Here is a 237011-nt window from a genome sequence, read left to right as displayed (position 1 = left end):
AGTATAGATAGTAGAATAAATATAAGGTCTTAATCCAACCAGTTCGGTGTAGATCTAGCTGCCTAAGTGGATAAGATTCATTGCTGAGTAGCTATTACAGAACTTTTTGTAAGTTTCCAGTAATATAGATTTTTTTCATACATATTCAGCATTTCCCACATTAGCGAGGTAGCATTAAGAACAGAGGACTGAGCCTTAGAGGGAATATCCTCACTTGGCCCCCTTCTCTGTTCCTTGTTTTGGAATATAGATATTAGATATAAGGGCCTTAAGCCAATCAGTTTTGTTTAGATCTAGCTGCCTAAGCTGATTTATTCATTTATATTTATTATACTTTGTTGCTGTCTCCCACGTTAGCAAGATAACGCAAGGAAGCAGACGAAAGAATGGCCCAACCCACCCACATACACAAGTATATACATAACGCCCACAAACACACATATACATACCTATATATTTCAACATATACATTTATATATTTTTTTATTATACTTTGACGCTGTCTCCCACATTAGCGAGGTAGTGGAAGGAAACAGACAAAAGAATGGCCCAACCCACCCACATACACATGTATGTACATAAACGCCCACATACGCACAAATACATACCTATCCATTTCAACGTATACATATACATAATGTCTCAGATATCTGGATCGAGGAAGCGGAACCCTGAAGCGGGGAAACATAGGGGGGGGGGGCCCAAAATCCTGACCTAAAATTGTAATTTAAACATTTCTCCAAAAGAAAACAGAAGGAAAGGGTCCACGTGAGGGGAGTGCATGTTCTCATCAGAAGGCTCAGAGGGTGGTGCCTAAATGTGTTGAGGATATGGTAACAGTAAGATGTAAGGAAAAGAGGGAAAGAAGAGTAGTGATTGAGAGACAAAGAACTGGATGGGTTTTGGGCTACATGGAGTGATAGGAAGATGACTCAAGGGATAAGAGGGGAAGAGTGGTTGGGAAAATTGGGAGTGAAAGTGCAGTGAAGTTTAGTGATCGGGCCTGAACATGCAAGGTGAAGGCAGAAGAATAACTGAAATGGATCGATGTGGTGGGGTACGTGTGTCAATGGATGAATCGGATTGAAGCGTCTGGGGTAAACATGGAAAGTTGAGTGGGCCTGATGTGGAAGGATGTATTAGGGCATATGCATGGACAGAGAGAACTAGTCTGACGAGGCCCTAGTTGTTTTGCTAGCAGCTCTCGAACATGAGGGATGTTATCATGTGTGCGAGTGGCGATGGGAATGAATAAGGAGACGTGAATTGTGCAATGTGCATATAGGTAAGTCTGTGTGTGCATATGTAGTGGTAATTGGATGATGGGTATGTATTGTGTGTTGGGATGTGTTGTATAAATGTGAATGGTGGGTTGGACTTTGTCAGTTTCTTGCGATGCAAACGGAGACAGCGACAAGCGAATAACTGATAATAAAATCAACAGCGCTTATCATTCCCACACATAATACACCTCCGTGAGTGCAAGTAGCGTAGGGACACGAGACCACATTGTTAATTCTTTAGCTGTCATGTTAATATGACAGCTCCGGCCAAAAAGATTTTGGTATCGTTAATGTGTCTCTGAGGGTGACGTAACTACATGATTACTCATCATTCCAGTTCCCCTTGTGCAGGCCCAATCATCAAAATTCCATTTATAGTTGGTTTTTCCGAAACATATATGGATTTCAATGTTCTGGTGACAAACTTTCAAAAGTTCAATGAGCTTGAAGAAAGACCTTGTTACTTACTTGTCACCACTCACACACATATGTCCTCAAATTCAAAACATTCTCCGAGAAACAATGAAATATAAGAGTTGGGGGGAAAGAATCTAGAATAGTATTTTGTGGAAATCTGTTGTATGGTTCTGACTTCCACATCTAAGATTAGCTTTGTCGCACCTATGAAGATGGTCATCGTGGTGCTGTTTAAAAACTTCACTCAGTCTGTGCATTGAAATACTCAAGGATGTCAACTTCTGAACAATAACGCATTCACATTTACTGTATTTTTTGCAGGGAACAAAATAGCAATTGAGTGCGAGAAGACCAGTATCAACGAACAAGAGACAGACTAGTCAAGTAGAAACAGCTGCTGCAAGAGTGATACAAAAAGCAACAAATTAATCTGTAGACGACACTGCGAAACTATTCACTGGAGAACAATCAATTTTCTCTTCAGGTAAATAGGGTGCGTAAGACAAGGGAGCAAATGGGAACTTCAGTGAAGGGCGTAAATGGGGAGGTGATAACAAGTAGCGGTGATGTGAGAAGGAGATGGAATGAGTATTTTGAAGGTTTGTTGAATGTGTCTGATGACAGAGTGGCAGATATAGGGTGTTTTGGTCGAGGTGGTGTGCCAAAGTGAGAGGGTTAGGGAAATGATTTGGTAAACAGAGAAGAGGTAGTAAAAGCTTTGCGGAAGATGAAAGCCGGCAAGGCAGCAGGTTTGGATGGTATTGCAGTGGAATTTATTAAAAAAGGGGGTGACTGTATTGTTGACTGGTTGGTAAGGTTATTTAATGTATGTATGACTCATGGTGAGGTGCCTGAGGATTGGCGGAATGCGTGCATAGTGCCATTGTACAAAGGCAAAGGGGATAAGAGTGAGTGCTCAAATTACAGAGGTATAAGTTTGTTGAGTATTCCTGGTAAATTATATGGGAGGGTATTGATTGAGAGGGTGAAGGCATGTACAGAGCATCAGATTGGGGAAGAGCAGTGCGGTTTCAGAAGTGGTAGAGGATGTGTGGATCAGGTGTTTGCTTTGAAGAATGTATGTGAGAAATACTTAGAAAAGCAAATGGATTTGTATGTAGCATTTATGGATCTGGAGAAGGCATATGATAGAGTTGATAGAGATGCTCTGTGGAAGGTATTAAGAATATATGGTGTGGGAGGCAAGTTGTTAGAAGCAGTGAAAAGTTTTTATCGAGGATGTAAGGCATGTGTACGTGTAGGAAGAGAGGAAAGTGATTGGTTCTCAGTGAATGTAGGTTTGCGGCAGGGATGTGTGATGTCTCCATGGTTGTTTAATTTGTTTATGGATGGGGTTGTAAGGGAGGTAAATGCAAGAGTCCTGGAAAGAGGGGCAAGTATGAAGTCTGTTGGGGATGAGAGAGCTTGGGAAGTGAGTCAGTTGTTGTTCGCTGATGATACAGCGCTGGTGGCTGATTCATGTGAGAAACTGCAGAAGCTGGTGACTGAGTTTGGTAAAGTGTGTGGAAGAAGAAAGTTGAGAGTAAATGTGAATAAGAGCAAGGTTATTAGGTACAGTAGGGTTGAGGGTCAAGTCAATTGGGAGGTGAGTTTGAATGGAGAAAAACTGGAGGAAGTGAAGTGTTTTAGATATCTGGGAGTGGATCTGTCAGCGGATGGAACCATGGAAGCAGAAGTGGATCATAGGGTGGGGGAGGGGGCGAAAATTTTGGGAGCCTTGAAAAATGTGTGGAAGTCGAGAACATTATCTCGGAAAGCAAAAATGGGTATGTTTGAAGGAATAGTGGTTCCAACAATGTTGTATGGTTGCGAGGCGTGGGCTATGGATAGAGATGTGCGCAGGAGGATGGATGTGCTGGAAATGAGATGTTTGAGGACAATGTGTGGTGTGAGGTGGTTTGATCGAGTAAGTAACGTAAGGGTGAGAGAGATGTGTGGAAATAAAAAGAGCGTGGTTGAGAGAGCAGAAGAGGGTGTTTTGAAATGGTTTGGGCACATGGAGAGAATGAGTGAGGAGAGATTGACCAAGAGGATATATGTGTCGGAGGTGGAGGGAACGAGGAGAAGAGGGAGACCAAATTGGAGGTGGAAAGATGGAGTGAAAAAGATTTTGTGTGATCAGGGCCTGAACATGCAGGAGGGTGAAAGGAGGGCAAGAAATAGAGTGAATTGGAGTCATGTGGTATACAGGGGTTGACGTGCTGTCAGTGGATTGAAGCAAGGCATGTGAAGCGTCTGGGGTAAACCATGGAAAGCTGTGTATTTATGTATATTTGCGTGTGTGGACGAGTGTATGTACATGTGTATGGGGGGGGGTTGGGCCATTTCTTTCGTCTGTTTCCTTGCGCTACCTCGCAAACGCGGGAGACAGCGACAAAGTATAAAAAAAAAAAAAAAAAAAGTAGACATATACATATATACACATGTACATATGCAGTCTGTTGGGGATGAGAGAGCTTGGGAAGTGAGTCAGTTGTTGTTCGCTGATGATTCAGTGCTGGTGGCTGATTCATGTGAGAAACTGCAGAAGCTGGTGACTGAGTTTGGTAAAGTGTGTGAAAGAAGAGAGTTAAGAGTAAATGTGAATAAGAGCAAGGTTATTAGGTACAGTAGGGTTGAGGGTCAAGTCAACTGGAAGGTAAGTTTGAATGGAGAAAAACTGAAGGAAGTAAAGTGTTTTAGATATCTGGGAGTGGATCTGGAAGCGGATGGAACCATGGAAGCGGAAGTGAATCATAGGGTGGGGGAGGGGGCGAAAATCCTGGGAGCCTTGAAGAATGTGTGGAAGTCGAGAACATTATCTCCGAAAGCAAAAATGGGTATGTTTGAAGGAATAGTGGTTCCAACAATGTTGTATGGTTGCGAGGCATGGGTTATGAATAGAGTAGTGCGCAGGAGGGTGGATGTGCTGGAAATGAGATGTTTGAGGACAATATGTGGTGTGAGGTGGTTTGATCGAGTAAGTAATGTAAGGGTAAGAGAGATGTGTGGAAATTAGAAGAGTGTGATTGAGAGAGCAGAAGAGGGTGTTTTGAAATGGTTTGGGCACATGGAGAGAATGAGTGAGGAAAGATTGACCAAGAGGATATATGTGTCGGAGGTGGAGGGAACGAGGAGAAGTTGGAGACCAAATTGGAGGTGGAAAGATGGAGTGAAAAAGATTTTGAGTGATCGGGGCCTGAACATGCAGGAGGGTGAAAGGCAGGCAAGGAATAGAGTGAATTGGATCGATGTGGTATACCGGGGTCGACGTGCTGTCAATGGATTGAATCAGGGCATGTGAAGCGTCTGGGGTAAACCATGGAAAGTTGTGTGGGGCCTGGATGTGGAAAGGGAGCTGTGGTTTAGGGCATTATTGCATGACAGCTAGAGACTGAGTGTGAACGAATGGGGCCTTTGTTGTCTTTTCCTAGTGCTACCTCGCACACATGAGGGGGATGTTATTACATGTGTGGCGAGGTGGCGATGGGAATGAATAAAGGCAGACAGTGTGAATTGTGTGCATGTGTATATATGTATATGTCTGTGTGTGTATATGTATGTGTACATTGGGATGTATGGGTATGTATATTTGTGTGTGGGGATGTGTATGTATATACATGTGTATGGGGGTGGGTTGGGCCATTTCTTTCGTCTGTTTCCTTGCGCTACCTCGCAAATGCGGGAGACAGCGACAAAGCAAAATAATAATAAAATAAAACATTCATACATGCTGCCTTCATCCATTCCTGCCGCCACACATGAAATGACACCCCCCCTCCCCCGCGTGAGTGCAAGGTAGCGCTAGGGAAAAACAACAAAGACCACATTTGTTCACACTCAGTCTTTAGCTGTCATGTGTAATGCACTGAAACCACAGCTCCAGGCCCCACAAAAATTTCCATGGTTTATCCCAGACGCTTCACATGCCCTGGTTCAATCCATTGACAGCGCGTCGACCCCGGTATACTACATCGTTCCAATTCACTCTATTCCTTCCACGCCTCTCACCCTCCTGTATGTTCAGGCCCCAATCATTCAAAAATTTTTCCACTCCATCCTTCCACCTCCAGTTTGGTCTCCTGCTTCTCCTTGTTTCCTCTACCTCTTAACACTTATATCCTCTTTGTCAATCTTTCCTCACTCATTCTCTCCATGTGACCAAACCATTTCAACACACCCTCTTCTGCTCTCTCAATCACACTCTTCTTATTACCACACATCTCTCTTACCCTCTTATTACTTACTTGATCAAACCACCTCACACCACATATTGTCCTTAAACATTTCATTTCCAACACATCCTCCCTCCTCCACACGACCCTCTCTATAGCCAATGCCTCACAATCATATAACATTGTGGAACCACTATTCCTTCAAACATATCCATTTTTGCTCTGAGATAACTTTCTCGCCTTCCGAGATAATGTTCTCGACTTCCACACATTCTTCAACACTTCCAGAACTTTCGCCCCCTCCCCCACCCTATGATTCACTTCCGCTTCCATGGTTCCATCCGCTGCCAAATCCACTCCTAGATATCTAAAACACTTCACTTCCTCCAGTCTCTCTCCATTCAAACTTACCTTCCAAGTGACTTGTCCCTCAACCCTTCTGTACCTAATAACTTTGCTCTTATTCACATTTACTGTCAGCTTTCTTTCACACACTTTACCAAACTCAGTCACCAGCTTCTGCAGTTTCACACACGAATCAGCCACCAGCGCTGTATCATCAGCGAACAACAACTGACTCACTTCCCAAGCTCTCTTATCCACAACAGACTGCATACTTGCCCCTCTTTCCAAAACTCTTGCATCCACCTCCCTAACAACCCCATCCATAAACAAATTAAACAACCATGTAGACATGACACACCCCTGCCGCAAACCTACATTCACTGAGAACCAATCACTTTCCTCTCTTCCTACACGTACACATGCCTTACATCCTCGATAAAAACTTTTCACTGCTTCTAACAACTTGCCTCCCACACCATATATTCTTAGTACCTTCCACAGAGCATCTCTATCAACTCTATCATATGCCTTCTCCAGATCCATAAATGCTACATACAAATCCATTTGCTTTTCTAAGTATTTCTCACATACATTCTTCAAAGCAAACACCTGATCCACACATCCTCTACCACTTCTGAAACCACACTGCTCTTCCCCAATCTGATGCTCTGTACATGCCTTCACCCTCTCAATCAATACCCTCCCATATAATTTACCAGGAATACTCAACAAACTTATACCTCTGTAATTTGAGCACTCACTCTTATCCCCTTTGCCTTTGTACAATGGCACTATGCATGCATTCCGCCAATCCTCTGCCACCTCACCATGAATCATACATAGATTAAATAACCTTACCAACCAGTCAACAATACAGTCACCCTCTTTTTTAATAAATTCCACTGCAATACCATCCAAACCTGCTGCCTTGCCGGCTTTCATCTTCCGCAAAGCTTTTACTACCTCTTCTCTGTTTACCAAATCATTTTCCCTAACCCTCTCACTTTGCACACCACCTCGACCAAAACACCCTATATCTGCCACTCTATCATCAAGCTCATTCAACAAACCTTCAAAATACTCACTCCATCTCCTTCTCACATCACCACTACTTGTTATCACCTCCCCATTAGCCCCCTTCACTGAAGTTCCCATTTGCTCTCTTATCTTATGCACTTTATTTACCTCCTTCCAGAACATCTTTTTATTCTCCCTAAAATTTAATGATACTCTCTCACCCCAACTCTCATTTGCCTTCTTTTTCACCTCTTGCACCTTTCTCTTGACCTCCTGTCTCTTTCTTTTATACATCTCCCACTCATTTGCATTTTTTCACTGCAAAAATCGTCCAAATGCCTCTCTCTTCTCTTTCACTAATAATCTTACTTCTTCATCCCACCACTCACTACCCTTTCTAATCAACCCACCTCCCATGGTTCTCATGCCACAAGCATATATATATATATATATATATGTGTATGTGGGTGGTTGGGCCATTCTTCGTCTTGTTTCTTTGTGCTACCTTGCTGACATGGGAAACAGCAGTTAAGTATAAGAATAATAAAAATGAAAAAAATATTGGTGATTATCACAGTAATAGTGGTGGGATGCCATGTAATTTTCACAATAATAGTGGTGAGATACCACATGATTATCACAATAATATTGGTGAGATACTACATGGTTATCACAATAGTAGTGGTGAGATGCCAGGTAAGTACCACAATGATAGTGGTGAGAGATACCATGTAATACAGTAAAAGTGGAGATGCCACGTAATTACTACAAAACTAGTGGTAAGAGATACCACAAAATCATAACAATATCAGTAGTGAGAGATGTCATATGATTATCCCTATAATACAGGTGAAAGATACCCTATAATTATTCCAATAGTAGTAGTGAGAGATGACAGTTATCAAAATAATAATGGTGAGAGATACCACGAAATTCTCACAATATCTATAGTGAGAGATGTCACATAATTATCACTATAATTATCACTTAATTATCACTTAATTATCACAATAATGGTGAGACATGCCATGTAATCATCACAATAATAGAAGTGATACCACGTAATTGTCCCAATAATAGTGGTGAAAAATGTCACATAATTATCGTAATGATAATGGTGAGATGTCATGTAATTATCACAATGATGGTGGTGACAGATTCCATGTAATTATCATAATAATAGTGGTGAGAAATACCACGTAATTATCACAATAATGGCGGAGATGCCATGTAATTATCATAATGATAGTGGTGAGAGATGCCATGTGATTATCACAATGATAGTGGCGAGAAAAAATGTAATTATCAGTTACTGTGTAATTATCACAATAGTGGTGAGAGATGTCATGTAATAATCACAATAATAGTGGTGAGAGATACTATGTAATCACAATGATAGTGGTTAGAGATATCATGTAATTATCACGAAGATAGTGGTGAGAGATACCATGTAATTATAATGTTACTTGTGAGAGGTCATGTGATTATCATAATAATAGTGGTGAAATGTAATTATCACAATGATAGTGGTGAGATACCACATGATTATCACTGATAGTGGTGAAAGATACCACATAATTATCGTAATTGTGGTGAGAGATGTCGTGTAATTATCACATTGATAGTGGTGAGATACCACGTGATTATCACTGATAGTGGTGAGAGATACCATGTAATTATCATAATAGTGGTGAGAGATGTCATGTAATTATCAAATGATAGTGGTGAATACCACATGATTATTACAATGATAGTGGTGAGATACTATGTAATTATCATAATAATAATAGTGATGAGATGTCATGTGATTATCACAATGATGGTGAGAGATACCACATGATTATCACAATGATAGTTGTGAGATACCACGTAATTATCATAATGATAGTTGTGAGAGATGTCATGTAATTATCACAAATGATAGTGGTGAGAGATACCACGTGATTATCACAACGATAGTGGTGAAATACTACATAATTATCATAATAATAGTGGTGAGATGTCATGTAAGTATCACAGTGATGGTGAGAGAAACCATGTGATTATCACAATGATAGTGGTGAGAGATACATGATTATCATGATAATTGTAGTGACATGTCATGTAATTATCACAATGATAGTGGTGAGAGATCACATAATTATCATAATAGTGGTGAGAGATGTCATGTAATTACCACAAATGATAGTGGTGAGATACCACGTGATCATCACAATGATAGAGATACCACGTAATTATCATAATGATAGTGGTGAGAGATGTCATGTAATTATCACAAATGATAGAATGATAGTGGCGAGAGATACCACGTGATTATCACAGTGATATCGGTGAGATAGCGGTCACAATAATGGAAGAGATGCCTTGTAATTATCATAATAATAGTGGTGAGATATTTTTTTTTTTTTTTATACCTCGTCGCTGTCTCCCGCGTTTGCGAGGTAGTGCAAGGAAACAGACGAAAGAAATGGCCCAACCCCCCCCCATACACATGTACATACACACGTCCACACACGCAAATATACATACCTACACAGCTTTCCATGGTTTACCCCAGACGCTTCACATGCCTTGATTCAATCCACTGACAGCACGTCAACCCCTGTATACCACATCGCTCCAATTCACTCTATTCCTTGCCCTCCTTTCACCCTCCTGCATGTTCAGGCCCCGATCACACAAAATCCTTTTCACTCCATCTTTCCACCTCCAATTTGGTCTCCCTCTTCTCCTCGTTCCCTCCACCTCCGACACATATATCCTCTTGGTCAATCTTTCCTCACTCATTCTCTCCATGTGCCCAAACCATTTCAAAACACCCTCTTCTGCTCTCTCAACCACGCTCTTTTTATTTCCACACATCTCTCTTACCCTTACGTTACTTACTCGATCAAACCACCTCACACCACACATTGTCCTCAAACATCTCATTTCCAGCACATCCATCCTCCTGCGCACAACTCTATCCATAGCCCACGCCTCGCAACCATACAACATTGTTGGAACCACTATTCCTTCAAACATACCCATTTTTGCTTTCTGGGATAATGTTCTCGACTTCCACACATTTTTCAAGGCTCCCAAAATTTTCATCCCCTCCCCCACCCTATGATCCACTTCCGCTTCCATGGTTCCATCCGCTGACAGATCCACTCCCAGATATCTAAAACACTTCACTTCCTCCAGTTTTTCTCCATTCAAACTCACCTCCCAATTGACTTGACCCTCAACCCTACTGTACCTAATAACATTTACTCTTAACTTTCTTCTTCCACACACTTTACCAAACTCCTTCACCAGCTTCTGCAGTTTCTCACATGAATCGGCCACCAGTGCTGTATCATCAGCGAACAACAACTGACTCACTTCCCAAGCTCTCTCATCCCCAACAGACTTCATACTTGCCCCTCTTTCCAAGACTCTTGCATTTACCTCCCTAACAACCCCATCCATAAACAAATTAAACAACCATGGAGACATCACACACCCCTGCCGCAAACCTACATTCACTGAGAACCAATCACTTTCCTCTCTTCCTACACGTACACATGCCTTACATCCTCGATAAAAACCTTTCACTGCTTCTAACAACTTGCCTCCCACACCATATATTCTTAATACCTTCCACAGAGCATCTCTATCAACTCTATCATATGCCTTCTCCAGATATATATATATATATATTTTTTTTTTTTTTTTTTTTTTTTTTTCATGTAATTATCACAATGATAGTGGTGAGAGATACCACGTAATTATCACATGCAATACATCTTTCTGAATTATTTAGCTTGTATGTGTGTAATTACGTGGTCTAATATCTTAAAGAATAATGAATAAGTTCAGAATAGATAGATAGTTTATCCTGAGGATAACGGCCCATGCAGGTGTGGTGTCCACTGTCAACACCTGTGTACATCTCACAACAGCTGCTGCACCTGCAACAGTCGTATGTATTTTGATGGAGGTAAACCACCTACACAAAATGGCTTCCCATCCTACAGGTAGAACCATTGGGAAGGCATTTTCTTCAGAGAGAGAAGCAAGGAAATTTACCATATGTCATATGGTGTTCATGTCATGCTTCAGTATGATCGGAGGGAAAACAAAAAAAATATAAAACCGAAGTAAAAGAAATATTTCAGAAAGTGCAAAACACTAAACAAAATTTGAGAACATAAATTGTGAAATGTAAAATATTAAATGTGTGTTTGGCTGTGTGAAATTTATGATGAGGGAGCAGGAAAATGGTATACCTTTAGCCCGAAATAAGCAGAGGTCGTTAAACAAAATAGGAGTATTTTTATGAAAGATGAAAAAGAATTTAGAATTACAATAAAAATAGCGTAAAGGTCTAAAAACTATTGGAAAGATAAAGGTATACTCAGGGTTATCATTATTATACAAACAGAAAAATATAACTATGAACAACGAAGGAAATAATCCAAAAATTTCTACAGATATTCATGTACAGTGAACCGTGGTTAATGAGACAAACTAGAGGATATAGGGGTAATATATACCAATAACTGAAGGAAAAGCACAAGAGTTATCATGGTGGAAGATGTGTGCAGATACACTTGACGTGATGTTCATGATGGTGCATTGGATGATGTGTGGAGATACACCTGAGATGATGCTCAATATGTTGCTGGATGATGTGTGCAGATACACTTGATGCTCAAGATGTTGCTGGATGATGTGTGCAGATACACTTGAAATGATGCTCAACATGTTGCTGGATGATGTGTGCAGATACACTTGACATGATGCTCAATATGTTGCTGGATGATGTGTGCAGATACACTTGACATGATGCTCAATATGTTACTGGATGATGTGTGCAGATACACTTGACATGATGTTCAATATGTTGCTGGATGATGTGTGCAGATACACTTGACATGATGCTCAAGATGTTGCTGGATGATGTGTGCAGATACACTTGAAATGATGCTCAATAAGTTGCTGGATGATGTGTGCAGATACACTTGATGCTCAATATGTTGCTGGATGATGTGTCCAGATATACTTGACATGATGCTCAAGATGTTGCTGGATGATGTGTGCAGATACACTGGAAATGATGCTCAATATGTTGCTGGATGATGTGTGCAGATACACTTGACATGATGCTCAATATGTTGCTGGATGATGTGTGCAGATACACTTGACATGATGCTCAAGATGTTGCTGGATGATGTGTACAGATACACTTGACATGATGCTCAAGATGTTGCTGGATGATGTGTGCAGATACACTTGACATGATACTCAAGATGTTGCTGGATGATGTGTGCAGATACACTTGACATGATGCTCAGTATGTTGCTGGATGATGTGTGCAGATACACTTGACATGATGCTCAAGATGTTGCTAGAAGATGTGTGCAGATACACTTGACATGATGCTCAAGATGTTGCTGGATGATGTGTGCAGATACACTTGACATGATGCCCAAGATGTTGCTGGATGATGTGTGCAGATACACTTGACATGATGCTCAAGATGTTGCTGGATGATGTATGCAGATACACTTGACATGATGCTCAAGATGTTGCTGGATGATGTGTGCAGATACAGTTGACATGATGTTCAAGATGTTGCTGGATGATGTGTGCAGATACACTTGACATGATGCTCAAGATGTTGCTGGATGATGTGTGCAGATATACTTGACATGATGCTCAAGATATTGCTGGATGAAGTGTGCTGATACACTTGACATGATGCTCAAGATGTTGCTAGAAGATGTGTGCAGATACACTTGACATGATGCTCAATATGTTGCTGGATGATGTGTGCAGATACACTTGACATGATGCTCAAGATATTGCTGGATGATGTGTGCAGATACACTTGACATGATGCTCAAGATGTTGCTGGATGATGTGTGCAGATACACTTGACATTTTGCTCAAGATGTTGCTGGATGATGTGTGAAGATACACTTGACATGCTGCTCAACATGTTGCTGGATGATGTGTGGAGATACACTTGACATGATGCTCAAGATGTTGCTGGAAGATGTGTGGAGTTACACTTGACATGATGCTAAGATGTTGTTGGAAGATGTGTGCAGATACACTTGATATGTTACCCAAGATGTTGTTGGAAGATGTGTGCAGGTACACTTGACATGATGCTCAAGATGTTGCTGGAAGATGTGTGCAGTTACACTTGACATGATGCTCAAGATGTGCGCAGTTACACTTGACATGATGCTCAAGATGTTGCTGGAAGATGTGTGCAGATACACTTGACATGATGCTCAAGATGTTGCTCTAAGATGTGTGCAGATACACTTGACATGATGCTCAAGATGTTGCTGGATGATGTGTGCAGATACACTTGACATGATGCTCAATATGTTGTTGGATGATGTGTGCAGATACACTTGACATGATGCTCAAGATGTTGCTGGATGATGTGTACAGATACACTTGACATGATGCTCAAGATGTTGCTGGATAATGTGTGCAGATACACTTGACATGATACTCAAGATGTTGCTGGATGATGTGTACAGATACACTTGACATGATGCTAAAGATGTTGCTGGAAGATATGTGCAGATACACTTGACATGATGCTAAAGATGTTGTTGGAAGATGTGAGCAGATTCACTTGACATGATGCTAAAGATGTTGGGAGATGTGTGCAGATACACTTGACATGATGCTCAAGATGTTGGAAGATGTGTGCAGATTCACTTGACATTCTGCTAAAGATGTTGTTGGGAGATGTGTGCAGATACACTTGACATGATGCCATGATGTTGCTGGATGATGTGTGCAGATACACTTGACATGATGCTCATAATGTTGCTGGATGATGTGTGCAGAAACACCTGACATGATGCTCATGATGGTGCTGGAAGATGTGTGCAGATACACTTGACATGATGCCATGATGTTGCTGGAAGATGTGTGCAGATACACTTGACAAGATGCTCAATATGTTGTTGGATGATGTGTGCAGATACACTTGACATGATGCTCAAGATGTTATTGGAAGATGTGTGCAGATACACTTGACATGATGCTCATGATGTTGCTGGATGATGTGTGCAGATACGGTTGACATGATGTTCAATATGTTGCTGGATGATGTGTGCAGATACACTTGACATGATGCTCAATATGTTGCTGGATGATGTGTGCAGATACACTTGACATGATGCTCAAGATGTTGCTGGATGATGAGTGCAGATACGCTTGACATGATGCTAAAGATGTTGCTGGAACATGTGTGCATATACACTTGACATTTTGCTCAAGATGTTGCTGGAAGATGTGTGCAGATGCGCTTGACATGATGTTCAAGATGTTGCTGGATGATGTGTGCAGATACACTTGACATGATGCTCAAGATGTTGCTGGAAGATGTGTGCCGATACACTTGACATAATACTCAAGATGTTGCTGGAAGATGTGTGCTGAGACACTTGCCATGATGTTCAAGATATTACTGGACGGTATGTGCAGTTTCACTTGACATGATGCTCAAGATGTTGCTGGATGATGTGTGCAGATACGCTTGACATGATGCTCAAGATGTTGCTGGATGTTGTGTGCAGATACACTTGACATGATGCACAAGATGTTGTCGGGAGATGTGTGCACTTGCACTTGACATGATGCTCAAGATGTTGCTGGAAGATGTGTGTAGATACATTTGACATGATGCTAAAGATGTTGCTGGAAGATGTGTGCAGATACGCTTGACATGATGCTCAAGATGTTGCTGGAAGATGTGTGCCGATACACTTGACATGATGCTCAAGATGTTACTGAAATATGTGTGCAGTTACACTTGACATGATGCTCAAGATGTGAGCAGTTACACTTGACATGATGCTCAAGATGTTGCTGGAAGATGTGTGCAGATGCACTTGACATGAAACTCGATATGTTGCTGGATGATGTGTGCAGATACACTTGATGCTCGATATGTTGCTGGAAGATGTGTGCAGATACACTTGACATGATGCTCAAGATGGTGCTGGAAGATGTATGCAGATACACTGGACATGATGCTTAAGATGTTGCTGGAAGATGTGTGCAGATACACTTGACATGATGCTCAAGATGTTGCTATAAGATGTGTACAGATACACTTGACAAGATGTTCAAGATGTTGCTGGAAGATGTGTGCAGATACGCTTGACATGATGCTCAAGATGTTGCTGGAAGATGTGTATAGATACACTTGACATGATGTTCAAGATGTTGCTGGAAGATGTGTGCAGATACGCTTGACATGATGCTCAAGATGTTGCTGGAAGATGTGTCTCTCTCGTAGATGTTACCTATGTCTCATGTAGTAGTTACCTGTTTCTTTCCTGTAGTTGTTCCCCTGTCTTTTTCCTGCAGTAGTTGCTTCTGTCTCTTTCCTGTAGTAGTTCCCCTGTCTCTTTCCTATCGTAGTTACCTTTATCTCTCCTGTAGTAGTTACCTCTGTCTCTTTCCTGTAGTAGTTACCTCTATCTGTTTCCTGTAGTAGTTACCTCTGTCTCTTTCCTGTAGTAGTTCCCCTGTATCTTTCCTATAGTAGTTGCCTCTGTCTCTTTCCTGTAGAAGTTGCCTGTCTCTCTCTCTCTCTCGCATGTAATACTTGCCTCTGTCTCTTTTGCAGTAGTTGCCTCTGTCTCTCTTTTGCAGTAGTTGGCTCTGTCTCTTTCCTGTAGTAATTACATCTGTCTCTCCTGTAGTAGTTGCATCTATATCTCCTGTAGTAGTTCCCTTTATCTCTTTCCTGTAGTAGTTGAGTGTCTCTTTCCTATAGCAGCTACCTCAGTCTCTTTCCTGTATGAATTACCTGTCTCTTTCCTATAGTAGTTACCTCTGTCTCTTTCCTATAGTAGTTGCCTCTGTCTGTTTCCTGGAGTAATTACTTCTGTCTCTTTCCTGTAGTAGTTACACCTGTTTCTTTCTTGTAGTAGTTACATCTGTCTCTTTCCTGGAGCAGTTGCCTCTGTCTCTCTCCTGTAGTACTTGCCTGTGTCTCTGCAATAACCACAAGAAAGAGAATGAGGTACCTACTACAGAAGAGACAGAGGCACCTACTATAGGAGAGAGACATAGGCAAGTACGACAAGAAAGAGACAGAGGCACCTACTACAGGAGAGATACAGAGGCACCTACTACAGGAGAGAGTGGGAGGTAGATACTAGAGGAAAGAGACAAAGGTAACTACTAGAAGAAAACAAAGTCAGCTACTACAGGAAAGAGACAGAGGTAACTACTACAGGAAAGAGACAGAGGCAACTACTACAGGGAAGAGACAGAGGTAACTACTACAGGAAAGAGACAGAGGCACCTACTACAGGGAAGAGACAGAGGTAACTACTACAGGAAAGAGACAGAGGCACCTACTACAGGGAAGAGACAGAGGTAACTACTACAGGAAAGAGACAGAGGCAACTACAGGAAAGAGACAGGTTACTACTACAGGAAAGACAGAGGCACCTACTACAGGAAAGAGACAGAGGTAACTACTACAGGAAAGAGACAGAAGCAACTACAGGAAAGAGACAGGTTACTACTACAGGAAAGAGACAGAGGTAACTACTACAGGAAAGAGACAGAGGCAACTACAGGAAAGAGACAGGTTACTACTACAGGAAAGAGACAGAGGTAACTACTACAGGAAAGAGATAGAAGCAACTACTACAGGAAAGAGACAGAGGTAACTTCTGCAGGAAAGAGACAGAGGCAACTACTATAGGAAAGAGACAGGTAACTACTACAGGAAAGAGATAGAAGCAACTACAACAGGAAAGGGACAGAGGTAACTACTACAGGATGGAGACAGAGGCAACTACTACAGGAAAGAGAAAGAGGCAACTACTGCCGGAAAGAGACAGGGGTAACTACACGAAAGAGACAGCCAACTGCTGCAGGAAAAAGACAGGTAACTGCTACAGGAAGGGAACAGAGGCAAATACTAAAAGAGAGATAGGTAACTGCTACAGGAAAGGCACAGAGGCAACTACTACAGGAGAGAGACAGAGGTAATTATTACAGGAAAAGGACAGAGGTAACTACTACAGGATAGAGACAGAGGCAAGTATTACAAGAGAGAGAGAGAGAGAGAGAGAGAGAGAGAGAGAGAGAGAGAGAGAGAGAGAGAGAGAGAGAGAGAGAGAGGCAGCTATTACAGGGAAGAGAGAGGCAACTACTACAGGAAAGGAAAGGAGGCAACTACTACAGGAGAGAGAGAGAGAGAGAGAGAGAGAGAGAGAGAGAGAGAGAGAGAGAGAGAGAGAGAGAGAGAGAGAGAGAGAGAGAGAGAGAGAGAGAGAGAGAGAGAGTAACTAATACAGAAAAGGGACAGAGGCATCTACTACAGGAGAGAGACAGAAGCAACTACTACAGGAAAGAGACAGAGGCAACTACTACAGGAAAGGGACAGAGGCAACTACTACTACAGGAGAGAGACAGAGGCAACTACTATAAGGAAGAGACAGAGGCAACTACTACAGGAGAGAGACAGAGGCAACTACTATAAGGAAGAAACAGAGGTAACTACTACAGGAAAGGGACAGAGGCAACTACTACACGGAAGAGACAGAGGTAACTACTACAGGAAAAGGACAGAGGCAACTACTACAGGAAAGGGACAGAGGCAACTACTACAGGTAGGAGACAGAGGCAACTACTACAATAAAGAGACAGATGCAACTACTACAGGAAAGAGATGGTGACTACTACAGGAAAGGGACAGAGGCAACTACTACAATAAAGAGACAGATGCAGCTACTACAGGAAAGAGACTGGTGACTACTACAGGAAAGAGACTGGTGACTACTACAGGAAAGGGACAGAGGCAACTACTACAGGTAGGAGACAGAGGCAACCACTACAATAAAGAGACAGATGCAACTACTACAGGAAAGAGACTGGTGACTACTATAGGAAAGGGACAGAGGCAACTACTACAGGTAGGAGACAGAGGCAACTACTACAATAAAGAGACAGATGCAACTACTACAGGAAAGAGACTGGTGACTACTACAGGAAAGGGACAGAGGCAACTACTACAGGTAGGAGACAGAGGCAACTACTGAAAGAAAGAGATAGAGGCAACTACTACAGTAGAGAGACAGGCAAACAGTACAGAAGAGAGACAGGCTACTACTACAGGAAAGGGACAGAGGTAACTACTACAGGAGAGAGACAGAAGCAACTACTACAGGAAAGGGACTACAGGAAAGGGACAGAGGTAACTACTACAGGAGAGAGACAGAAGCAACTACTACAGGAAAGAGACATAGTTAACTACTGCAGGAAAGAGCAAGCAACTACCACAGGCAAGAGACAGGCAACTACTACAGGAAAGGGACAGAGGCAAATACTGAAGGAGAGACACAGAGGTAACTACTACAGGAAAGGGACAGAGGCAAATACTACAGGAAAGGGACAGAGGCAACTACTACTGGAAAGAGACAGAGGTAATTTTTACAGGAAAAGGACAGAGGTAACTACTACAGGAAAGAGACAGAGGCAAGTATTACAGAAGAGAGACAGGTAACTACTACAGGAAAAGGACAGAGGCAACTACTACTGGAAAGAGACAGAGGTAACTACTACAGGAAAGGGACAGAGGTAACTACTACAGGAGAGAGACTGAGGTAACTACGACAGGAAAGGAACAGAGGCAAATACTACAGGAAAGAGACAAAGGTAACAATTACAGGAAAGGGACAGAGGCAACTACTACAGGAAATAGACAGATGTAACTACAACAGGAAAGAAACAGAGGCAATTACTACACAGAAATCCTGATGTCAAAGACAATATGCTGCAGATAAGTGTTTGAATTTGTCAGTATCGACCAGAGGTCAGATCATTTGTCAATGTCGACCAAAGGTCAGAACATTTGTCAACGCCGACCAGAGATCAAAGAGTTTGTCAGTGTTTACCTAAGGTCAGCACATTTGTCAGTGTCGACCAGAGATCAGAACATTTGTTAACGTCGACCAGAGGTCAGAACATTTGTCAGCGTTGACAAGAGGTTAGAACATTTGTCAGTGTCGACCAGAGGTCAGAACATTTGTCAGTGTCGACCAGAGTCAGAACATTTGTCAATGTTATCCAGACGTTGGAATTTTTGTCAATGTCGACTTAGGTCAGAACATTTATCAGTGTCGACCAGAGGTCGGAACATTTGTCAATGTCGACCATAGGTTAGAAAATTTGTCAATGTCGACCAGAGGTCAGAACATTTGTCAACGTCGACCAGAGATCAGAGCATTTGTCAGTGTCGACCAGAGATCAGAACATTTGTCAATTTCGACCTAAGGTCAGAACATTTGTCAGTGTCGAACAGAGGTCAGAACTTTTGTCAATTTCGACCTAAGGGCAGAACATTTGTCAGTGTCGAACAGAGGTCAGAACATTTGTCAATGACGACCAGAGGTCAGAACATTTGTCAACGTCGACTAGAGATCAGAACATTTGTCAGTGTCGAACAGAGGTCAGAACTTTTGTCAATTTCGACCTAAGGGCAGAACATTTGTCAGTGTCGAACAGAGGTCAGAACATTTGTCAATGACGACCAGAGGTCAGGATATTTGTCAACGTCGACCAGAGATCAGAACATTTGTCAGTGCCGAACAGAGGTCAGAACATTTGTCAATTTCGACCTAAGGGCAGAACATTTGTCAGTGTCGAACAGAGGTCAGAACATTTGCCAATGACGACCAGAGGTCAGGGTATTTGTCAATGTCGACCGTAGGTCAGAATATTTGTCAGTGTCAACCAGTGGTCAGAACATTTGTCAATGTCGACCAGAGGTCAGAACATTTGTCTGTTGGCCAGAGGGTAGAACATTTGTCAATGTCGACCAGAGGTTAGAACATTTATCAACGTCGACCAGAGATCAAGACATTTATCAGTGTCGTCCATAGGTTAGAATATTTTTTAGTGTCGACCAGAGGTTAGAACATTTGTCAATGTCGACCAGAGATCAGAATATTTGTCAGTGTCGACTAGAGGTTAGATCTTTTATCAATATCGACCAGTGGTCAGAAAATTTTTCAATGTCGCCCAGAGGTTAGACATATGCCAATGTTGAGTAGAGGTTAGAAGATTTGTGAATGTCAACCAGAGGTTAGAACATTTGTCAGTGTCGACTAGAGGTGAGAACATTTGTCATTGTCAACCAGAGGTCAGAATATTCGTCAATTCCCACCAGGGGTCAGAACGTTTTTCAATGTCGACCAGAGGTTAGAACATTTGTCCGTCTCGACCAGAGGTCAGAACATTTATCAATGCCCACCAGAGGTCAGAACATTTGTCGATGTCGACCAGAGGCGAGAACATTTGTCAATACCCACTAGAGGTCAAATATAGTGCAAAGTTTTACATATCGGTACTAAATATGAAAAGGCAAGCTACAGTATGAATTCTGTTGAAGTGTCAAGTTGGAAGAGTTGAGCTCAATACTGTACAATGAAGCAGTGAAAAGACACAAGGGCAGGGGACTTCGAATTTAAGTCCAGGTAAATTCTCCTAACTCTTTAGAACTCATTATTTGGTCCACTTCTTGAATATTGTGTTCAGGGTAGTAACTCTAACTATAAAAAGAAGATAACAGTAAGAAGAAAATAACTATAAGAAGAAGAAAAGACATAGAGCTTATAAGATGATTCCTGGACAAATCCTACATGAGCAAATTAAATATCTTGAATATATTCAGTTCAGAAAAAAGTTAAGAGGTGATCTAATTCGAGTATTCAAAGTAATTTATCCAGTTACAATTGATTCGTCTGATTATATTTGTAGTAATGAATACAAACAAACTCATGGGGAAACGTTTTACCTTGAATGAGGCAAAGTACTTTTTCTTCAAGACTGTTAATAAATGAAACTATTTTGCCCAGTAGACTCGTAGAAAGTAATACTGTAGATACGATTAAGAATATACTTGATCAATACTTCGTTTCAAGTCCATAACTTTCATCATTTGTGCCTCCATAGTCATCATGATAATTTGCAGGTAATTACCTGTCTACCTTCAAACATTTACCACACTAATCTGTGAGTCTTACACTATCACAAACAACCTCGAAGGCTGTTTGTATTACTTTGTGTTGCACTTCCTTTGGTTAATGTATACGTAAGTCTATACATTTGTAAGACAGAACGGACGTTGATTTTGAGTTGCTCTTACATGTGTGAAACTCCCTCCTCGTACTGTTCCTTTATACCATTAAACCTTATGTTGCACAGCCTAGTTACAAACACCTCATGTTGCACAGTCTAGTGACAAACACACATCTCATGTTCCACAGTCTAGTTATAAACACACACCTCATGTTGCACAGTCTAGTTACAAACACACACCTCATGTTGCACAGTCTAGTTACAAACACACACCTCATGTTGCACAGCCTAGTTACAAACACCTCATGTTGCACAGTCTAGTGACAAACACACATCTCATGTTCCACAGTCTAGTTATAAACACACACCTCATGTTGCACAGTCTAGTTACAAACACACACCTCATGTGCACAGTCTAGTTACAAACACACACCTCATGTTGCACAGTCTAGTTATAAACACACACCTCATGTTGCACAGTCTAGTTACAAACACACACCTCATGTTGCACAGTCTAGTTACAAACACACACCTCATGTTGCACAGCCTAGTTACAAACACCTCATGTTGCACAGTCTAGTGACAAACACACATTACATGTTCCACAGTCTAGTTATAAACACACACCTCATGTTGCACAGTCTAGTTACAAACACACACCTCATGTTGCACAGTCTAGTTACAAACACACACCTCATGTTGCACAGTCTAGTTACAAACACACACCTCATGTTGCACAGTCTAGTTATAAACACACACCTCATGTTGCACAGTCTAGTTACAAACACACACCTCATGTTGCACAGTCTAGTTACAAACACACACCTCATGTTGCACAGCCTAGTTACAAACACCTCATGTTGCACAGTCTAGTGACAAACACACATCTCATGTTCCACAGTCTAGTTATAAACACACACCTCATGTTGCACAGTCTAGTTACAAACACACACCTCATGTTGCACAGTCTAGTTACAAACACACACCTCATGTTGCACAGTCTAGTTATAAACACACACCTCATGTTGCACAGTCTAGTTACAAACACACACCTCATGTTGCACAGTCTAGTTACAAACACACATCTCATAGTGCACAGCCTAGTGACAAACACACACCTCATGCTGCACAGCCTAGTTACAAACACACACCTCATGTTGCACAGTTTAGTTACAAACACACACCTCATGTTCCACAGTCTAGTTACAAACACACATCTCATAGTGCACAGCCTAGTGACAAACACACACCTCATGTTGCACAGTCTAGTTACAAACACACATCTTATAGTGCACAGCCAAGTGACAAACACACACCTCAGGCTGCACAGTATAGTTACAAACACACACCTCATGTTGCACAGTATAGTTACAAACACACACCTCATGTTGCACAGGTTAGTTACAAACACACACCTCATGTTGCACAGTCTAGTCACAAACACACCTCATGTTGCATAGCCTAGTTACAAACACACACCTCATGTCCACAGTCTAGTCACAAACACACCTCATGTTGCACAGCCTAGTTACAAAAACACACCTCATGATACACAGTCTAGTGACAAACACACACCTCATGCTGCACAGCCTAGTCACAAACACACACCTCATTGTGCATAGTCTAGTAACAAACACACACCTCATGTTGCACAGTCTAGTTACAAACACACACCTCATGTTGCACAGCCTAGTTACAAACACACACCTCATCTTGGACAGTCTAGTTACAAACACACTTCTCATGATGCACAGCCTAGTTACAAACACACACCTCATGTTCCACAGCCTAGTCACAAACACACACCTCATGTTGCACGGTCTAGTGACAAACACACACCTCATGCTGCACAGCATAGTTACAAACACACACCTCATGTTGCATAGCCCAGTTACAAACACAATCCTCATGTTGCATAGTCTAGTTACACACCTCATGCTGCACAGCCTAGTTACAAACGCACATCTCATGTTGGACAGTCTAGTTACAAACACACATTTCATAGCGCACCGCGTAGTGACAAACACACACCTCACGTTGCACAGCCTAGTAAAAAAAAAAAAAGAAATCATGCTGCACAGCCTAGCACATGTGTTTGTGTGTGTGTGTGTGTGTGTGTGTGTGTGTGTGTGTGTGTGTGTGTGTGTGTGTGGCGTACGGAGAGTGAGAGGTGGTGTGTGTGTGTGTGTGTGTGTGTGTGTGTGTGTGTGTGTGTGTGTTGCAGCAGGTGTTCTGACATTATCTCTGGGCTTCCACCTGAAAGTCTGCATGACACTTGGGTTACATTATGTGGCACTGACCCTGGTGATGCACCTGAGTGTTTGCATGACACTTGGGTTACATTATGTGGCACTGACCCTGGTGATGCACCTGAGTGTTTGCATGACACTTGGGTTACATTATGTGGCACTGACCCTGGTGATGCACCTGAGTGTTTGCATGACACTTGGGTTACATTATGTGGCACTGACCCTGGTGATGCACCTGAGTGTTTGCATGACACTTGGGTTACATTATGTGGCACTGACCCTGGTGATGCACCTGAGTGTTTGCATGACACTTGGGTTACATTATGTGGCACTGACCCTGGTGATGCACCTGAGTGTTTGCATGACACTTGGGTTACGTTATGTGGCACTGACCCTGGTGATACACCTGATTGTCTATATGGCTGATGAATTACATTGTGTGGCACTGACCCTGGTGATGCACCTGATTGTCTACATGGCAGATGGATTATATTATGTGGCACTGACCTTGGTGATGCACCTGATTGTCTATATGGCAGTTGGATTACATTATGTGGCACTGACCCTGGTGATGACCTGAGTGTCTGTATGCCAGATGGATTACATTATGTGGCACTGACCCTGGTGATGCACCTGATTATCTATATGGCAGATGGATTACATTATGTGGCACTGACCTTGGTGATGCACCTGAGTGTCTATATGCCAGATGGATTACATTATGTGGCACTGACCCTGGTGATGCACCTGAGTGTCTATATGCCAGATGGATTACATTATGTGGCACTGACCCTGGTGATGCACATGAGTGTCTATATGCCAGAAGGATTATATTATGTGGCACTGACCCTGGTGATGCACATGAGTGTCTATATGCCAGATGGGTTACATTATGTGGCACTGACCCTGGTGATGCACCTGATTATCTATATGGCAGATGGATTACATTATGTGGCACTGACCTTGGTGATGCATCTGAGTGTCTATATGCCAGATGGATTACATTATGTGGCACTGACCCTGGTGATGCACCTGAGTGTCTATATGCCAGATGGATTACATTATGTGGCACTGACCCTGGTGATGCACATGAGTGTCTATATGCCAGAAGGATTACATTATGTGGCACTGACCCTGGTGATGCACATGAGTGTCTATATGCCAGATGGGTTACATTATGTGGCACTGACCCTGGTGATGCACCTGAGTGTCTATATGCCAGATGGATTACATTATGTGGCACTGACCCTGGTGATGCACATGAGTGTCTATATGCCAGATGGATTACATTATGTGGCACTGACCCTGGTGATGCACCTGAGTGTCTATATGCCAGATGGATTACATTATGTGACACTGACCATGATGATGCACCTGACTGTCAATATGACAGATGGATTATATTATGTGGCACTGACCCTGGTGATGCACCTGATTGTCTATATGACAGATAGGTTACATTATGTGGCACTGACCCTGGTGATGCACCTGACTGTCTATATGACAGATGGATTACATTATGTGGCACTGACCCTGGTGATGCACCTGACTGTCTAAATGACAGATAGGTTACATTATGTGGCACTGACACTGATGATGCACCTGATTGTCTATATGACAGATGGATTACATTATGTGGCACTGACACTGATGATGCACCTGTCTGTCTATATGCCAGAAAGGTTATATTATGTGGCACTGACACTGATGATGCACCTGTCTGTCTATATGCCAGATAGGTTACATTATGTGGCACTGACACTGATGATGCACCTGTCTGTCTACATGCCAGAAAGGTCACATTATGTGGCACTGACACTGATGATGCACCTGTCTGTCTATATGCCAGATAGGTTACATTGTGTGGCACTGACCACAGTGATAAACCTGTTTGTCTATATGCTAGATAGGTTACATTATGTGGCACTGACCCTGGTGATGCACCTGACTGTCTATATGACAGATGGATTACATTATGTGGCACTGACCCTGGTGATGCACCTGACTGTCTATATGACAGATGGATTACATTATGTGGCACTGACCCTGGTGATGTACCTGTCTATATGCCAGATGGATTACATTATGTGGCACTGACCCTGGTGATGAGCCCGACTGTCTATATGACAGATGGATTACATTATGTGGCATTGACCCTTGTGATGCACCTGTCTGTCTATATGCCAGACGAATTACACTATGTGGCACTGACCCTGGTAATGCACCTGATTGTCTATATGCCATATGGGTTACATTAAGTGGCACTGACCCTTGTGATGCACCTGATTGTCTATGTGACAGATGGATTACATTATGTGGCATTGACCCTTGTGATGCACCTGTCTGTCTATATGACAGATGGATTACGTTATGTGGCACTGACCCTGGTGGTGCATTTGATTGTCTATGACAGATGGATTACATTATGTGGCGCTGACCCCGGTGATGCACCTGATTGTCTGTATAACAGATGGGTGACATTATGTGGCACTGACCCTGGTGATGCACCTGACTGTCCATATGACAGATGGATTACATTATGTGGCACTGACCCTGGTGATGTACCTGACCGTAAATATGACAGATGGATTATATTATGTGGCAGTGACCCTGGTGATGCACCTGACTGTGTATATGACAGATGGATTACATTATGTGGCACTGACCCTGGTGATGAGCCCGACTCTCTATATGCCAGATGGATTACACTATGTGGCACTGACCCTGGTGATGAGCCCGACTGTCTATATGCCAGATAGGTTACATTATGTGGCATTGACCCTTGTGATGCACCTGTCTGTCTATATGCCAGACGGATTACACTATGTGGCACTGACCCTGGTGATGCACCTGACTGTCTATATGACAGATGGATTACATTATGTGGCACTGACCCTGGTGATGAGCCCGACTGTCTGTATGACAGATGGATTACATTATGTGGCACTGACCCTGGTGATGCACCTGACTGTCCATATGACAGATGGATTACATTATGTGGCACTGACCCTGGTGATGAGCCCGACTGTCTATATGACAGATGGATTACATTATGTGGCACTGACCCTGGTGATGCACCTGACTGTCCATATGACAGATGGATTACATTATGTGGCACTGACCCTGGTGATGAGCCCGACTGTCTATATGACAGATGGATTACATTATGTGGCCATGACCCTTGTGATGCACCTGTCTGTCTATATGCCAGACGGATTACACTATGTGGCACTGACCCTGGTGATGCACCTGATTGTCTATATGTCAGATGGGTTACATTATGTGGCACTGACCCTAGTGATGCACCTGAGTGTCTATATGCCAGATGGGTTACATTATGTGGCACTGACCCTGGTGATGCACCTGAGTGTCTATATGCCAGATGGGTTACATTATGTGGCACTGACCCTGGTGATGCACCTGAGTGTCTATATGCCAGATGGGTTACATTATGTGGCACTGACCCTGTTGATGCACCTGACTGTCTATATGACAGATGGATTATATTATGTGGCACTGACCCTGGTGATGCACCCGTCTGTTTATATGACAGATGGGTTACATTATGTGGCACTGACCCTGGTGATGCACCTGACTGTTTTTAGCTTTGTTTCGCTCAGAATAGAACATCTTAGTTCCTATTATTGTACATATTGCCTGCCATTCCCTGGTTACGAAATATAGTCATGAAAATATTTATAATTGATTTTTGATTCTTTATTGGTCCGTAAACTACAATCATATCTATAATGTTAGTGTTCATTCATTTGAAATAATTCTATTTTGCATCTTACTCGTGTATTTTTGTGCTCTCTTTTGTCATTAATACAAATATTTCATGAGGCTCACATTTTATATTCTACCATTGATGAAATATTTAGGTAAGTACATTGTTTATATGTTTTGCCAAAATATATTCACACTGAAACTCGTAATTGCCTATTGCTCAGAAATTCATTGATGATATAACATATTAAACTTTCAAAATACTCTAATATAAAAGCAATGATTATTGATCAAGTAATGTTATACAATGAAAATCGACATGAAGAACTTTATACATTTTCTCTCTGTCACGTTGGCATTACATTCGGGGTCCCTGCCAGGGTTTGTTTACGTAGTTATTTCCTGTGGCCTCTGCCAGGCTGAGCTTCCCAGTCACCTGTCAGACACTGGGAAGAGAACTGGTATTACAGAACGATCACTGCTGGGCTCTGAGACTACATTGGTAAGGCGATACAGTGGCATATAAATTTCACTGTATGTAATATTTAGCCTGAAAGAGAACCACATGTGCTTACTGTTGTTTGATATTAGGACACAGCAATATAGTACATGGTAAACTTAATAAAGATTGGATGAGCAGTTTACAGTACCACAATTTCAAGTAGGGTTCCATGGAAATCGGCAGTATTTCATTTTGTTCATTGATGACGAATCATTGATTCTTGATATATCTGTCAACGTTGTTTCTATTAATTTCGTTTTACTTACAATGTACTAAAGATATGAGACGGGGGGGAACTTATGTGGTATACCTGGTGATGGATGTTAACACAGTGGTCTTTGGTAAAGTAACTCTTAAAGCCGATTTGGGCTACCCCTATTAACGTAATTATCGCTGAGTGATGAGGAATTTGGTCATTCATCTGAAGAAGGATAAACGTGTTCTTTTTTATAGGTTTTGATGAAAGTGGTACCAGTGGATTCCTTACACTCCGGAAAATTGTTTTTTAACTTGGTAGTTCTTACTCGAACGAAATGAAATCTCCACACAATATGCAAGGCTTTTCAGTAAGGAGAAATTGAGGGGTAAATGCAATATACCAACTGTACAAAATGTAGAGTCGATTGGTATTGTTTATTTCAAAATCCATCAACGAGAGCATGAACAAGGGGGCTCCTGTGACATCTTTAAAGTAATTTGCAGAGTGAAGGCCCTTTGCAAGTTACTGGTCTTGTGAGATGTGGTACTTTGTACTGTGGCCAGTACAATGTACCATACAGCATGAAATTTGAATAGATCGTATTATTTACTTCTGTAAGTTATACAAATCTATTATATTAATGAGGAAGAGATTAAACCATACCTTTTCCTGAAAATTGCTATTTTTGAACAAAGATTTTGCTAAATATCTAAGTACCTTTTAACAAAGGTTCCACAAAGAAACTAAGCACCTGTTGAACAAAGATTCCACTAGATAATTAAGTACCTCCTGAACAAAGATTCCTTTTAGAATCTAAGCACCTCTTGAATGAAGATTCCACAAAGAAACTAAGCTCTCCTTGAACAAAGATTCCACTAAGTAACTAAGCAAATCTTAAACAAAGATTCCGCAAAATAACTAATGAAACACCAGTGCACCTCTTCATATTTATGTACTGCTTCCTGCACATTATGATACACATTTATCACCACACAGTACTTGAGCAGCAAGACGTATTTCATAACAGTTGTATGTAAAAATCATTACTCATCATTTATAAGTAATTGTCTCCATTTTTTCACCCCATGAAGCAAACTGCAAATCCTGTTGGAGAGTTCAGCCCTTTAAAAAACAGATTATTCTCTCTATACCTGAGAGCAAATTAGTACAAATTAAATGTGTCAGAATTCATCTGAAACACACCAAAATATAATAAAGGGATATCATAAACTTTTACATTTTCAGAAACCACCAGTTACTCCACCTTTCCCCTTTGTTTTCCTCTTGAACCCCATAAAGCATGGCACCATTCACAGAATGAAACTGCAGGTGCATACCCTCTGAAATAAGGCAAATTTGTTACATCATGACTGCATTCTTCATGTATAGTGCCCCAGAATGGAATTAATGTTTTTTTAAACATTTTATTCTTTACAATACTTGTATAGCACCACATATATTCCCCGTCTCAATTTTTCTTACTAATTGGATATTTTTTTAATCAAAGGATATGAATTAGTCATGCTATTACAAAAAACACTTACATATTTCTAAGCAAAACAGCAAATCCATAAAGATACAGTATAGATCACAAAACTAAAGCATATGTGTATATGTTGTGTTATAATTTTCGCTGTCTCCTGCATTAGTGAGGTAGCACAAGGGAACAGACAAAAGAATGGCCCAGCCCACCCACATACACATGTATATACATAAATGCCCACCCATGCACATATACATACCTATACATTTCAACATATACATTCATATACATGCACAGACATATACATATATTCACATGTACATATTCATACATGCTGCCTTCATCCATTTCCACCGCCACCCCGCCACACATGAAATGACACTCACTCCCCCTGCGTCTGCGTGAGGTAGCGTTAGGACAACAAAGGCCACATTCGTTGACACTCAGTCTCTAGCTGTCATGTGTAATGCACCGAAACCACAGGTCCCTTTCCACATCCAGGCCCTACAAAACTTTCCATGGTTTACCCCAGACACTTCACATGCCCTGGTTCAATCCATTGACAGCACGTCGACTCGGTATACCACATTGTTCCAATTCAATCCATTCCTTGCATGCCTTTTACCCTCCTGTATGTTCAGGCCCCCATCGCTCAAAATCTTCTTCACTCCATCCTTCCACCTCCAATTTGGTCTCCCACTTCTCCTCGTTCCCTCCACCTCTGACACATATATCCTCTTTGTCGATCTTTCCTCACTCATTCTCTCCATGTGACCAAACCATTTCAATACACTCTCTTCTACTCTCTCAACCACACTCTTTTTATAACCACACATCTCTTACCCTTTCATTACTTACTTGATCAAACCACCTCACACCACATATTGTCCTCAAGCATCTCATTTTCAACACATCCGCCCTCCTCTGCACCCTATCTGTAGCCCATGCCTCACAACCATATAACATTGTTGGGACCACTATTCCTTCAAACATACCCATTTTTGCTCTCTGAGATAACGTTCTTGCCTTCCACACATTTTTCAACACTCCCAGAACCTTCGCCCCCTCCCCCACCCTGTGACTAACTTCCAATTCCATGGTTCCATCGGCTGCCAAATCCACTCCTAGATATCTAAAACACTTCACTTCCTCCAGTTTTTCTCCATTCAAACTTACCTCCCAATTGACTTGTCCCTCAACCCTACTGAACCTAATAACCTTGCTCTTATTCACATTTACTCTAAGCTGTCTTCTTTCAGACATTTTACGAAACTCAGTCACCAGCTTCTGCAGTTTCTCACCCGAATCAGCCACCAGCACTGTATCATCAGCGAACAACAACTGACTCACTTCCCAAGCTCTCTCCTCCACAACAGACTGCATACTTACATTCACCTCCCTAACAACCCCATCCATGAACAAATTAAACAACCATGGAGACATCACGCATCCCTGCCGCAAACTGACATTTACTGGAAACCAATCACTTTCCTCTCTTCCTACTCATACACATGCCATACATCTTCAATAAAAACTTTTCACTGCTTTTAGCAATTCTCTTCCACACCATAAACTCTTAATGCCTTCCATAGAGCATCTCTATCAACTCAATCATATGTTTTCTCCAGATCCATAAATGCTTCATACAAATCCATCTGTTTTTCTAAGTATTTCTCACATACATTCTTCAAAGCAAACACCTGATCCACACATTGTCTACAACTTCTGAAACCACACTGCTCTTTCTCAGTCTGATGATCTGTACATGCCTTGACCCTCTCAATCAATACCCTCCCATATGATTTCCCAGGAATACTCAACAGACTTATACCTCTGTAATTTGAACACTCACCTTTATCCCCTTTGCCTTTGTACAATGGCACTATGCATGCATTCTGCCAATCCTCAGGCACTTCACCATGAACCACACATACATTGAATATCCTCACCAACCAGTCAACAGCACAGTCACCCCCTTTTTTGATAAATTCCACTGCAGTACCATCCAAACCTGCCGCCTTGCCGGATTTCATCTTCCGCAAGGCTTTTGCTACCTCTTCTCTGTTTACCAAATCATTTTCCCTTACCCTCTCACTTTGCACACCACCTCGACCAAAACACCCTATATCTGCCACTCTATCATCAAACACATCCCACAAACCTTCAAAATACTCACTCCATCTCCCTCTCACTTCACCACAACTTGTTATTACCTCACCATTTGCCCCCTTTACCAATGTTCCCATTTGTTCTCTTGTCTTACGCACTTTATTTACCTCCTTCCAAAAAATCTTTTTTTATTCTCCTTAAAATGTAATAATACTCTCTCACCCCAACTCTCATTTGCCCTCTTTTTTTTACCTCTTGCATGTTTCTCTTGACCTCTTGCCTCATTCTTTTATTAATCTCCCAGTCATTTGCACAGTTTCCCTGCAAAAATTGTCCAAGTGCCTCTCTCTTCTCTTTCTCTAAGAATTTTGCTTTTTCATCCCACCACTCACTACCCTTTCTGAGCTGCCCACCTCCCACCTTTCTCATGCTACAAGTATCTCCGTAAGCCATCACTGTTTCCCAAAAAACATCCCATTCTTCCCCACTCCCCTTACGTCATTTGCTCTCACCTTTTTCCATTCTGTTTTCAATCTCTCCTGGGCTATATAAAAAGAGTGTGGTTGAGAGAGCAGAAGAGGGTGTTTTGAAATGGTTTGGTCACATGGAGAAAATGAGTGAGGAAAGATTGACAAAGAGGATATATGTGTCAGAGGTGGAGGGAACGAGGAGAAGTGGAAGACCAAATTGGAGGTGGAAAGATGGGAGTGAAAAAGATTTCGAGTGATTGGGGCGTGAACATGCAGGAGGGTGAAAGGCGCGCAAAGAATAGAGTGAATTGGAATGATGTGGTGTACCGGGGTTGACGTGCTATCAATGGATTGAACCAGGGCATGTGAAGCGTCTGGGGTAAACCATGGAAAGTTTTGTGGGGCCTGGATGTGGAAAGGGAGCTGTGGTTGTGGTGCATTATACATGACAGCCAGAGACTGAGTGTGAATGAATGTGGCCTTGTCTTTTCCTAACGCTACCTTGTGCACATGTGGGGGGAGGGGGTTGTCATTTCATGTGTGGCGGGTTGGCGACAGGAATGAATAAGGACAGACAGTATGAATTATGTACACGTGTATATATGTATATGTCTGTGTGTGTATATACATGTATACGTTGAGATGTATAGGTATGTATATTTGCGTGTGTGGATATGTATGTATATACATGTGTATGTGGGTGGTTTGGGCCATTCTTTCGTCTGTTTCCTTGTGCTACCTCTCTGACGTGGGAGACAGTGACAAAGTATAATAAAGAATATTATTTATATCCGTTATACTTTGTCGCTGTCTCCCGCATTAGCGAAGTAGGGCAAGGAAATAGAAGATAGAATGGCCCAACCCACCAACATACACATATATATACATACCCAGACATATACATATATACACATGTGCATATTCATACTTGCTGCCCTAATCCATTCTCGTCGCCTCCCCGCCACACATGAAATGACCCCCCCCCCCCCCCCCACCACCACCACCACGCGCACACGTGAGGTAGCGCTGGGAAAAGAAAACAAAGGCCACAGGCCAAAGTTAGCAAAGAAATCATTATATAGAGTTGAACCTAAAACTCCCATTGACACCAAGAATCTTTAAGTTTTCCCTTTTAATAATAATTTTACTTTATTTTCCATGTTGCTTAAATCCTTTAATGTAAATGTTGCCTTCAGCTACAATAATACTGTAAAGAATATCTTAATCAGGAACTCATCAGAAAATTCTCCTAGGTGCATCTATAAAGTGCCATGTAGATATTGTGATAAGTTTTATGTTGGGCATACTGGTAAAGATCTTTCTGTTAGACTTAAGCAACATAAATATAGTATAAGAACAGGACAAGAATCAAATGCCCTGTTTAATCAGATTAAAAACTGTGATCAGTGTATTGACTGGAGTAATGCCATCTCAGTTATTAACTCTAACTCCATTACCACACGAAATATCATTGAACCTTCTATTATTAAATACACAAATAATTGTGAAGGTCTATACAAATTGGATGGCTGTATTGTTGATAAAATTTGTAAACAATTCCCCTTCTTGTCCACATAATAAGTTTATGATACGCTCGTTGTCTGTCTTGGACAGTCACGTGTTTATCAAATGGCGTCCCAGCTACGTCTGTTCGTTGTATATCAGCTGACATATTTTTTTCTTGTATCTCCCCTGGGAGAGCCTTGAAGAATGTGTGGAAGTCGAGAACATTATCTCGGAAAGCAAAAATGGGTATGTTTGAAGGAATAGTGGTTCCAGCAATGTTGTATGGTTGCGAGGCATGGACTATGGATAGAGTTGTGCACAGGAGGATGGATGTGCTGGAAATGAGATGTTTGAGGACAATGTGTGGTGTGAGGTGGTTTGATCGAGTAAGTAACGTAAGGGTAAGAGAGATGTGTGGAAATAAAAAGAGCGTGGTTGAGAGAGCAGAAGAGGGTGTTTTGAAATGGTTTGGTCACATGGAGAGAATGAGTGAGGAAAGATTGACCAAGAGGATATATGTGTCGGAGGTGGAGGGAACGAGGAGAAGAGGGAGACCAAATTGGAGGTGGAAAGATGGAGTGAAAAAGATTTTGTGTGATCGGGGCCTGAACATGCAGGATGGTGAAAGGAGGGCAAGGAATAGAGTGAATTGGAGCGATGTGGTATACCGGGGTTGACGTGCTGTCAGTGGATTGAATCAAGGCATGTGAAGCGTCTGGGGTAAACCATGGAAAGCTGTGTAGGTATGTATATTTGCGTGTGTGGACGTATGTATATACATGTGTATGGGGGTGGGTTGGGCCATTTCTTTCGTCTGTTTCCTTGCGCTACCTCGCAAACGCGGGAGACAGCGGCAAAAAAAAAAAAAAAAGAATCTCCCCTGATGATTTAATTATTACATTAAAGTGCACTTGGGAACTTATTGTGTTTCATTTTCCCTGTGGACTCATAGGAATATACTTGATCATGTGCAAAACTATGATCCTTTCCAATATGTATATGTAACCTGGTCTCGTGCATCAAAGCTGCTAACACACTCGCACAGCTGCTCCCAGAACACTTGCCTCATGATCTTCCTTCTCATGACCAGGTGCATAGGCACCAATAATCACCCATCTCTCTCCCTCCACTTTCAGTTTTACCCATATCAATCTAGAGTTTACTTTCTAACACTCTATCACATACTCCCACAACTCCTGCTTCAGGAGTAGTGCTACTCCTTCCTTTGCTCTTGTCCTCTCACCAATCCCTGGCTTTACTCCCAAGACATTTCCAAACCACTCTTCCCCTTTACCCTTAAGCTTCATTTCACTCAGAGCCAAAACATCCAATTTCCTTTCCTCAAACATAGTACCTACCACTCCTTTTTTCTCATCTTGGTTACATACACACACAATCAGACACCCCAATCTAAGCATTTGAGGAGGATGAGCACTCCCCGCATGACTCCTTATGTTTCCCCTTTTAGAAAGTTTAAATACAAGGAGGGGAGGGTTTCTAGCCCCTCTCTCCTGTCCCCTTTAGTCACCTTCTACAACACGTGGGGAACGCATGAGAAGTACTCTTTCTCCCCTATCCCCAGGGATATAGTGATAGGTGATTTGAATGCAAAGGTGAGTAATGTGGCAGTTGAGGGTATGATATGTGTACATGGGGTGTTCAGTGTTGTAAATGGAAATGGTGAAGAGCTTGTGGATTTGTTTTCTGAAAAATTACTGGTGATTGAGAATACCTGGTTTAAAAAGAGAGATGTACATGAGTATGTACGTAAGTAGGAGAGATGGCCAGAGAGCATTATTGGATTATGTGTAGATTGATAGGCACGTGAAAGAGAGACTTTTGGATGTTAATGTGCTGAGAGGGGCAACTGGAAGGATGTCTGATCATTGTCTTATGGAGGCAAAGGTGAAGATTTGTAGAGGTTTTCAGAAAAGAAGAGAGAATGTTGGGTTTAAGAGAGTGGTGAGAGTAAGTGAGCTTGGGAAGGAGACTTGTGTGAAGAAGTTCCAGGAGAGATTGAGTGTAGAATGGAAAAAGGTGAGAGCAAATGATGTAAGGTGAGTGGAGGAGGAATGAGATGTATTTAGGGAAGCAGTGATGGCTTGTGCAAAAGATGGCTGTGGCATGAGAAAGGTGGGAGGTGGGTAGATTAGAAAGGGTAGTGAGTGGTGGGATGAAGAAGTAAGATTGTTAGTGAAAGCGAAGAGAGAGGCATTTGGATGATTTTTGCAGGGAAATAGTGCAAATGGCTGGGAGATGTATAAAGGAAAGAGGCAGGAGGTCAAGAGAAAGGTGCAGGAGGTGAAAAAGAGGGCAAATGAGAGTTGGGGTGAGAGAGTATCGTTAGATTTTAGGGAGATTAAGAAGATGTTTTGGAAGGAGGTAAATAAAGTGTGTAAGACAAGAGAACAAATGGAAACATCGGTGAAGGGGGCTAATTGGGAGGTAATAACAAGTAGTAGTAAAGTGAGGAGATGGAGTGAGTATTTTGAAGGTTTGTTGAATGTGTTTGATGATAGACTAGCAGATATAGGGTGTTTTGGTCGAGGTGGTGTGCAGAATGAGAGGGTCAGGGAGAATGATTTGGTAAACAGAGAAGAGATAGTGAAAGCTTTGCGGAAGATGAAAGCCGGCAAGGTAGCGGGTTTGGACGGTATTGCAGTGGAATTCATTAAAAAAGGTGGTGATTGTGTTGTTGACTGGTTGGTGAGGATGTTCAATGCATGTATGGTTCATGGTGAAGTGGTATAAGCTTGTTGAGTGTTCCTGGGAAACTATTTGGGAGGGTATTGATTGAGAGGGTGAAGGCATGTACAGAGCATCAGATTGGGGAAGAGCAGTGTAGTTTCAGAAGTTGTAGAGGATGTGTGGACCAGGTGTTTGCTTTGAAGAATGTACGTGAGAAATACTTGGAAAAACAAGTAGATTTGTATTTGGCATTTATGGACCTTTTCATGGAACACCATCCACTGTCTCTTTGTATGGAATACCACCCACTGTCTCTCTCTGTATGGAACACCATCCATTGTGTCTCTTTGTATGGAACACCATCCACTGTCTCTTTGTATGGAACACCATCCACTGTTTCTATTTGTATGGAACACCATCCACTGTCTCTCTTTGTATGGAACACCATCCGCTGTCTCTATGTATGGACCACTGTCCACTGTCTCTCTTTGTATGGAACACAATCCACTGTCTCTCTTTGTATGGAACACCATCCACTGTCTCTATGTATGGACCACCATCCACTGTCTCTCTTTGCATGGAACACCATCCACTGTCTCTCTTTGTATGGAACACCATCCACTGTGTCTTTTTATGGAACACCATTCATGTCTCTCTTTGTATGGAACACCATTCTCGCTTCTGTTTTTGTGGAACACCATCCACTGTCTCTCTTTGTATGGAACACCATCCACTGTTTCTATTTGTATGGAATACGATCCACTGTGTCTCTTTGTGTGGAACACCATCCACTGCCTCTCTTTGTATGGAACACCATCCACTGTCTCTCTTTGTATGGAACACCATCCACTGTGTCTTTTTATGGAATGCCATTCATGTCTCTCTTTGTATGGAACACCATCCACTGTTTCTGTTTGTATGAAACACCTTCCACTGTCTCTCTCTGTGTGGAACACCATCCGCTGTCTCTCTTTGTATGGAACACCATCCACTGTTTCTATTTGTATGGAACACCATCCACTGTTTCTATTTGTATGGAACACCATTCACTGTCTCTCTTTGTATAGAACACCATCCACTGTCTCTCTTTGTATGGAACACCATCCACTGTTTCTATTTGTATGGAACATCATCCACTGTCTCTTTGTATGGAACACTATCCAGTCTCTCTATGTATGGACCACCACCCACTGTCTCTCTATATATGGAACACCATCCAGTTTCTATTTGTATGGAACACCATCCACTGTCTCTTTGTATGGAACACCATCCACTGTTTCTATTTGTATGGAACACCATCCACTGTCTCTTTGTATGGAACACCATCCAATGTCTCTTTGTATGGAACACCATCCACTGTCTCTCCTTGTATGGAACACCATCCACTGTTTCTGTTTGTATGGAACACCATCCACTGTTTCTCTTTGTATGGACCACCATCCATTGTCTCTCTTTGTATGGAACACCATCCACTGACTCTCTTTGTATGGAACACCATCCACTGTCTCTCTGTATGGAACTCTATCCACTGTCTCTCTTTGTATGGTACATCATCCACCGTCTCTCTTTGTATGGAACATTATCCACTGTTTCTATTTGTATGGAACACCATCCACTGACTCTTTGTATGGAACACCATCCACTGTTTCTATTTGTATGGAACACCATCCACTGTCTCTTTGTATGGAACACTATCCACTGTTTCTATTTGTATGGAACACTATCCACTGTTTCTATTTGTATGGAACACCATCCACTGTCTCTCTTTGTATGGAACACTATCCACTATTTCTATTTGTATGGAATGCTATCCACTGTTTCTATTTGTATGGAACACCATCCACTGTCTCTCTTTGTATGGAACACCATCCACTGTTTCTATTTGTATGGAACATCATCCACTGTCTCTTTGTATGGAACACTATCCAGTCTCTCTATGTATGGAACACCATCCACTGACTCTCTCTGTATGGAACACCATCCACTGTTTCTTTTTGTATGGAATACCATCCAGCGTCTCTTTGTATGGAACACCATCCACTGTTTCTATTTGTATAGAACACCATCCACTGTCTCTCTTTGTATGGAACACCATCCACTGACTCTTTGTATGGAACACCATCCATTGTTTCTATTTGTATGGAACACCATCCAATGTCTCTTTGTATGGAACACCATCCACTGTTTCTATTTGTATGGAACATCATCCAATGTCTCTTTGTATGTAACACCATCCACTGTTTCTATTTGTGTGGAACACCATCCAATGTCTCTTTGTATGGAACACCATCCACTGTTTCTATTTGTATGAAACACCATGTATTGTCTCTTTGTATGGAACACTATCCACTGTGTCTTTTTTTATTTATTTATTCATTTTGCTTTGTCGCTGTCTCCAGCGTTTGCGAGGTAGCGCAAGGAAACAGATGAAAGAAATGGCACAACCCACCCCCATACATAATGTACACACACACACGCCCACACAAGCAAATATACATACCTATACATCTCAATGTACACATATATATACACACACACTGACACATACATATATACCCATGCACACAATTCACACTGTCTGCCCCTATTCATTCCCATTGCCACCTCGCCACACATGGAATACCATCCCCCTCCCCCCTCATGTGTGCGAGGTAGCACTAGGAAAAGACAACAAAGGCCCCATTCGTTCGCACTCAGTCTCCAGCTGTCACACAATAATGCCCGAAACCACAGCTCCCTTTCCACATCCAGGCCCCACACAACTTTCCATGGTTTACCCCAGAAGCTTCACATGCCCTGATTCAATCCACTGACAGCACATCAACCCCGGTATACCACATCGATCCAATTCACTCTATTCCTTGCCTGCCTTTCACCCTCCTGCATGTTCAGGCCCTGATCACACAAAATCTTTTTCACTCCATCTTTCCACCTCCAATTTGGTCTCCCACTTCTCCTCGTTCCCTCCACCTCCGACACATATATCCTCTTGGTCAATCTTTCCTCACTCATTCTCTCCATGTGCCCAAACCATTTCAAAACACCCTCTTCTGCTCTCTCAACCACGCTCTTTTTATTTCCACACATCTCTCTTACCCTTACATTACTTACTCGATCAAACCACCTCACACCACACATTGTCCTCAAACATCTCATTTCCAGCACATCCATCCTCCTGCGCACAACTCTATCCATAGCCCACGCCTCGCAACCATACAACATATGGGTAATATGGGTAAAACTGAAAGTTGATGGAGAGAGATGGGTGATTATTGGTGCATATGCACCTGGGCATGAGAAGAAAGATCATGAGAGGCAAGTGTTTTGGGAGCAGCTGAATGAGTGTGTTAGTGGTTTTGATGCACGAGACCGGGTTATAGTGATGGGTGATTTGAATGCAAAGGTGAGTAATGTGGCAGTTGAGGGAATAATTGGTATACATGGGGTGTTCAGTGTTGTAAATGGAAATGGTGAAGAGCTTGTAGATTTATGTGCTGAAAAAGGACTGGTGATTGGGAATACCTGGTTTAAAAAGTGAGATATACATAAGTATACGTATGTAAGTAGGAGAGATGGCCAGAGAGCGTTATTGGATTATGTGTTAATTGACAGGCGCGCGAACGAGAGACTTTTGGATGTTAATGTGCTGAGAGGTGCAACTGGAGGGATGTCTGATCATTATCTTGTGGAGGCTAAGGTGAAGATTTGTATGGGTTTTCAGAAAAGAAGAGTGAATGTTGGGGTGAAGAGAGTGGTGAGAGTAAGTGAGCTTGGGAAGGAGACTTGTGTGAGGAAGTACCAGGAGAGACTGAGTACAGAATGGAAAAAGGTGAGAAGAATGGAAGTAAGGGGAGTGGGAGAGGAATGGGATGTATTTAGGGAATCAGTGATGGATTGCGCAAAAGATGCTTTTGGCATGAGAAGCGTGGGAGGTGGGTTGATTAGAAAGGGTAGTGAGTGGTGGGATGAAGAAGTAAGATTATTAGTGAAAGAGAAGAGAGAGGCATTTGGACGATTTTTGCAGGGAAAAAATGCAATTGAGTGGGAGATGTATAAAAGAAAGAGACAGGAGGTCAAGAGAAAGGTGCAAGAGGTGAAAAAGAGGGCAAATGAGAGTTGGGGAGAGAGAGTATCATTAAATTTTAGGGAGAATAAAAAGATGTTCTGGAAGGAGGTAAATAAAGTGCGTAAGACAAGGGAGCAAATGGGAACTTCAGTGAAGGGCGCAATTGGGGAGGTGATAACAAGTAGTGGTGATGTGAGAAGGAGATGGAGTGAGTATTTTGAAGGTTTGTTGAATGTGTTTGATGATAGAGTGGCAGATATAGGGTGTTTTGGTCGAGGTGGTGTGCAAAGTGAGAGGGTTAGGGAAAATGATTTGGTAAACAGAGAAGAGGTAGTAAAAGCTTTGCGGAAGATGAAAGCTGGCAAGGCAGCAGGTTTGGATGGTATTGCAGTGGAATTTATTAAAAAAGGGGGTGACTGTATTGTTGACTGGTTGGTAAGGTTATTTAATGTATGTATGACTCATGGTGAGGTGGCTGAGGATTGGCGGAATGTGTGCATAGTGCCATAGTACAAAGGCAAAGGAGATAAGAGTGAGTGCTCAAATTACAGAGGTATAAGTTTGTTGAGTATTCCTGGTAAATTATATGGGAGGGTATTGATTGAGAGGGTGAAGGCATGTACAGAGCATCAGGTTGGGGAAGAGCAGTGTGGTTTCAGAAGTGGTAGAGGATGTGTGGATCAGGTGTTTGCTTTGAAGAATGTATGTGAGAAATACTTAGAAAAGCAAATGGATTTGTATGTAGCATTTATGGATCTGGAGAAGGCATATGATGGAGTTGATAGAGATGCTCTGTGGAAGGTATTAAGAATATATGGTGTGGGAGGCAAGTTGTTAGAAGCAGTGAAAAGTTTTTATCGAGGATGTAAAGCATGTGTACGTGTAGGAAGAGAGGAAAGTGATTGGTTCTCAGTGAATGTACGTTTGTGGCAGGAGTGTGTGATGTCTCCATGGTTGTTTAATTTGTTTATGGATGGGGTTGTTAGGGAGGTGAATGCAAGAGTTTTGGAAAGAGGGGCAAGTATGAAGTCTGTTGTGGATGAGAGAGCTTGGGAAGTGAGTCAGTTGTTGTTTGCTGATGATACAGCACTGGTGGCTGATTCATGTGAGAAACTGCAGAAGCTGGTGACTGAGTTTGGTAAAGTGTGTGAAAGAAGAAAGTTAAGAGTAAATGTGAATAAGAGCAAGGTTATTAGGTATAGTAGGGTCAAGTCAATTGGGAGGTAAGTTTGAATGGAGAAAAACTGGAGGAAGTAAAGTGTTTTAGATATCTGGGAGTGGATCTGGCAGCGGATGGAACCATGGAAGCGGAAGTGAATCATAGGGTGGAGGAGGGGGCGAAAATCGTGGGAGCCTTGAAGAATGTGTGGAAGTCGGGAACATTATCTCGGAAAGCAAAAATGGGTATGTTTGAAGGAATAGTGGTTCCAACAATGTGGTTCCAACTGTGTCTTTTTATGGAACACTATTCATGCCTGTCTTTGTATGGAACACCATTCACTGTCTCTCTTTGTATGGAACACTGTTCACTGACTCTTTTTATGGAACACCATCCGCTGTCTCACTTTGTATGGAACACCATCCACTGTCTCTCTTTGTCTGGAACACCATCCACTGTGTCTCTATGTATGGAACACCATCCACTGTCTCTCTTTGTATGGAACACCATCCACTGTCTCTCTTTGTGTGGAACACTATCCACTGTCTCTCTGTTAATGGAACACCATTAATGTCTCTCTTTGTATGAAACACCATCCACAGTGTCTCTATGTATGGAACACCATTCAAAGAGAATGAATTGTTGAGTGGTAGAATGAGTGATAATACTTCAAGGTGGTTTGGACTTTTGGAAAGAATGTAAGGAGAGTGTATTATAGTACAATTAAAAGGGTTGGTTGAGAGGAAGACCACCTGTGACATGGGCTAGCAGGGTGGAGGAATACTGGAGGGAGAGAAATAGTGGGAGAATGCATGGAACGGTGTTTATGAGGGAGGCATGTAAGGACATCGATAAGTGGAGACTTACCATGGCCACCTCCTCGATGGAAGTTTCCAGAGGGAACAGGCATCAAAGGTATAAATTGATGGTGTAGTATGTTGTAGTAACCTTTTTTTATTTTTCAATGGGCTATTTGACATGGAAGTGAAGAAGTGCAGTACTAAGTTTGGCATAAGTAAAGTTTAAGGACATACACTTGTTTTTAACTTGCCATAGGTGTGGAAAAGTTTCTTGTGAAATTGATTTTTTTATATAATTTGTTTATCATAGTCAGTAAATAAACTTGCTGCCTTAAACTCCCCAATCACCCCAAATTCCATGGCACAGATGAATTTGAACTTTTGACGAAGCTTTCATGTTTGATTTTTATCTTTTGCTATATGGAACAAGAGGGTCAGGGCAAATGTTTTAGTGAAAAGAGTGGGTGTGATGATGGAAAATTCTAGTTTTTCTTCTTTGTGATCATTAGATTTCTTTATTCCTAATACCCAACATTTCTTTGTTTTGGCAAGGATAATCATCCAGTCTTTTGAAGAATAGCAAATAACATTATTACTTCTCATGGTGCCTGTGTTATACAAAGATTCACGATAGCATTTTTCTTTTGAAGCCATTGTAATCTGCAGCTTCCTTTGCTGATGATTAGAAACACATTTCTATTTATTTATTTTTTATTTTTTTTTCTATACTCTGTTGCTGTCTCCTGCGTTAGCGAGGTAGGGCAAGGAAACAGAGGAAAGAATGGCCCAACCCACCCACATGGCCCAACCCACCCACATACACATGTATATACACACACGCTTATATACATACCTATACATTTCAATGTTTACATACATATACATACACAGACAAATACATATATACACTTGTACATATTCATACTTGCTGCCTTCATTCATTCTTGTCACCACCCCGCCACACATGAAATGGCACCCCCCCTTCCCCCAAATGTGCATGAGGTAGCACTAGGTAAAGACAACAAAGGCCACATTCGTTCACATTCAGTCTCTAGTTGTCATGTGTAATGCACCGAAACCACAGCTCCCTTTTCACATCTAGGCCCCACAAAACTTTCCATGGTTTATCCCAGACACTTCACATGCCCTGGTTCAATCCATTGACAGCACATTGACCTCGGTATACCATATCGTTCCAATTCACTCTATTCCTTGCATGTCTTTCACCCTCCTGCATGTTCAGGCTCCGATCGCTCAAAATCTTTTTCACTCCATCTTTCCACCTCCAATTTGGTCTCCCACTTCTTGTTCCCTCCACCTCTGACTCATATATCTTCTTTGTCAATCTTTCCTCACTCATTCTCTCCATGTGACCAAATCATTTCAATACACCCTCTTCTGCTCTCTCAACCACACTCTTTCTATTACCACACATCTCTCTTACCCTTTCATTACTTACTTGATCAAAATACCTCACACCGCATATTGTCCTCAAACATCTCATTTCCAATGCATCCACCCTCCTCCGCACAACCCTATCTTTAGCCCACGCCTCGCAACTATATAACATTGTTGGAACCACTATTCCTTCAAACATACCCATTTTTGCTTTCCAAGATAATGTTCTTGCCTTCCACACATTCTTCAATGCTCCCAGAACCTTTGCCCCTTCCTCCACCCTGTGACTCACTTCCACTTCCATGGTTCCATCCGCTGTTAAATCCACTCCCAGATATCTAAAACACTTCACTTCCTCCAGCTTTTCTTCATTCAAACTTACCTCCCAATTGACTTGTCCCTCAACCCTACTGTGCCTAATAACCTTGCTCTTATTCACATTAACTCTCAGCTTCTTTCTTTCACAAACTTTACCAAATTCAGTTACCAACATCTGCCGTTTCTCATCCGAATCAGCTGTATCATCAGCAAACAACAACTGACTCACTTCCCAAGTCCTTTCATCACAACAGACTGCCCCTCTCTCCAAAACTCTTGCATTCCCCTCCCTAACAACCCCATCCATAAACAAATTAAACAACCATTGAGACTTCACGCACCCCTGCCGCAAACCGACATTCACTGGTAACCAGTCACTTTCCTCTCTTCCTACTCGTACACATGCCTTACATCCTCGATAAAAACTTTTCACCGCTTCTAGCAACTTGCCTCCCACACCATATACTCTTAATACCTTCCACAGAGCGTCTCTATCATATGCCTTCTCCAGATCCATAAATGGTACATACAAATCCATTTGTTTTTCTAAGTATTCCTCACATACATTCTTCAAAGCAAACACCTGATCCACACATCCTCTACCACTTCTGAAACCACACTGCTCTTCTCCAGTCTGATGGAAATACACATTACTTCATATTATTCTCTTGAAAATATATGACTTGTAGAAATATCAAAATTCTTTTAGTGGAAAAATTTGCCATAATATTTTTAAGATTTTATGATATCTCTCCCTCTGGGGTTGTGCTACATTTTCTAGATAGAGTTATGAAACTTTTTGTTTCTATTTTGAATCGTTGAGTTCCATTATTATGTTTCACATGTTAAAGTGTAAATGAGAGATCAGTGGTAAATTTTCAGCAGTTCCATGATTATATTTCACATGAAGTATAAATGAGAATTTAGTGGTATATCTCCAGCAGTTCCATGATTGTAATTCACATGTTAGAGAAAAGATGAGAAGTTGGTGGTAAATCTTCAACAAAGCCTATTTTCACAACTGATTAATTAGTTTTGGTATGCATTTTTTTTAGGGTTACAATGGTTTTGAAAAATGTGTGCTGTATTGGTGCTGGATATGTTGGTGGTCCAACCTGCAGTGTCATAGCATGGAAGTGTCCAGATATTTGTGTTCATGTTGTTGATAAGTCTGAGATGAGAATCAAGCAGTGGAATTCAGATAAACTGCCTATTTATGAGGTAATGTAGCCATGCTAATAATTCGTCTTTGATTTGATTGTTTTTGTAATAAGATGTACATATTCAGATTCTGTATCTAGTATGTATCTCTAAGTTGTATATTATTTTGAAAAAATATTTTCCAAATACCAAAGTCTGACATAGGATGTGGTGAAAAAATGTTTTAACATTCAACTTGGAACTCTAGCATGATTTAGCTATAAGTATAGAAAATGTTAATTTATTGTGTGTGTGTTTTTTATATTTTGTATGTTAGCCTGGCTTGGAAGAAGTTGTCAAAGAGTGTCGAGGAAGAAACCTCTTTTTCTCAAATGACATAGAGACTGCAGTCAAGGAAGCTGACTTGATTTTCATCTCTGTGAACACCCCAACCAAAACATATGGCATTGGCAAGGTAAATTCCTTTTGTATTTGATACTGTTTTACCTAGCTGTCAGTTCGTAGTCATTTGATGACTTATTAGCAAATTTTTTTTCATACTTACTCATTCTTTCCTATGTTAGTGAGGTAGTGCCAGGAACAGATGAAGAAAGGCCACATCCACTCACATCATTCTCTGGATGTCATGTGTAATGCATTGAAATCACAGCTCTCTATCTACAGCCAGGCCCCACACACCTTTCCAAGGTTTACCGTGGATGATTCACATGATCTGGTTCACATGCCTTTGCTTCACATGCCCATGTTTGGTCCATTGACAGTGTGTCAACTCCAGGATAACACATTTTTCCAATTCCACAACATTGCACATTGCAATCAGCCAGCACTATTATAGTTTTATGTAAAGAAAAATGTTTGATTGATGGATTTTTTTTTTCTTACATTGGAGGCTTCATTGACGGAAAAAGTCAAGGCTGAGCCTTAATTGAAATATGGATATATAGATGAAAGGGAAAAAGAAGACACAAAGTATTTATGAATTTTGGAAAAAGTGAAAAGCCTATCTTTTTTAGAGTGCCTGGCCATATTTATTGGAAAAGACATGAGATGAACTACAAAATGCTTTTCCTGACAAGTGTGGTTTCTAAAGTACCTAAAAAGATGGTCAGAAAGCAAATGGATAACTTCTTGCAGAAGAGAAACTACTTAAGAGAGATGGTTTCAGAGAAAAGTGGTCATGTATAGTGAACCTGATTTTTTCTGTCAGAAATGTCTGTTTTAGACGAAAGAGAGGACTGTATGGATTGTCTGTATCTAGACTGCTTGAGAACATCAGACACTGCACCACATAGAGACTGGTAGAGAAGATAGATCTCCAAACAGGAATAAGAGAGAGAGACTTTAAATGGTTAGGTTATCAAAGTGAAAGGTGAAAAAGGATGGATGTCAGAAGAGCCTTTTCAAAATAGGTTGAAGTACTTTTGGAACATGGTATCTTGTAGGTGGAACTGGTTTCAAGGGGTGTACAGAATATAGAAAACTGTGTACGGATCATATGAAATGAGTGGGTTTTGGAGCATAAGGAATGTTAGATTCATGAATCCATGTATGTGGTGCATACAAAACGCGTGTTCCAAGGAGCACATTTTTAGTTTTCCAACTTTGGAATCAAAGGAGGCAAGGCACTTCATTGAGTATTATAGTAGTTGTTTTACCATTACTAAGTATGTGCTGCTTTTACTGAAAACTTTATTATGCTAGACAGAGAAACAATTAAGTTTGGAAATGTTCAGAAAAATCATCGAGAAAAATCATTCTTATATACTTAATAGGTCTTTCTATGATGGTTTGTGTTTTGTTTGTAATGAAAAAATCTAAGATGAGACAACAGTGTAGTAAGGTACAACGATACGATACTTGATTAGTTTTAAGGAAGTAAGTCTTGCAATCTTTGCCGGTGAAATACATATATGATTGTTTGAGGTTTGTCTGATTGAAGCATGGATTAGTTGAATCATGCCCTACAGTCGCTTGTAGATTGGTCACTATCTCAGTGAGGTCTGTTATAATGTCTGTGAGCATGATGAAAACCATCACTAACAAAGGCGGCTTGTTAGTCACACATGAATGTATTGTAACTCGGTAAGAGAAGCTGTGACACATTAACCACATTGTTATACATCCACAAAACTGTATGTGTTGTTTAGATACAAGATTCTCAAGAGAAAGAAAGAATGAGGGAGACATTGTGTTTAAATGGAGGTTAGAAAAAGCAGTGAATGAAAGAAAATATGGAAAGAGAAAATAAAACGAAATGAAGGTGTGTGTGTCTGGCAGAGTGGTATGTGGCACATATGGGCAGCAGGCTGTGTATGTGTGTTTGTGTCTGGCAGGGTGGTACATGGCAGGTATGGTCAGCAGGCTATGTGTGTGTGTGTCTGGCAGGTATGACCAGCAGGCTATGTGTGTGTGTCTGGCAGAGTGGTACATGGCAGGTTTGGCCAGCAGTTGATGTGTTTCTTTGTGGCAGGGTGATACATGGCAGGTATGGCCAGCAGTCTGTGTGTGTGTGTGTGTGTGTGTGTGTGTGTGTGTGTGTGTGTGTGTGTGTGTGTCTGTGTGTGTGTGTGTGTGTGTGTGTGTGTGTGTGTCTGGCAGAGTGGTACATAGCAGGTATGACCAGCAGGCTATGTGTGTGTGTCTGGCAGGGTAGTACATGGCAGGTATGGGCAGCAGGCTATGTGTGTGTGTGTATGTGTGTCTGGCAGGGTGGTACATGGCAGTTATGACCAGCAGGCTATGTGTGTGTGTCTGGCAGGGGAGTTCATGGCAGGTATGACCAGCAGGCTATGTGTGTGTGTGTCTGCCAGGGTGGTACATGGCAGGTATGACCAGCAGGCTCTGTGTGTTTGTCTGCCAGGGTGGTACATGGCAGGTATGACCAGCAGGCTATGTGTGTGTGTGTCTGGCAGGGGAGTACATGGCAGGTATGACCAGCAGGCTGTGTGTGTGTCTAGCAGGGCGATACATGGCAGGTATGACCAGCAGGCTCTGTGTGTGTGTCTGACAGGGTGGTACATGGCAGGTATGACCAGCAGGCTATGTGTGTGTGTCTAGCAGGGCGGTACATGGCAGGTATGACCAGCAGGCTCTGTGTGTGTGTCTGGCAGTGTGGTACATGGCAGGTATGGGCAGCAGGCTATGTGTGTGTGTGTGTGTGTGTGTGTGTGTGTGTCTAGCAGGGCGGTACATGACAGGTATGACCAGCAGGCTCCGTGTGTGTGTCTGACAAGGTGGTACATGGCAGGTATGACCAGCAGGCTATGTGTGTGTGTGTCTGCCAGGGTGGTACATGGCAGGTATGACCAGTAAGCTATGTGTGTGTGTGTGGCAGGGGGATACATGGCAGGTAAGATGTATGGCTGGTAAGGTTGTATGTATGGCAGGATGTATGGCTAGTAAGGTTGTATGTATGGTAAGATGTATGGCTGTTAAGGTTTTATGTAAGGTAAGATGTATGGCTGGTAAAGTTGTATGTATAGTAAGATGTATGGCTGGTAAGTTTGTATGTATGGTTAAGATGTATGGCTGGTAAGTTTGTATGTATGGTAAGATGTATGGCTGGTAAGTATGCACGTAAGATGTATGGCTGGTAAGGTTGTATGTAAGGTAAGATGTATGGCTGGTAAGTTTGTATGTATGGTAAGATGTATGGCTGGTAAGTTTGCATGTAAGATGTATGGCTGGTAAGGTTGTATGTATGGTAAGAAGTATGGCTGGTAAGTTTGTATGTATGGTAAGATGTATGGCTGGTAATGTTGTATGTAAGGTAAGATGTATGGCTGGTAAGTTTGTATGTATGGTAAGATGTATGGCTGGTAATGTTGTATGTAAGGTAAGATGTATGGCTGGAAAGTTTGTATGTATGGTAAGATGTATGGCTGGTAAGTTTGCACGTAAGATGTATGGCTGGTAAGGTTGTATGTAAGGTAAGGTATATGGCTGGTAAGTTTGTATGTATGGTAAGATGTATGGCTGGTAAGTTTGTATGTATGGTAAGATGTATGGCTGGTAAGGTTGTATGTAAGGTAAGATGCATGGTTGGTAATTTTGTATGTATGGTAAGATGTATGGCTGGTAAGTTTGCAGGTAAGATGTATGGCTGGTAAGGTTGTATGTAAGGTAAGATGTATGGCTGGTAAGTTTGCACGTAAGATGTATGGCTGGTAAGGTTGTATGTATGGTAAGATGTATCGCTGGTAAGTTTGCACGTAAGATGTATGGCTGGTAAGGTTGTATGTATGGTAAGATGTATGGCTGGTAAATTTGCGCGTAAGATGTATGGTTGGTAAGATTGTATGTAAGGTAAGATGTATGGCTGGTAAGGTTGTATGTATGGTAAGATGTATGACTGGTAAGTTTGCACGTAAGATGTATGGCTGGTAAGGTTGTATGTAAGGTAAGATGTATGATTGGTAAGGTTGTATGTAAGGTAAGATGTATGGCTGGTAAGGTTGTATGTATGGTAAGATGTATGGCTGGTAAGTTTACACGTAAGATGTATGGCTGGTAAGGTTGTATGTAAGGTAAGATGTATGGCTGGTAAGGTTGTACAGTATGGCTGGTAGAATCAGTACATATGTATGTATGACCATGGAAGCAGGTGATGTATGTGACTAGTTAAGGATGGGGCTGGGAATGCCACACTTGGCCGGCAGGTGTTGTGTTACTACTATATGTGTGTTACTGCGAGAGAGTCTTACATTGATGTTGACCTGTCTCTTGTGTGTTACTGCGAGAGAGTCTTACATTGATGTTGACCCGTCTCTTGTGTGTTACTGCGAGAGAGTCTTACATTGATGTTGACCCGTCTCTTGTGTGTTACTGCGAGAGAGTCTTACATTGATGTTGACCCGTCTCTTGTGTGTTACTGCGAGAGAGTCTTACATTGATGTTGACCCGCCTCTTGTGTGTTACTGCGAGAGAGTCTTACATTGATGTTGACCCGTCTCTTGTGTGTTACTACGAGAGTCTTACATTGATGTTGACCCATCTCTTGTGTGTTACTGCGAGAGAGTCTTACATTGATGTTGACCCGTCTCATGTGTGTTATGGCCAGAGAGTCTTACATTGATGTTGACCCGCCTCTTGTGTGTTACTGCGAGAGAGTCTTACATTGATGTTGACCCGCCTCTTGTGTGTTACTGCGAGAGAGTCTTACATTGATGTTGACCCGTCTCTTGTGTGTTACTGCGAGAGAGTCTTACATTGATGTTAACCCGCCTCTTGTGTGTTACGGACAGAGAGTCTTACATTGATGTTGACCCGTCTCTTGTGTGTTACTGCGAGAGAGTCTTACATTGATGTTGACCCGTCTCTTGTGTGTTACGGCCAGAGAGTCTTACATTGATGTTGACCCGCCTCTTGTGTGTTACGGCCAGAGAGTCTTACATTGATGTTGACCCGTCTCTTGTGTGTTACTGCGAGAGAGTCTTACATTGATGTTGACCCGTCTCTTGTGTGTTACTGCGAGAGAGTCTTACATTGATGTTGACCCGCCTCTTGTGTGTTATGGCCAGAGAGTCTTACAATGATGTTGACCCGTCTCTTGTGTGTTACTGCGAGAGGGTCTTACATTAATGTTGACCCGTCTCTTGTGTGTTACTGCGAGAGAGTCTTACATTGATGTTGACCCGTCTCTTGTGTGTTAATGCGAGAGAGTCTTACATTGATGTTGACCCGCCTCTTGTGTGTTACGGCCAGAGAGTCTTACATTGATGTCGACCCGTCTCTTGTGTGTTAATGCGAGAGAGTCTTACATTGATGTTGACCCGCCTCTTGTGTGTTACTGCGAGAGAGTCTTACATTGATGTTGACCCGTCTCTTGTGTGTTACTGCGAGAGACTCTTACATTGATGTTGACCCGCCTCTTGTGTGTTACGGCCAGAGAGTCTTACATTGATGTTGACCCGCCTCTTGTGTGTTACTGCGAGAGAGTCTTACATTGATGTTGACCCGTCTCTTGTGTGTTACGGCCAGAGAGTCTTGCATTGATGTTGACCCGTCTCTTGTGTGTTACTGCGAGAGAGTCTTACATTGATGTTGACCCGTCTCTTGTGTGTTACGACCAGAGAGTCTTACATGATGTTGACCCGTCTCTTGTGTGTTACTGCGAGAGAGTCTTACATTGATGTTGACCCGTCTCTTGTGTGTTACGGCGAGAATTACTCTGATGTTGACCCGTCTCTTGTGTGTTACGGCCAGAGATTATTACACTGGTGTTTCCCTGTATTTTGTGTGTTACGGGGAGAGTCTTACACAGTTGTTGCCCTGTCTCTTTTGTGTTACGGGGGGGAGAGGGAGTCTTACACTAGTGTTGCCTCGTCTCTTGTGTGTTATGGGGAGAGAGTTACACTGGTGTTGCCTCGTCTCTTGTGTGTTATGGGGAGAGAGTTACACTGATGTTGCCCCATCTCCTGTGTGTTACGGGGAGAGAGTTACACTGGTGTTGCCCAGTCTCTTGTGTGTTACGGGGAGTGAGTTACACTGCTGTTGCCTCGTCTCTTGTGTGTTACGGGGAGAGAGTTACACTGGTGTTGCCCCGTCTCTTGTGTGTTACGGGGAAGTAGACTTACACTGGTATTGCCACGTCGCTTGTGTCTTACAGGGAGAGAGACTTACACTAGTGTTGCCCCGTCGCTTTTATGTTACGGTGAGAGTCTTGCACTGGTGTTGCCCTGTCTGTTATGTGTTACGGGGGGGGGGGAGTCTTGCACTGGTGTTGCCTTATTTCTTTTGTGTTACGGGGGGTAAGTCTTGCACTGGTGTTGCCCTGTCTCTTTTGTGTTACGGAGGGGGGGGAGTCTTGCACTGGTGTTGCCCTGTCTCTTTTGTGTTACGGGGGAGTCTTGCACTGGTGTTGCCCTGTCTCTTTTGTGTTACGGAGGAGGGGGAGTCTTGCACTGGTGTTGCCCTGTTTCTTTTGTGTTACGGGGGGGGGGGAGTCTTGCACTGGTGTTGCCCTGTTTCTTTTGTGTTACGGGGGTGAGTCTTACACTGGTGTTGCCCTGTCTCTTTTGTGTTACGGGGGGAGTCTTGCACTGGTGTTGCCCTGTTTCTTGTGTGTTACGGGGGGGGGGGGAGTCTTGCACTGGTGTTTCCTGTTTCTTTTGTGTTACGGAGGGGGGAGTCTTGCACTGGTGTTGCCCTGTCTGTTGTGTGTTACGGAGGGGGGAGTCTTGCACTGGTGTTGCCCTGTCTGTTGTGTGTTACGGGGGGGGAGTCTTGCACTGGTGTTGCCCTGTCTGTTGTGTGTTACGGGGGGGGAGTCTTGCACTGGTGTTGCCCTGTCTCTTTTGTGTTACGGGGGGGGGGGGAGTCTTGCACTGGTGTTGCCCTGTCTGTTGTGTGTTACGGGGGGGGGAGTCTTGCACTGGTGTTGCCCTGTTTCTTTTGTGTTACGGGGGGGGGGAGTCTTGCACTGGTGTTGCCCTGTCTGTTGTGTGTTACGGGTGGGGGAGTCTTGCACTGGTGTTGCCCTGTCTGTTGTGTGTTACGGGGGGGGGAGTCTTGCACTGGTGTTGCCCTGTTCTGTTGTGTGTTACGGGGGGGGGGAGTCTTGCACTGGTGTTGCCCTGTCTGTTGTGTGTTACGGGGGGGGGGAGTCTTGCACTGGTGTTGCCCTGTCTTTTGTGTTACGGGGGGGGGAGTCTTGCACTGGTGTTGCCCTGTTTCTTTTGTGTTACGGGGGGGGGAGTCTTGCACTGGTGTTGCCCTGTCTGTTTTGTGTTACGGGGGGGGGGAGTCTTGCACTGGTGTTGCCCTGTTTCTGTTGTGTGTTACGGGGGGGGGAGTCTTGCACTGGTGTTGCCCTGTTTCTTTGTGTGTTACGGGGGGGGAGTCTTTGCACTGGTGTTGCCCTGTTCTGTTGTGTGTTACGGGGGGGGGAGTCTTGCACTGGTGTTGCCCTGTTCTTTTGTGTTACGGGGGGGGGGGGAGTCTTGCACTGGTGTTGCGTCTCTTTTGTGTTACGGGGGGGAGTCTTGCACTGGTGTTGCCCTGTTCTTTTGTGTTACGGGGGGGGGGGAGTCTTGCACTGGTGTTGCCCTGTCTGTTGTGTGTTACGGGGGGGGGAGTCTTGCACTGGTGTTGCCCTGTTTCTTTTGTGTTACGGGGGGGGGAGTCTTGCACTGGTGTTGCCCTGTCTGTTGTGTGTTACGGGGGGGGGGAGTCTTGCACTGGTGTTGCCCTGTCTCTTTTGTGTTACGGGGGGAGGGGGAGTCTTGCACTGGTGTTGCCCTGTCTGTTGTGTGTTACGGGGGGGGGGAGTCTTGCACTGGTGTTGCCCTGTCTCATTTGTGTTAGGGGGGGGGGGGAGTCTTGCACTGGTGTTGCCCTGTCTGTTGTGTGTTACGGGGGGGGGGAGTCTTGCACTGGTGTTGCCCTGTCTCTTTTGTGTTACGGGGGAGGGGAGTCTTGCACTGGTGTTGCCCTGTCTGTTGTGTGTTACGGGGGGGGGAGTCTTGCACTGGTCTCATCCCCAACAGATTGTGTATTTGCCCCTCTCTCCAAAAGTCTTGCACTGGTCTCATCCCCAACAGATTGTGTATTTGCCCCTCTCTCCAAAACTCTTGCATTTACCCACCTAACCACCCCATCCATAGACAAATTAAACAACTATGGGGACATCACACACCCCTGCCGCAGACTGACCTTTACTGGGAACCAGTCACTCTCATCTCTTCCCTATTCGTACACATGCCTTAAATGCTTGATAAAAACATTGCTGCTTCTAGCAGCTTATCTCCCACCCCGTACAGTCTTTAGACCTTCCACAGAGCATCTCTATCAACCCTATCATATGCCTTCTCCAGATCCATAAATGCTACATACAAATCCATCTGTTTTTCTAAGTGTTTCTCACATACATTCTTCAAAGCAATCACCTGATCCACACATCCCCTACCACTTCTGAAACCACACTTCTCTTCCCCAATCTGATGCTCTGTACATGCCTTCACCCTCTCAATCAATACCCTCCCATATAATTTCCCAGGAATACTCATCAAACTTATACATCTGTAATTTGAAGACACCTTTATCCCCTTTGCTTTTGTACAATCGCACTGTACATGCATTCCGCCAATCCTCAGACACTTTACCATGATCTATACATACACTGAATATCCTTACCAACCAGTTAACAACACAGTCACACTCTTTCTTAATAAAGTCCACTGCAGTACCATCCACACCCGCTACCTTATCGGATTTTATCTTATGCAAGGCTTTCACCACCTCATCTGTCTTAACCAAACCACTCTCCCTGACCATCTCACCTAGCTCACCACCTCGACCAAAACACCATATATCTGCCACTCTGTCATCTAACACATTCAACAAACTTTTGAAATACTCACTCCATCTCTTCCACACTTCATCACTACTTGTTATTATCTCCCATTTGCCCCCTTCACCGATGTTCTCATTTGTTCTCTTGTCTTACGCACGTTATTTACCTCCTTCCAAAACATCCTTTTACTCTCCCTAGAATTTTATGATACTCTCTCACCCCTTGCACCTTTTCTTGACCTCTTGCCGCTTCCTCTTATACATCTCCCGGTCATTTGCACTCCTTCCTTGCAAGTATCGTCGAATCGCCTTTTTTTTCTCTTTCACTTACAACGTCACTTCATCCCACCACTCACTACCCTTTCTAATCTGCCCACCTCCCACCTTTCTCATGCCACAAGCATCTTTTGCGCAAGCCATCCCATTCCTCCCCCACTCCCCTTACGTCATTTGCTCTCACCTTTTGCCATTCTAGACTCAATCTCACCTGGTGCTTTCTCACACAAGTATCTTTTCCAAGCTCACTTACTCTCACCACTCTTTTCTCCTTGACATGTTCGCTTCTTTTTTGAAAACCTCTACAAATCTTCACCTTTACCTCTAGAAAATAGTGATCTAGAAATCCTCCCCATTCTGTATTTCAGTTTCTAGAGGAGGAAAGAGAAGGAGTCACGCGGGGAGTGCTCATCCTCCTCGAAGACTCAGATTGGGGTGTCTAAATGTGTGTGGATGTAACCAAGATGAGAAAAAAGGAGATAGGTAGTATGTTTGAGGAAGGGAACCTGGATGTTATGGCTGTGAGTGAAACGAAGCTCAAGGGTAAAGAGGAAGAGTGTTTTGGGAATGTCTTGGGAGTAAAGTCAGGGATTGGTAAGAGGACAAGAGCAAAGGAAGGAGCAGCACTACTGAAGCAGGAGTTGTGGGAGTATGTGATAGAGTGTAAGAAAGTAAACTCTAGATTAATATGGTTAAAACTGAAAGTGGATGGAGAGAGATGGGTGATTATTGGTGCATATGCACCTGGGCATGAGAAGAAAGATCATGAGAGGCAAGTGTTTTGGGAGCAGCTGAGTGAGTGTGGTAGCAGTTTTGATGCACAAGACCGGGTTATAGTGATGGGTGAGTTAACCTTGTTGTATATGTATATATTTTTTTATTCCTATATGTTTGTACACACACACACACACACACACACACACACACACACACACACACACACACAATAGCCTAATCAGTCACCCATGTATCGGCTGGCCTTAACGGGAGAACGAACGCTTAGGCTGGATGTGGGTCGACTGCCACACCTAGGACTCGAACCCATGTGCGTCCGGCCTCAGGCTGGCTACACCACTACAACAACTTTTTTGTTGGACGGTAGGTGTGTACGTGGCTATCCTGGCCGAGAGGTGGTGTGTGTTGGCTGGATGTGTGTATGTACGTGGCTATCCTGGCCGACAGATCGATTGTTGGTTGGTGTGTACGTGACTATCCTTGCTGGCAGGTGGTGAGAATTGGTTGGTAGGTGTGTACGTGGCTATCCTGGCCGGCAGGTGGTGAGTGTATGTTGGACGGTAGGTGTGTACGTGGCTATCCTGGCCGGCAGGTGGTGAGTGTGTGTGGTGGTAGGTGTGTACGTGGCTATCCTGGCCGGCAGGTGGTGAGTGTGTGTGGAGGTAGGTGTGTACGTGGCTATCCTGGCCGGCAGGTGGTGAGTGTGTGTGGAGGTAGGTGTGTACCTGGCTATCCTGGCCGGCAGGTGGTGAGTGTGTGTGGTGGTAGGTGTGTACGTGGCTATCCTGGCCGGCAGGTGGTGAGTGTGTGTGGTGGGTGTGTACGTGGCTATCCTGGCCGGCAGGTGGTGAGTGTGTGTGGTAGTTGGTGTGTACCTGGCTATCCTAGCCGGCAGGTGATGAGTGTGTGTGGTGGTAGGTGTGTACGTGGCTATCCTGGCTGGCAGGTGATGAGTGTTTGTGGTGGTAGGTGTGTACGTGGCTATCCTGGCCGGCAGGTGGTGAGTGTGTGTGGTAGTTGGTGTGTACGTGGCTATCCTGGCCGGCAGGTGGTGAGTGTGTGTGTTGGTAGATGTGTACGTGGCTATCCTGGCCGGCAGGTGGTGAGTGTGTGTGGTAGTTGGTGTGTACGTGGCTATCCTGGCCGGCAGGTGATGAGTGTGTGTGGTGGTAGATGTGTACGTGGCTATCCTGGCCGGCAGGTGGTGAGTGTGTGTGGTAGTTGGTGTGTACGTGGCTATCCTGGCCGGCAGGTGGTGAGTGTGTGTGGTGGTAGGTGTGTACGTGGCTATCCTGGCCGGCAGGTGGTGAGTGTGTGTGGTGGGTGTGTACCTGGCTATCCTGGCCGGCAGGTGGTGAGTGTGTGTGGTAGTTGGTGTGTACGTGGCTATCCTGGCCGGCAGGTGGTGAGTGTGTGTGGTAGTTGGTGTGTACGTGGCTATCCTGGCCGGCAGGTGGTGAGTGTGTGTGGTAGTTGGTGTGTACGTGGCTATCCTGGCCGGCAGGTGGTGAGTGTGTGTGTTGGTAGGTGTGTACGTGGCTATCCTGGCCGGCAGGTGGTGAGTGTGTGGTGGTAGGTGTGTACGTGGCTATCCTGGCCGGCTGGAGGTGAGTGTGTGTGGTGGTAGGTGTGTACGTGGCTATCCTGGCCGGCAGGTGGTGAGTGTGTGTGGTGGTGGGTGTGTACGTGGCTATCCTGGCCGGCAGGTGGTGAGTGTGTGTGGTGGTAGGTGTGTACGTGGCTATCCTGGCCGGCAGGTGGTGAGTGTGTGTGGTGGGTGTGTACCTGGCTATCCTGGCCGGCAGGTGGTGAGTGTGTGTGGTAGTTGGTGTGTACGTGGCTATCCTGGCCGGCAGGTGGTGAGTGTGTGTGGTAGTTGGTGTGTACGTGGCTATCCTGGCCGGCAGGTGGTGAGTGTGTGTGGTAGTTGGTGTGTACGTGGCTATCCTGGCCGGCAGGTGGTGAGTGTGTGTGTTGGTAGGTGTGTACGTGGCTATCCTGGCCGGCAGGTGGTGAGTGTGTGGTGGTAGGTGTGTACGTGGCTATCCTGGCCGGCTGGAGGTGAGTGTGTGTGGTGGTAGGTGTGTACGTGGCTATCCTGGCCGGCAGGTGGTGAGTGTGTGTGGTGGTGGGTGTGTACGTGGCTATCCTGGCCGGCAGGTGGTGAGTGTGTGGTGGTAGGTGTGTACGTGGCTATCCTGGCCGGCAGGTGGTGAGTGTGTGTGGTGGTAGGTGTGTACGTGGCTATCCTGGCCGGCAGGTGGTGAGTGTGTGTGGTAGGTGTGTACGTGGCTATCCTGGCCGGCAGGTGGTGAGTGTGTGTGGTAGGTGTGTACGTGGCTATCTTGGCCTGCAGGTGGTGAGTGTGTGTGGTGGTAGGTGTGTACGTGGCTCTCCTGGCCGGCAGGTGGAGTGAGAGGGTGTAGTTGGTGTGTACGAGGCTATCCTGGCCGGCAGGTGGTGAGTGTGTTTGGTGGGTAGGTGTGTACGTGGCTATCCTGGCCAGCAGATGGTGCGTGTGTGTGGTGGTAGGTGTGTTACCTGGCTATCCTGGCCGGCAGGTGGTGAAGTGTGTGGTGGTGGGTGTGTTAACCTGGCTATCCTGGCCAGCAGGTGGATGAGTGTGTGTGGTGGTAGGTGTGTACTTGGCTATCCTGGCCGGCAGGTGGTGAGTGTGTGTGGTGGTAGGTGTGTACGTGGCTATCCTGGCCGGCAGGTGGTGAGTTGTGTGTGGTGGTTGGTGTTTACCCTGGCTATCCTGGCGGCAGGTGATGAGTGTGTGTGGTGGTAGGTGTGTACCTGGCTATCCTGGCCGGCAGGTGGTGAGTGTGTGTGGTGGGTGTGTACGTGGCTATCCTGGCCGGCAGGTGGTGAGTGTGTGTGGTAGGTGTGTACGTGGCTATCCTGGCCGGCATGTGATGAGTGTGTGTGGTGGTAGGTGTGTACGTGGCTATCCTGGCCGGCAGGTGGTGAGTGTGTGTGGTGGTAGGTGTGTACGTGGCTATCCTGGCCGGCAGGTGATGAGTGTGTGTGGTGGTAGGTGTGTACGTGGCTATCCTGGCCGGCAGGTGGTGAGTGTGTGGTGGTAGGTGTGTACGTGGCTATCCTGGCCGGCAGGTGGTGAGTGTGTGTGGTGGTAGGTGTGTACGTGGCTATCCTGGCCGGCAGGTGGTGAGTGTGTGTGGTGGTAGGTGTGTACGTGGCTATCCTGGCCGGCAGGTGGTGAGTGTGTGTGGTGGTAGGTGTGTACGTGGCTATCCTGGCCGGCAGGTGGTGAGTGTGTGTGGTGGTAGGTGTGTACCTGGCTATCCTGGCCGGCAGGTGGTGAGTGTGTGTGGTGGTAGGTGTGTACGTGGCTATCCTGGCCGGCAGGTGATGAGTGTGTGTGGTGGTAGGTGTGTACGTGGCTATCCTGGCCGGCAGGTGGTGAGTGTGTGTGGTAGGTGTGTACCTGGCTATCCTGGCCGGCAGGTGGTGAGTGTGTGTGGTGGTAGGTGTGTACGTGGCTATCCTGGCCGGCAGGTGATGAGTGTGTGTGGTGGTAGGTGTGTACGTGGCTATCCTGGCTGGCAGGTGGTGAGTGTGTGTGGTGGTAGGTGTGTACGTGGCTATCCTGGCCGGCAGGTGGTGAGTGTGTGTGGTGGTAGGTGTGTACGTGGCTATCCTGGCCGGCAGGTGGTGAGTGTGTGTGGTGGTAGGTGTGTACGTGGCTATCCTGGCCGGCAGGTGGTGAGTGTGTGTGGTGGTAGGTGTGTACGTGGCTATCCTGGCCGGCAGGTGGTGAGCGTGTGTGGTGGTAGGTGTGTACGTGGCTATCCTGGCCGGCAGGTGGTGAGTGTGTGTGGTGGTAGGTGTGTACGTGGCTATCCTGGCCGGCAGGTGGTGAGTGTGTGTGGTGGTAGGTGTGTACCTGGCTATCCTGGCCGGCTGGTGGTGAGTGTGTGTGGTGGTAGGTGTGTACGTGGCTATCCTGGCCGGCAGGTGGTGAGTGTGTGTGGTGGTAGGTGTGTACCTGGCTATCCTGGCCGGCTGGTGGTGAGTGTGTGTGGTGGTAGGTGTGTACGTGGCTATCCTGGCCGGCTGGTGGTGAGTGTGTGTGGTGGTAGGTGTGTACGTGGCTATCCTGGCCGGCTGGTGGTGAGTGTGTGTGGTGGTAGGTGTGTACGTGGCTATCCTGGCCGGCAGGTGGTGAGTGTGTGTGGTGGTAGGTGTGTACGTGGCAAGTGAGGTTCATGAGGGAGTGGCCGAGCGGTGCGTGACGTCACACCTAAGGCATGATGACGGATCACCACCGCTGATAACGACCTGCCTCGTAAGTACATATCAAGCAACATGACCTACCTCTCACTTGTATTACTTGCCTCTATCTTGAAGACACAGCTAATATGACTTACCTTTAACTTTAGAACGTAACTAACACCATGGTCTACCTCTCACTTGAGGACATAACTAACAACATGACCTACCTTTCACCTAAGGACATATATAACAGAATGACCTGACTATCACTTGAGGACATGGCTAACAACATCTTGTCTTTCATATGGGGACATAACTGAGGACACGACCTTCCTTTCACCTTGGGAAATATCTAATAACATGACCTGTCTCTCACTGGAGGACATAACTAACAACATAACCTACCTTTCACTTGAGGATATAACTAACAGCATGATTTGCCTCTCACTGGAGGACATAACTAACAACATGACCTGCATCTCGCTTGAGAACATTATTAACAACATGACAAGCCTCTCACTTGAGGACATAACTAACCCGACCCTCCTCTCTCACGGGGACATAACTGACATGACCTACCTCTCACATGAGGACATAACTGACAACATGACCTACCTCTCACATAAGGACATAACTGACATCGTGACCTACCTTTCACATGGGGACATAACTGACAACATGACCTACCTCTCACATGAGGACATAACTGACAGCATGACCCTCCTCTCACACGGGGACATAACTGACAACGTTACCTTCTTCTCACATAAGGACATATCTAACATAACCTGCCTCTCACTTAGGGACGTAACTAACAAAATGAACTGCCTTTCATTTGAGAACATGACTGACAACTTCTACTGCCTCTCACTTGAGAACATAAGAACATAACTAGCAACATGACCTGCCTTTCACATAAGAACATAACTAGCAACATGACCTGCCTTTACCTTAAGAACATAACTAATAATATGACCTGCCTCTCACCTTAGAACGTAACGAACAACATATCCTGCCTTTCATATGAAGACATAAGTACAAACGCTACATGTTTTTCACCTTAGAATATAACTAGAAACATACCTTGTCTCTTACTTGAGGACATAACTAACAGCATGACCTGCCTCTCACCTGAGGACATACCCATGACCATGACCTGACTTAAATGAGGACATAATCACGACCATGACCTTCCTCTCACCTGAGGACGTAACCATGACAGTGACCTGCCTCTCACCTGAGGACATAACCATGACAGTGACCTGCCTCTCACCTGAGGACATAACCATGACAGTGACCTGCCTCTCACCTGAGGACATGACCATGACAGTGACCTGCCTCTCACCTGAGGACATGACCATGACATGACCTTCCTCTCACCTGAGGACATAACCATGACCTACCTCTCACCTGAGGACATAACCATGAGTTGACCTCTCTTACATGAGGACATAACCATGACCTGCCTCTCACCTGAGGACATAACCATGTGTATGACCTCTCTTACATGAGGACATAACCATGACCTGCCTCTCACCTGAGGACATAACCATGAGTATGACCTCTCTAACATGAGGACATAACCATGACCTGCCTCTCACCTGAGGACATAACCATGACCGTGACCTGCCTCACACCTGAGGACATAACCATGACCATGACCTGCCTCGTCTGAGGACATGACCATGACCTGCCTCACACCTGAGGACATAACCATGACCATGACCTGCCTCTCACCTGAGGAAATAACCATGACCATCACCTGCCTTTCACCTGAGGACTTAGCCACTAGTGACTTGCCTCTCACATGAGGACATAACCATGCCCATGACCTGCCTCTCACCTGAGGACATAACCATGCCCATGACCTGCCTCTCACCTGAGGACATAACCATGACCATCACCTGCCTTTCACCTGAGGACATAACCATGACCATCACCTGCCTTTCACCTGAGGACTTAGCCACTAGTGACTTGCCTCTCACATGAGGACATAACCATGCCCATGACCTGCCTCTCACCTGAGGACTTAACCATGACCATGACCTGCCTCTCACCTGAGGACATAACCATGACCATGACCTGTCTTTCACCTGAGGATATAACCTGACTTACATGAGGACATAACCATGACCATGACCTGCCTCTCACCAGAGGACATAACCATGACCATGACCTGCCTCTCACCAGAGGACATAACCATGACCATGACCTGCCTCTCACCAGAGGACATGACCATGATCTGCCTCTCACCTGAGGACATAACCATGACCTGCCTTTCACCTGTGGACTTAGCCACCTGTGACCTGCTTCTCACCTGAGGACATAACCATGACCATGACCTGCCTCTCACCTGAGGACATGACCATGAGCTGCCTTTCAACTGAGGGCTTAGCTACCAGTGACCTGCCTCTCACATGAGGACATAACAACGACCATGACCTGCCTCTCATCTGAGGGCATGACCATGACCTGCCTCTCACTTGAGGATATAACCATGACCATGTCATGCCTCTCACCTGAGGACGTAACCATGACCTAACTCTCACGTAAGGACATGACTATGACCTGCCTCTCACCTGAGGACATGATCATGACCTGCCTTTCACCTGAGGACATATCCATGACATGCCTCTCACCTGAGGACGTAACCATCATAGTGACCAGCCTCTCACCTGAGGACATAACCATGACCATGATCTGCCTCTCACCTGAGGACATGTCCATGACCTGCTTCTCGTTTGAGGACATGACCATGATATTCCTCTCGCCTGAGGACATACCCTGACCTACCTCTCACCTGAGGACATAACCATGACTTGCCTCTCACCTGAGGACATAACCATAACCATGACATGCTTCTCACCTGAGGACATGGCCATGACGTGCGTCTCACCTGAGGACATGTCCTTGATCTTCCTCTCACCTGAGGACATAACCATAACCATGACATGCTTCTCACCTGAGGGCATGGCCATGACGTGCGTCTCACCTGAGGACATGTCCTTGATCTTCCTCTCACCTGAGGACATACCCATGACCTGCCTCTCACTTGAGGACGTAACCATCACAGTGACCTGCCTCTCACCTGAGGACATAACCATGACCATAACTTGCTTCTCGCCTGAGAACATAACCATGACCTGCCTTTTATCTGAAGACATGACCATAACCTGCCTCTCACCTGAGGATATGACCATGACCTGCCTCTCACCTGAGGATATGACCATGACCTGTCTCTCACCTGAGGACATGACCATGACCTGCCTCTCGCCTGAGGACATGACCATGACCTGCCTCTCACCTGAGGACATGACCATGTCCCGCCTCACCTGAGGACATGACCATGACCTGTCTCTCACCTGAGGACATGACCATGACCTGCCTCTCACCTGAGGACATGACCATGACCTGCCTATCACCTGAGGATATGACCATGATCTTCCTCTCACCTGAGGACATAACCATGACCTGCCTCTCACCTGAGGACATGACCATGATCTTCCTCTCGCCTGAGGACATACCCTGACCTACCTCTCACCTGAGGACATAACAATGACTTGCCTCTCACCTGAGGACATAACCATAACCATGACCCGCTTCTCACCTGAGGACATATCCATGACCATGACCTGCCTCTCACCTGAGAATATAACCATGACCTGCCTCTCATCTGAGGACATATTCATGACCATGACCTGCCTCTCACCTGAGGACGTGACCATGACCTGCCTCTCACCTGAGGACATGACCATGACCTGCCTCTCACTTGAGTCTTATCTATCAACTCTATCATATGCCTTCTCCAGATTCATAAATGCTACATACAAATTCATGTGCTTTTCTAAGTATTTTTCACATACATTCTTCAAAGCAAACATCAGATCCACACATCCTCTACCAGCTCTGGAACCACACTGCTCTACCCCAATCTGATGCTCTGTACATGCCTTCACCCTCTCAATCAATACCCTCCCACATAATTTCCCAGGAATACTCAACAAACTTATACCTCTGTAATTTGAACACTCACCTTTATCCACTTTGCCTTTATAGAATAGCACTATGCATGCATTCATCCAGTCCTGAGGCACCTCACCATGATTCATACATACAGTGAATATCCTTGCCAACCAATCAGCAAAACAGTCACTCATTCCTTGATAAATTCAACTTCAGTGCCACCCAAGCCCGCCGCCTTGCCGGCTTTCATCTTCTGTAAGGCTTTCATTACCTCTTCTCTCTTCACCAAACCATTCTCTCTGACTCTCTCACTTCGCACACCACCTTGACCAAAACACCCTATATCTGCTACTCTATCATCAAACACATTCAACAAACCTTCAAAATACTCACTCCATCTCCTCACTTCATCACTATTTGTTATCACCTCCCTCAATACAATGATCATAGCAACGTCTCTTCGATGTATATCAACTGACTTATATTTCTCTCTTGTGTCTCCCCTGATGATGTGATTATTACACGAAAGTGCACTTGGGAACTTATCGTGTTTCATTTTCCCCGTGGACTCGTAGGAATATATATATATATATATATATATATATATATATATATATATATATATATATATATATATATATATATATATATATATATATATCCCTGGGGATAGGGGAGAAAGAATACTTCCCACGTATTCCCTGCGTGTCGTAGAAGGCGACTAAAAGGGAAGGGAGCGGGGGGGCTGGAAATCCTCCCCTCTTGTTTTTTTTTTTTTTTCTCAAAGAAGGAACAGAGAAGGGGGCCAGATGAGGATATTCCCTCAAAGGCCCAGTCCTCTGTTCTTAACGCTACCTCGCTATCGCGGGAAATGGCGAATAGTATGAAAGAAAGAAAAGATTATATATATATATATATATATATATATATATATATATATATATATATATATATATAGATAGATAGATAGATAGATAGATAGATAGATAGGTCAGCAGCAAAAGGTGGATGATGGCAGCCATGTGTGAGTGTGTGCGTGGCAGATGGTGCTTGTACTGAGGCGATAAGGTCGTCGTCCTCCTCAAGGACAAAAGGAGAATGACGTGTAATGTGGCCCTTGCCTCTTCTGTCACCAAACATCCTCATTTGTTTCATATTTTTGCCGATTTTCTCACACAGACCTGAAGTTGCCCACTGTATCAGATCCTATCCTGTTGACTAGTGAGGCAAGATGGCACACTTTCTTGTGTTGGTATAGTGAGGCAAGATGGTGCACTTTCTTGTGTTGGTATAGTGAGGCAAGATGGTGCACTTTCTTGTTTTGGTATAGTGAGGCAAGATGGTGCACTTTCTTGTGTTGGTATAGTGAGGCAAGATGGTACACTTTCTTGTGTTGGTATAGTGAGGCAAGATGGTACACTTTCTTGTGTTGGTATAGTGAGGCAAGATGGTGCACTTTCTTGTGTTGGTATAGTGAGGCAAGATGGTGCACTTTCTTGTGTTGGTATAGTGAGGCAAGATGGTACACTTTCTTGTGTTGGTATAGTGAGGCAAGATGGTGCACTTTCTTGTGTTGGTATAGTGAGGCGAGATGGTACACTTTCTTGTGTTGGTATAGTGAAGCATGATGGTGCACTTTCTTGTGTTGGTCTAGTGAGGCAAGATGGTGCACTTTCTTGTGTTGGTATAGTGAGGCAAGATGGCACACTTTCTTGTGTTGGTATAGTGAGGCAAGATGGTGCACTTTCCTGTGTTGGTATAGTGAGGCAAGATGGCACACTTTCTTGTGTTGGTATAGTGAGGCAAGATGGTGCACTTTCTTGTGTTGGTATAGCGAGGCAAGATGGTGCACTTTCTTGTGTTGGTATAGTGAAGCATGATGGTGCACTTTCTTGTGTTGGTATAGTGAAGCATGATCGTGCACTTTCTTGTGTTGGTATAGTGAGGCAAGATGGTGCACTTTCTTGTGTTGGTATAGTGAGGCAAGATGGTGCACTTTCCTGTGTTGGTATAGCGAGGCAAGTTGGTACACTTTCTTGTGTTGGTATAGTGAGGCAAGATGGTGCACTTTCTTATGTTGGTATAGTGAGGCAAGATGGTACACTTTCTTGTGTTGGTCTAGTGAGGCAAGATGGTACACTTTCTTGTGTTGGTATAGTGAGGCAAGATGGTACACTTTCTTGTGTTGGTATAGTGAGGCAAGATGGTGCACTTGTGTTGGTATAGTGAGGCAAGATGGTGCACTTTCATGTGTTGGTATAGTGAGGCAAGATGGTGCACTTTCTTGTGTTGGTATAGTGAGGCAAGATGGTGCACTTTCTTGTGTTGGTATAGTGAAGCATGATGGTACACTTTCTTGGTTGGTATAGTGAGGCAAGATGTGCACCTTTCTTGTGTTGGTATAGTGAGGCAAGATGCACACTTTCTTGTGTTTGTATAGTGAGGCAAGATGGTGCACTTTCTTGTGTTGGTATAGTAGAGGCAAGTGGTACACTTTCTTGTGTTGGTATAGTTGAGGCAAGATGGTGCACTTTCTTGTGTTTGGTATAGTGAGGCAAGATGGTACACTTTCTTGTGTTGGTATAGTGAGGCAAGATGGGCACACTTTCTTGTGTTGGTATAGTGAGGGCAAGATGGTACACTTTCTTGTGTTGGTGTAGTTTTTTGGGGGAAGGGCAAGATGGTGCACTTTCTGTGTTGGTATAGTGAGGCAAATGGGCACTTTCTTGTGTTGGTATAGTGAGGCAGATGGTACACTTTCTTGTGTTGGTATAGTGAGGCAAGATGGTCACTTTCTTGTGTTGGTATAGTGAGGCAAGTATGGTGCACTTTCTTGTGTTGGTATAGTGAGGCAAGATGGTGCACTTCTTGTGTTGGTATAGTGAGGCAAGATGGTGCACTTTCTTGTGTTGGTATAGGTGAGGCAAGAATGTGCACTTTCCTTGTGTTGGTATAGTGAGCAAGATGGTGCACTTTCTTGTGTTGGTATAGTGAGGCAAGATGGTGCACTTTCTTGTGTTGGTATAGTGAAGCATGATGGTACACTTTCTTGTGTTGGTCTAGTGAGGCAAGGTGGTTCACTTTCTTGTGTTTGTATAATGAAGCATGATGGTACACTTTCTTGTGTTGGTATAGTGAGGCAAGATGGTGCACTTTCTTGTGTTGGTATAGTGAAGCATGATGGTGCACTTTCTTGTGTTGGTATGGTGAGGTAAGATGGTGCACTTTCTTTTGTTGGTATAGTGAGGCAAGATGATACACTTTGTGTTGGTATAGTGAGGCAAGATAGTGCACTTTCTTTTGTTGATATAGTGAGGCAAGATGGTACACTTTGTGTTGGTATAGTGAGGCAAGATGGTACACTTTGTGTTAGTATAGTGAGGCAAGATGGTGCACTTTCTTTTGTTCGTATAGTGAGGCAAGATGGTACACTTTGTCTTGGTATAGTGAGGCAAGATGGTACACTTTGTGTTGGTATAGTGAGGCAAGATGGTACACTTTCTTTTGTTGGTACAGTGAGGCACGATGGTGCACTTTGTGTTGGTATAGTGAGGCAAGATGATACACTTTCTTGTGTTGCTATAGTGAGGCAAGATGATACACTTTCTTGTGTTGGTATAGTGAGGCAAGATGGTGCACTTTGTGTTGGTATAGTGAAGCATGATGATGCACTTTCTTGTGTTGGTATAGTGAAGCATGATGGTACACTTTCTTGTGTTGGTATAGTGAGGCAAGATGGTGCACTTTCTTGTGTTGGTATAGTGAAACATGATGGTACACTTTCTTGTGTTGGTATAGTGAGGCAAGATGGTGCACTTTCTTGTGTTGGTATAGTGAAGCATGATGGTGCACTTTCTTGTGTTGGTATGGTGAGGCAAGATGGTGCACTTCCTTTTGTTGGTATAGTGAGGCAAGACGATGAACTTTGTGTTGGTATAGTGAGGCAAGATGATGCACTTTCTTTTGTTGGTATAGTGAGGCAAGATGGTGCACTTTGTGTTGGTATAGTGAGGCAAGATGGTACACTTTATGTTGGTATAGTGAGGCAAGATGGTACACTGTGTTGGTATAGTGAGGCAAGATGGTACACTTTGTATTGGTATAATGAGGCAAGATGGTACATTTTCTTTTGTTGGCACAGTGAGGCAAGATGGTGCACTTTGTGTTGGTTTAGTGATGAAAGATGGTACACTTTCTTGTGTTGGTATAGTGAGGCAAGATGGTGCACTTTGTGTTGGTATGGTGAGGCAAGATGGTGCACTTTCTTGTGTTGGTATATTGAAGCATGATGGTGCACTTTCTTGTGTTGGTATAGTGAGGCAAGATGGTGCACTTTCTTGTGTTGGTATAGTGAAGCATGATGGTGCACTTTCTTGTGTTGGTATAGTGAAGCATGATGGTGCACTTTCTTGTGTTGGTATGGTGAGGCAAGATGGTGCACTTTCTTTTGTTGGTATAGTGAGGCAAGATGATACACTTTGTGTTGGTATAGTGAGGCAAGATGGTGCACTTTCTTTTGTTCGTATAGTGAGGCAAGATGGTACACTTTGTGTTGGTATAGTGAGGCAAGATGGTACACTTTGTGTTGGTATAGTGAGGCAAGATGGTACACTTTGTGTTGGTATAGTGAGGCAAGATGGTACACTTTGTGTTGGTATAATGAGGCAAGATGGTACACTTTCTTTTGTTGGTACAGTGAGGCAAGATGGTGCACTTTGTGTTGGTTTAGTGAGGCAAGATGGTACACTTTCTTGTGTTGGTATAGTGAGGCAAGATGGGGCACTCTGTGTTGGTATAGTGAGGCAAGATGATGCACTTTCTTTTGTTGGTGTAGTGAGGCAAGATGGTGCACTTTGTGTTGGTATAGTGAGGCAAGATGGTACACTTTGTGTTGGTATAGTAAGGCAAGATGGTATACTTTCTTGTGTTGGTATAGTGAATCATGATGGTGCACTTTCTTGTGTTGGTATGGTGAGGCAAGATGGTGCACTTTCTTGTGTTGGTATAGTGAGGCAAGATGGTGCACTTTCTTGTGTTGGTATAGTGAAGCATGATGGTGCACTTTCTTGTGTTGGTATAGTGAGGCAAGATGCTGCACTTTCTTCTGTTAGTATAGTGAGGCAAGATTTAGTATAGTGAGGCAAGATGATACACTCTGTGTTGGTATAGTGAGGCAAGATGGTGCACTTTCTTTTGTTGGTATAGTGAGGCAAGATGGTACACTTTATGTTGGTATAGTGAAGCAAGATGGTACACTTTCTTTTGTTGGTACAGTGAGGCAAGATGATGCAATTTGTGTTGGTATAGTGAGGCAAGATGGTACACTTTCTTTTGTTGGTATAGTGAGGCAAGATGGTGCACTTTGTGTTGGTATAGTGAAGCATGATGGTGCACTTTCTTGTGTTGGTATGGTGAGGCAAGATGGTGCACTTTCTTTTGTTGGTATAGAGAGGCAAGATGGTACACTTTGTGTTGGTATAGTGAGGCAAGATGGTGCACTTTCTTGTGTTGGTATAGTGAGGCAAGATGGTGCACTTTGTGTTGGTATAGTGAGGCAAGATAGTACACTTTGTGTTGGTATAGTAAGGCAAGATGGTACACTTTCTTGTGTTGGTATAGTGAAGCATGATGGTGCACTTTCTTGTGTTGGTATGGTGAGGCAAGATGGTGCACTTTCTTGTGTTGGTATAGTGAGGCAAGATGGTGCACTTTCTTGTGTTGGTATAGTGAAGCATGATGGTGCACTTTCTTGTGTTGGTATAGTAAGGCAAGATGGTGCACTTTCTTGTGTTGGTATAGTGAAGCATGATGGTGCACTTTCTTGTGTTGGTATGGTGAGGCAAGATGGTGCACTTTCTTTTGTTGGGATAGTGAGGCAAGATGGTACACTTTGTGTTGGTATAGTGAGGCAAGCTGGTGCACTTTCTTGTGTTGGTATAGTGAAGTGCACCATCTTGCCTCACTATACCAACACAAGAAAGTGTACCATCATGCCTTACTATACCAACACAAGAAAGTGCACCATCTTGCCTCACTATACCAACAAAAGGAAGTGCACCATCTTGCCTCACTATACCAGCACTTTCTTTTGTAGGGATAGTGAGGTAAGATGGTACACTAGTGTTGGTATAGTGAGGCAAGATGGTGCACTTTCTTGTGTTGGTATAGTGAGGCAAGATGGTACACTTTGTGTTGGTATAGTGAGGCAAGATGGTACACCATGTGTTGGTATAGTGAGGCAAGATGGTACACTTTCTTTTGTTGGTATAGTTAGGTAATATGGTGCACTTTGTGTTGGTATAGTGAGGCAAGATGGTACACTTTCTTGTGTTGGTATAGTGAGGCAAGATGGTGCACTTTCTTGTGTTGGTATAGTGAAGCATGATGGTGCACTTTCTTGTGTTGGTATGGTGAGGCAAGATGGTGCACTTTCTTTTGTTGGTATAGTGAGGCAAGATGGTACACTTTGTGTTGGTATAGTGAGGCAAGATGGTGCACTTTCTTTTGTTGGTATAGTGAGGCAAGATGGTGCACTTTGTGTTGGTATAGTGAGGCAAGATGGTACACTTTCTTGTGTTGGTATAGTAAGGCAAGATGGTACACTTTTTTTTGTTGGTGTAGTGAGGCAAGATGGTGCACTTTGTGTTGGTATAGTGAGGCAAGATGGTACACTTTCTTGTGTTGGTATAGTGAGGCAAGATGTACACCTTTTTGTGTTGGTATGAGGCAAGATGACACACTTTCTTGTGTTGGTATAGTGAGGCAAGATGGCACACTTTCTTGTGTTGGTATAGTGAGGCAAGATGGTACACTTACTTGTGTTGGTGTAGTGAGGCAAGATGGTGCACTTTGTTTTGGTATAGTGAGGCAAGATGGCACATTTTCTTGTGTTGATATAGTGAAGCATGATGGCACACTTTCTTGTGTTGGTGTAGTCAGCCAAGATGGTACGCTTTCTTGTGTTGGTGTAGTGAGGCAAGATGGTGCACTTTGTTTTGGTATAGTGAGGCAAGATAGCACACTTTCTTGTGTTGGTATAGTGAGGCAAGATGGTACACTTTCTTGTGTTGCTATAGTGAGGTAAGATGGTACACTTTCTTGTGTTGGTACAGTGAGGCAAGATTGTACACTTTTGTGTTGGTATAGTGAGGCAAGATGGTGCACTTTGTGTTAGTATAGTGAGGCAAGATGGCACACTTTCTTGTGTTGGTATAGTGAGGCAAGATAGTGCAGTCTCCTCCGTTGGTTTAGTGAGACAAGATGGTGCACTTTCTTGTGTTGGTATAGAGACGAAATGGTACACTTTCTTGTCTTGGTATGGTGAGGCACGATGGCACACTTTCTTTTGTTAGTATAGTGAGGCAAGATGGTGCACTTTGTGTTGGTATAGGGAGGCAAGATGGCACACTTTCTTGTGTTGGTATAGTGAGGCAGGATGGCACACTTTATTGTGTTGGTATTGAGACAAAATGGTACTCTTTCTTGTCTTGGTATGGTGAGGCACGATGGCACACTTTCTTTTGGTAGTATAGTGAGGCAAGATGGCACACTCTTGTGTTTCATAGTGAGGCAAGATGGCAACTTTCTTGTGTTGGTATAGTGAGCAAGATGGTGCACTTTTTGTGTTGGTTATAGTGAGGCAAGATGGTGCACTTTCTTTTGTTGGTATAGTGAGGCAAGATGGCTACTCTTTGTGTTGGTATAGTGAGGCAAGAATGGTCACTTTCTTGTGTTGGTATAGTGAAAGTGCACCTTGTTTGCTCATATACCAAAACACAAGACACGTGTACCTTCTTGCCTTATATACCTACACAAGAAAGTGCACCTCTTGCTTTATAGCAGCAAGAAGTGCACCCTTCTTGCTTATATAGCAGCACTTTCTTTGTTGGATAGTGAGGCAAGATGGTACACTGTGTTGGTATAGTGAGGCAAGATGGTGCCACTTTCTTGTGTTGGTATAGTGAGGCAAGATGGTACACTTTTGTGTTGGTTAGTGAGGCAAGATGGTACACATGTGTTGGTATAGTGAGGCAAGATGGTACACTTTGTGTTGGTATAGTTAGGTAATATGGTGCACTTTTGTGTTGTATAGTGAGGCATAGATGGTACACTTTTTGTGTTGGTATAGTGAGGCAAGATGGTGCACTTTCTTGTGTTGGTATAGTGAGCATGATGGTGCACTTTTTGTGTTGGTATAGTGAGGCAAGATGGTGCACTTTCTTTTGTTGGTATAGTGAGGCAGATGGTACACTTTGTGTTGGTATAGTGAGGCAAGATGGTGCACTTTCTTGTGTTGGTATAGTGAGGCAAGATGGTGCACTTTGTGTTGGTATAGTGAGGCAAGATGGTCACTTTTTGTGTTGGTATAGTGAGGCAAGATGGTCACCTTTTTTTTGTTGTGTAGTGAGGCAAGATGGTGCACTTTGTGTGGTATAGTGAGGCAAGATGGTGCACTTTCTTGTGTTGGTATAGTGAGGCAAGATGTACACCTTTTTGTGTTGGTATGGAGGCAAGATGGACACACTTTCTTGTGTTGGTATAAATGAGGCAAGATGGCACACTTTCTTGTGTTGGTATAGTGAGGCAAGATGGTACACTTACTTGTGTTGGTGTAGTGAGGCAAGATGGTGCACTTTGTTTTGGTATAGTGAGGCAAGATGGCACATTTTCTTTGTTGATATAGTGAAGCATGATGGCACACTTTCTTTGTGTTGGGTGTAGTCAGCCAAGATGTACGCTTTCTTGTGTTTGGTGTAGTGAGGCAAGATGGTGCACTTTGTTTTGGTATAGTGAGGCAAGATAGCACACTTTCTTGTGTTGGTATAGTGAGGCAAGATGGGACACTTTCTTGTGTTGCTATAGTGAGGTAAGATGGTACACTTTCTTGTGTTGGTACAGTGAGGCAAGATTGTACACTTTTGTGTTGGTATAGTGAGGCAAGATGGTGCACTTTGTGTTGGTATAGTGAGGCAAGATGGCACACTTTCTTGTGTTGGTATAGTGAGGCAAGATAGTGCAGTCTCCTTCCGTGTTGGTTTAGTGAGACAAGATGGTGCACTTTCTTGTTTGGTATAGTGAGCAGATGGCACATTCTCTTGTGTTGGTATAGTGAGGCAAGATGGCACACTCTCCTTGATTGGTCTAGTGAGGCAAGATGGTGCACTTTCTTGTGTTGGTATAGTGAGGCAAGATGGCACACTTTCTTGTGTTGGTCTAGTCAGGGAAGATGGCACATTCTCTTGTGTTGGTATAGTGAGGCAAGATGGCACACTCTCCTCCATTGGTCTAGTGAGGCAAGATGGTGCACTTTCTTGTGTTGGTATAGTGAGGCAAGATGGCACACTTTCTTGTGTTGGTATAGTGAGGCAAGATGGTACACTTTCTTGTGTTGGTATAGTGGGGCAAGATGGCACACTTTCTTGTGTTGGTATAGTGAGGCAAGATGGCACACTTTTTTGTGTTGGTCTAGTGAGGCAAGATGGCACACTCTCCTCCTTTGGTCTAGTGAGGCAAGATGGCACACTTTCTTGTGTTGGTATAGTGGGGCAAGATGGTACACTTTCTTGTGTTGGTATAGTGTGGCAAGATGGCACACACTCCTCCGTTGGTCTAGTGAGGCAAGATGGTGCACTTTCTTGTGTTGGTATAGTGAGGCAAGATGGTACACTCTCCTTCATTGGTCTAATGAGGCAAGATGGTGCACTTTCTTGTGGTGGTATAGTGAGGCAAGATGGTACACAAGCTCTCTTGTGTTGGTATAGTGAGGCAAGATGGCACACTTTCTTGTGTTGGTATATTGAGGCAAGATGGCACACTTTCTTGTGTTGGTATTGTGAGGCAAGATGGCACACTCTCCTCCTTTGGTCCAGTGAGACAAGATGGCACACTTTCTTGTGTTTATATAGTGAGGAAAGATGGTACACTTTCTTGTGTTGGTATAGTGTGGCAAGATGGCACACTCTTCTCCGTTGGTCTAGTGAGGCAAGATGGTGCACTTTCTTGTGTTGGTCTAGTGAGGCAAGATGGTACACTTTCTTGTGTTGGTATAGTGAGACAAGATGGCACACACTCCTCCGTTGGTCTAGTGAGGCAAGATGGCACACTTTCTTGTCTTGGTAGAGTGAGTGAAAATGGTTCACTCTCTTGTGTTGGTATAGTGAGGCAAGATGGCACACTTTCTTGTGTTGTATAGTGAGGCAAGATGGCACACTTTCTTGTGTTATTATAGGGAGGCAAGATGGCACATTCTCCTCCCTTGGTCTAGTACGGCAAGATGGTACACTTTCTTGTGTTGTTATGTAGAGGCAAGATGGCACATTCTCCTCCCTTGGTCTAGTGAGGCAAGATGGTAACAGTCTCTAGCTGTCATGTATAATTCACCAAAACCATAGCTCCCTTTCCACATCCAGGCCTTACAAAACTTTCCATGGTTTAGCCCAGACGCTTCACATGCCCTGATTCAATCCATTGACAGCACGTTGACCCCGGTATACCACATCGTTCCAATTCACTCTATTCCTTGCATGCCTTTCACCCTCCTGCATGTTCAGGCCCTGATCGCTCAAGTCTTTTTCACTCCATCTTTCCATCTCCAATTTGGTCTCCCACCTCTCCTCGTTTCCTCCACCGCTGACTCATATATCCTCTTTGTCAATCTTTCCTTACTCATTCTCCCTATGTGACCAAAACATTTCAATACACCCTTTTCTGCTCTCTGCACCACACTCTTTTTATTACCACACATCTCTTTTACCCTTTCATTACTTACTTGATCAAACCACCTCACACCACATATTGTCCTCAAACATCTCATTTCCAACACATCCACCCTCCTCTGCATAACCCTATCTATTGCCCATGCCTCACAACCACACAACATTGTTGAAACCACTGTTCCTTCAAACATGCCCAGTTTTGCTCTCCGAGATAATGTTCTCACCTTCCACACATTCTTCAATGCTCCCAGATCCTTTGCCCCCTCCCCCACCCTGTGACTCACTTCCGCTTCCATGGTTACATCCGCTGCCAAATCCACTCCCAGATATCTGAAATATTAGAAAGGGTAGTGAGTGGTGGAATGAAGAAGTAAGATTATTAGTGAAAGAGAAGAGAGAGGCATTTGGACGATATTTGCAGGGAAATAATTCAAATGACTGGGAGATGTATAAAAGAAAGAGACAGGAGGTCAAGAGAAAGGTGCAAGAGGTGAAAAAGAGGGCAAATGAGAGTTGGGGTGAGAGAGTATCATTAAATTTTAGGGAGAATAAAAAGATGTTTTGGAAGGAGGTAAATAAAGTGCGTAAGATAGTGAGTATTTTGAAGGTTTGTTGAATGTGTTTGATGATAGAGTGGCAGATATAGGGTGTTTTGGTCGAGGTGGTGTGCAAAGTGAGAGGGTTAGGGAGAATGATTTGGTAAACAGAGAAGAGGTAGTAAAAGCTTTACAGAAGATGGAAGCCGGCAAGGCTGTGGGTTTGGATGGTATTGCAGTGGAATTTATTAAAAAAGGGGTGACTGTATTTTTGACTGGTTGGTAAGATCATTTAATGTATGTATGACTCATGGTGAAGTGCCTGAGGATTGGCGGAATGCTTGCATAGTGCCATTGTACAAAGGCAAAGGGGATTAAAGTGTGCTCAAATTACAGAGGTATAAGTTTGTTGAGTATTCCTGGGAAATTATATGGGAGGGTATTGACTGAGAGGATGAAGGCATGTACAGAGCATCAGATTGGGGAAGAGCAGTGTGGTTTCAGAAGTGGTAGAGGATGTGTGGATCAGGTGTTTGCTTTGAAGAATGTATGTGAGAAGTACATAGAAAAGCAAATGAATTTGTATGTAGCATTTATGGATCTGGAGAAGGCATATGATAAAGTTGATAAAGATGCTTTGTGGAAGGTATTAAGAATATATGGTGTGGGTGTGGTAGGCAAGTTGTTAGAAACAGTGAAAAGTTTTTATCGAGGATGTAAGGCATGTGTACTTGTAGGAAGAGAGGAAAGTGATTGGTTCTCAGTGAATGTTGATTTGCGGCAGGGGTGCGTGATGTCTCCATGGTTGTTTAATTTGTTTATGGATGGGGTTGTTTGGGATGTGAATGCAAGAGTTTTGGAAAGAGGGGCAAGTATGCAGTCTGTTGTGGATGAAAGAGCTAAGGAAGTGAGTCAGTTGTTGTTTGCTGATGATACAGCTCTGATGGCTGATTCGGGTCAGAAACTGCAGAAGCTGGTGACTGAGTTTGGTAAAGTGTGTGAAAGAAGATAGCTGAGAGTAAATGTGAATAAGAGCAAGGTTATTAGGTACAGTAGGGTTGAGGGACAAGTCAGTTGGGAGGTAAGTTTGAATGGAGAAAAACTGGAGGAAGTGAAGTGTTTTAGATATCTGGGAGTGGATTTGGCAGCAGATGGAACCATGGAAATGGAAGTGAATCATAGGGTGGGGGAGGGGGCAAAAGTTCTGGGAGCATTGAAGAATGTGTGGAAATTGAGAAAGTTATCTTGGAAAGCAAAAATGGGCATGTTTGAAGGAACAGTGGTTCCAACAATGATATATGGTTGCGAGGCATGGGCTATAGATAGAGTTGTGTGGAGGAGGGTGGATGTGCTGGAAATGAGATGTTTGAGGACAATATGTGGTGTGAGGTGGTTTGATCGAGTAAGTAATGAAAGGGTAAGAGAGATGTGTGGTGGTAAAAAGAGTGTGGTTGAGAGAGCAGAAGAGGGTGTTTTGAAATGGTTTGGTCACATGGAGAGAATGAGTGAGGAAAGATTGACCAAGAGGGTATACGTATCAGAGGTGGAGGGAATGAGGAGAAGTGGGAGACCAAATTGGAGGTGGAGAGATGGAGAGAAAAAGATTTTGAGTGATCGGGGCCTGAACATGCAGGAGGGTGAAAGGTGTGCAAGGAATAGAGTGAATTGGAACGATGTGGTATACCGGGTCAATGTGCTATCAGTGGATTGAACCAGTGCATGTAAAGTGTCTGGGGTAAACCATGGAAAGTTTTGTGGGGCCTGGATGTGGAAAGGGAGCTGTGGCTTTGGTGCATTATAAATGACAGCTAGAGACTGAGTGTGAACGAATGTGGCCTTTGTTGTCTTTTCCTAGTGCTACCTCACACGCGTGCGGGGGGGAGGGGGTTGTCATTTCATGTGTGGCGGGGTGGCAACAGGAATGAATAAAGGCAGCAAGTATGAATTATGTATATGTGTATATGTCTGTATATGTGTATATATGTATACGTTGAAATGTATGGGTATGTATATGTGCGTTTGTGAACGTGTATGTATATACATGTGTATGTGGGTTGGTTGGGCCATTCTTTTGTCTGTTTCCTTGCGCTACCTCGCTAGCCCAGGAGACAGTGACAAAGTATAATAGATATATGATGAATATGATTTTTTTTATCATACTTTGTCGCAAGTATGAGTGTGTACATGTGTACATGTATATGTGTCTGTGTAGGTATATGTATGTATACGTTGCAATGTGTGAAAGAAGAAATTGAGAGTAAATGTGAATAAGAGCAAGGTTATTAGGTACAGTAAGGTTGAGGGACAAGTCAATTGGGAGGTAGGTTTGAATGGAGGAAAACTGGAGGAAGTGAAGTGTTTTAGATATCTGGGAGTGGATTTGGCAGCTGATGGAACCATGGAAGCAGAAGTGAATCATAGGGTGGGGGAGGGGGTGAAAGTTCTGGGAGCGTTGAAGAATGTGTGGAAGTCGAGAACATTATCTCGGAAAGCAAAAAGGGTGTGTTTGAAGGAATAGTGGTTCCAACAATGTTATATGGTTGTGAAGTGTGGGCTGTAGATAGAGTTTTGCGGAGGAGGGTGGATGTGCTGGAAATGAGATGTTTGAGGACAATATGTGATGTGAGGTGGTTTGATCGAATAAGTAATAATAGGGTAAGAGAGATGTCAGGTAATAAAAAGAGTGTGGTTGAGAGAGCAGATGGTGTTTTGAAATGGTTTGGTCACATGGAGAGAATGAGTGAGGAAAGATTGACCAAGAGGATATATGGGTCAGAGGTAGAGGGAATGTGGAGAAGTGGGAGACCAAATTGGAGGTGGAAAGATGGAGTGAAAAAGATTTTGAGTGATCGGGGCCTGAACATGCAGGAGGGTGAAAGGTGTGCAAGGAATAGAGTGAATTGGAACGATGTGGTATGCTGGGGTTGACGTGCTATCAATGGATTGAACTAGGGTGTGTGAAGTGTCTGGGGTAAACCATGGAAAGTTCTGTAGGGCCTGGATGTGGAAAGGGAGCTGTGGTTTCAGTGCATTATGCATGACAGCTAGAGACTGAGTGTGAACGAATGTGGCCTCTGTTGTCTTTTCCTAGCGCTACCTCGCGCACATGCTGGGGGTGGGGGTTGTCATTTCATGTGTGGCGGGGTGGTGATGGGAATGAATAAAGGCAGACAGTATGAATTATGTACATGTGTATATATGTATATGTCTGTGTATGTATATATATGTATACATTGAGGCAGCAGGTTTGGATGGTATTGCAGTGGAATTTATTAAAAAAGGGGGTGACTGTATTATTGACTGGTTGGTAAGGTTATTTAATGTATGTATGACTCATGGTGAGGTGCCTGAGGATTGGCGGAATGCGTGCATAGTGCCATTGTACTAAAGCAAAGGGGATAAGAGTGAGTGCTCAAATTACAGAGGTATAAGTTTGTTGAGTATTCCTGGTAAATTATTTGGGAGGGTATTGATTAAGAGGGTGAAGGCATGTACAGAGCATCAGATTGGGGAAGAGCAGTGTGGTTTCAGAAGTGGTAGAGGATGTGTGGATCAGGTGTTTGCTTTGAAGAATGTATGTGAGAAATACTTAGAAAAGCAAATGGATTTGTATGTAGCATTTATGGATCTGGAGAAGGCATATGATAGAGTTGATAGAGATGCTCTGTGGAAGGTATTAAGAATATATGGTGTGGGAGGCAAGTTGTTAGAAGCAGTGAAAAGTTTTTATCGAGGATGTAAGGCATGTGTACGTGTAGGAAGAGAGGAAAGTGATTGGTTCTCAGTGAATGTAGGTTTGTGGCAGGGGTGTGTGATGTCTCCATGGTTGTTTAATTTGTTTATGGATGGGGTTGTTAGGGAGGTGAATGCAAGAGTTTTGGGAAGAGGGGCAAGTATGAAGTCTGTTGTGGATGAGAGAGCTTGGGAAGTGAGTCAGTTGTTGTTCACTGATGATACAGCGCTGGTGGCTGATTCATGTGAGAAACTGCAGAAGCTGGTGACTGAGTTTGGTAAAGTGTGTGAAAGAAGAAAGTTAAGAGTAAATGTGAATAAGAGCAAGGTTATTAGGTACAGTAGGGTTGAGGGTCAAGTCAATTGGGAGGTAAGTTTGAATGGAGAAAAACTGGAGGAAGTAAAGTGTTTTAGATATCTGGGAGTGGATCTGGCAGCGGATGGAACCATGGAAGCGGAAGTGGATCATAGGGTGGGGGAGGGGGCGAAAATCCTGGGAGCCTTGAAGAATGTGTGGAAGTCGAGAACATTATCTCGGAAAGCAAAAATGGGTATGTTTGAAGGAATAGTGGTTCCAACAATGTTGTATGGTTGTGAGGCGTGGGCTATGGATAGAGTTGTGCGCAGGAGGACGGATGTGCTGGAAATGAGATGTTTGAGGACAATGTGTGGTGTGAGGTGGTGTGATCGAGTAAGTAACGTAAGGGTAAGAGAGATGTGTGGAAATAAAAGAGTGTGGTTGAGAGAGCAGAAGAGGGTGTTTTGAAATGGTTTGGGCACATGGAGAGAATGAGTGAGGAAAGATTGACCAAGAGGATATATGTGTCGGAGGTGGAGGGAACGAGGAGAAGTGGGAGACCAAATTGGAGGTGGAAAGATGGAGTGAGAGAGATTTTGTGTGATCGGGGCCTGAACATGCAGGAGGGTGAAAGGAGGGCAAGGAATAGAGTGAATTGGATCGATGTGGTATACCGGGGTTGACGTGCTGTCAGTGGATTGAATCAGGGCATGTGAAGCGTCTGGGGTAAACCATGGAAAGCTGTGTAGGTATGTATATTTGCGTGTGTGGATGTATGTATATACATGTGTATGGGGGTGGGTTGGGCCATTTCTTTCATCTGTTTCCTTGCGCTACCTCGCAAATGCGGGAGATAGCGACAAAAAAAAAAAACATTGAGATGTATAGGTATGTATATGTGTGTGTGTGAACGTGTATGTATATACATGTGTATGTGGGTGGGTTGGGCTACTCTTTCATCTGTTTCCTTGTGCTACCTTGCTAATGCGGGAGAGAGTGACAAAGCAAAATAATAATAATAACATTGCAATGTATAGTTATGCATGTGTGCGTGTATGGGCATTTATTTATATACATGTGTATGTGGATGGGTTGGGCCATTTTTTCATCTGTTTCCTTGTGCTTCCTTGCAAATGCGAGATACAGTGAATAAGTATAATAGATGAAAAATATATGTTATACTGTATTCATAGGTATTTATATGTCATCAACTTGTGTAACTTGAGTGTTTGTACATGAGTTTACACCACAGATGAAAGCTCACCCTTAGTAAGGCTGTATCATTGGTAGTATAGTCCATTAAAGGACTTGTCATTTCCAAGGAGTCCTCATTCCCCTGCTACACAAAATTAGTACTGCTTTGGGCTGCAGTGCCCTTTATGAAGATATCCTGAAAAATACAAGGAGTCTTTCTTTAAAGAGGGCTTTAGGTATTGTAAATGAATTTGTCATCAGTATGACCACAAAAGCACCACACAAATTAAATGCCATCAGAACACTAACTGATACCAGATTTTGACATTAGAAATGATAGCCTAGTACCCTTTACAACAATTTTCTGCTCCACCTAACACTATGTCTCACCTGCCTTGTCTTCTGCCCCCTCAAAAACAAATAAAACTGCAAACCTCGTAAAATGGAGCACTCAGAAGAATCATTGGATCCTTATCAACCACAAACACTCAACACTTACACAATTAAACCAAAAGATCCTCCCAGTACTATCTCACCTTAACATTCTTGGCACTCAATCACTCAAACCTTTGAAGCAGCACTAAACCCTCTCATCCATACTACTCCAGAGCTAACTACCAACCTCCAAGTAGAAATAGAAAGCTTACTCCTGCCCACTGCACACTGACATGACCAAACAAGCAGTAGACATCTCCCCTCTCAACTTCGACTTAAATACCATCTTGCCAAACACACATACATTTTAAACTATGCTCCCTAGATAGATATGAGTTATACTTTTCCATCTATGTTCCGGACATAACACATCCCTACAGTACTACAAATACCAGTTCAACACATCCCAAGGCCCTTTGTGCCCATGATGCATTTAGCACAGAGAAAACATGAAACATTTAGTGTTTAGTTACCCCACACTATCCCCATATAGATATTAAATGCACAAAAAACGCAACTCTTTATGACCTGAAGTCGCCTTCCTGTGTACTGTGGGATTTCTATTAAGATAGAAGGGACTGTCAGAGCAGGAAGTAGGTAAGTATGTATATGCATGTGTTTGTATAACTTTGTTGCTGTCTCCCGCATTAGTGAGGTAGCGCAAGGAAACAGATGAAAGAATGGCCCAACCCACCCACATACACATGTATATACATACACGTCCACACTCGCAGATATACATACCTATACATCTCAATGTATACATATATATACACACACAGACGTATACATATATACACATGTACGTAATTCATACTGTCTGGGGATAGGGGAGAAAGAATACTTCCCACGCATTCCTCACGTGTCGTAGAAGGTGACTAAAGGGGACGGAAGTGGGGGGCTGGAAACCCTCCCCTCCTTGTATTTTAACTTTCTAAAAGGGGAAACAGAAGTGTGTATAACTATGTACTGGAATATGTTTTTTCCAGGGACGAGCAGCTGACCTGAAGCACATAGAGATGTGTGCAAGGAAGATTGCTGAGGTAGCAGAAGGACACAAGATTGTGGTGGAGAAATCTACAGTTCCTGTGCGTGCTGCTGAGTCCATTACCCACATCTTGTCTGCTAATACAAAGCCTGGAGTATCATTTCAGGTGAGTTAACTCTTTTTGTTACATTCTAATTCTTTGTTTGCAGAGAAAGTGGCAAATGAATAATTCTCCATATAATTAGTTCACCTCATATGACATTCATCCCTAATCATATATCGTTTGGAAATTTTCATTCATATTGGTTATCCATGAAGATTACCTCCAATTATGTTTATGTAGCTGAAGAAAGAATGTCATATATCCCTTGAATATGGCTCTCCTTTCTTCTCCCATACTACTCCATTATTACCTTGTTTTTCCCACATTCAAAGCAAGATGGATGATGGAGAAGTTTTGTTAAGATTCACTTGTAAAAAATTGAATAGCATTGCTCAAAATTTTCAGAAGAATCCTGCATATTGATGTGTTTGCCAACAAAGGAAACACTATCCACTTGATTTTACTTTGAAACAAAAATGAATAAAGAATACTTGTACTGTATTTAGCTTATTTGATGTGCAAAAGAGTGGAATTAGTAAATATGTAAGAGGAAAACAGAAACTGTACAGAACCAAGTGCTAGTAAGGTATGCATGTGGCTAAAGAAATAAAAGTCGTACAAGAAAAACAACCATAGAACATCTGTGGACAATGATGTTTAACCTCACTTGCCTCTATATGGGTTAGATGCGCTATCCAGTCCATATACTGCTATACATGTTAGATATGCTATCCATCCATGTACTGTATATTACTGTATCACCTGATCATTTCTTTACATTTGATAAAAAAGAATTCATAAAATTCTGTGCAGTCTAGATGTTTTGTACAGTTTTACATGGTTGACTCAACATCCTCTCCCATTACTGGATGATGAGGATTCCTCTGAGAATCCCCTGTGACTTGATTTTGATCATATTTCCTGCTGAAGCTGAGGAGGATAGAATCATATTGTGGACCATTTGGATTTTGTTCAAAAATCCTTCTCTTCACCCTACTACTGTCACTGCATACCATCCTGGCAACTCACAGGAAGGCAAATGTCACTTCATTTGTTATGGAGAATGTTTGGATGTAAGCAATCTAATTGTATCAGATATGTGTAGCATCCCACTTCTTGATTCTTGAGTGCACTTTCTTGAGCTCATTAATTCTCAAGAGTTATGCTGTTTACAAAGAATATGATGACGATTATATGCGCTATGAAGCAATTATTTATCTAAATCACTATCAGTCTGCTAATCCTCCTGATATGTAACATGATTTGTCATCTGATATGTCTGATATGTCCGGTGTGTGGTGAAGTATTTGCCTGGGCTGTCATGAAAGCAAGACCTACATTATTCAGTTGAAGACTTATATAGTTATGATGAAGCTCTTTACGGCCTTTGCTCTGCTCCAAACAACTTTTTTTTGAGCTGTAAGGACAAACATTATTTACTTTATTTCTTAAAATCAATTGCCAAATGTGGAGGATAATTGTTTGAATGTTTGTTTGTTTGTTTTTGGCCGATGCACTGTTTCTAAGATTACATTCATATTAATCATGATCAAGATGAAGGAAATGAAGACATTTGAATTTCTGTTTTGTTGGTCATGAATGAATTCATGTGGATTTGTCAAGTATTTTCGTGTTTTAGGTATTTTATTTTTTGCTCTTCATGATCACATATAACATCCATCCTGTGGGATTAATTGTTTCGTTTAGGCTTATTACATTTTGAAGAAACTAGAAAATATTACTTGAAATTGGTTCATTAGACAGACTTCAACTAACTAGAATGCATTACTGGATATTGATTGATTAGACTGACTTCATGCTCAAGAGACTAGAATACACTGCTTGAAATTGGTTCACTAGACAGACTTCACTTTCAATAAACTACATTGTAATGCTTGAAATTAGTTCATTAAACAGACCTCATGCTCAAGAAACTATAATATAATGCTTGAAATTGGTTCATTAGACAGACTTCATTTTCAAGAAACTACAGTATATTGCTTGAAATTGGGTCCTTAGACAAACTTCATGCTCAAGAAACTAGGACATATTTCATGGAATTGGTTCATTAAACAGACTTCATCTTGAAGAAACTAGAATATATTTTTTGAAATTGGTTAATGGATAGACTTCATGTTCAAGAGATGAATTCATTGCTCAGAATTGGTTTATTAGATAGACTTCATTTTCAAGAAACTAGAACACATTGCTTGAAACTGGTTCATTAGACAGACTTCATTCTCAAGAAACTAGAATATTTTGCTTGAATTTGGCTCATTAGACAGGTTTCAGTTTCAAGAAACTAAAAGTATTGCTTAGAATTGGTTTATTTGACAGACTTCATTTACAAGAAACTTTAATATATTGCTTAGAATTGGTTCATTGGACAGACCTCATTTTCAAGAAACTAGACTCTATTGCTTTAAACAGGCTTAATTTTCAAGAAGCAAGAATATATTGCGTGAAATTAGCTCATTAGACAGACTCCATTTTCAAGAAACTAGAATACATCGCATGAAATTGGTTAATTATGCAGACTTCATTTTCAAGAAACTAGAATATATTACTGGAAAATGATTCATTTGACAGACCTTATTTTCAGGAAACTAGAATATATTGCTTGATATTGGTTCATCAGACACACTTCATTTTCAAGAGACTAGAATAAATTGTTTTAGATTGCTTCATTAGACAGAGTTCATGTTCAAGGAACTAGAATATATTGCTTGAAATTGGTTGGGCTCCCATTTTACACAGTCCAGCTCCTCCCTTTGGGAATGAAGCCTTAAAAAGGTATCTTAGTGAATACCTGGTCAGCTGTGATTTCTCCAATGTTCACATAGGATGTTTGCTGCAGTTGCCTTGTCCAGGGTTGAACCAGAGCAATCAAAGTTTCCCAGTATTTAAGGTGAATTCTCACTAAGATGTTTGATGTTTTCAGGGCTCTAACTTGTTAGTTCCAAGTAATACATTCATGGTACCATTCTAGGTCAAATGTGCTTTTCCTCTTAACTGTTATTAGGCTATCTTATTTGGGGTCAGGAACTCTGTATTCAAGCATTGAGTTTTTTGAGCGATGCACAATTGTATTTAACTTTTTTCTCTTAGAACGTAGGAAATACATGACATTCTCTTACCTCATAATGTCCATGAGTCTTAACAGACAGTTTTTAACAGGTTCTAGCCTCTTTTTTATCTGTTCCTTACTATCTGTGTTCTCATGCCTTTCTGAGGTTCACCTTTAGAAGTCTAGAAGACCTTCAGATTCTGCTGCCAGGTTCTTTAGTTTGAACCTGTTTTAGGACCCACTTAGGATTGATTTTCAAGTTGTTTCTCATGTGCATCTGTATCTCCCCCACTCCACCAATTGCCTACATGGGGGTTGTCAAAAGTCTTGACTTTGTTCAGTTATGAAAGGTCTCCTCCGTAAACATGAGAATCATCTTATTGCAGTATATCTTAGATTGTCTCTACTGTTACAGGGTTTGAAAATGTTATGCATTAAAGATTTCAATCCTTTGATGTTTCCTTTCAAAGGATTCTTTCTACAGAAATTGTTTTCTGTTCGGTTGCATTTTTGAGAATACTTAAGAGATCTTTGAGATTAGCAAGGAACCCTCTTCTTTGGTGTGCCTAGGCTGTTTGAATCCTCTTTCTGAAGGAATGGTTTGATGTAGAACAGAATGGTTTTGTTGACTTGGTGAAGCCTCTTTCTGAGAGCTGTGTTAGCAAGATGCTACCATGCTAAACTTTGACGAGGAAGTTATTCTTAGAGCCTCTCCTATGGGGAGGAAGATCAGTGAAGTGCCACAAGGTAAGCCTCACTTGTGTGTGTGGTCATCGTTTTCCTATAGAGAGGTTTCACTCTCCCTCCACCTCCATGTTACACTCATGTTAGCGTGTAGAACAGCTGACCCTGGTGAGAAAAGTGAGTTTTAAAGAATGAAAAATGATTTCTTTCCAGCAATTGTCCTGTGAATAATTTTCCATTATTGTTTTTCACCCTATCTTCCTCTCTTTCTGAAAAACTTTTATCTCTACTGAAAGTAATCACTGTTGGGGTAAACTCCATGTCCCAGGAATTATGAGCGGTAAGCCTGCATGGCCTTTCATGATGATGTCATTCTTGGGTGGTGGCAGCTGATTGGATTAGTGTGTGGAACAAGCTTTTGCCACAACTGCTGTTTGGGTAGTTTGTTAAAAGAGAGAGGTGTAAACCTCACCAAAATACAAAGGAATTCAAACAGCAACAGACCAGTGGGTCCCTTTGAGGCTGTTTGTGATAGTGGAAGGGATATGAAAATCAAAGATGGGAAATGTATACATATTAAAGATAGAAAAAATATACATTTTTCATGTAGCTAAGGAGATGCATATAATATCAGTTGTGGATATGAAGCAAAATATTTATCAAGTCTATTCTGAAACATATCAGTGGTACTGCTTTCAACCATTCTAATTGGTAAATCTTTCCATATGTTACCAATCCTGATGAAGAAAAAATATTTTGCCTCATTCAAGGTAAAATGATGAGTGAGAACATAGGCAGAATCCAGAAATTTAAAAGGTTTTATAAAAGTTTTCTAAATTGTTTCTTACATTTTTCATATGTATATATATGTATGTGTGTGTGTGTGTGTGTATATGTGCGTATGTATGTGTATGTGTGTGTATGTGTATATGTATATATATATGTATATTATCCCTGGGGATAGGGGTGAAAGAATACTTCCCACGTATTCCTCGCGTGTCGTAGAAAGCGACTAGAGGGGACGGGAGCGGGGGGCCAGAAATCCTCCCCTCCTTGTATTAACTTTCTAAAATGGGAAACAGAAGAAGGAGTCACGCGGGGAGTGCTCATCCTCCTCGAAGGCTCAGAGTGGGGTGCCTAAATGTGTGTGGATGTAACCAAGATGTGAAAAAAGGAGAGATAGGTAGTATGTTTGAGGAAAGGAACCTGGAAGTTTTGGCTCTGAGTGAAACGAAGCTCAAGGGTAAAGGGGAAGAGTGGTTTGGGAATGTCTGGGGAGTAAAGTCAGGGGTTAGTGAGAGGACAAGAGCAAGGGAAGGAGTAGCAATACTCCTGAAACAGGAGTTGTGGGAGTATGTGATAGAGTGTAAGAAAGTAAATTCTCGATTAATATGGGTAAAACTGAAAGTTGATGGAGAGAGGTGGGTGATTATTGGTGCATATGCACCTGGGCATGAGAAGAAAGATCATGAGAGGCAAGTGTTTTGGGAGCAGCTGAATGAGTGTGTTAGTGGTTTTGATGCACGAGACTGGGTTATAGTGATGGGTGATTTGAATGCAAAGGTGAGTAATGTGGCAGTTGAGGGAATAATTGGTATACATGGGGTGTTCAGTGTTGTAAATGGAAATGGTGAAGAGTTTGTAGATTTATGTGCTGAAAAAGGACTGATGATTGGGAATACCTGGTTTAAAAAGCGAGATATACGTAAGTATACTTATGTAAGTAGGAGAGATGGCCAGAGAGCGTTATTGATTACGTGTTAATTGACAGGCGCGCGAAAGAGAGACTTTTGGATGTTAATGTGCTGAGAGGTGCAGCTGGAGGGATGTCTGATCATTATCTTGTGGAGGCTAAGGTGAAGATTTGTATGGGTTTTCAGAAAAGAAGAGTGAATGTTGGGGTGAAGAGGGTGGTGAGAGTAAGTGAGCTTGGGAAGGAGACCTGTGTGAGGAAGTACCAGGAGAGACTGAGTACAGAATGGAAAAAGGTGAGAACAATGGAAGTAAGGGGAGTGGGGGAGGAATGGGATGTATTTAGGGAATCAGTGATGGATTGCGCAAAAGATGCTTGTGGCATGAGAAGAGTGGGAGGTGGGTTGATTAGAAAGGGTAGTGAGTGGTGGGATGAAGAAGTAAGAGTATTAGTGAAAGAGAAGAGAGAGGCATTTGGACGATTTTTGCAGGGAAAAAATGCAATTGAGTGGGAGATGTATAAAAGAAAGAGACAGGAGGTCAAGAGAAAGGTGCAAGAGGTGAAAAAAAGGGCAAATGAGAGTTGGGGTGAGAGAGTATCATTAAATTTTAGGGAGAATAAAAAGATGTTCTGGAAGGAGGTAAATAAAGTGCGTAAGACAAGGGAGCAAATGGGAACTTCAGTGAAGGGCGCAAATGGGGAGGTGATAACAAGTAGTGGTGATGTGAGAAGGAGATGGAGTGAGTATTTTGAAGGTTTGTTGAATGTGTTTGATGATAGAGTGGCAGATATAGGGTGTTTTGGTCGAGGTGGTGTGCAAAGTGAGAGGGTTAGGGAAAATGATTTGGTAAACAGAGAAGAGGTAGTGAAAGCTTTGCGGAAGATGAAAGCCAGCAAGGCAGCAGGTTTGGATGGTATTGCAGTGGAATTTATTAAAAAAGGGGGTGACTGTATTGTTGACTGGTTGGTAAGGTTATTTAATGTATGTATGACTCATGGTGAGGTGCCTGAGGATTGGCGGAATGCGTGCATAGTGCCATTGTACAAAGGCAAAGGGGATAAGAGTGAGTGCTCAAATTACAGAGGTATAAGTTTGTTGAGTATTCCTGGTAAATTATATGGGAGGGTATTGATTGAGAGGGTGAAGGCATGTACAGAGCATCAGATTGGGGAAGAGCAGTGTGGTTTCAGAAGTGGTAGAGGATGTGTGGATCAGGTGTTTGCTTTGAAGAATGTATGTGAGAAATACTTAGAAAAGCAAATGGATTTGTATGTAGCATTTATGGATCTGGAGAAGGCATATGATAGAGTTGATAGAGATGCTCTGTGGAAGGTATTAAGAATATATGGTGTGGGAGGAAAGTTGTTAGAAGCAGTGAAAAGTTTTTATCGAGGATGTAAGGCATGTGTACGTGTAGGAAGAGAGGAAAGTGATTGGTTCTCAGTGAATGTAGGTTTGCGGCAGGGGTGTGTGATGTCTCCATGGTTGTTTAATTTGTTTATGGATGGGGTTGTTAGGGAGGTAAATGCAAGAGTTTTGGAAAGAGGGGCAAGTATGAAGTCTGTTGTGGATGAGAGAGCTTGGGAAGTGAGTCAGTTGTTGTTCGCTGATGATACAGCGCTGGTGGCTGATTCATGTGAGAAACTGCAGAAGCTGGTGACTGAGTTTGGTAAAGTGTGTGGAAGAAGAAAGTTAAGAGTAAATGTGAATAAGAGCAAGGTTATTAGGTACAGTAGGGTTGAGGGTCAAGTCAATTGGGAGGTGAGTTTGAATGGAGAAAAACTGGAGGAAGTGAAGTGTTTTAGATATCTGGGAGTGGATCTGGCAGCGGATGGAACCATGGAAGCGGAAGTGGATCATAGGGTGGGGGAGGGGGCGAAAATTCTGGGGGCCTTGAAGAATGTGTGGAAGTCGAGAACATTATCTCGGAAAGCAAAAATGGGTATGTTTGAAGGAATAGTGGTTCCAACAATGTTGTATGGTTGCGAGGCGTGGGCTATGGATAGAGTTGTGCGCAGGAGGATGGATGTGCTGGAAATGAGATGTTTGAGGACAGTGTGTGGTGTGAGGTGGTTTGATCGAGTGAGTAACGTAAGGGTAAGAGAGATGTGTGGAAATAAAAAGAGCGTGGTTGAGAGAGCAGAAGAGGGTGTTTTGAAGTGGTTTGGGCACATGGAGAGAATGAGTGAGGAAAGATTGACCAAGAGGATATATGTGTCGGAGGTGGAGGGAACGAGGAGAAGAGGGAGACCAAATTGGAGGTGGAAAGATGGAGTGAAAAAGATTTTGTGTGATCGGGGCCTGAACATGCAGGAGGGTGAAAGGAGGGCAAGGAATAGAGTGAATTGGAGCGATGTGGTATACCGGGATTGACGTGCTGTCAGTGGATTGAATCAAGGCATGTGAAGCGTCTGGGGTAAACCATGGAAAGCTGTGTAGGTATGTATATTTGCGTGTGTGGACGTATGTATATACATGTGTATGGGGGGGGGGGTTGGGCCATTTCTTTCTTCTGTTTCCTTGCGCTACCTCGCAAACGTGGGAGACAGCGACAAAGTATAATAAAAAAAAAAAAAAAAATCAAGGTAAAAATTTGACCTTGAGTTTCTAACCATTACTGTAAGTGAGATTAGACAAATCTATCCTTATGTAGCTCATTAGATCAAGGTTATCAGAGTTTGTAATAATTTTGAATCCTTGTATCAGATCACCCTTAGCCTTACCTTATCTTTTCTAAACTAAGTAGCTTTAAGTCATTTAGTCATCTCTCATAGGATTTGTTTCTCAGTCCAGGAATCGTCTTGGCAGCTTGTTTCTGTACTCTCTCCACCCTCTCTATGTCTTTCCTCAAGTAGGGTGACCAGAGCTGAACACAAGATTGGGACACATGAGTGACTTGTAAAAAGTAAGGATTATTTTCTTGGACTTAAATTCTATAACTCTTCCCATAAACCCAAGAAGTTTCATGCCTTTTCAACTGCTTCTGTGTACTGTTTACTTGGCTGTAGATCACTGGAGATTATCACACCCAAGTCTGTTTCCTCATTTACCTTTTGCAGTTCAACAGAATTCATTATGTAGCTTACCCTTTCATTTTCTCAACCAACATGTAAAACCTTGACCAGTCCATAAGTTTGTTTGTGTTTATTTGAATGTGCAGATGTTCAGATTCTGTTGTAGATTTATTTTCTAACTTAGTATCATCTTCAAATTTTGATCCAATACAATGCAGCCCATTACCAGTATCAATAATATATATGAGAAAGACAACCAGTCCCAAGACTGATCCTTGTGGTACACCACTTGTTAAGTTTCACCATTCTAAGGCTTGACTGTTAATCACAACTCTTTGTTTATGGCCATTTAATCAATTTCCTAACCATCAAAAAACAACTCCATCTATACTTGTGATGTATATTTCATAACTTTTGATGTTGTACTTTATTGAATGCTATTTGAAAATCTAGATAGATGACATCAACTGCTATACTTTCATCATACATGATGATTATATCATTAAAGAAATCAGGCAGATTTGTCAGATATGAATGATTCCATCAAGAACTGTGCTGAAAGTAATAAAGTGATATTACTTCAAATTGTTTACAATCTCATCCTGAATGATGGTCTCTCAGCTACAGACATTAAGCTGATTAGGTGATAATTTCTTGGCAGTGATTTATTACCTTTTTTGAAAATGGGTGTTACATTAGCAAGCTTCCATTCCTCTGGAACTCTCCCCATAGCAAGTGATATACTGAAGAGTGCAGTCAAGAGTTTAACTATATGATTTCTTGTCTCAGTGTCCTTGGATAAGACTTATGTGGGCTTCCTGTTTTATTTATTATGATTTCATTTACTTATCCATGGGGATAGGGGAGAAAGAATACTTCCCACGTATTCCCTGCGTGTCGTAGAAGGCGACTAAAAGGGAAGGGAGCGGGGGGCTGGAAATCCTCCCCTCTCGTTTTTTTCTTAATTTTCCAAAAGAAGGAACAGAGAAGGGGGCCAGGTGAGGATATTCCCTCAAAGGCCCAGTCCTCTGTTCTTAACGCTACCTCATTAATGTGGGAAATGGCGAATAGTATGAAAAAAAAAATTCATTTACTGGTGTTACTGTATCTTTCACTCTTAAAGTTAAGTTTTAGTACCTTGATAGCATGAACTAGTTTTACTAGAGTACCTAAGTATCTCCCTGCCTTACCATAGTGACCTTGTTAGTACACCTCTTAGGGGCGGAACTAAATGGGGAGGCATTACCCAGCTCCATTAGGTAATCCTTTTATATTTAGGTAGACACTTGAGGTGTGCTGTCAATTTTTAGTTTTTTTGATAATTTTGGAGCCTCACTGCCTCTAAAAAAACTGTGCTGGAGTTACACTTTGCCAGTGACCTGTCAAGGGTGTGGCACAAAAGGCAAAGAAGCGGCACTGGATGCTACCAGTTGTGTCAAGGATTAAAATAGATGAGCCATTGAAGGTGATGACACTGAATGTGAATGGAATGACTGGTGAGAGTGACAGGAGGGAGCTTGTGAGAGGTTTAAAAAAATTAGCTTGGATGTGCTAGGGATTGGGGAAACCCATATCCTTGAATAGGTTGTGTGAAGTGAAAATAGAAGTGATGAATTCAAGTTATAGGAGGGCATGGAAAGAGGTGTGGTATGAATGGGAATGAGTGAAAATTACCGGGGAAGAGGGAAAGAAGGATGTTCAATTCTGCTGTCACCAAGAGTGTGGGAGGGTGTTTCAGAGCATGGATGGAATGGATAAAAAATAGTGTGGGTGAAAGGAAAGATTGGGATTGTGAAATATGCTTGGGTATGTGTATATGCGTCTGTGAATATGAAGATGGTATGAGGTAAGGATGAAATGAAGATTTTCTGGAGAAGTTTGAGTGACTGTATAAATATATTGGGAGTGCCTGGAGTAAATGAGAATAGAAGTTATCTTGTGGATGTTTGTGCTGAGAGGGGTTTATTCCTTGCAAACACCTTTCTTCAGCCCAAAATGATCCATAGATATACTTGGATGAGGATTGATAGAAGAGAAGAGCAGATGACCTTGATTGACTATGTGGCAGTTGATGAGAGACTGAGAAAGGCCATGGTAGATGCTAGAGTTGAGAGGATTCTTTGGAGACTGTGACCATTTTGCAGTTCTTGTGGGGATGAGGATCAGGGAGAAGTAGAGGTATGGTGAAAAGAAGAATCGAGAGGTAAAAGCATTGGCAAATGAGAAGATGAATCAGAAAAGAATGCAGGGAGGAGTATCAAAGGAAGGTAACTGAAAGCTTAGATAGAAGTGCAGTGAATGTAGGGGTGCATTCGTATGTGAATGAGGTGTTTAAAATATTTAGAGAAATACTATTGAAGGTTATAGAATTATTAGTTGGATACAGGGTCTTGAGGTATATGAATAAAAAGGGCAATGCAAGGTGAACAGAACAGATTAGAAATGCTATGGACGAGAAGAAAAGGTACATTGTACATTGCATGTTAGGAAGGTATCAATGGAAGTTCAGCATAGGAAGAGGGGAGAATATAAAATGTATAAGCAGAATGTTAAGAAGCTGGTAGAGGAAAGCAAAGGAAGAGTAGATGAAGATTTTAGAAGGAAGTTAAGTTAAAGGTTTTGGGGTAATAAGAAACTATACTGGAAGGAGGTGAAAAAAGAAAGAGGTGGATATAAGAGTGGAAATGTGAATGTAAGAAGCAACGAAGGGGAGTTGCTGAATCCGAAGGATGAAGTGAAAGGAAGATGGAAAGAGTATTTTGAAGAACTAATGAATGTGGGATAAGGGGAGGCAGCAGTTGTTACATGCATGGGTATGGAGGATGGAAGGAAGAGAATACAAGTGCAAGGGCCTTTATCAGAAAGGGAGGTAAGAAGGGCAATAATTAGGCTAAGGGTAGGAAAGGCATGTGGAGTGGTTGGGATTACAGCTGAAATGCTGAAGTATGGAGGAGAAAGTGTGTAAGAGGGGATGTATCTGATATGTAATTCAGCATGGAAACAGAAGGTTGTGCTTGAGGAATGGATGAAAGCTATTATTATTCCTTTATTCAAAGGAAAGGGTGCTAAGGATGTATGTAGCAATTATTGGGGAATAAGACTGTTAAGGATAGCAGGAAAAGTGTATGCAAGAATGCTAATTGATAGAGTGATGGAAATGACTGAATGCAGAGTGAGTGAAGAGCAAGGGGGTTTTAAGAAAGGTAGGGGATGTGCAGATCAGATTTTTTGTCGTAAAAATGACCATGGAAAAGTATTTATTGAAAGGTAAAAAGTTGTATACTGCTTTCATGGATCTCAAGAAAACATAAGACAGAGTTGAGTGGAATGCCTTATAGGATGAGTTAAGGATATGTGGTGTAGGATGACAACTGTTGGATGGTGTGAAACCCTTCTGTAGAGGAGCAAATGTGTGTTTAAGAGTGGATGGAAATTTTAGGGAAAGTATTGGGATGCATGTAGGTGTGATGCAGGGCTGTGTGATGCCACCATGGCTTTTTGATATATTTATATTTATTCATTGTAAAATAAAATAGATTGCAAAATAAATGAATAAATAGAATGATACTTTGTCGCTGTCTCCCGCATTAGTGAGGTACCGCAAGGAAACAGACGAAAGAATGGCTCAACCCACCCACATACACATGTATATACATAAACACCCACACACACACATATATATACCTATACATTTCAATGTATACATACACAGATATATATATATATATTTTTTTTTATTTTATTATTTTGCTTTGTTGCTGTCTCCCGCGTTAGCGAGGTAGCGCAAGGAAACAGACGAAAGAATGGCCCAACCCACCCACATACACATGTATATACATACACGTCCACACACGCAAGTATACATACCTATACATCTCAACGTACACATATATATAAACACACAGACATATACATATATACACATGTACATAATTCATACTGTCTGCCTTTATTTATTCCCATCGCCACCTGACCACACATGGAATAACAACCCCCTCCCCCCTCATGTGTGCGAGGTAGTGCTAGGAAAGGACAACGAAGGCCCCATTCGTTCACACTCAGTCTCTAGCTGTCATGTAATAATGCACCGATACCACAGCTCCCTTTCCACATCCAGGCCCCACAGAACTTTCATGGTTTACCCCAGACGCTTCACATGCCCTGGTTCAATCCATTGACAGCACGTCGACCCCGGTATACCACATCGTTCCAATTCACTCTATTCCTTGCACTCCTTTCACCCTCCTGCATGTTCAGGCCTCGATCACTCAAAATCTTTTTCACTCCATCTTTCCACCTCCAATTTGGTCTTCCACTTCTCCTCGTTCCCTCCACCTCTGACACATATATCCTCTTGGTCAATCTTTCCTCAGTCATTCTCTCCATGTGACCAAACCATTTCAAAACACCCTCTTCTGCTCTCTCAACCACACTCTTTTCATTTCCACACATCTCTCTTACCCTTACATTACTTACTCGATCAAACCACCTCACACCACATATTGTCCTCAAACATCTCATTTCCAGCACATCCACCCTTCTGCGCACAACTCTATCGATAGCCCACACCTCGCAACCATACAACATTGTTGGAACCAATATGTATATATATATATATATATATATATATATATATATATGGGGAGTTGGGGAGGAATGGGATGTATTTAGGAAAGCAGTGATGGCTTGCGCAAAAGATGCTTGTGGCATGAGAAGCGTGGGAGGTGGGTTGATTAGAAAGGGTAGTGAGTGATGGGATGAAGAAGTAAGATTATTAGTGAAAGAGAAGACAGAGGCATTTGGATGATTTTTGCTGGGAAAAAATGCAAGTGAGTGGGAGATGTATAAAAGAAAGAGACAGGAGGTCAAGAGAAAGGTGCAACAGGTGAAAAAGAGGGCAAATGAGAGTTGGGATGAGAGAGTATCATTAAATTTTAGGGAGAATAAAAAGATGTTCTGGAAGGAGGTAAATAAAGTGCGTAAGACAAGGGAGCAAATGGGAACTTCAGTGAAGGGGGCTAATGGGGAGGTGATAACAATTAGTGGTGATGTGAGAAGGAGATGGAGTGAGTATTTTGAAGGTTTGTTGAATGTGTTTGATGATAAAGTGGCAGATATAGGGTGTTTTGGTCGAGGTAGTGTGCAAAGTGAGAGGGTTAGGGAAAATGATTTGGTAAACAGAGAAGAGGTAGTAAAAGCTTTGCGGAAGATGAAACCCGGCACGGCAGCGGGTTTGGATGGTATTGCAGTGGAATTTATTAAAAAAGGGGTGACTATATTGTTGACTGGTTGGTAAGGTTATTTAAGGTATGTATGATTCATGGTGAGGTGCCTGAGGATTGGTGGAATGCGTGCATAGTGCCATTGCACAAAGGCAAAGAGGATAAGAGTGAGTGCTCAAATTACAGAGGTATAAGTTTGTTGAGTATTCCTGGTAAATTATATGGGAGGGTATTGATTGAGAGGGTGAAGGCATGTATAGAGCATGAGAGTGGGAAAGAGCAGTGTGGTTTCAGAAGTGGTAGAGGATGTGTGGATCAGGTGTTTGCTTTGAACGATGTATGTGAGAAATACGTAGAAAAGCAAATGGATTTGTATGTAGCATTTATGGATCTGGAGAAGGCATATGATAGAGTTGATAGAGATGCTCTGTGGAAGGTATGAAGAATATATGGTGTGGGAGGTAAGTTGTTAGAAGCAGTGAAAAGTTTTTATCGAGGATGTAAGGCATGTGTACGTGTAGGAAGAGAGGAAAGTGATTGGTTCTTAGTGAATGTAGGTTTGCGGTGGGGGTGTGTGATGTCTCCATGGTTGTTTAATTTGTTTATGGATGGGGTTGTTAGGGAGGTGAATGCGTGAGTTTTGGAAAGAGGGGCAAGTATGAAGTCTGTTGGGGATTAGAGAGCTTGGGAAGTGAGTCAGTTGTTGTTTGTTGATGATACAGCGCTGGTGGCTGATTCATGTGAGAAACTGCAGAAGCTGGTGACTGAGTTTGGTAAAGTGTGTGAAAGAAGAAAGTTAAGAGTAATTGTGAATAAGAGCAAGGTTATTAGGTACAGTAGGGTTGAGGGTCAAGTCAATTGGGAGGTAAGTTTGAATGGAGAAAAACTGGAGGAAGTAAAGTGTTTTAGGTATCTGGGAGTGGATCTGGCAGCGGATGGAACCATGGAAGCGGAAGTGAATCATAGAGTGGGGGAGGGGGCGAAAATCCCGGGAGCCTTGAAGAATGTTTGGAAGTCGAGAACATTATCTTGGAAAGCAAAAATGGGTATGTTTGAAGGAATAGTGGTTCCAACAATGTTGTATGGTTGCGAGGTGTGGGCTATGGATAGTGTTGTGCGCAGGAGGGTGGATGTGCTGGAAATGAGATGTTTGAGGACAATATGTGGTGTGAGGTGGTTTAATTGAGTAAGTAATGTAGGGGTAAGAGAGATGTGTGGAAATAAGAAGAGCGTGGTTGAGAGAGCAGAAGAGGGTGTTTTGAAATGGTTTGGGCACATGGAGAGAATGAGTGAGGAAAGATTGACCAAGAGGATATATGTGTCGGAGGTGGAGGGAATGAGGAGAAGTGGGAGACCAAATGGAGGTGGAAAGATGGATTGGAAAAGATTTTGAGTGATCAGGGCCTGAACATGCAGGAGGGTGAAAGGCGGGCAAGGAATAGAGTGAATTGGATCGATGTGGTATACCGGGGTCGACGTGCTGTCAATGGATTGAATCAGGGCATGTTAAGCGTCTGGGGTAAACCATGGAAAGTTCTGTGGGGCCTGGATGTAGAAAGGGAGCTGTGGTTTCTGGCATTATTACATGACATCTAGAGACTGAGTGTGAACGAATGGGGCCTTTGTTGTCTTTTCCTAGCGCTACCTCGCACACATGAGGGGGGAGGGGGATGTTATTCCATGTGTGGCAAGGTGGCGATGGGAATGAATAAAGGCAGACAGTGTGAATTGTGTGCATGTGTATATATGTATGTGTCTGTGTGTGTATATATATATATATATATATATATATATTATTTTTTTATTTATTTATTATACTTTGTCGCTGTCTCCTGCGTTTGCGAGGTAGCGCAAGGAAACAGACGAAAGAAATGGCCCAACCCCCCCATACAGGTATATACATACGTCCACACACGCAAATATACATACCTACACAGCTTTCCATGGTTTACCCCAGATGCTTCACATGCTTTGATTCAATCCACTGACAGCACGTCAACCCCGGTATACCACATCGCTCCAATTCACTCTATTCCTTGCCCTCCTTTCACCCTCCTGCATGTTCAAGCCCCGATCACACAAAATCTTTTTCACTCCATCTTTCCACCTCCAATTTGGTCTCCCTCTTCTCCTCGTTCCCTCCACCTCCGACACATATATCCTCTTGGTCAATCTTTCCTCACTCATTCTCTCCATGTGACCAAACCATTTCAAAACACCCTCTTCTGCTCTCTCAACCACGCTCTTTTTATTTCCACACATCTCTCTTACCCTTACGTTACTTACTCGATCAAACCACCTCACACCACACATTGTCCTCAAACATCTCATTTCCAGCACATCCATCCTCCTGCGCACAACTCTATCCATAGTCCACGCCTCGCAACCATACAACATTGTTGGAACCACTATTCCTTCAAACATACCCATTTTTGCTTTCCGAGATAATGTTCTCGACTTCCACACATTCTTCAAGGCTCCCAGAATCTTTCGCCCCCTCCCCCACCCTATGATCCACTTCCGCTTCCATGGTTCCATCCGCTGCCAGATCCACTCCCAGATATCTAAAACACTTCACTTCCTCCAGTTTTTCTCCATTCAAACCCACCTCCCAATTGACTTGACCCTCAACCCTACTGTACCTAATAACCTTGCTCTTATTCACATTTACTCTTATCTTTCTTCTTTCACACACTTTACCAAACTCAGTCACCTGCTTCTGCAGTTTCTCACATGAATCAGCCACCAGCGCTGTATCATCAGCGAACAACAACTGACTCACTTCCCAAGCTCTCTCATCCCCAACAGACTTCATCCTTGCCCCTCTTTCCAAAACTCTTGCATTTACCTCCCTAACAACCCCATCCATAAACAAATTAAACAACCATGGAGACATCACACACCCCTGCCGCAAACCTACATTCACTGAGAACCAATCACTTTCCTCTCTTCCTACACGTACACATGCCTTACATCCTCGATAAAAACTTTTCACTGCTTCTAACAACTTGCCTCCCACACCATATATTCTTAATACCTTCCACAGAGCATCTCTATCAACTCTATCATATGCCTTCTCCAGATCCATAAATGCTACATACAAATCCATTTGCTTTTCTAAGTATTTCTCACATACATTCTTCAAAGCAAACACCTGATCCACACATCCTCTACCAGATATATATATATATATATATATATATATATATATATATATATATATATATCTTTCTTTTATAAAGATATATATATATATATATATATATATATATATATATATATATATATATATATATATATATATATATATATATATATATATTAAAAAATAAGAGCAAGGTTATTAGGTACAGTAGGGTTGAGGGTCAAGTCAATTGGGAGGTGAGTTTGAATGGTGAGAGGCTGGAGGAAGTGAAGTGTTTTAGATATCTGGGAGTGGATCTGTCAGCGGATGGAACCATGGAAGCGGAAGTGGATCATAGGGTGGGGGAGGGGGCGAAAATTTTGGGAGCCTTGAAAAATGTGTGGAAGTCGAGAACATTATCCCGGAAAGCAAAAATGGGTATGTTTGAAGGAATAGTGGTTCCAACAATGTTGTATGGTTGCGAGGCGTGGGCTATGGATAGAGTTGTGCGCAGGAGGATGGATGTGCTGGAAATGAGATGTTTGAGGACAATGTGTGGTGTGAGGTGGTTTGATCGAGTAAGTAACGTAAGGGTAAGAGGGATGTGTGGAAATAAAAAGAGCGTGGTTGAGAGAGCAGAAGAGGGTGTTTTGAAGTGGTTTGGGCACATGGAGAGAATGAGTGAGGAAAGATTGACCAAGAGGATATATGTGTCGGAGGTGGAGGGAACGAGGAGAAGAGGGAGACCAAATTGGAGGTGGAAAGATGGAGTGAAAAAGATTTTGTGTGATCGGGGCCTGAACATGCAGGAGGGTGAAAGGAGGGCAAGGAATAGAGTGAATTGGAGCGATGTGGTATACAGGGGTTGACGTGCTGTCAGTGGATTGAATCAAGGCATGTGAAGCGTCTGGGGTAAACCATGGAAAGCTGTGTAGGTATGTATATTGCGTGTGTGGACGTGTGTATGTACATGTGTATGGGGGGGGGTTGGGCCATTTCTTTCGTCTGTTTCCTTGCGCTACCTCGCAAACGCGGGAGACAGCGACAAAGTATAAAAAAAAAAAAAAAAATTAAAAAAGGGGGTGACTGTATTGTTGACTGGTTGGTAAGGTTATTTAATGTATGTATGACTCATGGTGAGGTGCCTGAGGATTGGCGGAATGCGTGCATAGTGCCATTGTACAAAGGCAAAGGGGATAAGAGTGAGTGCTCAAATTACAGAGGTATAAGTTTGTTGAGTATTCCTGGTAAATTATATGGGAGAGTATTGATTGAGAGGGTGAAGGCATGTACAGAGCATCAGATTGGGGAAGAGCAGTGTGGTTTCAGAAGTGGTAGAGGATGTGTGGATCAGGTGTTTGCTTTGAAGAATGTATGTGAGAAATACTTAGAAAAGCAAATGGATTTGTATGTAGCATTTATGGATCTGGAGAAGGCATACGATAGAGTTGATAGAGATGCTCTGTGGAATGTATTAAGAATATATGGTGTGGGAGGAAAGTTGTTAGAAGCAGTGAAAAGTTTTTATCGAGGATGTAAGGCATGTGTACGTGTAGGAAGAGAGGAAAGTGATTGGTTCTCAGTGAATGTAGGTTTGCGGCAGGGGTGTGTGATGTCTCCATGGTTGTTTAATTTGTTTATGGATGGGGTTGTTAGGGAGGTGAATGCAAGAGTTTTGGAAAGAGGGGCAAGTATGAAGTCTGTTGGGGATGAGAGAGCTTGGGAAGTGAGTCAGTTGTTGTTCGCTGATGATACAGCGCTGGTGGCTGATTCATGTGAGAAACTGCAGAAGCTGGTGACTGAGTTTGGAAAAGTGTGTGGAAGAAGAAAGTTAAGAGTAAATGTGAATAAGAGCAAGGTTATTAGGTACAGTAGGGTTGAGGGTCAAGTCAATTGGGAGGTGAGTTTGAATGGAGAAAAACTGGAGGAAGTGAAGTGTTTTAGATATCTGGGAGTGGATCTGGCAGCGGATGGAACCATGGAAGCGGAAGTGGATCATAGGGTGGGGGAGGGGGCGAAAATCCTGGGAGCCTTGAAGAATGTGTGGAAGTCGAGAACATTATCTCGGAAAGCAAAAATGGGTATGTTTGAAGGAATAGTGGTTCCAACAATGTTGTATGGTTGCGAGGCGTGGGCTATGGATAGAGTGGTGCGCAGGAGGATGGATGTGCTGGAAATGAGATGTTTGAGGACAATGTGTGGTGTGAGGTGGTTTGATCGAGTGAGTAACGTAAGGGTAAGAGAGATGTCTGGAAATAAAAAGAGCGTGATTGAGAGAGCAGAAGAGGGTGTTTTGAAGTGGTTTGGGCACATGGAGAGGATGAGTGAGGAAAGATTGACCAAGAGGATATATGTGTCGGAGGTGGAGGGAACAAGGAGAAGAGGGAGACCAAATTGGAGGTGGAAAGATGGAGTGAAAAAGATTTTGTGTGATCGGGGCCTGAACATGCAGGAGGGTGAAAGGAGGGCAAGGAATAGAGTGAATTGGAGCGATGTGGTATACCGGGGTTGACGTGCTGTCAGTGGATTGAAGCAGGGCATGTGAAGCGTCTAGGGTAAACCATGGAAACTGTGTAGGTATGTATATTTGCGTGTGTGGACGTATGTATATACATGTGTATGGGGGGGGGGTTGGGCCATTTCTTTCGTCTGTTTCCTTGCGCTACCTCGCAAACGCGGGAGACAGCGACAAAGTATAAAAAAAAAAAAAAATTATATATATATATATATATATATTATTTTTTATTTATCATTATACTTTGTCGCTGTCTCCTGCGTTTGCGAGGTAGCGCAAGGAAACAGACAAAAGAAATGGACCAACCCACCCCCATACACATGTATATACATACGTCCACTATTCGCCATTTCCCGCGTTAGCGAGGTAGCGTTAAGAACAGAGGACTAGGCCTTTTTTGGAATATCCTCACCTGGCCCCCTCTGTTCCTTCTTTTGGAAAATTGAAAAAAAGAAAAACGAGAGGGGAGGATTTCCAGCCCCCCCCCGCTCCCTCCCCTTTTAGTCGCCTTCTATGACACGCAGGGAATACGTGGGAAGTATTCTTAATCCCCTATCCCCTCTATATATATATATATATATATATATATATATATATATATATATATATATATATATTTTTTTTTTTTATACTTTGTCGCTGTCTCCCGCGTTTGCGAGGTAGCGCGAGGAAACAGACGAAAGAAATGGCCCAACCCCCCCCCATACACATGTATATACATACGTCCACACACGCAAATATACATACACAGCTTTCCATGGTTTACCCCAGACGCTTCACATGCCTTGATTCAATCCACTGACAGCACGTCAGCCCCGGTATACCACATCGCTCCAATTCACTCTATTCCTTGCCCTCCTTTCACCCTCCTGCATGTTCAGGCCCCGATCACACAAAATCTTTTTCACTCCATCTTTCCACCTCCAATTTGGTCTCCCTCTTCTCCTCGTTCCCTCCACCTCCGACACATATATCCTCTTGGTCAATCTTTCCTCACTCATTCTCTCCATGTGCCCAAACCATTTCAAAACACCCTCTTCTGCTCTCTCAACCACGCTCTTTTTATTTCCACACATCTCTCTTACCCTGGGGATAGGGGAGAAAGAATACTTCCCACATATTCCCTGCGTGTCGTAGAAGGCGACTAAAAGGGAAGGGAGTGGGGGGGGCTGGAAATTCTCCCCTCTCGTTTTTTTTTTTTTTTTTTTTTTCTCCAAAAGAAGGAACGGAGAAGGGGGCCAGGTGAGGGTATTCCCTCAAAGGCCCAGTCCTCTGTTCTTAACGCTACCTCGCTATCGCGGAAAATGGCGAATAGTATGAAAAAAAAAAAAATCTCTCTTACCCTTACGTTACTTACTCGATCAAACCACCTCACACCACACATTGTCCTCAAACATCTCATTTCCAGCACATCCATCCTCCTGCACACAACTCTCTCCATAGCCCACGCCTCGCAATCATACAACATTGTTGGAACCACTATTCCTTCAAACATACCCATTTTTGCTTTCCGAGATAATGTTCTCGACTTCCACACATTCTTCAAGGCTCCCAGGATTTTCGCCCCCTCCCCCACCCTATGATCCACCTCCGCTTCCATGGTTCCATCCGCTGCCAGATCCACTCCCAGATATCTAAAACACTTTACTTCCTCCAGTTTTTCTCCATTCAAACTTACCTCCCAATTGACATGACCCTCAACCCTACTGTACCTAATTACCTTGCTCTTATTCACATTTACTCTTAACTTTCTTCTTCCACACACTTTACCAAACTCAGTCACCAGCTTCTGCAGTTTCTCACATGAATCAGCCACCAGCGCTGTATCATCAGCGAACAACAACTGACTCACTTCCCAAGCTCTCTCATCCCCAACAGACTTCATACTTGCCCCTCTTTCCAAAACTCTTGCATTCACCTCCCTAACAACCCCATCCATAAACAAATTAAACAACCATGGAGACATCACACACCCCTGCCACAAACCTACATTCACTGAGAACCAATCACTTTCCTCTCTTCCTACACGTACACATGCCTTACATCCTCGATAAAAACTTTTCACTGCTTCTAACAACTTTCCTCCCACACCATATATTCTTAATACCTTCCACAGAGCATCTCTATCAACTCTATCATATGCCTTCTCCAGATCCATAAATGCTACATACAAATCCATTTGCTTTTCTAAGTATTTCTCACATACATTCTTCAAAGCAAACACCTGATCCACACATCCTCTACCACCTCTGAAACCACACTGCTCTTCCCCAATCTGATGCTCTGTACATGCCTTCACCCTCTCAATCAATACCCTCCCATATAATTTACCAGGAATACTCAACAAACTTATACCTTTTAACTTTCTAAAATGGGAAACACAATAATGTATGCCCTCATTTTGTCTAAAGCACTCATTCATACCAACACTTTCTCTCACACTTGTGCTATCATTAGAAAAGCTTTAACAGCATTAGAAAATTCTTTCTGGTACACCATATACTTAAACTTTCCCTGAGAGTTTTTGTGTTCACTGTATTCCTTTTCGGAATTGAAAAGTGGTGCATATACTTTCTACTCTTTCTGCAGAACCTTCTTCACTACCTATTTAAGTGCAAAGCTTTGGTCTTACACGCCCTCTTCCCTTTGCCAATTCATTTGCTCCTCACTTACAGGGAGTTCACCTATTTTTTTAACATTATCAGTTATTATCACTACCTCCTGTCCCTTTCAAAAAGGAAGTTTTAACCTCCAAAAAACTTTTTTGTTTATTTTCCTTTCTTTTCCTATTTCTGGAGAAGTTTTTTGTTTCCCACAAGCCTTGGTTTTGTTGAGGCTTCTTTTCCTTAATTAGGGTTTTGCATATGAAAAAGAAAATATGTATGACACATTACTTCCATTTCTTGTGACTTTTTCTCTAAGTTTAAGGATACTTGTGCTTTAGCTGTATAGTTAGCACATGTTCACTATTTCCTGTATTGTAGCTTGATGAGTTACTTACTGGCAATTTTTCAGCTGAATCCTTTTCCTATGACAGGTATTATCCAATCCAGAATTTTTAGCAGAAGGGACTGCTATTGAGAACCTTTTAGAACCAGACCGGGTGCTGATTGGTGGGGAGGAGTCAGCTGAGGGCAATGAAGCTGTTGCACAACTGACTTGGATTTACAGTCACTGGGTACCAACGGAGAAAATTATTACAACAAGCACCTGGTCATCTGAATTATCTAAATTGGTATGGTTGTAAATTCTTTACTATATAGATAAGAGTATATTGATGATGGTTGTGAAGTGTTCAGAGTGTAAAGTATGGAAAGAATTCTATAAGAGGCATTGAAATGTTCCTAGGAGGAAAGTGAGAGTATGTCATCAATGGCAGAGGATTAAACAAGTGGTTAAAAGTGAAAGCTGAAATGGATATATATTGTGTCACTTTTTATATATTATTTTTCATCCCAGGACCAGCATCTATTTTTGGAGTTCTGGTGTTACCCAGGACCTCTTTCTAAAGGCTCCTGCAGCTCAAGGCTGTGCTACATCCAGTAGTAGGGACTTGCAGACTCCTGTGAAAATCTTTGATGAGGCTGTTCTCCCAGTGATAAAGACTTTTGAAAGGTGACTTTTCCCTTGTAATGCAACCTCAAGCAGGCATACTCCAGTAACACCTTTTCTTCCAATGTTTTGATTATGTGAACAGATTTTGTGTTGAGTGATTTAATACTGTAAGTCATCAAGTATCTAACAGGTGGTTTGTTTAAGATGCTGTACTTTTTTCTCTACATTTTGATGCTCAATAATTTGGCCAAATAGATTTATTCAGGTATTATTTGCTGTATTGTTCTGAATACATTATACAAATGGTAGAACTTGGCTGTAACTAAAAGTGTAAGAATATGTTATTATAGTAGTGGTCATGACTATCTTATGAGTAAATGATTTAGTTTTCTCAAAAGTAAATAAATAAAGCTATTTGTTCCAAAGAGAGGGTTGATTAGACACATTATTTCCTTAGACTGAGTGCTACTTACATTATGTATTCTTAACAGGCATCAAATGCATTTCTTGCTCAGCGTGTCTCCAGCATCAATGCTATCTCTGCCCTCTGTGAGGCTACAGGTGCAGATGTCTCTCAGGTAGCAGGTGCTGTGGGTAGAGATTCCCGCATTGGTTCAAAGTTCCTTCAGGCATCTGTTGGTTAGTTGACAGTTTTTTTTTGTTAGTTTCAAACATGAAAAAACTGCAAATGGAGACATTCCAAGGAATGCTTGTTTAAAGGGGGATATGGTGAAGATTCTAGGATCTGATTCTTAGTTTCTGATCCTTTAAGACAAATTTTTGTTGTACTGTGAAGTGGAGAAAATATAATTGTAGTTATTAGGTATTCTAGATTAAGTGATTTTAATCTCAACTTAGTTGTTAAAGCAAGTCACATTAACCCTTTGGCTGCATACTTTGATTCCACATGCATTTACCCAGTGATGCCATTTTTCCATGAAAAACCACAGAAATTGTTATTTTAACTTTTTCTCTGTCTTTATCCATGTGTATATGTGAATGAGAAGAGCAAAAGGGTTTGATTAACTGAGTGGCAGTGGATGAAAGGTAAAAAAGGCCTTGCTAGATGCTACAGTTGAGAGGATTCTTTGGAGACTGACCGTTTCGCGGTATGGCGAAGATTGGAGAAGTAAAAGAGTCGGCAAGTCAGAAGATGAATCAGAAAGAGTGCAAGAAATATGAAAGGAGGATGACCAAAAGATTAGATAGAGGAGCAGTAAGGATGTAGGGATGCAGTCATGTGTGAATGAGGTGGGTAAAATTTAAAGAAAGACTTTTAAAGGTTTTTGAATTAGGAGCTGGACAGAAGATTGTGAGATACAGGAATAAAAAGGAAAGTATGTGGTGAACGGAAAAGGTTAGAAATACTGAGGAAGAGAAGAAAAAGGCATAGGTAGTAGATTGTTGACAACAGCCACCCAGGGTGGTACAACTGTCCTGACTGAGGAGCGTTAAAGTGGTGCCCAGAATCATCTTAAGATTTCTATGTCAGGATTGCTGGTCTTGCTTTCTGTCACATGAAAATGGGACTACCAGGCTAGTCCTTTCTTCCTCTTACAAGCAACTTACACCTTCTTACACCTTGCTTATTATTATCTTTCCTTTTTTTTTCACATGAATACTTTTGCCAATTCCTGTCCAGTCAGGCACTTACAAGTATCATCATGACAGAGTGTCAAATCTATGGCCCCTACTCCCTGGCATTTAGGGTGCTAAGAATCTCTGGGTTTCTCCTTGATTTTACTGCCAATGAGAGGGAGGGCTCTTTTGATATTAGTACCGGCCCCTCCCATGACCTTCCCCTCTCTGTTAGATCTTCCTCTTCTTCTCTTCACTATACCAACTTTCACAGTCTCTAGAGTAACCTATCCTCATTTGAACGGCATCTGTCTTGTACCTCTCTTAATATCTTGCTTTTGTCTTATATACAGCTGTCTTATGATGTTCTCTCTAGTCCCTTTTTCATATCTAACTATGACCTCTGCTCACAATCCCAGTTCAAAGATGGTGTTTTTGCTTATTCCAACATCAGCACACCTGTTGCATGCCTGAGGGACCTTGAGTCTCCAAACTTTGATGTTTTGTGTCTTAAGGTCTGTCTCCCTGCTTCCACACTCTTCCTCTCCTACTTCTACAAATTCTATATCCTTCTTTGACTATCTAAACTCCTGCCATGAGACTCTGACATCCTTTCACCCACAAGCCAACATCCTCTACCTCAGGCAGTTCAACATTCACCATGGGGAATGGTTAAAGTCCTCCCATTTGAATGGTGGAGGGATTGAAGCCCTCACATTCTCTATTCTCAATGATTTAGAGCAAATTATCTCCCATCCCACCCATAGTCCTCACAGCTGTGACCACTCTCCCAATACTTGGGATTTGTTTTTCACCTCTGGTTCATCCCACTGTGAATATACAATTTTGTCCCCAATTGGTTCATCTGATCACATTTTCATAAATGTATCTTTTCTAATGGTACCTCCCCTTCCAGCAGCCCCTTCTAAGCATAAATACTGGCCCCTCAACAAAGCTGACTGGAATAACTTACATAACTTCTTTTCTGACTTTCCTTTGGTAGATTAATGTCTTTTATGTGGTGATGCTTCTGTCTCCACCAAACATATAGCAGAGGTTATTCTTGCAAGAATGGAAGCTTTTGTCCCCTCTTCCTCCAAGCTGACCTCTTTATCCAGCCCATTGTTCTACCATGCCTGTTCTGAGGCCATTCAGGTGAGGGATCAGGCATATCAGGCTTGGAAAAACTCCCCTTCCTCTGGCTGTCATTCAGCTTTTATCACTGACTGTAATTGCTGCAAGCATACCATAGCATACCATGAACATGTATCAATATATTGCAAAATGTTCACTTCAAACTATGGAGCTGGTTTCAGAACATGAGCTGTCTCACACACACACACACACACACACACACACACACACACACACACACACACACATTCCTTACAGGAGCTCCCATTAACAGTGTGGTCACAGCAGGAGTCTCCACTTATCCCTGTCCTTATAGACCTCCTTCACATACATTATTCCACACACTCTTCCAACATTTCTCTCCCACCAGTGCTCTTCCACTCTATAGCTTATATCCACAGCCTGGATTCTTGACCTTTGTGACTCATTCCATCTCCATGTTTCAGTTCCATTGGTCAGGCTTGTGAGGAATATCCCATCCCATAATCCTTTCTTCACTTCCAAACTAAGACCTCTACCCTTCATTATTAAGGTACCCAGTGAGTCTCCTACCTTGTATTGCTTTTTCCCCTATCTCTTCTTCCATATCACTAAATGTACCTAAAATACCTAGATATTTAAAATCTGTCATTTGTTTGAGTCTTTCTCCCCCATATCTATAACATAGTATAGTACACTTTCTTTTCTCACTCTGTGGGGCTTTGCATAATCTATACTTTCACTCTGTTTCCTAGCAAGCATCATTACTTTACTTTTACTTGCATTTACCTTCCATTATCCATGCTTACACTTATCATAAAACTAACAACCTTCTTTGATGTAAGAGACCAGGTATAAGTGATGGGTGATTTGATTGTGAAGGTGAGCAATGTGGCAGTTGAGGGTGTAACTGGAGGCAAGGGGTATTCAGTATTATGAATGGAAATGGTGAACAGGTTGTGGAGTTGTGTGCCAAATAAGGACTGGTGATTGGAAATACCTGGTTTAAAAAGAGGGACATACTGAAGTACATGTACATGAGTAGGAAAGATGGTCAGCGGGCATTATTTGATTGCATAGTAATTGATAGTTGTGTAAAAAAGAGACTTTGTAAATGTGCTGAGAGGGGCAGCTGATCAAATGTCTGATCATTATCTTGTGGAGGTGAGTGAAGATTTGTAGAGGTTTTTGGAAAAGAAACAGTGTTGGTGAGAGGAGAGTGGTGAGAGTAAGTGAGCTTGGAAAAGAGGCTTGTGAAGAAATAGGAGAAACTGAATGTAAAATGGCAAAAAATGTCAGTAAATTAAGCAAGGGGAGAGATTGAGGAATGGGAGGTATATAGGTAAGCAGTATTGGTGTGTGCAAGAGATGCATGTAGCATGTGAAAGGTGGGAGGTAGACAGATTAGAAAGGGTTGTGAGTGGTGGGATGAAGAAATATAGTTGTTCATGAAAGAGAAATGAGAGGCATTTGGTAGTACTTACACGGAAGGGGTTCAAATGATTAGGGGATGTATTGGAGAAAGCAACAGGTCAAGGGGAAGGTGCAGGGGTTGGAAAAGAGGGCAAATGAGAGTTGGGGTGAGCTAGTATTCATAAACTTTAAGGAGAATAAGAAATTTTGGAAGATCATGATGAGGTGCCTGAGGACTGGCAGAATGTATGTATAGTGCCATTGTTTAAAGGCAAGGGGATAAAGGTGAGTGTTTAAACCACAGAGGTATAGATTTGTTTAGCATACTTGGTAAGTTGTATGAGAGGGTAGTGATTGACAGAGTGATGGCATGCACAGAGCATCAGAATTGGGAGGAACATTGTGATTTCAGAAGTAATGGAGGATGTGTGGATCAGGTGTTTTCAGTGAAGAATGTGTGTGAGAAATACTTAGAGAAACAGTTGGATTTGTATGTGACACTTATGGATTTGGAGAAAGCATATGATAGGGCTGATAGAGATGCCTTGTAGTGTGGGAAGAAAGGTTCTAGAAGCAGTGAGAAGTTTTCATCAAGAGTGTAGGGCATGTATATTAGTCAGAAGAGAGAAGAGTAAATTGTTCCCAATGAAGGTAGGTCTGCAGTAGAGGTATGTGATGTTGCCACGGTTGTTTAATTTGATTATGGATTCGGTGGTAAGGGAGGTAAATGTGAGAGTCTTATAAAGAGGGGTAAGTTTGCAGTTTGCAGGGGATGAAAAGGCCGAGGAAGAGAGTCAGTTGTTTTTTGCTGATGATACAGCACTAGTGGCAGATTTGAGTGTGAAACTGCACAAGTTGGTGACTGAGGTTGGAAGGGTGTGTGAAAGGAGGAAGTTGAGAGGAAACGTGAATAAAAGCAAGGTTATTAGGTTTAGCAGACTAGTTAGTTGGGATGTGAGTTTGAATGGAGAAAAATTGGGATATGAAACGTTTTAGATGCCTGGGAGTGAATATAGCAGCAAAGGCAACCGTAGAAGCAGAAGTGAGTCATAGGGTGGATGAGGGGGCGAAAATTCCAGTAACACTGAGGAATGTGTGGAAAGAGAGATTATTATTTTTGAAGGCAAAATTGTGTATGTATGAAAGTATAGTAGTCCTAACATTATTATAAGGATAAAAGGCATGGGTTATAAATAAGATTGTGCAGAGGATGGTAGGCGTGCTGGATATGAAATTTTGAAGACAGTATGTGGCGTGAAGTGGTTTGATCAAGCAAGTAATGAAAGGATGTGATAGGAAAAGAGAGAGCTGAAGAAGGTGTCCTGAAATGGTATGGATGTATAGAGAATGAGTGAGGAAAGGTTGACAAAGGGGAAATATGAGTCAGAATTGGAGGGAACAAGGGGAACAGGGAGACCAAATTGGAGATGGAAGGATGGATTGAAAAAGATTTTGAGTAATTGGGGTCTGAACATGGAGGAGGGTGAAAGGTGTGCACAGGATAGAGTTAACTGGAACAGTGAGTTTTACAGGGGTTTGACATGCTATCTATGGACTGAACCAGGGCATGTGATGCATCTCGGGTAAACTATGGAAAAGTCTATGGGGCCTTGGGTATGAAGAGGTAGCTGTGGTTGCAGTGCATTACATATGACAACTAGAGAATGGATGTGAGAAAGATGTGGCCTTTCTTCGTCTGTTCCTGGTGCTACCTCACTAATGTGAGAAACAGCAATCAAGTTTTAGAAGGTTAACAATGTGCAAAAGACAGGAGAACACATAGGAACATTAGTGAAGGGGGAAAGGGGAAACTGTAATGGGTAGGGATGAAATGAGGAGATGAAATAGATATTTTAAGGGACTGTTGAATGTGTTTGATGATAGGTTGGCAAATGTAGGGTGTTTGACCTGGGATAGTAAGTAAAGTGAGGGAGTCATGGAGAGTGGTTTAGTGAAGAGAGATGAGGTAATGAAAGCCTTTTGTAAGACGAAATGTAGCATGGAGGCTGGAGTGAATGGTACTGGAATTGAATTTATTAAGAAAGTGGATGACTGTGTTGGTGAATAGTTGGTAAGGATTCTCTGTGTACATATAGTTCATGGTGAGTTGCATGAGGATTGGTAGAATGCATATATAGTGCTATTGTATAAAGGCAAGGGGGATAAAGATGAGTGTTCAAACTACAGAGGAATAAGTTTAAGTGTACTTGATAAGTTGTATGGGGGGTATTGATTGAGAGGATGAAGGCATGTAGGGCATGTAGAAGGCATGAGATTGGTAAGAAGTCTGATTTCAGAAGTAGTAGAGGATGTGTGAATCAGGTGTTTGTTTTAAAGAATGTGTGTGAGAAATACTTAGAGAAACTGATGGATTTGTATGTGGCACTTATGGATCTGGAGAAAGCATATAATAGAGTTGATAGAGATACCTTGTAGGTCTTAAGAATATATGGTGTGGGAGGAAAGCTGCTGGAAGCAGTAAGAAGTTTTATCAAGGGTGTAAGGCATGTGTACTAGGAGTAAGGGAAGAGCGTGAATGGTTCCAAGTGAAGGCTGGTCTGTGGTAAGGGTGTATGATGTCACTATGGCTTTATTCAGTTTATTTATGGATGGGATGGTGAGGGAGATAAATGCTGTAGTCTTGGAGAGAGAGGCAAGTATGTATTCTGTGGGGGATGAGAGGGCCTGGGAAGTGAGTCAGTTATTGTTTAGTGATGATGCAGCATTGATGGCAGATTCAAGTGAGAAAATGCAGAAGTTGGTGACTAAGTTTGGAAGAGTGCATGAAAAGAGGAAGTTGAGAGTAAATGGAAATAAAAGCAAGATTATAAGGTTTGGCAGGGTTAAGGGACAGGTTAGTTGGGTATAAGTTTGAATGGAAAAACTTGAAGGAAATGAAGATCTTTAGATACTTGGTAGTGGACCTGGCAGCAAAGAGAACCATGGAAGCAGAAGCGAGTCATAGGGTAATAATAACCTTTCTCTCCACATATTTTTCATTGCTCCCAGAACCTTCACCCCTTCACCCACCCTATGACTTATTTGTTTCCATGATTCCATTAACTCTGTTCATGAGCTGGGAAGAGAAGAGTATTGCGGACAAGAAAGGAAAGAGGAGTGTGAGACCTTTTAAAGTTCCCATTATTGATTTCAATGCTAAGGAATATAATGAGATGATTGACTGGCTTGATGTTGATATCACAGAGCCCCCTTCAACAATGGACATTGAAGATGAAATAACCTCAAACATCATAGAGTGCCATTGCCATTGAAAATTGTTATTTCAATATGCTATGCCAAATACAGGCTGTAGAACACTATATGAAATCAATTGTGGAAGCATCAACTAAAGTATGTGGCCAAAAAAGTAGAGATGATTATATAAGAACAACCCTTCAGAGTACAAAAGGCTCTGCCAAAATTTTAATTGAAGAAAGAATTTATGACTTAAAAAAGCACAGCTCATATGATTAGGTGGTTGGGAAGGAGTTAGGGTGGAACTCACACTGCAGCCACATCCACGTCGTGAGTTGTGGGTTATTTCTAAAATATTGTACTTTTTATTTCTTTTTTTTTTTTTTTTTTTTGCTTTGTAGCTGTCTCCCGCGTTTGCGAGGTAGTGCAAGGAAACAGACGAAAGAAATGGCCCAACCCACCCCCATACACATGTATATACATACGTCCACACACGCAAATATACATACCTACACAGCTTTCCGTGGTTTACCCCAGACGCTTCACATACCTTGATTCAATCCACTGACAGCACGTCAACCCCGGTATACCACATCGCTCCAATTCACTCTATTCCTTGCCCTCCTCTCACCCTCCTGCATGTTCAGGCCCCGATCACACAAAATCTTTTTCACTCCATCTTTCCACCTCCAATTTGGTCTCCCTCTTCTCCTCGTTCCCTCCACCTCCGACACATATATCCTCTTGGTCAATCTTTCCTCACTCATTCTCTCCATGTGCCCAAACCACTTCAAAACACCCTCTTCTGCTCTCTCAACCACGCTCTTTTTATTTCCACACATCTCTCTTACCCTTACGTTACTTACTCGATCAAACCACCTCACACCACACATTGTCCTCAAACACCTCATTTCCAGCACATCCATCCTCCTGCGCACAACTCTATCCATAGTCCACTCCTCGCAACCATACAACATTGTTGGAACCACTATTCCTTCAAACATACCCATTTTTGCTTTCCGAGATAATGTTCTCGACTTCCACACATTCTTCAAGGCTCCCAGAATTTTCACCCCCTCCCCCACCCTATGATCCACTTCCGCTTCCATGGTTCCATCCGCTGCCAGATCCACTCCCATATATCTAAAACACTTCACTTCCTCCAGTTTTTCTCCATTCAAACTCACCTCCCAATTGACTTGACCCTCAACCCTACTGTACCTAATAACCTTGCTCTTATTCACATTTACTCTTAACTTTCTTCTTTCAAACACTTTACCAAACTCAGTCACCAGCTTCTGCAGTTTTTCACATGAATCAGCCACCAGCGCTGTATCATCAGCGAACAACAACTGACTCACTTCCCAGTACAATAATTCAGAAATAAGCAAAGAGCTGCATACAATAGACTGTTTGTTATGTCTTGAAGGAAAACCACTTGGTAAACTTCATATTTCATTGAACATTAATACTGAAATGACACATGAAATAGAATAGCATTTATTTACAAATCTGAAGTTTCTGTATTGAAGAATGAGCTGTCATTTTCACCTAATGCAGTTCATATACTTTAGTTATATTCAAGACATTATTATATTACTCATGGCTAAAGAATAGTGCAATTAGATTTTTAGCGACTTTTTTTTTTAAAGTAGGTAGTATTTTTGGTAAAAATGCTGTATTTTCAATTTCCTTGGGGGGGGAGAGAGAGAGAGAGAGAGAGAGAGAGAGAGAGAGAGAGAGAGAGAGAGAGAGAGAGAGAGAGAGAGAGAGAAGTTTAATTACTTCCAGATTTCAGAAATACTTAAAGTGTATTTCTATGAAATTAACCCTACCCCACTTAAAAGTAAATATATTTCAGCTTTAGATTTTTTCTATAAATGTGCATTTCTAAAGTCTTATTTTTCAACTTTTGAGCCCCTTGGGGGGCTAAAGAAGTTAGTGCAGAAAACCCATATTTGTGGAATTTTTTCTGATCGATCTGCAATTTCTCCACACTACCCTTATATAAATATCAAAAAAGTGTAAAAACAATCCACCCTGATGCCCAACTCCTACACACTTCTCTTGCACATGCCAGCACTGCTTCCCTAAATGCCTCCAGTTCCTTGCCCACTCCCTTACTTTGTTTTTCACACCTTTTGCCATTCTACATTCAATCCTTCTTGGTATTTCTTCACATAAGCCTCTTTTCCAAGCCCATTTACTTTCACCACTTTCTTTTTACCCATATTTTTCCTCACTTCTGAAAACCAGGTAATGATCAGACACCATACCAGCTGGCCTTCTCAGCCTTTATTTCTTCTTATAATTTCCTATGCTTTCCCTTTAAGCACATTATTAGCTCCTAGCTATGAAATTACTGTTGTTTCCTTAGGGTTGACATGTTGTCATTGGATTTAACCAGGGCATGTGGAGCATCTGGGGTAAACCATGGAAAGTTTTGTGGGACCCGGATGTGGAAAGGGAGCTGTGGTTTTAGTGCATTACATGTGACAGCCAGAAACTGAGTTTGAACGAATGTGGCCTTTTTGTCTTTTCCTAGAGCTACCTCGCGGGGTATATATGCTATTTCATGTGTGGCAGGGTGGCGACGGGAATGGATGAAGGCAGCAAGTATGAATATGTACGTGAGTATATATGTATATTTCTGTGTATGCATATGTATGTATACATTGAAATGTATAGGTATGTATATGTGCATGTAGGCATTTATGTATATACATGTGTATGTGGGTGGGTTGGGCCATTCTTTCGTCTGTTTCCTTGCGCTACCTTGTTAACATCGGAGATGGCGATTAAGTATGATAAAAAAAATCCTTGGAAATATTTTAGTTTCATGATTCTTCTTTATAATATAATATCATTTGGCCCTAGGAAAGCTCAGAGTTTTCTTCCTAGTACCCTTAGTGTAGAACTCTTGGTCTTTTCCTTAATAGAGGATCCCAAACTAGCATGATACTAAGATCATCTTTTACTTCATCCATGAGTACACTAAACTTAATTTGGGTCTGTATCTCTCTACCCTGTATACCTACCTCAGGCTGACATGTGTTTTTTGCTGCCTTAGAGGACCTCTGTCCTCTGCTTTAAGCTCTACAGTCTCCATCTTTGTCTCTGAGCTGTCTACTGCTTCCTTAACTACCAATGATACTACCATTGTGGCAAACAAGCTTACCTCACTTTCCCAAACTATCACCCTATTTTTTAGATTCTCTAATGCCTCACTAATATTCCCAAATTCGTTTCTCAGCCTCTGGGGTAGATAATGAAACACACGAAACATATTTATCATCCAGTTTCAGTAGGAATTCCATGGTGGAATCCCTCTGGCAGCTGGGACAGCTGCAGCAAGTTGTGGGAACCACATCTGGAGATAGGTGATGGGTTGATCAGGGGAAACAACAGACATGTCCACTCTTGACTGAGGTCAGGGAGTAACTGACTATCTAAACAGTTACAAAGGTATTTTAGGGCTTGGAAAGAGAAGAACAGCATGGTGAAGTGATGACAGAACAACTTGGTAGAATGAAAATATAAAAGTTGGTTGATATAAGAGAAAATTTTATTTGGAAAATTGCATGAATTTTCTAGAGATGAAGAAAGACACTAAACCAATCAGGACTTTCCATAGAGAGGGTTGAACATATGTTAAGAGTAACAATGTTTTGAATGATTGGTTTAGACTGAATGTAATTTTCAGAGCCTGTATATACTTAAAAAGTGGCATTGGAGTTCACCAGTTGTGGAGAATCTTTTGCCATGGCCTCCCCCTTGAGGGAGTTCCTTAAGGGAACTGGCATCACAGATATAGATAGATAGTCCTTGCCAGATCTGAGGTAAGGATGAAATGAAGCATTTTTGGAGAAATTTTGATAACTGTACAAATGGTTTTGATAATGAGAAAAACGTGGTTGTAATGGGCGATATGAATGCCAAAGTGAGACTTTATGAAATAAATGAGTTAGTTGGTTAATAGGGAGTGGCTGGAGTAAATGAGGATGGAAGTTACCTTGTTGATGTCTCTGCTGAGAGGAATTTATTCCTTGCAAACACCTTTTTTCAGCACAAGATGATCCACAGGTATACATGGATGAGAAATGATGAAAAAGAAGAACAAAAGGCTTTGATTGACTATGAAGGAGTGACTGAAAGACCAAGAAAGGATGTGCTTGATACTAGAGTTATGAGAGGATTCATTGGAGACTCTTGTGAGGATGAGGATCAGGGAGAAGTAGAATTATGGTGTAAGGAAAAATGGAGTCAAAAAAATGCAGGGAGGAGTATGAAACAAGGGTGACTGAAAGTTTAGATGGAAGTGCAGTGAATTTAGGGGTGCACTCAAGTGTGAACGAGGTGTTTTAGTTATTCAGTGAAACTATTAAAGGGTATAGAATTAGTAGTTGAACACAAGGTCATGAGATTAAATGACCAATGCATGGGGATGGAAGAGATTAGAAATGCTGTGAAAGAGAAGAAAAAGGCATATGGTAGATTGCTCGATAGGAATGCACCAGTGGAAGTTCAGCAGAGGAGGAAGAAAGAGTATAAGATGTGTAGGTGGAATGTTAAAAAATTGATAGAGGAAAGCAAAGAAAGAGTAGATAAAGATTTTGGAAGAAAGTTGAGTGAAAAGTTTAGGATAATAGAAAACTGTACTGGAAGGAGGTGAAAAAGGAAAGAGGTGGATGTAAGAATGGAAATGTTAATGTGAGCAGTAATGAAAGCGAGTTGGTGAGTCAAAAGGAAGAAGTGAAAGGAAGGTGGAAAGAGTATTTTGAAGAACTGATGAATGTGGGGGAAGATGAGGCACCAGTTGTTACATGCATGGGTATGGAAGATGAAATGAAGAGGATACAAGTGCAAGGGCCCATAGCAAAAAGGGAGGTAAAAAGGGCATGAATGAGGCTGAAGATAGGAAAGGCACCTGGAATAGATGGGATTACAGCCAAATTGATGAGGTGTAGGTGAGAAAGTGTAATAGAGTGGATGCATCTGGTATGTGATTTAGCATGGAAACAGTAGGTTGTACCTGAGGATTGGGTGAAAGCTATTATTGTTCCTTTTTTCAAATGAATTGTGTTAAGGATGTTAGTAGCAGTTGTTGGGATAAGTCTGTTAAGTATGCCAGGAAAAGAGTATGCAAGAGCATTGATTGATGGAGTGGTGGAAGCAATTGATCTCCCATTCTACACTCAGTTTCTCCTGGTATTTCTTCACACATCTCTTTTCCAAGCTTGCTCACTTGTGCCAACCTTTTTTCACTCATTTCATTTCCTCTTTTCTGAAAACTTCTACAAGTCTTCACTGTTGCCTCTACCAGATAATGGTCAGAAATCTCATCATCTGCCCCTCTTCATCATATTGGCATCCAAGAATCTCTCTTTTGGACACTTGCTAATTCATATTTATACCAATAGTGCCATCTTACCATCTTTCCTACTCACTTACATATACTTATATGTGACCCCCTTTTAAGACCAGGTATTCCTAATTACCGGTCCTTTTCCAGCACAACTCCACAAGCTGCTCACCATTCCTACTCACCTTTCTAAATACCCCATATTCTCAAAATTATACCCTCATTTGCCACATTACTCGCTCTTGTATATAAATCACCCATTACTATTACCTGATCTCTACCCTCAAAACTGCTGACTCAGTTTCTAAAACACTTGCCTTTCATCCTTCCCCTTCTTATGGACAGGTTTATAAGCATTTCTTGCTACCAACTTTAATGATAATCAATAGTTAGATATTCATCTCTGAACTTCATCTATCTGTAGTTTTGAAACTTGGAGATAGAATGTATTTAACAGTAGGTGCAATAGAATTCATTAGCTTGATACTCATGGGTTCTAGTAAACATGGCATAAAATTTTTGGCATTTAAATACAGGATTTGGTGGTAGCTGCTTCCAGAAGGATTTGCTGAACTTGGTCTACATTGCTGAGTGTGTTAACTTGCCTGAGGTGGCTATGTACTGGCAACAAGTCACAGATATGAATGAATATCAGCGAACAAGGTGAGTCTTTGAAATTTAATGAATGTGTCAGATTTAGTTTTCTCTCCCATAGAAGCATTATCATGACAGGTGGCAGTGGATTGTTTTCATTAACAATAAGGGTTATTTTTTTTTGGTCACTGACACTGTGGTGTTATTTGATGTTATGCCACATATTTTCAAAGTCCTCATTATTCTTCAGAGAGACCTATTTACAGTGGAATGTCAAAATTATGTACTTCAGCTTTTCTCTTTTTAACTTATGTAACTGCCTGACTTGCACTTTTCTCTGCTTTCCTGCATACACATGTCCTTTCTCTAGGTACTCTGTATATCATTATCAAAGCCAATCTTTTTTTCTCTCAATAAAAAGTGTACTTTCCAAAGATGAACATAGTGTACCACCATAGAATCAGTGGGTCACATTTCCCTGTCATGGGATCTCTAGATAAAGAGTGTACTTTCCCAAAGGTGAACATAGTTTACCACCACAGGATCAGGTGGATCACATTTCCCAACCAAGGGATCTTATACACAGTTTTGAGTATTACACCAAATCCTAGTTTTAATGTTCATGTGGATGCCACCTATCATCCATTCATACCATCATATGGTCATTCCCAGCTAACTATACAGGTTAAACATGCCACAAGCCTTCACTCAAGTATGTCTTACTGTTGACAGTACATCTCTTTTCTCAGTATGGAGAATATGTAGACTCAAGAGTATTCTATATGGATTCCTTTTGGCCATTGCATATCAAACTGTTATACAGTTTCCAGAATCAGTAGTGTTTTACTTTTCTCTTTTACTGAAAGATGACAATGCTTTGAGAGCAGTTTGTTTAAAAATGGTGTTTGTAGAAATCACCATTCTTCTATTATCTTTGTGGGTCATTGCACTAATTGATAGGTTTTTCATTGATGAATGTGTGTTTGTCAGAATGTTATCTGATGTCTGATTTGTTTGTTTACCTTGTGACTTTGGCAGTCAGCAAAGTCACACATGATGGCAGATGGACAGTAGGACAGTTTTAGTTTATCTTTACCAAGGCTGAACAGTTTCTGGATGTTTTATTGAAGAAGTATTTCTATTAACAGCATATGCTTTAATTGTTCTTGGTTAACAGTGGTGTAAGTGTTCATAACTTTCATCACTGCTTTGTTTTTATTATTCTGTTTTGTTCATTGCATTTTCACTAATATGGGGTATTACATCACCTTTAGCCATATGGTGCAGATTTTTATAACAATATGCGGATGACATGTTCAAAATAGTGTTTTTCATATTGTATGTTTTTGATTTTTTCAGTTTTGCTTAATCTTTTTATTGATCTTTTGCTGTCTTATCTATTTTATCTTAAGCTGGATTTCCTTATACAGTGTGTGGTTTTTCAGTTAGTCTGATTTTCTTTGCATTAGAGGAATTACTTAGTTTTTTGATATAAGAATTTACAAGAGATTTCGTTTATTCTCATTTTAAAAATGTATTCCTCAAAAGACTGACACAAGTCTCTTCAGGTATTTGACCCCTTATCCAGCTTCCCCAAATTCTAAATTTTTCCAAAAACTTGTAAATTTTGGAAGTATTCAGTTCTTATTTTGGTCTAGTTTTGCATTCTGTTCACCCTAACATTTTACCAAAAGAATTATGAAAATAAAAAAAAATCATATAAATTTATTAAATATACTAATGCAGTAAAATATTGCCTGAGCCAAGTGATTAGCCTTTTTCCATTACTTGTCATCATGGACCCAAATGAAATACTTCAGTAATTTATGCCAGCAGATTTCTCTGAATCATTGCTCTCCATCAGAATTGCATTGTGTTTTATCTCATGGTGCTGCATCTTTATGGTTATGGCTGCTGTAGGTATAGGTATCACTCTTGCAGTTGTCAGATTACTATATGTGAGTTACAGGTAGAGAGTTTTTCACTCAATGTGCATCCTGCCACTGTGGTGTTTGTAGGGTAAGTAGCAGCTATGAAATTTTTAAGAGTGAATTGTTACTGCTGGTGACTATGGTATCTATGTAGGATTCATGAACACTTCTGGAAATTTGAAATTGGTTGGAAAACATGAACATGTGTCTTTTGCATGTGCAGGACATTGGTGTCAAATGTACCAGGTATGTGTGTAAGACTGAAAGGTTTGAAATACTCTTTTTAAATGTGGAAATTTTTTCCAAAAACGTGGACTGGGGCTCAAGTGCTGAATGGAAGCCATGTGCTCAGAGCTAGGTGCTGCGTGGTGCATCTAAGTAACACTCAATTAATCTTTTACACAGGTCTCCTTTGGATACTCTGTACTGTAGTGTTTTTCCCCCATTGTTTTGCTTGTGTGCATGATTATAATGTTTAGAATACCATCAAATACTCCAGTGGGTTGTGGTAATGCCAAGACAAAACAATTTGTTCATTTTTTTTGTACTTGAGTGCCATACCCTCATTAGCACCAGATGAAGATAAGCTGCATCTGCTCACAGCCATTCTCTGGCTGTCATGTGTAGTGCAGCGAAACAACTGCTCTCTATCCACAATACTTCATATACCCAGATTCAGTCCACTAAAGTCATGTCAACCCCATTGTACCGTATTGTTCCAATTCATTCTATCATGTGCGTGCCTTTCACCCTCCTACATGGTTAGGCCCTGATAGCTCAAAATCTTTTTCACTCCATTCTTCCATTAACAATTGGGTCTCCTCATTCTCCTTGTTCTCTCCAGTTCTGATGCATATATCGTGTACATCACTCATTCTCTCCATATGTCCAAACCATTTTAGCACACTCTCATCAGCTCTCTCAGCCAGCTCTCTCAACCATACACTTTTTATTACAACATTTCTCTCTTACCTCTTTCATTACTTAATAGAATAACCTTACACCATATGTTGGCCTCAACGTTACTCACTCTTGCATTTATATCACCCTTAACCAATACCTGATCTCTGGCTTCAAAACTGTTAACACACTCATTCAGCTGATCCCAAAATACTTCCATCTTATCCTCCTGCTCATGGGCAGGTGCATAAGCATCAATAATCCCCCATCTCTTGCAACCCTTTCATTTTTACCATGGAGTACATTAGTCTTGAACTTGCTTCCCTATGCTCTTTCATACACTTCCACAACTTCCGCTTGATTATTAGTGCTAACCCTTCCCTAGCATTCACCTTCACACCTACCTCTTACTTTACCCTTAAGTCATTCCCAAATCATTTATCTATCTACATCTCTGATACCCATTCCCTCTGGGAACTCCCATCATGGGGGTGGCCATGGCAAAAGAATCTCCACTTACCCCTGTCCTTACATACCTGCCTTACATACACCATACCATGCATTCTTCCACCATTTCTTTCCCTTCAGTACTCTTTCACTCTGTTTCCCCATGTCACAGAGGTGTTAAATGTTCTCAATATCATTCCACTCATCATTTGGTTTGAAAGTTCTATCTGAGCAAAGTGTTCCAGAAATTCAGGTTTTTTCACTGACAAAAATTCCAAAATCTTTGATATGTGCTTTCCTTTCTATATCTTTACCTGTAGTACCTGTGTATGTAGGCACTTGAGTAGTGTTACTTGCTCTGTGTCTAATTTTCTCAGCTTTGTCTTTGAATTCCATTAAGTTCATATCTGCCCATTTGTAACTGATATTCAAATCCTGTCATAGTTTTTCATGATTGTCTTCACTTTTGATTGCTTTACTGTCTTGTCATCAGGAAAACATCTGACTATACTCTCTCTCTCTTACCTCTTTATCTATATCTGAATCATGATTACAAAATGTTCTGAGGCAAGAACCTTTCTTCATGGTACCCCAGAAAGTATACTCTTAGACATGTTTCCACTGGCAACTACTTTGTACTTCCTTTTGGCTAAAAATTCTTTTACTTCATTTTCCAGTTATTTCCCTATATATTGAGTCTTGCCACCCTCTTTATTTGTACTCCATGATTCACTGTATCAAATCTTTTTGCAAAATCAGGAAACAGTGTCCATTCTTTTCCCATATATCAATGTTTCATATGTGACAATATGAGCTAACAGTTGTGTATGCTTGCTTTTACAGGAACAGTTCTATGCCATCCTTCATTTATGAGTTTGTTTGTTTGTAATTCTGCACCCATTTACATAAGCAGAATGTGCTTGTGGGTTATGGATAAACTGTATACCACATATGCTACTTAGAGTTGTACGTTTTAGTAAGCTTTGCATGTCAGGGATAAATGTCTATGCTACCAGTTCGTGATACCAAAATGCAACAAAGTGCTTGTGCACCCAGTATATGATGATTTTTTGGTTAATCTTGTCAAAGCCAGCACAGCCCTACAGATAAGGTACTACATGGAGTTCTACATCAGAATGAGGTTTAGATATTTATTGTAAAGGATCAAGGTTGCAAGGCCAGGTGAACTAAAATGCTGCTAATTACTTATGTGAAAAGCATCTCTGACTCTCTGACTAAGAGAATGAATATTGACCACACTTGTACCATGAATGCTCAGTACAAATTTCACCATATGATTGGTTTTTGGAAGTCTAGGTTCAGTGTTTAACACTGTCTAATTAGATGCTACTAAATCCTTGTGTGCACAATATTTGAAGACTTGGTGAAAGAATATTAACAAATTTTATTTTATTTATTATACTTAATTGCCATTTCCCACGTTAGCAAGGTAGTGCAAGGAAACAGACGAAAGAATGGCCCAACCCATCCACATACACAAGTATATACATAAACTCCCACACATGCAGGTATACATACCTCTACATATCAATGTATACATACACAGACATATACATATATACACATGTAAATATTCATACTTGCTGCCTTCATCCATTTCTGTCGCCACCTCGCCTTATGAAATAGCATCCCCCTGCCACCTCCGCTGCTGCTGCGAGATACCGCAAGGAAAAAACGAAAAAGGCCACATTCGTTCACACTTAGTTTCTAGCTGTCACGTGTCTTTTGTGCTAGTCATCATTGCTTCCCTAAATACATCCCATTCCTCCCCCAGTCCCCTTACATCATCTGCTCTCACCTTTTGCCATTTTGCACTCAATCTCTCCTGGTACTTCCTCACACAGGTCTCCTTTCCAAGCTTACTTACTCTCACCTCTCTCTTCACCCCAACTTTCTCTCTTCTTTTCTGAAAACCTCTACAAATCTTCACATTTCCCTCCACAAAATAATGATCAGACATCCCTCCAGCTGCCCCTCTCAGCACATTAATATCCAAAAGTCTCTCCTTCACATGCCTATCAATTAACACAAAATCCATTAATGCTTTCTGGCCATCTCTCCTACTTACATATGTGTACTTATGTATATCTCTCTTTTTAAACCAGGTATTCCCAATCACTGGTTCTTCTTCAGCACATAAATCTACAAGCTCTTCACCATTTCCATTTATAACACTTAACATCCCATGTACACCAATTACACCCTCAACTGCCACATTACTCGCCTTCGCATTCAAATCACCCATCTCTATAACCTGGTCTCGTGCATCAAAGCTGCTAACACACTCACTCAGCTCTCAGAACACTTGCCTCTCATGATCTTTCTTCTCATGACCAGGTGCATAGGCATCAATGATCACCTGTCTCTTTCCATCCACTTTCAGTTTTGCCTGTATCAATCTAGAGTTTACTTTTTACACTCTATCACATACTCCCACAACTCCTGCTTTACTTTTTACACTCTATCACATACTCCCACAACTCCTGCTTCAGGAGTAGTGCTACTCCTTCCTTTGGTCTTGTCCTCTCACCTACCCCTGACTTTACTCCCAAAACATTCCCAAACCGCTCTTCCCCTTTACCCTTGAGCTTTGTTTCTCTCAGAGCCAAAAGATCAAGGTTCCTTTCCTCAAACACTGCCTATCTCTCCTTTTTTCTCATCTTGTTTACATCCACACACATTTAGATGAGCACTCCACGCATGACTCCTTCTTCTGTTTCCCCTTTTAGAAAGTTAAAATACAAGGAGGGGAGGGTTTCTAGCCCCCTGCTCCCATCCCCTTTAGTTGTCTTCTATGACACATAGGGAATACCTGGGAAATATTCTTTCTCCCCTATCCCCAGGGATTCAAATTTATGAGGTGTTATAGATGATTAAGTTTTGGAGATAGGTGCCTGAGCTCAAGGTCTTGAGGTAACTTTCATTGTGAGGTACAAATTCCTCTGCATGGTGTATAAGTGTTTTACTGTGTGATTTCTTGTTTCATATGCTTAGTGAATTTGAATGTTTCCAGTTTGATATAAATGGATTGGACTCATCACACTTCCCCTGCAAGTGCTTGCACTATGAATGAGAAATCGCATTCGGTGGATAGAAAAGAGTATGTTCTGATTAAGGACCTTCTTGCTCCAGAGGAGTCCATCATTTTCATGCTGTATGAAGTGCAGCATGGTAGCTGCATGAGCCCTTTAAAAGGGGTCTTAGAGTGGTATAATGATGATATAACTGGATGTCCCATTAAGCAAGTCTGAATTTTATAGGTTTGCCAAGCGGATTGTGGAGTGCCTTTTCAACACAGTCACAGATAAGACTTTAGCAGTATTTGGTTTTGCATTCAAGAAAAATACAGGAGACACAAGGGAGAGTCCAGCCATCTATGTATGTTCTCATCTGCTGGAAGAAGGAGCTCAACTCAATATATATGACCCTAAGGTAAGATTACATTTCATTTCACCTGAGTATTACTCTTTGATTGGCATTAAGTACCTCAGGCTCATTTTAACCTGAATGTACAGACATTTTGCATGACAGACAATTAACCCAGCTCAGTTGCTCAGTCCAGCAGTAGGGGATTTTTTCCAAGTTGTTTGTCCAGTAACATAAATGTAAGTTATTGCCACTTATTCCCAATTGTGCTTCCTGAGTTGTTACTTGCACTTGATTACATGTAACTTATAACAAGGAGTGTGTGGTGAAGTGTGGTCGACTGTATTATTATGTAACTGTGTATTTGGCATGAGTTATACCTTGGTACCTGCTTTGTACTGGAGAATGTAATGAAAGCGCTCCTTTAATACATTAAATTTACTGGGTTCAGCACGGAATTCCATCACATGAACATTGCATACACCTAGTTTTCATGCCAGAATCCAGCTTGGTTACAGCTCACTGGTATACCTTTGCACTGCCCAGCCTTCTATCAGAGTGCTACAGTGTTCAGCTTCTCTTCAAGCAACCAGTTACAGTTTCATTAGTGCACATCTACTGTGCCCGTATATGCCCACAGTAACTGGCTATGCCCACAGCAACAAGTTGCATCTTTATCAGCACATATACATGCTTGGCAACACTCACAGCTGTTTCTATGACAACCTGTTCAGAATTGCAGGCCACTACCCACATGATGTTGCTAATCAGCTGTCTGCAGCTACAGTGTCCCATGTGCAGGCTACAACCAGCTGCTAAAGGTATTTGGATGAAACTTTCACATCCAGCAGTGAGTTTAGGACACCATGGGAATTATTCTTGTAGGATCCACCTCCATAGCCATGTCACTTGATTTGTTGCTGTGAGGCTGTCTTATTAATGGAATATATTACTATGTACTACTATGATAAATATGATTAGTAAACTGTTTCAATTGTTACCAGTTTTTGTTAAAACTGTAAACCACAGTGGACAATTAACTCAAACAAATTTCAAGTATTTTATGACCTAATTTTACTCTTAAGCACATAACTTAAGATTAGTGAGCTATTGTGAAACTCTAATTATCATTGATAAGTTAATACCTTTTGTAAGATATCTCTTTACAGTCACACCCTAATACTTATGTCACACTTATGTCCCATTTTCAATTGGTTTCTTCCTTAACCTCATCTCCACCTCTGATACATTCATGTACATCCACTTCGTCAGTGTCTCCTCACTCAATCTCTCCATATATCCAAACCATTTCAGAACACCCTCTTCAGCTCTCTCAACCATATTCTTCTTATTGCAGCACCTCTCTCTTACCCTACCATTTCTTAGTCAATCCTCCTTACACCACAAAATGTTCTCAAGTATTACATTTCCAACACCCTCTTCCGTACTTTCTAATCCTCAGCCAATAACTCTTATCCATACTACAATCACTTTGAATATATCCATCTTTATCATCCCAGGTGATGACCACTCTTTCCAAACATTCTTCAATGCTACCAGGACCTTCAACCCTTCACCCACTGTATGATTCACCTCAACTTCCTTGATTCTGTTCGCTGCCTTATTCTTTCCCAGGTATCCAAAACACTTCACTCTATCCAAGTTTTATTCATTCAAACTTACACACTAACTAACCTGTTTTTTAGCACTGCAAAACTTAATAACCTTCCATTTTCCAAATTCATTCTCAAATTCCTCCTTTCACACTCACCTAAACTCAGCAACCAACTTTTGCAGTTTCTGACTCAAATTTAACTCAAATTTACCATTAGTGCCATGATTTACCATTAGTGCCATGTCATCAACAAACAATAGCTGATTCATTTCCAAGGTTCTCCACTCAGAACAGATTGCAAACCTGCCAACCTCTCCAACACCCTTGCATTTATCTCCCTTACCATTCCATTCATGAACAAATTATATAGCCATGATAGCATCACACACACACACCCAGCTGCAGACCCACCTTCACCTGAAGCCACAAACCCTCCCCTCCACCTATTTACAAACACACACACCTTAAAATCATGATAAAGCTCCTAACTGCTCCTAATAGCTTTCCTCGCACATTTTATATTTGTAATACCTTACACAAAACATTTCTGTCAACCCCATCATATGCTTTCTCCAGGTCCATAAGTACCATATACAAGTCATTTTGTTTCTCTAAGCATTTCTCACACACATTCTTCAGTTCAAACACCTGATCTATACATTCCCTACCACCGCTAAAATCACATTGTTCCTCCCCAATCTGATGCTCGTGCATGTCATCACCATCTTAATCATTCTTCAGTATAACTCACCTTGTATGTACATTCAACAAACTTATACCTTTTGCCTTTATGCATTAACACTGTACATGCATTCAAATTATCATTCAAATGATCCTCATGCACTTCACCATGATCCTTACATCAATGAAAATCCTAACCAACCAATCAATGACACAATCATCTCATTTCTTTAGAAATTCAATTGCAGTTCCAGTTGCCTTACCACATTTCATCCTAAGCAAGGCTTCACCACCTCTCCTTTTTTCACCAAACTACTTCCCATGACTCTCTCACTTCACCTACCTCCCTGACTCAAATACCCTACATCTGCCACACCATCATCAAACACATTCATCAGTCCTGTAAAGTACTCAGTCCATCTCCTCTTCACCTCCTCACTGCCTGTTACCATTTCCCCTTTAACAGACTTATTAATCAATAGACTTTGCCATAACCAGAGAATAAACATTAGAAGTAACATAAACTACTGTTTTGTGACACATTGCCTCATACTGGAGACACTATTGAAAGGAAATTTCTTAACTTTACATTTTCATTATACAGTATCTTTTCTTTTAATAATAAGATATGTCAAGATATTCGTAGGAATATTTGTATTTACTATTATATCACAGCAAAATGAAATACGATTTTATGTCAAGGGGGATAGGAGCTCTTGCTCAGCTGACTTCAATACCAAGGCATCAGCTGCTGTCATAGCTAGGTAGGCAACAATGAGGTGTGTTGGAACTAAACAGTAATGAGTGAACACTACTATTGAACTGCTCTAGGGTAAAAAAATTCAGCAAAAGCAGTAAAATGATCTATCTGCTACGAGGAGACAGCTCAAAGAAATTCAAGTTATAGCTTTGTGTGGAACCTTCAGACACAATTGAAAATGTGAAGGAAAATAGTGAATTTGGAGAAAAATGTAGCTTAGACATTGAAGCTTATTGATACAGTGGTTAAATTGATGAGAGCTGCTATTGACGTTTGTGTAAATAAATTATACATTTCCTTTTTTCCATAGCCAGAGGTTGAACCATTATGTGACATTCTTTTTTTTTTTCATTCATTTCAAGCTAGAAGTTTCAGTTTGCTAAATTGTTTCTTACATTTCTCATATGTATATATATGTATGTGTGTGTGTTTGTATATGTGCGTATGTATGTGTATGTGTGAAAAAGGACTGATGATTGGGAATACCTGGTTTAAAAAGCGAGATATACATAAGTATACTTATGTAAGTAGGAGAGATGGCCAGCGAGCGTTATTGGATTACGTGTTAATTGACAGGCGTGCGAAAGAGAGACTTTTGGATGTTAATGTGCTGAGAGGTGCAACTGGAGGGATGTCTGATCATTATCTTGTGGAGGCTAAGGTGAAGATTTGTATGGGTTTTCAGAAAAGAAGAGTGAATGTTGGGGTGAAGAGGGTGGTGAGAGTAAGTGAGCTTGAGAAGGAGACCTGTGTGAGGAAGTACCAGGAGAGACTGAGTACAGAATGGAAAAAGGTGAGAACAATGGAAGTAAGGGGAGTGGGGGAGGAATGGGATGTATTTAGGGAATCAGTGATGGATTGCGCAAAAGATGCTTGTGGCATGAGAAGAGTGGGAGGTGGGTTGATTGGAAAGGGTAGTGAGTGGTGGGATGAAGAAGTAAGAGTATTAGTGAAAGAGAAGAGAGAGGCATTTGGACGATTTTTGCAGGGAAAAAATGCAATTGAGTGGGAGATGTATAAAAGAAAGAGACAGGAGGTCAAGAGAAAGGTGCAAGAGGTGAAAAAAAAGGGCAAATGAGAGTTGGGGTGAGAGAGTATCATTAAATTTTAGGGAGAATAAAAAGATGTTCTGGAAGGAGGTAAATAAAGTGCGTAAGACAAGGGAGCAAATGGGAACTTCAGTGAAGGGCGCAAATGGGGAGGTGATAACAAGTAGTGGTGATGTGAGAAGGAGATGGAGTGAGTATTTTGAAGGTTTGTTGAATGTGTTTGATGATAGAGTGGCAGATATAGGGTGTTTTGGTCGAGGTGGTGTGCAAAGTGAGAGGGTTAGGGAAAATGATTTGGTAAACAGAGAAGAGGTAGTGAAAGTTTTGCGGAAGATGAAAGCCGGCAAGGCAGCAGGTTTGGATGGTATTGCAGTGGAATTTATTAAAAAAGGGGGTGACTGTATTGTTGACTGGTTGGTAAGGTTATTTAATGTATGTATGACTCATGGTGGGGTGCCTGAGGATTGGCGGAATGCGTGCATAGTGCCATTGTACAAAGGCAAAGGGGATAAGAGTGAGTGCTCAAATTACAGAGGTATAAGTTTGTTGAGTATTCCTGGTAAATTATATGGGAGGGTATTGATTGAGAGGGTGAAGGCATGTACAGAGCATGAGATTGGGGAAGAGCAGTGTGGTTTCAGAAGTGGTAGAGGATGTGTGGATCAGGTGTTTGCTTTGAAGAATGTATGTGAGAAATACTTAGAAAAGCAAATGGATTTGTATGTAGCATTTATGGATCTGGAGAAGGCATATGATAGAGTTGATAGAGATGCTCTGTGGAAGGTATTAAGAATATATGGTGTGGGAGGAAAGTTGTTAGAAGCAGTGAAAAGTTTTTATCGAGGATGTAAGGCATGTGTGCGTGTAGGAAGAGAGGAAAGTGATTGGTTCTCAGTGAATGTAGGTTTGCGGCAGGGGTGTGTGATGTCTCCATGGTTGTTTAATTTGTTTATGGATGGGGTTGTTAGGGAGGTAAATGCAAGAGTTTTGGAAAGAGGGGCAAGTATGAAGTCTGTTGGGGATGAGAGAGCTTGGGAAGTGAGTCAGTTGTTGTTCGCTGATGATACAGCGCTGGTGGCTGATTCATGTGAGAAACTGCAGAAGCTGGTGACTGAGTTTGGAAAAGTGTGTGGAAGAAGAAAGTTAAGAGTAAATGTGAATAAGAACAAGGTTATTAGGTACAGTAGGGTTGAGGGTCAAGTCAATTGGGAGGTGAGTTTGAATGGAGAAAAACTGGAGGAAGTGAAGTGTTTTAGATATCTGGGAGTGGATCTGGCAGCGGATGGAACCATGGAAGCGGAAGTGGATCATAGGGTGGGGGCGAAAATCCTGGGGGCCTTGAAGAATGTGTGGAAGTCGAGAACATAATCTCGGAAAGCAAAAATGGGTATGTTTGAAGGAATAGTGGTTCCAACAATGTTGTATGGTTGCGAGGCGTGGGCTATGGATAGAGTTGTGCGCAGGAGGATGGATGTGCTGGAAATGAGATGTTTGAGGACAATGTGTGGTGTGAGGTGGTTTGATCGAGTGAGTAACGTAAGGGTAAGAGAGATGTGTGGAAATAAAAAGAGCGTGGTTGAGAGAGCAGAAGAGGGTGTTTTGAAGTGGTTTGGGCACATGGAGAGGATGAGTGAGGAAAGATTGACCAAGAGGATATATGTGTCGGAGGTGGAGGGAACAAGGAGAAGAGGGAGACCAAATTGGAGGTGGAAAGATGGAGTGAAAAAGATTTTGTGTGATCGGGGCCTGAACATGCAGGAGGGTGAAAGGAGGGCAAGGAATAGGATGAATTGGAGCGATGTGGTATACTGGGGTTGACGTGCTGTCAGTGGATTGAAGCAAGGCATGTGAAGCGTCTGGGGTAAACCATGGAAAGCTGTGTAGGTATGTATATTTGCGTGTGTGGACGTATGTATATACATGTGTATGGGGGGGGTTGGGCCATTTCTTTCGTCTGTTTCCTTGCGCTACCTCGCAAACGCGGGAGACAGCGACAAAGTATAATAATAATAATAATAATAGCTTTGTGTGGAAGTCAGGCTAGTTTTATCAGTAGGATGGGGAAGATTTATCATATACGTATGACTTTGCACAAAGAGCTGTTCTAGTTTGTCATTGCTTTGAAATACAGGTAGGTAGTCTTAAGGTTGGTTATTATTCTGTTTTTAGCAACCAGATAGGAGCTAAGAACCTATGATCACGTCAGTGTATTGTTTCACCGGTTAGGTAAGGGACTTGGGATTAGCAGACTAGTGAGGTCTTGTGATGTCTGCCAGAAAACTCTTGATTGTAGGAGTGAAAAAGGCTCCATTACAGTCATTACCAGTGATCTTAGGCCTTTCTCGAAAGTTGCATTAGATATTGTGGGATTGATTAATCTAGCTGCACAAGATGGATCAAAGTATGTGCCACTGTGTAATGCTGAGACAGTGAAGGTGGCTGAAGTGATGGTTGGAATACTTTCCTTGGCATACCCAGGCATGTACTGAATGATGGGAGAGCTTGGTGTACCTCAGCCATGATGGACAAAGCACAGAGACTCATATATGTAAAAAGTCTTAGACAACTCCCTGCCATCCTAAGTGTAACAGGTTGAGTGAAAGGTCAAACAGGACTTCAGAAAATTTCAAGGAGGATGGTCACAGAGCAACCCAAGGAGTTGTTCTTCTACGTCGCACCACTCTTGTTTGCCACCATGAAGCCCCACATAGTTCCTTAAGATTTTCATCATTTCAGCTAGTTAATGGGAGACCAGTTCGTGGACCATTGCAAGTCCTGATAGATCTCTGGGACAAGGAGTCTTATGATGAAGTCAGAACCACATTTGGATACGTGCTCGACCTAGATAAACTACAGTCCACCTGTGAGCTGGCGAGGGAGGAGCTTCACAAGACACAGGAGGTATAGCAGAACTACTGTAATCAGAGAGCTAGGATAAGAGGACTTGAGGTTGGTGATGAAAATTTGGTTCTGTTGCCCACAAATCACACCACACAGTGGAAGGTTCTATATGAGGTAACCCAGAAGATCAAGACCTCGATTATATCCTAAGAATGGGAAACCAGAATAAGAGATTACATATAAATATGTTGAAGAAGTACTACATATTGTAGCTAGGGTGCAGGTTTCATATGAAAATGTTGAAGAAGTACTGCACACTCCAGCTAAGGTGTACTACACGTGTTACATCTAGTCTTACCACTGAACAGATGTAGGACCTAGATTTCACTGGCAAGTATTTCAAGTCAAGAAGCACAACAATAGTTACCACAGCTGCATTCATTCCTGATTCAGATGAGCCAGGGGAGCTTTACACACCATAGGTAGATCATAGCAAGACATAACAGATCATAAGGATTAACGGACATCTTACTGACTCAGAACTGAGCCTGGTAGAAACTACACTCAGACAAAGTTGGTTCAGATAAGCTTGATGCTGCTAAGTTAAAGCCATGTTACAATAAACTCACTAGCCAGACTCCTGTACAGGTTAAACCCTATTCTACTCTACAGAAACTCTCAGACTCTGTCATGAAGGAAGTGAGGGAGATGGAGGAAGTCAGCATCATAGGGAAATCAACATCAGTTTATTTTCTGCTAAACTAAACCTACCAAAAAGATTCTCTCAGTTCCCCCTTCACTCACAAAGTTGTAAGGTGATGGCTTTTAGCACGCCATTCAGGTTGTACCACTGTATGGGGTTATGCCCTTTGATCATTCTAATTCACCTGCTACATTTAACTAGAGCAATGAGGAAGGTGTTCTTGAGTGGAATTGATGGTGTGCAAATTTTTGTAGGTTATTCGTAATACATTGTGGAATTCATAGACAAAGCATATACAGATTATGGCTGTGTGTGCCACTGTGTTCAGGAAGATAGTTGGAATGTGAAACTCAGGAAGTATGATGCTGTGCAGCATGAGGTACAGTTTCTAGATCACACTGTTGGGGAGACACTTCCAGTATCCAAAAAAATTAAAGATGATACAGCAGGCTCCTGAATCCATCTCTGAAAAGCAAGAACAGTCTTGTATTTTATATATCTTGTTATCTACTGCAGGAATTTTGTGCCAAACATTGTTGTGGTGCTATTGCTTACTGAAAAAATATGTCTAATTCTGTTCATTAGAGAAAACATGAAAGGGATACTTGTGACACCCTCAAGAAACATTAATGTAAACAGCCCATACTCCAGCTTTTGGACTTAACAAAGCAATTTATACTACGCTTTCAGTGAAGGCATCACAACTCTACTTCAGGTTTTTTCATACTTTATCGACTTTTATGCTTAATCGTCATTTCCTGCATTAGCAAGGTGGTGCCAGGAACAGACGAATAAGGACCACATCTGCTCACATCCATTCTGTAGCTGACATGTGTATTGCACTGAAACCATGGCTCCCTATCCACATCCAGGCCCCACAGACCTTTCCATGGTTTACCCAGGAGGCTTCACATGCCCTGGTTCAGTCCATTGATGGCACGTTGACCCTCCCAGTGTATCATATTGTTCCATTTCACTCTATCCCGTGTGTACCTTTCTTCCTTTTTTCCTATTCAGGCCCCATTCACTCAAAATCTTTTTCACTCCATCCTTCCATCTCCAATTTGGTCACCCTGTTCTCCATGTTTCCTCCATTTCTGATACATATATCTTCTTTGTCAACATTTTGTCACTCATTCTCTCCATATGTCCAAACCATTTCAGCACATCCTTTTCTGCCCTCTCAACCACTCTTTTTTTACCGCACATTTCAATACTTAATCATACCACCTTACAACACATATTGTCCTCAAACACTTCACTTCCAGCACATCCACCTTCCTTCACAAAGCCTTATCTATAGCCCATGCCTTGCATCTATATGATATTTGTTGAGATTGTTATTCCCTCAATCACACCCATTTTTGCTTTCCAAGATAATGTTCTCTCTTTCCACACATTCAACACTCCCAGAACCTTTGCCCCTCCTTCACCCTATGACTCACTTCTGCTTCCATGATTCCATTTGCTGCCATGTCCACTCCCAGATTCTAAAACTCTTTGCTTCCTCCAGTTTTTCTCCATTCAGACTCACTTCCTAAATTACCTGTTCCTCAACCCTGCTAAACCTAAAAACCTTGCTTTTATTCACATTTACTCTCAACTATCTCCTTTCACACACTCTTCCAAACTCAGTCACCAACTTCTGCAGTTGCTCACTCAAATCTGCCTGCAGTGATGTATCATCAGTAGACAACTGACTCACTTCCCAGGCCCTCTCATCCCCTACAGATTGCATACTCGCCCATCTCTCCAAGACTTTTGCATTTACTTCCCTCACCACCCAAATCTCCTCTCTTCCTACTTGTACACAAGCCTTACACCCATGCTTAAAACTTTTCTACTAGCAGCTTTCCTCCCACATGGTATAAGACCTTGCACAAAGCATCGCTATCAACCCTATTATATGCTTTCCCCACATTCATAGATTCCACATACAGATCCAGCTGTTTTTCTAAGAATTTCTCACACACATTCTTTAAAGAAGATACCTGATCCACACATACTCTACCACTTCTGAAACCACACTGCTCTCTAATTAAATGCTCTGTACATGCCTTCATCCTTGCAGTCAATACCCTACCATACAATTTAACATGTATGATAAAAAACTTATACCTCTGTAGTTGGAACATTCACCTTTATCCCCCTTACCTTCTTTATGCAGCAGCACTATACATGCATTTTGCCAATACTCAGGCACCTCACCTTGATCCATACACACATAGAATCTTTACCAAACAACTTATCAACCAATTGACAACACAGTCACCCACTTTCTTAATAAATTCAACTGCAGTACCATCCACTCTAACCACCTTGCCACGTTTCTTTTTATGCAAGGCTTTCACCACTTCTCTCTTCACCAAACCACTGTCCTTAATTCTCTCATTTTGCATACCACCCTGATCCAAACACCCAACTTTTGCCATTCTGTCGTCAGACATATTTAACAGTCCTTATCAAATTACTCTTTTTATCACTACCTGTTATCACTTCCTCTTTTGCCCCCCTTTACCGATATTTCTTTTTTTCACTTGTCATTTGCACATTACTTACCTCTTTCCAAAACATATTATTCTCCCCAAAGTTTAATGATACTCGCTCACCCCACATCTCATTTGCTGCCTTTTTCAACCCTTGCATCTTCCTCTTGGCCTCCTGCCGCTTTCTCTTATCCATCCCCAAATAGTTTGCACTCATTCTCTGTGAGTACCACCCAAATGCTTCCTGTTTCTCTTTCACTACATCTTTGTTTCATCCCACCCTCACCACCCTTTCTAATCTGGCTACCTCTCACCGTTTGCATGCCACATGTATCTCTTGCACACGCCAGCAGTGCTTCCATAAATTTTATTTATTTATTATACTTTGACGCTGTCTCCCGCGTTAGCAAGGTACTGCAAGGAAACAGATGAAAGAATGGCCAAACTCACCCACATACACATACACGAGGTAGCGCTATGAAAAGGCATCAAAGGCCACATTCATTCACACCCAGTCTCAAGCTGTCATGTGTAATGCACCAAAACCACAGCTCCCTTTCCACATCCAGGCCCCACAAAACTTTCCATGGTTTATCCCAGATGCTTCATATGCCCTTGTTCAATCCTTTGACAGCATGTCGACCCTGGTATACTACATCATTCCAATTCACTCTATTCCTTGCACGCCTTTCATCCTCCTGTATGTTCAGGCCCCGATCGCTCAAAATCTTTTTCACTCCATCCTTCCACTTCCACTTCTCCTCGTTCCCTCCACCTCTGACACATATATCCTCTTTGTCAGTCTTTCCTCACTCATTCTTTCCATGTGACCAAACTATTTCAATACACCCTCTTCTGCTATCTCAACCCCACTCTTTTTATTACCGCACATCTCTCTTACCCTTTCATTACTTACTCGATCAAACCACTTCACACCACATATTGTCCTCAAACATCTCATTTCCAACACATCCACCCTCCTCCACACAATCCTATCTATCGCCCATACCTTACAACCATGTAATGTTGTTGGAACCACTATTCCTTCAAACATACCATTTTTGCTCTCTGAGATGACGGTCTTGCCTTCCACACATTCTTCTATGCTCCCAGAACCTTTGCCCCCTCCCCCACCTTGTGACTCACTTCCGCTTCCATGGTTCCATCTGCTGCCAAATCCACTCCCAGATATCTAAAACACTTCACCTCCTCCAGTTTTTCTCCATTCAAACTTACCTCCCAATTGACTTGTCCCTCAACTCTACTGAACCTAATAACTTGCTCTTATTCTCATTTACTCTCAGCTTTATTCTTTCACACACTTTACCAAACTCAGTCACCAGCTTCTGCAGTTTCTCACCCGAATCAGCCACCAGCGCTGTATCATCAGCGATCACCAACTGACTCACTTCCCAAGCCCTCTCATCCACAACAGACTGCATAATTGCCCCTCTTTCCAAAACTCTTGCATTCACCTCCCTAACAACCCATCCATAAACAAATTAAACAGCCATGGAGACATCACACACCCCTGCTGCAAACCAACATTCACTGGGACCAATCACTTTCCTCTCTTCGTACTCATACACATGCCTTACATCTTCGATAAAGACTTTTCACTGCTTTTAGCAACTTAAGTCCCACACCATATACTCTTAATACCTTCCACAGAGCATCTCAATCAACTCTATCATATGCCTTCTCCAGATCCATAAATGCTATATACAAATCCATCTGCTTTTCTGAGTACTTCTCGCATACATTCTTCAAAGCAAACACCTGATCCACACATCCTCTACCACTTCTGAAACCGCACTGCTCCTCCCCAATCTGGTGCTCTGTACATGCCTTCATCCTCTCAATCAATACCCTCCCATATAATTTCCTAGGAATACTCAACAAACTTATACCTCTGTAATTTGACCACCCACCTTTATCCCCTTTGCCTTTGTACAGTGGGACTATACATGCATTACACCAATCCTCAAGCACTTCACCATGAACCATACATACATTGAATATCCTCACTAACCAGTCAACAACACAGTCCCCCCTTTTTTAATAAATTCCACAGCAATACCATCCAAACCCACCGCCTTGCCGGCTTTCATCTTCCGCAAAGCTTTCACTACCTCTTCTCTGTTTACCAAATCATTCTCCCTAACCCTCTCACTTTGCACACCACCTCGACCAAAACACCCTATATCTAACACATTCAACAAACCTTCAAAATACTCACTCCATCTCCCTCTCACTTCACTACTACTTATTATTACCACCCCATTTGCCCCCCTACACGATGTTCCCATTTGGTTTCTTGTCTTATGCACTTTATTTACCTCCTTCCAAAACATCTTTTTATTTTCCCTAAAATTTATGATACTCTCTCACCCCAACTCATTAGCCCTCTTTTTCACCTCTTGCACCTTTCTCTTGACCTCTTGCCTATTTCTTTTATACATCTCCCAGTCATTTGCACTATTTCCCTGCAAAAATCATCCAAATGCCTCCCTCTTCTCTTTCACTAACAATCTTACTTCTTCATCAACCACTCACTAACCTTCCTAATCTGCCCACCTCCCACTTTTCTCATGCCATGGGCATCTTTTGTGCAAGCCATCACTGCCTACCTAAATACATCCCATTCCTCCCCCACTCCCCTTATGTCATTTGCTCTCACCTTTTTCCCTAAATACCTCATTAAATACCCATTCCTCACCCACTCCCTTTCTGCCACTCTACACTCAATTTCTCTTGATATTTCTGCACACAAGTCTCTTTACAAGCTCACTCACTCTTACCACTCTTCTTCCTGACAGTTCTGAAAACCTCTACAAATCTTCAGACTCGCCTCCAAAAGATAGTTATTATACATCCCACCAACTGCTCCTCTCAGCACATTTACATCCAAAAGTTTCTTTCTCTGGCATATCAATTACTATATACTCCATTAATGCCCATCAACCATCTCTCCTACTCACATATGTATACTCATGTATATCCTTTTTTTTAAACCAGGTATTCGCAATCACCAGTCTTTTTCAGTGCACAACTCTACAGGCTGTTCACCATTTCCATTCATAACACTGAATGCTCCATGCCCCCCCAATCATACCCTTGACTGCCATTTACATTTATGTCACCAATGATTAACACTAGGTTGCATGTGTCAAAACTGCTAACACACTCAGCTGCTTCCAAGACACTCTTTTTCATGTTGATGGCTCCAGTCACAGACAAAAGTCCACATCATGGCTGTGCCTTAATGGAAGTAAGAGAGAATTATGAAATGGAAAAAGAAAAGAAAAGGGAAAAGTATTTACAGAATTTGGAAGAAGTGAAAAACCTGTCTTTTGAAATGTGCCAGTTTCGACATGTAGAGAAAGAAGCATTTGTCAAAATGGCCCACCCTTGAGTTGCTGATGGCCACATAATAATCATGTGATGCAGGGCCTAGTTGAGTATTGCATGGTCTAGCTAGTGGTGTAGGCACACAAGCAGCCAGCATTTCATGATCTTTCTCCTCATGGCCAGGTGTATAAGCACTAATATTTACCCATCTCTTGCTATCCACTTTCAGTTTTACTCACATCTGTTTAGAATTTACTCCTTTATGCTTTATCATCCGCTCCCACAATTCCTGCTTCAGGAGTAGTGCTACTCCTTTCTTAACTCTTGTCTCTCACCAGCACCAGACTTCACTCCTAAAGTATTTCCCAGCCCTTCTTTACTTTGTGTCACCCAAAGCTAGAACATCCAGGTTTCTTTCCCAAAATATACATACAACCTATTTCTCCTCTCTCCTTATCTTGGTTACATCCAGATGCATTTAGACACCCCAGCCAAAGCCTTCAAGGTGGATAAGCACTTCTTTTCTAAGCTCACTTACTCTCACCATTCCCTTCTCCATAACATTGTTTCCTCTTTTTCGAAAAACCCCATAGATTTATACCCTTGCCTCCACAAGATGGTGATTAGACATCTCATCAGCTACCTCTCTTGGTATATTTACATCCAAAAGTCTCTCTTTTGCATGCCTATCAGTTACTTTTTAATCTGATAATACTTATTCACCATCTCTCCTACTCACACAAACTTGTGTATATCCCTCTTTTTATACCTGGTATTCCCAGTTACCAGTCATTTTTCAGCACACAACTCCACTAGCTCTTCACCAATTTCATAGATAATGCTGAATACCCCATGCACCCCAATTATACCCTCAAGTGTCACATTACTTACCTTCACATTTAAAGCACTCGTCATCAGTACCCACTGAAACTCTTTCCTTTCATGGCCAGATCCATAAACATCAATAATCACCCATCTCTCACCATCCACTTTCAGTTTTACCCACATCAACCTAGAAGTTGCTTCCTTACATTGTCACACACTTCCACAACTCCTGCTGCAGTAGTGCTTCTCCTTCCTTAGCTCTTGTCCTCTCTTCCACCCTTGACTTTACTAATAAGACATTTACAAACAGTTCTTCCCCCTTACCTGTAAGCTTTATTTCACTCAGAGCTAAAACATCCAGGTTTCTTTCCTCAAACATAGTACCTCTCTCTCCTCTTTTCTCACCTTGGTGGATCATACACTCAGTCTGAGCCTTCAAGGAGGATAAGCACTCTTGCCTGGTTCCTTCTGTTTCCTCTTTTAGAAATTGAAATAGAAAAAGGAGAGGGTTTCCAGCCCTCTGCTTCCGCCCCCTTAGTTACCTTCTACAACACAAAGGAAATACACAGGTAGAATTCTTTCTGCCTTACCTTTGGGATATTTTTTTTATTGTACATAATTGCTGTTTACCACATCGGCGAGATAGTGCCAGGAAACAGTCGAAGAATGGCCCATCCACTCATATGCACCTATATATACATAAACGTCCACATATGCACACATACACACATATATCAACATAACATAAACATACGTGAACATTAAATACATACACCTGTATATATTCATACTTGCTTGCCTTCATCCATTTCTCTTGCTACTCTGCCCCACAGGAAAACAGCATCACTACCCTCTGCTTCAGCAAGGTAGTGCCAGGAAAACAGACAAAAAAGGCCACATTCATTCTCACACAGAGGACTGAGTCTTTGAGGGAATATCCTCACTTGGCCCCCTTCTCTGCTTTCCTTTTGGAAAATTAAAAAAAAAAAACAAGAGGGAAGGATTTCCAGCCCCCACTCCCTCTCCTTTTAGTCGCCTTTTACGACACGCAGGGAAAACGTGGAAAGTGAGTCAGTTGTTGTTCGCTGATGATACAGTGCTGGTGGCTGATTCGGGTGAGAAACTGTAGAAGCTGGTGACTGAGTTTGGTAAAGTATGTGAAAGAAGAAAGCTGAGAGTAAATGTGAATAAGAGCAAGGTTATTAGGTACAGTAGGGTTGAGAGACAAGTCAATTTAGAGGTAAGTTTGAATGGAGAAAAACTGTAGGAAGTGAAGTGTTTTAGATATCTGGGAGTGGATTTGGCAGCGGATGGAAGCATTGAAGCGGAAGTGAATCATAGAGTGGGGGAGGGGGCAAAAATTCTGGGAGCCTTGAAGAATGTGTGGAAGTCGAGAACATTATCTCGGAAAGCAAAAATGAGTATGTTTGAAGGAACAGTGGTTCCAACAATGTTGTATGGTTGTGAGGTGTGGGCTGTGGATAGAGTTGTGTGGAGGAGGGTGAATGTGCTGGAAATGAGGTGTTTGAGGACACTATGTGGTGTGAGATGGTTTGATCGAGTAAGTAATTATAGGGTAAGAGAGATGTGTGGTAATAAAAAGAGTGTGGTTGAGAGAGCAGAAGAGGGTGTTTTGAAATGGTTTGGTCACATGGAGAGAATGAGTGAGGAAAGATTGACCAAGAGGATATATGTGTCAGAGGTGGAGGGATCGAGGAGAAGTGGAAGACCAAATTGGAGGCGGAAAGATGGAGTGAAAAAGATTTTGAATGATTGGGGCCTGAACATGCAGGAGGGTGAAAGGCATGCAAGGAATAGAGTGAATTGGAACGATGTGGTATACTGGGGTTGACACGCTGTCAATGGATTGAACCAGGGCATGTGAAGCGTGTGGTGTAAACCATGGAATGTTCTGTGGGGCCTGGATGTGGAAAGGGAGCTGTGGTTTTCGGTACATTATTACATGACAGCTAGAGACTGAGTGTAAACGAATGGGGCCTTTGTTGTCCTTTCCTAGCGCTACCTCGCACACATGAGGGGGAAGGGGGTTTTATTCCATGTGTGGCGAGGTGGCGATGGGAATGAATAAAGGCAGACAGTATGAATTATGTACATGTGTATATATGTATATGTCTGTGTGTGTATATATATGTATACATTGAGATGTATAGGTATGTATATTTGCGTGTGTGGACGTGTATGCATATACATCTACCTCGCTAACGTGGGAGACAGTGACAAAGCAAAACATATAAATATATAGAATAAATATATATGTATATGTTGAGATGTATAGTTATGTATATGTGCTGTGTGTGGACGTGTATGTATATACATGTGTATGTGGGTGGGTTGGGCCATTCTTTTGTCTGTTTCCTTGCGCTACCTCGCTAATGCGGGAGACAGAGACAAAGTATGATAGAATGAATATATTTATTCATTTATTATACTCTGTCGCTGTCTCCCGTGTCAGCGAGGTAGCACAAGGAAACAGACGAATGAATGGCCCAACCCACCCATATACACATGTATATACATACACGTCCACACAAGCACATATAAATACCTATACATCTCAACTTATACATATATATACACACACAGACATGTACATATATACACATGTACGTAATTCATACTGTCTGCCCTTATTCATTCCTGTCACCACCCGGCCACACATGAAATAACAACCCCCTCCCCCCTCATGTGTGCGAGCTAGTGCTAGGAAAAGACAACAAAGGCCACATTCGTTCACACTCAGTCTCTAGCTGTCATGTATAATGCAACGAAACCACATCTCCCTTTCCATAGCCAGGCCCCACAGAACTTTCCATGGTTTACCCCAGATGCTTCACATGCCCTGGTTCAATCTATTGACAGCACGTCGACCCCGGTATACCACATTGTTCCAATTCACACTATTCCTTGCACACCTTTCACCCTCCTGCATGTTCAGGCCCCAATCACTCAGAATCTTTTTCACTCCATCTTTCCACCTCCAATGTAGTCTACCACTTCTCCTCGTTCCCTCCACCTCTAAAACATAAATCCTCTTTGTCAATCTTTCCTCACTCATTCTCTCCATGTGACCAAACCATTTCAAAACACCCTCTTCTGCTCTCTCAACCACACTCTTTTTATTACCACACATCTCTCTTACCCTATTATTACTTACTCAATCAAACCACCTCACACCACATATTGTCCTCAAACATCTCATTTCCAGCACATCCACTCTCCTCCGCACAACTCTATCTATAGCCCACACCTCGCAACCATATAAATTGTTGGAAGCACTATTCCTTCAAACATACCCATTTTTGCTCTCCAAGATAACGTTCTCAACTTCCACACATTCTTCAACACTCCCAGAACTTTCGCCCTCTCCCCCACCTTATGATTCACTTCTGCTTCCATGGTTCCATCTGCTGCCAAATCCACTCCCAGATATCTAAAACACTTCACTTCCTTCAGTTTTTCTACATTCAAACTTACATCCCAATTGACTTGTCCCTCAACCCTACTGTACCTAATAACCTTGCTTTTATTGACATTTACTCTCATCTTTCTTCTTTCACATACTGTACCAAACTCAGTCACCAGCTTCTGCAGTTTCTCACCTGAATCAGCCTCCAGCACTGTATCATCAGTGAACAACAACTGACTCACTTCCCAAACTCTCTCATCCACAACAGACTTCATACTTGCCCCTTTTTCCAAAACTCTTGCAATCACCTCCCTAACAACCCCATCCATAAACAAATTAAACAACCATGGAGACATCACACACCCCTGCTGCAAACCAACATTCACTGAGAACCAATCACTTTCCTCTCTTCCTACACGTACACATGCCTTACATCCTTGATAAAAACTTTTCACTGCTTCTAACAACTTGCCTCCCACACCATATATTCTTAATACCTTCCACAGAGCATCTCTATCATCTCTATCATATGCCTTCTCCAGATCCATAAATGCTACCTACCAATCCATTTGCTTTTCTAAGTATTTCTCACATACATTCTTCAAAGCAAACACTTGATCCACACATCCTCTACCACTTCTGAAACCACACTGTTCTTTCCCAATCTGATGCTCTGCACATGCCTTCATCCTCTCAATCAGTACCCTCCCATATAATTTCCCAGGAATACTCAACAAACTTATACCTCTGTAATTTGAGCACTCACTTTTATCCTCTTTGCCTTTGTATAATGGCACTATGCAAGCATTCCGCCAATCTTGAGGCATCTCACCATGAGTCATACATACATTGAATAACCTTACCAACCAGTCAACAATACAGTCGCCCCCTTTTTTAATAAAAATACCATCCACACCCGCTGCCTTGCCAGCTTTCATCTTCCGCAAAGCTTTTACTACCTCTTTACTGTTTACCAAATCGTTTTCCCTAACCCTCTCACTTTGCACACCACCTCAACCAAAACACCCTATATCTGCCACTCTATCATCAAAAACATTCAACAAACCTTCAAAATACTCTCTCCATCTCCTTCTCACACCACCACTACTTGTTATCAACTCCCATTAGCCCCCTTCACCAATGTTCCCATTTGTTCCCTTGTCTTACACATTTTTTTTTACCTCCGTCCAAAACATCGTATTATTCTCCCTGTAATTTAATGATACTCTCTCACTCCAACTCTCATTTGCCCTCTTTTTCACCTCTTGCACCTTTCTCTTGACCTCCTCCCTCTTTCTTTTATACATCTCCCACTCATTTGCTTTATTTCCCTGCAAAAATCATCCAAATGCCTCTCTCTTCTCTTTCACTAATAATCTTACTCTTTCATCCCACCACTCACTACCCTTTCTAATGTGCCCACCTCCCACGCTTCTCATGCCACAAGCATCTTTTGCGCAAGCCATCACTGCTTCCCTATTACGTCCCATTCCTTCCCCACTCCCCTTACGTCCTTTGTTCTCACCTTTTTCCATTCTGTACTCAGTCTCTCCTGGTACTTCCTCACACAAGTCTCCTTCCCAAGTTCACTTATTCTCACCACTCTCTTCACCCCAACATTCTCTCTTTTGAAAACCTCTACAAATCTTCACCTTCGCCTCCACAAGATAATGATCAGACATCCCTCCAGTTGCACCTCTCAGCACATTAACATCCAAAAGTCTCTCTTTCGCACGCCTATCATTATCCTTTCCCCCCTATCCCCGCGGATAGGGGAGAAAGGATACCTCCCATGTATTGCGCGCGTCTTGTAGAAGGTGACTAAAGGAGGCGGGAGTGGGCGGCTGGAAACCCTCCTCTCCTTTTATTTCAATTTCTAAAAGGGGAAACAGAAGGAGTCAAACGGGGAGTGCTCATCCTCCTTGAAGGCTCAGATTGAGGTGTCTGAGTGTGGTGGATGTAAACAAGATGAGAAGAAAGGAGAGATAGGTAGTATATCTGAGGAAAGAAAACTGGATATTCTGGCTCTGAGTGAAAGAAATCATAATGGTAGAGAAGAAGAATGGGTTGGGAAAGTCTTAGGAGGAAAGTCAGGGGTTGGTGAGAGGACAAGAGCTAAATTTGGTCTCCTTGTTCCCTCAAGTTTTGACACACATATCCTATTTGTCAACCTTTCCTTACTCATTCTCTCCTTATGTGTAAACCATTTCAGCACACCCTCTTCTGCTCTCTGTACCACACTTTTTTATTACCATTCTTTTCTCTTACCACTTCATTACATACTCGATTAAACTATCTAATACCACATAATGTCCTCAAACATTTCATTTTCAATACATCCACCCTCCTTAGCATAGCCTGATCTATGGCTCTTGTCATATTGCAGGTAGTACTATTCCTTCAAACATACACATTATTGACCTCCCAGATAACGTTCTCTCTTTCCACACAGTTTTTAGTGCTTCGAGAACCTTTGTCCCCTCCCCCACCATATGACTCAGTTGTGCTTCCATGCTTCCATTTGCTACTGTGTCCAGTCCCAGGTGTCTAAAATTCTTCCAGTTTTTCTCTATTCAAACTCACACCCCAATTAACCTTTCCCTCAACCCTAGCAAACTTAATAACCTTGCTTTTATTCATGTTCACTCTCAGCTTTCTCCTTTCACACACTTTTCCAAACTGAGTCATCAACTTCTGCAGTTTCTTACTCATATCTACCACTACTGCTGTATCATCAGCAAACAACAGCTGACACACTTCCCAGGCCCTATAATCCCTTACAAATTGCATACTCGCCCCTCTCTCCAAGATTTTCATATTTACCTCTTTCACCATGGAAAGTTCTGTGGGGCCTGGATGTGGAAAGGGAGCTGTGGTTTCGGTGCATTATTACATGACAGCTAGAGACTGAGTGTGAACGAATGGGGCCTTTGTTGTCTTTTCCTAGCGCTACCTCGCACACATGAGGGGGAAGGGGGTTGTTATTCCATGTGTGGCAAGGTGGCAATGGGAATTAATAAAGGCAGACAGTATGAATTATGTACATGTGTATATATGTATATGTCTTTGTGTGTATATATATGTGTACATTGAGATGTATAGGTATGTACATTTGTGTGTGTGGACATGTATGTATATACATGTGTATGTGGGTGGGTTGGGCCATTCTTTCTTCTGTTTCCTTGCGCTACCTTGCTAACGTGGGAGACAGCGACAAAGCAAAATAAATGATAAAAATGAATACCTCTTTCACCACCCCATCCATTTGAAAATTGAACAACCATTGTGACATCACACACACACACCTGTGTAAAGACCTGCCTTCTCTTGGAACCATTTACCATTCTCTTTTCCTACTCGTACAGAAACCTTACACCCTTGATAAAAACTTATCCCTGCTTCTAACAGCTTATCTTAAAAATGTATATTCTTAAGACCATTCACAAAGCAAGCTTTTCATATGCTTTCTTCAGATCAGTAAATGCCACATGCAAATCCATTTATTTTTCAAAGTGCTTCTTTAAAGCAAACACCTGATCCACACATCCTTTATCACTTCTGAAATCACTGCTCCTCCCCAGCCTGATGCTCTGTACATACCATCACCCTCAATCAATACCCTCCCATACAACTTACCAGGTATATTCAGCAAAATTATACCTGTAGTTTGCATACCCGCCTTTATCCTCCTTGCCTTTATACAGTGGCACTATGCATGCATTCTGCTTATCGTCAGGCACCTCACCATGATCCATACATACAATGAAAATCCATACTAACCAATCACAACACATTCATCCCCTTTCTTAATGAATTCAACAGCAGTACCATCCACTGCAGCCACCTGCCACATCTTATCTTATGTAAGGCTTTCTACACCTCTTCTCTTTTCACCAATCCACTTTCTGATTCTTTCACTTTGCATACCATCTCACCCCAAGCACTCTACATCTGCGTTGTATCATCAAACACATTTAATAGTCCTTCAAAATACTTACTCCATCTTCTGACTTCATCACTGCCTTTATCACTTATCTTCTTGCCCACTTTACTGATGTTCTCATTTGTTCTTTTGTCTTTCACACATTATATACCTCCTTGTAAAACATCTTCCTAAAATTTATTGACACTCACTCATCCCATTCTTATTTGCCCTCTTTTTCAATCCCTGCACCTTCCTCTTTACCCGCCACACCTGATCATATGCACTCCTTCCCTGTAGATATCAACCAAATGCCTTTTCTCTTTCAGAAGCAATTTTACTTTTTCATCCCACCATCTACTACCCTTTATAATCTGCCTACCTCACACCTTTTGCATGCCACATGCAGCACTGCATCCCTTAACACCTCTTATTCCTCATCCACTTCCCTTGCTTCATTTACTCTCACGTTTACCATTTTACTCTCAATCTCTCCCTGTATTTCTCACAAGTCTCCTTTCCATGCTCACTTACTCACACCACTGGCTTCTTACCAACATTATCTTTCGAAAACATTTACAACTCTTATTCACATATATATACTTGTGTATATTCCTTTTTAAACAAGATACTCTCAATCACCAGTCCTTTTTCTGCACACAACTCCACAAGCTGTTCATCATTTCTATTTATAAAACTGCATACCCCATGCCCCCTAATTATTCCCTCAACTGCCACATTACTCATCGTTGCATTAGAATTTTTTTTTTTTTTTTTTTTTGCTTTGTCGCTGTCTCCCGCGTTTGCAAGGTAGCGCAAGGAAACAGACGAAAGAAATGGCCCAACCCACCCCCATACACATGTATATACATACGTCCACACACGCAAATATACATACCTACACAGCTTTCCATGGTTTACCCCAGACGCTTCACATGCCTTGATTCAATCCACTGACAGCACGTCAACCCCGGTATACCACTTCGCTCCAATTCACTCTATTCCTTGCCCTCCTTTCACCCTCCTGCATGTTCAGGCCCCGATCACACAGAATCTTTTTCACTCCATCTTTCCACCTCCAATGTAGTCTACCACTTCTCCTCGTTCCCTCCACCTCTAAAACATAAATCCTCTTTGTCAATCTTTCCTCACTCATTCTCTCCATGTGACCAAACCATTTCAAAACACCCTCTTCTGCTCTCTCAACCACACTCTTTTTATTACCACACATCTCTCTTACCCTATTATTACTTACTCAATCAAACCACCTCACACCACATATTGTCCTCAAACATCTCATTTCCAGCACATCCACTCTCCTCCGCACAACTCTATCTATAGCCCACACCTCGCAACCATATAAATTGTTGGAAGCACTATTCCTTCAAACATACCCATTTTTGCTCTCCAAGATAACGTTCTCAACTTCCACACATTCTTCAACGCTCCCAGAACTTTCGCCCTCTCCCCCACCCTATGATTCACTTCTGCTTCCATGGTTCCATCTGCTGCCAAATCCACTCCCAGATATCTAAAACACTTCACTTCCTCCAGTTTTTCTACATTCAAACTTACATCCCAATTGACTTGACCCTCAACCCTACTGTACCTAATAACCTTGCTTTTATTGACATTTACTCTCATCTTTCTTCTTTCACATACTGTACCAAACTCAGTCACCAGCTTCTGCAGTTTCTCACCTGAATCAGCCTCCAGCACTGTATCATCAGTGAACAACAACTGACTCACTTCCCAAACTCTCTCATCCACAACAGACTTCATACTTGCCCCTTTTTCCAAAACTCTTGCAATCACCTCCCTAACAACCCCATCCATAAACAAATTAAACAACCATGGAGACATCACACACCCCTGCTGCAAACCAACATTCACTGAGAACCAATCACTTTCCTCTCTTCCTACACGTACACATGCCTTACATCCTTGATAAAAACTTTTCACTGCTTCTAACAACTTGCCTCCCACACCATATATTCTTAATACCTTCCACAGAGCATCTCTATCATCTCTATCATATGCCTTCTCCAGATCCATAAATGCTACCTACCAATCCATTTGCTTTTCTAAGTATTTCTCACATACATTCTTCAAAGCAAACACTTGATCCACACATCCTCTACCACTTCTGAAACCACACTGTTCTTTCCCAATCTGATGCTCTGCACATGCCTTCATCCTCTCAATCAGTACCCTCCCATATAATTTCCCAGGAATACTCAACAAACTTATACCTCTGTAATTTGAGCACTCACTTTTATCCTCTTTGCCTTTGTATAATGGCACTATGCAAGCATTCCGCCAATCTTGAGGCATCTCACCATGAGTCATACATACATTGAATAACCTTACCAACCAGTCAACAATACAGTCGCCCCCTTTTTTAATAAAAATACCATCCACACCCGCTGCCTTGCCAGCTTTCATCTTCCGCAAAGCTTTTACTACCTCTTTACTGTTTACCAAATCGTTTTCCCTAACCCTCTCACTTTGCACACCACCTCAACCAAAACACCCTATATCTGCCACTCTATCATCAAAAACATTCAACAAACCTTCAAAATACTCTCTCCATCTCCTTCTCACACCACCACTACTTGTTATCAACTCCCATTAGCCCCCTTCACCAATGTTCCCATTTGTTCCCTTGTCTTACACATTTTTTTTTTACCTCCGTCCAAAACATCGTATTATTCTCCCTGTAATTTAATGATACTCTCTCACTCCAACTCTCATTTGCCCTCTTTTTCACCTCTTGCACCTTTCTCTTGACCTCCTCCCTCTTTCTTTTATACATCTCCCACTCATTTGCTTTATTTCCCTGCAAAAATCATCCAAATGCCTCTCTCTTCTCTTTCACTAATAATCTTACTCTTTCATCCCACCATTCACTACCCTTTCTAATGTGCCCACCTCCCACGCTTCTCATGCCACAAGCATCTTTTGCGCAAGCCATCACTGCTTCCCTATTACGTCCCATTCCTTCCCCACTCCCCTTACGTCCTTTGTTCTCACCTTTTTCCATTCTGTACTCAGTCTCTCCTGGTACTTCCTCACACAAGTCTCCTTCCCAAGTTCACTTATTCTCACCACTCTCTTCACCCCAACATTCTCTCTTTTGAAAACCTCTACAAATCTTCACCTTCGCCTCCACAAGATAATGATCAGACATCCCTCCAGTTGCACCTCTCAGCACATTAACATCCAAAAGTCTCTCTTTCGCACGCCTATCATTATCCTTTCCCCCCTATCCCCGCGGATAGGGGAGAAAGGATACCTCCCATGTATTGCGCGCGTCTTGTAGAAGGTGACTAAAGGAGGCGGGAGTGGGCGGCTGGAAACCCTCCTCTCCTTTTATTTCAATTTCTAAAAGGGGAAACAGAAGGAGTCAAACGGGGAGTGCTCATCCTCCTTGAAGGCTCAGATTGAGGTGTCTGAGTGTGGTGGATGTAAACAAGATGAGAAGAAAGGAGAGATAGGTAGTATATCTGAGGAAAGAAAACTGGATATTCTGGCTCTGAGTGAAAGAAATCATAATGGTAGAGAAGAAGAATGGGTTGGGAAAGTCTTAGGAGGAAAGTCAGGGGTTGGTGAGAGGACAAGAGCTAAATTTGGTCTCCTTGTTCCCTCAAGTTTTGACACACATATCCTATTTGTCAACCTTTCCTTACTCATTCTCTCCTTATGTGTAAACCATTTCAGCACACCCTCTTCTGCTCTCTGTACCACACTTTTTTATTACCATTCTTTTCTCTTACCACTTCATTACATACTCGATTAAACTATCTAATACCACATAATGTCCTCAAACATTTCATTTTCAATACATCCACCCTCCTTAGCATAGCCTGATCTATGGCTCTTGTCATATTGCAGGTAGTACTATTCCTTCAAACATACACATTATTGCCCTCCCAGATAACGTTCTCTCTTTCCACACAGTTTTTAGTGCTTCGAGAACCTTTGTCCCCTCCCCCACCATATGACTCATTTGTGCTTCCATGCTTCCATTTGCTACTGTGTCCAGTCCCAGGTGTCTAAAATTCTTCCAGTTTTTCTCTATTCAAACTCACACCCCAATTAACCTTTCCCTCAACCCTAGCAAACTTAATAACCTTGCTTTTATTCATGTTCACTCTCAGCTTTCTCCTTTCACACACTTTTCCAAACTGAGTCATCAACTTCTGCAGTTTCTTACTCATATCTACCACTACTGCTGTATCATCAGCAAACAACAGCTGACACACCTCCCAGGCCCTATAATCCCTTACAAACTGCATACTCGCCCCTCTCTCCAAGATTTTCATATTTACCTCTTTCACCATGGAAAGTTCTGTGGGGCCTGGATGTGGAAAGGGAGCTGTGGTTTCGGTGCATTATTACATGACAGCTAGAGACTGAGTGTGAACGAATGGGGCCTTTGTTGTCTTTTCCTAGCGCTACCTCGCACACATGAGGGGGAAGGGGGTTGTTATTCCATGTGTGGCAAGGTGGCAATGGGAATTAGTAAAGGCAGACAGTATGAATTATGTACATGTGTATATATGTATATGTCTTTGTGTGTATATATATGTGTACATTGAGATGTATAGGTATGTATATTTGTGTGTGTGGACATGTATGTATATACATGTGTATGTGGGTGGGTTGGGCCATTCTTTCTTCTGTTTCCTTGCGCTACCTTGCTAACGTGGGAGACAGCGACAAAGCAAAATAAATGATAAAAATGAATACCTCTTTCACCACCCCATCCATTTGAAAATTGAACAACCATTGTGACATCACACACACACACCTGTGTAAAGACCTGCCTTCTCTTGGAACCATTTACCATTCTCTTTTCCTACTCGTACAGAAGCCTTACACCCTTGATAAAAACTTATCCCTGCTTCTAACAGCTTATCTTAAAAATGTATATTCTTAAGACCATTCACAAAGCAAGCTTTTCATATGCTTTCTTCAGATCAGTAAATGCCACATGCAAATCCATTTATTTTTCAAAGTGCTTCTTTAAAGCAAACACCTGATCCACACATCCTTTATCACTTCTGAAATCACTGCTCCTCCCCAGCCTGATGCTCTGTACATACCATCACCCTCAATCAATACCCTCCCATACAACTTACCAGGTATATTCAGCAAAATTATACCTGTAGTTTGCATACCCGCCTTTATCCTCCTTGCCTTTATACAGTGGCACTATGCATGCATTCTGCTTATCGTCAGGCACCTCACCATGATCCATACATACAATGAAAATCCATACTAACCAATCACAACACATTCATCCCCTTTCTTAATGAATTCAACAGCAGTACCATCCACTGCAGCCACCTGCCACATCTTATCTTATGTAAGGCTTTCTACACCTCTTCTCTTTTCACCAATCCACTTTCTGATTCTTTCACTTTGCATACCATCTCACCCCAAGCACTCTACATCTGCGTTGTATCATCAAACACATTTAATAGTCCTTCAAAATACTTACTCCATCTTCTGACTTCATCACTGCCTTTATCACTTATCTTCTTGCCCACTTTACTGATGTTCTCATTTGTTCTTTTGTCTTTCACACATTATATACCTCCTTGTAAAACATCTTCCTAAAATTTATTGACACTCACTCATCCCATTCTTATTTGCCCTCTTTTTCAATCCCTGCACCTTCCTCTTTACCCGCCACACCTGATCATATGCACTCCTTCCCTGTAGATATCAACCAAATGCCTTTTCTCTTTCAGAAGCAATTTTACTTTTTCATCCCACCATCTACTACCCTTTATAATCTGCCTACCTCCCACCTTTTGCATGCCACATGCAGCACTGCATCCCTTAACACCTCTCATTCCTCATCCACTTCCCTTGCTTCATTTACTCTCACGTTTACCATTTTACTCTCAATCTCTCCCTGTATTTCTCACAAGTCTCCTTTCCATGCTCACTTACTCACACCACTGGCTTCTTACCAACATTATCTTTCGAAAACATTTACAACTCTTATTCACATATATATACTTGTGTATATTCCTTTTTAAACAAGATACTCTCAATCACCAGTCCTTTTTCTGCACACAACTCCACAAGCTGTTCATCATTTCTATTTATAAAACTGCATACCCCATGCCCCCTAATTATTCCCTCAACTGCCACATTACTCATCGTTGCATTAGAATTTTTTTTTTTTTTTTTTTTGCTTTGTCGCTGTCTCCCGCGTTTGCAAGGTAGCGCAAGGAAACAGACGAAAGAAATGGCCCAACCCACCCCCATACACATGTATATACATACGTCCACACACGCAAATATACATACCTACACAGCTTTCCATGGTTTACCCCAGACGCTTCACATGCCTTGATTCAATCCACTGACAGCACGTCAACCCCGGTATACCACTTCGCTCCAATTCACTCTATTCCTTGCCCTCCTTTCACCCTCCTGCATGTTCAGGCCCCGATCACACAAAATCTTTTTCACTCCATCTTTCCACCTCCAATTTGGTCTCCCTCTTCTCCTCGTTCCCTCCACCTCCGACACATATATCCTCTTGGTCAATCTTTCCTCACTCATTCTCTCCATGTGACCAAACCATTTCAAAACACCCTCTTCTGCTCTCTCAACCACGCTCTTTTTATTTCCACACATCTCTCTTACCCTTACGTTACTTACTCGATCAAACCACCTCACACCACACATTGTCCTCAAACATCTCATTTCCAGCACATCCATCCTCCTGCGCACAACTCTATCCATAGTCCACGCCTCGCAACCATACAACATTGTTGGAACCACTATTCCTTCAAACATACCCATTTTTGCTTTCCGAGATAATGTTCTCGACTTCCACACATTCTCCAAGGCTCCCAGAATTTTCGCCCCCTCCCCCACCCTATGATCCACTTCCGCTTCCATGGTTCCATCCGCTGCCAGATCCACTCCCAGATATCTAAAACACTTCACTTCCTCCAGTTTTTCTCCATTCAAACTCACCTCCCAGTTGACTTGACCCTCAACCCTACTGTACCTAATAACCTTGCTCTTATTCACATTTACTCTTAACTTTCTTCTTTCACACACTTTACCAAACTCAGTCACCAGCTTCTGCAGTTTCTCACATGAATCAGCCACCAGCGCTGTATATATATATATATATATATATGATGATGATGATACAGCATTAGAATTACCTATCACTAATACCTGATCTTTTGCTTCAAAATTGCTGACACACACACTCAGCTTCACGCAAATCACCTGTGTCTCATGATCTTTCTTCTCATGATAAGGTGCATAAGCACTATCAGCCATCTCTCGCCATCCACTTTCAGTCTTCCCCACATCAATCTAGAATTTACTTCCTTACACTATATTACACACTCCTGCAACTATTGCTTCAGAAGTGCTATTCCTACCTTAGCTCTTGTCCTCTTACCATCCCCTGCCTTCATTCCTAAGACATTTCCAAATCATTCTTACCCCTTTATCCTTGAGCTTTGTTCTGCTCAGAGCCAGAACAACCAGGTTTCTTTCTTGAAACATACTACCTATCTTTTCTCTCTTCTCATCTTGTTCAAATTCACATACATTTAGACACCCCAGCCTGAGCCTTCAAGGAGGTTGAGCACTCTCCCCACCTGGCTCCTTGTTCTGTTCCTTCTTTTAGATCTTGAAATACAATATCAATTTGTAGATCTTCTGTGTCACTGTTAAGTTTGAATTCTGTATCATATTTACTATATTCCATTAAAGCCATGTCTCTCAGATAAGATGCAATAAGTCTTGGTGAATTTTTCATCTGCACTGGCTGCATGTTGGTGCTATAATTCCTATGAGGTAACTAAATGCGTGGTTACACTGGCTAGCTCTGCCTACTGGCATATATCCGAGATGATATTGATGTCTGTCAGCTTTTCACCTCCCATATCACATTTGTTTTTTTAAAACTTGGGTGCAAAATTGAACCCATTAATACACATTGTAGTCTATTGGTCCCCAGCACATGAATTTATGTTATAGCCTAAAAGTAATACAAGATTCTTTTATCAAAATGTATTATTCATGTATGGAGTTAGGAATTGCTGTATGAAGATTTTTCAATCTAACTAGAGCCCAACAGTGAGGTGCATATACTTTGGAAGAATCACCTGTTTCATTTTTTCATGCTTTTACTTATTTGTTCATCCGTTTGCCCATTTGTTTTTTCAGTATTCTTTAAAATGTTGGTCATAGATCTAGCTCAGCAGCATGTATGTATACCATTATTTTTTTGTTGGGGATTCGGTATGCCACGTAGGGGTTTCTTGTAAAAATAAATATGATGTATTTACCACAGGGCCCTCAATGACAGTCATTCAGCATAGTTAAATGTTGGTAGTAATGATCAAGTGGAACTCCCACCTGATTAGATAAATACCCAATCCTCTCATAGATATGTGTTTGCATTTTACTTCTTTATCATATTCATTTCAGGTAGAAAGTAAACAAATTCAGTGTGATTTGACAAGTGTGGCAGTAACGAGTGAACCTGAACGTGTCCAGCAGTTGATAAATATATACTCAGATCCATATGATGCTGTCACAGATGCACATGCAATTGTTGTGCTTACTGAATGGGATGAATTTAAGGTAAGCTGGTTCATCAGGTTTACTATGTCTTGCTTGTGAATGTCTCAATGGCCCTGATAGGAACAATGGTGGGAGCTGGTAATTCTTAATCATTACTATTTCTTAGAAAGATTAGTGTTTACCATTTCCCAACCTTGATGCAATCAGCAACTTGGCATCCAGACACATATTACCTGAAAAGTCTAATTATCTGTGTATTCATGAAGTCTTGTTTGGAAAATTACACATCCCTCCATAATGTGGACTTTTTGCAAGCTGGGCTCTAGATGATGTTTAGGTTTTGATCTAGTTTGCATTATTTGAATTGGTGTACAAGTTGCCTTCAGCCTTGTCTTTGGATTATATCTTCATTATCCTTTTGTAATGTCACCCTCCTTCACTTTCTGTGTAAAGTTGGTTTGACACATGGTTGATGAAATTCAACCTGAGCAAATGTAAAGTAATGAGGATGGGATGATGTGAAAGAAGATCTCAATATGATTATCATTTAACTGGAACTAAGCTCCTGGATTCTGTGCATGAAAGTACTTGGAAGCCAGCATCATCCCTTACCTGTTGCCAGAGTCCCTCATTAGAAGAATGGTAAAAGAAACAAACTGTCTTCTGGGTAATATCAGAATATCTTAAGGTATATGGATACAAAATTATTGGTGAGCTGTTGATATCCTGCAAAGGCCAAAACTAGAACAGGCTTCTCAGTTTTGGTCACCACACCTAATGAACCTTATAAAGCTAATAGAGAAGGTTCAGAGGATTGTAATAAAGATGGTACCAGAATTAAGAGAGTTAAGTCACTGGGAAAGGCTGAAGGCTTTAAATTTGCCCACCTTGGAAGTGAGAGGAGTGAGGTGTGATGTGATCACAACCTTCAAGATTTTAAAACAGATTGATGATGTGGACAAGGGACAACTCTGAGAGATGTAGGGATAGTGCAAGCAAAGGACATAACATAAGATTAAGCAAGAAACTTGTGAAAAAAGATGTAAAGACATTTTTGTAGTATAAGTGTGGTGGATGAATGGAATAGAATGACAGAGAATATGGATAAAGCAGACTGCATATAGATATTTAAGAAGCTGTAAAATAGCAAGAGAATGTTCATTAGAAGGGGCCCCAAGTGTAAAAGTCCCTCTTCTTGTAATACAGATAGGTGGTTATGTATAGGTAATTTTTTTTATACTTTGTCGCTGTCTCCCGCGTTTGCGAGGTAGCGCAAGGAAACAGACGAAAGAAATGGCCCAACCCCCCCATACACATGTACATACACACGTCCACACACGCAAATATACATACCTACACAGCTTTCCATGGTTTACCCCAGACGCTTCACATGCCTTGATTCACTCCACTGACAGCACGTCAACCCCTGTATACCACATCGCTCCAATTCACTCTATTCCTTGCCCTCCTTACACCCTCCTGCATGTTCAGGCCCCGATCACACAAAATCTTTTTCACTCCATCTTTCCACCTCCAATTTGGTCTCCCTCTTCTCCTCGTTCCCTCAACCTCCGACACATATATCCTCTTGGTCAATCTTTCCTCACTCATTCTCTCCATGTGCCCAAACCATTTCAAAACACCCTCTTCTGCTCTCTCAACCACGCTCTTTTTATTTCCACACATCTCTCTTACCCTTACGTTACTTACTCGATCAAACCACCTCACACCACACATTGTCCTCAAACATCTCATTTCCAGCACATCCATCCTCCTGCGCACAACTCCATCCACAGCCCACGCCTCGCAACCATACAACATTGTTGGAACCACTATTCCTTCAAACATACCCATTTTTGCTTTCCGAGATAATGTTCTCGACTTCCACACATTTTTCAAGGCTCCCAAAATTTTCGCCCCCTCCCCCACCCTATGATCCACTTCCGCTTCCATGGTTCCATCCGCTGACAGATCCACTCCCAGATATCTAAAACACTTCACTTCCTCCAGTTTTTCTCCATTCAAACTCACCTCCCAATTGACTTGACCCTCAACCCTACTGTACCTAATAACCTTGCTCTTATTCACATTCACTCTTAACTTTCTTCTTCCACACACTTTACCAAACTCAGTCACCAGCTTCTGCAGTTTCTCACATGAATCAGCCACCAGCGCTGTATCATCAGCGAACAACAACTGACTCACTTCCCAAGCTCTCTCATCCCCAACAGACTTCATACTTGCCCCTCTTTCCAGGACTCTTGCATTTACCTCCCTAACAACCCCATCCATAAACAAATTAAACAACCATGGAGACATCACACACCCCTGCCGCAAACCTACATTCACTGAGAACCAATCACTTTCCTCTCTTCCTACACGTACACATGCCTTACATCCTCGATAAAATTATAGTTCTATTATTCCTTGCCACAGTGCTGCTTGTCTCCTTTATCTATGCACACATTGCCACTGCTCCCCCCCCCCTCTCTTACTGTTGCTTCCATTCTCCTCCCCACACACATCACTGCCAATCCCCACCATGCTTCCTTCCTACTTACACACATTGTTATTGTTCCCCATCATAGTGTCACTTCCCACCTTCCCTCCTCCCTGCACACATTACTACTGTTTTCCACAACATTTCACCTCCTTTCCTTTCCACTCACATTGCTCCTGTTCCCTGCCACACTGTTACCTCCATCCTTCTTCCCCACACAAATCACTAGTATTCCTCTCACACTCTCTCCCTTCCCTCCTCTCCACACATATTATTACCATACTCCACCAGTGTAACCTTCTATCGATACTCTTCATACATATTATTTTTGCTCCCACCACACTGTCATTGGAAGAGATACTGTTGCATCTTTTTAACCCTTTAATTGCTCATTCTTTCTGATTTGCATATTCCTCAGTGTACATAAAAAGGTTTTCCCTTCTGAATATCTATACCACTTGTTATTGAAGAAAATCCTGAAAGAATGATATACTTTGTGTTGGTGTGAAAGGATATTGAAATGACAGTGAGACAGGACCTTGTATTGGCATGGAACTCTGTCATTCATATATGTATATGTGATTATGGGCTCTTTTGAGGTGTGATTTCATTCTACATACCCTACATATACAATTTTTGTTTTGTTTACGAGGCATGTTTCACACATCCCGTTTATCGTATTTGCATATACAGCATCTGTGTACACTCCATATGTTATCAAAGGCGATACATGATCAAGGTTTATCGTAGGTACAAGCATATGATGTTATTAGGGTGAAAGCATAGTGTTGCTAGCAGTGTGAGCACTAGCAAACTGCCTCAGTGTGCCTCAGGCTATCTTTTGGGAAGGATGTTATTTTTTTCTTACTCCTTGCTGCCACTTCATTTTGGAAATTTTGCTTCCGGCCATTGTATTTCTTCCATCTGTTCCTCCAGATGGTTGGCTTTTACTTTTCTAAGGAGGAAAAAGCCTGAATCACATGGAAGTGGACAGTGTAGGTAAATGTGAGATATCTAGGCTCACTAGGTACTCAGAGTACACAGTCAGATGGCTACTTGCCAGTGCTTGTGGCCTTCCTGACATCATCATTCCAATATTAAATCCTATCCCTGGTTGCTTAAGAAAGACTTCTAGATGGTTTTACACATCCAGTTTATAGTGCAAGTTTAATCTCTTTCATCTAGCAACCTTGGGACCTGGCTTTTGCCAGACCACAGAAAATCCTGGAAAACAGAAATTGACCCCTAAGGCAACACCCTATTTAAACATGCCCGACCCCTATTCTTGCCAGCTCATTTGACATACATTTTGCTTTGTTACCAAAGGTAGAACAAAACTTAAACCAGGAAATGATACATCCATTAATGCTCCCAAACAAGGTTTTTACTGTAACATCAGATTACATCAGAAGTATCTCTAGAGAGAGAGTCCTCAATATCTTGGGCAAGGGATTTTTGTGGCATATGACATCAACACAGGGCAGATTCATCTGCATTATACACTTGTTCTGGTGCTAAGTTTTCCGCTGCCACTAACTGCAAATTCATCCACATTGTTGCAACTTTGTGACAAGTAATTAATGTAACGAACAACCATAGGTTGGTAGTTAGCTTTGGTCAACTCTTGTTACTATTGTTATCTTATTTTGTCATTGTCAAGGCAGTCAGCTCATGCTGCGTCAGTCCCTGCCAGGCAGCCAGGCTCATACCCTCTCTCTCACCCTTTACTTATTGCTGTTGGTTGTTTATAGGGAATTGGAATTTTTATTAAATATTTTAATACAATCTTACTCTACAAGCTTCCATGTCAGCACTATGCTTTTCACTGAACACGCTATTTACTGAAATTCCATGTTTTCACTTAAACTTGTGTAACCATCCTTGCAAATTTTCATAATCATACGCTAGCTTTAGGTCTCTATGAAAAACTTTGGCCTTCTTGATAAGCATCTCCCCAGAAATGCTTACACCTTTATTATGTTGGAGTTTAAACCACTCTATAAGTGCTCTTTTCAAAGGTTACGTCATTAGTCTGTTTTAAAAACAAAGGTTATGATCAGGTCATCCATCACTCTTCTCTTTCATAGTGACCTTATGACTAGCTTTTTCCTGTAACTCCTTTTTAAATTCTACAACTATTTTTGTTGCCATCTTCTGGGCCTGCAGTAAGTTCTTTGTGCTTCTGTAGAAGTGGTTGACAAACTAAAGTATATTCAGGTTTTAGCTTTATTTAGGATGTGGACAGCTTGTTGAATATGTACTCATCTGATATGTAATTACCTGCTTGTACTGTATGGGGAGGGAGTTTTACTTTCATGGGGCTCCATCTCTTGAATATTCTATATTGTCATGCAACTTTTTCACTTTCTGTATCCTGTTTGCATTTACCATGGCTTCATTCACATCTTTTTTAACAAGTTTCTTGCTTGATTATCATTCTGTGTCATGTGGTTTTATATCCTTACATACCTGTATGTGTGTGTTTGTGTGTGTGTGTATGTGCTCTTGTTTTACTGTTACTTAGCAGTTTTGGTAGATTAATAAGTACAACTTCTCTTTCAGAAATATGACTACAAGAAAATGCTTTCAGTCATGAAGAAGCCTGCTTTTATATTTGATGGGCGTAAGATCCTTGACCATGAGGCTCTCATCAATATAGGCTTCCATACAGAGACTATTGGGAAGAGGTTTTCCCGAAACACACTTCTGAGAGCATCTGGTGGGGATTTGTAGATGAAGTACTGGAGTGCTTGTTGTCATGCAGTGTGATTGGTTTTGCTTTTTGTTCAGCTGATATTATTGATTAATTATGCACATGCAAATATATCTCTTCCAGCTTTAAGTTATTTATTCTCTAAGTTATATATTAGGAGTAATTCTAATTGTTTTATTTTGATAAATTTACAAAATATACGCTTAAGTTGTAACTATAATGCTTTTGTATCCTAGCAAACAAAATGTTTTACTACATCAAATGAAGGCATGAAAAGTAAATGGGTATGCACATGACACCTGCATGTCTATGTATAGTAATACTGGAAGTGTTTGTCTATTTTTAACCTCTTTTACTTATTACTGGAGTAATATGTAAGTTACTAAACTTCCTCCCCACTCATGTCCAGAGACCAGTATGAGCATTATTGATTCCTAAAATAGAATTTGAAACTTTTAGAAATCTTTTTTTGTAACATCATATTAAGCTGTTATCATCAATAGTCAGTCACCCATCACATATAACCAGCCTTTCACCTATGTACATAGCAATGGCTTGCCTTTATTTAGCTCATGTCCACAGGTTTGTAATAAAGATTAGAATCTTCCAGTTCACTTTTTTGTGTGTGTCTGTGTTTGTGGCTCACTCAGTTGAGGCAGTTGATTTTAATCAGACAAACACTGAATGTGTGCTGAAATTTTAGTTTTTTGGACAATCTGAGAGACCCGCTGTCTCTCGGAGACTTAAAGCTGGAGTTGTCCTCTGCCAGTTGCTTATCAAGGTTGAGGCATTAAAGGCTATGAAGCAGTACTGGAGTCCACCAGTTATACTGGGGAGTAAAAGGGACAAGTGATTGAGGGTGATGGCTCTGAATGTTAATGTGATGAGTGGTGAGAGTAAATGAAGGGAGCTTGTAGAGAAATTTAAGTTATAGTTTAGATGTGCTTGGGACTGGGGAAAACCATATCCTTGGGATATAGGAGTAAAAATGGAAATTAATTCAAATTGTGGGAGGGCATGGAAGGAGGGATGGAATAGACAGGAATGAATGAAAATTATTGGTGAAGAGGGAAAGGATATGTAACTGTGTGAGGTACAGATGAAATGTAGCATTTTTTTGGAGAAATTTGAATGACTGTGTAAATGGATGTTAGGAGATAAAGGTGCCTGTAATGGGGGATATGAATATGAAGGAGGAATATGATGTGGTTGGTGAGATAGTTGGTTAATGGGGAGTGCCTGAAGTAAATGAGAATGGAAGTTATCTTATGGATATCTATGCTGAGAGGGGTTTATTCCTTGCAAACACCTTTTTTCAGCACAAGGTGATCCGCAGGTATATGTGGATGAGAAATGATGGTGAAGAACAAAAGATTTTGATTGACCATGTGGCAGTGGATGAAAGATTGAGAAAGTTTGTGCTGGATGATAGAGTTGTGTAAGGATTCTTTGATGATTCTGACCATTTTGCAGTTCTTGTGGAGGTGAGGATTGAGGAGATGTGGAGATATGGCATACTGAAGAATGGAAAGGTAAGAGTGTTGGCAAGTGTGATGATGAATCAGAAAGAATTCAAGGAGTGTGAAAGAAAGTTGACGGAAAGTTTCGATGAAAGTGCAGCAAATATATGAAAGCAGTCATGTGTGAATGAGGTGTTTGGAATGTTTAGTAAAAGATTGTTAAAGAGTGGAGAATTAGCAGTTGGATACAAGGTTGTGAGATATATGAATATAATGGGAAGTGCATGGTGGATGGATAAGATTGGAAATGCTGTAGAAGAGAAGGAAAAGGCATATGGTAGATTACTCAAAAGAAATGTACAAGTGGAAGTTCAGCAAAGGAGGGAAGAATATAAGATGTGTAAGTGGAATGTTAAGAAGCTGATAGAGGAAAACAAAGAAAGAGTAAATGAAGAATTGAAAGAAAGTTGAGTGAAAAGTCTAGGGAAAATATGGAGTTGTACTGGAAGGAGGTGGTAAGGAAAGAGGTGGATGTAAGAGTGGAAATGTAAAAGTGAGAAGTAAGGAATGGGAGTTGATGAATTAAAAGGAGGAAATGAAATGAAGATGGAAAGAGTATTTTGCAGAACTGATGAATGTGGGAGAAGATGAGGCAGCAGTTGTTACAGGCATTGAGGATGGAAGGAAGAGGATACAAGTGCAGGGGCCTATAGCAAAAAGGGAGGTCTCTCTAATCTATCAATCTAATATATATCTCTGATGCCTGTTCCAATTGAAACTCTCTCAAAGGGGTGGCCATGGAAACAGAGTCTCCATAACTAAAGAATTCCAGTAGTACATCTTAGCCTTTATAGTCCCTCACCCCTAACAGGCCACTGGCAGAGTGCAAGTCTAATGCAGTATTTGCAGAGGCTCTTATCTAATGTTCCTAATGACTACTACTATCTAATGCTCCAACCTACTGCTTTTACCCAATGTTTCTACCTAATAACCCTGCCAAAAAGTCCCAAGCTACTACTTCTATCTGCTGTTCATACCATTTTGCCAAAATGCAGGGCTAGCACATGGTGCTCACCACAAGAAAATATAGTTACGAAAGTGAGCTGCATGAGTTGTGTCGTCAGGTGGTACATATGACAAGGAGAGGTGGTATGTTTGTGGACAAAAAGCCAGTAGTCCACGTGCTAGTGAGGCAGAAAGAAAAGACAGCTACCTAGGTCAGAGGAGTGCAACTTGACAACCACTAAAGTGCCAGCTTACTAAGTGGATGTCACTAACCCTCCTGAGGATACCCAGGTGGGTAGTACTGGTAATATACCTCCCTCATCATTGGCTGCCTACTAGCTACTACCTACTGGAAGTGGATGGGATTATGGCTGAAATGCTGAAGTATGGAGGAGGAAGTGGGATATGTGATATGTAAATTAGCATGGAAGCAGGTGTGCCTGAGGATTAAGTGAAAGTTATTATTGTTCCTATATTCAAAGGGAAAGCTAAAGCTGTATGTAGCACTTAAAGGGGAATAAGTCTTCTCACTGTGGATTTGCACAGTGGCAGTATCATAGCCAATGAGGTTAGGAGGTGCTGCTTCCTTGAATAGGCACAAAATTAGGAAATGTTTTTGAGTTTCAGTATGTTGAGGGCATACTTTAATTATCTAGATTCTCCAAGTCTCACCCTGCCTTTTCATGGTGACCTCATCACTATACCCTTAGGGGTGGAACTAAAAGGGAAGGCATTGCCTAACTCCATCAAGGCAGTCTTTTGAGTACAGACAGACACTTCAGGTTTGCTGGGAACATTTTTAGTGTTTTGGACAATTTTGGAGCCTTGCTGCATTTGGAAACACTGCACTGGAGGTGCCCTCTGCCACTGGCCTGTCAAGGGTAAGGCAGCAAAGGCTAAGAAGCAACACTGGAGTCTACCGCTTATGCCAAGGATTACAAGAGATGAGCAGTTGAGGATGATGGGGCTGAAATTAAATGGGATGACTAGTGAGAGTAAAAGGAGGGAGCTTGTGGAAACGTTTAAAAGTTATAGCTTGGATGTGCTAGGGCATCAGGAAACCCATATCCTTGGGAAGGGTGTATAGAGTGAATATTAGAATAGTGAATGCTAGTTATAGGAGGGCATGGAAGGAGAAGTTACAGAGCATGGATGGAATGGATCAAGAATAGTGTAGATGAAAGGAATGATTGGAATTATGAAATGTGATGGGTATGTGTATATGCACCAGTGAATATGAAAACTGTACTAGGTAAGGATGAAATGAAGCATTTCTGGTGAAATTTGAATGTCTGTTTAAACAGTTTTGAGAATGAGAAAAGTGGTTGTAATGGGTGAGATGAACATGAAAGTGGGACGAGTTGAAATTGGCGAGATAGTTGGTAGATGGGGAATGCCTGTGGTAAATGAGAATGGAAGTTATCTTGTGGGTCTCTGTGCTGAGAGGGCTTTATTTCTTGCAATCACCTTTTTTAACACAAGATGATCCACAGATATACATGGATGAGAAATGGTGAAAGGAGCAAAAGGCTTTGATTGAATATGTGGCAGTGGGTGGAAGATTGAGAAAGGCCATGCTAGATGTGAGAGTTGTGAGAGGATTCTTTGGAGACTGAACATTTTGCAGTTCCTTTGGGATGAGGATCAGGAAGAAGTGGGCGTACCGTATAAGGAAGAATGGAGAGGTGAAAGTGTTGGCAAGCAATAAAATGAACCAGAAAAAATGCAAGGAAGAGTATGAAAGAAAGGTACATGAAAGCTTGTATGGAAGTGCAATGAATGTAGGGATGCTGTCAAGTGTGAGTGAAGTGTTTAAAATGTTAAGAGAAATACTGTTAAAGGTTGTAGAAGTAGTAGTTGGATGAAAGGTTGTGAGATATAGGAATAAAAAGGGCAATGCATGGTGGACAGAAGAGATTGAAAATGCTGTGGAAGAGAAGAAAATGGCATATGGTAGATTGTTCAAAAGGAATTTACCCATGGAAGTTCAGCAAAGGAGGGGGGAAGAATGTAAGATATGTAAGTGGAATATTAAGAAACTGATAGAGGAAAGCAAAGAAAGAGTAAATGAAGATTTTGGAAGAAAGTTAAGTGAAAAGTTGGGATAATAAGAAACTATAATGGGAGGTGGAATAGGAAAGAGGTGAATGTAAGAGTGGAAATTTTAATGTGAGAAGTTAGGATAGGGATTTACTGAATCAAAAAGAGAAAGTGAAAGGAAAATGGAAAGAGTATATTGAAGAATTGATGAATGTGGGAGAAGGGGAGGTAGCAGATGTTACAGGTATGGGTATGGAGGATGGAAGGAAGAGGATACTAGTGTAAGGGCCTACAGTAAAAAGGGAGGTAAAATGGGCAATGATGAGGCTGAAGGTAGGAAAGGCACCTGGATTGGATGGGATTATAGCTGAAATGGTGAAGTATGGAGGATAAAGTGTGACAGAGTGGATGCATTTGATAAATGATTTAGCATGGAAGCAGAAGGTTGTGCCTGAGGATTGGATGGAAGCTATCATTATTCCTTTATTCACAGGAAAAGGTGCTAAGGATGTATGAAGCAACTATAGGGAAATAAGTCTGTTAAGTATACCAGGAAATGTGTATGTAAGAATGTTGATTGATAGATTGGTGGAGGTGACTGAATGCAGAATAAGTGAGGAGCAAGAGGGTTTCAGGTGAGGTTGGGGATTTGAGGAACAGATTTTTATGGTAAAGATGATCATGGGAAAGTACTTAGGGAAAGGTAAGAAGTTGTATAAAGCTTTTATGGATTTGGAGAAAGCATATGACACAGTCAAGTGGAATGATGTGTGGGATTTGTTTATGATGCATGGGGTATGGGGACAACTGTTGTGTGATGTGGAGCCTTATGTAGATGAGCAAATGCATGTTTAAGATTGGATGTAGAGTTGAGTTAAAGTTTTGGGGCAGAGCTATGTGGTGTCACCATGGCTTTTTAACATATTTATGGATGGAGTGATGGGATACGGAAACTAAACTAGAGAAAGGGAGTAGAGGGATGGAGTGAGGCGGTGAGATATGGTGCGTAGTGGCAAGTGTGTTTGTGGATGATACTGTACTTTTGCTGAGAATGAAGAGGAGTTGCAAAAAGTTGTGAGTGTGTTTTATGATGTGTGTAAGCATAGGCAATTGAAGATAAATGCAAGTAAAAGCAAAGTAATGGTGTTTGAAAGGAAATAGTGAAAGTACAGATTTTGTAAAACTGTATAGGGTGAACAAAGAAAGTGTATTGAACTGTGCTATATGGGGGGAGAAAGACTGGAAGAGGTTGTAGAATCTAAGTATTTAGGAGCTGTTTTGGGTAAGATTGGTGATATGGAAGGAGAGATAAAGGGAAAAGCAGTACAGAGTAGAATAATGAAGGGTAAAAGTGTGAGATGGAAATAAGAGAGGATTAGGGAACAGCATAGTCTTCCCAACCCTGACCTATGCAGCCAAAATGCAGACATGGAATGAGACACAAAGGTCAAGAATCCAGGCTGTGGAAATGAGTTTTTTGAGAGGTACAGGAGCATGTGGTATGACTTGATGCACTGTAGAAAGAAATGAAGGGGTGTATGAGAGATGTGGTATAGCAGGGAATGTGAAGGGAATAAATTTTAGAGTGGTAGAGTGGGTGGAACATTATATTATGAGGTGGTTTGGGCATGTGGAATGAATGCAAGACTGGGAGTTTACAAGGAGAGTGTATAATAGTACAATTAAAGGAGTTGATGTGACAGGAAGACCACCTGTGACAAGGGCAAATAGAGTGGAAGAATTCTGGGGGGAGAGAAATGGTGGAAGAATGTGTGGAATGGTGTATGTGAGGGAGGCATGTAAGGACAGGAATAAATGAAGACTCTTCTGCCATGGCCACCCCCTTGATGGGCATTCCTGGAGGGAATGGATATCAGAGACATAGATAGATAGATAGATAGATAAAAGCTTTTATAAGTATACCAGGAAAAGTGTGTACAAGAGTGCTGATTGATAGTGATGGAAGTGACTGAATGCAAAAAAAGTGAGGGGCAAGGGGGTTTTAGGAAAGGTAGGGGATGTGTTGAGCAGGATTTTGTAGTGAGAATTATTGTAGAAAAGTATCTAGGAAAAGGTAAGAAGCTATATGCAGCTTTTATGGATCTGGAGAAGGCATATAGAGTTTTGTGGAATGCTGTATGGGATATGTTAAGGATATATGGGGTAGGGGTACAACTGTTTGATGGTGTGAGGGCCTTCTGTGTAGGAGCAAATGCATGTGTAAGAATATATAGAGAGTTGAGCAAAAGTCTTGGTATACATTTGGGTGTGAGGCAGGGCTGTGTGTCATCACCATGGCTTTTTAACATATATATGGATGGAATACTGTGAGAGATGAAAGGAGAACTAGTACCAGGAGAGACTGAGTACAGACTGGAAAAAGGTGAAAACAAAGGCGGTAAGGAGAGTGGGGGAGGATTGGGATGTATTTAGGGAAGCAGTGATGGCTTGTGCAAAAGATGCTTGTCGCATGAGAAGCTTGGGAGGTGGGCACATTAAAAAGGGTAGGGAGTGGTGGGATGAGGAAGTGAGATTATTAGTGAAAGAGAAGAGAGGCATTTGGACGATCCTTGTAGGGAAATAGTGCAAATGATTGGGAGATTATAAAAGAAAGAGACAGGAGGTCAAGAGAAAGGTGCAAGAGGTGAAAAAGAGGGCAAATGAGAGTTGGGGTGAGGATGTAAGAGTATCCTTAAATTTTAGGGAGAATAAAAAGATGTTTTGGAAGGAGGTAAATAAAGTGGTTAAGACAAGAGAACAAATGGGAACATCGGTGAAGGTGGTTAATGGGGAGGTAATAACAAGTAGTGGTGATGTGAGAAGGAGAAGGAGTGAGTATTTTGAAGGCAGATGTAGGGTGTTTTGGTGGAGGTGGTGTGCAAAGTGAGAGGGTTAGGGAGAATGGTTTGGTAAACAGAAGAGGTAGTGAAAGCTTTGCGGAAGATGAAAGCCAGCAAGGCGACAGGATTGGATGGTATTGCAGTGGAATTTATTTAAAAAGGGGGTGACTGTGTTGTTGACTGGTTGGTGAGGATATTCAGTGTATGTATGGCTCATGGTGAAGTGCCTTAGGATTGGCTGAATGCTTGCATAGTGCCATTGTACAAAGGCAAAGGGGATAAAGGAGAGTGTTCAAATTATAGAGGAATAAGTTTGTTGAGTATTCCTGGGAAATTATATGGGAGGGTTTTGATTGAGAGGGTGAAGGCATGTACAAAGCATCAGATTGGGGAAGAGCAGTGTGGTTTCAGAAGTGGTAGAGGATGTGTGGATCAGGTGTTTGCTTTGAAGAATATATGTGAGAAATACTTAGAAAAACAAATAGATTTGTATGTAGCATTTATGGATCTGGAGAAGGCATATGATAGAGTTGATGGAGATGCTCTGTGGAAGGTATTAAGAGGCTAGTTGCTAGAAGCAGTGAAAAGTTTTTATCGAGGATGTAAGGCATGTGTACGAGTAGGAAGAGAGGAAAGTGATTGGTTCCCAGTGAATGTTGTTTTGCGGCAGGGGTGCGTGATGTTTCCATGGCTGTTTAATTTGTTTGTGGATGGGGTTGTTAGGGAAGTGAATGCAAGAGTTTTGGAGAGAGGGGCAAGTATGCAGTCTGTTGTGGATGAGAGGGCTTGGGAAGTGAGTCAGTTGTTGTTCGCTGATGATACAGCACTGGTGGCTGATTCTTGTGAGAAACTGCGGAAGCTGGTAACTGAATTTGGTAAAGTGTGAAAGAAGAAAGCTGAGAGTAAATGTGAATAAGAGCAAGGTTATTAGGTACAGTAGGGTTGAGGAACAAGTCTATTGGGAGGTAAGTTTGAATGGAGAAAAACTGGAGGAAGTGAGGTATTTTAGATATCTGGGAGTGGATTTGGCAGCAGATGGAACCATGGAAGTGGAAGTGAGTCACAGGGTGGGGGAAGGGGTGAAGGTTCTGGGAGCATTGAATAATGTGTGGAAGGTGAGAGCATTATCTCAGAAAGCAAAAATGGGTATGTTTGAAGGAATAGTGGTTCCAACAATGTTATATGGTTGCGAGGCATGGGCTATAGATAGGGTTGTGCGGAGAAAGGTGGATGTGTTGGAAATGAGATGTTTGAGGACAATATGTGGTGTGAGGTGGTTTGATCCAGTAAGTAATGAAAGGGTAGGAGAGATGTGTGGTAATAAAAAGAGTGTGATTGAGAGAGCAGAAGAGGGTGTATTGAAATAGTTTGGTCACGTGGAGAGAATGAGTTGAGAAAGATTGGCAAAGAGGATATATGTGTCAGAGGTGGAGGGAACGAGAAGTGGGAGACCAAATTGGAGGTGGAAGGATAGAGTAGTAAAAAAGATTGTGAGTGTTCGGAGCCTGAACATGCAAGAGGGTGAAAGGCATGCAAGGAATAGTGAATTGGAACAATGTGGTATACCGGGGTCGACGTGCTGTCAATGGATTGAACCAGGGCATGTGAAGCGTCTGGGGTAAACCATGGAAAGTTTCGTGGGGCCTGGATGTGGAAAGGGAGCTGTGGTTTCGGTGCATTATACATGACAGCTAGAGATTGAGTGTAAACAAATGTGGCCTTTGTTGTCTTTTCCTAGCGCTACCTCGTGCGCGTGCAGGGGAGGGTGGTATCATTTCATGTGTGGCAGGGTGGTGACGGGAATGAATAAAGTCAGCAAGTATGAATTATGTACATGTTTGTATATGTCTATGTATGTATATATATACATATATGTATACGTTGAAATGTATAGGTATGTATATATTCGTGTGTGGATGTGTATGTATATACATGTGTATGTGGGTGGGTTGGGACATTCTTTCGTCTGTTTCCTTGCGCTACCTCGCTAATGCAGGAGACAGCGACAAAGTATAATAAATAAATAAATATATGTTTAAGAAAGTAAATTCTCGATTAATATGGGTAAAATTGAAAGTTGATGGAGAGAGGTGGGTGATTATTGGTGCATATGCACCTGGGCATGAGAAGAAAGATCATGAGAGGCAAGTGTTTTGGGAGCAGCTAAATGAGTGTGTTAGCGGTTTTGATGCACGAGACCGGGTTATAGTGATGGGTGATTTGAATGCAAAGGTGAGTAATGTGGCAGTTGAGGGAATAATTGGTATGCATGGGGTGTTCAGTGTTGTAAATGGAAATGGTGAAGAGCTTGTAGATTTATGTGCTGAAAAAGGACTGATGATTGGGAATACCTGGTTTAAAAAGCGAGATATACATAAGTATACTTATGTAAGTAGGAGAGATGGCCAGAGAGCGTTATTGGATTACGTGTTAATTGACAGGCGTGCGAAAGAGAGACTTTTGGATGTTAATGTGCTGAGAGGTGCAACTGGAGGGATGTCTGATCATTATCTTGTGGAGGCTAAGGTGAAGATTAGTATGGGTTTTCAGAAAAGAGGAGTGAATGTTGGGGTGAAGAAGGTGGTGAGAGTAAGTGAGCTTGGGAAGGAGACCTGTGTGGGGAAGTACCAGGAGAGACTGTGTACAGAATGGAAAAAGGTGAGAACAATGGAAGTAAGGGGAGTGGGGGAGGAATGGGATGTATTTAGGGAATCAGTGATGGATTGCGCAAAAGATGCTTGTGGCATGAGAAGAGTGGGAGGTGGGCTGTTTAGAAAGGGTAGTGAGTGGTGGGATGAAGAAGTAAGAGTATTAGTGAAAGAGAAGAGAGAGGCATTTGGACGATTTTTGCAGGGAAAAAATGCAATTGAGTGGGAGAAGTATAAAAGAAAGAGACAGGAGGTCAAGAGAAAGGTGCAAGAGGTGAAAAAAAGGGCAAATGAGAGTTGGGGTGAGAGACTATCAGTAAATTTTAGGGAAAATAAAAAGATGTTCTGGAAGGAGGTAAATAGGGTGCGTAAGACAAGGGAGCAAATGGGAACTTCAGTGAAGGGCGTAAATGGGGAGGTGATAACAAGTAGCGGTGATGTGAGAAGGAGATGGAATGAGTATTTTGAAGGTTTGTTGAATGTGTCTGATGATAGAGTGGCAGATATAGGGTGTTTTGGTCGAGGTGGTGTGCAAAGTGAGAGGGTTAGGGAAAATGATTTGGTAAACAGAGAAGAGGTAGTAAAAGCTTTGCGGAAGATGAAAGCCGGCAAGGCAGCAGGTTTGGATGGTATTGCAGTGGAATTTATTAAGAAAGGGGGTGACTGTATTGCTGACTGGTTGGTAAGGTTATTTAATGTATGTATGACTCATGGTGAGGTGCCTGAGGATTGGCGGAATGCGTGCATAGTGCCATTGTACAAAGGCAAAGGGGATAAGAGTGAGTGCTCAAATTACAGAGGTATAAGTTTGTTGAGTATTCCTGGTAAATTATATGGGAGGGTATTGATTGAGAGGGTGAAGGCATGTACAGAGCATCAGATTGGGGAAGAGCAGTGCGGTTTCAGAAGTGGTAGAGGATGTGTGGATCAGGTGTTTGCTTTGAAGAATGTATGTGAGAAATACTTAGAAAAGCAAATGGATTTGTATGTAGCATTTATGGATCTGGAGAAGGCATATGATAGAGTTGATAGAGATGCTCTGTGGAAGGTATTAAGAATATATGGTGTGGGAGGCAAGTTGTTAGAAGCAGTGAAAAGTTTTTATCGAGGATGTAAGGCATGTGTACGTGTAGGAAGAGAGGAAAGTGATTGGTTCTCAGTGAATGTAGGTTTGCGGCAGGGGTGTGTGATGTCTCCATGGTTGTTTAATTTGTTTATGGATGGGGTTGTAAGGGAGGTAAATGCAAGAGTCCTGGAAAGAGGGGCAAGTATGAAGTCTGTTGGGGATGAGAGAGCTTGGGAAGTGAGTCAGTTGTTGTTCGCTGATGATACAGCGCTGGTGGCTGATTCATGTGAGAAACTGCAGAAGCTGGTGACTGAGTTTGGTAAAGTGTGTGGAAGAAGAAAGTTGAGAGTAAATGTGAATAAGAGCAAGGTTATTAGGTACAGTAGGGGTGAGGGTCAAGTCAATTGGGAGGTGAGTTTGAATGGAGAAAAACTGGAGGAAGTGAAGTGTTTTAGATATCTGGGAGTGGATCTGTCAGCGGATGGAACCATGGAAGCGGAAGTGGATCATAGGGTGGGGGAGGGGGCGAAAATTTTGGGAGCCTTGAAAAATGTGTGGAAGTCGAGAACACTATCTCGGAAAGCAAAAATGGGTATGTTTGAGGGAATAGTGGTTCCAACAATGTTGTATGGTTGCGAGGCGTGGGCTATGGATAGAGATGTGCGCAGGAGGATGGATGTGCTGGAAATGAGATGTTTGAGGACAATGTGTGGTGTGAGGTGGTTTGATCGAGTAAGTAACGTAAGGGTAAGAGAGATGTGTGGAAATAAAAAGAGCGTGGTTGAGAGAGCAGAAGAGGGTGTTTTGAAATGGTTTGGGCACATGGAGAGAATGAGTGAGGAGAGATTGACCAAGAGGATATATGTGTCGGAGGTGGAGGGAACGAGGAGAAGAGGGAGACCAAATTGGAGGTGGAAAGATGGAGTGAAAAAGATTTTGTGTGATCGGGGCCTGAACATGCAGGAGGGTGAAAGGAGGGCAAGAAATAGAGTGAATTGGAGTCATGTGGTATACAGGGGTTGACGTGCTGTCAGTGGATTGAAGCAAGGCATGTGAAGCGTCTGGGGTAAACCATGGAAAGCTGTGTAGGTATGTATATTTGCGTGTGTGGACGTGTGTATGTACATGTGTATAGGGGGGGGGGGGTTGGGCCATTTCTTTCGTCTGTTTCCTTGCGCTACCTCGCAAACGCGGGAGACAGCGACAAAGTATAAAAAAAAAAAAAAAAAAAAATGTTTACTTGAGCAAGAAAGTAATGAAAGGGTAAGAGAGATGTGTGGTAATAAAAAGAGTGTGGTTGAGAGAGCAGAAGAGGGTGTATTGAAATGGTTTGGTCACATGGAGAGAATGAGTGAGGAAAGATTGACAGGGAGGATATGTGTGTTGGAGGTGGAGGGAGCGAGGAGAAGTGAGAGACCAAATTTGAGGTGGAAGGATGGAGTGAACATGATTTTTAGCAATCAGGGTCTGAACGTGCTGTCAATGGATTGAACCAGGGCATGTGATGCATCTGGGGTAGACCATGGAAAGTTTTGTTGAGCCTGGATGTGTGTGTGTGTGTGTGTGTGTGTGTGTGTGTGTGTGTGGGTGTGTGGCGGGGTGGCAATGGGAGTGGATGAGGGCGGCAAATGTGAGTGTGTAGATTTGTATATATGTATGTGTCTGTGTATGTATATGTATGTATGCGTTGAAATGTATAAGTATGTATATGTGCGTGTGTGGGCGTGTATGTATATACATGTGTATGTTGGTGGGTTGGGCCATTCTTTCATCTGTTTCCTTGGGCTGCCTCACTAACATGGAAGACTGCAACAAAGTATGATAAGTAAATATTAAAAAAATGAGTGGATTGGTCATTCTTCATCAGTTTTCTGGCACCACCTCACTGATGTGGGAAATGGCGATCAAGTATAATAAAAATTAGAAAATCTAGAAGAAACATAAACAGAACACTAAAAAGTCTTGACCCATGCAAGGCTCATGGTTCCAATCAAATTTCTTCATATGTGCTGACAATGTACGCAGATACACTAGACAAACTTTTTAAGTACTTTACAGGATGTGACTGGAGTAGACGTAGAATTAATGGGATGGAAAAAGATAAACATCATACTTATCTTTAAGAAAGGAGACCAAAAAGAGGCAACAAACTATGTGGTATGTAAGGTTCTGGAAGAGATAATTAGAAAGCAAATGGATGAATTTCTATAGAGGAGAAATTAGCAAAGGAGAGTCTTAGCTTTTTACAGGGGAGTGAACTCTGTCATAGACAAAAGGGAAGGGCTGGGTAGATTGTTTATATATGGCTCATTAAGAATTTGAGACATCAGGCAGAAATAAGGGGGGAATTCCTTCCTTGGATAGATTATCTCAGTGGAAGGGAACAAAGGATGCATGTCGCAAAAACCTTCTCCAAGTGAATTGAGGTGATCAGTCTAGTGCCACTGGGATTAGCTTTGGGAACATTATTCTTCTTGATCTTTATATGATATTCTACCTGAATATGTTTTCAGATAATACAAAGGCCATAAGGGTATTGAAAAGCAAGAAGGATTCCATTGATTTACAAGGGGTCCAGAACAGATTACAGAGTTGGTCTGATACATGGTTGATGAAATTCATCCCAAGTAAATGTGAAGTGATGAGGATGGAACAGAGTGAGAGGGCCTCAGTTTGATTATTGTCAAGCAGGAAGTAAGCTTCAGTATTTTGTGTGTGAGCATAACTTATGGGTCAGCTTTGTCCCTAACGTTTCACCAGGATCTCACATCAGGGAAGTTAAAGACACAAAATATCTGCAGGCAAATATTAGTATAGCATTAAAGCATATGGATGAAAAAATTATTAGTATACTGTTCATATTGTACATAAAGCCGGTACTAGAATATGCTTTTCAGGTTTGATCACCACACTTAAACACATAGAGAAAGTCTAAAGGAGGGCAACAAAGATGGTACTAGGGAAAGGCTAGAGGCTTTAAATTTGCCCACCACGAAAGATGTTATAGTGAAAGGTAATATGATCACAACCTTTCAGTTTTTAAGACAGATCAGTGATGTAGGCAGTGAAAACCTCTTCAAGGGATATAGGGAAAGAGCAGCCAGAGGATATAACATGAAATACAGCAAGAAACTTTTTGAAAAAATTAAAAGAAGTACTATTATAATATAAGGGTGGTGGACGAGTGGGATAGAATGACTGAGGATATGGTTTATACAGAAAGCATTCATGAATTTAAGTTGTATTAGAGTCAAGAGTGTTCAAGAGATGGGACCCCATGAATATAGAACTCCCTTCCCTTATAGTATGAATAGGTAATTATACACATGCACACACATATGGCACTGGACTTGGAAAGATTATTAAAACAGGAGGATAATACATTTATATCACTGATTGTTTTCGGTTTGGAAGATCATACGCAAGGTAAGGAAGAATGGAGAAAGAAAAGAATTACTTATAAAACAGTTTCTAGAAGCTATAGAATTGCCAGAGGTAATTTTGGTGATAAACAAAAGGAGAAATATTGGTGGAAACAGAAGGAGTCAAGTGGGGAGTGCTCATCCTCCTCAAAAGTTCAGATTGAGGTGTCTGAATGTGTGTGGATGTAACCAAAATTAGAAGAGAGGAGAGATAGGTAGTATGTTTGAGGAAAGAAACCTGGATGTTCTGGTTCTGAGTGAAATGAAACTCAAGGGTAGATGGGAGGAATAGTTTGGAAAAGTCTTGGGAGTAAAGTCAGGATTAGTGAGTAGACAAGAGCTAAGGAAGGAGTAGCACTACTCCTAAAGCAGGAGTTGTGGGAGTGTGTGATAAGAGTGTAAGGACATAAAGTCTAGATTGATATGGGTAAAACTGAAAGTGGATGGAGAGAGATGGGTGATTATTGATGCTTATGCACCTGGTCATGAGAAGAACAATCTTGAGAGGCAAGTGTTTTGGGAGCAGCTGAGTGAGTATGTCATCAGTTTTGGTGCATGAGACCAGGTATTAGTGATGGGTAATTTAAATATGAAGGTGAGTAATGTGGCAGTTGAGGTGCTCATCTTCCCCGTAGGGCTGGACACTAAATTGATACCTGTCTTAGGCTTGGGTGTGTAAGTGTGCATGCATACATTGGAATTAAGACTTGGTACATATATACAAGGTTAAGAGACAGGGCAACATGAATGTAAAACTCACACCCCACAATACACAACTAGTAATCACAAATACTTATCACAGCATTATGTAATCCTTGATAAAATTGTAGTGATCCAGAAAGAATATATAATGATAACAAAGAAGGAACAATCAAGATGGTACATGAAGCTGTAGAACACTCTTCTCATACTTGGTAAAGTACTGATGATGGGGGATTTCAAATATAAAGAGACAGACTGAGGAAATTTGGATTTTTGCAGTGATAGGGAATCAAGGAGACAAGATTTTAGAGTTTATATTTGATAATTTCCTATACTAACATGTCAGTGAGTGTACTAGGATGAGAGGAACTGTTGCACCATCATTGCTAGGCCTTGCCTTCACACATACTATTATGGATATTGAGAGTATTATGTATGAAACACCAATTGGAAAATAGTGATTACATGATTCTCAAGAGTACCTATGTGGTGAAAGAGGATTTTAAAGGGGAAATGTAATCATGGAAGCTAGATAAACCAAAGTTGCTCAGATACATGGTTGATGAAATTCAAGGCAAGATCCACTGGTGATATTCTTTCCCATCTTACTAAAATCTGGTCATCATCTCTGAAAGATTTGGGGAAATCATGTGTAGTTGCCCTTGACATATCTAAGGCTTTTGACAAAGTGTGGCATTGGGGTCTCATTTCTAAGCTCCCCTCTTTTGGCTTCCCTCCTTCACTTTGCTCCTCTATAGCTTCCTCTCTAGCTGACCTCTCTCTGTGGTTGTTGGATCAACCTCCCCCTTTTCTCCATCAACAGTGGTGTCCCTCAAGGTTCTGTTCTGTTCCCTACACTTTTTCTCTTTTTTTCAATGACATCCTTTCCTCCACAAATGCTCTCATATGCTGATGACTCAACACTACATTTATGCATATCCTTTAATTCTGCTTCTTGTCTTTACGCAGCTTCCTCAATAAACTCAGACTTCAGCAGGATATCTCAACAGGGTACACAAAATCTTGTCAAGTTTAATTAATGCCTCCAAGACCCAGTTATACCCATCTCTATCAAAAACTCCTCACAACTCTTGTCTCTCCTTTGACAGTTCTGTAATTCCACCTCTTGACTCATTGAACATACTTAGTATGACTGTAACATCCACTCTTTCTTGAAAACACCACATTACAGAAGTAGCTAAGTTTGCCTCTAAGAAACAAAGTGTCCTGTGTAGATGTTGAACTTTCTTCCCTTCTGAACTGTTGCTCTGTTTATACAAGGGATTGATTCGTCCTTGTATGGAGTACTGCTCTCTCTCATTTGAGGTGGCTCTAGCTCTACATCCTTACTTAACAGAGTTGAGTTGAAAGCAGTCCGTCTTATAAACTGTCCTAGGCTAACTTTCAATCTTAAACCCCCTTGCCCTAGGTCACAATTATGGTTCACTTTCCCTCTTCTACAGTTATTACTTTGGTTTATCTCCTGAGAGCTGGCTGCTTGGGTGTCCACACCACGAGGTAGACCATGCTATACTCGGCAAGCTCATGCATCACAGGATTACTGTATGGCCATTGGAAACTTAAGGGTGGGCCATTTTGACACCTGCTTCTTTCCCTACCTGTTGAATCTTTGGAACTTTCTACCCTCCCATGTGTGTACCATTAACTATGACCTGGCACATGTCAAAAGACAGGTTTTTCATTTTCTTGAAAATTTATAAATACTTTCCCATGTCTTTTTTTTCCATTTCATAATTCTATCTGTATTTCAATTAGGGCCTGGCCTTGATGTGGACTTTTGTCTGTGACTGGAGCCTTCAACATGAAAAAAATGTGGAGAGGAGAATTTATAGTAAAAGAATGGTGAATGAATGGAATAAACTGAGAGAAGGTGTGGACAGCATAGAAAAGTTTAGAGGTTGTACAACAATAGAGAATATTCAAGAGGTGGTGCCCCATGAGTGTAAAACTCCTTCTCTGTACTGAACAGATAGGTAATTTCATGCACTTCACATATATATATATATATATATATATATATATATATTTTTTTTTTTTTTTTTTTTTTTTTATACCTTTGTCGCTGTCTCCCGCGTCTGCGAGGTAGCGCAAGGAAACAGACGAAAGAAATGGCCCAAACCCCCCCCCATACACATGTACATACACACGTCCACACACGCTATATACATACCTACACAGCTTTCCATGGTCCACCCCAGACGCCTCACATGCCCTGATTCACTCCACTGACAGCACGTCAACCCCTGTATACCACATCGCTCCAATTCACTCTATTCCTTGCCCTCCTTACACCCTCCTGCATGTTCAGGCCCCGATCACACAAAATCCTTTTCACTCCATCTTTCCACCTCCAATTCGGTCTCCCTCTTCTCCTCGTTCCCTCCACCTCCGACACATATATCCTCTTGGTCAATCTTTCCTCACTCATTCTCTCCATGTGCCCAAACCATTTCAAAACACCCTCTTCTGCTCTCTCAACCACGCTCTTTTTATTTCCACACATCTCTCTTACCCTTACGTTACTTACTCGATCAAACCACCTCACACCACACATTGTCCTCAAACATCTCACTTCCAGCACATCCATCCTCCTGCGCACAACTCTATCCATAGCCCACGCCTCGCAACCATACAACATTGTTGGAACCACTATTCCTTCAAACATACCCATTTTTGCTTTCCGAGATAATGTTCTCGACTTCCACACATTTTTCAAGGCTCCCAAAATTTTCGCCCCCTCCCCCACCCTATGATCCACTTCCGCTTCCATGGTTCCATCCGCTGACAGATCCACTCCCAGATATCTAAAACACTTCACTTCCTCCAGTTTTTCTCCATTCAAACTTACCTCCCAATTGACTTGACCCTCAACCCTACTGTACCTAATAACCTTGCTCTTATTCACATTTACTCTTAACTTTCTTCTTCCACACACTTTACCAAACTCAGTCACCAGCTTCTGCAGTTTCTCACATGAATCAGCCACCAGCGCTGTATCATCAGCGAACAACAACTGACTCACTTCCCAGGCTCTCTCATCCCCAACAGACTTCATACTTGCCCCTCTTTCCAGGACTCTTGCATTCACCTCCCTAACAACACCATCCATAAACAAATTAAACAACCATGGAGACATCACACACCCCTGCCGCAAACCTACATTCACTGAGAACCAATCACTTTCCTCTCTTCCTACACGTACACATGCCTTACATCCTCGATAAAAACTTTTCACTGCTTCTAACAACTTGCCTCCCACACCATATATTCTTAATACCTTCCACAGAGCATCTCTATCAACTCTATCATATGCCTTCTCCAGATCCATAAATGCTACATACAAATCCATTTGCTTTTCTAAGTATTTCTCACATACATTCTTCAAAGCAAACACCTGATCCACACATCCTCTACCACTTCTGAAACCGCACTGCTCTTCCCCAATCTGATGCTCTGTACATGCCTTCACCCTCTCAATCAATACCCTCCCATATAATTTACCAGGAATACTCAACAAACTTATACCTCTGTAATTTGAGCACTCACTCTTATCCCCTTTGCCTTTGTACAATGGCACTATGCACGCATTCCGCCAATCCTCAGGCACCTCACCATGAGTCATACATACATTAAATAACCTTACCAACCAGTCAACAATACAGTCACCCCCTTTTTTAATAAATTCCACTGCAATACCATCCAAACCTGCTGCCTTGCCGGCTTTCATCTTCCGCAAAGCTTTTACTACCTCTTCTCTGTTTACCAAATCATTTTCCCTAACCCTCTCACTTTGCACACCACCTCGACCAAAACACCCTATATCTGCCACTCTGTCATCAGACACATTCAACAAACCTTCAAAATACTCATTCCATCTCCTTCTCACATCACCACTACTTGTTATCACTTGTTAGCGGTTTTGATGCACGAGACCGGGTTATAGTGATGGGTGATTTGAATGCAAAGGTGAGTAATGTGGCAGTTGAGGGAATAATTGGTATGCATGGGGTGTTCAGTGTTGTAAATGGAAATGGTGAAGAGCTTGTAGATTTATGTGCTGAAAAAGGACTGATGATTGGGAATACCTGGTTTAAAAAGCGAGATATACATAAGTATACTTATGTAAGTAGGAGAGATGGCCAGAGAGCGTTATTGGATTACGTGTTAATTGACAGGCGTGCGAAAGAGAGACTTTTGGATGTTAATGTGCTGAGAGGTGCAACTGGAGGGTTGTCTGATCATTATCTTGTGGAGGCTAAGGTGAAGATTAGTATGGGTTTTCAGAAAAGAGGAGTGAATGTTGGGGTGAAGAAGGTGGTGAGAATAAGTGAGCTTGGGAAGGAGACCTGTGTGGGGAAGTACCAGGAGAGACTGTGTACAGAATGGAAAAAGGTGAGAACAATGGAAGTAAGGGGAGTGGGGGAGGAATGGGATGTATTTAGGGAATCAGTGATGGATTGCGCAAAAGATGCTTGTGGCATGAGAAGAGTGGGAGGTGGGCTGTTTAGAAAGGGTAGTGAGTGGTGGGATGAAGAAGTAAGAGTATTAGTGAAAGAGAAGAGAGAGGCATTTGGACGATTTTTGCAGGGAAAAAATGCAATTGAGTGGGAGAAGTATAAAAGAAAGAGACAGGAGGTCAAGAGAAAGGTGCAAGAGGTGAAAAAAAGGGCAAATGAGAGTTGGGGTGAGAGACTATCAGTAAATTTTAGGGAGAATAAAAAGATGTTCTGGAAGGAGGTAAATAGGGTGCGTAAGACAAGGGAGCAAATGGGAACTTCAGTGAAGGGCGTAAATGGGGAGGTGATATATATATATATATATATATATATATATATATATATATATATATATATATATATATTTTTTTTTTTTTTTTTTTATACCTCGTCGCTGTCTCCCGCGTTTGCGAGGTAGCGCAAGGAAACAGACGAAAGAAATGGCCCAACCCCCCCCATACACATGTACATACACACGTCCACACACGCAAATATACATACCTACACAGCTTTCCATGGTTTACCCCGGACGCTTCACATGCCCTGATTCAATCCACTGACAGCACGTCAACCCCTGTATACCACATCGCTCCAATTCACTCTATTCCTTGCCCTCCTTTCACCCTCCTGCATGTTCAGGCCCCGATCACACAAAATCCTTTTCACTCCATCTTTCCACCTCCAATTCGGTCTCCCTCTTCTCCTCGTTCCCTCCACCTCCGACACATATATCCTCTTGGTCAATCTTTCCTCACTCATTCTCTCCATGTGCCCAAACCATTTCAAAACACCCTCTTCGGCTCTCTCAACCACGCTCTTTTTATTTCCACACATCTCTCTTACCCATACGTTACTTACTCGATCAAACCACCTCACACCACACATTGTCCTCAAACATCTCACTTCCAGCACATCCATCCTCCTGCGCACAACTCTATCCATAGCCCACGCCTCGCAACCATACAACATTCTTGGAACCACTATTCCTTCAAACATACCCATTTTTGCTTTCCGAGATAATGTTCTCGACTTCCACACATTCTTCAAGGCCCCCAGAATTTTCGCCCCCTCCCCCACCCTATGATCCACTTCCGCTTCCATGGTTCCATCCGGTGCCAGATCCACTCCCAGATATCTAAAACACTTCACTTCCTCCAGTTTTTCTCCATTCAAACTCACCTCCCAATTGACTTGACCCTCAACCCTACTGTACCTAATAACCTTGCTCTTATTCACATTTACTCTTAACTTTCTTCTTCCACACACTTTACCAAACTCAGTCACCAGCTTCTGCAGTTTCTCACATGAATCAGCCACCAGCACTGTATCATCAGCGAACAACAACTGACTCACTTCCCAAGCTCTCTCATCCCCAACAGACTTCATACTTGCCCCTCTTTCCAAAACTCTTGCATTTACCTCCCTAACAACACCATCCATAAACAAAGTAAACAACCATGGAGACATCACACACCCCTGCCGCAAAGCTACATTAACTGAGAACCAATCACTTTCCTCTCTTCCTACACGTACACATGCCTTACATCCTCGATAAAAACTTTTCACTGCTTCTAACAACTTTCCTCCCACACCATATATTCTTAATACCTTCCACAGAGCATCTCTATCAACTCTATCATATGCCTTCTCCAGATCCATAAATGCTACATACAAATCCATTTGCTTTTCTAAGTATTTCTCACATACATTCTTCAAAGCAAACACCTGATCCATACATCCTCTACCACTTCTGAAACCACACTGCTCTTCCCCAATCTGATGCTCTGTACATGCCTTCACCCTCTCAATCAATACCCTCCCATATAATTTACCAGGAATACTCAACAAACTTATACCTCTGTAATTTGAGCACTCACTCTTATCCCCTTTGCCTTTGTACAATGGCACTATGCACGCATTCCGCCAATCCTCAGGCACCTCACCATGAGTCATACATACATTAAATAACCTATTCGCCATTTCCCGCATCAGCAAGTTAGCGTTAAGAACAGAACTGGGCCTCTGAGGGAACATCCTCACCTGGCCCCCTTCTCTGTTCCTTCTTTTGGAAAATTAAAAAAAAAACGAGGGGAGGATTTCCAGCCCCCCCGCTCCCTCCCCTTTTAGTCGCCTTCTACAACACACAGGGAATATGTGGAAAGTATTCTTTCTCCCCTATCCCCAGGGATAATATATATATATATATATATATATATATATATATATATATATATATATATATATATATATATATATATATTTTTTTTTTTTTATTATACTTTGTCGCTGTCTCCCACGTTTGCAAGGTAGCGCAAGGAAACAGACGAAAGAAATGGCCCAACCCCCCCCATACACATGTATATACATACGTCCACACACGCAAATATACATACCTACACAGCTTTCCATGGTTTACCCCAGACGCTTCACATGCCCTGATTCAATCCACTGACAGCACGTCAACCCCGGTATACCAGATCGCTCCAATTCACTCTATTCCTTGCCCTCCTTTCACCCTCCTGCATGTTCAGGCCCCGATCACACAGAATCTTTTTCACTCCATCTTTCCACCTCCAATTTGGTCTCCCTCTTCTCCTCGTTCCCTCCACCTCCGACACATATATCCTCTTAGTCAATCTTTCCTCACTCATTCTCTCCATGTGCCCAAACCACTTCAAAACACCCTCTTCTGCTCTCTCAACCACGCTCTTTTTATTTCCACACATCTCTCTTACCCTTACGTTACTCACTCGATCAAACCACCTCACACCACACATTGTCCTCAAACATCTCATTTCCAGCACATCCATCCTCCTGCGCACAACTCTATCCATAGCCCACGCCTCGCAACCATACAACATTGTTGGAACCACTATTCCTTCAAACATACCCATTTTTGCTTTCCGAGATAATGTTCTCGACTTCCACACATTCTTCAAGGCCCCAGAATTTTCGCCCCCTCCCCCACCCTATGATCCACTTCCGCTTCCATGGTTCCATCCGCTGCCAGATCCACTCCCAGCTATCTAAAACACTTCACTTCCTCCAGTTTTTCTCCATTCAAACTCACCTCCCAATTGACTTGACCCTCAACCCTACTGTACCTAATAACCTTGCTCTTATTCACATTTACTCTCAACTTTTTTCTTCCACACACTTTACCAAACTCAGTCACCAGCTTCTACAGTTTCTCACATGAATCAGCCACCAGCGCTGTATCATCAGCGAACAACAACTGACTCACTTCCCAAGCTCTCTCATCCCCAACAGACTTCATACTTGCCCCTCTTTCCAAAACTCTTGCATTCACCTCCCTAACAACCCCATCCATAAACAAATTAAACAACCATGGAGACATCACACACCCCTGCCGCAAAGCTACATTAACTGAGAACCAATCACTTTCCTCTCTTCCTACACGTACACATGCCTTACATCCTCGATAAAAACTTTTCACTGCTTCTAACAACTTTCCTCCCACACCATATATTCTTAATACCTTCCACAGAGCATCTCTATCAACTCTATCATATGCCTTCTCCAGATCCATAAATGCTACATACAAATCCATTTGCTTTTCTAAGTATTTCTCACATACATTCTTCAAAGCAAACACCTGATCCACACATCCTCTACCACTTCTGAAACCACACTGCTCTTCCCCAATCTCATGCTCTGTACATGCCTTCACCCTCTCAATCAATACCCTCCCATATAATTTACCAGGAATACTCAACAAACTTATACCTCTGTAATTTGAGCACTCACTCTTATCCCCTTTGCCTTTGTACAATGGCACTATGCACGCATTCCGCCAATCCTCAGGCACCTCACCATGAGTCATACATACATTAAATAACCTTACCAACCAGTCAACAATACAGTCACCCCCTTTTTTAATAAATTCCACTGCAATACCATCCAAACCTGCTGCCTTGCCGGCTTTCATCTTCCGCAAAGCTTTCACTACCTCGTCTCTGTTTACCAAATCATTTTCCCTAACCCTCTCACTTTGCACACCACCTCGACCAAAACACCCTATATCTGCCACTCTATCATCAAACACATTCAACAAACCTTCAAAATACTCACTCCATCTCCTTCTCACATCACCACTACTTGTTATCACCTCCCCATTTGCGCCCTTCACTGAAGTTCCCATTTGCTCCCTTGTCTTACGCACTTTATTTACCTCCTTCCAGAACATCTTTTTATTCTCCCTAAAATTTAATGATACTCTCTCACCCCAACTCTCATTTGCCCTTTTTTTCACCTCTTGCACCTTTCTCTTGACCTCCTGTCTCTTTCTTTTATACATCTCCCACTCAATTGCATTTTTTCCCTGCAAAAATCGTCCAAATGCCTTTCTCTTCTCTTTCACTAATACTCTTATATATATGGAAGTAAGGGGATTGGAGGAGGAATGGGATGTATTTAGGGAATCAGTGATGGATTGCGCAAAAGATGCTTGTGGCATGAGAAGAGTGGGAGGTGGGTTGATTAGAAAGGGTAGTGAGTGGTGGGATGAAAAAGTAAGAGTATTAGTGAAAGAGAAGAGAGAGGCATTTGGACGATTTTTGTAGGGAAAAAATGCAATTGAGTGGGAGATGTATAAAAGAAAGAGACAGGAGGTCAAGAGAAAGGTGCAAGAGGTGAAAAAAAGGGCAAATGAGAGTTGGGGTGAGAGAGTATCATTAAATTTTAGGGACGGGAGCGGGGTGCCAGAAATCCTCCCCTCCTTGTATTAACTTTCTAAAATGGGAAACAGAAGAAGGAGTCACGCGGGGAGTGCTCATCCTCCTCGAAGGCTCAGAGTGGGGTGCCTAAATGTGTGTGGATGTAACCAAGATGTAAAAAAAGGAGAGATAGGTAGTATGTTTGAGGAAAGGAACCTGGATGTTTTGGCTCTGAGTGAAACGAAGCTCAAGGGTAAAGGGGAAGAGTGGTTTGGGAATGTCTGGGGAGTAAAGTCAGGGGTTAGTGAGAGGACAAGAGCAAGGGAAGGAGTAGCAATACTCCTGAAACAGGAGTTGTGGGAGTATGTGATAGAGTGTAAGAAAGTAAATTCTCGATTAATATGGGTAAAACTGAAAGTTGATGGAGAGAGGTGGGTGATTATTGGTGCATATGCACCTGGGCATGAGAAGAAAGATCAAGAGAGGCAAGTGATTTGGGAGCAGCTGAATGAGTGTGTTAGTGGTTTTGATGCACGAGACCGGGTTATAGTGATGGGTGATTTGAATGCAAAGGTGAGTAATGTGGCAGTTGAGGGAATAATTGGTATACATGGGGTGTTCAGTGTTGTAAATGGAAATGGTGAAGAGCTTGTAGATTTTTTTTTTTTTTTTTTTTTTTTTTTATACTTTGTCGCTGTCTCCCGCGTTTGCAAGGTAGCGCAAGGAAACAGACGAAAGAAATGGCCCAACCCCCCCCCATACACATGTATATACATACGTCCACACACGCAAATATACATACCTACACAGCTTTCCATGGTTTACCCCAGACGCTTCACATGTCTTGATTCAATCCACTGACAGCACGTCAACCCCGGTATACCACATTGCTCCAATTCACTCTATTCCTTGCCCTCCTTTCACCCTCCTGCAAGTTCAGGCCCCGATCACACAAATCTTTTTCACTCCATCTTTCCACCTCCAATTTGGTCTCCCTCTTCTCCTCGTTCCCTCCACCTCCGACACATATATCCTCTTGGTCAACCTTTCCTCACTCATTCTCTCCATGTGCCCAAACCATTTCAAAACACCCTCTTCTGCTCTCTCAACCACGCTCTTTTTATTTCCACACATCTCTCTCACCCTTACGTTACTTACTCGATCAAACCACCTCACACCACACATTGTCCTCAGACATCTCATTTCCAGCACATCCATCCTCCTGCACACAACTCTATCCATAGCCCACGCCTCGCAACCATACAACATTGTTGGAACCACTATTCCTTCAAACATACCCATTTTTGCTTTCCGAGATAATGTTCTCGACTTCCACACATTCTTCAAGGCTCCCAGAATTTTCGCCCCCTCCCCCACCCTATGGTCCACTTCTGCTTCCATGGTTCCATCCGCTGCCAGATCCACTCCCACATATCTAAAACACTTCACTTCCTCCAGTTTTTCTCCATTCAAACTCACCTCCCAATTTACTTGACCCTCAACCCTACTGTACCTAATAACCTTGCTCTTATTCACATTTACTCTTAACTTTCTTCTTCCACACACTTTATCAAACTCCGTCACCAGCTTCTGCAGTTTCTCACATGAATCAGCCACCAGCGCTGTATCATCAGCGAACAACAACTGACTCACTTCCCAAGCTCTCTCATCCCCAACAGACTTCATACTTGCCCCTCTTTCCAAAACTCTTGCCTTTACCTCCCTAACAACCCCATCCATAAACAAATTAAACAACCATGGAGACATCACACACCCCTGCCGCAAAGCTACATTAACTGAGAACCAATCACTTTCCTCTCTTCCTACACGTACACATGCCTTACATCCTCGATAAAAACTTTTCACTGCTTCTAACAACTTGCCTCCCACACCATATATTCTTAATACCTTCCACAGAGCATCTCTATCAACTCTATCATATGCCTTCTCCAGATCCATAAATGCTACATACAAATCCATTTGCTTTTCTAAGTATTTCTCACATACATTCTTCAAAGCAAACACCAGATCCACACATCCTCTACCACTTCTGAAACCACTTGTAGATTTATGTGCTGAAAAAGGACTGATGATTGGGAATACCTGGTTTAAAAAACGAGATATACATAAGTATACTTATGTAAGTAGGAGAGATGGCCAGAGAGCGTTATTGGATTACGTGTTAATTGACAGGCGTGCGAAAGAGAGACTTTTGGATGTTAATGTGCTGAGAGGTGCAACTGGAGGGATGTCTGATCATTATCTTGTGGAGGCTAAGGTGAAGATTTGTATGGGTTTTCAGAAAAGAAGAGTGAATGTTGGGGTGAAGAGGGTGGTGAGAGTAAGTGAGCTTGAGAAGGAGACCTGTGTGAGGAAGTACCAGGAGAGACTGAGTACAGAATGGAAAAAGGTGAGAACAATGGAAGCAAGGGGAGTGGGGGAGGAATGGGATGTATTTAGGGAATCAGTGATGGATTGCGCAAAAGATGCTTGTGGCATGAGAAGAGTGGGAGGTGGGTTGATTAGAAAGGGTAGTGAGTGGTGGGATGAAAAAGTAAGAGTATTAGTGAAAGAGAAGAGAGAGGCATTTGGACGATTTTTGCAGGGAAAAAATGCAATTGAGTGGGAGATGTATAAAAGAAAGAGACAGGAGGTCAAGAGAAAGGTGCAAGAGGTGAAAAAAAGGGCAAATGAGAGTTGGGGTGAGAGAGTATCATTAAATTTTAGGGAGAATAAAAAGATGTTCTGGAAGGAGGTAAATAAAGTGCGTAAGACAAGGGAGCAAATGGGAACTTCAGTGAAGGGCGCAAATGGGGAGGTGATAACAAGTAGTGGTGATGTGAGAATGAGATGGAGTGAGTATTTTGAAGGTTTGTTGAATGTGTTTGATGATAGAGTGGCAGATATAGGGTGTTTTGGTCGAGGTGGTGTGCAAAGTGAGAGGGTTAGGGAAAATGATTTGGTAAACAGAGAAGAGGTAGTGAAAGCTTTGCGGAAGATGAAAGCTGGCAAGGCAGCAGGTTTGGATGGTATTGCAGTGGAATTTATTAAAAAAGGGGGTGACTGTATTGTTGACTGGTTGGTAAGGTTATTTAATGTATGTATGACTCATGGTGAGGTGCCTGAGGATTGGCGGAATGCGTGCATAGTGCCATTGTACAAAGGCAAAGGGGATAAGAGTGAGTGCTCAAATTACAGAGGTATAAGTTTGTTGAGTATTCCTGGTAAATTATATGGGAGGGTATTGATTGAGAGGGTGAAGGCATGTACAGAGCATCAGATTGGGGAAGAGCAGTGTGGTTTCAGAAGTGGTAGAGGATGTGTGGATCAGGTGTTTGCTTTGAAGAATGTATGTGAGAAATACTTAGAAAAGCAAATGGATTTGTATGTAGCATTTATGGATCTGGAGAAGGCATATGATAGAGTTGATAGAGATGCTCTGTGGAAGGTATTAAGAATATATGGTGTGGGAGGAAAGTTGTTAGAAGCAGTGAAAAGTTTTTATCGAGGATGTAAGGCATGTGTACGTGTAGGAAGAGAGGAAAGTGATTGGTTCTCAGTGAATGTAGGTTTGCGGCAGGGGTGTGTGATGTCTCCATGGTTGTTTAATTTGTTTATGGATGGGGTTGTTAGGGAGGTGAATGCAAGAGTTTTGGAAAGAGGGGCAAGTATGAAGTCTGTTGTGGATGAGAGAGCTTGGGAAGTGAGTCAGTTGTTGTTCGCTGATGATACAGCGCTGGTGGCTGATTCATGTGAGAAACTGCAGAAGCTGGTGACTGAGTTTGGTAAAGTGTGTGAAGAAGAAAGTTAAGAGTAAATGTGAATAAGAGCAAGGTTATTAGGTACAGTAGGGTTGAGGGTCAAGTCAATTGGGAGGTGAGTTTGAATGGAGAAAAACTGGAGGAAGTGAAGTGTTTTAGATATCTGGGAGTGGATCTGGCAGCGGATGGAACCATGGAAGCGGAAGTGGATCATAGGGTGGGGGAGGGGGCGAAAATTCTGGGAGCCTTGAAGAATGTGTGGAAGTCGAGAACATTATCTCGGAAAGCAAAAATGGGTATGTTTGAAGGAATAGTGGTTCCAACAATGTTGTATGGTTGCGAGGCGTGGGCTATGGATAGAGTTGTGCGCAGGAGGATGGATGAGCTGGAAATGAGATGTTTGAGGACAATGTGTGGTGTGAGGTGGTTTGATCGAGTAAGTAACGTAAGGGTAAGAGAGATGTGTGGAAATAAAAAGAGCGTGGTTGAGAGAGCAGAAGAGGGTGTTTTGAAATGGTTCGGGCACATGGAGAGAATGAGTGAGGAAAGATTGACCAAGAGGATATATGTGTCGGAGGTGGAGGGAACGAGGAGAAGAGGGAGACCAAATTGGAGGTGGAAAGATGGAGTGAAAAAGATTTTGTGTGATCGGGGCCTGAGCATGCAGGAGGGTGAAAGGAGGGCAAGGAATAGAGTGAATTGTAGCGATGTGGTATACCGGGGTTGACGTGCTGTCAGTGGATTGAATCAAGGCATGTGAAGCGTCTGGGGTAAACCATGGAAAGCTGTGTAGGTATGTATATTTGCGTGTGTGGATGTATGTATATACATGTGTATGGGGGGGGGTTGGGCCATTTCTTTCGTCTGTTTCCTTGCGCTACCTCGCAAACGCGAGAGACAGCAACAAAGTATAAAAAAAAAAAAAAAAGATGTTCTGGAAGGAGGTAAATAAAGTGCGTAAGACACGGGAGCAAATGGGAACTTCAGTGAAGGGCGCAAATGGGGAGGTGAAAACAAGTAGTGGTGATGTGAGAAGGAGATGGAGTGAGTATTTTGAAGGTTTGTTGAATGTGTTTGATGATAGAGTGGCAGATATAGGGTGTTTTGGTCGAGGTGGTGTGCAAAGTGAGAGGGTTAGGGAAAATGATTTGGTAAACAGAGAAAAGGTAGTGAAAGCTTTGCGGAAGATGAAAGCCGGCAAGGCAGCAGGTTTGGATGGTATTGCAGTGGAATTTATTAAAAAAGGGGGTGACTGTATTGTTGACTGGTTGGTAAGGTTATTTAATGTATGTATGACTCATGGTGAGGTGCCTGAGGATTGGCGGAATGCGTGCATAGTGCCATTGTACAAAGGCAAAGGGGATAAGAGTGAGTGCTCAAATTACAGAGGTATAAGTTTGTTGAGTATTCCTGGTAAATTATATGGGAGGATATTGATTGAGAGGGTGAAGGCATGTACAGAGCATGAGATTGGGGAAGAGCAGTGTGGTTTCAGAAGTGGTAGAGGATGTGTGGATCAGGTGTTTGCTTTGAAGAATGTATGTGAGAAATACTTAGAATAGCAAATGGATTTGTATGTAGCATTTATGGATCTGGAGAAGGCATATGATAGAGTTGATAGAGATGCTCTGTGGAAGATATTAAGAATATATGGTGTGGGAGGCAAGTTGTTAGAAGCAGTGAAAAGTTTTTATCGAGGATGTAAGGCATGTGTACGTGTAGGAAGAGAGGAAAGTGATTGGTTCTCAGTGAATGTAGGTTTGCGGCAGGGGTGTGTGATGTCTCCATGGTTGTTTGATTTGTTTATGGATGGGGTTGTTAGGGAGGTGAATGCAAGAGTTTTGGAAAGAGGGGCAAGTATGAAGTCTGTTGGGGATGAGAGAGCTTGGGAAGTGAGTCAGTTGTTGTTCGCTGATGATACAGCGCTGGTGGCTGATTCATGTGAGAAACTGCAGAAGCTGGTGACTGAGTTTGGTAAAGTGTGTGAAAGAAGAAAGTTAAGAGTAAATGTGAATAAGAGCAAGGTTATTAGGTACAGTAGGGTTGAGAGTCAAGTCAATTGGGAGGTGAGTTTGAATGGAGAAAAACTGGAGGAAGTGAAGTGTTTTAGATATCTGGGAGTGGATCTGGCAGCGGATGGAACCATGGAAGCGGAAGTGGATCATAGGGTGGGGGAGGGGGCGAAAATTCTGGGAGCCTTGAAGAATGTGTGGAAGTCGAGAACATTATCTCGGAAAGCAAAAATGGGTATGTTTGAAGGAATAGTGGTTCCAACAATGTTGTATGGTTGCGAGGCGTGGGCTATGGATAGAGTTGTGCGCAGGAGGATGGATGTGCTGGAAATGAGATGTTTGAGGATAATGTGTGGTGTGAGGTGGTTTGATCGAGTAAGTAACGTAAGGGTAAGAGAGATGTGTGGAAATAAAAAGAACGTGGTTGAGAGAGCAGAAGAGGGTGTTTTGAAATGGTTCGGGCACATGGAGAGAATGAGTGAGGAAAGATTGACCAAGAGAATATATGTGTCGGAGGTGGAGGGAACGAGGAGAAGAGGGAGACCAAATTGGAGGTGGAAAGATGGAGTGAAAAAGATTTTGTGTGATCGGGGCCTGAACATGCAGGAGGGTGAAAGGAGGGCAAGGAATAGAGTGAATTGGAGCGATGTGGTATACCGGGGTTGACGTGCTGTCAGTGGATTGAATCAAGGCATGTGAAGCGTCTGGGGTAAACCATGGAAAGCTGTGTAGGTATGTATATTTGCGTGTGTGGACGTATGTATATACATGTGTATGGGGGTGGGTTGGGCCATTTCTTTCGTCTGTTTCCTTGCGCTACCTCGCAAACGCGGGAGACAGCGACAAAGGAAAATAAAAAAAAAAAAATCCACACACGCATATATACATACCTATACATCTCAATGTATATATATATATATATACATGCACAGACATATACATATATACGCATGTACATAATTCATACTGTCTGTCTTTATTCATTCCCATCGCCACCTCACCATACATGGAGTAACAACCCCCTTCCCCCTCATGTGTGCGAGGTAGCACTAGGAAAAGACAACAAAGGCCCCATTCCTTCACTCTCAATCTCTAGCTGTCATGTAATAATGCACTGAAACCACAGCTCCCTTTCAACATTCAGGCCCCACAGAACTTTCCATGGTTTACCCCAGATGCTTCACATGCCCTGATTCAATCCATTGACAGCACATCGACCCCGGTATACCACATCATTCCAATTCACTGTATTCCTTGCATGCCTTTCACCCTCCTGCATGTTCAGGCCCCGATCACTCAAAATCTTTTTCATTCCATCTTTCCACCTCCAATTTGGTCTCCCACTTCTCGTTCCCCCCACCTCTGACACATATACCCTCTTGGTCAATCTTTCCTCACTCATTCTCTCCATTTGACCAAACCATTTCAAAACACCCCCTTCTGCTCTCTCAACCACAATCTTTTTATTACCACACATCTCTCTTACCCTTACATTACTTACTCGATCAACTCACCTCACACCACATATTGTCCTCAAACATCTCATTTCCAGCACATCCACCCTCCTGCGCACAACTCTATCCATAGCCCATGCCTCGCAACCATACAACATTGTTGGAACCACTATTCCTTCAAACATACCCATTTTTGCTTTCTGAGATAATGTTCTCGACTTCCACACATTCTTCAAGGCTCCCAGAGTTTTCGCCACCTCCTCCACCCTATGATTCACTTCCACTTCCATGGTTCCATCTGCTGCTATATATATATTATCCCTAGGGATAGGGTAGAAAGAATACTTCCCATGCATTCCTCACGTGTCGTAGAAGGCGACTAAAGGGGACGGTAGTGGGGGGCCAGAAACCCTCCCCTCCTTGTATTTTAACTTTTAAAAGGGGAAACACGGCGAGTCACACTGGGAGTGCTCATCCTCCTCGAAGGCTCAGACTGGGCTGTCTACATGTGTGTGGATGTAACCAAGATGAGAAAAAAGGAGAGATAGGTAGTATGTTTGAGGAAAGGATGTTTTGGCTCTGAGTGAAACGAAGCTCAAGCGTAAAGGGGAAGAGTGGTTTGGGAATGTCTTGGGAGTAAAGTCAGGGGTTAGTGAGAGGACAAGAGCAAGGGAAGGAGTAGCACTACTCCTGAAACAGAAGTGGTGGGAGTATGTGATAGAGTGTAAGAAAGTAAACTCTAGACTGATATGGATAAACTGAAAGTTGATGGAGAGAGATTGGTGATTATTGGTGCATATGCACCTGGGCATGAGAAGAAAGATCATGAGAGGCAAGTGTTTTGGGAGCAGCTGAATGAGTGTGTTAGTGGTTTTGATGCACGAGACCGGGTTATAGTGATGGGTGATTTGAATGCAAAGGTGAGTAATGTGGCAGTTGAGGGAATAATTTGTATACATGGGGTGTTCAGTGTTGTAAATGGAAATGGTGAAGAGCTTGTAGATTTATGTGCTGAAAAAGGACTGGTGATTGGGAATACCTGGTTTAGAAAGAGAGATATACATAAGTATATGTATGTAAGTAGGAGAGATGGCCAGAGAGCATTATTGGATGACGTGTTAATTGATAGGCGTGCGAAAGAGAGACTTTTGGATGTTAATGTGCTGAGAGGTGCAACTGGAGGGATGTCTGATCATTATCTTGTGGAGGCAAAGGTGAAGATTTGTAGAGGTTTTCAGAAAAGAAGAGAAAATGTTGGGATGAAGAGAGTGGTGAGAGTAAGTGAGCTTGGGAAGGAGACTTGTGTGAGGAAGTACCAGGAGAGACTGAGTACAGAATGGAAAAAGGTGAGAACAAAGGAGGTAAGGGGAGTGGGGGAGGAATGGGATTTATTTTGGGAAGCAGTGATGGCTTGCGCAAAAGATGCTTGTGGCATGAGAAGCGTGGGAGGTGGGCAGATTAGAAAGGGGAGTGAGTGGTGGGATGAAGAAAAAAGATTATTAGTGAAAGAGAAGAGAGAGGCATTTGGACGATTGTTGCAGGGAAATAATGCAAATGAGTGGGAGATGTATAAAAGAAAGAGGTAGGAGGTCAAGAAAAAGGTGCAAGAGGTGAAAAAGAGGGCAAATGAGAGTTGGGTTGAGAGAGTATCATTAAATTTTAGGGAGAATAAAAAGATGTTTTGGAAGGAGGTAAATAAAGTGCGTAAGACAAGGGAACAAATGGGAACTTCAGTGAAGGAGGCTAATGGGGAGGTGATAACAAGTAGTGGTGATGTGAGAAGGATATGGAGTGAGTATTTTGAAGGTTTGTTGAATGTGTTTGTTGATAGAGTGGCAGATATAGGGTGTTTTGGTCAAGGCGGTGTGCAAAGTGAGAGGGTTAGGGAAAATGATTTGGTAAACAGAGAGGAGGTATTAAAAGCTTTACGGAAGATGAAAGCTGGTAAGGCAGCGGGTTTGAATGGTATTGCAGTGGAATTTATTAAAAAAGGGGGTGACTGTATGTTTGACTGGTTGGTAAGGTTATTTAATGTATGTATGACTCATGGTGAGGTGCCTGAGGATTGGCAGAATGCTTGCATAGTGCCACTGTACAAAGGCAAAGGGGACAAAGGTGAGTGCCCAAATTACAGAGGTATAAGTTTGTTGAGTATTAATGCTTGCATAGTGCCATTGTACAGAGGCAAAGGGGACAAAGGTGAGTGCTCAAATTACAGAGGTATAAATTTGTTGAGTATTCCTGGGAAATTATATGGGAGGGTATTGATTGAGAGGGTGGAGGCATGTACAGAGCATCAGATTGGGGAAGAGCAGTGTGGTTTCAGAAGTGGTAGAGGATGTATGGATCAGGTGTTTGCTTTGAAGAATGTATGTGAGAAATACTTAGGAAAGCAATTGGATTTGTATGTAGCATTTATGGATCTGGAGAAGGCATATGATAGAGTTGATAGAGATGCTCTGTGGAAGGTATTAAGAATATATGGTGTGGGAGGCAAGTTGTTAGAAGCAGTGAAAAGTTTTTATCGAGGATGTAAGGCATGTGTACGTGTAGGAAGAGAGGAAAGTGATTGGTTCTCAGTGAATGTAGGTTTGCGGCAGGGGTGTGTGATGTTTCCACGGTTGTTTAATTTGTTTATGGATGGAGTTGTTAGGGAGGTGAATGCAAGAGTTTTGGAAAGAGGGGCAAGTATGCAGTCTGTTGTGAATGAGAGAGCTTGGGAAATGAGTCGGTTGTTGTTCGCTGATGATACAGTGCTGGTGGCTGCTTCATGTGAGAAACTGCAGAAGCTGGTGACTGAGTTTGGTAAAGTGTGTGAAAGAAGAAAGTTGAGAGTAAATGTGAATAAGAGCAAGGTTATTAGGTACAGTAGGCTTGAGGGTCAAGTCAATTGGGAGGTAAGTTTGGAGAGAAATTGGAGGAAGTGAAGTGTTTTAGATATCTGGGAGTGGATTTGGCAGCGGATGGAACCATGGAAGCGGAAGTGAATTATAGGGTAGGGTAGGGGGCCAAAATTCTAGGAGCCTTGAAGAATTTGTGGAAGTTGAGAACATTATCTCCGAAAGCAAAAATGGGTATGTTTGAAGGAATAGTGGTTCCAACAATGTTGTATGGTTGCGAGGCATGGGCTATGGATAGAGTTGTGCGGAGGAGGGTGGATGTGCTGGAAATGAGATGCTTAAGGACAATATGTGGTGTGAGGTGGTTTGATCAAGTAAGTAATGTAAGGGTAAGAGAGATGTGTGGTAATAAAAAGAGTGTGGTTGAGAGAGCAGAAGAGGGTGTTTTGAAATGGTTTGGTCACATAGAGAGAACGAGTGAGGAAAGATTGACAAAGAGGATATATGTGTCAGAGGTGGAGGGAACGAGGAGAAGTGGGAGACCAAATTGTAGGTGGAAAGATGGAGTGAAAAAGATTCTGAGTGCTCGGGGTCTGAACATGCAGGAGGGTGAAAGGCGTGCAAGGAATAGAGTGAATTGGAACGATGTGGTATACCGGGGTCGATGTGCTGTCAATGGATTGAACCAGGGCATGTGAAGCATCTGGAAAGTTCTGTGGGGCCTGGATGTGGAAAGGGAGCTGTGTTTCAGTGCATTATTACATGACAGCTAGAGACTGAGTGTGAACGAATGGGGCCTTTGTTGTCTTTTCCTAGCGCTACATCGCGCACATGAGGGGGGAGGGGGTTGTTATTTCATGTGTGTTGAGATGGTGATGGGAATGAATAAAGGCAGACAGTATGAATTATGTACATGGGTATATATGTATATGTCTGTTTGTGCATATATATGTATATGTTGAGATGTATATTTGTGTGTGTGGGCGTGTATGTATATATATGTGTATGTGGGTGGGTTGGGCCATTCTTTTGTCTGTTTCCTTGCGCTACCCCGCTAATGCGGGAGACAGCAGCAAAGCAGAATAAAAATATTTATTTATTTATTTATTTGCTTTGTCGCTGTCTCCCGCGTTAGCGAGGTAGCGCAAGGAAACAGACGAGAGAAATGGCCCAACCAACCCACATACGCATGTATGTACATACACATCCACACATGCAAATATACATAAATATACATCTCAATGTACACATATATATACACACAGACATATATATATATATATATATATATATATATATATATATATATATATATATATATATATATATATATATATACACATGTACATAATTCATACTGTCTACCTTTATTAATTCCCATCGCCACCTCGCCACACATGGAATAACAACCCCCTCCCCCTCATATGTGCGGGGTAGCGCTAGGAAAAGACAACAAAGGCCCCATTCGTTAACACTCAGTCTCTAGCTGTCATGTAATAATGCACCGAAACCACAGCTCCCTTTCCACATCCAGGCCCCACAGGACTTTCCATGGTTTACCTAAGACACTTCACATGCCCTGGTTCAATCCATTAACAGCACGTCGACCCCGGTATACCACATCGTTCCAATTCACTCTATTCCTTGCACGCCTTACACTCTCCTGCATGTTCAGGCCCCGATCACTCAAAATCTTTTTCACTCCATCTTTCCACCTCCAATTTGGTCTCCCACTTCTCCTCGTTCCCTGCACCCCTGACACATATATCCTCTTGGTCAATCTTTCCTCACTCATATTCTCCATGTGACCAAACCATTTCAAAACACACTCTTCTGCTCTCTCAACCATACTCTTTTTATTTCCACACATCTCTCTCACCCTTACATTACTTACTCGATCAAACCACCTCACACCACATATTGTCCTCAAACATCTCATTTCCAGCACATCCACCCTCCTCCGCACAACTCTATCCATAGCCCATGCCTTGCAACCATACAACATTGTTGGAACCACTATTCCTTCAAACATACCCATTTTTGCTTTCTGAGATAATGTTCTCGACTTCCAAACATTCTTCAAGGCTCCCAGAATTTTCGCCCCCTCCCCCACCCTATGATTCATTTCCGCTTCCATGGTTCCATCCGCTGCCAGGTCCACTCCCAGATATTTAAACCACTTTACTTCCTCTAGTTTTTCTCCATTCAAACTTACCTCCCAATTGACTTGACCCTCAACCCTACTGTACCTAATAACCTTGCTTTTGTTTACGTTTACTCTTAACTTTCTTCTTTCACACACTTTACCAAACTCAGTCACCAGCTTCTGCAGTTTCTCACATGAATCAGCCACCAGCGCTGTATCATCAGCAAACAATAACTGACTCACTTCCCAAGCTCTCTCATCCACAACAGACTGCATACTTGCCCCTCTTTCCAAAACTCTTGCATTCACCTCCCTAACAACCCCATCCATAAACAAATTAAACAACCATGGAGACATCACACACCCCTGCCGCAAAGCTACATTCACTGAGAACCAATCACTTTCCTCTCTTCCTACACGTACACATGCCTTACATCCTCGATAAAAACTTTTCACTGCTTCTAACAACTTGCCTCCCACACCATACATTCTTAATACCTTCCACAGAGCATCTCTATCAACTCTATATTATGCCTTCTCCAGATCCATAAATGCTACATACAAATCCATTTGCTTTTCTAAGTATTTCTCACATACATTCTTCAAAGCAAACACCTGATCCACACATCCTCTATCACTTCTGATACCACACTGCTCTTCCCCAATCTGATGCTCTGTACATGCCTTCACCCTCTCAATCAATACCCTCCCATATAGAAATAATAAAGTAAGTTGTGTGGGGCCTGGATGTGGAAAGGGAGCTGTGGTTTCGGGCATTATTGCATGACAGCTAGAGACTGAGTGTGAACAAATGGGGCCTTTGTTGTCTTTTCCTAGTGCTACCTCGCACACTTGAGGGGGGAGGGGGATGGTATTCCATGTGTGGCGAGGTGGCGATGGGAATGAATAAAGACAGACAGTGTGAATTGTGTGCATGGGTATGTATGTATGTGTCTGTGTGTGTATATATATGTGTACATTGAGATGTATAGGTATGTATATTTGCGTGTGTGGACGTGTATGTATATAGAATGTGTATGGGATGGGTTGGGCCATTTCTTTCGTCTGTTTCCTTGCGGTACCTCGCAAACGCGGGAGAAAGCGACAAAGCAAAATAAATAAATATATATTTTTTTTTCATACTATTTGCCATTTCCTGCGCTAGGAAGGTAGCGTTGAGAGCAGACGACTGAGCCTTTGAGGAAATATCTTCACTTGGCCCCCTTCTCTGTTCCCTCTTTTGGAAATTCAAAAAACAATGTATGCATGTACACTGAGGAGTCTTGTTGAAATGGGTTTGAGGTCAGTAGTAGAGTGCTGTTCTGTTCGTCTCTCTTCATGAAATTCCCTAAGTTCTTCTGCCTACTTGTACACAGTATCCAGATCTCTTTGCAGGTTTTCTTGGCCTTCTTCATCTACTACATTTTTATTTACTATTTTTGCCATCATAGTCATACTCCCTCATACATTCATGTCTATGTTTGGAATTGAGAATACCCATGAGTACCAACAACAAGAGTTTGCCATTATGGCAAGGTTAGTGCACTACACTCTCCACCTGCTTTGCTTTATGAATAAGACTTCTCCTCTCAGCTGCCACCTGCATTACGAAAGTATCTATTCTTGGTTCATTTGGGACTGATTTCAACCACATGTTAGGTAGTCTTTTAGATTTTCTGTAGCTCTTCCATATGTGTTTCTCATTTCTTCTGGTAGTATATTGAATAGTTGTTCTACCCTCTTGGTTAGGTTGTCACATATTTTTGCCTGATTCACTTTTAGTTAGTTCCATCTTATCCCTGATGATTTTATAACTCTCTGTCTTCGTTGTTGAGAGACTCAATTTTTATACAGTAACCTTTATACCTTTAAGTTGCTGTCATGCAGAGATTTAGGTTATGTAGTTGCAGTTCTTTTAGCCTTTCATGGCAGTTTATATGTTCCATTGTTTCAGTCTTACTTGCAAAGTGCTTCTGAATTTTTTCTAATTTGTTTATTTTCACTGGTTTCATTGATGACCATGCAACATAGCAGTATTCAAATTTACTTATTTATACATTAAACGTTAAAAGAAAATGGTTTCTATCTGTTGAGGAGACAGAGGAGATAGAAGGTTAGAGTGAATTTTCAGGAAGGTAAGTGGCTTGCATGGAATAGAGCAAATTGGATTGATGTGATGTATAGGGTGGCAATGGGCTGTCAGTGGAATACAAGAAATGGTTAAGGCCGATTGCTGTATGTTTCTGGCATTACCTTACTAACACGGGAAATGGTGAACAAGTATAAAAAAAGATCAGGAATTTGTGTTAGATTACAGGCCAATCTCACTAACAGACAGGGTTTGTATAATACTGATAAAGATAGTCAGAAAGTAAATGAATGTGCTCTTGCAAAGGGAAACTGCATGACTGGGAGACAACACAGTTTCAGTGAAAGGTCATACATAACAAATTTTCTAGACTTCCGTGACAGGTGAGCTCCATCTTAGATCAAAGAGAGGGATGGGTAAACTGTTTATTCCTGGACTGCCAGTAAGTTTTTGACATTCATCCCCATTGGAGGTTAGAGAAGTTAGAGCTACAGATTGGAAAAAAGGGCACACTCTTTCACTGGATTGAAGATTAGCTTTGGGAAGGGAGCATAGGATGAAGGTAAAAGGTGCATACTTAAAATGGGCTGGAGTCATAAGTGGCATGCCACAGGGCTCAGCTTAAGCCCATTACTATTCTTGGAGTATGTAATTGACATGCCTAATGGACTGAACTCCTACTTGGTATGTTTGTCGATGATGCTAAGGTCATGAGAGAAATAAGGAATAAGGTGCATCCTCAAAGTGGCATGCCACAGGGCTCAGTCCTGGGCCCACTGTTGGTGATTGTAATTGACTTGGTGTATGTGCATGACTTGCCTGATGGATTGGAAGCCTCCCTGAATATGTTTGCAGATGATGCCAAGGTCATTCAGAAAGTAAGGAATGACAGTGATTGCATCAGCTTACGGGGGGGGGGAGCTGGACAAACTTCAAAGTTGGTCAGATAAATTCATCATGAATTTTAGCCCTAGCAAATGCAGGGTACTGGGGATGGGACTGAATGAAAGAAGGTTTGGGTACAATTATTGCTAAACATGAAATAAATTGTAGGAATCTGTGTGTAAAAAAGACTAGTGGTTGGTAGAGTACCAAGTCTGTTACTAAAGATGTATATTAGGAGAACTGAGAAAGAGACAAACTGTCTGGTGGCAAATATAAGAATCATATTCAAGTATGCAGATAAGGATAATATGGTAAATTATTCATTAGATATATCAGACCAAAACTGGATTTTGTCTTGCATGTTTGGTCACCAAACCTAAAGAAGTACAAAGTTCTGATTGAGAGGTTCCAGAGGAGAGCAACTAATACCTGAATTAAGAGGACTGAGTTACAATGATAAGCTGCGAAATGCAAAGGTGTCCATCATGGAGAAGGAGAGAGAGAGGGAGGACCTGAAAACATCCTTTAGCTTTCTAAATCAGCTGAACAATATTGATAGGGAACAGTTTTTCAAGGGGTACAATACCAGGCTAACCAGAGACCAGGACAAGAAGATGGCGAAAAAGATAGAAATGACATAAGAAGTATTGGTTTAGTGTAAAATGGTGAATAAGCTAAGGAGATAATGAATTCTGTTAGTTTACAAAGATTTAAAAGGCTAATTGATAGATAGAACACATGCACACACACACACACACCCACACACACACACACATAGGAAGGATCTACAGACAATGAAGCTTATTGTGTACAAGTAAGGGAGAATAGAGTATGAAGGGGTCCCTGAGTAGTATATACATCAGATATTCAGTTAGAGAGTAACAAATTTTGAGAATTTCGGGTCAGGGAGTGGATGCTTCTGATGTTTAAATCAAATGGAGTGTTGCCCACTTCAGTGAATCAAGATATTTTCTCTCTTGTATTTGTCTCCTTTGAAAGAGACCCAATTTGTAAGAGAGTGAGTGGGTTATACTGTGAAGTGAACAAGTGCAGTAAGTTTGTATATAAAAGTGCAGCTTGCCCAAGGGAAGTGAAATTTGTATTTTTACTGTAAGCAAAAGGCAAGACTTTGGCAGTTGAACATATAAATTCTCCTCTGGTTGTAGGATAATATACTGCAGTAAGCTTCATCATTGTTTCTGGTTTTAACAGAGCAAATGTTTGAGGATGCTGTGGGGACTTGTCAAGAAGCAAGATCACAAAGTTACATGACTGGAGTTAGATAAAACTGAGGAATCATTTCAAGGATCATGAAGGGAGTCATGAGACTAGAGAGGAAGAGAAGCAGTTTAGTGGAGGTGATTCAGAAGATACAAAATCAGAGGAAAGAAGATGAAGCCATTAATGAGCAAATGAAGTCTGATGTGTTTTCTCTGGATGTTCTAGACGCTGTGTGCAATCATAGGGAAAATCTGTTGATGATATTGGTCAAGGACTTGCAGGAGCATTACCTTGAGTCTTTTAGATAGAGGAAAGGACAGAAGTGCATACTGAATCTACTGGAATAATATTGATAGTAGACCAGGTAGAGAAAAGGAGACAAACACACACACACACGCACACACATGGAGTCATCAAGCCAGGAAGTACTTATTCTTAAAAAAGCTAAGATTTTAAAGTCATGGTGGAATTCATTGGGATACAGATAAAGTATAATAAATCTAAAGGAATGGTGTAATTCAAGGGGATATTCATTAGATGTGATAAATCTAAAAAAGAGAGGGAGAAAAGCTTTGATTACAGTGAAAGACAAAAAATGGAGACAACACATGTGGCAAGAAGCCGAACAGCCTTGCTAGACCTGCAGAAGTGTTTGGGGATGGTAATATTAGGGTGAAAGAATGTTTTCAAATGTTATCGGATGAATAAATAGTGGAAGTTAAATTCAAGGATTGTATAAGGAAAGGAGCTCCCAATATTTTTGGATTTGTAGAAAGTATGCATATCAAAGAAAGAAGCTCTCCCCTGTTCTGCCCAGAGGGGTATATGATAGCAAGAAAGGATAGGGAAGGTAAAGGAAGGGGAGGATTAGCCTCCTCAATAAAAGAGAGCCAGAAATTTTGAGAAATAGGGAAATAGTAACTGTAGGGAAGAGCATGGCAGTTTTGATATGGTCCTCCAAAGAATTGCAACCAACCAGAAGAAATATACAGTGATAGCAATGAAGAAACAATCAGGATGGTACATGAAGCAGTGAAACATTCTTTTCTTAGAGGTAGTAAAGTAATAATAATGGGGGATTTCAGTTATAAAGAGATAGAGTGGGGGGAATTTGTATTCTCATGATGATAGGGAGTCATGTAGACACAAGTTTTTAGAGTCTATACAGGAAAATTTTGTATGTCACAGCAAGTACTAGGATCTTCCCTTCTCTCATACTAGCATGGATATTGAAAGCATTATATAAGATACACCAGTTGGAAGAAGTGACAATGTATTATTCAAGTTTGAGTGTATAAGGAATAAAGAGGACATATGATTGCAGAAACTACACAAACCTCAATAATCTCTATGGTAACGTGGATTAGAAAATGGAATTCAGTAGCTAGGAATCAGGCCTTTGTGTTAGGATTTTGAAATTTACTATGAAGGAGTAAAGGCATAGTTTCTTCAAGCCTGTAATACTGGGGGAATGGTAAGAAAGAGAAATAAATGGTATAGAAGATATCATACAGCAAATAAGCTTTGAGATATATAGTAGTGAAGATATAGATGGCATTCTAGCCAGCTACCATTTGCAAGGTATACGAGAGCACAGAAGGAGTTTAACAGGATAAAAAGAACAAAGCAACTTTTGAAAAGAGTAATGTGGAAAAGGCAGCTGAAAATCCAGAACTTTTCCATAGATTTATCAGGACTCACTTGTTAGGTAAGGGGCAGCTGATCAGACTAAGGTATTCAGAGTGAAAAATTGAAGAGGCTGTGTGAGGAACTAATAACAAGTTCAAAACTGTTTTCACAGTGGAATCCACTGGAATGGAGAGGAGGTTTTGGAAATTGTTGAGATATCTAGAAAAGATATCAAATACAAAGGAATTGAAATAGCATCAGAGTATTGAATCCTTTTGATGCTGTGTTATAATACGAGATATTAGAAACTCACAGATTAGTTTGGACAAAGTTGGAAGGTATCCAGATAATTCAAAGGAGAATATCCTGTGAAATGCCATTGTGACTGAGGAGGCACAAATGATACAAGTTGTGGACTTGAAGTATTTACCAACTGTATGCCCAGACATATCTATAGTACTTTTTAACCAGTCGAATTGGCAAATCATTCCATGTGTTATCAAAAAACTGTTGGAGAAAAAGTACTTCACCTCATTCAAGGTAAAATGTTTGCCAAGAAACTTGAATCCATTACTATGAGTGAAATCAGACAATGCAAGTCTTAAGTAATGTGATAAATCAAGATAGTGAAGGCCTTTGATCATTTTGAATACTTGTATTAGATTACTTCTAAACTTTCAAATCTAAGCCAAGTAGATTCAGGTAATTGAATCTTCTCTCATAGGATTTGTTTCCTAGACAGGGAATCATCTTTGTAGGTCAGTTCTGTATTCTCTCCAGTCTATCGGTCTTTTTTTTAGGGAAGGTGTCCAAAATGGAATACATTAAGATGTGATGAACCAGTGAACTGTGGAGTAAGGATGATTTCCCAGGATGCAAATTCGAAGGCATTACCTATGAATCCAGGAATTTTGTTTGCTTTTTTCACTGCTTCTGTGCACTGCTTACTTGGTTTTAGGTCACTGGAGATTATTACTCCCAAGTCTTTTTCCTCATTTACCTTTTGCAGTTCTACAGAATTCATAGTGTAGCTTGCCTTTTTGCTTTTACAAAATGGACCTAATCATTACAAGGATCATGGTCCTGATGATGTTTCATCAGATGTGCTAATGATGTATGGAGATACAGTAGGTAAATCATGTGAATCACTGTTCATTATGTCTCTGGAGAGAGGCATAGTGCTAAAGGAATGGACAAGGGCAAACATTATTTATATGTATTTTATTATTATACTTAACTGCCATCTCCTGCATTAGCGAGGTAGCGCAAGGAAGCAGATGAGGAATGGCCCAACCCACCCACATGCACATGTATATAAATAAACGCCCACACACACCCATACACATACATATAAATTTCAACGTATACATGCATATACATACACAGACATATACATATATACACATATACATATCCATACTTGCTGCCTTCATCCATTCCCGTCGCCACCTCGCCACACACAAAACAGCATCCTCCCCCCTCAAGTGAGGCAGCACTAGGGACAGACAGAAAAGGCCACATTCATTCACACTCAGTCTCTAGCTGTCATGTATAATGCACCAAAACCACAGCTCCCTGTCCACATCCAGGCCTTACAGACCTTTCCATGGTTTACCCCAGATGCTTCACATGCCCTGGTTCAATCCATTGACAGCAAGTCGACCCTGGTATACCACATCTTTCCAATTCACTGTATTCCTTGCATGCCTTTCACCCTCCTGTATGTTCAGGCCCTGATCACTCAAAATCTTTTTCACTCCATCTTTCCACCTCCAATTAGATCTGTTTATCCTTCTTCCCTCCATCTCTGACACATATATCCTCTTTTGATCTTTCCTCTCTCATTCTCTCCATGTGTCCAAACCATTTCAACATACCCTCTTCTGTTCTCTCAACCACGTTCTTTTTATTACCACACATCTTTCTTACTCTTTCATTACTTAATCAAACCACCTCACACCACATATTGTGATCAGACTTTTCATTTCCAACACATCCACCTTCCTCTGCAAAACTCTATCTATAGACCATGCCTCACAACCATATAACATTGTTGGAACCACTATTCCTTCAAACATATCCATTTTTGCTCTCCGAGATAACGTTCTTCCCTTCCACACATTCTTCAACGCTGCCAGAACCTTCGCTCCCTCCCCCACCCTGTGACTCGCTTCTGCTTCCATGGTTTCATCCACTGCTAAGTCCACTCCCAGATATCTAAAACACTTCTTTTCCTCCATTTTTTCTCCATTCAAACTTACATCCCAATTAACTTGTTCCTCAAGCCTACTGAACCTAATAACCTTGCTCTTATTCACTTTTGCTCTCAACTTTCTTCTTTCACACACTTTGCCAAACTCAGTCACCAACTTCTGCAGTTTCTCACCTGAATCAGCCACCAGCACTGTATCATCAGCGAACAACTGACTCACTTCCCAAGCCCTTTCATCCAGAACAGACTGCATACTTGCCCCTCTCTCCAAAACTCTTGCATTCACCTCCCTAACCACCCCATCCATAAACATATTAAACTACCATGGAGACTTCATCCACCCCTGCCGCACACCGACATTCACTGCGAACTAATCACTTTCTTCTTTTCCTACTCATACACATGTCTTACATCCTTGGTAAGAACTTTTCACTGCTTCTAGCAACTTACCTCCAACACCATATACTCTTAGAACCTTCCACAAAGAATCTCTGTCCACCCTATCATATGCCCTCTCCAGATCCATAAATGCTACATACAAATCCATCACTTTTTCTAAGTATTTCTCACATACATTCTTCAAAGCAAACACCTGATCCACACATCCTGTGCCACTTCTGAAACCACACTGCTCTTCCCCAATCTGATGCTCTGTACATGCCTTCATGCTCTCAATCAATATCTTCCTATATAATTTCCCAAGAATACTCAACAAACTTATGCCTCTGTAATTTGAGCACTTACCTTTATCCCCTTTGCCTTTGTACAATGGCACTATGCATGCATTCTGCCAATCCTCGGGCACTTTACCATGAACCACATATACAATGAATATCCTTACCAACCAATCAACAACACAGTCACCCCCTTTTTTTTATAAATTCCACAGCAATACCATCCAAACCCGCCGCCTTCCTGGCTTTCATCTTCCGCAAAGCTTTCACTACCTCTTCTCTGTTCACGAAACAATTCTCCCTGACCCTCTCGCTTCGCACACCAACCCAACCACAACACCCTATATCTGCCACTCTATCATCAAACACATTCAACACACCTTCAAAATATTCACTCCATCTCTTCTCACTTCATCACTACTTGGAATTCCCTCCACATTTGCCCCCTTCACTGATGTTCCCATTTGTTCTCTTGTCTTACGCACTTTATTTACCTCTTTCCAAAACATCTTTTTATTCTCCCTAAAATTTAGTGATACTATCTCACCCCAACCCCCATTTGCCCTCTTTTTCACCTCTTGCACCTTTCTCTCAACCCTCTGCTGCTTTCTTCTATACATCTCCCCGTCATTTGCACTACTTCCCTGCAAAAATCATGTAAACACATCTCTCTTCTCTTTCACTAACAATCTTACTTCTTCATCCCATCATTCACTACCCTTTCTAATCTGCCCACCTCCCATCTTTCTCATACCACATGCATCTTTTATGCAAACCGTCACTGCTTCCCTCAATACACCCCATTCCTCCCCCACTCCCCTTATGTCATTTGCTCTCATCTTTTGCCATTCTTCACCTAATCTCTCCTGGTATTTCCTCACACAAGTCTCCTTTCAAAGCTCATTTACTTTCACCATTCTCTTCTCTCCAGCATTCTTTCTTCTTTTCTGAAAACCTCTACAAATCTTCACCGTTGCCTCCACAAGATAGTGATCAGACATCCCTCCAGCTGCCCCTCTCAGCACATTAACATCCAAAAGTCTCTCTTTTACACGCCTATCAATAAACACATAATCCAAGAACGCTCTCTGGCCATCTATCTTACTCACATACGTATACTTATGTATATCTCTTTTTATACCAGGTATTCCCAATCACCAGTCCCTTTTCAACACAAATCCACAAGCTCTTCACCATTTTCATTTACAACACTGAACACCCCATGTACACCAATTATACCTTCAACTGCCACATTACTTACCTTTGCATTCAAATCACCCATCACAAAACCCAGTCTCATGCTTCAAAGCTGCTAACACACTTACTCAGTTGCTCCCAAAACACTTGCCTCTCATGATCTTTCTTTTCATGACCATGTGCATAGGCTCCAATAATCACCATCTCCCTCCATTCTTTTTCAGTTTTACCCATATCAATCTAGAGTTTACTTTCTTACACTCTATCTTATACTCCCACAACTCTTGCTTCAGGAGGAGTGCTTCTCCTTCCTTTGCTCTTGTCCTCTCACTAACCCCTGACTTTACTCCCAAAACATTCCCAAACCACTCTTCCCCTTTACCCTTGAGCTTCATTTCACTCAGAGCCAAAAGATCCAGGTTCCTTTCCTCAAACATACTACCTGTCTCTCCTCTCTTTGTTACATCCACCCACATATTAGACACCCCAATCTGAGCCTTTGAGGAGGATGAGCACTCCCCGCATGATTCCTTCTTCTGTTTCCCCTTTTAGAAAGTAAAATACAAGGAGGGGAGGGTTTCTGGGCCCCCGCTCCTGCCTCTTTAGTTGCCTTCTACAACACCCGGGGAATACATGGGTATTCTTTCTCTCCTATCCCTGGGGATAGGGGATAGGGGAAAACTATACATATAAGAGGAGGCCAGGGACAGGCAATGACCTTAAGATTGGGAACAGATACTAATCTACAGACTGGTCTCATTACCAAGTGTAGTGTATAAGGTTCTGGGAAAGATAAGTAGCAAGCAAGTACATGATTATCTACAGAGGAAATTTCCTAATTGAAAAACAGTATGGTTTTTGGGTTTTAGAGTTTTATAAGAGAGTGAGCTCAGTCCTGGACAAAAGGGAAGGCTGGGTGAACTTCTGTATCTGTACTGCCAAAAGCCATTTGGCATTGTGCCATATAGGAGGCTGATTTAGAAGTGGGATACTAAACAGGGTTAAGGGGGAAATTCCTTCATTGGATAGATTATCATCTCAGTGGAAGGGAACAAAGGACCCATGTCAGAGGAGCCTTTCGCAAATGGGTTGAGGTGACCAGTGAAGTGCAATTAGGTTTGGTTCTGGTACCATTAGTCTTTTCTGTATATTTATTTATTTATTTATTTTGCTTTGTCACTGTCTCCCACGTTAGCAAGGTAGCGCAAAGAAACAGACGAAAGAATGGCCCAACCCACTCACATACATATGTATATACATACACGTCTACACACGCAAATATACATACCTATACATCTCAATGTACACATATATATACACACACAGACATATACATATATACACATGTACATAATTCATACTGTCTGCCTTTATTTATTCCCTTCGCCACCTCGCCACACATGGAATAACAACCCCCTCCCCCCCTCATGTGTGCGAGGTAGCACTAGGAAAAGACAACAAAGGCCCCATTCATTCACACTCAGTCTCTAGCTGTCATGTAATAATGCACCGAAACCACAGCTCCCTTTCCACATCCAGGCCCCATAGAACTTTCCATGGTTTACCCCAGACACTTCACATGCCCTGGTTCAATCCATTGACAGCACGTCGACCCCGGTATACCACATCGTTCCAATTCACTCTGTTCCTTGCACGCCTTTCACCCTCCTGCATGTTCAGGCTCCGATCACTCAAAATCTTTTTCACTCCATCTTTCCACCTCCAATTTGGTCTCCCACTTCTCGTTCCCTCCACCTCTGACACATATATCCTCTTGGTCAATCTTTCCTCACTCATTCTCCCCATGTGACCAAACCATTTCAAAACACCCTCTTCTGCTCTCTCAACCACACTCTTTTTATTACCACACATCTCTCTTACCCTTTCATTACTTACTCGATCAAACAACCTCACACCACATATTGTCCTCAAACATCTCATTTCCAGCACATCCACCCTCCTGCACACAACTCTATCCATACCCCACGCTTCGCAACCATACAACATCGTTGGAACCACCCTATGATTCACTTCCGCTTCCATGGTTCCATCCACTGCCAGATCCACTCCCAGATATCTAAAACACTTTACTTCCTCCAGTTTTTCTCCATTCAAACTTACCTCCCAATTAACTTGACCCTCAACCCTACTGTACCTTGCTCTTATTCACATTCACTCTTAACTTTCTTCTTTCACACACTTTACCAAACTCAGTCACCAGCTTCTGCAGTTTCTCACATGAATCAGCCACCAGTGCTGTATCATCAGCGAACAACAACTGACTCACTTCCCATGCTCTCTTATCCACAACAGACTTCATACTTGCCCCTCTTTCCAAAACTCTTGCATTCACCTCCCTAACAACCCCATCCATAAACAAATTAAACAACCATGGAGGCATCACACACCCCTGCCGCAAAGCTACATTCACTGAGAACCAATCACTTTCCTCTCTTCCTACACGTACACATGCCTTACATCCTCGATAAAAACTTTTCACTGCTTCTAACAACTTGCCTCCCACACCATATATTCTTAATACCTTCCAAAGAGCATCTCTATCAACTCCATCATATGCCTTCTCCAGATCCATAAATGCTACATACAAATCCATTTGCTTTTCTAAGTATTTCTCACAAACATTCTTCAAAGCAAACACCTGATCCACACATCCTCTACCACTTCTGAAACCACACTGCTCTTCCCCAATCTGATGCTCTGTACATGATTTCACCCTATCAATCAATACCCTCTTGTATAATTTACCTGGAATACTCAACAAACTTATACCTCTGTAATTTGAGCACTCACTCTTATCCCCTTTGCCTTTGTACAATGGCACTATGCAAGCATTCTGCCAATCCTCAGGCATCTCACCATGAATTATACATACATTAAATAACCTTACCAACCAGTCAACAATACAGTTACCCCCTTTTTTAATAAATTCCACTGCAATACCATCCAAACCTGCTGCCTTGCCGGCTTTCATCTTCCGCAAAGCTTTTACTACCTCTTCTCTGTTTACCAAATCATTTTCCCTAACCCTCTCACTTTGCACACCACCTCAACCAAAACACCCTATATCTGCCACTCTATCATCAAACTCATTCAACAAACCTTCAAAATACTCACTCCATCTCCTTCTCACATCACCACTACTAGTTATCACCTCCCCATTAGCCCCCTTCACTGAAGGTCCCATTTGCTCCCTTGTCTTACACACTTTATTTACCTCCTTCCAAAACATCTTTTTATTCTCCCTAAAATTTAATGATACTCTCTCACCCCAACTCTCATTTGCCCTCTTTTTCACCTCTTGCACCTTTCCCTTGACCTCCTGCCTCTTTTATACATCTCCCACTCATTTGCATTTTTTCCCTACAAAAATCGTCCAAATGCCTCTCTCTTCTCTTTCACTAATACTCTTACTTCTTCATCCCACCACTCACTACCCTTTCTAATCAACCCACCTCCAACGCTTCTCATGCCACAAGCATCTTTTGCGCAAGCCATCACTGCTTCCCTAAATACATCCCATTCCTCCCCCACTCCCCTTACCTCCTTTGTCCTCACCTTTTTCCATTCTGTACTCAGTCTCTCCTTATCTTCCTCACACAAGTCTCCTTCCCAAGCTCACTTACTCTCACCACTCTCTTCACCCCAACATTCTCTCTTCTTTTCTGAAAACCCCTACAAATCTTCACCTTCGCCTCCACAAGATAATGATCAGACATCCCTCCAGATGCACCTCTCAGCACATTAACATCCAAAAGTCTCTCTTTCGTGCGCCTATCAAGTAACACATAATCCAATAACGCTCTCTGGCCATCTCTTCTACTTACATATGTATACTTATGTATATCTTCCTTTTTAAACCAGGTATTCCCAATCACTAGTCCTCTTTCAGCACATAAATCTACAAGCTCTTCACCATTTCCATTTATAACATTGAACACCCGATGTATACCAATTATTCCCTCAACTGCCACATTACTCACCTTTGCATTCAAATCACCTATCACTATAACCCTGTCTTGTGCATCAAAACCACTAACACACTCATTCAGCTGCTCCCAAAACACTTGCCTCTCATGATCTTTCTTCTCATGCCCAGGTGCATATGCACCAATAATCACCCATCTCTCTCCATCAACTTTCAGTTTTACCCATATCAATCTAGAATTTACTTTCTCACACTCTATCACATACTCCCACAACTCCTGTTCCAGTAGTGCTACTCCTTCCCTTGCTCTTGTCCTCTCACTAACCCCTGACTTTACTCCCAAGACATTCCCAAACCACTCTTCCCCTTTACCCTTGAGCTTCATTTCACTCAGAGCCAAAACATCCAGGTTCCTTTCCTCAACCATACTAACTATCTCTCCTTTTTTCTCATCTTGGTTACATCCACACACATTCAGACACCCCAATCTGAGCCTTCGAGGAGGATGAGCACTCCCTGCGTGACTCCTTCTTCTGTTTTCCCTTTTAGAAAGTTAAAATACAAGGAGGGGAGGGTTTCTGGCCCCCTGCTCCCGTCCTCTTTAGTTGCCTTCTACGACACGTGAAGAATGCGTAGGAAGTATTCTTTCTCCCCCATCTGTATATATCTCTGTTAATTACTCGCATGAAAGACTTGCCTGAAGGTATGAAATCCTACCTGAATATGTTTGCAGATGATGCAAAGGTTGTGAGGGAAGTGAAAAAGCAAGCAGGATTACATCAGCCTACAAGGAGACAGATATAAACTCCAAAGTTGGTCTAAAATGTAGTCGATTAAATTCAACCAGAGCAAATCTAAAGTAACGAGGACAGAACAAAGTGAAAGATGGCCTCAATATGATTATTGCCTTGCAGGAAATAAGCTTCAGGATTCAGTGTATGAGAAGAACTTGGGGTAAACATTGTCCTTAAAACTATTGCCAGAGTCCCATATTAGTTATTGAGAAAAACTGTCTGCTGGTAGATATCAGAATAGCTTTCAAGTACATGGATAAGGAAATATTTAGCAAGCTATACTTATCCTACATAAGGCCAAAACTAGAATATGCTTCTCAGGTTTGGGCACTGCACATAATGAGGCACAAAGAGCTCATGTAGAATGTCCAGACAAAGGTAACAAAGATGGCAGCAGCATTAAAAAAGCTGAACTACAGGGAAAGGCTGGAGGCTTTAAATTTTCCGGCCTCTGAAGACAGAAGAGTGAGGGGTGACCTATAGTTTTTAAAGAGATCGATGAAGTGGACAGTGGACTGTTATTTGAGAGACGTAGGGATAGAGCAACCAGAAGAAATAACATGAAATTAAGTAAAAAGCTTTGAAATAATGATGTAAATGAGTATTTTTGTGGTATAAGCAAAAGAAGGCCTCGATACAGTTATCATCTAACAGGATGTAAACTTCAGGATTCTGTATGTGAGAAGGACTGGGGAGTTGTCATCATCCCTAACCTGTTCCTCGAGTCCCATATCAAGAGAATAATCAAGATCACAAACTGGTGTCTGGCAAATATCAGAATAGCTTTCAAGTATATGGATAAGAAAATACTTAGTAAGCTATTCATATCTAACATAAGGCAAAACTGGACTTTGCTTCTCAGGTTTGGTCACCACACCTAAAGAAGCACTAAGAGCTATTAGAGAAGGTCCAGAGAAGGGCATCATAGATGGTACCGGAATTAAGAGAGCTGAGTTACTGGGAAAGGCTGGAAGCTTTAGATTTACCAACTTTGGAAGAGAGAAGAGTGAGGGGTGACTTTATTACAACCCTTAAATTTTGAAGAGATTGACAAGGTGGACATTGAACAGATCCTCCAAGAAAAGTATGGATAGAGCAACTAGAAGACATAACATGAAATTAGGACATTTATTAAAAAGGATGTAAAGAAATACTTTTATATTATATGAGTGGTAGATGAATGGAACAGAATGATTGAAGAATGCAGACGGCAAGCATAAATTTAAGTGAATGTATGATAATAGAGAATGTTCAAAAGACGGGGCTCCACAAGTGTAAAAAAAAAACAACAACAACAACCCCATTCAGTACAAATAGGTTGTCAAGTACAGAGACTGGTACTGGTACATAGAAGACCTTATTTATTGGACTGCATACTGATATTCAAAATTTTAAAGGATCTGCACTCTAGCATGCCTATTGTGCACAAGTAAGGGGAGGAAGTAAAGTGTGTAGGTGCCCTTGAATGACATCATTTGGATTTAAGGCTGGTTTTGCCAGTTCTTGGGATTTTAGTAAAAGTTGGAAGTTGGAAAGCCTCAGACTGAAGTCAAATGCTCAGATTGTTGCTAACCTCAATGTATCAAAATTTTTCAATTATAATTCACTTCAAGGTTATCCATACATTAACTTCAGTGAATTATTGACATGGGAAGAGTGAGCAAATGTGCCTTGGAATTTGTCTATAAAAGTGCAAGGAGAGTAAAGATAGATGGTACAATATTTGCAACCATAAGGCAACACAAACGGCTGAGTGTTCACATACTCCTTGGTACATGATAATGAGCAAGCAAAATTCTTTTTTCAGTCAGAGAGAACAAATTAAGAGCTTCAGAAATGTAATCAAATATGGAGAAACACTAGGATTAGACAGTTTTACTAGGTCCTCAACAAGAAGAAAACATGTGTAAGAGACAAAACAGGAAATTCCAGTAGTCATTAGTTGAGAGATGCTATTTGGGATAGTTAAGAAACAGGCTCAGAAGTTAACAGAAGCTTAAGGATCAAGCTAAAGATCACAAATGATATCAAGAGAGGAAAGAGGGACTTACTGAGTTCAGAAACATGGTCTTAGATTATAACAAAAATTCAGGTTAATGGAGGAGATTCCAGGGGTATATAATCAGAGGAAATAGATGAATTCATCCAAAACAAATAAGGTCTGATGGTATTTTTAAAATGTCTAAGAGAATGATCAGTTAGAGGAAAGGAATGAAAGATAATGGACTTGTTGGCAATGTTAGAGAGGAAGGTGCAAGTTAGGCAACTGATCAACAGACACAGAGCATAAAGAATGATGTAGTGGTACTCAAACAGGCAAAGAAGCACAAAAACAGGGTTGAATTCAGCTAGATATTCATTATATATGATAGATCAAAGGAAAAGAGGGAGAAAAGTAAAGAATTCAGACCGGGGGCAAGAAAAATGGTGGTGCCAAGTGAGGTAAGGGTACAGAGCAGCCCTGACACCATAAAAGAGAGGGTAAGAGTGTTAGGAGATGGTAATGTCAGACTAGGTAATTTTTTACAAATATTGATGGATTGTTAGTTAATGGGAAAGGGCTGGAATTCAAAGATCATGTTAGGTAAAGTGTACCTCATGTTGTTAAGGTTGTGGAAATAATAAAGCTTACTATCATGTACCAAGTGGGATAAATGATATTGAGAAAGGAAAGAGAAATAAAAGGAATAGAGGATTGGCCCTCTTAATAGAAGAAGATCTTAAGGTTCAAGAAATAGTGGAAGATGGCCCATTCAGACAATACATAATGGGATGAATAACTTTTGAGATGAGCACAGTGGTGATGTTGGGATATAATCCTCCAAAGAAATGTTATCTTTTGGAACAAGTATGCAGTCATGAGTGAATGAGGTGTTTAAAATGTTTAAAGAAATGCTAGTAAAGGTTGTAGAATCAGTAGTTGGATACAAGGTAGTGTGATACAGGAATAAAAAGGGCAGTGTATGGTGGGTAGAAGAGATTAGAAATGCTGTAGAAAAGAAAAAGGCATATGAAAGATTGCTCAATAGGAATGCACCAGTGGACGTTCAGCAAAGAAGAAGGGAAGAATACAAAATATGCAAGTGGAATTTTAAGAAGCTGATAGAGGAAAGTAAAGAAAGAGTAGATGAAGATTTTGGAAGAAAGTCAAGTGAAAAGTTTTGGGATAATATGAAACTATACTAGAAGGAAGTAAAAAAGGGAAAGAGGTGGATGTAAGAGTCAAAGTGTTGACGGGAGAAGTAAGGAAGGGAAATTGCTGAATCAAAAAGAAGAAGTGAAAGGAAGATGGAAAGAGTATTTTGAAGAACAGATGAATGTGGGAGAAGGAGAGGCAGCAGTTGTTACATGCATGGGTATGGAGAATGGAAGGAAGAGAATACAAGTGCAGGGGACAATAGCAAAGAGAGAGGTAAAAAGGGAAATATTGAGGCTGAAGGGAGAAAAGGCATTTGGAGTGGATGGGATTATGGCCCAAATGCTGAAGTATGGAGGAGAAAGTTTGAAAGAATGGATGTATCTTATATGTAATTTAGCATGGAAAGAGAAGGTTGTGCCTGAGGATTGGTTGAAAGCTATTATTGTTCCTTTATTCAAAGGAAAAGGTGTGAAGGATGTATGAAGCAATTACAGGAAAATAAGTCCGTTAAAGGAAAGTCCATTCATATGTATATATATGTATGTGTGTGTGTGTGTATATGTGCGTATGTATGTGTATGTGTGTGTATGTGTATATGTATATATATATGTATATTATCCCTGGGGATAGGGGTGAAAGAATACTTCCCACGTATTCCTCGCGTGTCGTAGAAAGCGACTAGAGGGGACGGGAGCGGGGGGCCAGAAATCCTCCCCTCCTTGTATTAACTTTCTAAAATGGGAAACAGAAGAAGGAGTCACGCGGGGAGTGCTCATCCTCCTCGAAGGCTCAGAGTGGGGTGCCTAAATGTGTGTGGATGTAACCAAGATGTGAAAAAAGGAGAGATAGGTAGTATGTTTGAGGAAAGGAACCTGGATGTTTTGGCTCTGAGTGAAACGAAGCTCAAGGGTAAAGGGGAAGAGTGGTTTGGGAATGTCTGGGGAGTAAAGTCAGGGGTTAGTGAGAGGACAAGAGCAAGGGAAGGAGTAGCAATACTCCTGAAACAGGAGTTGTGGGAGTATGTGATAGAGTGTGAGAAAGTAAATTCTCGATTAATATGGGTAAAACTGAAAGTTGATGGAGAGAGGTGGGTGATTATTGGTGCATATGCACCTGGGCATGAGAAGAAAGATCAAGAGAGGCAAGTGTTTTGGGAGCAGCTGAATGAGTGTGTTAGTGGTTTTGATGCACGAGACCGGGTTATAGTGATGGGTGATTTGAATGCAAAGGTGAGTAATGTGGCAGTTGAGGGAATAATTGGTATACATGGGGTGTTCAGTGTTGTAAATGGAAATGGTGAAGAGCTTGTAGATTTATGTGCTGAAAAAGGACTGATGATTGGGAATACCTGGTTTAAAAAGCGAGATATACATAAGTATACTTATGTAAGTAGGAGAGATGGCCAGAGAGCGTTATTGGATTACGTGTTAATTGACAGGCATGCGAAAGAGAGACTTTTGGATGTTAATGTGCTGAGAGGTGCAACTGGAGGGATGTCTGATCATTATCTTGTGGAGGCTAAGGTGAAGATCTGTATGGGTTTTCAGAAAAGAAGAGTGAATGTTGGGGTGAAGAGGGTGGTGAGAGTAAGTGAGCTTGAGAAGGAGACCTGTGTGAGGAAGTACCAGGAGAGACTGAGTACAGAATGGAAAAAGGTGAGAACAATGGAAGCAAGGGGAGTGGGGGAGGAATGGGATGTATTTAGGGAATCAGTGATGGATTGCGCAAAAGATGCTTGTGGCATGAGAAGAGTGGGAGGTGGGTTGATTAGAAAGGGTGGTGAGTGGTGGGATGAAGAAGTAAGAGTATTAGTGAAAGAGAAGAGAGAGGCATTTGGACGATTTTTGCAGGGAAAAAATGCAATTGAGTGGGAGATGTATAAAAGAAAGAGACAGGAGGTCAAGAGAAAGGTGCAAGAGGTGAAAAAAAGGGCAAATGAGAGTTGGGGTGAGAGAGTATCATTAAATTTTAGGGAGAATAAAAAGATGTTCTGGAAGGAGGTAAATAAAGTGCGTAAGACAAGGGAGCAAATGGGAACTTCAGTGAAGGGCGCAAATGGGGAGGTGATAACAAGTAGTGGTGATGTGAGAAGGAGATGGAGTGAGTATTTTGAAGGTTTGTTGAATGTGTTTGATGATAGAGTGGCAGATATAGGGTGTTTTGGTCGAGGTGGTGTGCAAAGTGAGAGGGTTAGGGAAAATGATTTGGTAAACAGAGGAGAGGTAGTGAAAGCTTTGCGGAAGATGAAAGCCGGCAAGGCAGCAGGTTTGGATGGTATTGCAGTGGAATTTATTAAAAAAGGGGGTGACTGTATTGTTGACTGGTTGGTAAGGTTATTTAATGTATGTATGACTCATGGTGAGGTGCCTGAGGATTGGTGGAATGCGTGCATAGTGCCATTGTACAAAGGCAAAGGGGATAAGAGTGAGTGCTCAAATTACAGAGGTATAAGTTTGTTGAGTATTCCTGGTAAATTATATGGGAGGGTATTGATTGAGAGGGTGAAGGCATGTACAGAGCATCAGATTGGGGAAGAGCAGTGTGGTTTCAGAAGTGGTAGAGGATGTGTGGATCAGGTGTTTGCTTTGAAGAATGTATGTGAGAAATACTTAGAAAAGCAAATGGATTTGTATGTAGCATTTATGGATCTGGAGAAGGCATATGATAGAGTTGATAGAGATGCTCTGTGGAAGGTATTAAGAATATATGGTGTGGGAGGAAAGTTGTTAGAAGCAGTGAAAAGTTTTTATCGAGGATGTAAGGCATGTGTACGTGTAGGAAGAGAGGAAAGTGATTGGTTCTCAGTGAATGTAGGTTTGCGGCAGGGGTGTGTGATGTCTCCATGGTTGTTTAATTTGTTTATGGATGGGGTTGTTAGGGAGGTAAATGCAAGAGTTTTGGAAAGAGGGGCAAGTATGAAGTCTGTTGGGGATGAGAGAGCTTGGGAAGTGAGTCAGTTGTTGTTCGCTGATGATACAGCGCTGGTGGCTGATTCATGTGAGAAACTGCAGAAGCTGGTGACTGAGTTTGGTAAAGTGTGTGGAAGAAGAAAGTTAAGAGTAAATGTGAATAAGAGCAAGGTTATTAGGTACAGTAGGGTTGAGGGTCAAGTCAATTGGGAGGTGAGTTTGAATGGAGAAAAACTGGAGGAAGTGAAGTGTTTTAGATATCTGGGAGTGGATCTGGCAGCGGATGGAACCATGGAAGCGGAAGTGGATCATAGGGTGGGGGAGGGGGCGAAAATTCTGGGGGCCTTGAAGAATGTGTGGAAGTCGAGAACATTATCTCGGAAAGCAAAAATGGGTATGTTTGAAGGAATAGTGGTTCCAACAATGTTGTATGGTTGCGAGGCGTGGGCTATGGATAGAGTTGTGCGCAGGAGGATGGATGTGCTGGAAATGAGATGTTTGAGGACAATGTGTGGTGTGAGGTGGTTTGATCGAGTGAGTAACGTAAGGGTAAGAGAGATGTGTGGAAATAAAAAGAGCGTGGTTGAGAGAGCAGAAGAGGGTGTTTTGAAGTGGTTTGGGCACATGGAGAGAATGAGTGAGGAAAGATTGACCAAGAGGATATATGTGTCGGAGGTGGAGGGAACGAGGAGAAGAGGGAGACCAAATTGGAGGTGGAAAGATGGAGTGAAAAAGATTTTGTGTGATCGGGGCCTGAACATGCAGGAGGGTGAAAGGAGGGCAAGGAATAGAGTGAATTGGAGCGATGTGGTATACCGGGGTTGACGTGCTGTCAGTGGATTGAATCAAGGCATGTGAAGCGTCTGGGGTAAACCATGGAAAGCTGTGTAGGTATGAATATTTGCGTGTGTGGACGTATGTATATACATGTGTATGGGGGGGGGTTGGGCCATTTCTTTCGTCTGTTTCCTTGCGCTACCTCGCAAACGCGGGAGACAGCGACAAAGTATAAAAAAAAAAAAAAAAAAAAGTCCGTTAAGTTTACCAGGAAAAGTGTATGCAAGAATGCTAATTGACAGTGATGGAAGTGACTGAATGCAGAATAAGTGAAGAGCACGGGGGTATTAGGAAAGGTAGGGGATGTGTGGATCAGATTTTTGTCATAAAGGTGACCATGGAAAAGTATCTAGGAGAAGGTAAGAAGTTGTATGCAGCTTTTATGGATCTGAAGAAAGTGAATGATAGAGTCGAGTGGAATGCTTCATGGGATGTGTTGAGGATACATGGTATAGGGGGAGAACTGTTGGATGGTGTAAAAGCCTTCTATAGAGGAGCAAATGAGTGTGTAAGAGTGGATGGAGAGCTGAGCAAAAGTTTTGGGATACATGTAGGTGTGAGGCAGGGCTGTGTGATGTCACTGTGGCTTTTTGATATTATTTATTTATTTGTTTATCATACTTTGTCGCTCTCTCCCGTGTTAGTGAGGTAGCGCAAGGAAACAGATGAAAGAATGGCCCAACCCACCCACGTACACATGTATATACATACATGTCCACACATGCACATATACATACCTATGCATTTCAACATATACATATATATATTCATACATAGACATATATAAACATGTACATAATTCATCGTTCCAGTTCACTCTATTCCTTGCACGCCTTTCACCCTCCTGCATGTTCAGGCTGCGATCACTCAAAATCTTTTTCACTCCATCTTTCCACCTCCAATTTGGTCTCCTACTTCTCCTCGTTCCCTCCACCTCTGACACATATATCCTCTTTGTCAGTCTTTCCTCACTCATTCTCTCCATGTGACCAAACCATTTCAAAGCACCCTCTTCTGCTCTCTCAACCATACTCTTTATTACCACACATCTCTCTTACCCTTTCATTACTCACTCGATCAAACCACCTCACACCACATATTGTCCTCAAACATCTCATTTCCAACACATCCACCCTCCTCACACAACTCTATCTATAGCCCATGCCTCGCAACCATATAACATTGTTGGAACCACTATTCCTTCAAACATACCCATTTTTGCTTTCCGAGGTAATGTTGTCGTCTTCCACACATTTGTCAATGCTCCCAGACCTTTCGCCCCCTCCCCCACCCTGTGACTCACTTCTGCTTCCATGGTTCCATCCACTGCCAAATCTACTCCCAGACATCTAAAACACTTCACTTCCTCCAGTTTTTCTCCATTCAACCTTACCTTCTAATTGACTTGTCCCTCAACCCTACTGTACCTAATAACCTTGCTCTTATTCACATTTACTCTCAGCTTTCTTCTTTCACACACTTTACCAAACTCAGTCACCAGCTTCTGCAGTTTCTCACCTGAATCAGCCACCAGTACTGTATCATCAGTGAGCAACAATAATTGACTCACTTCCCAAGCTCTCTCATCCACAACAGATTGGCATACTTGCCCATCTCTCCAAAACTCTTGCATTCACCTCCTTAACAACCCCATCCATAAACAAATTAAACAACCATGGAGACATCATACACCCCTGCCGCAAACCGACATTCACTGAGAACCAATCACTTTCCTCTCTTCTTACTTGTACACATGCCGTACATCCTTGATAAAAACTTTTCACTGCTTCTGTCAACTTACCTCCTACACCATATATTCTTAATACCTTCCAAAGAGCATCTCTATCAACTCTGTCATATGTTTTCTCGAGATCCATTAATTCTACATAGAAATCCATTTGCTTTTCTATGTATTTCTCACATACATTCTTCAAAGCAAACACCTGATCCACACATCCTCTACCACTTCTAAAACCACACTGCTCTTCCCCAATCTGATGTTCTGTACATGCCTTGACCCTCTCAATTCATACCCTCCCACATAATATCCCAGGAATACTCAACAAACTTATACCTCTGTAATTTGAGCACTCACCTTTATCTCCTTTGCCTTTTGTACAATGGCACTATGCAAGGATTTTGCCAATTCACAGGCACCTCACCATGAGTCATACATATATTAAATATCCTTACCAACCAGTCAACAACACAGTCACCCCCTTTTTTTTAATAAATTCCACAGCAATATACAATATTTATTTATTCTATTGTACTTTGTCGCTGTCTCCTGTGTTTGCGAGGTAGCTCAAGGAAACAGATGAAAGAATGACCCAACCCACCCACATACACATGTATATACATACACGACCACACACGCACATATACATACCAATACATCTCTAGGTATACATATATATATACATACAGACATCTACATATATACACATGTACATAATTCATATGTATATACATGTGTATGTTGGTGGGTTGGGCCATTCTTTCATGTTTCCTTGTGCTACCTTGCTAACACAGGAGACAGCGTCAAAGTATAATAAATAAATAAATTTTGCAAATCTCTTTGCTCATTTAAGTTACAAGCTACTGTAATATTTGACAGTTTTTGATATTATGATTCCAAGGTGTAAAGTAGGTTTTCATTTAATGTGCAGTAAAACATCTAGAAAATAAAATGATCTTAAAAAATCTGAAGATCATTAAACATCTGATCAGATTCTAAACCTGTAATTTTCGTAATGTAAAACATTAAAGCCAATGGAATTTTAGGGAATTACTGGTGACAAGAAATGCTTTTTTGAGGAAATAATGCTTAAAGAACTCAGAACTAAATCTTAGAGTTAGATTTGTAATATTTTCCTATATTTTTCTACTTGTTGTTGGCAAACAATGCAAAATGAAATTCTTAATTCTTATATAGTATATACAAGTGAGGCAGTTAATGATAGGGATAAGTGGAGACTATTTTGCCATGGCCATCCCATGGGAGTTCCCAGAGGGGATGGGCATCAGAGATATAGATAGATGGAACTGTTGCCACAAATTAATATTTATTTATTTTTATTATACTTTGTTGCTGTCTCCCATGTTAGCAAGGTAGCGCAAGGAAACAGATGAGAGAATGGCCCAACCCACCCACATACACATGTATATACATACACGTCCACACACAGCACATATACATACCTATACATCTCAACGTATACGTATATATATGCACACACAGACATATCCATATATTTTTTTTTTTTTTCTTTTTTGCTTTGTCGCTGTCTCCCGCGTTTGCGAGGTAGCGCAAGGAAACAGACGAAAGAAATGGCCCAACCCACCCCCATACACATGCCTTGATTCAAACCACTGACAGCACGTCAACCCCAGTATACCACATCGCTCCAATTCACTCTATTCTTTGCCCTCCTTTCACCCTCCTGCATGTTCAGGCCCCGATCACACAATATCTTTTTCACTCCATCTTTCCACCTCCAATTTGGTCTCCCTCTTCTCCTCGTTCCCTCCACCTCTGACACATATATCCTCTTGGTCAATCTTTCCTCACTCATTCTCTCCATGTGAACAAACCATTTCAAAACACCCTCTTCTGCTCTCTCAACCACACTCTTTTTATTTCCACACATCTCTCTTACCCTTACGTTACTTACTCGATCAAACCACCTCACACCACACATTGTCCTCAAACATCTCATTTCCAGCACATCCATCCTCCTGCGCACAACTCTATCCATAGTCCACGCCTCGCAACCATACAACATTGTTGGAACCACTATTCCTTCAAACATACCCATTTTTGCTTTCCGAGATAATGTTCTCGACTTCCACACATTCTTCAAGGCTCCCAGAATTTTCGCCCCCTCCCCCACCCTATGATTCACTTCCGCTTCCATGGTTCCATCCGCTGCCAGATCCACTCCCAGATATCTAAAACACTTCACTTCCTCCAGTTTTTCTCCATTCAAACTCACCTCCCAATTGAATTGACCCTCAACCCTACTGTACCTAATAACCTTGCTCTTATTCACATTTACTCTTAACTTTCTTCTTTCACACACTTTACCAAACTCAGTCACCAGCTTCTGCAGTTTCTCCCATGAATCAGCCACCAGCGCTGTATCATCAGCGAACAACAACTGACTCACTTCCCAAGCTCTCTCATCCCCAACAGACTTCATACTTGCCCCTCTTTCCAAAACTCTTGCATTCACCTCCCTAACAACCCCATCCATAAACAAATTAAACAACCATGGAGACATCACACACCCCTGCCGCAAACCTATATTCACTGAGAACCAATCACTTTCCTCTCTTCCTACACGTACACATGCCTTACATCCTCGATAAAAACTTTTCACTGCTTCTAACAACTTGCCTCCCACACCATATATTCTTAATACCTTCCACAGAACATCTCTATCAACTCTATCATATGCCTTCTCCAGATCCATAAATGCTACATACAAATCCATTTGCTTTTCTAAGTATTTCTCACATACATTCTTCAAAGCAAACACTTGATCCACACATCCTCTACCACTTCTGAAACCACATTGCTCTTCCCCAATCTGATGCTCTGTACATGCCTTCACCCTCTCAATCAATACCCTCCCATATAATTTGCCAGGAATACTCAACAAACTTACAAACTTACACCTCTGTAATTTGAGCACTCACTCTTATCCCCTTTGCCTTTGTACAATGGCACTATGCACGCATTCTGCCAATACTCAGGCACCTCACCATGAGTCATACATACATTAAATAACCTTACCAACCAGTCAACAATACAGTCACCCCCTTTTTTAATAAATTCCACTACAATACCATCCAAACCTGCTGCCTTGCCGGCTTTCATCTTCCGCAAAGCTTTTACTACCTCTTCTCTGTTTACCAACTCATTTTCCCTAACCCTCGCACTTTGCACACCACCTCGACCAAAACACCCTATATCTGCCACTCTATCATCAAACACATTCAACAAACCTTCAAAATACTCACTCCATCTCCTTCTCACATCACCACTACTTGTTATCACCTCCCCATTTGCGCCCTTCACTGAAGTTCCCATTTGCTCCCTTGTCTTACGCACTTTATTTACCTCCTTCCAGAACATCTTTTTATTCTCCCTAAAATTTAATGATACTCTCTCACCCCAACTCTCATTTGCCCTTTTTTTCACCTCTTGCACCTTTCTCTTGACCTCCTGTCTCTTTCTTTTATACGTCTCCCACTCAATTTAATTTTTTCCCTGCAAAAATCGTCCAAATGCCTCTCTCTTCTCTTTCACTAGTACTCTTACTTCTTCATCCCATCACTCACTACCCTTTCTAATCAACCCACCTCCCACTCTTCTCATGCCACAAGCATCTTTTGCGCAATCCATCACTGATTCCCTAAATACATCCCATTCCTCCCCCACTCCCCTTACTTCCATTGTTCTCACCTTTTTCCATTCTGTACTCAGTCTCTCCTGGTACTTCCTCACACAAGTCTCCTTCCCAAGCTCACTTACTCTCACCACCCTCTTCACCCCAACATTCACTCTTCTTTTCTGAAAACCCATACAAATTTTCACCTTAGCCTCCACAAGATAATGATCAGACATCCCTCCAGTTGCACCTCTCAGCACATTAACATCTAAAAGTCTCTCTTTCGCGCGCCTGTCAACACGTAATCCAATAATGCTCTCTGGCCATCTCTCCTACTTACATAAGTATACTTATGTATATCTCGCTTTTTAAACCAGGTATTCCCAATCATCAGTCCTTTTTCAGCACATAAATCTACAAGCTCTTCACCATTTCCATTTACAACACTGAACACCCCATGTATACCAATTATTCCCTCAACTGCCACATTACTCACCTTTGCATTCAAATCACCCAACACTATAACCCAGTCTCGTGCATCAAAACCACTAACACACTCATTCAGCTGCTCCCAAAACACTTGCCTCTCATGATCATTCCTCTCATGCCCAGGTGCATATGCACCAATAATCACCCATCTCTCTCCATCAACTTTCAGTTTTACCCATATTAATCGAGAATTTACTTTCTTACATACTATCACATACTTCCACAACTCCTGTTCCAGGAGTACTGCTACTCCTTCCCTTGCTCTTGTCCTCTCACTAACCCCTGACTTTACTCCCAAGACATTCCCAAACCACTCTTCCCCTTTACCCTTGAGCTTCGTTTCACTCAGAGCCAAAACATCCAGGTTCCTTTCCTCAAACATACTACCTATCTCTCCTTTTTTCACATCTTGGTTACATCCACACACATTTAGGCACCCCAATCTGAGCCTTCGAGGAGGATGAGCACTCCCCGCGTGACTCCTTCTCCTGTTTCCCATTTTAGAAAGTTAAAAAAATACAAGGAGGGGAGGATTTCTGGCCCCCCGCTCCCGTCCCCTCTAGTCGCTTTCTACGACACGCGAGGAATGCGTGGGAAGTATTCTTTCACCCCTATCCCCAGGGATAATATACATATATATATACACATACACACACACACACACATGCACATATACACACACACACACATACATATATATACATGTGAAAAATGTAAGAAACAATTTAGAAAACTGAAACTTTTAGCTTGAAATGAAATGAAAAAATGAATACATATATACACGTACATAATTCATACTGTCTGCCCTTATTCATTCTCGCCGCCACCCTGCCACACATGAAATGAAAACCCCCTCCCCACTGCATGTGTGTGAGGTAGCGCTAGGAAAAGACAACAAAGGCCACATTCGTTCACTCAGTCTCTAGCAGTCATGTATAATGCACCGAAACCACAGCTCCCTTTCCACATCCAGGCCCCACAAACCTTTCCATGGTTTACCCCAGACGCTTCACATACCCAGGTTCAATCCATTGACAGCACATCGACCCCGGTATACCACATTGTTCCAATTCACTCTATTTCTTGCACGCCTTTCATCCTCCTGCATGTTCAGGCCCAAATCATTCAAAATTTTTTTCACTCCATCTTTCCACCTCCAATTTGGTCTCCCACTTCTCGTTCCCTCCACCTCTGACACATATATCCTCTTTGTCAGTCCTTCCTCACTCATCCTTTCCATGTGACCAAACCATTTCAATACACCCTCTTCTGCTCTCTCAACCACACTCTTTTTATTATCACACATCTCTCTTACCCTTTCATTACTTACTCGATCAAACCACCTCACACCACATATTGTCCTCAAACATCTCATTTCCAGCACATCCACCCTCCTCCACGCAACTCCATCTATAGCCTACGCCTTGCAACCATATAACATTGTTAGAACCACTATTCCTTCAAACATACCCATTTTTGCTTTCCAAGAGAACGTTCTCGACTTCCACAAAGTTTTCAATGCTCCCAGAACTTTCACCCCCTCCCCCACCCTGTGACTCACTTCCGCTTCCATGGTTCCATCTGCTGCCAAATCCACTCCAAGGTATCTAAACACTTCACTTCCTCCAGTTTTTCTCCATTCAAACTTACCTCCCAATTGACTTGTCCCTCAACCCTTCTGTACCTAATAACCTTGCTCTTATTCACATTTACTCTCAGCTTTCTTCTTTCACACACTTTACCAAACTCAGTTCACCAGCTTCTGCAGTTTCTCACCCGAATCAGCCACCAGCGCTGTATCATCAGCAAACAACAACTGACCCACTTCCCAAGCTCTCTCATCCACAACAGACAGTATGAATTATGTACAAGTGTATATATGTATATGTCTGTGTGTGTATATATATGTATACGTTGAGATGTGGAGGCATGTGTATGTGCGTGTGTGGACGTGTATGTATATACATGTGTACGTGGGTGGGTTGGGCCATTCTTTCTTCTGTTTCCTTGTGCTATCTCACTAACGCGGGAGACAGCGACAAAGTATAATAAATAAATAAAATAAACAAGCACAGAGCCCATTGCTTGTGGTGGACACTTTTATTCTCATAATTGCAGTGATGTGCCTTTTTTCACTGAGAGAATGTATCCTTTAAACCTGTATTAAATGTTGCCCACACTCCTTTCCTCCAGCTTCTTATCTGACTTCTCTTTTCTTGCAGGTGAACACTTTCCTGCATTTTCATGGACACCATAACCTCAACTATCTACAGTCATGCCAAGAATATGGACTTTGCAGCTAATATGCAGTGTAATTCATTTCACCTCTGCTTAATACTGTTGCATAAATACTAGTACGAAAGGAATTTAATGGTTATTGAAAATTACTTTTGAAATATATTTTTATTTACTGGGTATGACTTTACTGTCAACTAAGTCTCAGAGTAGATTTGTAATGTTATCCAACTGTTTTTCTTGATAATGCTGGCAAACACTACCAAATGAATTTTTTTTATTCTTATATATACTGCTTATATATCTCATGTTTGGAGAGAAAATTTTGGATAAAATCCTTTATCCATGATGTTATACCAAAAGTAAAAGAATTTCATAACTCTTTCTGAATAGACTTCTTATTTTCCTTATCTAAGATTATGTTTCTAAAGGCCTATGTTAACGGGCAAACCCGCCGATCAGGCCCGCTTGTGTAGATAGGCCTTAAGATGCTGGAAACAGTACACTGAACTGTAAATGTGCCAATAATTTCTCAATTTATGGACAATTTATTGCTATGTTAAGTTGTCTTATTGAATATATGAAGTAAATAAACTAAGGGGAACGAAAACTAACTCTCATTATTGTCATATATAATCATAAGCATTTTGTGTGAGAAAATGAAGTATAAGTACCACTTGAATCAAAAAATCTAATTATATATATACAGGTACCAGCTTTTTGCAGATATTGCACTAATGATTTCAGAAATAAGTAGGATGACTGAGGTCATAGCATACTTTGTACCATCTTTGGTAAGCACTGCATGGGTTAATACTCTTTACAAATTTTTTTTTTTTTTTGCTTTGTCGCTGTCTCCCGCGTTTGCGAGGTAGCGCAAGGAAAGAGACGAAAGAAATGGTCCAACCCACCCCCATACACATGTATATACATATGTCCACACACGCAAATATACATACCTACACAGCCTTCCATGGTTTACCCCAGACGCTTCACATGCCCTGATTCAATCCACTGACAGCACGTCAACCCCGGTATACCACATCGCTCCAATTCACTCTATTCCTTGCCCTCCTTTCACCCTCCTGCGTGTTCAGGCCCCGATCACACAAAATCTTTTTCACTCCATCTTTCCACCTCCAATTTGGTCTCCCTCTTCTCCTCGTTCCCTCCACCTCCGACACATATATCCTCTTGGTCAATCTTTCCTCACTCATTCTCTCCATGTGCTCAAACCATTTCAAAACACCCTCTTCTGCTCTCTCAACCACGCTCTTTTTATTTCCACACATCTCTCTTACCCTTATGTTACTTACTCGATCAAACCACCTCACACAACACATTGTCCTCAAACATCTCATTTCCAGCACATCCATCCTCCTGCGCACAGCTCTATCCATAGCCCACGCCTCGCAACCATACAACATTATTGGAACCACTATTCCTTCAAACATACCCATTTTTGCTTTCCAAGATAATGTTCTTGACTTCCACACATTCTTCAAGGCTCCCAGAATTTTCACCTCCTCCCCCACCCTATGATCCACTTCCGCTTCCATGGTTCCATCCGCTGCCAGATCCACTCCCAGATATCTAAAACACTTCACTTCCTCCAGTTTTTCTCCATTCAAACTCGTCTCCCAATTGAATTGACCCTCAACCCTACTGTACCTAATAACCTTGCTCTTATTCACATTTACTCTTAACTTTCTTCTTTCACACACTTTACCAAACTCAGTCACCAGCTTCTGCAGTTTCTCACATGAATCAGCCACCAGCGCTGTATCATCAGCGAACAACAACTGACTCACTTCCCAAGCTCTCTCATCCCCAACAGACTTCATACTTGCCCCTCTTTCCAAAACTCTTGCATTCACCTCCCTAACAACCCCATCCATAAACAAATTAAACAACCATGGAGACATCACACACCCCTGCCGCAAACCTACATTCACTGAGAACCAATCACTTTCCTCTCTTCCTACACGTACACATGCCTTACATCCTCGATAAAAACTTTTCACTGCTTCTAACAACTTGCCTCCCACACCATATATTCTTAATACCTTCCACAGAGCATCTCTATCAACTCTATCATATGCCTTCTCCAGATCCATAAATGCTACATACAAATCCATTTGCTTTTCTAAGTATTTCTCACATACATTCTTCAAAGCAAACACCTGATCCACACATCCTCTACCACTTCTGAAACCACACTGCTCTTCCCCAATCTGATGCTCTGTACATGCCTTCACCCTCTCAATCAATAAATTAAAGATATTAATTTAAATAGCTGGCAATTCATGCAAGTTGAGTACTGTGAAGGAATAATTGCAGAAAATGGGGTTGGAGTAAAATGATAAAAAGCTGGAGACTCTTTGTTTCAAACGAGGTCATGGAAGTATTTTAAAGAATTTATAGCATCAAAGAATGGGAGTGAGGAAGCAATTATGCATGGAGGCTGAGAAGAGAGGGACAACTGTTATGCAGGAAATAGTATCTAAAGAGATATATTTCGCTAATGGCATTTTAAGAATATGGGAATACTCCCAGATTGGATGGGAGAAGAGCAGAATATTGAAAGATGGAAGTGATTCAGAAACAATTGGTCATATGATTAAACAAAGGTAAAAGTGGTAAGAATAAGTGTAAAATTTACTAAGGTATCATTTAATTAAATATCCCAGGAAAGAGAGAATTGTAATGGAGATGGCAGAAGAATGCTGGAAGATAAGTGAAGAGTGGAGAGGTTATAGGAAAGGTAAGATTATGGAGATCAAATTTCACAGTCAAATAAAGAAGTATTTTGTAATAAGAAGGAAGTTGTTTGCAACATCCACAGACTTGGAGCATTATGAGATGTAGTAAAAATCACAGGTGTAAGAGAGAAGTTGCTGGATGCAACCTAGTTGTTCATAAAAACAGTATATCATATGTGAGGGTAGATGGTAGGTTGGTTGCAACTTCTGTAATTGGTGTAGCAATGAGACAGGCTATGTAACTAGCTATTCATCTAACTTTGAGGCTATGACTTATATGGAAGAAGGGTGAATTGAGCTCCTGTGGGCAAAATTGCCTTTGATATACTCCTTTCCATTTACTGTGATACCTTTATTGAGAATGACTGTGTCCAGGAACACCAGGGCCTTACATCCATCCACTCATACACATGCAAGCACATACATGTACATATACATACATACATATACATACGCATACATACACTTGTATGTATTCATATTTGCTTGACTTTATCTGTTCCCAGCGCCACCCCATCCCACAGGGAACAGCATCACCACCCTCTATGTCAGCAAGATAGCATCAGGAAAACAGACAAAAAGGCCACATTTATTTACTCAGTCTCTAGCTGTCATGTGTGATGCAACAAAACCACAGCTCCCTTATCCACATCCAGGCTCCACAGACATTTTCATGGTTTACCTCAGCACGTTGATCTTGGTATACCACATCGTTCCAATTCACTCTATTCCTTGCATGCCTCTCACCCTCCTGTATATCAGGCCCTGATCACTAAAAATCTTTTTCACTCCATCCTTCCACTTCCAGTTTGGTCTCCCACTCCTTGTCCACTCCACCTCTGACACATGTTCTCTTTGTCAACCTTTCCTTGTTCATTCTTTCCATATGTCCAAACCATTCTACACACCTCCTTCTGCTCTCTCTCATCCACACTTTTTTTATTACCACACATCTCTCTTTCACTACTTACTCGATCAAACCACCTCACACCACACATTATCCTCAAATATTTCATTAACAACACATCTATCCTCCTCTTTACAACCCTATCTATAGTCCATGCCTCACAACCAAAAAATATTGTTTGAACTACTATTTCTTCAAACATACCCACTTTTGCTCTATAACATTCTCTCCTTCCATACTTTATTGCTCCCAGAACCTTCACCCTTTCTGACCCAGTGATTCACTTCTGCTTCCAAGGGGTGTATATATATATATATTATTTATTTACATTTATTTTGCTTCGTCGCTGTCTCCCGCAAGGAAACAGACGAAAGAAATGGCCCAACCCACCCCCATACACATGTATATACATACACGTCCACACACGCAAATATACATACCTATACATCGCAATGTACACATATATATACACACACAGACACATACATATATACCCATGCACACAATTCACACTGTCTGCCTTTATTCATTCCCATTGCCACCTCGCCACACACGGAATACCATCCCCCTCCCCCCTCATGTGTGTGAGGTAGCGCTAGGAAAAGACAACAAAGGCCCATTCGTTCACACTCAGTCTCTAGCTGTCATGCAATAATGCCCGAAACCACAGCTCCCTTTCCACATCCAGGCCCCACACAACTTTCCATGGTTTACCCCAGATGCTTCACATGCCCTGATTCAATCCACTGACAGCACGTCAACCCCAGTATACCACATCGATCCAATTCACTCTATTCCTTGCCCGCCTTTCACCCTCCTGCATGTTCAGACCCCGATCACTCAAAATCTTTTTCACTCCATCTTTCCACCTCCAATTTGGTCTCCCACTTCTCGTTCCCTCCACCTCCGACACATATATCCTCTTGGTCAATCTTTCCTCACTCGTTCTCTCCATGTGCCCAAACCATTTCAAAACACCCTCTTCTGCTCTCTCAACCATGCTCTTTTTATTTCCACACATCTCTCTTACCCTTACATTACTTACTCGATCAAACCACCTCACACCACACATTGTCCTCAAACATCTCATTTCCAGCACATCCACCCTCCTGCACACAACTCTATCCATAGCCCACGCCTCGCAACCATACAACATTGTTGGAACCACTATTCCTTCAAACATACCCATTTTTGCTTTCCTAGATAATGTTCTCGACTTCCACACATTCTTCAAGGCTCCCAGGATTTTCGCCCCCTCCCCCACCCCATGATTCACTTCCGCTTCCATGGTTCCATCCACTCCCAGATATCTAAAATACTTTACTTCCTCCAGTTTTTCTCCATTCAAACTTACCTCCCAATTGACTTGACCCTCAACCCTACTGTACCTAATAACCTTGCTCTTATTCACATTTACTCTTAACTTTCTTCTTTCACACACTTTACCAAACTCAGTCACCAGCTTCAGCAGTTTCTCACATGAATCAGCCACTAGCGCTGTATCATCAGCGAACAACAACTGACTCGCTTCCCAAGCTCTCTCATCCACAACAGACTTCATACTTGCCCCTCTTTCCAAAACTCTTGCATTCACTTCCCTAACAACCCCATCCATAAACAAATTAAACAACCATGGAGACATCACACACCCCTGCCGCAAAGCTACATTCACTGAGAACCAATCACTTTCCTCTCTTCCTACACGTACACATGCCTTACTTCCTCGATAAAAACTTTTCACTGCTTCTAACAACTTGCCTCCCACACCATATATTCTTAATACCTTCCACAGAGCATCTCTATCAACTCTTATCATATGCCTTCTCCAGATCCATAAATGCTACATACAAATCCATTTGCTTTTCTAAGTATTTCTCACATACATTCTTCAAAGCAAACACCTGATCCACACATCCTCTACCACTTCTGAAACCACACTGCTCTTCCCCAATCTGATGCTCTGTACATGCATGCCTTCACCCTCTCAATCAATACCCTCCCATATAATTTACCAGGAATACTCAACAAACTTATACCTCTGTAATTTGAGCACTCACTCTTATCCCCTTTGCCTTTGTACAATGGCACTATGCACCCATTCCGCCAATCCTCAGGCACCTCACCATGAGTCATACATACATTAAATAACCTTACCAACCAGTCAACAATACACTCACCCCCTTTTTTTAATAGATTCCACTGCAATACCATCCAAACCTGCTGCCTTGCCAGCTTTCATCTTCCGCAAAGCTTTTACTACCTCTTCTCTGTTTACCAAATCATTTTCCCTAACCCTCTCACTTTGCACACCACCTCGACCAAAACACCCTATATCTGCCACTCTATCATCAAACACATTCAACAAACCTTCAAAATACTCACTCCATCTCCTTCTCACATCACCACTACTTGTTATCACCTCCCCATTAGCGCCCTTCACTGAAGTTCCCATTTGCTCCCTTGTCTTACGCACTTTACTTACCTCCTTCCAAAACATCTTTTTATTCTCCCTAAAATTTAATGATACTCTCTCACCCCAACTCTCATTTGCCCTCTTTTTCACCTCTTGCACCTTTCTCTTGACCTCCTGTCTCTTTCTTTTATACATCTCCCACTCAATTTTATTTTACTTTGTCGCTGTCTCCCGCGTTAGCGAGGTAGTGCAAGGAAACAGACAAAAGAATGGCCCAACCCACCCATATACACATGTATATACACACACGTCCACACACGCAAATATACATACCTAAACATCTCAATGTATACATATATATATATACACACACAGACATATACATATATACACATGTACATAATTCATACTGTCTGCCTTTATTCATTCCCATCACCACCCCACCACACATGAAATAACAACCCCCTTCCCCCTTCATGTGCATGAGGTAGCGCTAGGAAAAGAAACAAAGGCCACATTCGTTCACACTCAGTCTCTAGCTGTCATGTAATAATGCACTGAAACCACAGCTCCCTTTCCACATCCAGGCCCCACAGAACTTTCCATGGTTTACACCAGACGCTTCACATTTCTTGGTTTAATCCATTGACAGCACGTCGACCCCGGTATACCACATCGTTCCAATTCACTCTATTCCTTGCATGCCTTTCACCCTCCTGCATGTTCAGGCCCCGATCACTCAAAATCTTTTTCACTCCATCTTTCCACCTCCAATTTGGTCTCCCACTTCTCCTCGTTCCCTCCACCTCTGCCACATATATTTTCTTGGTCAATATTTCCTCATTTATTCTCTATGCAACCAAACTATTTCAAAACACGCAATTGACTTGACCCCAGTATGCCACATCGATCCAATTCACTCTATTCCTTGCACGCTTTTCACCCTACTGAATGTTCAGGCCCCGATCACTCAAAATTTTTTTCACTCCATCTTTCCATTTCCAATTTGGTCTCCCACTTCTCGTTCCCTCCACCTCCGACACATATATATTCTCTTGGTCAATGTTTCCTCACTCATTCTCTCCATGTGCCCAAACCATTTCAAAACACCCTCTTCTCCTCTGTCAACCACACTCTTTTTATTTCCACACATCTCTCTTACCCTTACATTACTTACTCGATCAAACCACCTCACACCACATATTGTCCTCAAACATCTCATTTCCAGCTCATCCACCCTCCTGCGCACAACTCTATCCATAGCCCACGCCTCGCAACCATACAACATTGTTGGAACCACTATTCCTTCAAACATACCCATTTTTGCTTTCCGAGATAATGTTCTCGTCTTCCACACATTCTTCAAGACTCACAGGATTTTCGCCCCCTTCCCCATCCTATGATTCACTTCCGCTTCCATGGTTCCATCCGCTGCCAGATCCACTCCCAGATATCTAAAACACTTTACTTCCTCCAGTTTTTCTCCATTCAAACTTACCTCCCAATTGACTTGACCCTCAACCCTACTATACCTTGCTCTTATTCACATTTACTCTTAACTTTCTTCTTTCACACACTTTACCAAACTCAGTCACCAGCTTCTGCAGTTTCTCACATGAATCAGCCACTAGTGCTGTATCATCAGCGAACAACAACTGACTCACTTCCCAAGCTGTCTCATCCACAACAGACTGCATACTTGCCCCTCTTTCCAAAAGTCTTGCATTCACCTCCCTAACAACCCCATCCATAAACAAATTAAACAACCATGGAGATATCACACACCCCTACCGCAAACCTACATTCACTGAGAACCAATCACTTTCCTCTCTTCCTACATGTACACATGCCTTGCATCCTCGATAAAAACTTTTCACTGCTTCCTAGAACTTGCCTCCCACACCATATATTCTTAATACCTTCCACAGAGCATCTATATCAACTCTATCATATGCCTTCTCCAGATCCATAAATGCTACATACAAATCCACTTGCTTTTCTAAGTATTTCTCACATACATTCTTCAAAGCAAACACCTGATCCACACATCCTCTACCACTTCTGAAACCACACTGCTCTTCCCCAATCTGATGATCTGTACATGCCTTCACCCTCTCAATCAATACCCTCCCATATAATTTACCAGGAATACTCAACAAACTTATACCTCTGTAATTTGAGCACTCAAACTTATCGCCTTTGCCTTTGTACAATGGCACTATGCAAGCATTCTGCCAATCCTCAGGCACCTCACCATGAGTCATACATACATTAAATAACCTTACCATCCAGTCAATAATACAGTCATCCCCTTTTTTAATAAATTCCACTGCAATACCATCCAAACCTGCTGCCTTGCCGGCTTTCATCTTCCGGAAAGCTTTTACTACCTCTTCTCAGTTTACCACATTATTCTCCCTAACCCTCTCACTTTGCACACCACCTCGACCAAAACACCCTATATCTGCCACTCTATCATCAAACATATTCAACAAACCTTCAAAATACTCACTCCATCTGCTTCTCACATCACATCATCACATATATATATATATATATATATATATATATATATATATATATATATATTATATATATTATTTATTTTGCTTTGTCGCTGTCTCCCGTGTTAGCGAGGTAGCGCAAGGAAACAGATGAAAGAATGGCCCAACCCACCCACATACACATTTATATACATATACGTCCACACACACAAATATACATACCTATACATCTAAATGTATACATATATATATATTGGATTACGTGTTAATTGACAGGCGTGCGAAAGAGAGACTTTTGGATGTTAATGTGCTGAGAGGTGCAACTGGAGGGATGTCTGATCATTATCTTGTGGAGGCTAAGGTGAAGATTTGTATGGGTTTTCAGAAAAGAAGAGTGAATGTTGGGGTGAAGAGGGTGGTGAGAGTAAGTGAGTTAGGGAAGGAGACCTGTGTGAGGAAGTACCAGGAGAGACTGAGTACAGAATGGAAAAAGGTGAGAACAATGGAAGTAAGGGGAGTGGGGGAGGAATGGGATGTATTTAGGGAATCAGTGATGGATTGCGCAAAAGATGCTTGTGGCATGAGAAGAGTGGGAGGTGGGTTGATTAGAAAGGGTAGTGAGTGGTGGGATGAAGAAGTAAGAGTATTAGTGAAAGAGAAGAGAGAGGCATTTGGACAATTTTTGCAGGGAAAAAATGCAATTGAGTGGGAGATGTATAAAAGAAAGAGACAGGAGGTCAAGAGAAAGGTGCAAGAGGTGAAAAAAAGGGCAAATGAGAGTTGGGGTGAGAGAGTATCATTAAATTTTAGGGAGAATAAAAAGATGTTCTGGAAGGAGGTAAATAAAGTGCGTAAGACAAGGGAGCAAATGGGAACTTCAGTGAAGGGCGCAAATGGGGAGGTGATAACAAGTAGTGGTGATGTGAGAAGGAGATGGAGTGAGTATTTTGAAGGTTTGTTGAATGTGTTTGATGATAGAGTGGCAGATATAGGGTGTTTTGGTCGAAGTGGTGTGCAAAGTGAGAGGGTTAGGGAAAATGATTTGGTAAACAGAGAAGAGGTAGTGAAAGCTTTGCGGAAGATGAAAGCCGGCAAGGCAGCAGGTTTGGATGGTATTACAGTGGAATTTATTAAAAAAAGGGGGTGACTGTATTGTTGACTGGTTGGTAAGGTTATTTAATGTATGTATGACTTATGGTGAGGTGCCTGAGGATTGGCGGAATGCGTGCATAGTGCCATTGTACAAAGGCAAAGGGGATAAGAGTGAGTGCTCAAATTACAGAGGTATAAGTTTGTTGAGTATTCCTGGTAAATTATATGGGAGGGTATTGATTGAGAGGGTGAAGGCATGTACAGAGCATCAGATTGGGGAAGAGCAGTGTGGTTTCAGAAGTGGTAGAGGATGTGTGGATCAGGTGTTTGCTTTGAAGAATGTATGTGAGAAATACTTAGAAAAGCAAATGGATTTGTATGTAGCATTTATGGATCTGGAGAAGGCATATGATAGAGTTGATAGAGATGCTCTGTGGAAGGTATTAAGAATATATGGTGTGGGAGGAAAGTTGTTAGAAGCAGTGAAAAGTTTTTATCGAGGATGTAAGGCATGTGTACGTGTAGGAAGAGAGGAAAGTGATTGGTTCTCAGGGAATGTAGGTTTGCGGCAGGGGTGTGTGATGTCTCCATGGTTGTTTAATTTGTTTATGGATGGGGTTGTTAGGGAGGTAAATGCAAGAGTTTTGGAAAGAGGGGCAAGTATGAAGTCTGTTGGGGATGAGAGAGCTTGGGAAGTGAGTCAGTTGTTGTTCGCTGATGATACAGCGCTGGTGGCTGATTCATGTGAGAAACTGCAGAAGCTGGTGACTGAGTTTGGTAAAGTGTGTGGAAGAAGAAAGTTAAGAGTAAATGTGAATAAGAGCAAGGTTATTAGGTACAGTAGGGTTGAGGGTCAAGTCAATTGGGAGGTGAGTTTGAATGGAGAAAAACTGGAGGAAGTGAAGTGTTTTAGATATCTGGGAGTGGATCTGGCAGCGGATGGAACCATGGAAGCGGAAGTGGATCATAGGGTGGGGGAGGGGGCGAAAATTCTGGGGGCCTTGAAGAATGTGTGGAAGTCGAGAACATTATCTCGGAAAGCAAAAATGGGTATGTTTGAAGGAATAGTGGTTCCAACAATGTTGTATGGTTGCGAGGCGTGGGCTATGGATAGAGTTGTGCGCAGGAGGATGGATGTGCTGGAAATGAGATGTTTGAG

General features: G+C 42.0%; 1 protein-coding gene across 4 annotated transcripts; it reads left to right on the top strand.

Moving 5' to 3' along the window:
- Positions 1-27697: 27697 nt before the first annotated feature.
- On the top strand, positions 27698-226564 carry sgl (UDP-glucose 6-dehydrogenase sgl). Of its 4 annotated transcripts, XM_071682617.1 has the most exons (12): positions 27698-27823; positions 45075-45240; positions 45497-45634; positions 81584-81748; positions 104043-104240; positions 105052-105199; positions 117758-117884; positions 124375-124546; positions 131322-131486; positions 154625-154780; positions 159783-159939; positions 226162-226346. In XM_071682617.1, the coding sequence occupies exons 2-12, from the start codon at positions 45082-45084 to the stop codon at positions 226194-226196; spliced, it is 1620 nt and encodes a 539-aa protein (XP_071538718.1). In that variant the 5' UTR covers positions 27698-27823; positions 45075-45081; the 3' UTR covers positions 226197-226346. The 4 variants fall into 4 exon arrangements, with proteins under 4 accessions (XP_071538718.1, XP_071538737.1, XP_071538747.1 ...); XM_071682636.1 differs by lacking the exon at positions 131322-131486 and having other exon boundaries at positions 226162-226564; XM_071682646.1 differs by lacking the exon at positions 104043-104240.
- Positions 226565-237011: the final 10447 nt, after the last annotated feature.

This window comes from Panulirus ornatus, chromosome 3 (assembly GCF_036320965.1).
Source record: "Panulirus ornatus isolate Po-2019 chromosome 3, ASM3632096v1, whole genome shotgun sequence".
Taxonomy (NCBI): domain Eukaryota; kingdom Metazoa; phylum Arthropoda; class Malacostraca; order Decapoda; family Palinuridae; genus Panulirus; species Panulirus ornatus.
Note: the sequence above shows the minus strand (reverse complement) of the source record. Positions and strands in the feature narration are given on the sequence as shown.

Bases quoted from the DNA above. Each gene is read 5' to 3' on its own strand.
- sgl (XM_071682617.1), top strand. From the start codon at position 45,082: ATGGTTTTGAAAAATGTGTGCTGTATTGGTGCTGGATATGTTGGTGGT. The intron at 45,635-81,583 runs GTAAATTCCTTT...TGTTTTTTCCAG, and splicing joins AAACATATGGCATTGGCAAG to GGACGAGCAGCTGACCTGAA. The intron at 159,940-226,161 runs GTGGGGATTTGT...CTTTTCTTGCAG, and splicing joins CACACTTCTGAGAGCATCTG to GTGAACACTTTCCTGCATTT.